Raw genomic sequence first — 287,620 nt, forward strand, 5'->3', positions numbered from 1 at the left:
ACACCTGGCTAATTTTTGTATTTTTAGTAGAGATGGGGTTTCACCACACTGGCCAGGCTGGTCTCGAACTTCTGACCTCAGGTGATCCACCTGCCTCAGCCTCCCAAAGTACTGGGATTACAGGCGTGAGCCACTGAGCCTGGCCTCCTTCCTTTCTTCTACACATTAAATCAGCACCAAATATGCAGCAGCATGGAGGAGCCCCACAGTGACTAAGACCTTACAGGCATCTCTTCTATGGAGATGACCGGACGGTACAGGACACATCAGCAAACCACAAGGTGACCTCACACAGTGGGAGATGCCATAAGGAAAAAACAGAGGCCCCGCCAGAGGGGAAAAGAGGGGGGTCTGCTCTGGAGAGTGCAGTCAGGGAGGGGGCACTAGAGAAGGTGACAGAACACCAGCGGTGCAGCGTCAGTGTTTTAATGATGCAAAGCTTTTGTTTTAGTTTTAGTTTTAAGATAAGGTCTTGTTCTGTCACCTAGGCTGGAGTGCAATGGCATGATCTCGGCTCATGCAGCCTCAACCTGCTGGCCTCAAGCAATCCTCCCACCTCAGCCTCCCAAAGTGCGGGGATTACAGGCATGAGCCACTGCGCTTGGCCACAAAGTTTTATTTAAAAAAAAAAAATCGTAGCTAATGACATAAGAATAACATTTGTTCATTCTGGTGGCAAGTACATGAGCATCTATTACCTTTTGCACTTTTCTGTATTAAAAATGTTTCTGTACTTAAAATGTTTTCTGCATTATATTATCAAATAAAAGCTTCTATTCAACAAGTCACAATTTGTGACACTTGAGCCATAGCTCCTACGAATGACGATTAGCCACCTTGGAGCATTATCACTGGACCCCTGAATTACTCTGGCCCTTGTCTTGTGGCCACCCTTGATTTCCTCTTTTTCTCTTCCTGGTAGACTCTTACTCATCCTTCAAAACCCAGCTCAAAGATTACCTTCCCAGTGAATCCTTCCTTTACCTCCTCTGAGAGAGTCAGTTGTTCCATAACTGTAGTCACTCAGTACGTTGTCTATATATTCCTAATAAATCCTAGCATATTGTATCATTATTTATTTGTGCATATATCTTTTCTTAGTCTGCAGATTCTTCCAGGATATTGTCTGAATCTTGTTGACTCCTTATCTTCAGCTTCTAGCAGAGAGCACACAGTAGCACATTGTAGATCCTCTGTGATGATACTCCACGCTGCCTGTTGGATGTATGAATGAATGTTTAACCTTCAAACAACAAGCTTTCAAAAGTATATTAATAGAATATATTTGTATACAAGGAATATGCTAATTAAAATTAGTTTTATTTATTCATTCACCCAAACTCAGCAAGAACTCCATTTGGCTGCTATTAATGTTTAGTGTGATTTACTGTAAGTACTAGAAATGTAAAAAATGTGTTTCTTTTGAAAGGAAAGCTACAGTTCCTTCTTGTTTTCCTTCATGCCTCCCCCATTTGTCTGAATTAGTAAGGCTTTACTTTTAGTTCAAGTCTTTGCCTCAGACTTGAAAACTACTTGTACGGTAATTTAATTACCTCTGAATCTACTGAAGGCAAATACCAAGCAATCTACGGGGTAAGATTATGGAGTTCCAAGTTATGTATTAAGTCAGCCTCGTGTAATCCTCTAGGCAGTAGATGGTGACCCTCTTACCCCCATTCCGTTGTGTCAGTGCTGGAAGGGAAGCTCAGTTAGAAAATTTGCATCCTTGAGTTAGCCAACAGAAGGGCGGCAGAGTCCTTATATGCAAGCAAATCAAGACAGAGGGCTTTCTGCTCCTTCCAAAGCTCTACGGTTCTTCCTGGAGGGGCATGGATTAATAACCATAAAACCAGAAAGGAGTTGCCACCATCACTGAACAGATTGTGGGGGAAAACGTAGGTCTGGAGCTGGACTGACTTGGTTTCCATCCCAGCTCTGCCTCTTTCAAGGTGGAAATGCTACAGGACCTCCCAGTGCCTCAGTTTCTTAGTTTCTTAATCTGTAAAATGGGATGATAATGGTATCTCCACTTCAGGGGCTGCTGTGAGGATCAGATGAGTGAACATGTGTAAAGTGCCTAGAACAGTGCCTGGATAACATGTGCTCAGGTGCAAAAGAAGCTCCCCAAGAAACTCTCCTGCAGCCCAATTGATTCACAAAGAAAGGACATCTTCATTGCTGCCACTTGTCCCTTGGGTGTTTCCTCACCTTGTCCCATATGCCCAGGGGCTACTGTGACTGAAACAATGAGGAATCATTTTGTAAAGGGCTGCAAAATGGGCAGGTTTTCTTCTAACCCAAAGACTGACAATAATTTTTTGGAAGTGGGGCTTGGGGTTAAAGGAAGATGGTGACCAGGCGCGGTGGCTCATGGCTATAATCCCAGCACTTTGGGAGGCCAAGGTGGGTGGATTACTTGAGTTCAGGAGATCAAGACCAGCCTGGTCAACATGGTAAAACCCCATATCTACTAAAAATATAAAAATTAACTGGATGTGGCGGCACGTGCCTGTAATCCCAGCTACTCAGGAGGCTGAGGCACAAGAATCGTTTGAACCTGGGAGGTGGAGGTTGCAGTGAGCCAAGATCCTGTCACTGCAGTCGAGCCTGGGGCACAGAGCAAGGCTCTGTCTCAAAAAATAAATAAATAAAAGGGAAAATGGTGCCAACTTATTAGAGGGAGAAATGGAATAACTGAAAGTGTGAAATGAAATTCACACCATTGACATTATTCTACCAATGTTTGCATTTTAGGGACTCTTTTTTTTTTTTTTTTGACAGAGTCTCTGTCACCCAGGCTGGAGTGCAATGACACAATCTCGGCTCACTGCAACCTCCGCCTCCCAAGTTCAACCAATTCTCCTGCCTCAGCCTCCCAAGCAGCTGGGATTACAGGCATGCGCCACCACGCCCTGCTAATTTTTGTATTTTTAGTAGAGATGGAGTTTCACCATGTTGGCCAGGCTGCTCTCAAATTCCTAGACTCAGGTGATCCACCCACCTCAGCCTCCCAAAGTGCTGGGATTACAGATGTGAGCCACCTCTCTCGGCTGCATTTTAGGATTCTTAGCCTGTGGGGTCTCAGGGCTTTTCTACTGGTTTACATGCAGTTTATATTAATTGTCTGGCTCTGGGCCATATGTAGCACCATTTACCATATGTAGCACCACACCTAATTTATTAGTTAGAATGCTTTGGGATGCAAGTAACAGAGAGACTATGAAAAGGAAACAGTGATTTAAGCAATAGAAACATGCATCGTCTTCTATAACAAGAAGTAGTTGGTTCCAGGGTTGGTTTCTTGGCTCAGCGGGTCACCAGTGAGCCATAGTCCCACACCTTTTCCATCCTTGTGCTCTGCTGTCCTTGGCATGTTGGCTTTTCCTCTCCAAGTTTCTTTTTTATGATTATACAATGGCTTCTGCAGCTCTTTCCCCTGGTCTGTCTCACTTTCTATCATGGAGTAAAATATTGCCCAAATGCCTTCCCTTTCCACCCCAGCAAACTTCCCCTTAAGTCTTATTGTTTGACTGGGACACATGGAAACCTCTAACTATAAGGGAAGCTGGAGAAACACCTGGCATTGTTAACGTCTACAGTAATTGGCCCAGCCAGCCAGGAAAACTGGAAGACTACAAGGCAATCCATGATGTCTACTGCACTTGCTCAAATGCCTCTTTCATCATTTTCATCTATGTTCTCTTCTCCAAAAGCCTCTTCCAACTCAAATATTAACTAGTAGCTGGTTCTTTTTCTCCTAGAAGAGGGTTTATCCCTTCCTAAGTCAGTTCTTTTTGTGGGGCTGCTGCACATACCTGCCCACATTGTGATCTGCCCAATTCTAGGAAATTCATACGCACTGCCCCATGAATGGTGCCTCCTGGAGTTGTGCAGTGCACAACGTTCTCATCTGACACCCTGCAGACCATTTCTCACTCATCCTATGTTGATCTCTTACCCTACTCTTCACCCATTTACTCTATGTTTCCTAATTCGTTTTCATTCATTCATTCAACGAACATTTATAGATTACCTAGTGAATGCCAGGAGCTGGGATAGGCACTGGTTGGTAGTGGGACAGAGGATGATAAAAACAAGAAAAAGCAAGTCCTCATTCTCCAGGAGCTACCTCCCAGGGATGGAGACCAACATGTGAACAAATCTTTACAGTACTGTGTGATATGTGTTCTAGGAGAGTGTGTCCCACAATCCTGTAGGAGTTCAGAGGAAGCAGTGGCTGAAGTAGAGAAAGGCTCCTAGAGGAGGTGACACTAGAGCTGGGCTTTGAAGGCCGGTGCTGTATTTCAGGCAGAGGGATGAAAGAGAATGCAGCGGTGCAAGGGAGACAGTACCATGTGCCAGGGGGCGGCGAGAGATGTGACCAGGAATATGAGTTAGAGCTGAATTATGAAAACTAAAGGACTTGGGTTTTATCCCATGGAAAATGGAGAGCCATTGGATATTTTAAATAAGAAAATTAACAAGGCAAGGATGGCCACTCTCACCACTTGGCTCAACATAGTACTGCAAGTCCTGGCCAGAGCAGTTAGGCAAGTAAAAGAGACAAAAGGCATAGAAATCAGAAAGGGAGAAGCAAAATTATCTCTGCAGATGACATAATATATACAGAAAAATCCTCCCAAATCTGTTAGAACTAATAAATATAGTAAAGTTGCAAGATACAAAATTAACATACAAAAATCAGTTACCTTTCTTTCTCTTTCTTTCCTTCTTTCTTTCTTTCTTTCTCCTTCCTTCCTTCCTTCCTTCCTTCCTTTCTCTCTCTCTCTCTCTCTCTCTCTCCCCCTCCCTCCCTCCCTCCCTCCCTTCCTTCCTTCCTTCCTTCCTTCCTTCCTTCCTTCCTTCCTTCCTTCCTTCCTTCCTTCTTCTTTTTTTTTGTTTTTTTGACAGGGTCTTGCTCTGTCATCCAGGCTGGAGTGCAGTGGTGCAATCTTGGCTGACAGCAATCTCTGCCTCTCAGGCTCAAGCAATCCTCCTCCTTCAGCCTCCCAATTAGCTGGGACCACAGGTGTATGCCACCACACCTGGCTAATTTTTTGTAGTTTTTGTAGAGACAGGGTTTGGCTATGTTGCTCAAGCTGGTCTCAAACTCTGGGACTCAGGCAATCTGCCTTCCTCAGCCTCTCAAAATGTTGGGATTATAGACCGAAGCCACCACACCTGGCCTAATTAGTTGTCATTCTATATCCTACAACAAGCTATCTGAAAGGGGAATTAAGAAAGAAATCCCATTTACCATAGCTTCAAAAAGAATAAAATACTTAGGAATAAACTTAGCCAAGGAGGTGAAACACCTGTACACTAAAAAGTACAAATCATTGGCCTGATGCAGTGGTTCACACCTGTAATCCCAGCACTTCGGGATTACAGCAGAGGTGGGCAGATCACTTAAAGCCAGGACTTCAAGACCAGCTTGGCCAACATGGTGAAACACCATCTCTACAAAATTAGCCAGGTGTGGTGGTGCAAGCCTGTAATCCCAGCTACTCAGGAGGCTGAGGCAGGAGAATCACTGAGCCAGGGAGGCAGAGGTTGCAGTGAACTGAGATCATGCCACTGCACTCCAGCCTGGGTGAAAGAGAGAGACTCGGTCTCAAAATAAAAGTACAAATCATTGATGAAACAAATTAAGGAAGACAGGAATACATGTAAAGCCATCCTGTGGTCATGGATTGGAAGACTTAATATTGTTAAAATAGCCATATATCCATAGCTATCTACAGACTCGGTGCAATCCCTATCAAAAATCTCAATGGCATTTTTTATAGAAATAGAGGAAACAATCTAAAATTCATATGGAACCACAAAAGACCCCAAATAACTAAAGCAACCTTGAGCAAGAAGAACAAAACTGGAGGCATCACACTTCCTGATTTCAAAATATACTACAAATCTATAGAAATTAAAACAGTATGGTATGGTACTGGCATAAAAACAGACACACAGACCATGGTATAGTATAGAATAGACAGCCCAGAAATAAATGCATGTATATACGGTCAACTCGTCTTTCACAAGGGTCCAAGAATACATGTGGATAAGATAGTCCTTTCAGCAATTGGTGCTGAGAAAACTGTATTTGTATATGGAGAAGAATGAAATTGAATGCTTATCTTACACTATATACAAAAATCAACTTAAAATGGATTAAAGATTTAAATGCAAGATCTGGAACTGCAAATCTTCAAAAGAAAACATAGGAGAAAAAGTTGGCAATGATTTCTTGGATTTGACACCAAAAGCACAGGCAACAAAAGCAAAATTGGATGTGTAGGATCATGTCAAACTAAAAATCCATGCAGCAAAGCAAACCATCAACAGAGTGAAAAGGCAATCTGTAAAGTGGGAGAAACTATTTGCAGACCACATATCCGATAAGGGATTACTATCCAGAATGCCCAAGAAACTCCTACAATTCAACAGCTGAAACAAGAACAAATAACTTGATTGATTGATCAATTGATTGATTTTGAGACAGAGTTTCATTCTTGTCTCGCAGGCTGGAGTGCAATGGCTTACTGCAAACTCTGTCTCCCAGGTTCAAGAAATTTTCCTGCCTCAGCCGTCTGAGTAGGTGGGATTACAGGCATGAGCCACCATGCCTGGCTAATTTTTAGTATTATTATTAGGAACAGGGTTTCACCATGTTGGCCAGGCTGGTCTTGAACTCCTGACTTTAGGTAATCCCCCACCTCAGCCTCCCAAAGTGCTGGAATTACAGGCATGAGCCACCTACCCCAGCCAATAACTTGATTTTAAAATGGGCAAAGGACTTGAATAGACACTTCTCTAAAGAAGATATACAGATAGCCAACAATACTTGAAAAGAGGCTCAACAACACTAATAATCAGGGAAATGCAAATCAGAACCGCAATATCACCTCACACCTGCTAGGAGGGAAGGAATGAGATCAAATTTGGCCATATCCTGGTGATCAGACTTGGTGGCTAATTAGATGTGGAGGGAGAAGGAGGAGTTAAGGACTTGGAGGCTTCCAGTTTGGGGAATGAGGTGGATGGTGGTACTGTTAGTTAAGAGGGAACACAGGCAGAAGAGTGCGTTTATAGAAGAAGATGATAAATCTGGTTTTGAGCACACTGCATTTAATGCAGTTACCTGGTTATGAACACAGCCACATGTAGAAGGGAGACGTAAATAAGACTCTAAAAGATCCATGGTCCAGGGGGTGACATTGCACAATGTAGGGAAATAGACTGAGGGGAAGGCAGGGTCCAACACAATGCAGTTTTGTTTTGTTTTGATGTTGAATAGAGCCGACTTTAAAGCATTTCAGTAAGTTTTGTGGAAGGAGTCATTGGAGAGAATCAGTGATGGGAGAGAGGGAGGGGAGAACTGATAGGACAGAGTCCTGGAGAGGGGCTAGCAGCAGGGCTGGATGGAGCTGATATCCTGGGGCAGGAGGAAGAACAGAAACTTATCAGAGATATGGTAGAGGGCTGCCATCAATCTCTCTATCCCTTAAAAGGCTCAAAATCCCCAGAGATTTTTTTTCAATATGGCAAATTCATATTCCTGAGAGTCCTGAACTATTTATTTATTTATTTATTTATTTATTTATAGAGACGGAATCTCGCTCTGTCCCCCAGGCTGGAGGGCAGTGGCGGGATCTCGGCTCACTGCAAGCTCTACCTTCCGGGTTCATGCCATTCTCATGTCTCAGCCTCCTGAGTAGCTGGGACTACAGCCGCCCACCACCACGCCTGGCTAATTTTTGTATTTTTAGTAGAGAACGGGTTTCACTGTGTTAGCCAGGGTGGTCTCAATCTCCCCATCCACCTGCCTTGGCCTCCCAAAGTGCTGGGATTACAGGCGTAAGCCACCGCGCCCAGCACAATTTCTACTTTTAAAGTTTGACTACCAGCATCCATTTGCTTTTGGAGAGGTGCAGGACCCTAGTCTCTTTTTGGGGAATTACTTTTCTCCCATTGTGCATAGTCCTAGTGAGCTGTCAACCTCTCCGACCTCCTCACCACCCAAGGTGATCATGTGACCCAGGCTAAGCCAGTCAGTATCTTTCCTGTGGCTTTTGGCCTTTAAGCAGAAGGAGGCAGGGTTGGCAGTTGCTTGGAGCTCATTCATTCTAGTGACTGTGTCCCAAAGAAGCCACCACATTCTGTTCTCAGACTCCCAGAGCCACCTTCGTTTCCTCAGTCTTTCCTTCTGTTATTGTTGTTGTTGTTTGTTTTTGAGATGAAGCCTTGCTCTGTCACCCAGGCTGGAGTGCAGGGGCGCACTCTCAGCTCACTGCAACCACCGCTTCCCAGGTTCAAGTGATTATCCTGCCCCAGTCTCCCACGTAGCTGGGATTATAGGTGCGTGCCACCATGCCTGGCTAATTTTATATTTTTAGCAGAATTTCACCATGTTGGCCAGGCTGATCTTGAACTCTTGGCCTCAGGTGCCCACCTCAGCCTCCCAAAGTGCTGGGATTACAGGCTTGAGGCACCACACCCAGATGGTCTTTCCTTTTTTTAATATGAATTACTTTATATCATTTCAATAAGTTCTATTTCTGCTTAAGTTGGTCACAGTGGGGTTCTGGCTGCTTTTGACCAAAGTATACTAATGGCAGCTCTGAAAAACTGCAGAATAATAGCGTGTTTATTGCTGACCAGAATTGTATAGGTATCTTCAGCCCTCCCATTTTACAGAGCAGATTTGGGATCAGCTCTCTATCCCCAGTTTATAAGGAACAAGACAGAAGGCCTGGGAAGAGCTGCTGGAATCCATGGCCAGCATGAGCTTTGGCCACATCCAGCTCTGAGACTTCCTAAACTTTCCACCCTTGCCCTTCTCCTGCCCTTCACCTCCTTTTCCCGCTTTAAATCCCATCCTGAAGGAAAGACTAGGGAGATCTAACTATTCCCTATGGGGTCTATCCAATAACTGGGAAATCTCCCAGCAGTCATTAAGTTCTAAGATCTTTCTCTTACTCAGCCAGAGGAAAAGACTCAAACCATGGTAGATATGCCCTGAGCCCTGGAAACGCCCCACAGGGTGCACCCAGCCAGTGCAAGCCCATCTCTCTTTGTGCATTCCCTTCCAGTTGTGTTCTTGGTGGAAATCCTATTGCTTTAGTTCACTAACACCATGAGAAAGTGTCACTGTGTACCCCCTACTTGGGTGGGGAGCCATAGCAGAAACACTATGAGCATGGGCTTTTATACCAGGCAGAGGCTGATCCTAACTCTATCATCTACCCACTGTCCAATGTGGGCAAGTCACTTGCCCACTTGGCTTGCCAGTTTCCCAGCTGATGAACTGGAGAAAATAATGACCATCAGGGTAGTTGTAAGATTTAAATAAGGCGATGTAGATCAGGTGCTTTCCACAGAACTTAGCACACAACAGTGCTCAATGAATGTCAGCAATTGTTCCATTATTACTGCCTTTTTGTTGCTTGAGACAAACACAGGTGAGAAGACAGCACACTACTCAAGGCGATGTGAGATGTGACAGACACTCAGATGAGACGTGTTGGTGGTGGTGGGAGGAGATTGGAGGTGAGGGATGCTGTGAAAAGGGAGTGGACAGGTGAGATGTCACATTTGACCTGGGCCCTGAAGAATGGATAGAAATTAAGTAAGACAGAAGGGAGGCAGCAGAGCCAGGAACACACCTAGCTGGGACAGCGTGTTTATGGGATGCCATGCAGGCTGGCTGGGCAGCAGGGCAGGTCTCCTGGAGTAAGGAAATGGTGGAAATGGGGAGAGGGAGTCTGGACCTGGGGGCCTTTGATTTGTCGACTTAGGTCTCCTGTTATTCTATGAGTCCCTGTTCAGGCAGCTCCCCCTCCTCTAAGAAGAATACAGCATCCCCCAGGGGATTGTAGGCATGTGCCAAACTGCTGGGCATGGAGAGTTCCCCAGCAAATGTATTCCTGGTCAAAAGGCATTCTGCAGCCACCAGGGGGTGGGTATTTATTTTAGCGCGAGCACCTGCTTTCAGGGAATCCTTTGGGGACATCAATCTGCCCTTCTTGCCTCCTCTTCCCATGCAAGATGTCACCAGCATCAAACTGTGTGACCTCCACCTGATGCACCTGTAGAATGCCCTCTGGAAATGGTGTGTCCCCAGAGCTTTCTCACCCTTGAGTTTAAAGCCAGCGTGCCCACAATGCTGCTTCCTGGTCTCCTGTGTCCCGGCGAGAGATGATTAATGGCCTAGTCGCACCGGTGTGTTGTATTTAGGTCTATCCCCAAGCAGATAGATTTTTCTTTCCAGATAAAGTGGAGGCAGGCCCTTCCTGGACTGCAGGTCCTTGCCCACCCCTCCTGGCTGGCAGTCTGTTAGGGAATTCGGAAAGGTAAATGAATTGATAAGACAGTGTGGGAGGGGGATGACTGCACTTTCAGTGGCCCTTGTAAACAATGTAAAGTCACCTTGATGTGCCGGGACTAATGACGCTGGAGCAAGCCAAATGGAGCCCTGTGGCACTGAGCCAGTGGAGGTGCACGCATCCCCGAGGCCAGAGAGGAGCGGTCAAGGGCCCACCTCCCTCTGCCTGTGTCTTTTCTTTGTGGTGACACACAGCTCTGTCTCGTTCCGGGGACAAGACCTCCTGAACTTTCAGTTGCTTATTCTGTAAAAGGGAATCTTCTGGGTTGAGCTGTGTTTCCCACAATGATGTTGAAGTACTGGCTCCCAGTTCCTATGAAGGTGACCTTCTTTAGAAATAAGGTCTTTGCAGATGATCAAGTTAAGATGAATTCACTAGGGTGGGCCCTCCTCCAATACCTGGTGTCCTTATAAAAAGGGGAAATTTGGACACAGAGGCAGAAACGCACACAGGGCTAACGTACTGTGACGCTGAAGGCAGAGACTGGGGTGATGGTGCATCTACAAGCTAAGGAACCCCAAAGACTGCCAGTCAACCACCAGAAGCTAAGAGCGAGGCCTGGAACAGATTCTCCCTCCGAGCCCTCAGAAGGAACCAATCCTGCTGACACCCTAATCCCAGACTTCCAGCCTCCAGAACTAGGAGCCAATACATTTCTGTTGTTTCAGGACCCCAGTTTTGGCCACTTTATTCTGCAGCCCTTGCAGACTAATACAAGAAGTAATAATTCTTCCTGTGGGGGTGTGCCGAGGATTTGACAAGAAAACCTGGGTGAAACAGCTAGTACATAACAGGTATTCACAAATGGTCATTGACTTCTTAGGCTGGGAGGCTCACCCTCAGACCTAGGGGTTAAGAACTGGGCTGGATGTAGGCCAAGGGCCTGGCAGACCCCGCCAAACAAAAAGTACTGCAAGAAAGGTCAGCCTCCTTGTTTCTACAGAATAGACACATGGGGTTAAGAGTTTAGGGAAGGACCACTTATTGTGTGATGTTGTTTATATGAAATATACAGAATAGGCAAATCCATAGAGGCAGAAAGCAGATATGTGGTTGCTGGAAGCTAGGGTCTCCAAAATGCATATGTTAAAGAGAAATAAATGCCTTTTGTTTAAGCCACCAAGTCTCAGGTCTTTTGCTATGGCAGCCCTAGCCAACTAATGGGGGAATGGAAGGTGCCTGCTTAATGTGTACGGGGATCTCTTTGGGAGTGATGAAATGTTCTGGAACTAAACAGTGGTGATAGTTTGCACAGTGTGCAGCATTGTGAGTGTGCTTAACGTCACTCAACTGCATACTTTAAAATGGTGAATTTGCTTATATGCAGAATCTGAAAAAGCTGACCTCTTAGAAGTAGAGAGTAAAATAGTGGTTACCAGAGGCTGGGGAAGGGAGTGAGAAGGGTGGATGGGGAGAGACTAGTTAGTGCTACAGTGTCTCAGTTAAATAGGAGAAATAAGTTCTGGTGTGCTATTGCACAGAAAGATGGTTAGAGCTAACAATATTGGATGGTATATTTCAAAAGAGCTAGAAGAAAGGATCTTAAATGTTCTCACCACAAAGAAACAATGAATGCTCGAGATGATAGTAATGCTTAATACTCTGATTTGATTATTACACGCTGTATGTATGTACAGTTATTATGTGTCAATTAATTTTTTTTCCAGTGGACTTTAGTATATTTACTATGTTATGCAAGCATTCTGGCTATCTAATTCCCAAACATTTCCAGAACAATTCAAAGCCTTTCTATCAGTACAATAAAAAAATTGATGGTGAATTTTATGCCATATGAATTTACAGTATTAAGAAAAAGACAGCTGGCATGGTGGCATGTGCCTGTAGTCCCAGCTATTTGGGAGGTTGAGGCAGGAAGATCGCTGGAGCCCAGGAACTTGAGACTAGCCTGAGCAACATACTGAAATCCCATCTCTAAAACAAAAAAAAGAAAAAGTATATATTGTACACTAAAAAAAAATTGAAAAGGAGGGATTAGGAGGGAAAACTCAAGAAATTCTAGAAGAGTTGGAATCACCTTTGAAGGAGGAGGCAGAGCTCATAATCTCATGGAATAATTGGGGTTGCTGGGATATTTGGATTTTTTTCAAAAATGTCATGTTCTGGTCAACTTCTGAGTGGTAGCCCCAAGGTGGAACATGTAACTGTTCTGGGACACCAGAATACTCCAGGGGGGCAGAGCATCTCTGGAATAATTGAGGTTGCAGTGATATTTGGATCATTTTTTAAAAAGCCATGTTCTGGCCAACTGCTGCATGGTAGCCTCAAGGTGGAATACTCAGCTGTGCCAGGGCACAGGGAATCTCTGGGGCAAAGGAACGGAGCAGTGCAGGGAGGAGTGAGTGTATTATGAACCTGGCTCTGTGTGATAGGTGCGGAAACCAGGACAGATTTGGAATCCTCCGGGTCTTCCTGTTCTTCTCTATACCTGCTTTTGGGTGTAAAACTCCAAAACACACTAAAACACACTAGTAAAACACATTGAAACTCCAAAAGTCCCCACGCAGTCTTCTCTTCCTGACCTCTGACTTCTGGCCAGGCTCTGCAGCCAGAGCACGTCTTGCCATCAGGTATTTGCCCTGCCAGAGCCACTTGCCAATTTTAGGGAAGAACCAAAGCAAGATCGAGTGATATGGCTCAGGTGGGCAGGGGCCACCTCCAGAATGAGCATGGGGCACACGTGGGGGCTGATATACCTGGAGCATATATAGAGGACACTGGATGGGCCAGGCATTGTTCTAAGCATCCTTTTGTGTTGAGTCATTTTGTCTTCATGACAATCCTAGGAGACAGACACTTAGAATTCCCGCATTGCAGATGAGGAAACCGAAGCACAAAAAAACCAAGGGATTTTTCTAGACTTTCCCAATAATAAGTGGAAGAGGCATGATTCCAACCCAGGGAGTTCCAGTCCAGAGTCTGTACTTAACAGCCCAGTCTGACAGGCTCAGAGGTGTGTGTCAGGATGTGCATCTGCTCCCAGTAGACTAGGGGGCCCGGCCCTTGAAGCTGGAGAGATTTTGTGATGAGAAAGTGAGGCCATGATGAACCTCCTGCAGGCAAAAGCCTGGGATCTCCTAAGATGATGATGACCTGCCCTTCAAGAGAGCCCCTGTGAGCAGAGAGAAATGCCACTGCTTATCAGCTGATCCCAGCAGACCCCTGCTGCCCCCAGGCCAGCTTCAAGGGGGCAGACACCAAGGCTCAGTTCAGTTGGCAGAGTTGAGAATCAGACTGTGAGATGATTCAGAGGTCAACCTAGAGATAAAAAGCCAAAACAAAGGTGCCACAGGGGCTTTCTAAGGAGAGGGGTGGCTGGGTTCAACCCAAACACAGCCCTTCCTACAGACAGCGTGCTGTGCTAGGGGGCTGTGGAAGCCCTAGGAGGGGCTGCAGGATGTCTGCCAGAGATCAGCAAGGGCTTGATGAGAATTGGAGGAGAAAGCAAATCAGGGAGGGAAGTCCTCAGTTTGCATTAGAAGAGAAAGGTTTCTCCCTGGGAAGGAGGCTGGTGGTGAATGTGAGTCTAAGTGGCTATAGCCCCAGTCATCAGAATGGGAGCCTCTCTAGAGCCCTGTCTCTGCAGGATTATCTGCTTTTCCAGCAACTAAACTTGCAGAGAACCCTGTGTGTGGCCAGGCCTGATTAGAGAGGAGTGCTTAGTGGCTGACCACTGGCATCACTGGCCTGGTACTCAGAAGGGCAATGGTTCTCAGATAAAACTGCGAGTGAAAATACAGCAGTTTGACTATATCTGCCTGAAGTCTCACTCCCAGTTCTGGGCCTTCCTAGGGACACTCTTACGCTACAGACATTTCTAGACAGTATCTTACTTAGTCCAAAGGAGTGGCTCAAATGATAGTATCTTAAGAATCACTCATTCATTCAATTAGTCAGTCAATCAATCCGTACTCAGCAGAGTCTTACTATGGATCAGGTATCATGGGGATGTGATGATGAATGAGACAAACACATAATCTTTACCTTCTTGGAGCTCATATTCCAGTGGCAGGCTACTGGGATAAAGATTGGAGGCTCTACACATTAAATAGGTTTTCGACTTCAACAACTTAGATACCACCCCATCCTTGTAGTTTCCGATAACCTGGAGAGTAAAGGATTAGATCTAACATGAAGACGAGGTTCAACTTCATTTCTTTTAAAAATTGGGGATCAGGAAGTTTTAGGGATTATGAAGTACCTGTCCCTTATCCACACCAGCAAGGGGCTCGTCCTGTGACCCTTCTTGAAGGGGAAACTCACCTGAAATTCTGCCTCATTTAGCATGCACAGGAAATCCAGAAAATCAAGACAGATGACCCTGTGTAGTGAAAGCAAGTGGGTCTCCAGCTGGCAGATGGGAAGCCCCCTGGGGTAATGCGTGCTCACCTGGTTAATTGTTGAACAGCCCATACTTGTGCCGTTTCACCAAGATTCTTCCATCTTCCAGAAACAGCCCCTTGGCTCCGCTTTCAGAGCTGGGCTGGCCTATCCCAGAGAGGCTGCCCCAACTTTGTAGAAACTGGGACAGGCAGTGCCTCTTAGAGACCATCCAGTACCCCAAAGAGCGAGGCTTGTTCTCCAAAAAGGAAACCTTTTCAGACGACTTGATGTCCTAAGAAATCTTTCTGGAAAAAGCAGAGACACTCACACCCCCAAGGCCTTTCAACTTCAGGCCGTTCTTCTGTTGGGAACACCATCTCTTGGCCTCTTCAAAGACCTGGCCTCACCAGGCACCTGCACTTTCTCTCTCACCCTCCAGGAGCCTTCTGCATGGCCCCCAGGAAGCCTGCCTGGCCCCTGAGCCGGGAAAACTGAGTTCTCTCCCTACCTCCTAATTTGGCAGGAGGAATGGAAACTTTCGTGGAAAGCACTTGAGCTGACGAATGCTCCCAAGTCAGGACTTTGACTCGGGCCCTGACAGGGCCACGGGCTCAGGATCCAGAGAGGGGGTGGCTCTCCTTCTCCAGGTCAGGACCTCCTGCCCTGGCTCCTCCCCTTGCTTTCTGCCGACCAGACCATCAGTCACCAGCTCTCCTGTGACCCCAAGTGACTGCCACACACCACTAGAGAAGTCATTGTCTTCCACATCCCCCCTTTTCCCTTGCCCTCCCCCAGTTCCTCCTTCCCTTCATGGTATATTTTTCTTCCACACTTTCCTGCATCCACCAGTGGCTGTGGAGTCTGCGTGGGGCTCGGTGGAGTTGAAAGTCTAGAGCCTTTTGCTGTTTTGTTTAAGACCTGGTTATGGTTGTGAGATTTTTTTTTTTTTTTTTTTTTTTTTGTCAGCTGCCTGTTATATCAATCACGGAGTCGGGATCTATTTATAGGTTGGGAGTACTGTGTCCTTAGTCACAAAGAGACACAGACAGGGGACTGTCAGCTGGTACCGGAGGAGCGGAGCAACGAGTTATCAGCAACCAAAAGCACCTGAGGGGGCCGCACATTCCACACCAGCCCCGTCCTCCACGCCAGCCCCAAGCATGTGAGTGAGCCAACTTCTCCCTTTCTCCTCCCCAGACTCTGCGGGTCCTTTTCTGTCCCCTTTCCTTCTCTCTTTCTCTCTCTCTCTCTCTCTCTCTCTCTCTCTCTCTCTCTCTCTCTCAATGGATAAAAATATCTCCCCATGCCTGTTCTTTCATCCTGGTTTTCCGCACTCTAAAGCATCCCTGTGTGGCCGAGAGGAAAACTTTACCTTTCTTAGACTGTCACAGGAAGGTCAGAGGGTCTCCGAATGGCTAGGTGGGACAGTGACACAAACTCATTTGGAAGCAGTGAGTTCCCTTTGATTTTTGTTTGTTTTCACTGAGAAAAAAAAGTAAGTACATCAGAAGGGCAAGGGAAGTTTACATGCGGCTCAGCAGGGTAGAGATGTCGCCCAGCGTGAAAACTTTTATTTGCTGGCAGCTCCGGTGGAGGGCGAGTTGGGGAAGGTTACCCAGGAAGACCCAGTGCCCACAGGACAGGTAATGATGGGGGCTCCTGGAAGATCTGGTTTCAATGTGGGAACTTGCAGGTTCAGGGAGAGCCCCCACAGTCCCAATGACCAGTTTTCCATAGCACCTTAAAGAAAATGACTTTCCCCCTCCCCTCCGCGGAGCAAGTTTGCTTTGAGAAGTCAAGATGAGAGCTGAGGGTTTGTCCTGCCTTCCCGGCTGTCATTGGCTCCCTCATTTGGTATATCTTCTTAATCTTGAAAGGGAACTTTGCTGGGGGCTGGGAGGAAGAGTCCCAGGCCAAAGCCAGGTGTGGAAGGAGGGCTGTTGACTGCTTTGCTCTGCATCCTTCGCGAAGGAAGAAACTTAATATCGCGAGGCTTGTCAAAGCTGTGCTTGTTTCAGACAATTCGAATAGTGTGCAGGCTCTGAGTGCACCTCGGGCAGCTCTAGATGGGGCCTCCCCAGCCATAGTCCGGTGTCCACAGGGTTTACCTGCCACGAGCTTCCCGTGCGACGTTTGGGACTTTAGTTTCTGAATATTGAATAGTATTCACCCGAAACCCTGTACTTGGGAAGATTTGCTTTATAGAATTTACAAAGGAAAAGTAGCCCTACATTTTGGAAAAGCAAAAAAAGTAATGATGCCTAATGTATACTTAAGTACAACTTTTTAAATGTACCTCTTTTTTTTACCATGAGTTTCTATTTATACAACGGATACCATATGCTATATGGCTGAGGACTCTTTGGTTTCTTTGGGAGAACAATATCCTACAAAGAAATAATCTTTCCAACAATTTAAAAGCATTAAACAAAGCAGAGATGCCTGTATTGTTTTTGATTGATCACAAACAAAATAGTTTTACCAGCAAATCTAACTTGATGAAAGTTAAATAAATGTGGATATATACACATATGTTTAGAGAAGCAATTTGATATCATTTTGATTGTAACCTTTCTGAAACCTTAACTTTCCTTTTTCTGGTTCCATGTTTTCAGCTGCATTTTGTTTAGGGTTATTAATATCTTTAATCCATTCATCCATTATTTTGGATGGGAGAGTGGATCAGGAAGCAATGAGAAATTAGAAGGTAAACGTCCCATGTTCAGCCAGTAAGACCGCATTCAGTAGTGGAGAAAGTCAGAACAAGGAGTTTGGTGTACAAGGGGGTAAATGTCACTATTTAAGACCTAGTACAGACGGTGAAGTCTAAGAACTCCAGAGGGTGACAAGCACCAACTAGGTGTTAAAGTGTATTATCCATACAGCATTATTATTCTTCCTGTTACAAGGGCCTCTATTCTGGTAAATATATCCTGCTAAGGTTTTTTCACCATAATGCTGAAGTGGGATTTGGTGGGTTATTGTTAATTAAAGCTCAAGTGAATGAAGTGATTGAGACATTGCATTCAGAAATCAGAGAAGTTCGCTGTTGGCAAAGCCAAACTTCTAGGACTTTCAGATCTCGATGGCTTTTGAGAGAAAGTGTGGCTTTTACAAAAGCCTTTTAGTACAAGAGCAAATTCTCCCTCCCTTCCCCAGCCTGCACGCTGGAGCCTGCCTGGCCCACTGTGCAGGCCCAGTGTGTCAGGATTAAATGCAGTGGGAGAGAGTCCTGCATTCCTGAACAAGTTCTGCGTTCTCAGAGCCTTCGTGGTCAGAGAGAAGAATATTTTGTTGAGACATTTAGCTAAAAACTGCCTCTTCCTTGGCCTACATGTAGATCCTTTCAGGTGAGACAGGGGTTTGCCTGACAGTGTGATAGAGGGCCTGCCTTTCATCCTCAAGTCAGGATGTGATTTGGCCCATTGGGCTTAGTTACAGTGATGCGGTTCAGGGAAACTTCAGTGTATTTGCATGAGACAGCCTCTGATTATTTAGTTTCTGCTTCAATAACGATTAATTTTATGTGGTTTGAGCTCCCATCAAACTCATTTTTTTTCAAACTGATTTCTTAAATGCAATTGGTTACGGAGCTGTCTGTGACTTCATGTCTGCAAAATCTAACCCATTCCATCCTTGTCATTGTTTATTTCTCTGAATGTAAACAAGCAGTTTCCTGTGTGCATGCACCATTGTTTTATGGGTCCCCCCCACCGCCCTTGAACACGTAGGAATCCAGTCCTGACCTCCTCCCAAATTGGGGACAGTGGGGGCAATGAGCAGGTGCTTTGGAATGCAGCAGGCTCAGGTGCAGGAAGAGGGAATCGCAAATACCTGGAAAGTGCTCCCCTGATTCAAACGATTTTACATAGTTGAGGCCTCTCCAAATACCCCATCAATTAAAATGGCAGCTGGCAGGATTTTAAAACCAAAGACCTATCACTTCACTTCTATAGTATATCTGTCCATCTTTTTCTTATCTCTATTTTTACATTTCATTATCCTCCCGCTCTTTCTCTCCCTCCTGCTTTCCCTCCCCCTTTTCGCCTTTCTTGAAAACACATTTCTATCTGGCACAGAAAATAAACTCAGATTGTGGGTAGTTATGTTAATCTAATTCAATCCTCAGCGGGTTAAGAGTGAAATTCTAATAGTGGAGCGGTGGAGGGCTTTTTTGTTAATGGCTTGGGGATTACATTGAGTTAAAGGCTCATTTCCTAATCAAACAGAGAGGGAGAGAGTGACTCCGAATATTTATGAGTCTCCCAGTGAGAGTTTCAACATTCAACTCCAAAAGCAGGGTTTCTGCAGGAGGAAAGAGTTAAAACCCCTCAGGGCTGCTGGGAAAAAAAAAAAAATTAAACCAGTTAAGCCATCAGCATTTTCAGGCTTCTGTACAACTTGTATGCTTGCAAAGTGGAAGGCACTGTGGAGCTGGAGAGAGGGGAATCATTTCACAAAGCGAAAATGGCAACTGTGGTGCAAGCTCTGAAGCTGGAGTCAGCTGATGTGCTCAGAAAAGTGTCCCCTCCAAGCCCCTACAGCTGATGCGCCCGTCCGTTCACTAAGGGCCTGGAGGGGCTATGTGCCTTCAACTCCCCAAATCACTTCTCCTGCTCCAGTTCGGAGGTGAGAACATAGAGACAGGAGTATGGCTCAATTTGCCAGCAGCTAGAGAGTTCCTGTGCCGTCTGGTGGGGCCAGAGAAATGGATTCTCTCCCACTTTGGTCATGCCGCTGGAGGGCTCAGTCTTCCCCTTTAGCCAGTCAATTAGCATCTCCACAGGACCCTTCTCCCACTTTGATCTGTTTTGGTCTGGATGCCTTGGTTCTCCTGCTGGCTTTCTTCACGGAGGACCTCAAAGTCCGCCTGACTTACTGTTCCCAGGTAAAGGCAGGTGAAGAACTCTCTGGTCTCCAGCCAGAGAAGCAACTTGGCCAAGGTCGAGCAATGTCAAGGCCAAGCTGAGGTCAGAAGTCTAAGTCCAGGCAAGCATTCTGGCCTCTCTCTCCCCTCCTTCTCCAAGGAAAGTCAGAGCCATATGGCTGCTGAAACAGGCCCTGGCTTCCCTGGAGAGAGATTTCCTTCTTCAGCTTGGAAAGGGAGGGCAGGAATCCCTGATACAGGGGGATTCTGCATGCTCTGTGAACACACATCCTTTTTTCTGCCACCAACCAAGTGAGCAGTTTCTATTTCTTTCACTTGGGCCTTTTTTCCCTGCTTCATGAGGTCAGCAGAGGCACCAGGATGCCGACTTTCTTTCTGCAGCATCCCTTGGCTTTTTATTTCACCTGTACCTGGGCACTGTTCTTTCTTTAGTGCTTCAAGCTCGGTGCCCTGTGAGTCTTGCATTTCTCCTTTCAAGTCAAGGTGGCATCTATAACACGTCTACATCACCTCTTCTCGGACACCGTCTCCCTTTTCCTGGGGCTTTCAGGGTCCCCGCCTGGTCTCCCTCTGTGACTGCATTCACCCCCTGTGCTGTGATTGTTAGTTTCTGTGTCTCCTTCATTAGGCCGGGAGCTCCACAGAGCAGAGTCTATGCTTCATTTCTCTTTGTTAGCCCGCCTCATCGTTGATAATTCCTGCCCTCTTGCCCTAAGTCCTGCTCTATGGACAGTAGAGAGCTGTAGTTAAGTGTGTGCCTTCCAAGCCAGACAGCCAGAGTTCAAATCCTGGCACTCCCCTTTCTCAGCTGTGAGACTTGAGCTACCAAACCCCTCAGGGTCTCACTTTTCCCATCTGCAAAATGGGGATAACAATAGAACCAACCTCATAGGGTTGTTGGGAAGATGAAATGCACGTGAAGTGCTTAACCCTGGGCCCAACAGGTGTTGACACTTTTATTTTTTCAGCACAGAGCACTCGCTTCTGCGCACGTCATGTCACACTATTAAAGACAGGCTCCCGCGCCTTCCACTAAGGGGATATTTTTCTTGAATGTTGGCCATACAGAGCTCTGTGTCAGCAAGACATGCAGCTTCATCCTCCAATGGGCTATTCCATAAGGAAGCCCTCTAACCTGAGAAGAATCCAGGACCGTAAAGCACTGTTTAAACCACTACGGGAGAGCAGAGGATGTGACCTGGGTTTTGGGCAGCACTCCTCAGTCAGAGGAAGCTGTGACTCTTTTCCCTCTGTAGAAAGAGAATTTTGTCAGATTTCTTGGCCCTGGCTCACATTCCAGTGAGCACTTTTGTTCTTGGGTCCCCGAGTCACTCCTGCACCCCCTCCACCCCACATTCTCAGAGGGCAGTTTAGGCTCTGCCTACAGAGCAGGCCAGACCAGTCCTGGCAGTGAAGCCAACAGGGCTGCTTTTATAGGGCAGCTGGTGACTACTGTGGCCTCCTCCCTCTTGACACAACCACTTGACAGATGAATCCAAACTCCATCACTGGCGTTCCTGCAAGAGGTGTCCCCTCGTGGGATGTCCGCAGTCCTGAGACCCTCAACACTCCTTGTCCCTATGCAGGGACTCACGACGCTGCCAGGCAATGCTCTCTCTTGCTTTGCTTTGCCCACTGTTAAGCTATTGTTTCCTGACTGAAGCAGGGGACTGGAATATGAATCCCAGCGCCACCCAAACTTACAAAATGTCCCATATCCTCACTCTTTCCTCTCTGCTCCCTCTCCTAGCAGTTGGTAGGAGTAGTAGTAGTACAATTAGTAGTAGTCACTATCTCCCTTTTTGCCTCCTTACTATTCACCTTTGAAATTCCCCAGTGCCTAGTGCAGTGCCTGGCACATAGTATGTGTTCAGTAAACACATGCAGAGTGAATTGCAGAAGCTCTTTCCTCGTGGGGCCACTTCTAGTCCCTTCATCACAGGAGGAGTGATTTGATGCTATGAATGTCCACCTGCTTTCACTACTAGGTCAGCTCGTGACCCGTTGATCACGGTCCTTGCCCCTGTCCTTCTCTCCTCTCTGTCCCTCTCTCCTGCTTTCATGTTCCTCTGTCCAGGAAAAAAAAAAAAAAAAAATGGGATGAGTCTTTTATTCATATGTGCACAAATCTTCCCAGGAATTTTATTCTGTTCAGTGAAGAAGCTTTGTCTAAGTCGATGTCAAATTTAATTGCTAAACTGGTGTCTCTCCTGTGAATATTTCCCTCATTTGTCATGCTCTCTCCTCTCCCCTTTCTGAACCATACCTGCTTCCTCTGGCTGTTCAAACTCTGTAGGGCCCCCTGTGCTCCTCCTCTTGCTTTAACCACTCTGGTCCCGGGTGGTACACATGAGAGGAAGACCTTCCTTCTGAAGTTTTCCAAAGTGTCTGCTTCCATTAGCACAGACAAGGCTTTTGAAAGGTGTCAAGTTATGAACATCATTTTAGATACTGGATTCTTCCCAGAACAGTTTTTCTGCCCTCGTTTGGAAGACAGGGGATAAAAACTCAGGCTGCTGAGGGTTAAATGACAGCAATGAAAAGTCTAGGCATCTCTTGGGGACAAGTGGCTGGCTGAGACAATTGATTAACTTGGCTTAGTGATCTTTCTAGCAATATTCGGGAGTGAAATTTTGCTGATTAGGCTGTGTGTGTGTGTGTGTGTGTGTGTGTGTGTGTGGTGTTTTAGGGTTTATGGCAGTAGGGGTAGGATAAGACATGGGAAAGAAATAGATGGTTTGCTCCTAAGTCGGTCTCAGGAAGGAACCTGTCATCACATGTACATCTGGGGTTATATTAAAATTGTGGACTTTGCATGCTCTGGGGGTTAGTGGAAAACTGGTCAGGGTTCCTTGTTCAAAAACAAGTTTCCAAATTCTGCATTTTAAATTTTGACTTTAATTTGTAGAGACCCTAGTTTAGTATCTCTGTGGCCTTAATACTCCTCCTTCCCCAGTCCTCCACCCCAGCAGTCGCCCCTAGGCTTGTACGTGTCTGGAGAGGCCCAACACCTGGGCTACAGGTTTGCTAAAAGTCCTGTAGCAGAGTTGGAAGTGAGAAGCATGGCTGAGGTTTGGGAGGGGAGTTGCCAAATGGGGTGACCTCTGCAAGTTCTTAGTTTCACTGTAGCTTAATTTCTTCACCTGCCAAGTGGGGCTGACACCTCCTCTGAGTGTCTCCCAGCACTGGTGTGAAGCAAAATAAAAATCAGAAGATAAACAGGCCTTTAAAACTGGAAGTGCTTACCAGTTTTAGACTAAATTATTCCCCCTAATGGTGACTTCCATGAAACAGTTTTGGTGAAAAGCAGGCTTCAGCACCAAGCTACTGGGGCCTTATCCACATTGTAATAGCTGTGACCTTGGGCAACTGTCCCAGCCTCTCCACTTCACACTCAGTTTCCTCATCTGTAAAATATGGGTTGTAAGAACACTTCCTTCATCGAGTTGTTGTGAGAATTAAAGGAGGCTTGTGTAAGTCCCTTGAGTAGTACCTGCTGGATAATAAACCCTCAAAGCCACTGCTGTGGGTGAGGAAGATGACATTTTGTCTGTAATCATTATTTTGCAGGGCCTGGTGCCAGAAAGGCCAAGAAAGAGGAAACTTTCAAAGCTCCTACATTTCTCCCAAAGTCCCCTGGACAGCTTGCCAGTATAGCAGAAAGTGCTATATTGAGTCACGGATGGCTGATCATAATTCCCCTAATGTGCACATGTGTGCACAAACATCTACAGGTGGTTTAAAACATGCCCTCATCCTTTACAATTCCCTGCTGAGGGGGGCTCCACTCCCACATCCGATGACCAAGTGAGCATCCTCTCATGGCCCGTCTGGGGTTTTGGGACGACCTGGCCAAGCCTTTTTCCTCTCATGGAAATCTGCTCTCCATAGCCTACACATTCATGGACTGCTGCAGTCCGGATGTGAAGGTGGGATGCCATTTAACATGGCTTGTCTGGGGTGTCCTAAGCATTCAGAACCACTGGAGTGTTGTCTCTGCACAGGGCCAATTCCTCTTCCCTGTGTAGCATGGCTAAAGTGGGGTTGCTTGTTTGCCACGTATTTGATGGTGCACCTTTGGGGAGTACTTTGCAAAGAAAGAAGAATAGGAATAAGCACGGGCAATTTCTCATGCCCCTAAGGGATGCCATTTGTATATTTCAAGGGACTTGGAGAACTAACATCACGTTCTTGGGGAAAATTCCAAATCCAGACTTGTGACTAGCCTGGGTGTTTGTGCACACGTGTGCACATTAGGAATATTGTGGTCAGTCGTCCATGACTCTTCTTTCTCCATCTCGGGCTGAGAGTAATCTTGAAGGAACATGTAATTACTATTTACTGTAGGGCACTCAATTGAGAACACCCTCATGTAATGAGTCTTGAATTAATTCTGCCTTTAGAATCCCATATGCTGTTGCTCCTTTGGAAACCAGTGGGGATCAAGCACCACTTTTAGCCCAGGGGAAAAGACCACAAGATGGATATGAGTCCCTGCAAGTTCAGGCTTTACTCTTGAGTAGTAGAAACATGGTTGTTGGTGGCATCTTTCTTGGGCAGAATCTTCACTCGGATCTCTGCCCTTTATGATGGAAGCTTCGGAACAGAGCCAGTGTTAACCTAATGGATAGTCTTGGTAGACCGGGACAGTCAGCAGCATGGCTAAAGGAAGGGAGTTAAGAAAATTCCTAGAGACAGGATGACACCATTTATATAAGATTTTTAAACATGCAAAATTATGCCGTATATAGCCTAGGGATCAGCCATAAGATATGCATGGCAATGAAACATCAACTTCAGGAGAAGAGGGATACATGCTCATTGGGATATTATCTGTACTCATCTGCCAAGCATGCTTTGGCTTCCTTGGTTTTCCCACTTATTTTTGGGATGATTTGCCTAATCATTTAAGATGGGTAATGAGGCCAGAGGGAGGGCAAGTGGATGCATTGTTATTAAACCTGTGGAATCTATTTGCTAAAATATCAGAAATATTACCTTGAAATATGACACTCTATGAATGCCGTGGGACGCTGTCTCAGAGGCTACCAAACTGCTTACAGAAATAAAACTGATTTTGTAGTAGCATATTGAGCAAGCATTTACATTAGCTTCCATAAGCCACTGCCTGATGGCTTTCTAGGTGTCACTTCGTCTCTCTCTGCCTCTGTTTCTTCTTCTGTAAAAGAAATGGGTGGACTAGATGATCTCCAAGGACTGTTCTGTTCAGTCTTGACCTTCTCCTGTGCCCCCCGCCCCCGCCTCCCTGGCAGTGATCATGTTGTATGACAGCTGTTTGTCTGTCTGTTTCCCCTCCAGAATTAAGGACTCTGTAGGCAGGGCATGGTGGGCCTGTCTCCCAGCACTGTGCCTGGACATGACAGGCACTTGACACGCTTTGGATGTACTAATGAGAGAAATGATACAAAAGTAGATGCCAACCCCCGCAGCCCAGTATCGACTTGGCTGTTTCCAGAAATGCCACAGGCCTGGCTGATTGTGCTTAGCGGCTTTGGTTTCCTCCCTTGAGGCTCTCCCTCATGGGTCAGGGATGGCGGTTGGTGCCTTCGTGGCGTGAACTGAGAATATGTTAGTAATAATATGTAAACTGAGCTGTCCCAAACAAACCCCCTGAAAACACCTTGGAGGAATGACATTGTTTCCTGAATGCCATGCTTACTTCTCTCCATGCCCATTCTACTGCCTGTTTCTGGTTTTTTCCCCTCTCTCTATCATACTCTATTAATTTAAAAATATTACATTTGGAGACTTGCTAAATAAAGAGACCTCAGAGTACAAAATATCCCTTATTCATTTTCTGGGTCCCTATGTGCTTCCTTATAAAGATTTTTTCTTATTTTTTACTAAATGGCCTTGATTTTATCATTAATTGCTGTGCGACAATTCTTTTTACTGTGTCTAACTTATTTCTTAAATATTCTCCCATAAGTCCTTAACTCTATTGGTCTCTGTGCCTCTTTCCATTCCTGTCTTTGCCATTTTGTAAAATTTATGAAGCGATTCCTTTATATATTGAACCCTTGATCTCAGGCCTTCCCTATAGTCTTCCACCCAAATTTCCCAGAAGAATGGTTCTTACAATTGGACTTTCACAGTCCAGGTAATCTTGGGTCTTTGTCATTTCCATACTGAGCCTGGGGACATGCTTTGTTCTCTATCCCCTAAAATCTCCTATTTTCTTTAACCAGCAGTTTTCACATTGGGGTTGAACCATATTATGACTTTAAAGCTTTAAGAATTCTTCAGTATCTTTCTTTTGCTCTATATTGTGAAAGATTCTATGTTTTCACCCATTACCTAGTCATGACATTTCCCTAAGACATTTCTTTATTGTTTCCTTACCTTGTTGTCTAGTGCTTGCCTGGTTTTTGACTTTTTCAAGTGTGCCTCCTCTGTATTACTCTTCTGAGTGTGGGAGAAGGAAAGACGCATTTTTTGAGAGCCTGTTCTGTGCTGGAAACTTTCTGTAGTTTACCTCACTTATCCTTGGAATGACTGCAAGATGGTATTAGGATTCTTCCCATGATACAGAAGAGGAAACTGAGGCTCTGAGGTTAAGGATCTTGCTTAAGGCCACCCAGGTAGCAAATAGTACCATCGAATGTCACCTTCCACAATAGGCAACAGGGCTGAGTGCAAACAGGCAACCACATGAATACCCTTTTGTATCATTTACATGTATATTGAACTCGGTTCAACATTTTCAAAGTTTTCGTCTTTTTATGTCTTTTCTTTAAAAAGGGTTGAGTGTCCCCCTTCACAGACCCATGTGAAAGAGAGGTCCTGATACTCTAGCTTTGATTCCCCAAGTCCCTGCGTCCTTGTAAAGATGACAGCACAGACGCCTCTGCCAGGTCAGCCCTCTGTTAATCAGCCTTCGCTTTCCTTTGGAACTGCTAACAGCCTTGCTTTTCCATAAGTCAGTTTCTAAAAATCTCTGCTGAGGAGCCAGGAACCATGTTGGAAAATGCAGACCTAATCTGCAGGTTTAGACTTTCAAAGTGCCTGTGTGGCTGGGAGCTCTTTCCAAAAGCACATGCTCATTCTCCCCTACCTTAGCATGTCCACACCTTCCCGGCCCCATCTCCTGCCCTACTTCTGGCCTTCTAGCCTCCCTTCCCCATCCCATAGACAATGTTTTCATTCCATTGCGTTTCACATCTTGTGTTTTTCCCACCATACTCTTTCCACAGGTCATCTTTCTTGAGACCTGAAACTGGTAGTCCATCGCCTCTCCCACCACCAATAATATCATCTTAACCCCTTGGGGGACATGAACATGTTCATCCCTCCGTGTAGGCTGTCCCAAGCTTACTCCACTGCCAAGCTTTCTCACTGAGGGAGTGAGGCATGGGCAGTGGGGTCTCCTGCCGATGCTGATGCCACTGCCTTGGGCAGCTGGCCTCCTCGCCCACTCTCCTGTGACCTTTATCTCTGCGCGATCCGCCCACCTTGGCTCTTGGGATGCTAATCACATTGCTCAGGAGAGTTATAACATCTCCCCACCTTGGATGGAGTCCAGCATGTGCTCACTGTTTGGGACAAAGTGTTTATCCTCTCTCTGCCCGTGACCTTCCGTGGACACAGGTTCATCAGGTTCCTGCCTTTCCACTGGCTTCACTTTCTCTCCAGGGGCTCCCACAGCCTGCAATCTCCCTCCTGAATGCAGTGGGTGGGGGTCGTCTGGGGGATGCTAGCAGATGTTTAAAAGTCGCTGATGTGATTTCCAATGTTCAGCACTTCCCCCTTTTCTCTGCACCACAGTGTCACATTGAAAACCTCAGATCACTGAAGTTAGATGATCGAACAGGGAGATTTTTTTTGTCTCTAGAGCATTCGCATTCCTTGGGGACATTTTTTTTTTTTTTTTCCATCTTGTCTGGCATTCTTAGATTCCCCAGTTTTTGGTCTCTCTCTCTCTCTTTCTCTTTTTTTTTTTTTTGTTTGTTTCTTTTGAGAGAGAGTCTCACTCTGTTGCCCAGGCTGGAGTGGAGTGGTATGAACACAGCTCACTGCAGCATTCACCTCCTGGGCTAAGCAGTTCTCCTGCCTTGGCTTCTTGAGTAGTGGGGACTACAGGCATGTACCACTATGCTTGGCTAAGTTTTTGAATTTTTGGAGAGATAGATAGGTTATCACTTTGTTGCCAGGCTTGTCTTGAACTCTTGGGCTCAAGCAATTCTCCCACCTCAGCCTCCCAAAGTGTTCAGATTACAGGCATGAGCCACTGCATCCAATCTGGTCTCTCTTTTCATAAGGAGCCCACTCAAGTTCTCGTGTTGGGGAGTGGGGGTGTGTTGGATGTGACTGTAGTTGCTCCTGATAGAGGCTCCTGGGTTCTCAGCTTTAAGGTGACAGCATATTCGGGTGAATTGCGTGGGATATGTTGACTTCCCAAGTGGTGGCCTTGACCAAGGCTCTGGTTCTCCAGATGGGAGTGACCCAGAGGAGGCCAATGCTGTTCTCTCTGGTTTCTGGGGCCATTGCACGTTCAGGGGCTGGAATTTTCCCCAGAGTGGGTGAGTCTGCCACATAGCTGGTGCTTCTTCATCTGAAGGAGGCATGTAAGTATCTCTGCCAGATGGCGTTTGGCATTCCCTTGTTCTTGGGTTCCATTGTCACCCTGGCTGTTTGGGGAAGATTTCTGAGAGGTAGGGGAGGAGGCTAACTTAGGTCAGAGTCTCCAGGGGCAGAGCCTGAGACGGGCACTCTGGGCAAGAGCTGTGTTGAGGGAGTGCTGTCTGGGGAATCCTGTAAGGGACTGAAGAAGGAAAAATAGGGCGGCAGGAAGCTGAGCAAAGATGTGGACTCAGCTGAGGTCTAGCCTCAGCCTATCCAGGAGCATAAATGAGGCTGCAGAGTTGTCCAACCTTGAGGCACAGAGACTGGTCAGTTCTAACCCCAAGTCAATCAGTCGTTGGCTGAGAGCTGCCCCGGCGGGTAGGGATTAGCCTCCCAGGCCCTTCTGGACCCCATGAGGGCTCATGTGGGTCTTGGGCAATTCGCAGACCCTTTGTTAGCAGCTGTTAGCAGCTGGGGATGGGAGCATCACTGGCCAGAGGGATCTGAGCAGAGCACCAACAGCATCTAGGACAGAAAGACGATGGGAGCTGATGCCCTAGCGTGGTCCTCATCCCCTCCCTCTCTGTGGGGGTCCCTCTAGAATGTGACCGTGAGCTTCCATCTCTTTCCAGGTTGAGCTCAGGGTAGAATCCATCAAAGAGAACCAGGACCCTGGGTGTTGAAGCTTCCAGGCTACAAAAAGAGGGATTCCGAAGACCATCAGTGTCTGGAGCTTGGGTTACATCTCTCTTTCTCTCTGCTAGTTTGGGCTCAGCAAAGGCAGAGGAAGGGGAATCACTCACTGCCACATATGTGCTGTTGGTGGAGGGCTGGAAACAAAGTAAGAAATCGCCTCTTTCTCTTCTAAGGAGGACAGCTTCCCTCCAGGTCCTTTTGATGGAATTAGGAGCTCCCTACAATGGCCTTCCTACAGGGAAGTCTTTTGGCCTTTGATTTCCCTTCAGCAAAAGGCCAGGATAGGGAATGCTGGCATCGCCTGTTACAAAGCGGCACTTTCTTTCTTTTCTTTTCTTTTCTTTTTCTTTTTTTTTTTTTTTTGTTTGAGATGAGTCTTGTTCTGTCACCCAGCCTGGAGTGCAGTGGCTCAATCTCCGCCTCCCAAGTTCCAGGGATTCTCCTGCCTCAGCCTCCCGAGTAGCTGGGATTACAGGCGTGCGCCACCATGCCCAGCTAATTTTTGTATTTTTAGTAGAAACGGGGTTTACCATGTTGGCCAGGCTGGTCTGGAACTCCTGACCTCAGGTGATCTGCCCACCTTGGCCTCCCAAAGTGCTGGGATTACAGGTGTGAGCCACTGCGCCCGGCCCCAAGCAACACTTTTTGTAAATGTCCATGTGCCTGGCTCTGCATGGGAAAAATACAGGAAGATAAATTCTTATTCTTTTGGTGTTTGAAATATCAAATTAGTTAGGGCAGGAGTGGGGAGAGAAAGGGAGGGGTTGTCTGCTAGATTTAATTCATTGTCGTCTGTCTGGCTACCTCAAGGGGAAGGAGACGGGGTGTGTAAGGAAGGCAAGTGCATGGAGAAGGGAAACTTGTATTGCCAAAGGACCACGTTTAGAGTCCTGGGTCAAATTCTTCTCGTATTAATGCATCTGATCTCCACGGCAAGCCTTCGAAGTAGGTGATGTCTCCAGTTTGTAGCTCAGGGAACAGAAGCTCCCAGCTCAGACTACCTGAGGAGGCTGCAGATCTAGGCAATGACAAAGACAAGTTTCAAACTCAAGCCTGGTTGCCTCTTATAGCTCATGTTATCTTGCCGCTAAACCAATAGGGCTTGGATACCTAATTCTGGAAACACTGGGGTGGCTGAAGCGGGAGGTCAGGGCCATGAGGGCGTGGTGGCCCACAGTAACTCTGGACAGCCCAGCTTATCCCAGGCCCCAAGGGCTTGAGTGCCTCCCTGAGTGAACTCCTCTACTGCACTCAGGCTCCTCTTCTCATTACCCACCTGTGCTACATACCCACAGGCTGGAGTCCCCCAGCCCAATGCCACATCACATCTTCTCTATGTTTATTTTGAGAAGCCTCCCTAGTGATATAAAGGCCAAGAGTAAAGCACCCCCATTCCACATGCCTGGCATCCACCCCTGACTGCAATCACATCTGTGCTCAGGGACCCATGCGTTCACTCTGTGCCAGCCTGAGTGCCTGTGCCTGCCCAGTGGTTTCTTGTACACCCACTCAGAATGCCACGCCCAAGTGTGTTTTTAACACCTGCTCTGTGCTAGGCACTGCTGAAACTAAAAAAAAAGAAAAGAAAGAAACAAGATGCAATGATGTCACGGTGCTGAAGTGAAGGAACCTACACGTGGACAGCTAATGGCCCGAGGACAGCATAGGGGATGGTAAAAGTCCAGACTTTGGACTTGGGCAAATCTGGGTTCATATTCTGGCTCTGCTGTTTCTTAGCTCTGGGATCCCTGGTAAGTTAATCCGCCTCTTTGCATTTCAGTTTTCTTGTCTGTGCAAAGGAGATAATAAAATCTAATCTTGTGGGGTTACTCTAAGGTCTAAAGGAGATGAGGCGTGGGGAAGCACCAACTCCTCTTGTAGCTAAAGTTCACGGACAGTGAGTGTTCCTGAGCATTTGTGGACACAAAAGCATTGAGTGAGAGGAGTGTTGCTGGTAACAAGGTCAGTCTAATCTAGAACTTTGCTGACTCAAGAGTTTGGCTGTAGAAGTGTGTAGAGGGTAGGAATGGGGTTTGCTTTGGAAGACGTTGGGGCTGCATGATTTCCCCCTGCTTTTCCAATTTTAGGACCCAATTCCACCTTGGAAGGCCCCTTGACTTTCTTCTCTGGCTGTGCCCTGCACAGAGCGGGGAGAAAAGCACCCTTCTTGCCAGCTGCTTTTTCCAGACTTGACATATTTACGTCCCTGGGCATAGGGAGGGCTCCAGGGTGCACAGGCCACCATCTGCTAGAGCCACCACGCCTGGGCCCAGCACCAGCCCAGTCTTGGGACCCCATGCCCAGTTTTTGGCAGCTTCCTGGGCTGGGAGAACCCAGGTCTGAGCCAGGTGACCTCGCAGCTGTGCCTTCCACCCCTCAGGGGCTTGTGTTTGTGTCTCTTTTGGGGGCCTTCCTGGCTGCTGGGCAAATGGCCCACTGTCCTTCACTACCAGCAGCTCACATTGCCCAGCCTGTGCCAGTGGTTGGCAAGGGGTTCTCAACCAAGAGGCCTGGTGTCCTAGTGTCTCTTGCATGTGCAGCTGCCTGCGTGCCACCCAGGGCCGGGGACCCACGTGGGGGTGGGCTAAGCCACTGGTCTCCACCTCCTGGGACTTGGCCAGCTTCCCCATTTCTCTCTGACAGGTCTGGAAACTCCTTGAAAGGTATCTATGCTCATGTGAGTCCAAGGGGGAAACTGGACAAGTGCCTCAGAAAATAGAGATGCTTGTTAAATTCTACCGAAAGGATATTTGACATTATGGGAGGTGGTAGGTTTTCTAGCCTGACTTCCTGGAAAAGTATTCAGCTTGTGATGATGATGATGATGATGGTGATGGTGATGATCATGATGAGCCAGGCACTGCGCTCTCTCCTGTCATCCCTTCTCAGGCTCAGCAACCCAAGGAAGTGCATACTGTAATCCCCCAGAGGAGAAAGACAGGCCCTGGGGAGTTAAATGACTCTCCTACGGCCTACGACTGTTGAATGGCGGCACTGGAAGTTGAACCAGGTCTTACTCTAATGCCTGTGCTTTTTTCTTGTTTTTTGTTTTTTTGTTTTTTGTTTTTTTTTTTTGAGACAGAGTCTCACTCTGTAGCCCAGGCTGGAGTAGTGCAGTGGCGCGATCTCAGCTCACTGCAACCTCCGTCTCCCAGGTTCAAGCAATTCTTCTGCCTCAGCCTCCTGAGTAGCTGGGATTATAGGCATGCACCACCACACCCGGCTAATTTTTGTAATTTTTTTTTTTTAAGTAGAAACGAGGTTTCACCATGTTGTATAGGCTGGTCTCAAACTCCTGACCCCAGGTGATTCGCCCACCTCGGCCTCCCTAAGTGCTGGGATTACAGGCATGAGCCACCGTGCCTGGCCATGCCTGTGCTTTTGACCTTATACCACACTTCAGCCCCATACAATGCTTTGTGGAACTCTGGGATCATTTATATCTGAGCTACAGAGGAGACCTCAAACAAGTAAGGAGTACTTCTCCATTTTATAGGATGAAAAACTGAGGCTGGTGGTCAGAGCACCCTCGGTCCAGTGCTCACGCCAATATAGGGCCTCTGTGAGGGTCCTAACCTCCTGGGGTGAGCTGCAGAGTTGCTGAGACACTGTGTGCATTTTAGCAAAAGCTCTACCGTGTGTTTTAGAAACTTCAAATGTAGGAAGATACAGGAAAGAGAGGAATTAGCTAGAGTTGGTCTAGGAATGAGATGTACTGGCTGGGAGGCCTCTTAATCTCCCTCAGTCAGGGACCAGGACCATCATCTTCTGGGGGGACTCCTATCGATGCCCCCAATCCAGACACAAGTGCTGCAGGCAGCCTTTAAAAACGTGCATGTGCGCCCGCATATAGGTGCCACCATTCGTTTAAGGCCAGGGCCCTTCTTGCCCCACCACCCCCCACACACCTCCCAGGGCTCACACCCACCTCCACTGCCCTCTTGCCCTTCCACTGCCCTTGAGTTCCATGCACCAGCTATGCGGCAACACCCTGTTTTCCTGAACGAGGGCCAGGCTGGGCTGCATCCCTGCGTCCTGGCTCACACAGACCCTTCATGACTCTGCTAGATTCTCCCCTTCTCAGAGAAGCCTCCTCATGCCTCCTCTTGCAGACATCATCTCCCCTGCTCTTGTCCACACATGCACTCTGTGCCCAGTCTGCAGCAGCCCCTGAGTCCCAGTTATGTGCTGCTGTGTCTGTCTTCCCTCCAGGACTGAGATCTCTTGAGGCAGGAACTATGTTGCAAATATTCAAAAGAATTCCCCAAAAAGCTGTGTGTGTGTGATCCCTGGTGCACAGAGTAGTTGCTCAATACATTTTTGTGGAGTTCAGTTCAAAAGAGAGCAGGGGCTGAATAGTCAGATTGTGAAGGGAGCTGAGTGTCAGCATGGTTATGGGGGTGGGAGGGTAAGGGGAGGGAAGGGGCTTGGCAGCCAGTATTTTATGGTATTTAGGAAAAAGCAATTGGGTACCTGTTTGGCCACCACACCCCACTAACTCCAGTGTCAAATTGGATCACATTCTGGGAAAGGGGTCACTTGAGAACTTGTCTTCCCAGGGCCCAGGAGAGAACAAGGAGAAGTGGGAGGTTCCCAGCCCTAGAATAAATAATCGAGTCAATCTCAGGTTTAACTCCCTTTGACCTTGTGTCCCTGACACTGCTACCAGGAGGTCCCAGGGCCAGCAGGTTCTCTCTGTGTGCCAGTTCCCCATCCCCATCCCTCTGCAGGGAGCTGGGAGGCTCCGTGCATCCCAATGCCGGCTGGCCCAGCTGGAAACAGCTGTGCACAGCACAAACATGCACAGCACAAACATGCACAGCACACGCCAGGCACTGACCTATGCAAACACAAGTAGAATTATAGCCACCCATAAACAAATTAGCATCCTTTAAAAGGTGAAAAGCTCCATAAAATGTCTGGGTTTTGTTTACGGCTCCAAGGTGGGGTGGCAGGGAGCTGGATTAAATCACCGAGGTGCCCATGTTGCGCGGGCTCTCTTTTCTCCTCTCACCTCCCCCCACCACCCTTGTAGGCACACGCAGACCCGGGCGCACACTCACATGCACATGCCGCCCCGCCTGCAATGGCCGCTCAGTCCGTCCTGCCGTTGTTCCTGCCAGCCCGGGTCCCAGCAGGTGTTCCCTAATTAGCAATCTCTTCATTTCCAATCAAAGCACAAAGCGGCCCCAAAAGCCCGTCTTTATGAGGGAGCCGAGCAGCGGCTAGGGATGTGCGGGGGGGATAATTGTCTTCGCCAGTGGCGGCAGTAAGCGGGCTGGCTAATTCATTATTGTAATAACTTTGCTTGTCCTTGGGGAGGTTTGGGTGGGGGAGGGAAGGAGGGGAAGGGGGAAGGGACTGAGTGTGGCTGAGGGTGGGGTGGGTGAGGGTCTGGGGCCAAGGGATGGGAGGCAGAAGAGGGAATGACGGACACACCTGTTCACGGCCCTCCTTGCAGGGAGCCCTCCCTCTCGTTGTGTACCCATTCCCCACAGCAGGCCAGGATGGGCCCTGGTTCTGAGGGAGGCTCTGGGATCTAGGAAGCAGGGTGGCGTTTACCCTCTGGGGCCCAAGGGGCTGGCACCCAAATAATCTCAGGGTCAGTGCTGTGGGGTGGGGTCCTGGGAGCCAGGCTGCTGTCTTCCCAGGACCAAATCCCACGAACTCCTGGCCCTACGTTTTCATCCCACCAGAAAGTGACAGAGGGGGTGACAGAGGGGGTCCAGTTAGAGTGTCCAAGGCGCATCCCTACACTGTTGTTGGCAGAGCCATATAGGTGACAACTCAAAGACCCCCCAACCCAAAGCAGGAACTAACCACGAAGGTGCCTATGAGTACCCCTAAAAAGAGGCCATCATAGCCGCTGGCCCGGGTTGCCCCCACACTCTGTCCTGGTGTGCTTGCCCTGACCATTTCCTGGAGTAAGAGGTGGGGGACTGCTCCCTGGCAGCTGGTGTGCAAGTAGACTAAGAATCGAGGAAGGGAGGATTGCGGTGGCTGGGTCGATAGGGGGCTTCTGGAAGCTTTAGGACTCCAGCTGAGCCCCCATCAGAAACAAAACACAGGTATGGAGGAAGCAAGGGCAGTGTCCCTGGTGGAGGAAACTGTGTGAGCAAAGGCTCAGGGTGAATCCTGAACCTGAGGACAAAGGGAGGCAGGTGTGGGGGATGGAGGCAGGGGTACGCCGAGGAGTCCTGGGAGAATCTGGGAACACAGGGTGGGTGGGGCTGGCCACGGAAGAGCTGAGTGGCAGGCTGGAGACTCGGTCTTCATCTCTTGCACCCACAAATCAATAGCAGTAGCAGCCCCAGCTAGAGAGCCTGTGGATGGCCTTGCCCTGCCCTGGAGAGATGGGGTTAGTTAGGTAAGCCCTCAGTTTCTGGGGACAGCCCGTCCTAGGTCACACTGGAACTTGGAGGAGATGGCCAAGATAGGAACCTACCAGATGGCTAAAGAGGAAGGGATCATCTCCCCATACTCCTCCCTCTCCCCTGAAGCTGCCATCCCAAATCCTGGCCATGTGACACTTGTTATGGACGTTAGAAACGACTTCTGACCAGCCCTGGCGTGACTCCTGACTTTCTCTAAGTTCTGGGCATTTCCCTGGCCTGAGTGCCTGGTGGTGACTGGCCAGTGGTAATGTTGTGGCTCCAGGATCAGAAGACCTAGAATCAAATCCTGGCCCCATCTGTGAATGCACCTTTGTGTCTCAGTTTCCTCATCTATAAAATGGGGACAATAAGAATAGCTGCCTCACATGAACTAACACGGGTGACGTGCACAGCACAGCGCTGACTCATGTAATGAGGGTCCCTAATGTGTTCTCTCCTGCTCTTAAAGATATGAGAAGGAGGAGGTCGGTGTGTGTGGGTGGGGAGGGGCTATCAGAGCTTCACTTCCCTCCTTTACCCATTTTTCCCCCACCTGGGAAGTGGAATGGAGAAGGCTGAATATGGATGCTCTAAGGTTCTCTGGTTGAAGGACAACAGAGAGCTGGGGATATGCAGCTGCCTGTCCTCTTGTCCAGGGGGCTAGCTAATTTGGAGATCTGACATCACCCTGGCAGCAGCAACCAGGAGGCCAAGGCCCAGCCCTGTTCCAGCTCAGCCCCGCCTCTTTCTGCTTGGTTTGGGTCAGGAGGCCTTGTGGCAGCATTCTGGTCCCTTCTCCTGTGCCAGGAGGGCAGCCACATCCCTGGCTTTGCTCACCAGGAGTCCCCCAGCCCCGATCTTGGTCTGGCCCACAGAACTGAGTTTAGAAGTCCAGATGCCCAGCGCCCAGTCACCTCAATGCTCATTTCCTGAGGACTTTGTGGCTTTGGTGTCTAGCTCTCATCCTAGCTTAAGAAAACCTAGGAGCCAGCTTTCTGTCCCCTCCCCAACCCCAATTTACAGATCATTTTACAATGGCCTTTCAACAAATATTTATGAAGCATCTATTATGTGCTTGGTGGGAGAACCTGATGCTACACCTATAAAGCAGAGGATGATTGGAGTAGCCTCTCTCTTGGGATGGAGAAGGCCTCTCTGCAGAGGTGACATTTAAGCCTCCATCCACCCAAGGAACCTGCAGGGAACCAAGTTAGAATCTGCGTGGGCCAGAGCAGTTCTGTCCAGTGGAAATGCAATGCAAGCCACATGTGTAATTTTAAATTTTCTAGTAGCCACACTTCTAAAATGTTTGAGACTGGATCTCAAAAAGGCTGGAGTGCAGTGGCACGATCACAGCTCACTGCAGCCTCTATCTCCTGGGCTCAAAGCATCCTTCTGCCTCTGCCTCCTGAGTAGCTGGGCCTACAGGGTGCACCACTATATATGTGTGTGTGTGTATATATATATATATATATTTTTTTAGTGGAGACAAGGTTTTGCTGTGCTGCCCAGGCTGGTCTGAAACTCCTGAGTTCAAGCAATCCTCCTGTCTTTGCCTCCCAAAGTGTTGGGATTACAGTCATGAGTCATTGCACCAGGCTACATTTTTTTAAGTCAAAAGAAACAGTTGAAATCAGTTTTAATAATATATTTTATTTAACCCAATATATCAAAATATTATCATTTCGACATGTAGGTAATATTAAAAAAAATTATTACGGAGATATTTTACCTTCTTTTTCTTGTGCTAAGTGTTCGAAGTCTGGTATTTATCTTACACTTCCAGTACTTCCCAATTTAGACTGGCTGCATTTCGCCCGCTCAGTGTCACCTGCGGCTCTCGGCTACCATGTTTGACTGGGCAAGTCTAGAGATGAGGAGCACAAACTCTGCAGCCACTTGCTAGCTGTGTGACCTTGGACAAGCTGCTGAACTGCTCTGTGCCTTAGTTTCTCTAGCTGTAAAATGGAGCAGGAATAGAAGGCCCTACCTTGGAGTTGTTAGGAGAACCACAGAAGCCCCTAAACGTATAGGGCTGAAATAGTGCCTGGCAGGTAGAAAGTGCTAGCTAAATGTTAGCTATTAATAAGAATTAGTAAAATAAGAGTAATAAATCTCTGAAGGACAAACAGTCCAGGCAGAAACCAGCAGAATGAAGAGCAGGAAGCCAAAGGGACCTGGGTGGGCGGCGAAGGGGACAGAGGAGGCCAGTGGGGTAGAAGATCATCCTGTCTAGCCTCCAAGGTCTCGGTTTCCTTTTCAGTTCCACGCGCAGAGCTCGAGAACATACTATGGAGAGAGAACTCTAAGGGCCAAGACTTTGACACCTGTTCCCAGGTGAAGGGATGGGGTGCAAGTCCTGGGTAGAGGGCCCGGTGTACCCCTCCGTCTTCCTCATCTTGCTCTGACTCCAAAACTGTTGCATGCCTCGCGCTCACAGCCGCCTGGGAAGCACAGGGCATCAGCTGGAGGGGGAATATTAATGATTCAATTTTCAACTGGGTTCCACTCCAGGGCCTCGCCTGCGACATGCATTTTTAATCATAACAAAACAGAATGACAAAGGGAGTCATTTGCAGCAAGGCAGCCCCTGCTGGCTGGCCCCCCTGAAGGGTCTGAGGTGGGGAGGGGTGGCTGGCCCCGAAGACATTAAAGATGTCTCCCCAACTTCAGAGAGTTTGTAGCTGTGACCCAGCCTCTGGCCCTGCTGTGCTGTACAAGCCATTTTCTTTGGGCCACCTCCTTTCCCAAAGTGGGGCTGCTGGGTTGGGGGAACCGGAAACACTTGGGTGCCATTAGCTAGGGCTGGAAGAAGCTGGGGGCAGCAGAGATTTGACCATCTCCTTAGGGTTTCAGCTGGTCTGTGGCAGGGACAGGGAGCCACGTGGTGATGGGGGCCCTGTGGGTATGGAGGTGACTCTGAGGCCCGAGGTGACTCTTCATTCTCTGAGACTCTGTGAGGCATGGGGGTGTATTCCTGAACCGGCCTTCTGGGCCGGCCTTGCCTTGGTAGTACCTGGTGATTGGCCAGTCCCTCTCTGATGAAGGGCACTGTAGTTCCCTATTGGTTCCCCTTAGTTCGCCCACCAGTGGGTCCTGGCCCATCCTGTTTGGCAACTCACTTTGCACTGAGTCCATTTGGAATGCTCTCCTTCACTGATCTCCTTGAATCTCCATTAGCCAATCTCCCAGGCTCTTTTCTGCCAGCATTACTCATTGTCTGCACCACTGCCTTGGCAATTCTGCTGCCCTCTGACCAACCCTCTGTTCATTCACCCAATCTCTGAGCCAGTATATACTCAGTATATAACAGGCACTGTGCCTGGCTGGCTCAGTCTGGTGGGGAAGGCAAACTGGAAGCCACTGTATGGACAGTGGTGTAGCAGGGTCACAGAAGAAGCTGTAGGGACCAGTACAATTTAAGGTACACATGTTATTTATTTAACCAAGATTTATAAAGGACCTACTATGTGCCAGGCACTGAATGCTGTGGTTCAGTGGTAGACAAGGCAGACATGGTCCCTGCTTTCACAGAGTGTACAGTTAGGTGAAGAGGAAACAAACCAGCAGGCGTTCCATGCTTCTTTTTAGATCCTCCCTTGTGTCTTGTACACAGTGGGTGCTCAATAAATGATTGCTGGTTGGTGGGTTCTAAGTTGGCAAATTCTCCAACTATGCCATTCTCTTCTCCCCACCAAGGCTTTGTGTTTTTGAAGTTGGTTCCTAAGTTGGACTTTTACCTGCTGGGCTGTCCCCTGTCCTGATTCTGCAAGCTCTGGTTTCAGGTGTCATAAGTTAATCACACCAACCAGCATTCACTGAATGCTCATGATGCACCCAGTGCTTAGCACTTTGTGGGTATAGTTAATATCATCTTATGTAATTGTCACAACAACCCCAGAATAGCTTCTACTATTCAACCTGTTTTACCAAAGGGGAATATGAGGCACAGAGATGTGAAGTCGCTTATCCAAGATTGCACAGCAAATAATGGGCAGAGCTGGGATATAAACCCGAGCACTCTGGGCCCAGGGTCTGTGCTGTAAACAGGCCATGCCATCCTGTGGCTTCCTCTTACCAAGTGGAAAGCAGGTCAGAAAGACCCCTTTTCACCCAGTCTGCAGAATCTTGCTGCCTTTTAGTTGATGGAGAGCCATTATTAGGTAGGTCCAGGCTGTCACATCCTCCAGGAATCATGGAATGTCAGTGCTGAGGGTCCTTAGAAGTCCTCTCCTGCACTCCTCTCATGTTTCAGCCAAAGGAACCAAGGCTCAGTGATGGAAAAAGACTGGCCCAAGGGCTCAAGACCAAGTCTTGGCTGAGAGGCCCTGTGTGTCCTCAGCCCCAGGATGACTTCCTGAGCATGGTTTTACATGATTTAATAGAGAGCAGGCAGCAGATGGCTGATCTTGGATGGAGAGGCAGAAAGGCCCATGACCTTGCCTCTGCACCTGCCCCTCTGCAGTCCTTGAAACTAACCAGACCCTGATTCCTGGGCTTTCAGGCCCCCTGGTCTCTGACACCCTCTTCATGGCTGGGACCTCCCGCTCCCTTCCTTCCATTGTCTTTCCTGCTGGGGTGACAGAAACCAGCAGCCTGCACATCTCCCCAGGATCCCCAGGGCAAGAGCAGGAGTGAGAAGAAGCCACTGACAGCTCAACTGCAGGAGCTGCAGTTTCCTGGGGGCATCTGCCTGGGGGGTGCTACCCAGTCTTCACTGACTCACTCACTCACTCATGCATTCCAGCAAATGTGCTAGCGTGTGCTAGGTGTGGGATACAGTAGTGAACAAGACAGACAAAAGTCCCTGTTTCTGTGTATCTTACATTTATGGGGGTGAGGGATGGAGGAGACAGACAAAATAGCCAAGATGGTGAACACATTTAGTGTATCAAACAGGTAAGTGCCATAGAGAACTAGTAAAGGAAGGAAGCGAGGGCGACCCCCACTGCCCTTCCCTATCGCTGCGGGAGGTGAAGGAGAGAGCCCTGCACGATTCCAGAGGAGAGATTCAAGCCAGAGGGTACATGTAGGAAGTGCAAAGGCCCTGAGGTAGGAATGGACCAGGGGTGTTCAAGGCACAGCCAGGCCATTCGCTGGCTTGGTGTGGACTAGGAGAAGCGTAGAAAGAGATGCAGAGAGAGCAAATCTGGGCATGGACACCTTGGGATGCCACTGACTAAAGGTGCCAGTGAGAGACAGAAGTCACTTGCAGTGGCCGAGACTCTGCTGCGGCTGAGGCATCCTGTCCCATGATGTGGGAGGGCAGATCTGGCATCTAACTTGGCAGAGGTAGAGGACTTTCCCCACGGAGCTGGCCTCCCCAGGCTGCCCTGGGTGGCGCAGGATGTGATGTGACAGAGGTGTTAGGTAGGAAGGTAGGAAGCGTTCGTGGTGGTAGGTGCTCCTGTTTGTTCAACTCCTGCCTCCAGATCAAGGGAGTTTCAGAAAAAGACAGGTCCACTCACACCTTGTGACTTCCTCTCACCTTGTATGGTGCTGTAGGTGGAATCCATAGAACCTTCCAGAAAATGAGCAATGGGTCGGTGTGTGTGTGGGCGGGGAGTGGATGGGGAAGGGCGGGTGCTTGACTGTTCACCTGAAGCTTCATCAGCAAGCTTTCACCTTGGAAATAATCTTTCTCTTTGCTCCAGCAAAGGGCTTCTCAAAACTGTGGTTCCCACAGCTGTCCTAGGAAGGAGGCCTTGGTGGATCACCAACTTTTCTAGGAACTCTGAGATCCTGGTCCTTGTTCTGAGGGGGACTGTGCTGAGAGCACACCCTCCATGAACACTGCTTCCTTTGCCCAATCCTACTCCTACTGCCACGGCCTTGGGTAGGAGTCACTGACGCAGTGTAGGGTTTTGTGTGGACACAAGCCCCGGGGCCTTGGCCGTCTTGCCCGATGGGGCCTGCAGCTTCTGCTTTCCATGCGAGCTTACATCGCCTCCTCCTTCCTTCCTGCAGCCGCCTCACTCTGATTTAAGGGCAGGTTTTATTCCCGAGCTGCCTCGGGGCCCCTCTTTCTGATTGCATTAAAGTCTCTGCAATTCTCCCCTCATTAATGATTGGCATATTTTTACCTCTCACTAAAGGAGCTTCAAGGCGACTCCCAGGGGGCCCTACTCTCCGAATGAAACAATTTCATCCTGCTCCAGAAACGCATTAAAAAGGGTTTGTCAGGATCTTATCACCAGTTAGAGAAAGCTAATCAAATTACTTCTATTTATTAGCTGGTACAGCAGTGTGTCATTCCATCAAGCCCTGGCCCTGGCTCCAGCCCAGGTGGGCATGGAGCAAGCACCCAGGCACCCTGACTGCTGGAGGAGAGAGTGCCTGACGGGAGCCCGCTGCCCAGCCTCTCTGCCCCGGCTAGCACCTCTGTGCCAGCCCTGCCAGCCAGGAGAGCCGGGTGAACTACTGGGGCACCAAAACCATGGACATCTGTTATTCATCAAAGATGGTTCCTCACGGCTGCCTGTGTCTTCTTCTTAGCCAGACGGCACATCTCAACTCCAGGCTGCCTGTCCTTGGCAAAGCTGGGTATGAAATTGCAGCATATTTATAGGACACATATTCTCCCCTCCTTTCGAAGAGAGGGGTATAGCTTATTTTGTGTTCCTTTAGGAAATAGGTTTTCTTTTTTTAAAGAATAGAAAATAGCAGGCCAGGTGTGGTGGCTCATGCCTGTAATCCCAGCACTTTGGGAGGCCAAGCTGGGCGGATCACTTGAGGTCAGGAGTTTGAGACGAGCCTGGCCAACATGGTGAAATCCTGTCTCTACTAAAAACACAAAAAATTAGCTGGGTGTGATGGCCTGTAATCCCAGTTACTCAGGAGATGAGGCAGGAGAATTTCCTGAACCGGGGAGGTGGAGGCTGCAGTGAGCCAAGATTGTGCCATTGTACTCTAGCCTGGGCAACAAAGGGAGATTCTGTCCCACTAACCTCCCCAAAAAGAAAAATAGCATGCACCCCAAATGGACCATGGATCATATGTTGTTACCTGTGTCTCAGGTTTTGACAACAAAATGAACATTTGATTCTTTTGTGCTCCATCTTCCAGTTGCCTTATTTTCTCCTCTTTCCCAGTGATGAGTATCATGAATTTACTATGTATCTTTCTAGGACCCTAAATAATGTGTATATCATATCCAAAAATGGCACACCCTAGTGGGTGCAGCTGCTCTGAGCCTCTGCTGTGTGGCATCACGGAAGTCAGCATGGACTCCACGCTTACGGTTCTGTTACCTAACCTCCCCATGCCTCAGTTTCTCCATCTCCACTACCATCACTTACTTTGTAGGATTTGTGGTGAGGATGAGATGAGATAATGAATGCACTTAATGAAGGACTGGGCACATGGTCAGTGCCCATGAACGGTAGCCATCGTCATTACCATTCTCTACCCCTTCCACCTGCACCTCTTCGGGCCCCATGAGCTTCCGGGCTCCATCTCAGATGTGTATATTCGTACCCACCCAGCTTTCAGCTGCTTATGGACGATGTACTGTACAGTGTCCAGACAGGCCCGTGTAGAGCTGTGTGGACATGTGTGTGCTCTGCAAGGAGCCCCAGAATCCCACAATTCACTGGACAGAGAAAGCAGGCTGGGTGAAAGAATTGGCCAGACTCTCGCCTTGGCCCGGCCTCTCATAGCAGACCCAGGCTGGGGTGGAAGAGCAGCCCCCCACACCCACCAGCTGGGGGCAAGGGGCTCTCCCAGCTGCCTGGCTGCCTCTGTGGCCCCAGGAATGGTTCAAAAGGCTATGCCGCATGCCCCGTCACATCGCACAAAAGGACATATTGATTGGTTTGTAGAAGCATTTCCTGGGGTGCTTTATATCTCCCTCCCTTGTCGCCCATAATGAAGGGGCTGAGTGCACAGAGGAGGGAGAGGCCGGGACACATCCATCCGGGTGGGATTTCTTCATCTTATCAATCAGGACTTTAATTAGACACGTCCGAGAGGGCAGTTCCATCTTGGGGCAGGCGGCAATCTTTATCAAGCATGCCACATCTCTAATTACTGTGTACTGACAGATAACAATTGGGGGGCAGGGTAGGGAGCCCAGGAGGCCAGGAAAGGACAGCAGGGCCCAGAGAATGGCCATTCACCCAAGCGGAGTGTCCTTCCGAGACAACCTGGAGGGAATCGCTCTAACTCTATACCCAGAAACTGGGGATATGGCCTCAGATAACACCCCTCTGAGTGATGGCTGGGATGAGGCACAGAGAGTGGCCGGGTCAGGAGATGAACAGATGTGAGCACCCCTGTACCCCCGGCCCATGCTCCTGACACACATTTCTTTCTTTTCTTCACATCTGAGTTTCCTTGTTGCTCAGTGTTTTTAATGGCATTGTTGAAGGAGCCAGGAAGACCTAGGCTTGAATCCTATGGTTTGGTCCCTTGGCTTCATGTCAGCCAGCTTATGTGACCTTAGACAAGTGACTTAACCTCTCTGGGCTCAGTTGACTTCACTGCCACATGGAGATGGTCCTACTTCCTGGTAGGATTGCTGTGGCCGGGAACTGAAATGAGCTGTGTGCAGGAACATGCGTTCTCCCCGTCCCTACCTTTCTTCCTTCCTTGTCCATCAGGCTTTATTGAGGGAGTGAGGAGCAGTTCAGGTCATCAAAGGCTAAATACAAAGTCTGTTCCTTTCCAGAGTGAATTTCCTGCTTAGCTGTGTTGACAAACCATGAGGGAGGACAAATCTGGACTTTGTAGACAAGGCACCATGCAGCAGGTTGGCAAACTCTGTCATGGGTGAGGGCCCTGGCTGGGAGGTGATGCAAGAGGAATACGCTTCTGCAGTGGAGCTGAACTGCAACTCTGCTCTCTCCGTTATGAACTGAGGGAGCTCCATCACGGATCCTCTCTGAGCCTCAGTTTCCTCATGAGCAGAATAGATGAATCATCCCTCCTCCCAGGGTTGGAGAAGGGGCATGTGAAGTACTGAGACCCAGCCCACCCCTGCACCCAAGTAGCTGCCCAGATGGTGGGTCAAGACAGGGTTGCTCCAAGCCCCCTCTATTCTGCGTGTTCCAGCCTCCTGCAAATGGGGTTTTCCTTGCTCCTTCCTCTCTTCAGGGACTGAGTCTCCTACCTCTGGGCTCCCTTCTCCCCTCTCCTGGGTCCTGGTGTCCCTCAGAAGAGAAGCCTGCACAGTCTTTGCTGAGTGCCCACCACGTTATCTAGACAGCTCCCAGCTCTCCCTCAGCTGGTTCTCAGCCTGGGGGCCTTGTGTCCTGCTGTCTTCATCCCCTCTCCAGCCACCACACTGTGACCACTTTCAGAGATACCTCAACATTCACATCTCATTGGTGGAGGCTTCAGCAAACAGTTCCTGTGCTCCACTCCCTGTGGCCTCCTGGAAGCCTGCAGGTTTCACCCAGCTCTCCTGCCCCCGTCAGAGCTCTTGTCTCCAGTCTTTGCAGGCTGACATTTCTCTTGAGACTTGGCCTGAAAGCCTTTAATGCTCCTGGCCTCCAGGGTCTCAGGTTAAGTTCCCCAGGGAAGATGGGCCATGAGGTCCCCAGGGAATAGAGGGAGGAAACAAACTACATGCTGGTTCTTTATGATCATTGAATTGATCACGGCAGTCTTGCTAGTTGGGTAGCTCAATCCCTGCTCAGAGAGGTTAGTAAATTAATAAACCCACCCCCTGTCTCTGGTGTCCAGTTGGTATTGTTTACCTGAAGGAAGTGAGTAAGACTGGGCACTACAGGTATGGGAATATCTGAGGATGTCTCTGGATAAGAATTCCCACATAAAGCTTTGGCAAACTCATACTTGTCCTTCTCTAGGCTGGCAGCATAAAACCTGTTGGAGAATGGTGAGGAGTTGGAGGTGGTACTCTGGCAAGAGTCCGCATGTCCCTGAGATTGCCCAATGAGGCCGTGGCCTGGACTTGGGCTGATGGGGACCCAGGAGGAATTTCAGAATGCTAGGCGGGTTGGGACACGGGAGGGCAGGTGGTGGTGGCGGTGATGTGGGTATACAGAGAAGGATAAGGAAAAGCCTCACCTTAAAGACATCAGAGCGTCTTTGGGGCAATGTGGCTAACACACAGGCCCCATTAGAGAATAACAAAGGACCCTGCTGGGTCGCGTCTGGAGAGTTCCCAGGAAGGAGTCAGCACGATGGGCCTGAGTGGCAAGAGGCCTTCCCAGGGGTGAGCAGCCTTCTCCCTCCAGCTCTCGAAATCAGACACACCTTTCAGAAGAGGTGGCATTCTGGCAAGGGAGAAGGAACAGAATGGGAAAAGTGAGGGACAACAGGGAACTTGGTGAGAGCCCTAAGCAAGCCTGTAGGAAAAGCCCACTGAGCCCCCAGGCCACTCCAAGACCAGGGAAATGCTGCTGATTACAGTAAGGGCATTCTCCCACCTGACACCTGTCATGATGCTGATGCTCCCACTTGCAGGTGCCATGATCATCTCCATTCATCCAGGTGAGGAGCCTGAAGCTCAGACAGGAGAAGAGAGCAGCAGGCGTGGCTGTCTGCTTAAGGTTATAGGCTATGGAGCCAAAGACCTCTGGTTTGAATTTGGTCCACATGAGCTTTGATTTCCCCATCTGTAAAGTGGGAATAGTAAGGTCCATGCCACAGGGTTGTTGGATGTCATGTCAACCACTTAGCGTATCTCCTGGCATGATTCCTAACAGGAACTTGACAAATAATAACTGCATTTTTTGTTTCTTTAGAAAATTCTTGTTGAGCATCTACTCCATGCCAGGCATTGTGATAGGCTCTGGGATCACAGCACTGAACCTGACAGTCACGTTCCTGCTTTCAAGGCCTTTATGTTCCAGTAGAAAGATAGACAGGGATCGAGTAAGCAAAGAATATCATTACAAATTAGACTAAACTGCATTGAAGGAAATGAACAAGGTGATGGAATGGATAGGAGAGATGAAGGGATCCAGAAGATCCCCTAGACAGGGCATTCGGGGAAGGCCTCTCAGAAAGGACTGAGGAGCGAGGAAGATTCAGCCATGCCAAGAGCAGCCCAGGCAGAAGGAACAGTGAATACGAAAGTCTGGTTCTTCAGAATGTTAGAGGAACAGAGATGAGTTGAGCCAAGTGAGAGGGAGGATGGTACAAGATGATGTTGGAGAGACAGATTAAGCAGAGCCTTTTACATCCTGGCAAGGAGTTTGTAGTTTATTCTAGGTATGACAGAAAGTCATGGGATGGTTTTAAGTAGGGGAGTGATGGCATGATGCCATCAGTGATTGAGAACATGGACTCTGAAGTCAGACTGTTTGGATTAGAATCCAACCAGTGTAACCAACTCCCTTAAACTTAGTGTCTTAAAATAACAACAATCCTTGCTTTTGCTAACAAATCTGAAATGTGGGCAGGGCTTGGGGAGAGTGACTTGTCACCACACCTTGCAGTATCACGCTGGGGTGGCTCAGCTGGAGCTGGAGGTGATGCCCACTCATATGTGTAGCAGGTGGTACTGGCTGTTGACTGGGAACTCAGTCGAGGGGACCGTCAGCCAGGGGCCTCAGTTCCTCTCTACATGGGCCCCTCCACGGGGCTGCTTGGGCTTCCTCACAGCATGGTGATTAGGTTCCAAGAGCAAATGTTCCAAGCTGCATGGCTTCTTCTGACCTAGCCTTGGAAATCATGCATCATCATTTCCACTTCATTCTGTTGATTAAGCTAGTCACTAGGGCCAGCCCAAATTCAAGGGGACAGAAATAAAATCATTAATTTGTAGGAGGAGTAGTAAAGAATTTTCAGCCATGAACTACAGAAATTTGGAGAGGTAGGTTAGATCAGAGACAGATCAGGCAAACCTTTAGGTGATGGTAAGACATTTTAATTTAAGTGTAATGTGAAGTCACTGGATGATTTTAGGGAGGGAGTGATGTCAAATGAAGTGGGAGATAGACTGAATTTGAGGATTAGACTGCCAGGGTTTGAATGGTGCCTGCAGCAATAATTATTAGCTTCAGAAACATTTCATTACTTCTCTGGGCTCAGTTTTCTCATCTACAAAATGAGATCAGTAACAGTACTAACCCCAGAGGGTGCTTGTGAAGATGAAATAAATTTAATTCTTGTAAAAGACTTAGAATAATGCCTGGCATGTGTTATGTGCTCAAAATATTCACTATTGTTATTAGCTTTGTGCTTTTATTTATTTATTTATTTTTAAATATTTTTTTCCATAAGTTATTGGGGTACAGGTGGTATTTGGTTATATGAGTAAAATCTTCAGTGGTGATTTGTGAGATCCTAGTGCACCCGTCACCTGAGCAGTATACACTGTACCATATTTGTTGTCTTTTGCCCCTTGGCCCCTCCCTCTCTTCCCCACAAGCCCCCAAAGTCCATTGTATCATTCTTATACCTTTGCATCCTTATAGCTTAGATCCCACATATTGGTGAGAACATATGATGTTTGATTTTCCATTCCTGAGTTACTTCACTTAGAATAATAGCCTCCAGGCTGGGCATGGTGGTTCATGCCTGTAATCCCAGCATTCTGGGAAGCTGAGACGGGTGGATCACTTGAGGTCAGGAGTTCAAGACCAGCATGGCCAACCTGGCAAAATCCATCTCTACTAAAAATGCAAAAAATTAGCCGGACATAGTGGCGGGCACCTGTAGTCCTAGCTACTGGATCACCTCAGGTGATCCACCCGTCTCAGCCTCCCAGAGTGCTGGGATTACAGGCATGAGCCACCATGCCCAGCCTGGAGACTATTATTCTAACTTAAGTAACTCAGCTACTTGGGAGGCTGAGACAGGAGAATGGTGTGAATCCAGGAGGCGGAAGTTGCAGTGAGCCAAGATGGCGCCACTGCACTCCAGCCTGGGCAACAGAGCGAGACTCCATCGCAAAAAAAAGAAAAAAAAAAGAATAATAGTGTCCAATCTCATCCAGGTCATTGCAAATGCTGTTAATTCATTCCTTTTTATGGCTGAGTAGTATTCCATCATATATATACCACAGTTTCTTTATCTACTCATTAATTGATGGGTATTTGGGTTGGTTCCACAATTTTGCTATTGTGCTGCTATAAACATGTGCAAGTATATTTTTCAAATAATGACTTCTAAGACTTGAAACTATAAAAATTCTAGAAGATAACATTGGAAAAACCCTTCTAGACATTGGTTTAGGCAAGGATTTCATGACCAAAGCCCCAAAAGCAAATGCAATAGAAACAAAGATAAATAGCTGGGACCTAACTAAACTAAACAGCTTTTTCACAGCAAAAGGAACAGTCAGCAGAGTAAACAGACAACCCACAGAGTGGGAGAAAATCTTCACAATCTATTCATCTGACAAAAGACTAACATCCAGAATCTACAATGAACTCAAACAAATCAGTAAGAAAAAACCAAACAATCCCATCAAAAAGTGGGTTAAGGACATGAATAGACAATTCTCAAAAGAAGATACACAAATGGCCAAGAAACATGAAAACATGCTCAACATCACTAAAGATAAAGGAAATGCAAATCAAAACCACAATGCGATACCACCTTACTCCTGCAAGAATGGCCATAATCAAAAAATCAAAAAACAGTAGATGCTGGCGTGGATGCTGTGATCAGGGAACACTTTTACACTGCTGGTGGGAATGTAAACTAGTACAGCCGCTATGGAAAACAGTGTGGAGGTTCCTGAAAGAGCTAAAAGTAGAACTACCATTTGATCCAGCAGTCCCACTACTGGGTATCTATCCAGAGGAAAAGTGTTGTCCTTTTAAACACTTGCTCTGGCTGCTCTGTAGAGGAGGAATTGCAAAGTAGTTTGAATAAGATCAGAGAGACCCAATTGATAAAGCCAAGACTTGAATTCAGACCTTCCAGGCACTCTGCTCACATTTGTTTTTCAGGTAGGTACTGTGTGCCAGGCTGTGTGTCTTGCTTTCCCAGGGCTGCTGTCATAAATTACCACACACCAGGTAGCTTCAAACAACAGAAATGGATTCTCTCATAGTTCTGGAGGCCAGAAGTCCAAAAGCAAGGTGCTGGCAGGGCCATTTAAGGAAGGATCTGTCCATGCCTCTCTCCTGGTATCTGGTGGTTGCCGGAAACGCTTGCTGTTTCTTGGCCTGTAGACACATCATTAGGGCCCACTTAAATCTCGCATGACCTCATCTTGATTACATAGGCAAAGATCCTATTTCTAAATAAGCCTGCATTCACAGGGTGGATGTGGATTTTGAGGATATACTATTATTCAACCCAGTATATGGTCAGGGCTAAAAAGATGGAATCCATGCAGATCCTGCCCTTAAGGTGAAGGAAAGCTGCTCCTCCAACTTCTGTAATACTTGATGGGGAACCGCTGTGTGTCCTCAGTGGGAATGTTAACCCCTCTGATCAGCTGAGATGCCTAGAACCCAGCCTTCTCTAAATCCCCAAATGCCAGACCCTGAAATGACTTCCACCCGGGGTGCCCATCCTTGGCTCACCCAGGGCAACACCCTTAGTGTCCTGCGTTTGAAAGCAGGAGGCAGAGAGAGTGGGGGTCTGCAGGTTGCTTTTGTCTGCTGGAGGGACTCCCCTGGGGCTAGGCCTCAAGATGCCATGGGGGCTTGGTGCTGGGGGAACTGACCTGAGCCTGGATTTCTGGCTGGGAGTGCCAGCCTCCATGCCCCTCCTTCCCATCTCCCAGGCAGCCCATCTCTGCCCAGGCACTTCAACTAGGAGCTGCTTCTGGGGGCTGCTCCCCACAGGCCCAGACCTAGGAGCATCTGCCCCAGCTGCTCCAGACAGGCCACCCCCAGCCAAGTGAAGCCAGAGCCCTGCAAGGTCTGAGAGGTGTGCCCAGGATCCACCAGGATTCCGTAATTGGACTGTTGTTCTTTCATTTTGCCACGCCGTAGCGTGCAGATTATAGACACCACATGCTATAGATTTCCTGTCAGAGCTCATGAATCAAGCCCCACTGTCTTATTTACTGTCGGCCAGCGGCTGTGAATAACATCGCCCCCAACACACACACTCACAGGCACGTGCTTGTGCAAACACTGCCCACAGAGCCAGGCTGAGGCTGGGTCCCAGATGCCACTTTGGGGGCTGTAGCCGGAAGTGAGGCTTCTCCGACACCTTTGTCCCCTACCTTGGCCTCTTGGAAACAAGCAGTCTCCTCACCCTGTAGGGAGACTGATGCCTTCAGATGTCATCTTTCCTCATCCAACTTAGGGTTACTCTCTGTGGGCTGAAGGAAGAGTCCAGACCCTAGACTAGGCTGTGAGCTATCAGCCTATGCCTATGCATGTGGGTAGTGGGAAAAGATTACTATTGTGCATGGGCTCTGGAGGCAGAGAGATGTGGTTCAAATCCCAGCCAGGCCTCTTAGTACCTATGCAATCCTGGGCTGGTTACATGTTCCCTGAGTCTTGGTTTCTGCACCAATAAAATGGGGACAGTATTTACTCATGATACACACACACACGGAAAAAGAAAATTAAATGAGAATTAAATGGGTAACACAGAGAGAGAAAATTAAATGAGAATTAAATGGATAACACTGAGCACAGAATGGGGGGCCTGATACTCTAAGCTACTATTATGGACGCTGAAGCCAGTGCCTGCTGCAGTGCACGTGATAGACACTGAAATAGCTCACTTAATCTGCCCTACAACTCTTCCAGGTAGGTATCACTTCATTTTGCATATAAAGAACCCAAAGCTCAGAGGGGTTAAGTAATTTGTCCAAAGTTGTACAGCTAGTAAGTGATGGAGCCTGGACTCCAATCCAGTTCTGTCTGACCCCAAGGTCCGGAGCATCTCTGTTACTTTCACCTTGAGGTCAAGGACTCTGAGCAAACAGTTCAGAAGGAGACTCCTCACCCCACTGAGCCACCAACCAGTCAGATCACCAGTGGGCAGCAGCCACTTCCTTCCTCTCACCCGAGGGCGCAGATTATGTGTGTCTAATTGGCTGTTCTTTCTACATGTGACAAATGGTCAGGAAGTATTTGGATGTATAGGAGGATGCTGGATGGATGGCTGTGCCCCTACAGATGTCATAAGAATGACATCTGAGTATGTTTTAAACTAAATACCTACTACACTTCCCAATGAATTTCTTTTGTTCAGTATCATTCATTAAGTTGGTGCAAAAGTAGTTGTGGGTTTTGCCATTACTGTCAATGGCAAAAACCGCAATAACTTTTGCACCAACCTAATAATTATTAGCCACTTCAAGGTGGCACAAACCTGGTAAAATCATCATGAAAATGCAAATTCCTCCACTTCAATTTAAAGAGAAATGTTAGATGTCCACAAAGGAAACACTGATAACCTTTCCTCCAGGCTCAGCGCCAGCCCCAGCCCCATGGTGGGTGTCTGAGACTTGAGACTGTTAGTTTCCATAGACTTGCAAGAGGCTGTACTTAGAGGACAACAGGAGGTTTTCCAACATGAATATTGTTTCCGTCATACCCACACAGGCGGGTTTCTTACTTTTCTCTCCTCGTGTCTTTAAAATGTAAGTCAGCAAAGAGGACCAGACTTCAATTTTTCTGGACTGTCCTCCTCTTCACCTGTGCAAGACCTCAGAATCATCCTTAGCCAACTGAATTCTTAAAGTCAGTGTGGTTCCTGAGAAAACAGGTCACTCAGTCTCTCCAAGCCTCAATTGCCTAGTCCGTAAAATGGGACTGAGAATACCTGTCTCACAGGGATGCTATAGAGCTTAGAGTCTTCGATTCTTCTCCTCACATCTAGGCTGAGGGATCATATTTTATTTATTTCCTTTGTGTCTTGACAAGTGCATAGACTGTGTTAAATAAATATGGGTGATTGCGGGGTTTTGGGGTGCCACCCGGGTCTCTGGGGACACTGCACATAGTTACTGATATACCCCGTACTGATGCATGTGTTAAGTCCCCTTTTGCGTAGGAAGGTGGATGCATTTTCTTTCTCCCCCCAAGAACAGAAACTTCCGCGGAGTAATAAGGCCTGTAGGGCATATAGCATTTGAATGAGATGCACCTGCCCTGTGGGATGCCACTAACCTCAAGGCCTGCTCGTGAGTCATCTCCAAGCGGGCCCCCCTTCCCACTCCCTCAGAAAAGCTTTCACTAGCTTGTTCTGTGCCCAGAGGAAATGCTTCATCCTCAAATGTAATTGTGTCTGAGGAGGTGTCCTCTGTGACCAGGCGGGTCACAGAGCCAATGAGTGAGTCAGCGCATCCGGGCAGAGTTAATTAAAGCGGTGAGGGCTGGTGGGGCAGCTGGAGTCCGGGGTGGCTGAGCTGCTATGGCGGGAGACAGCTCCCATCAGAAATGGGGCCCAGTGCATGCTAGGGCTCCCTCTGTGGTCTCCTGGGCTCCAGAGGGTGCAAAGTGGGGGTCACGAAAGGAGGCGATAAAGGGAAAAGGCAAGATCTCAGTGGCTCACACCTAACTCCATCTGCATTCTGTACACAATATCCACAAATAATCAAGAGTTTCCTGTGGCATCTGTGTGTCCAGAGGGATGGACTGGTCTGGGAAGGGAGGGGTCATTCTTTTAGATTGTCCTTAACCCAAGAAGGTGTGGCCTCCTGAGAGATGCTCAAGATCTCCAGAGTCTAGAATGGTGCCTGGCACATCCTAGGCACTTAATGGACAGCTCTAGAATGAATGAATGAGATTTGGACTCTCCAGTCGGGGTTTATCTGAACTACCAATAGCCTAGTGGGTGGTAAGCGAAGGATGAGAAAAAGGAAAGCAGAGAGCACCCTTGTCCACTAGAATGTAAATTCCGTAGAGGCAGGTCATTTTGTCTGTTTTTTCCCTGCTGGGTCCCCAGCACCTGGAACAATGTCTGGCTCTGAGTACATGCTCATTAAAGATTTGTTTAGTGATGAATGAACAGAGAAGGGAAAAGGGGAAGGAAAGACTCAGGAAAAGGAAAGAGCCTTTGCAGTTAGGAAAATACTGCTGCGCTACTGGGGAAGTGGGGTCCATGTGCCTGGGGTGGGTCTCATGAAAACCAGGCTTACATTCAGTTAACATCATCAGGCTTACTACTCTCTCTGCCACCTCGCACTCCTTTTCTTGGGTACCTGTTCCTGTGGGAGACAAGTATTCTCTTATTGAGTGATACGGGAGCATTCTTTTCTTCCTCTACTCTCTTGCTGCCACCCACCAACCTGCCCCAACTTCTGAAATTCCCATCTCAGGGGAAGTTTCCATGAAGAGCTCCTCTACACCTACATGGAGCATCTGCCCCGAATCTCTGCTCCTCTCCCTCCCACGTAAGCTGGGCTGGACACTCCAGAAGGAACCTCTACTTCTCCCTAAAGCATGTCCTCCCTCAAGCCAGCCGGGGATGTGGGTAGGGCCAATCACGTGCCCAGCTTCCTTTGATTGTAGAAGACACTGTGCTGGACACAGCTATTCAAAAGAGCCCTCGCCCTCGCGAAGTTTGCTACCTTCCTAGAGAGACGGGACATATGCCTGCGAATGTCTGTACATCCAGAAAAATGTCAATAAGCTAAAGGGGTTTGAGAAACACTTGCATGGCTGCCCAGGAGACTCAAAGTGACTGTTGCCAGGGCCCCAGCCTACCAGGATGGCAGAAGCCACTAGTGTCTGCAACTTCGCAATGAGGGGCTGAGTCACTCCCCAGTTTTCAGATTTGGCACTTTGTATATTTTCAAACCAGAATATCCTAAGCCAAGCAAATCAATATTCTGTCTCCCAGAGCCTGAAGCCCTGCGATGAGCCAGGTACGATGACAGCTGTATCGAAGCACTTTAGGGGGTGATTGTTGAGGGAGAGAGACCGGGTCTGGCACGACTCCCCACAAGGCTGATGGCCTCTGCCTGCTGCCGCCATGGACCACCTGGACACAGCTTGATGGACTAGCAGGACACAGATTCTCCCTCTGTCCTGTCCCTCGGCAGGAATCAACAGGCAGTACATCAGTGACATGAGGCTTTGGCAGCCCTGAGTGAGGCTGGCAGGTGAGGTGCGGGGGCCCTGGGCACACCTGCCTGCTGTCTGCCTTGCCTCTGCCAGCTGAATATACCTTTGTCATCTTGACTGGTAACCATGAGTCTGTTCAGTCAGGTAGAGGACGGTGATGCTGAGACCACAGGTTGGGGGTAGATGTCATTGCGGCCAGTGAGCTTTGCACCTGTGCATGACCTCAGTATTCCCCCAACCCTGGCCACTGTGGGGCTGGAGTGAGAAAGAACCCGGATGAAAGAGCACATCATCCCCATGAATGGAAAAGAATTAAAGTTAATATCATTAGAGTGGTTTCCTAGGGCAGCTATACCAAAGTACCACTCACTGAGTGGCTTAAAAATAAACAAATGTATTGTCTCACTGTTCTGAAGGTCCAAGATCTTAGAAGTCCAAGATCAAGCCATGGGCAGGGCCATGCCCCCTATAAAACCCTGGGGAGGATTCTTCCTACGTCTTCTTCACTTCTGGGGGTTGTTGGCAGTCACTGGTGTTCCTGGCTTGGAGCTGCAGCACTTCAGTCTCCTCCGTTGTAACATGTCTGTGTCATCCCTGTGTCTTCTCCTCTTCTGATAGGGCCACTGGTTGTATTGGGTTAGGGCTTGCCCTGCTCCAGTATGGCCTCATCTTAACTTGACGACATCTGCAATGACCCTATTTCTAAATAAGGTCACATTCTCAAGGTCCTGGGGGTGAGGACTTCAGCATATCTTTTTGAGGGACACAGTTCAACCCACAGCAGCCATCAGTATCCCACCTTCTGGGTGAAGGTCAGGAATATTATCTCATGTATGCACCATATGCAAAACACTTGTCTTCCTTTCTGTTCACAGCATACGACCTCTTCTCACCTCTTCTCATAAACCAACAAGAAACAAGGACTGGGTGAATGCCAGTGGGGGGCTCTCTATAGCTGATGAAGAGTATAAACTTCACTGGGTGCCGTGGTTCATGCCTGTAGTCACCGCTACTTGGGTGGCTGAGGCGGGAGAATCACTGGAGCCCAGGAGTTCAAGGCTGCAGGGAACTATGATGGCAGTACTGCACTCCAGCCTGGGAGACAGAGCGAGACCCCCTCTCTTTAAAAAAAAAAAAAAAAAGCAAACTCCAAGAAAGCAAGTGAACAGGTTTTTAAGTGTCCTGTTCACTGTTGAGTCAGTGCTTGGCACAGAGTAGATTTGTTGAACGAATGGATAAGTGAATACGGTGTTTGGAGCTCCACAGTCTGGAATGAACTGTGTGACTCAGGAAAACCACTTACCCTCCTGACTTTCTTTCCCTGGTGTGTAAAATGAGAATCAGAACAAGTACATGTAATTTACACATCATTGGGAGTATTGCATAAGAACCTACTATGTAAATGCCTTAACTCAGTTCCCGGCATGCAGGCAGTGTTCAGTACATGTTAATTAAATCACAACCTGTTGGCAGCCACTGAGCAGTCTTTGAGGTTTGGGGCAGCTGCAGCAGTGATGCCAGCCTAGCGAGTGGGAACGTAGCTACTCAATTTTTCTGCAGGGAGGGTTGAGCTGCCTTAACCAGGGAGCTGCTAGTGAGAAAGTGATCAAGCCTCAAGTGGACCTGGGAGAATAGATTACTAGAGAGGTATTATTACAGGGCACCAGTTGAGGGCACAGGCCCTGGAGCCAGACCCGGAGCCTTCAAATCCCAGGTTTGGCCCCAGCCAGATGTGGGACCTCTGGTGCAGGCAAGCTCAAGTTTCTCCGTCTATAAAGTGGAGACAATAATAACATCTGGCTTTCTGGTGGTAGTGAGGATTGGATAACAGTGCCTGGCACATGGTGAGTATTGTGTAAGTTTGGTATTACTGGTGTCACTTTTCTATGTCCTCGGCCCCGATTGCTCGGAGCTAGCTGATTGGAAACCCTCGAACTCCGGGCTTTCTGGGAACGCGGGCTCTCGCCCCTCTTTCCCTTCGCCCCCGCGCACACAGGCAAGCAACTGTCGCCCTCCCTAGTGCCCACCGCGCGCCCCTCGCTGAGCGCTCCGCACACTCTGAGATCCAGCGCGCCCTCTGGTGGCACACGGCCCCGAATCGCTGCGCTCCTGAGGGCCGCGCGCAGGATCGCCGGGTAGGCACAGGCACAGGCACAGGCACATCCCGTGGCCCCGGACCATCGCGCTTCCGAGGCACCCTAGACCTTGGCTTTCTCTCTCTCCCTTGCTCCTGTGAGAAAAGCAGCCTCGCTCTGCGGCCTCTCTCACGAGCGTGCCATTGTCCCGGAGAGCCCAGGAGTTGAACCGGACCCTGGACAGAGCTGGGGAGAGGGCAGCACCCCCTTATCTTGGTGAGGTTTCAGGGCTTGCGCTCCTGGTTCTAGCCTCAAAGGAGGGAGTTTAGCTAGGGGACGGCTCTTTTTACAGTCCCCAGCCCCACACTTTTTTTCTCTGATGTGAAGTTGAAACCGATGGGCAGCTGAAAGGCCCTCATGTCTGCAAACGCGCCTGACTTAAGGTTCACCCTGTATGTCTTGGGTTCACCAGCCCCTAACACTCGGGGATTACAGTTCCTGCCTTGCTTGCCTCTGTGTGGCTTTATTTAGGCCTTCCAGCCCCATCACTTCATCATCATCACCTCTAACATTTACGAACCGCTAAGCATGTGCCAGGCACTGTTCTAAACACTTCGTGCATATAACTCATTTCATCTGGACAAGAGAAGAACCTGTAAGTACAGTAGAGCCTATGAGGAAACTGAGGCACAGAGTGATTCGTGACTTGTCCAAGATCACAGATTGTAAGGGCTGGGTGTGGTGGCTCATGCCTGTAATCCCAGCACTTTGGGAGGCCAAGGCAGGAGGACTGCTTGAGCCCAGGGGTTTGAGACCAGCCTGGGCAACATAGTGAGACGCTGTGTCTCACTATGTTAGTTACAAAAAACTAAAAATTGGCCAGATGTGGTGGTGTGTTCCTGTGGTCCAGCTACTCAGGAGGCTGAACCCAGAGGATCACTTGAGCCCAGGAGGTTGAGGCTGCAGTCAGCTATGGTAGAGCCACAGAACTCTAGCCTGGGCAACAGAGTGAGACCCTGTCTCAAAATAAAAATAAATAAAAGGAAAGAAAAGTAAAAGGTCACACATTGCAGGGGTTTGAACCCTAGCAGCCTGGCTCCAAGCCGATGTCAGTCCCGCTGGGTCCTGCTGCCTCCCTGCTGAACTTGATGTGGCTTGTCCTGCTCCCTTGCTTTGCATCCACATATCCTGACCTCTCCATCTGGAATGCCCTTCCTCACCCCTGGGACATCTGCTTGGCCAACTCCTCTGTGAGCTCTTCCTTGGTCCCCAGGGTTCTCTACCCATGCCCCCCACCTCCGCCCGCCGCCACTTCCACCCTCACCTCTCCATGTGCCTGTCATCGGTGTTACTTGTTTGCAAGTAACCACTAGGCTCTGGGGCTGCTGGCAGCAGAGGCTGTTTTCTGTTCGTATTTGCTCTCTCCACCGCCTAGTACGATGCCAGGCACATGGCAAGTGCTCATATGATGAAGCCAGGCTCACACAGCAGCAGCCTATTTCCAGGGACATATCTCACCATTGCACTCCGAAGGGGGAGGACAAGTGCATTAATCCCATTTTACAGATGTAAAGACTGAGGTCCCAGGGGTGAGGGATTCATCCAACATTTTGACCCAAATGGGAGACATTCTTACCACAGTCCCTTGTTCTGTGCTCAGTGTCTTAGGCCAAAGGCTTCTGAGGGACCAGAATAAGGTGAGGGGCTAACCCACAAGAACCCATGGGGTCTCCAGGGTGGAAGAGTATGCCTCGTTTGTATAGGTAGGTGCTGGGCTTTTGTTTGTTTGTTTGTTTTTGAGATGAGTTTTGCTCTTGTTGCCCAGGCTGGAGTGCAATGGTGCAATCTCAGCTCACTGCAACCTCTGCCACCTGGGTTCAAGCGATTCTCCTGCCTCAGCCTCCTGAGTAGCTGGAATTACAGGCATCCACCCCCACGCCCGGCTAATTTTTTGTATTTTTAGTAGAGATGAACTTTCACTATGTTGGCCAGGCTAGTCTGGAACTCCTGACCTCAGGTGATCCACCCACCTCAGCCTCCCAGATTGCTGAGATTACAGGCGTAAGCCACCACGCCCGGCCTGTCCTGGGCTTTATCTGCATGGGCCAAGGAGGAGAGAATTTAAAATCCATGTTTGTTTTATCCTCTAGGGTCTCCCCTGGAAAGATCTCACCCTTTGGGTACACCTTCCTCCTTGGAGGGGTCTTTTCCAGGCAGCCTTCTTTGCAGTCTGAAGCTGGGGCCAGGTGGTCAGAGGCAGTACAGACCCAAGTAGGGCTCGGAGAAGTTAAGGGCAAAGATAGGGACAGCTACCGGGGCTGGGGATGCTGCTCTGTAGGGCAGCTGGGGACCTGAAATACAGAGTTTTTTTTGTGTTAAGGACCCTGGCGAACTTTTACCACGCCCTTCTCCCTTTCACCACTCGTGTTTCCCTCACCCCACTGCCCATCCACGTGGTTCCCAACTTTCAAGACTCAGCCCAAGCCTCACCACTCCCTCTTGGGCTCAAGTCACTTGTTTCCTCTGCCACGTCCCCACAGTACTCCATCCAAGCCATGTCACTGAGCACTCTAGCTTATACCAATGTGGATCATTTGCAAGACTTTACCAGGCCAGTCATTTCTCCTGCTCTAATGGACACCACCTAAAAAGAAAAATCAGGTATTCTGTCCTGTCTGTGTCCCCCTCAGTGGCCAGTACAATGCTGGGCAGTAATAAATGCTCAAGGGTGGGCAAGTTGCCTAACTTCTCTGAGCCTCAGTTTTCTTCTCTGTAAAGTGGGGATAATATATCTATATGTGAGACTGTATACATCAGAGCACCCAGCACAGGGCCCAACGCATAGGAGGGAATTGTTTGATGTTAGTTCCCTGTCTTCCCCATCAACACTTTCCTGCTGCGCCCCCAGCTTCCTGCTCCAATCAGAAAATGATGCATGGTGAATAGTATTCTCTCTCACCCCACCCTGGGCCCAGGTGTCTGGTGTGCAGAGGTTCAGATGACCCTCTTCTGCAGTCTCTTCCCCCAATCTTGAGGGGCTGCAGGGGACTCTCTGAGCTCCAGCCAAGTGGAGGTTGAGTCTTGCTTGTTCTCCCTGCAATGCCCAGAGGGAGCCGTGGGGAGCTTGAGGTAGAAGTTGAAGGAGTGGCTGTCATGGACATGACCTGCTCCACAGCCCTTTCCCACCCTCACCACAAATGGATCGGTGAATGAATGGGTGGAAGAGTCAGAGAAGGGGCTAGGGCTTCTCCCTGGGCATTTTCTGCATTCATGAGTGATGGTGCAGAGGGCACAGGCTGACCCTCCTTACCCTTTCTCTGCCTGGCTGTGTCTAAAGCAGAGCATTGACTCCTACATTGCGGTGCAGGGAAGAGCAGGTTCATGGGATGTGCTTGTCTAATGTTTTCTCCTATGAAGCCATTTAATCTCACAATGACTCTAGGAGGCTGGTACTCTCTCTTTCCCATTTTACACACAAGGAGACTGCGACAGAGACTTGCTCAGATTATGCGACCACCCCAGAGACTCTAGCCCCAAAGCCTGTGCTCTATGTTATACTGACTCTAGGATGACAGAACGAACATTGTCATTGAAACCCACAGCCTGATTTCTTCTAGCCCCAGCCTGCCCTTCTAGCTCATGGCCAGGTGGCCCCACTGACCTCATGTGACCCCACCGACCTCATGTGGCCCCATGTGAGAGCGCTCTTTTTAGACTTCCCTGCTCTGTGCTCACTCCAGACTCATCCTATCCTCTTGGCGCTGCCTGCCTTTCAAGGGGAGGGGGCACGTCCCCTAGGAAATGGAGAACAAGCAGTGCATGAATAAATAATCACTCCTGTCCAGCCCCATCAGCGCATGGTCCTGCAATTGCTCTGGGAGGCTAGTTTCTCCTGTGGGTTTTAACTCACTCTTATTCTCTTGTCCAACTTTATGCTCCCTCACTGCCTGTCCCCCAAGATTTCCATCTCTCCTGAGGAGGGAAAGGGCCTTGTTGGGCCTTTGATGGCCACTAGGAGCTCCTCTGAGGATCCTCAAGGAAGGTTGACTCTCTCCCTGAACCCCCTCTCCTCCACATGCACCCCCGGGGGAAGGTGTGGGCTCTTGCTGGTGCCCCTGCCAAGCTACAGCCCAGCTAATGCAGGATAATCTACTAGTACCCGCCACTCCTACCCAATGGGGGATAATCTACTAGCATCCACCACTCCTGCCCAGTGCTGCCAGAAGTATTTTTCTGGGTTCACAGGGGCATGAGAGAGAAGAATCTATATCCAGAAATTTTAAGATGCGGGGAGGAGCTCAGAAATGCACAGAAGTATTACCCAAGATGGGATTCACATTTTTTACAAACAGTGCAAATAATAAAGAGCCCTAATAAAACGTTCAGAGCCTTTCACTTAGTCGTTTCTCCTCTGACAGCTGATTCTAAGGAAATAATTCCAGAGAAGAAAAAGGATGCATGAGACATGAGGAGGCTCATTGCAGAATAGAAACAGCCTACATATGGGGGAATGATGGCTAATTGACACTTTGATATGATGGTACAATGTGGGGTCATTTACTTTCTTTTATGTATGTATATAAGTGTTTATTTATTTAAAGAGATGGGGGTCTCATCCCCTGCCTAGGCTGGAGAGCAGAAGTGTGATCATAGCTCACTGTAGCCTTGATCTCCTGGACTCAAATGATTCTTCTGCCTCAGTCTTCCAAGTAGCTAGTACTACGGCGTGCACCACCATGCTTGGCTAAATTTTACAAACATTTTTTAGAGCTGGAGATCTTGCTACATTGCCTAGGTTGGTCTCAAATGCCTGGTCTCAGGTGATCCTCTCGCCTTGGCCTCCTGAGTAGCTGGGATTACAGGTATGAGCCACACATTAAACTGGGATCGTTTTAAATAGTGTTTATGAAAACTATGTAACAACATGGAACAGGGACATTATAACAGGATAAAATACAAAACTACGTAAAATATATGTGCAGAAGGGAATGAGCAACACTGAAATAATTTTGGTGTAAGTGAGGTGACTAGGATAGTAACTTTCTTTAAAATAAATTGCTTGTTTGAAATATTCCTGCAATTAAAAAGAATTGCAGACTGGGCACAGTGGTTCATGCCTGTAATCCCAGCACTTTGGGAGGCTGAGGTGGGCAGATCACATGAGGTCAGGAGTTCCAGACTAGCCTGGCCAACATGGCGAAACCCCATCTCTACTAAAAATACAAAAATTAGCTGGGCATGGTGGCGGGCTGAGGCAGGAGAATCGCTTGAACCTGGGAGGTGGAGGTTGCAGTGAGCCAATATTGCGCCACTGCACTCCAGCCTGGGATGCAGAGCAAGACTCTGTCTCAAAAAACAAACAAACAAAAAAAAAAAAAAAAAAGAGAAAGAAAGAAAAAGAAAAAGAAAAAAAGAAAAAGAAAAAATTGCAATGGATGGGGCAGGGGTGGGATTAGAAGGAAGCATGAGCTGGGGTGCTGCAAGGTTTGATTTTCTCATCTGCGTGCTGGGTACATAGATGCGTTCATTTAATGAAAATTCAGTTAACTGTACACTTAGAATATGCGAACACTTCTGTATGTATATTGTACTTCAATGAAAAGTTGACAAATAAAAGCAAAATAAGATTAAAAAAAAAAAAAGTAAGACATGGTGACCACCTTGTGTTCACTAAGACACACTGTGAACTGCAGTCTGCACCATCTATGGCTTTTCCCTTCTAAAAAGGTTTGTTATTAAAAATTAGTAATGACTATTTTTAAAAGCCCTGTTTTCTGAGATTGTTTGAAGCTGAAGACATGGATAGTAAGAAGACAGACTTAAGAGCTTAAAATACGTAGAATTTGCAAAACCTCTAAATTAGTGGCTCCCTTGCTTGAGAATCTTCTGGATGACTTGAGTGCTTGTGAATACACAGATTGCTGGTCGCCACCCAGCAAGTCTGTGGGGGGACCCGAGAATATGCATTTTTAATACGTTCCCAGGTGATACTGGCGCTGCTGGCTTTGTGGAACCCACATTGAGAACCACTGCCCTGAAATAACCCTCTAGGATACCCAGTATGGTGGTAGGGGAAGACCATTGCTGAGAAACATCACTGCATGTTCTTCCTTCTGCAAAACCGAAGCTGGTGTTAAGTTTTGATAATAATAATTCCATCATCCAGAGGATGTCAGTTCCTATGATCATCTGGCACTATGATCTGTGCAGAATGAATTGATTTTAACTGACCCTATTGATGCCTTCCAAAAACTCTAGCTGAAGCTGGTATTGCTGTTGTCAGGTATGAAAGGGACATAGAGGGAAACCCATTCAAGGGTGAGGAAATGCACAAATTAGAACTATTGGCATTATATCTTTAAACACAAGTGAGTGCCTTTTATAAGGGTGAAAAAACAATAAAAACATTTATTGAGCAATTACTCTATGCCAGGCACTATGCTGAGAGCTTTTATCTGCCTTGTCTCATTTCATTCTCAGAAGTACCCTATGAAGTCGGTCCTATCAGTATCCCCATTGCCCAGAGAGTTGAATAGAGTAGCTCCCCGAGAAGCCCACAGCCTATACATGCAGGAGTCAGGGTTGAAGCCCAGGTCCAGAGCCAGTGCTTTTTCCCAGACAAACTCCGATGGGTTCATAGTAACCTCCTCTTGGAACCACCTGAGGAAGTGGCCTGCAGGGAGGAGGTAGAATCCCAGGGCTGTTGGAATGGGCAGGCCAGGGAAAGGCAGGGCTTCTGGGAAGGTTGGTGCAGGAGGCAGGCTTCTGAGAAGGTAGGCATGAAAAGGGAGGAAGAGGAAATCAATTGAAGGAAAACACACAGGAGGCAAGGCGACGTGACTCATATTTGCTGGGACTCTTGGGAGTGAAAGAAAAGCAACTCACACAGCAGAAGCCCCGAAGACTCATGTATCTGTTATGTCTGGGCAGATCCTGTCTTCAGGTATGGCTGGATCCAGGACCATCAGGACTCCACTTCTCCTTATTTTCTGACTTCTCTAAAGGGGCATAATAGAAAAAAGAAAATAAATAAGGCTAAAGTCAGGTTGCCAGGGTCTAGTTTTCAATTGCCCAAGTGCTCTGATGCCTCTCAATGCAATCATCCCTGTGCCAGGGACTTCTCTTCCTCCCTCTCGGAGTGAGCATGGCAGGTGGAGAGTGCCCTGCTGGCTGCCTGTGTCCCTAGTGCACTGTCACATTGCTCTGCTCTGAGTCCAGCCTGGTGTATGGAGGCTGCCAATCCCATCCTGTGCAGGCACGTCCTGGTACAGCACCTTTCTAGGGTTCCTAGTGGCACCACTGGATTTCCTCCCTCTCCATGAACTCCAAGATACTTGGGTCTCCTGGAGCAGACCAGAGATCTGGTTAGTTGTAGACAGGTGAACTGGAAGGAGAGGGAGACAGAGAGAGAGAGAGAGAGAGAGAGACAGAGAGAGAGCGCATATGAAGAGGCCAACTTTGCTGTAGCAGGCTAGAAGCCGTGATATCAAGTGGGCAAGAGAGAGCACTGGGCAAGTATGCAAACCTTCAACACCTAGTGGCCCTACCGCCAGTAGAACATGACCCTGAGAATACCCTGGACACTGGCCAATCAGACTCCTCCTTCCTTTCCCCTGAGCAGAGATGGCAATGTAGGAGAGAGGCTCCTTCTCTCTTTAAGCATGTGTTGTTATATTTGCTGGGACAGATATAACCCCAAGTCCATTGCCTTGCAGACTGCTTTATCACAGGGCTCCCTCCATTAGCTAGCATTGAATGTAACAAGACTTAACAGATGATAGAAAAAGAGGCCTGTTGCTCTGCCCTACTGCTCCAAGTCTGCACACACCTGTCTACCTTTCTGGGTTGTTCCATCCTTAGCTTCAATGACATAGATTGACCTTATTCATTTCCCCCCTCACCAGATAGAGAGGAGGGATTATTCTGCCCCTGACTGTGAGTTAACAAGATCCACGAGACAATATTCAGGCAGGGCTTTGAAATGGCAAGACATATGATCCACATGCACCTTACACATGGCTTCCACCCTGGTTGGAGGTACTACTTCTACCTGGTGCCTCCTGCAGGTGTTGGGCCGGGAGCTTTCTCACGTTACTGGTGGTAGAATCATGAAAGAATACATTTGAGAAGCTGCCCCTGTGTTCCTTATATTGAGACCATTCTACGTTGGAGATGATCGCAGCACATCCAGGTGACTTGGCTGCCCAGTGGCCTGGCAGGTGGGGTCTATGACTCACATGCTTATCCACCTGGATTGTTGATGCCATTCAAGGTGGCTGCCTTGAGATGCCCCTTGTGATGGGAGGCTGGGGCATGAGGGAGACCCCAAGGTAGTCAACTCCCCTTCTGCCACAGCAGTGAGGTGAAGTGAGCTCAGTTGTGAGAGATTAAATAGCCACTGTCTCTCAATTACCTCCAATGTTTCCTTTGGAGCAGAAAAAGCTAGTGTTTGGATTATTACATATTGATGACTCTTCCTCCAAGATTAAGAAATTGAAGTAGTATACATACTTCCGAGAGTTATCTGGGAAACACCTGGTGTTACTGAAAAATATGTAGGAGAAGGGAAGATTTCCAAGGTTGAAGTAAGTCTCAGAGGCTGGAGGAATGGCTGTTCTTTTTACACTTGTTGAAGGACTCAAGTAACAGTGGGGTGTTCTTTTGGACTGTGAAACTCCATGTCTGCATCACAGTGAAGACTCAAAACCAACCCACAGGCATCCCTCATGGATGGTCCTATGTGGCCTTAGCCCTGACGTTGTCGGGGACTCTATGGCTTGCCACGATGGACCAGGCATTGGGTTGTGTGGTTGGGGAACTCCAGGGAAGGTGGGCAGAGCGTGACTGGGCTCTCAGGTGCTGTGCTGCAGTCACATCTGGGAAGATACGTTTGGTCCTCCAGGCTCTGGAGATGAGATGGGCCAGAGAGGGCAGCTTGGGAATAGGAGCCGTATGAACTGTCGCAGTTACAAGGTCAGTCACAGGTTAATGCCTCAGTTGTGTTCTGCCCCGAGGGGCTGAGCCTTACCAAATCTGAACACAGTGTGGGTGCTGGACGTGTTACAGGGAAGAAGATGACTGTGAGTGACAGGCTCCCCTTCTCCAGAGTTAAGGTCAGAACTTCCACTTGGGAAAGTGTGGGTGTAACCAGTGTCTATTGAATGTCTGCTATGTGCTAGGCACTGTGTAAAGTGCTTTCTTTACACACACTACCCTACAGCAAGCCATTTTAGAGACTGTGGAAACATGGACAGCGAGGTCACAAATTGTCCCAGGGTCATATTGCTAATGAAGGGCATAGCAAGGATTCGAGCTTGGGTCTGCCATACTCCAAAGCCAGAGATCTTCTTTACCAACATCAACATCCCTAGCAACATCCCTAGCAACCGGCTTCATACCTGATTTGAAATCCACCAGTGTATCATGATGCTGTTTGAGTTCTACCAAGCCACCCTATTCATGAGGACGAGTTTGGTCCTGGCTTGCAAAGTTGCTGCAAGACCCACCAGCCTCATCCTGGTAGCAAAGGACACTGAACAGGAAGCAAGAGTGTTTGGGCAGTTGCTAACTTTTAACTATGGCCTCCTTTGACACAGCACTGGAGCCTCTAAAGGGGATGTTATTCTAGGCATGGGTCTAATTGGTGGTCATGACACTTCTTTATTTATATGATTCCTTTAGAGAACAACTGATTTTAGAGATACTGTTTTGATTTCCAACACATGCTCCAGGGAGACCTGGGGTGCCATAAAGATGTTTCCTGGGCTTCCTGGGGGTGGGGGTGAAGGACTGAGTGAGAATGGGGTGATCCCTTCTTCCTGCTTGCCTACCCTAGAGCAGCTAGGCTTTTTGCTGCTTCCTATAGCAGGTTTCCATGTGCAGTTTCAACTGAAGAATGACTACTCGGGGCTCTTTTTTTAACGCTTGAAAGTCATTGCTTTAAGATGATGCTTTTGAGACCCGTTAGGCAAAAACATTTCTGTTTGTAGGTGAGTCACTCTCCCACAGCAGCCAAGTGGCTGGTCATTTGCGGAGTTGTTGAGGAACTAAGTCTGCATAAAGACCCATCCTGTACCCTATCCTTTGATGGTGGGAGCAAGAAGTGCATCTCCTTGGTTGAATGGCTGGGTTGAGAATCCAAGGAATGAGAGGAAATGTGCATTGGTTGATGTTGGAAGAAACAGGAAATAAAACCACCTATTTGGTCTCATTATGGCCTTTCAAACTGGAAGGGGAAGGAATATGGTGTAACAAGCCCTCTTTATTTTGCTAAGGAATTTATTTTACCTCCAAAGGGGACCTCCTAATTTCTTGGGTGTGTTTGCAGAAATCCTTCAAGTGCACCTAGCCAGCTTCAGAACTGCTGCCCATTTGGACTTGCTCCAACCAAGCAAATTGGCCCTCATGGGGAAATTTTTCTTGGCAGCGGACGATCTTCCTTTTCGTCACCTCCTCGTTCTTCTTCCGGCTGCCCTTCATCTTCTCCAAGTCATAGAAAGTTAAAATGGACCCTTTGGCATCATTCCATAAAATCAATTGGTTTCTGCCCCAATGTTATATTCCTTTTCTCATTTTCTCCATTCAGCACTGAGAGCACACCTCATTTCAATTGGAAAGAACTTTTCTATTAGGAATAGACACGTCTTGCTAAATACATGGACAGTGGGGAGAGGGCTGGCCCACACTGGCCTCCCAAAAGGCATTGTTCCTAAAGTCCTCTTATCCATCAGTTGGTTGGACCTATGCATGTATTTCTCCAGTTATCTACTGTGCTTAGGTTTCCAGGCCTGCTCACAAACGCCCTTTCCTTAGTGACAGCATGCTGCACTGGGATGGACTCTGTTGAAGTGACGTAGTAGAACGGACAGAGAGTACAGGTTTGGGACGAGCTAGACTTGGGTTCTAATCCCAGACCGTTTTCTGGCCTTGAGCATCTTACCTCCAGAGCTTCAGTTTTCTCCTCAGTAAACAAAAGGAGAGTGATGATGCCCAGCTCAGATGAGAGGTGGGCTTGACTTCCCTGCAATGAAACCAAGTGGCAGAACACAGCCAGGTGCCCAGCACAGAGTAGGTGTGCAGCAACTGCCAGCTTCCTCTCTGATTTCTGCTGCCCCTGGTCATTGAGTCTGAGGTTGATGCTCTAGTTGGCTTACTCCACAGGTACAGTGAAGACGGGGCCAAAAGTGAAAATGCTATCGTTTTTACAGTGATTGTCCAAAAGAGAGGAACCAACCACATGATTGAATAAGAAATACAGTTTCTGTCTTTATTGCTGGTATTTGATAAAAGGCAGAATGATTCGATTAGAGAAAGGTAGAGTAGACAGGCAAATGATGAGGATGCTGAGGGGTTTCTGGACCCTTTCAGGGGTTTGGTGATGGTTATTACTGATCTGTTTGGGGATGTATTCTCTTAAAAATGTCCTAAGGGGCTGGGTGCAGTGGCTCACACCTGCAATCCCAGCACTTTGGGAGGCCGAGACGGGTGGATCACCTGAAATCAGGAGTTCAAGACCAGCCTGGCCAACACTGTGAAACTCCATCTCTACTAAAAAAAAAAATGCAAAAATTAGCGAGGTGTGGTGGTGTATGCCTGTAATCCTAGCTACTTGGGAGGCTGAGGTGGGAAAATTGCTTGACCCTGGGAGGCAGAGCTTGCAGTGAGGTGAGATTACACCACTGCACTCCAACCTGGGCAACAGAGCAAGATCCTGCCTCAAAAAAAAAAAAAGGCCCTAAGGACATGTGGACAGTTGCCTTTTTCTGTTTCTCAGAATCACCAACCCAACTAGGGTGCAGGAAGAGACAAAGAATAACTGGGGAAAAGGAGAGTAGCAGGGCGTGGCTGGGAGGGACCTCAAGCATGTGACATCAAGATTCGATCATTTTGAGCAACTGCCCTTCTCTACACAACAAAATTATTCTTGGTAACAATCATGTAGTAATAATAGTCATTAACTTTCCTGATCTGTCCATTAATTTAAAAACAAACCATAAGCTGTTCAAAATGAAGAATACATTTCTATTTTAAAGGTATTATTTAAGTTCATTGAAATTTGTCATGTAGGAACTAATATCTGATCCTACCAAGAATTACGTCTCATAGTTCAGGCTGTGTTCGCTGTGTTCCATTATTCTCAATTTTAAATGCAAACAAAAATTCCAAGTGGTCACGGAATAACCAGAGTGAAGTAACTTGAGTTCTTCATTTTTAGAATCACTGTGCTAAGGCTGGCATGATGGCTGACGCCTGTCATCCCAGCACTGTGGGAGGCCTAGGTGGGTGGATTACTTGAGTCCAGGAGTTCAAGGCCAGCCTTGGCAACAAAGCGAGACCCCTGTCTCTACAAAAAATAAAAATATTAATTGGATGTGGTGGCGCATACCTGTGGTCCCAGCTACATGGGAGGCTGAGGTGAAGATCGCTTGAGCCCAGGAGGTTGAGGCTCCAGTGAGATGTGTTACACCACTGCACAACAGTCTGGGTGACAGAGCAAGACCCTGTCTCCAAAACAAACAAATAAACAACCAAAGAAGCCCCCAAAATGAATCACTGTTTATTCTGAATCTATTGTTTGGACACAGGGGTATGTAGTACTTCAGGGGCTGAGACACAAAGTGTGCCTAAGTGAGCTTGAACCATTCTGAACCATTAGGAATTTGCTCTGGAAACATTTGTGTAGTGTGTGTGTGTCTGACTTTATAACTTCCAGGTGGAATGCCATTTCTATTAAATAATAGGTAACAAAAACTTGCTAATTTGAAGCTTACATATATTATTAAAAGTCAACAGCAACTGCAAAAATTGTTCAGAACTTAGACCAACGAAAGGTTTTCTTGGGGAGGAGTGTTTTATCGTTGACATCGTTTTGACTAGCTGGAGCAAGATGATAATTAAAAACATTCTGACTTTTAGTTTAAGTATTGCTTTTCCATTCTGGACAGAAAATGCCTCTCTTATTGCTTGCTGACATGGCGGTCTCCTTCCACCACCCTGCACACGGTACACCTCAAGGAGTAGCAGACTATTGGTTGCCAATTCAAGAGCCATTCCTGCTTCCGCTTACAACAGAAGTGGATTTGCTTGTTATTAAATACCAGTGTTCTCAGGAAAGGCAACCCTCTCCCCTACCTTCAGGGAGTGATCCTATGTTAAACCAGTCATGGCGGGCCATTTCTCCTTTGATACAGTGACTGGTTTGGGGTGAACACGTGACTGGATTCTGGCCAACAGAAAGTGAAGATAAGTTGCTGGGGTGGGGAAGAGAAGCTCCTGTTTTCCTTCAGATTAAATTCAAATCAAAACACAGAAATAAACAAAAAACAAACTAGAGAAATAAGGAGTGACATTCCCCTCAACACGAACACACAAATACATTCACCTCTTTCCTGGATTTGGATACAGCTGGGTGAGGAAGTAGGATGCTCAGGCCCACAAAAACTCCTTCAACAATGGGAGAATAAGTTGAAGGTGAAAACCAATATGTTAAGGACGCAGAAGAAAAAAATGAAATTACCTGCCTCTGGAAAATTTGCTGTGTGATATAATAGACTCTTACCCTTTAAGCTACTGTCACTTGACTCTCCCGTTGCTTGAAGACAAAAGCAACTTAGAGCTATTGTTGGATGTGTGTGCACGTGGAGGAGAGATGGTCGCCCAAGGAAGTAGCAGACTCCATGTGGGGAAAACCAGGGCAAAGAAAGAGTACAATATGTACTTGGCCTCCCACATGTGGTGGGAGGAGAGCAAGCCAGTGGAGAAGGGATACTGGGCCAGATGGTTCTACTGCTTGGCTTTAGTTGACACCATTGACCTGAACATCCTGGCAGCTGAACCAGAACTAGAGTGTTGAAGTAGGCGGGTGGGCGGATGGTGCAGGGCGGGGCCTGTGTAGGCCTCTGCAAAACAGTGAGTCTGAAACTGGGTGCTGACTACCGATGGTCATCCATCAATCACTGTACTCACTGCACGCCCCCTCCCTAACCAAGGAGGCGGGTAGTAAATAATACAATAATTAAATGGAAAGAAAGTCAGTGGCCCTAAGCGATTTGCTGACTGGCTGTTTGACTTAGCCCTTGTTGTCTAGAAAACAGAGCCCTGGGGCAAGAATTAAGTTACTGGTACTTCATTTGGGAGATGCAAGCCCAGGGAATGGAGGTGGTGGCAAAAGGGAAGTGAGGCGAGGAGAGATGCCAGGCAGTGAGACGTGATGATGTGTGCTGTGCTGGCCACCACTGTATTCAGCCTCAGAGACTTAGCAGGTTGCATGCCTTTTCTGGAAGGCTTATTAAGAAAAAAAAAAAAAATGGCTGGGCACAGTAGAGGCTCATGCCTGTAATCCCAGTACTTTGGGGAGGCCAAGGTGGTAGGATCACTTGAGCACAGGAGTTCAAGACTACCCTGGGCAACATAATGAGACCCCGTCTCCACAAAAAATTTTAAAAAATTAGCTGGGTGTGGTGGCACACACCTGTAGTCCCAGCTCTCCAGGAGGCTGAGGCAGAAGGATCCCTTGAGCCTGGGAAGTCAAGGCTGCAGTGAGCCGTGATCATGCTACTGCACTCCAGCCTGGGCGACAGGGGGCGATCCTGTCTTGGAAAAAAAAAAAAATTCACCCCACGAAGCAGTGCACAGAGAGGGAGAAAGAGGGAGAAATTTGGGGAGCTGCCCTCCTGAACTTCTGGGTGCCATCATGTGGCTTCTCAGCAAGCCAGATCTTAGGCACTGGGAGTGGAGGTGAGATTTCACCCTGAGAGGGAAGCTGATTAAGAGAGACAAAAAAAAAAGGCAGTCCAGGGAAACCGAGCCAACAGCTTGTGTGTGGTACAGGGTCGACACCTAAATATTTGCTCTTCCATGGGCAGGGACAACCCATCCCTCCTTGTCCCACGTTTCTCCCCCTCCTTGTGGTGCTCAGACACCCTGCAGAAGGCCTTTGACCCCCTCCACCTTTCTTAAGTCCTTTCCACATCACCCTTCCAGTTTGCTTTTTTTTTTTTTTTTTTGAGACAGAGTCTCGCTCTGTCACCCAGGCCTGAGTACAGTGGTGCGATCTCGGCTCACAGAAGCCCCCGCCTCCTGGGTTCAAGCAATTCTCCTGCCTCAGCCTCCTGAGTAGCTGGGACTACAGGTGCGTGCCACCATGCCTGTCTAATTTTTGTTTTTTTTTTTTTGTATTTTTAGTACAGACAGGGTTTCACCATGTTAACCAGGATGGTCTCAATCTCCTGACCTTGTGATCTGCCTGCCTCAGCCTCCCAAAGTGCTGGGATTACAGGCATGAGCCACCAAGCCCGGCCCCAGTATGCTTTCAAAGCAAGTGCCTCAGAGCTGAGTGTAAAAGTCCCTCTGTGTCTTCAGGAAGGGAGAGTAAAGAGGAATTATTGCTGCTCCCTGCTCTGCTGGGCTTGGTAGAATTACCCCAAAGCAGTGTTTATCATGCCATGAAGCTGGATGCCCGTGTTTAATGTGCTATCTGTTCTGACCCCAGGTGTCTCTCTGCATCACTGCTCTCTAACCAGCGATCCTACAGTCTGTGGCTCAGTTGAGGGTCATTGCTGACAAGTGTATTACTGGTGTTTATCCATATTAAATCTTGTAGCAGTGACTGCCTTTTACCCATTTTTCTAAACTCTCTGATTCCTCTGTAGTTTCCCTTCCTGCTTAGTCTTGTCCTTCTTGGAAAGGCAAACCCTCCTAAGTCAAGAATTCTGTTGAAGCTTGGTATTCCCAATTGTTTATGAAGAATAAAGATGTTACGGATGGCCGTGCTATGAAGCTCGAGCCTTCATGAAGAATTGTACTGTCCCATTCATAATTACATCATTCGGAGAGGCAGGGAGTTCACCAATGGGACTGCTTTCATTACAGTATACGTCTGTGAAGGTAATGGTCAGCCAGCACTGTTCTCATGTAAAAACACAGTTAAAAGCTGTCATCTTGGCTGTACATGGTGGCTCACGCTTGTAATCCCAGCACTCTGGGAGGCTGAGGTGGGCAGATCACCTGAGGTCAGGAGTTTGAGACCAGCCTGGCCAACATGGTGAAGTCCTGTCTCTACCTAAAATACAAAAACTAGCTGGGCACAGTGGTGCATGCCTGTAATCCCAGCTACTTGGGAGGCTGAGGCAGGAGAATCGCTTGAACCAGGGAGTTAGAGGTTGCAGTGAGCCGAGATGGTGCCACTGTACTCCGGCCTGGCAACATCTCAAAAAAAAAAAAAGGCTGTCATCTTAACCATGTTTTATATAGGTCTACACTTTAGAAAACACTGATCTTTGATTTTTCTTTACTTTGAGTTTGTTTGTTTGTTTGTTTGAGACAAGATCTAGCTTTGTTGCCCAGGCTGGAGGGCAGTGGCATGATCTTGGCTCACTGCAACCTTTGCCTCCCAGGCTCAAGCAATTCTCCTGCCTCAGCCTCCCTAGTAGCTGGGACTACAGGCGCCTACCACGGCGTGTGGCCAGTTTTTGTATTTTCTGTAAAGATGGGATCTTGCCATGTTGCCCAGGCTGGTCTCAAACTCCTGAGCTCAGGTGATCCACCTGTTTCGGCCTCCCAAAATACTGGGATTACAGGCAGGAGCCACCACGCCCGGCCTTGACGTTTGATTTTTCCTAAAACCTGGAAGCATTTGCTGGTTTTTTTTTTTTCTCTCCACAAAACATTTTACTAGAGCAAAAATAAAATGCATTTTTTTCCAAAAAATAATTGGGTACAATGAAGTTCTACCTTAATTGAGCCATTAGGAAATAAAAACACCTTTGAATGTCCCCAGTGCTTAATTTTCTGTCATTCATACTAGGGAGACAGGCTCTGTCAACATGTTTCTTTGTTTGTACTTAACAACAATACAAGTGTGTGTGCTGCTTTAGAATTAATTTTCCAAAAGTTTCCCATATTTTATGGTTTCTCTAAAATAGTTTTCTTTTAGAATAGACAAGCAAATGGAGGCATAATGTGTGAGTCTGCAAAGAAATTATTTATTCTTTCTGTGGCCGTTGCTGACCATGGGATTTCTGCAGTTAAAACTATCATCAGCCAAAGAGAACTTTTTCTTCTACCAGTGATGAGAGCCTAGAAACAAATTGCTTACATTACTGTTTGTAATCAACTATGTATTCTCAAATTATGCTCAAATTGTTGCCAAAACGGCGTGGTGGGTCACACCTGTAATCCCAGCACTTTGGGAGGCTGAGAAGGATGGATTACCTGAGGTCAGGAGTTCGAGACCAGCCTGGGCAACATGGCAAAACCCCATCCCTGCTAAGAAAAAACACAACAGTTAGCCAGGTACAGTGGTGGGCGCCTATAATCCCAGATACTTAGGTGGCTGAGGCAGGAGAATTACTTGAACTCGGAGGTTGCAGTGAACTGAGATCGCGCCACTGTACTCCAGTCTGGGCGACAAGAGTGAAACTCTGTCTCAAAAAAAAAAAAAAAAAAAAATTGTTGCCAAAGTCACAAGAAACTAGATGATAATGTAATATGTGATGTGAACAAAAATAAGGTCAAGTTTCTTTGTCGTAAGACAAAACCCCACAATCCACTGTAATGGAAAATATTTAATGAGACAGATCATTCATTCAGTCAATAGCTAGTCGTTCAATGCCTCTTTGCTACCAGGTACTATCGAGGTATGGTATTCTTTCTCTCCCTCTGGTCTCCCTTCTCCTCCTCCTTCATTTTCTCTTTGTGCTTCTCCTACTCGTCTTTTTCTCCCTTAGAAATCTGGCAGGGGATAAAGCTATTACAGTCATAATGTGCTCCTATTCTCCTGGTAGTTGGGAGGAAAAGAAGATTTTTGTTTCTATGGAGAGACAAATCTCACTTTCCTCATCCTCCAACCTGCCTGCTCATTGCAGCTGCCATCTTGCATAGGGCATATGGGAAGAAGGAATCTATGGTAAAGAGAGAACTTTAATATATTAGTCAGCTGTGTTGGTGAGAATGGATCTTGAGGCTCAGAAAAAAGAAAAAATAATGGAGCTTTGAAATATCTGGAAGTTATTCCAAGACCCCTGGTAGGGATTTCAGATAACGAAATGGATGACGCTGGTGGTGGGAGGGCACCCAAGCGTTTATCCGCTTAAGATGCCCCCTTCATATTTTATCCTTGGTGTCATGGCAGCAGTGCTAATAGGACATGAGCCTTCTTGCCCCAATAATGGCCCATTACGGCTTCAGGAAAAGCCATCATGTTTCCGCAGCATTTATCTGTCAGCAGGAGACTATTATGAGAGCACAAACTCACATTGTATTAGCGTTATCAGTTAATTATGATCCTTGGGACCAGTGCCAGCCAATGGGCTAGCAGTCTGCTGACCATCACTCAGGGATATAACTCCACACCCCCAAATTCAAGCATGTGAGAAGACAACAGGTCCGCAGAGACATTTGGTCAGGGACATTTCCCCTGGCCGGGAGCCCACGGGCATTGTCCTCAGAGATGCGCAGGTTAGGCTCGCCGTCTAGGCCAGGCCCACCTTAGTCATTGTGGACTGGCAATGGAAGCTCTTCCTGGACACACCTGCCCCAGCCCTCACCCTGGGGTGGAACAGAAATGAGCTTGGCTTGCAACTCAGACCATTCCACGGAGGCATCCTCCCCTTCCTGGGCTGGTGGTAAGAAGTGGCTACACACTGTGGGTGTTTCTGAAGGCATCATTCCCACCTGGAAACTTGATTTCAGGAAAACGGGGATGGGTGAGGGATGGGGATGGCATAAACATGCAGTTAGCATTCCCACACTCACTGGATTTAGAGAGCATGTGGCAAATTATCCAAAAATGCCTGTTGGGTCTTGTCTTTTAGTGAGGAAGCCGTCAAGCCCTCTGCTCTCCTGGGGACCAAGCTGGCTCCACCAGATTCTGCTAAGTTGCCTGGCTTGAAAGGTGGAAGAAGTATCCTCATGTTGTTGGTCTTAGGGGAGCATAGGGCAGGGAGGGGATTTGAGGACCTGAGAGACACTGCTTGCTGCTGCCTCATTTGTGCAAAAATGGCTGGTGTCCAGGGAGACTGCCTCTAGAGAGGGAAGACACTACAAAGACTGGGTTCTGTTAAGAATGGAGATTTTCTCCCGACCTCTGGCAAGAGTTGCTATGCTGGGTTAGCCTGCATGTATCATGATGAGACTGCTAGACTGCTCTAGTCACCCCCTGAGATCTAGTCCCTAGAGTAGGATGGCATACCCTGAGGACTTAGGCATGCTGGGGTGGGAAAGGGTTGGTGGTCAGTGGAGACCTGTGTTTGTCTAGATCTCTGACATACTCAGTGCTTTTTGTACCCAGGGAAATAGAGGCATGGGGGACAGAGTGGGCTAGGCTGTATGTGAATATTTTTCCTAATTATCTGCCACCTGGAGCATTGCTCACTGTAGGACAGCAGCCTATGACATCGGCATCCACCAACCAGTGCTTCCTTTTTACCTCCCAGGAAACCACTGGGAGGAGGGTGAGGACACAGAAGCCTGGGTTCCCTCTGTCCACCAGGCGAAGAGTGTGTGGAGTGTGTTGTATTGGACAGTTCTCATTTGTCTTCATATTTCTTAGGAAAGAGCTCAAACTCAGGGAAGGAGGGAGTAGGAAAAGCAGAGTGGCAGGGCATGGTGGCTCATGTCTATAATTCCAGCACTTTGGGAGGCTGATGCAGGCAGATCACAAGAGGCCAGGAGTTCTAGACCAGCCTGGGCAACATGGTGAAACTCTGTCTCTACTAAAAAATGCAAAAACTAGCCAGGTGTGCTGGTGGGTGCCTGTAGTCCCACCTGCTGGGGAGGCTGAGGTAAGAAGATGGCTTGAGCCCAGGAAGCAGAGGTTGCAATGTGCTGAGATCACGCCCCTGCACTCTAGCCTGGGCAACAGAGCTGGACCTTGTCTCAAAGAGAAAGAAAGAAAGGAAAGCAAAGGGACTTGTCTTTTAAGATTTAGGAATTGAATAAGTAGAAACTCAGTGACCACAGATGGCATGCTTTGCCAGATATTCTCTGTGTGACCTTGGGCAGGTCACTTAACCACACAGGGAAATTTACAAATTTCCTTTGTCAAATCTGATGATGGTTCTAAATGGTTTTCTGAGTCCCTCCTAGCTGTAAGGTGCTATGAATGTAATGAATATCAATTTAAAGGCATTTGTCACAAAAACAACATGAGCTGCTGTCATCTTACATCCTCCACACTTACTGCATCTAATAGCTTTTGTCCACTTTCCTTTTGGCTGACTTGCCCACCTGGGGGTATAAGTATTGGGGTGGAAGGTAGTGAAGGGATGGCTTAGAGCTCTTGCTGGGCATGGATTACAAACAGCCCCTGCTCTAGGTGAGCAGTAAACTAAATCATGATTGGTTGACTGCATTTTAGGCTTGAAGAAAGCCAAGAACGCTGCCCACCCCACTCCACCCCTGCACAGCCTGTTTTCTGGAGAAGAGATGACTTTGGCAAGGTCACACGGAGGAGTCAGGACCGGATCCCAGAGTTCTTTACTGTCCCACACTGCTGCCTCTCCAGTCAGAGGCATGGAGCCTGACCCCGGCTTTGGGGAGGAATCCATCCTCTGTGAGTGAGCTGAGGGCAAAGCAGGGAAAATGTGGGCCCCATGCACAGTGTGGGACCCAGGCAGGTTTGTCGGGAGAATCACAGGAGGAGCCTGGGCCTGCCGAGTTGGATCATGCCACTGGGGTGTCCCAGCGGCTGAACCTCATCTCTCCTCTTGCAGAGTCAGGAAGGAAATGAGAAAGAGCTTGCCCCAGGGCTCTGTGAGAGAAGGCTCAGGCAGAGGAAGGCTGAGAAGGCCTAGGTCTCCAGGAGCTCACTTCCGCCTGGAGGACAATCAGCTAGTGCCCAGAAATGAGGCCCGGATCACCTTCATGCCTGGACCTTAGAGGCAGAGATATTGTATGCAAGCATTAGCCTAGTGTTTTAACCAATGCAGACCCCAATTTCTCCTCATGTGCTCCCAGCGGCTTTGAATCCATTGCTTTGGGCTGTGACGTGGTCTTTCTTTTCAGGCTGTGGAGAGGACTTTATTTTTACCAAGTGTGTTTTGTTTCCAGTTAAAAACGGTGCACCCACACAGAGTAAGGAGCCAAGGGGCCCCCAAACCCATCAGTGCCTCACCTTCTTCCTGGGCAGTGGCCTGTCACTCAGCAGGCTGTGGCACCCCACTCCAAACTCCTACAGGTTAGCCATTCATTCAGCAAAATCTTCGTCAAGCAACTGTGATGTACCAGGCACCTTTAGATGCTGGGGATTCTCTGGTGAACAAAAAGAGACATGGTCCCTACTCCCATGGAGCTTACAGTCTAGTGAGGGAAGGGTGGAGGAGGGAAGGGCCACTCATGCCAGTACACAGACAATTGTAAACTGTGATGAACTACCCAAAGCAAAGCGAACCACAGAAGGTTCTAGCACGATATGGAAGGTGGGGCCTTCTTGGTGGCAGGTGTAAAGACTGGGGCCCAGAGGGAGGGCAGCAGGGACCGTGGAGAGGAACACAGGGACCTGTAGGAACCTGTCATAGGATGCCTTCCTTGGAGGTCAAGGACTGGGGCCTGTTTCCTAACTGCAGCAACAGGACATTGGATGTGCATTTTACAAAGCGCTCCCTGGTTGCTGTGTGCCTGGAGAATGGATTTCAGCGGGGCAGAAAGGTTGCAGAGAAACCAGCCACTGAGGACTTGGTGAGAGATGATGGTCAGGTAGAAGCCAGGCTCAAGGGAAGCATCTCTGCACCCCTCTTTCTGTCTCTGATGAAGTACCTATGTGATTTTTAAAAATCGGAGGCTGCTGAGGGGCTACTGACAAAGCAGACATCTTCATCTGTCTCTCTGTGAGACGCCTTCCTGAGCCTTGTGCCCAGAGAATCCCACTCGTCCCTCCACTTCAGCACTTATGAAAAATCTCAGCTCTGTTTCCCAACCTGCACAAGCACATTTATCCAAGTCAAAAATCATCTGCGATCCTTCTGCCCACTCTCCCAGCCCCGGCCCAGGCGGCTGGCCCCTCCTGGGGTTTCTCACAACCCTCCCTGCTTTTATTCCTGAAGTGCTTGAACATTGCCTGCAGTTACACTCCATTTAGACATTATTTTGATGATAAAATTATGTCTCCCCCCTACTGTTCATTGTCTTCTGCAGAATATAGGAGAATAAGGTGATAGTCTCTCCTAAGGGCTTTTCCCCCCTTTTAAATAATTCTATACCTGCTCCTCTCCCCACACTCATTTGAATCATCAAATTGATTATTATCCCTGTGGCTGGTGCATCTCAAAAGATGAAAAACCCCAGAAGCAGGGCTGGGGCATAACTTACAGCTCATTTTGGTACAGTGGCATCCCATAATATTCAGGTTCACTGAGGGAGCAGCTGACGGGGATGCAGGTGCATTTGTAGCTGGGGATTCAGGTGTGTATTTCAAAGTGTGTACTTGTGCCTTGGAGTGGATGTGGCGGGTAAGTTGATCATTTTCACCACGATTGTATCTTCCTAAGCAGACAGGAATTTATTTGCTCATGTCTGTGTCCTGGGTACATTTCAGAGAGCTGCCAATGACTACAGCGTCACTTCATACATCGAGAGAACGTTTTATAGATGCGCACCCTGCATCTAGCCGTATGAGAGTGGTGCAGAACTGACTGGCCCAGGTGATAAGAACTGGGAAGGGAATCTGTTTCTCTCCTGCCTTCTTGCTGTGCCTCACCTGCTGGCCTGACCCTTTGCACTTTTGCACACACAGCGCAGGGTTTGAGGCTGCCTCTTCTCTTTGGTGCGTGGGTGGAGAAATGTGACTCATTTTTAATTTGGAAAACAAATCCATTCCAGAAAGGCTGAGAGGTGAGTTTGCTAAGACCTGCCAGTTAAAAGATGGGATGGGGTGGCTGGGGGGTATGTAAGCAGCAAATCTCCCCCCACCCTGAGACCCACCTGGCAGTTGGACATTCCCCCCCCCCGCCCCGCCCCTCGCCTTGAACTGCGAGAAGGCAGACCTTGGGGCTCTAACACCCACTACTCCTACTGCTCAGGAGGTGGGGACCTTGCGCGCTGAGCGTCTTATTCCATTGAAGTCTCTCTGGCTCACCCCCCTCCCCCCACCCCAGCTTGATTCTGTCACTTTAAGTCCAGCCCCTGAGAGATAGCCAATAGGAGCCAAATCATACATCAGTCTCCCAGCCTTAAAGCTACAGTAGGGTTAGTGGGCTCCAAGTCTCTGGTGCCCCAGCCTCCTCCACGGCTTCTCATCCCCTCTGCCCGCTCGCTCCGGAGCGTGCGGATGAGTGGGAGCGCCCGGCTCTGCGCGCACGGGTCTCTGCCTCCCTCTCCCCGGCCGGGGCCGCGTCCTCCCACTCTGCGTTCTCGCGCTCACTGTGCCCTGCCCGGGCTCGCACCTTGCCCGTGCCCTTCACTCGCTCTTCCGCGTGATTTCCCCGCCGCCTTTCTCTACCAACTGGGAATGCTAAAACGGGACTGATGGACGTGTCCGAACTCTGCATCCCGGACCCCCTCGGCTACCACAACCAGTAGGTGCCCTGCTTCTCGGTCTGTCTGTCCTTCTGCCCGTCCGGCAGTCTCTGTCCTGGGGATGGCCGTTCCTTTTCTGCACATTCTTGTGTAAAAGTGGAAGGGACTTCGGGGGGGCACTTGGGGGACGAAGGAGGGGAAAAGCCGCACACTTCTGGGTTTCTTTCTAGGGCATAAACCCGCCTCTAACTTTTTCCCGCACCCCCTTTTACAAATCCACTTTCGGGCAAGAGTGGCGCTTTCTCATGCACTTTCTCCTTTTCTCTCTCCTCTCTGATCTTGCTCCGGGGTGAGAAAATATTTGAGTTTTTGTGGAATGGAGCAAGAAGGGAAGAAGAAGCCCAGAACAGGTGCAGGGATGTGGTTGCAAGGATGTCCTGTCCCGTCGGGGGAAGCCTTCCCGCGGGTGCTTTGTTTTATTATTTCCATCCTGGAGACCAAAAATGATCCCGGCAAGAGAGAGAAAATCGAACATGCCGCGGCGGTTTGGAAACTGCAGGCGGCCAGTGCCGCTCTCGCCTTGCGGTCCCGGTGGGGCGCCCGGAGGGTGCGCACGTGGCGCGGCGGATCCAGGGCGCCAGGGGGATGCGGACCCAGCGCTGCGTAGTAGGCAAAGTTCGCTCGCGGCTTTGGGGGAGGCTGCGCCCAGCGGAACAGACGGGCACGATTTCCCTGCTCCGAGGCGGCTTTGCGCTCGCGGTGCCAGAGCTTGGGGTTATCCGAACCGCGTAGGCGCGGACGGCTGCCGGGGCTGCGAGAAGCGACTCTCAGGAACCGCCGGTCCGCAACCCCGGGGCAGCGCGCCAAGAGCGCAGAGTAGGAAAGTGAATTGATCGCCCAAGCAGCGGGTGGTCAACCCGCGTGTCCTGTCCGGGCTCTCGGGGGTCCCACTCTGTCCACCTACGGTTTCCCTCCCGGCCCCGTCCACCGTCGCCGCCGCCTCACCTGCTCGGGTACCTGCCCCGGTCTCCTCTTGGGCACTGCGCACCCCACGGCGCCCCCCGCGGGTGTCCCGGAGGCAGGGTGTGTGCATGTGGAAAGTGGTCCCTCGGAAGGCTTAATAATAATAATAATAATTAATAAAACTCTAGGTTCTCACGGACAGCTTTTCTGCTTAACTTTGTGCTTGTCTTCCTCTTTTTTTCTGAGGCAAACTAAACTCTCTAAGTCAGCGTTTCTCCAGTTCCACCGTGCTTTCACGTGTGTACCACTCGCTCTCCCCTTCCCCCAAAGAACCACGACTACATCTCTAAAATATATACTCTGGATAATGTGGGGTCCCAGGAAGTACCTAACCCCTCTCCTGGCTGCACGGACCACCTCCACCACGGTGCACCCCGCTTGAGAGAGAGGGCAGCTGTCCACAGCAGGGCTTGTGTTGTTGACCAGACTGTTCCTTCTTCTAATTTGGGGATTTTTCCCACTCCACCCTCGGGCAGAGGGCCCTTTACATGCCCCCAGAATGTCCGCAGAAGGCGCTGGTCTGGGAGAGGAATCCTTAATAATAATGGATTCCGATTTCCATCAGCTTGAAAAGTGGCTTTCACTCCTTTTAAAGGTTAGATTCCAGCTGGGGTGGGGATGGGGTGGGAGAACCTGAGGTTAGTGAGGTTGTGGACAGTTTTGGTGCTTGTGGAGTATTTCCTTACATAAAATGATCAAGTATGACAAATATTGGATATTTAAATTATTGAGGCTCCCTCTCTCCAGAGGTGACTTCTTTAGTTGAGCACAAAATACTTATGTGTTTGTCCCTGGCTCAAGTCATAGTCAATAAATATGAAAATTCGTATGAAGGAAGTCCATTCTTTGATTGTGCTTACCAGGAAAGCAAGGAGTGAGATGGAGGCTTTAACAGCTGGGTAATTCATCGAGTTGACGGCAGCCCTGACTGGAGTTTGCGGAGAAATATGGGCAAAAAGGCAATGTAAGGGAAGCAGCAGAAGGAAGTGAGGAAGCCGAGGTCCTGGGGGTCTGGGAAAGGTTTGAGATGGAAATCATTTATAAACTAAGCTTGACAGGGGTTTAGATCCCCAACCCTTCCTGGTTTCTTCGCAAAGAATTAGCTTCTCACTCCATGGGGCGCAGGAAAAGCCAAAAATACACCTGCCGTCTCCACCCAGGAACTGAGCACCCCTGTGAGATGTCATTTCTCAAAGCCCAGGACCCACTGGGCGGCAGCCCAGGCATTGGTGAGCTGGCCTCATACATATATGTGCCGCCTGGGGAGGGTCCGCATGTGCTATGGTGCAGAGGGGCATCATTTCAAGGACGAGCTTGTGGAGGTCTGGGGCTGGTGTCTGGGGGGACATCTTTCTGACCTCTACCCCACAGCTTTGTGACATAGCTTTAGAGCCATAGGTAGCAAAGTAACAGAGCGGGGGACTGGATTCTTTGGTTTGGTAGAAGGATAGTAGGACAAAGCCATTCATCACAGTGCCGGCGTTTCTAAGGGAACATACAGTGAGTGGGTTCGGGTACGCTCTGCTCACAGTTTTGACCCCTGTGGATTGGTTGACATTCCCGGACTTGAGAAAACCCAAGGGCATAGGGACTAGAGTTGAGGGAGGAGGAACTCTGGTCCTCCCTTTGCTTCTAACACACAGAGAGCATTTGTTAATGCTGTAGTGTCATTCTCACTTTCCCAGGTGAGAAATGAACACACACACACACAGAAACATACATACCTTCCTACCTTGCTCTCCTTCATTTTCATTTTCCTGTAGCTAATCCTGTAGGTGACTCCATTACCCTTTCTAATCAATATTTTATGTACATATATGATCACCCAGAGTGGGAGGCAGCGTGCTCGCCTGTGTGTGCCTGTGTACAAATGGGTCCATGACTGGACCAACTGGAGACCCACCGCACACAGCCCAGAGAGCCAGGGGGCTGTCTTCCCCACCATTCGATGACCACTTCGCTGTTGTTAAAGAAACAAAGAACAAATTGTCCTGAAGGTAAAATATGTGAGTTCACACGTAGGAAAAATGCCACATGGTAATTCAGAGTCAGTGACCCGGAGAAAAACAAAGGGGGAAATTAATTTTTAATGGTACATTTAAAAATAAATCAGAGTGAGGACATTAGTCTCAGTTTTCTAAGGGAGGGGCTCTAGGAAATAAACCTTTATGTGCCTGTCACCCTTCTGGAAGTGTGCGCTGCCGTGGAAGAGGATGGGTGATAGGAGGTGGGAGGTGTTCAGGCCTGAAGGCAATAAACTGGGAGGAGACATTAGGTCAATGTTGGAGGGCCCCGGTCCCGGGTAAGGCTCTTTCCAGCTCAGTGAGATCCTGACATCACTGGAAATTTCCTCTTGGAGTTTGTTACTTCCCCCAACCCTTTTCATTTTAGAAACAATCCTTTATTTTGCTGATAACGAGGATATATGAAAAAGATCTGTTTCTTAAAACAAACAAAACAAAACAAAAAACACAAAGAAATAACCTGGCCACCAAACAGGAACCTTTTTATTCTATTGATTTGGAGTAATCAATAAATATTCCATTTAGTCTGGGAGAGGAGGGGCAGAGGGGACTTTCGGGGAAAGCACTTCGAAGGAGGTGGCGGTGACAGAGATTTCATGTCACATTCTGCTTTCTCAGACCACCCCCGGCCCTAGCTCGGGGGCCCTTATAACTTTGTCCTGCATGCGCTCCATTAACATTCCTGATAATTGGACATTTTGCCAAGTGGTTTTTCAAGATAATCTAAACTCATTGAGAAAGTTTATACCCTTCCTCGGCCCTCTGCTGAATGCCTTTTTTCTTTTGAGCAAAGATCTGCCTACCTCTGATGGGCCAGAGGAAGGATGCGTGTGACAGAGAGACATTGAGGGAGTGTGTGCATTGGGGGTGGGTGGTGGAGTTGACCGTGAATGAGTAGGATTCAAAAGGAGACAGAATTCGAAGACGGTAGACAAGCAAGAAACAGGATGCTTTTGGCCTGGCTCTGCAGCGCCCTTCTCTAGAACTTGTCTTCCCAGGTCCTTTAAGTGACTTCTTCAAAATGATTAAAATTCTTTCTGGTTCCAAATTTAAGGGAAGAGATGGCAGATATTTAGACCAGAATGTCCTCCTTCAAAGTAAAGCCCACACCACACCTTGATTGCCTCCATTCTGGTGTCCCCCAACACCTACAGGCCATGGTCAGGTCTCTGTCCATTTCTCTCTTAAGTGACACCCTCGAAATGCTCTTCCTGCTGAGCAGGAGCTCTGCCCAGAATTAGCGAGGACGCTGCACAGCTCCCCTGGGAGCTTCTGTCATAGAGTCTGGTGGCTCTTGACTGAATGTTACTGGGGTGGGGAGCCCCAGCTTGACTCGAATGCTCAACTTCTGGGGTCCTCCAGTGACACTACAGCCCCTAGAGGTGCTGCCAGTGCAGCGTCTAAGGAAGGACCCCAGGAAGCCAGGAGGGTACAAGCTGAGAATGGGCTGTAACTAGCCAAATCTGGTCCGGAATCTTCCTGAACATCCTGCCTGTTTGCCCTTGAAGCCTTTCGTTGATTTCTAGAGATAAATCAAAGACCTTTTTAGCATGTATGCACTGGTGACCCCTGATTGGGCTCTGTCTCTGGTGAGTTTGCCCTTCCTCAGCCCCAGCAGCCTTAGACCTCTGGGGACAGTCACAGACATGGTCTTCCCTCGGAGGAGGGGCCCATAGGCTTTGGGTGGCCCTGGTGTCCCGTGGCATGGGTGGGGTGGGATTATATCCTGATAGCCCCGTCGGCTGGTGTGGCTTCGTCCCTGTGCGGGGAGGTTGTGGTGTTTATAATTGCAAATGTAATTAGCAGACCAGCTCTGGGGGACTGGGAGGCTCAACTTCTCTGCACATCACGGTGACCCCTGTAATGGCTGGCCCGGCAGATTAACCCTCACCGGGCCAGCCTGCTTCCTGCCACTGGTGAGGCTGCTGACCTTCTCTGATAATGGCAGGGCTGTCCTGGGACCACACAACTTCCTCGGAGGGGTTGTCAGGGCAATGACTGGGAGAGGTCCGTAGTTGGTCCGTAGTGTTTTTTCTTCCCTAGGGCACTGGGCTGGTGACCCTCGCCTCTTGAGACACCGTCACCCTGGGCAGCAGGCTGTGCTGGGCCATTTCTTCCCTCGCGTTCCTGGCCACATGGGAAGGATGTGATGGAAGGACTTCGAGTGCATGCTGGTCATTTCTGTGGCTCTAAAGGGACTCATTGTGACTTCCATCTGGTGCTTCTGGGCTCAGCGGGCAGTAGCTTGTACTCACCCACCTCATCAGCTTCTTCTCAGAGCCAGCTTTGGGGAGGTGACTGTTCACTGGCTCCTGGACTCTGAGCAGGTGTTCCACAGAGCTGAACTGCTTCGGTGGTCCCACTCAGAGTCGTGAGGGAAGCTGGTCGTAGGAGAGCACAGGCTCAATTTGTTTCTAGGAACAGAGACCTCCCCAGTTAACCATCTAACAAAAAGACATCAAAATACCAGACAAGTGGGGAACATGGAGCTGCATGGTCTTTTCCCTCCTTCCTATGAGTGTGCTTGTATTTGCCTCTCTAGGGTGCCCTTCTGTACTGATCAGGATTAAAATCATCAAGGGTCCTAACAGGACCTTTCTTTATAAGTCATTGCTTAACAGAGTGTCAAGTCCTTCTGTGCTGCCAATAAAGCCCCTGTTGTAGAGGATGTTTCTGAACCTCGAAACATCAAAAGCCGTATCCACCCCTAAGAGACTTTCCACCATGGGAAACCTGTGTGTGCACATGTGTGAGTGTGTTCCGGTGGGTAGTCCCCTTTTAGATGGGGTGATAGTGGACAGGGGGCTCTGCTATTTAAACATGTTCCTGCTGCCTGCTATACCTCTTGCCTGGGCTGAGGTCTGGCTGTGACCACATTCCAGCAGGGGCTGCCGTGCCTTGGGATTGGTTCATCCATCGTGCAAAGGGGACTACAGGGGCACCTGCTAGGTGGCTGTCCCTCTGGTTTGCCCAGAGGATTTCAGTCTTAAGAGCCTCTCTGCAATTTTCTGGCCTGGGTAGGGCTGGGGCAGACCCCAGAGAGGGAGAGAAGGGAGTCCTGCCCTTCTCCAGGATAGCAGATGGCCACACTCAAAGGAGCATTTGGGCCATTCTGTTCCAGGTTCCCGACTTCCCCTTCTCTCCAGCCATTGACAGGCTGTAGCTTAAAGAGTCAACTGTTTTCTTAAATCAAGGAAAATCATACTGGTTAATCAGCCCATGGGACGTTTACTATGGAGTCGGACTAGGTGGAAATAAATTATTGGCTAAATGTTTTAAATTCAGAATTGTCTGAGTTTGAGTTAAAATTGTATAAATCTAAAACAAAAGTTTTCCTGGGACTTAGAGATAGAATTTTTTCGTCTTCATTTTGCTGTGCTTTTAAACCTATACACATTTTGGTCTAAAAGTTTCTTTTTTTAAAAAAATGTCTTTCTTTTGTTCCTTAGGACTTTAAAATATTCTGTTCAATATTGTCATTCAGAGTCCCCAGGACTAAACCTTTTCAGGGAATGGTTTTCTGGAAAATGTTATTTTATTTCTCAAAGTCATTTCATTCAGAGGTCAAAAGGCAGTTAAACAAACTCCAACAAGCCTTTGTTTTTATCTTCTGATTTCAAATGTGATCAATTTTTATTGAAAATCATATCAGAGACCTCTCCTACCAATTATAGTGGCAGCCAGCCTCATGCCTGACCATCGGTGTTTACTAACTTCCTGCATTTAAATTGTCCGAATGTGAAGTGTCCAACTGAATTCAATCTTTTCTATCAAGGAAACGATGAGTTTAAAAACCCCAAATACCGAATGTGGCTTTAATTTGGCTCTTTTATTTTTAATGGCTTGAATTGACTTGAGTTCATAAATTAGTGTTTTTTTTTGTTTTATTCTTTTTGTTTATTCATTTTGAAATTTTTATTGTATTTATGTTTTTGGCATTTTCGTCTGGCTTATGCTTTAAAAATGACGCCTGATAAAGGGTTTTTGAGCATCACTGGCCTTTTCATGTGTTCTTGGTTTCTGAAGGGCGAAGAACAAGGAAATACAGGTGTAAGGAAATGCTATAGGAGAGGATGGAAGGGGTGAAGAAGGGTGATATTTTAGATGAGATTTCTCTCTTGTTTTACAATTTAGCATTTTCCTTTGTCTTCATGTTTTCCCTCTATTTTTATTCCAACTTGCTGTAGTTTGCTCTTGTCCTTTTATCCCTCCTCGACTGTTTTGGAGGAAGGAGTATAGGTGTGTGGTCTGCCTGAGTGTGAGTGTGTGTGTGGGTGGGGGGCTGGCTGAGCTGTTCAGAGGTGCGGAGCATGATTAGTTGGGTAAAGTCCCAAAGCAGAATGCCGATAATTGGCCCCTCTGTTCTGATTCTGCCATCAATACTTTATCCATGGTCACTGGCTGGCTCACGTTTTGGTGGAAAAAACAAGAAGGGTATAGACCTGCTGTTTAAAAGCAAATTTCAGGTGGTCTGTTTGTTACCTGAGGAGCGTGGTGATAAGGGCTGCAGGTATGGGTGAGGATATGAAGAAGCACTAAATTTTATTCAAAATCAATTTTTAAATCCCTCTCCTCATGTCACCGCCTACGCTTGGAACCCGAGTTTGGGATCTTGGTGATGCACAGTAAATGAGCTGTTGTATGCTTTTGTTTTTGTCTTCCTAATCAATCAGCAAAAAACATTTCCTTTTGATGGTGAAACAGGAGTTCAGCATGCAGAGTGCAGTATTTATCCTCTTCCTTTTAGCTTCACTCTTTGTCATTTGTCTCTTGGGTGTGTTGACATTGTCTACCTAAGCAGTCAAGCTAACAAGCTTTGGCAGAAAGAACGCTGCTTTTACAGAAATAGTAGCAATTTTAATGTGATGGTTATAATAATTATGATTACAGTAATCACAGCTTGTACCTTTTTCTCCCCAAAAATCGCAAAGCAATTCTCATAACCATTTTTCTCATAGTAGCTGGATGAGGGTGGCCGTTTCTTGCTCCCAAACATAAATATCTTCGTGCAAACATAAGCATGCAAAGGCTGCAGGTTTGCATGTCTGAATTCACCCATGAGCAAAAACTCTCTGGTCTCTGAATATGAACAGGCCAGTAGAGGAGAATACGGTGTTAACCCCCGGCCCCCCTGAGAAATGCTGGGTACTTTGCCTTTGAACGAAGACGGGAGAAATGTTTCTTGTTAGTGATTCTGTGCCAAGTTTGACCCCACTACCGCCAGCTTCTGTGCCCCGTGCCATGCTCTGCCTCCCAGTTTCCCCTTGCTTCTTGGTTCCCCTGGCTGCGTTCTCATGAGAGGTTTGCAGACCAAAGGCACAGAGCGGACAAGGGGGGTTATGACTTGGCGCATATGAGTATCTGGGAGAAGAACTGTGTGAAGAGAGAGGCAAAGTCACCTCTCCACCCTTGATCGCCTTCTTGGCCATTTGGCTTCTATGAGGCCGTTGTCCCTGCTCCTGAGTACCTCAACCTGCACTCTGGAGGTGATTAGAGGGAGGTCGTCAGGGAACTGACCTCTCTGAATTTCCGTGACCCTTCTTGTGATGCTTCGTGGCGACTCCCAGACCTGAAGCCTGCTCACCTACAGACCATGCTTATCTGTGCATTACTTTCGAATCTGACAATGCTTTTATTTCCTCTCTCATTTCCTTTTTTGTATATGTATCGTGGAATGAGGAAGCAGCTCTGCTTCACCTAATATTCCAGGGTCCCCTAGCTGTCTGTATTTTTTTTCCACCTTAGTGTTCTTACTCATGTTCTTACTCAATTCTTTTCCTCAGGAAAAAAAACCAACCAAACCCCAAAGCTTTGGATTATTAATTGATTATTAACTGATTTAACAAACAAAACATTCCACCCCCAAGGAATGCAAGCAAGACTCTGGCTGTGCTGCTCAGGTGGAGATCTGCTTTCCCCCTCAATGGGTGAGAAATTTTATAGCTTCAATTCCCTTGTTGGACCCTGAGTAAAAAATTAATTCATGAATAATAAAAACCAATCAGTCTTGTTGAGTTTAAGAAGGATTAGGAGAAAGGGTGTTTTTTTCTTACAGAGAACATTTGGAATCTGTGTGTCACTGTCACCGAGAGTTTGGGGGTGGCTTGAGGGGTGCCTTTATACACGGCAAATGAGCTATTGATTATCCCGAGTATAACGCATCTTCCTCAGTTGTAAGGCCAACTTACTGCTGACTGTTACGGGGTTCCCACCCACTGCTCTCCCACCATCCCGTACTCCAAGCCAGTGATAATTCACTGTAATTAAGACAGTTTCCTGTGTAAGTGGCATATAACCAAATAGCAACCAACCTGGCTTTGCATTATGAATAAGGCCATTTGTTGATGGGATGGAGTCCTTCTTGGTTTCCCTCCCCTTTCTTTCTCAGGAAGCAATTGGCCAGAAATTTACATGCTTTTCCCAGAACTACAGAAATTAGATGTGTAGATTCTCTTTTCAGTTTCCACTAATAGTATCTACTTCCCAGGGTTGTTTTGAAGATTTAGTCAGAGGACAAGCACCAGGCACATAGTACGTATGCATGAAATGTCCAGTGTTACTAATTTTTTGGTGTTATCTTTGGGACATTACTTTTCATTCATTTGACATAATCTCACAATTATAGTCTTCCCTAGCAGTGAGACTGGGTGCTTGAACTGACTACTTTGTTTAATGTGATCAATATGACTTGCGTGTCAACATATAACACAAGGGGATTAAAGAAGGAATTACAATTTGAGGTGGAGAGGATGAATAGGAAATTTTCCTCTGAATGAATCCCTGTATTTTCAGTAGGGCTGTCCATTAAAATACAGGATACCTAGTTAAATATGAATTTCAGATAAACGCTGGTATCTTTTTTCGTGTAAGTAAATCCCATGCAATACTTTTTAAATCTGGCAATGCTACCTACCCATAACTGTTCTTCTTAAATTAGTCTGATAAGAAACACATTGCCCTTATTTTTTTTTCTGCTTTTGACCAAGCCCCAAAGATTGATTCTATGTTCAGTTTTTAATTTTTTTTATTTTTATTTTATTTATTTATTTATTTATTTATTTATTTATTTTTGAGACAGAGTCTCACTCTGTCACCCAGGCTGGAGTGCAGTGACATGATCTCGGCTCACTGCAACCTCTGCCTCCCGGGTTCAAGCGATTCTTCTGCCTCAGCCTCCTGAGTAGCTGGGACTACAGGTGTGCACCACCACACCTGGCTAATTTTTTTGTATTTTTAGTACAGACGGGACTTCACCATGTTGGCCAGGCTGGTCTCAAACTCCTGACTTCAGGTGATCTGCCTGTCTCTGCCTCCAAATGACCATCTTTAACATGTTACCAATATGAACGTGTTAGGCTGGCCGTGCCCTTAGATAAGGCAGTGGGTAAGTTCCGTCATCCAGATATATTGATAGAGTTACAATGAAGTAAATAAATCTGCTGAATGAGGTCTCCTAACAGCACCCAGGGCTATTGAATTTTGCCTTAGGGAGGAACAGGGTAAGTCAAGTCTTTTTGGGAACCTGTCTGTGCCTGATGTTTGCCTGACAAACTGGTTGGGGTGCTGGACTACCAGAACCCGAGACCCCAGAAACTGGAAGTTACCCTTACCTCACCTTGGAGGCCAAAGCAGCAGCTCTCTCTACCTCCCCACACAAGGACCGGAGGCTGACCCTTGGGAGGGTCTCCCAGGAGGCTGAGGGGAAGCAGCCCAAGTCAGTGTTAGGTGGTGGAGCAGGGAGGATTAGGACTCCAAACCTGAAGCAGAGCTAGTTGCGAGCATGGATGAACCGGGGCTCGCCAACAGGGTACCAGCGGACCCCAGCTTCCCCTCATTCAATTCTCGGAACAGCACAGTCGCACAGTCCTGGTAAACATCACCATTGTTTTAAGCCTGGTGCCCTCACGGCCCAAGGTACGGGGAATGGAAGAGCTCTAGAGCCCCCTACAGGCACTGACTGGCACTGCACCCCATGGGTGACAGTTCTGTAACAGAGCCCTCCCTTGGTGGGAAGTTGCAGGGAGAATCCCAGGGGGTGAGCCTTCAGAAGCGCAGGAGTGAGCTCAGGACCCTGGCTTTAGAAAGCAGCTGTGGTTCTCATCTTTCCGAGCCCTGCTCCATGCAATTTAGCACTGCAGCTGCCTTGTAGTGTGGTATTCCTCCCAAGCCCCAGCATGCACACATGCACACCTACGCACAACACACTCGCTGCCTCCGTGGCTTGCCTGACCTCCAGATGGACTGGAAAGTGCTCAGATCTCATTCGCTCTGAATAATGCCCTCCAGCTGCTGGATATGCAGAAGCCGTGCAGCCAGCGTGATTTTCAGAGCCGGATACTGGTGTTCAGATGCTCTTCTCCAAGCCACCTAATTCTCTGCGGGATCATTTTAGGATTTGATGTAAGAAAAGTGCCTGAGGGTGGATAGGAGAGCTAAATACAAAGTGTAAGGCCAGAGATGGGTGATTGTAATAGTAATAGTTGTAGTAATTGACATTTATTGAGTATTTACTGTGTATCAGGCTTTGCCTTAGAATATTTCGTGTATGAAATCATCACTTCCTCATAACAATCCTAGGAAGTAGGTATTATTACCATCCCCCATTTCACAGGTAAAGAAACTGAGGTGCAGAGACATTAAGTCATTTGCCCAAGGTCACACAACTGACAAAGCTGGGATTTGCACAGAGGCAGTCTGGCTGTGTGCCTGCACTCCTCACCCCCATATTATGTGTCACTCATTGCATCTAGAATTTCAGCTTCCTAATTCCTGCCTTCAGAATGCCCCATCTAACACTGTGTGGATCTAACACTTGGGCAAAGTTTGAGGTGGGGGTGGAGGGGGAAAAGACCAAGACCCATGTCTTGGTTCTAAAAAAAACAAGGTGGAAGAATCGCTGCACAGAGTCGGACCTCTCATCCCCCAGCTCAGCTTCCATCCTTGTCCTAGGCACAGGAGAAAGCTGTAGAAAGGAACTTTTGGTCTTACTGACATCATCCTCCAAGGGCCCATGCCCAGCCTCTGGAGGCCACCCAGTGATCTGATCCCGTCCACGCCTCTCCTGGAGTCTATCATAAACATATTTTGAAGCCGACTTCCCTCTTCTCAGCTTGCATTTTCTCCTGTTCCATGCCTTCCCACCATTCTCTTATTGCCCATTCTCCAACGGCTCCCAAGTCTGAGTCTCAGTGCCCTACCTTGGTGCCTGTCTTGGATTCCTGCAGGCACCACACAGCAGCACGTGCAAAATCCCGCAGGCACCACACAGCAGCACGTGCACAGCATCACACTCCAAACCTGCTTCTCCTCATGTCTCTTGAGGCAGGGACCCCCACAAGCCAAGATATGGAGCATATCTTCAGTTCTTCCCTCCCGCTCTTCATTGTTGAGTCCCCTCCTACATCTGGAAAACTTTTACCTATGTATACACCTCAGATCTGGCCCTTCTTATATTGCTTCCCCCTACTCTGGTCTGCTTAGCAAACTTCTATTTATCCTTTAAAACCCTGCTTAGGTAGCTCCCTCTGTGTGAAGCCATCCCTGACTTCTCCCTGGGGGAATTAGTCTCTCTCCTTGCAGCTGTTCTCTGTGTCATGCCCCTGACTGGGTTACAATCTGTTGGATTTGAATATTTGCTTATTTTTTCTCCTAGATCATGAGGTCCTAGAGTCCAGGCTTATCTCTATGTCCCTGGTGACACAGAGTAGGTGTTTAATAAATGTTGGTCGAGCTAACCTGAGGGGATTGGAAGCAGTTAAAGGGGAGCCCTTGGGGGAAAAGAGAGAGAATAAAGGGCCTAGGAAGAGGTAACCAGGAGAGCACTGGTTCTGCCACATCTTTTGCCTTGGTTGAGCCATGGAGGCAGCTCTGGCTAGGGAAGCATTATATCCTTCTGGGATATAAAACCAGCTCAGAAGAGCTCATTGTTAAATGTTCAGCAGTTTTGTGGGCTGATGGTCAAACACAATCGTTATTAAAAATTAAATGGTATAAACTTATAGTTAAATGCATTGTATTAAAAACAAAGGTAATAGATACCACTCCTCAATTCCTCATATCTTAGTACATTTCACTTTACGTTCTTGCAGTCAATTTACACCTAATGTATAGTGAAAAAACCATGTGATGCTGAGCTGCTGCCGGTCTCATCCCAAGCCTGCATTCTCTGATGACACACTGGTAGTTTGCAAACGGCCTTGATGGGAGTATTTACACCACAGAAATTGGCAAATGCTACAGATCTGCCTTCCCCCAGCTAGTTGTTAAACATTTATTACCACACCACTGCATTGGCTCTGTCACATCCCAGCTCTGTGACCCCAGATAAATGACTCAATCTCTCTGTGTCTCAGATTCTTCTTCTGTTGTGATCTTCCACGTTGGATTGCTGTAAATATTAAAAGTTGATAAACATGGCTGGGTGTGGTGGCTCACACCTATAATTTCAGCACTTTGGGAGGCAGAGATGGATGGATCATCTGAGGTCAGGAGTTTGAGACCAGCCTGGCCAACATGGTGAAACCCCATCTCTACTAAAAATACAAAAATTAGCCAGATGTGGTGGTGGGTGCCTGTAATCCCACCTTCTTGGGAGGCTGAGGCAGAAGGATTACTTGAACCCAGGAGGTAGAGATTGCAGTGAGTCAAGATTGCACCGCTGCACTCCCGCCTGGGCAATAGAGTGAGGCTCAGTCTCACACACACACAAAAAAATTGATAAACATAAGCTACTTATAGCAGAAATTGGTACACAGTAGGTGCTCAATAAATATTAGCTCTTTTTAGTATTTCTTCTCATTGCTCCAGTCATGCCCCTATCCAAATTCTATGGAAACAGATGATGTGCCAGGTAGGGGAATGGAAGTTTTATCTCTAGAGCGTAAGGTTCATGTCTTTTCCTTACAGGACCCCTGTGTGTGGGATTTAAGTTGAGGAGCTAAGTGCAGGAAGTGAAAACCATGAATTTTCCAAGGGGAAAGACCCCGATGGAGAGATATGCTTAAGCCTCCAGGCGTGAGAGGATTGTGCCCCAGGCCCTGTGAGCAAATGAGGCCACAGAGGCACAACATGGTTGAACAGGTGAGGCAGGCACAGGTGAGGTCAGGAGAGGAATGGAGCAGATACCGAGAACAGCCAAGCTGCAGCATGAAGGGAGCCTCTGTGTGTGGCTGCAGCGGGGTCCCAGGACCCTGCGAGGAGGCAGCTGCCCTCTCTGGAAATGCTGGGCTGTGTGGTCATGCCCATGAAGGCAAGGGCTCCTCTGGCTTTGCGAGTGGGGAAAATATTCCTGGCCAATCCCGAGTTGGAGCACACACTTGAGGTTACATTGGCCGCATTGTGGTTTCTTGGGATGCTACAGCAAAGTGGGAAGGTGAGAAGATTTGGTCTGCAGCCTCCAGGACAGCAGAGGCCAGGAAAGAGCCAGACGGGGTTTGGGCTTTTCTAGACTCCTCCATGGAAGGTTCCCTGGGTCCCAGCCAACACAGGCCCCTGGAGTGAGGATTTGCACTTAATCTCTCTGTTACCTGGAAATTGCTTCAGGTTCAGACCTTTGCCATCAGAAGGGGCAGCTCAGTGACTCAGATACACACAGTTCCCAGCCCAGCCCTTTTTCCAATGGTAAGTGCATTACAAGCCCACAGACCCCTGGCAATACATACATCTGCATGCTGTACGGGCCAGAAGCTGCAGCTCATTGCTGGGGTCTCCTGTTCTTTGAATCCCTGGTCTGTAGACAAATGCCCTTTGGAGTGGCCTTCCCAAGGAGAAAGCAGCCTTGAGAGTTGAAGCCCTTTTTCCCACCTCACTATGGGAGTCTTTCACTTTACCCTGAGCTCCTCAAGGGCCCATTTGGTTCTGATTCGTCTGCAGCACAGGGTCAGTCATGGAGGAGACTTCAGTAAACACGAGGTAGAAGTTTAGATACATTTTGAGAAAATCTGTGCTTTGGGGAGAACCACTGGTGGGTTACCTGTTCAGTTGTATAGGTTGTTCACTGTCCAAGAGTGCCTGGTTGAGGAGGTGGGTGGGCTCTGAACCTGGTTATTCTAATTCACAACAAGGCACACATGGCTGAGGGATGGGGGTGAGTATCCAAGGGGTTGAGGGCCTAGAGGGGGCTGAGGAACCACCTCGCCAGGCTCCAACTCATTAATTGGGAGCAACTTCCTACCTAACCTGTGTCTGGACTCTCTGAAGAACTCTGTTTCTTTCTGCCGGCACTATCCCTGCAGCCTTCCTGTAGAGCCTGATAGCTCTTCGAAGGCTTTCTGTTCTGAGTAACTGCAGTACTTAGCGGGTCCCTGTGGCTCTCAGCAGGCCCCAGGGCAGGGAGGGGCCTCCGGGCCCTGCTCTGGCTGCTGATATTTTGGGATGTCCACAGAAGCAGAGACGCTGGGGCACTGTGTTCCTGAGTCAGAGTGCAGAGTGGTGTGTGGGGGAGTGAGCCAGCGGCCCTGGCAGGCAGGGGCATATCCGAGAAACAGCGCCACAGGGTCCCTGGGCTCTAGGAGCCTCTGTGAGTAGATTTTGGGGAGTGCTAGAATTTATCAACATAGAGGGGAAGGAAGCTGCTGTTTTAGCATTTGATGTCTTTGATCTTTACAGTAATACCTAAGTAGGGAGTCCTGTTCCCCCTTTACAGAGGTCTAGAGGAGTTGAGTGACTGCCCAAGGTGATGCAGTGGATCCACTTCAAGAGCCAGGATGCACATTCAAGTCTGTCTGCCTGAAATAGCTCAGAATTCCAGGGGCCCAGAAAACCCACTGTTTCTATCACAGATCTCTGTCTTTCCAGGCCAACCTCCTGATGTTTCTCCCAACACATTAATGTGGTCTCAGGTTGAACTGTTCAGTTGACCCTGGGCTCAGGAAAGGGGAGTGCAGGCCCTGAGACAGGCATGTGGCTCGGGGGCTGCCACCAGGGCCTCAGTGGAGGCTGTGGAGAGGGTCAGGACACCTGGAAGAGCCCCAGTACGGCTGTGGAGAGGGTCAGGACACCTGGAAGAGCCAGTGTTGGGATCTGTTCATGCCGTGCCGAGAGAAGTGCTTCCATTTGCCAAGAAAGAATGAGGAAGAGGGAAGGGCGGGCCCACCTCCTTGCTGCTCCCTGGGTCAGTAGCCCTTCACGGCCACTGGCCTTCACAGAGAAGAGCCACTTGGGGGTGGTCCGTATGTGTGAGCTGGAACCCAGGGCCTGTGGCCAGCCCTGGGAAGGCCTCTTGTGGGCATGTGGGGTGGGGAGGCACCGGAGGCCAGTTTCCTGTGCAAAGCCTTTGGGGCATAGCAAAGAGGGAGGCCTGCTTTGGTCTGTAAGGTGCTGTAGCCAGGATCTAACACACGTGGGCTTGGGTTTGTGGGTTTATCTCCCTTGTGTATTCTTTGACCACGCAGCTCCATGCCTGGCCAGCAGAGTGCTCGCAGGAGACCCTGTAGGCTTGACATGAGGCCACAGTCAGAAACCTGATGGGCCCTCCCCTAGAGACCTATTGCCTGGGGAAGTGCCCCCACCGAAGCTCCAGTAGACGCCCCTACGTGCAGTCTTGGCCACCACCTTGCTCACAACACTCCTCTCCATGCCCTGCAGCCTCCTAAGTCTTTCCTCTGTGCCAGCTACTTTTGCATGGCAACGATAGTAATAAAAATAGTCACATATGGTCAGGCAATGGATCTCTTTTTTTGGTCTATAAGTATATTTTATGTTAAAAATTTTACATTTTATGACATCAAGACTTTGCATGAAATACATTTACTGCAAAGAAAAAGCATTACCTGGGATCAGAGCAGTCACGGAACATAGAGGCCCCTGGCAGCCAGGAGAGAGGTCCCCTGGTCTGTGCCCAGGTGAAGAGTGTGGCCAGGTGCCGGCAACTGCAAGCGTTTCCAAGCAGTTGCCCATGTCCAGCAGATGCCTGCAAGACTTGAATCAGAGGCATTTTTATGAGAGCAAGAGGACCTGGGATCCCCAGGATGGCTGAGGCAAGGGACTCCACGGCTGCAGTCTTCTCAGTAAGAACACGTTGGATTCTTTTTTTTTTTTTTTTTTTTTTTTTTTGAGACAGAGTCTCATTCTGTCACCCAGGCTGGAGTGCAGTGGCACGATCTCAGCTCACTGCAAACTCTGCCTCCCAGGTTCAAGCGATTCTGCCGCCTCAGCCTCCCAAGTAGGTGGGATTACAGGCATGTACCAATACGCCTGGCTAATTTTTGTTGTTGTTGTTGTTGTTGTTGTTGTTTTATTTTTTATTCTTAGTAGAGTTTCACCATACTGCCCAGGCTGGTCTGACCTCAGGTAATATGCCCTCCTCAGCCTCCCGAAGTGCTGGTGTTACAGGCATGAGCCGCTGTGCCCAGCCTAGAACACTTTGGATTCTAGTTTTAGTACTTCCAGTTCCTGGTCACGTGGATGAGATCAGAGATTGTGCCTGTAACAGGTAGACTTGGCCACTCCAGGCAAAACTAGCTTCTCTTTGATGCTAGGCTCTTTTCTTTTTCCCCATCCTTCTTTCTAGCCCTGTATCCCTGCCTCTGTCATCCTAGGCCAGTTTCCCTGTATTTTTCTCTTTGCTGATGCTCAAGACGATAGTAATATTTGCTAACATCTTCTGACTGCCCACTATGAGCCAGGCGCTGTGCAAAGTGCATCTTGTGGCTACTCATATGTTTTGCCTCCTTCTCTCTTTCTGGGCCTTTTGTACTGAAGGGTATCCCTGGTATCCCTTGAGCACCTCATGTGGCTAGTACTCTCCTCCCCAAAGAGGACACAGCCTGTGGGGACTGGGAGGGAGGCTCCTTGGCTTCAGCGCCCTCATTTTACAGATGAAAAACCTGAGAGCTTGAGCTGATGAGGGGCTTGGGTGCAGTTCTGCAGCTTAGGTGCAGAAGGAAACCCAGGGCTTGGCCTCTTTACCTTTACCCAGAGCTGTCTTGCATCTTGTGGATGCAAATCATTTGCTGTCAGCTGCATTAAGGGCCTCTTTGACCTTCGGGCTCTGAGTACCTAAATGGTGAGCCTCCGGCCAGGCAGTACAGATCACTGATGTGACTGTGACTGTGCCAGTGTCACTGCATACCCACCTCAGGCCGGGCAGGGCGAGGAAACTGCAAGAGCCACGCAGAGCCAGAGGAGGGCTGGACAGACTGACACAAACCATTCCCATGTGAGAAAATTAAAAGATAAAAAGAATTTTGATAGAGGGAAACTGGTAGGAGGGAAGATGAGCTGGCCGTCTGGGCGAGGTGGCCTCCTTCACAGGTTTTGCTGCCGTCATCTCCCGATGTGGGCCCGTGGGTCCCTCACTTCTCTCCCTGGGCCATCCCTTTAGGCTGTTCTCTGCCCTCGGTGACCTCAGTAGGAGCTCTCCATTTCGGACAGTCAGCCCCTTGCCCCGTGGGAGGAGGAGATGGAGAGGTAAGAGCTACATGAGAATTAAGCCGTGTGCACTGTCTGGCTCACGCTGGCCTTCCGGGGGCCTCATTCCACAGTCGGTACAGAAATAGGAATGTATTGCCCTGCTGCCAGGCAGCATCCCAGCTACTCCAGCCTGTGTCCTAGGTCAGTGCCTAACTGGCCATCCCGGCTCCGAGGTCACTTGAAGGTCTGGCAATATTACCATGGATCTGAACACCGCTGGCTCCCCAGGGACTGCAGCAGGGTGTGTGGAGGAAGGAGTCCCTCCTGACTCACGGCCCACACTAGAGGAACACGAAGGAATAGACAGCCCCTGTGTGGTGCGGCAGAGCAAGCAGGACCTTTGATGTCAGACAGGTGTGAATTCAGCTGACAACTCTCCCTTGCTGTGTACCCTGGGGCAAGTCACCTAACCTCCCTGCGCAGGCTGGCCTCATCTGAAAAGCAGGAATAAGAATCCTTCTCTTACAGGGTTGCAGAAGGATTTAATAAAATAATGCTTGCAAAATGCTTTTATGCAGGGTACTGTCAGCCTCACAAAGCCAGAGATACCCCACGCATTCTCTGTAAACATGGCTATGGTCATTCAAAAGAAAATTATAAATTCATTTTAAAGTATTGCTAAATTAGGAGTTATGTTATATTTTTCCACCTAATGAAGACTGAAAGTCCAAGATTATGATACTTGGTACTTGGGGTGGGGGGCGTGATCGAGAAATGCTTTGGCATTAAAAAGAGGCCTTCAACCGGGCATAGTGGCTGGCACATGTAATCTCAGCACTTTGGGAGGCTGAGGCAAGTGGACCACGAGGTCAAGAGTTCGAGACCATCCTGGCCAACATGGTGAAACTCCATCTCTATTAAAAATACAAAAATTAGCTGGGCGTGGTGGTGCGTGCCTGTAGTCCCAGCTCCACAGGAGGCTGAGGCAGGAGAATCCCTTGAACCTGGGAGGCGGAGGTTGCAGTGAGCCAAGATCACACCACAGCGTTCCAGCCTGGTGACAGAGCGAGACTCCGTATCAAAAAAAAAGCCTTCATAGGTTCATGTGGACTGAGATGAAAATACAGGCAACATAGAGTTGAGTAAAAATAAAAAACAAGTAGCTGGACAGTAGATAGAGTAAAATCACATGCATGGCTTTTTAAGCTCCAAATGCTGGGTATATGATTTTGAAACTTGTGGAAAGAGATATTAAAGAAAACCTGTCCTTTGAATCAGCTGTAGGGAATGGGCTTAAGAATCCTGGTATTGGGAGAGATTTTTGCTTTTAACTTTGATTCTTTTGATTGTACGTACGTATTCTATAATGAAAACAATTTTAATGTGTAAGTTAAGGGAACCAAGTGTGAGCAAACAAGCCAGCAACTAATAAACCTTCCTAAGAAAAACATTGAAATACAAGGGGTCCTTAAGAAAACTTGGAAGTCGGCTCTCTGCACAGACAGCCCTCTAGAAGCTGGGTTCTGTCCCTGCTCCAGCTGCCTGCCCACCAACTGCCCTGGCCCCCTGTGGTGCACGTCCTACCAAGCCTGTGCCTCTGCCTGCAGCAGGACAAACCCAGACAGAGGCTTAGCCCGGAGGCTCAACTCCCGGAGCCAGCGCTGGCGGCAGATGCAGCAGCCGGGCTCGGCCTGCATTGGCAAGGGTTGGCCTCACCACCGGATTCTCTCTCCACTTCACGCCTCATGGAGCCAGGCCGAGGGAGTCGCTGGAGGATCGTGACTGCCCGAGTGGGTGGCTGCTCGCTCACCTGCCCAGGAAGCCATTAATCTTGTGTCTCTGCGGTCTCTCCTCCCACGCCAGCCGCCCGGGCACGGACTGACTCGGGAAAGGACATGAAAGGGTTCCTGGGCTTCACTCCATGGTGGACCATGACCCTGGAAAATACCATCTGGCTTTTCTGTGTGTCTTCTGACACCAATTCCCCAGGTTGGGACACTTCAAAGAGAGTGTATCTGGTGATATTTCTAATTGTTATTCCTTTGGCTGGGCCTTTGGATTCAGGTCACAGATAGGGCTCATACCTCCAGAGGCTGCCTGTGGGGCCTGAGCACCCCATCTTACAGATGCCTCAGGAGGGGGCTTGTAGAGGTGACCCAGGACCCCCTAGCAGCCAAGACTCCAGTCAACGGCACCCAGCAGGCCAGTCCCCCAGGGCCAGTCTGGGCAGCAGAACCTACCGGCATGACCAGCTCTGACTTTCTTTCTCTGCCCTCTGATGCTGCCCATGCAAAGCAGCCAAAGTGCCAGGTACCCCATCCAGGGTGTCAGTAATGTGTGGAGTTTGACCTTACCCTGGGAATCTCAGCTTCAGTCACAGATTCATATTTTCTTTACGAAGGCTGGGCTTGCTGGCTTTAAAGTAATTCCAAAATAAATTTATTGGACAAAATTTGGACAAAAATTGGGAAAAAATAATTTGGGGCAGGCCAGGCATGGAGGCTCATGCTTCTCATCCCAGCACTTTGGGAGGCCAAGGCTGGAGGATTGCTTGAGACCAGGAGTTCGAGACCAGCCTGGGCAATGTAGTGAGACCTTGTCTCTATTTTTCAAAAATAATAAAACATTTAAAAGAATAATAGTTTGGGGCAAAAAGGGGGACTTCTGATTAACTGGAGGTTTGGTACTCAGAAATGCACTACCTCCTGAGCAGAAAGTTGCCTGTGGCAGGAGGTATGTGCATGCAAAGCTGACCTGTTTGGAAGGTTATAGAAGATACAACAGCAGCCAGGGGCTTGCAGTCTCTGTTGCACGCTTTCCCCTTTTGAATAAACCCTTTTGTTTCATATCAATGGGGAACAGAGAATGAGCACATGCAGGGCCTCGCTGGATATCCTCTCACTTTTTTATGTCTAGCCTTTCAAACATGGGGCAGTGCCTCCTACACCAGCTTGTGCTTTGTTGGAAAATTCGTTCAATAGCCCTGCTAACTGGCACGCATCGAACTATTTCCTATATGCTAGGCACAGTGTGTCGTGTGTTACCCAGTTAGTACTTTTGAATCTCACAACTGTCTTGCAAAGTAGGCACGTGCGTTTTCCTCGTATTCCAGGTGACAAAATGGGAGCTCAGAAAGGTTGAGGAGCACCCCCAGAGTCACAGATCTAACACAAGGCAAAGCTGCCATTTAAACCTAGACCCACCTCCAGAGTCCACTGTGCTGGACACACCTGTGGAAGACAAATAGTTCCCCCATATTTCAATCTCTCACTCTGTTGGAAACTGAGTCCACTTTTTGTTATTGCTTCCCCCATCAGAGTTCAAAGGCAGCCTGGAAATGAGGTGGTCTCTGCTTTGCTGCTTACCACATTGTCACCTTTCACTTGTATTTCCCTAGAGTAGGGAGACAGTGCCCTTTCTTGGCAGGGTGCGGAGGGTGGGAGGAGGGTAAGGCTGTGGGGGAAGGGGTCAGAGGAGAGGACTGCCTCTCTAGGCAGTCAAGGGAGCATACACATGGGGTAAGAGGCTGACTGGCATTGGGCATTGCATTCAGGATCAACCATTCCAGGTCCCAGATACACATGCTGATTGACTACTTGTGACAACCCTCTGAGGTAGAAGCTCTTCTGCTCCTCCTTTTACAGGTGTTGAAACTGAGGCTGTGTGCCTTGCCCAGGTTGCTGAGCTAGTACATGGTGGAGTCTGACTCCAGCCTAGGTCTGCCTGCCTCCTAAGTTCCAACTCACCACCACCATCCTGCATTTGATTCGGTTCAGTCTCTGTCTGTTGAGGGGACTGTAGGAGGTGACAGAAAGGATGCAGTTGCATAGGTGGTTTAGGGATTTTTTTTTAATCCTCATTTTCCTGATGGAGACCCTGAGACCCAAGTGTCTTGCTGGACTCAGTAAGTTGGGGACTGAAGCTACCACCTGTCCCCTGGCTGCAGCCTGCCTCTTTTGCAGATGGGTCCAAACAGCAGATCTGGATGGTCTGGGAGGGAAGGTCCCTATGGTTGTGTGAAGGGGAGACTGGGATGGCTTGCTAGTGAGCTGTGTGTTTTAACCAGTGCATACGTATCTCTATTTAAAGAAGTCCTATGCTTTTGACAATCCATCAGGAAGCTCCCTGTGACAGAGTCCAAAGGTTTCTTGGTATTGCTCTGTGATCTTTAGACAAGCCCCTTAGCCTCTGAGCCTCTGTGTTCTCATCTGCCTAATGAGGGTAAGAGAACCCCAACTCCCTGGGTCAATGCTAGGCTAGGTGAAATCAAGCAGCCAACACAGGTTGGATGTGCACCCCAGGAGGCTTCCTAGCAATGTCCCTGCTGCTCATTCCTCCTCATTATGCCCTCAGAACCCACGTCATCCCCTTTGAATACGCTCGCTGATGGCAAGTCTTCTTCCATTGGGGGTGGATTTAATGTTTAACGCAGCCGAGGTCATTTGGAGACAAGACTAGGGAATTAGCTGGGTGACAGAGCTGAGCAAAGCGATTTTTGATTACAAAGAAAGTGAGGATGTGACTCTATTTCTCAGATAATCTGGCCTGAAAGGCAGCTCCCAGAGGAGCTCCAAAAATGCTTTGACCAAAGCCAGCATACTGGGAACTGGGAAGAGATGCCCAAGGTGACCATGAGGAAGGGGACAGTGCTCACCGGGGTGTATAAATATCGGTTGGTCACAAATGGTCTCCTGACTTCGCAGTCACACCCTGCTGCTCCTGACCAGCTGCTGCCGTTTGGAGGAGCAAACTCGGTGGGAGGTCACATAGGTGTCCAGCGGAACTGGGGTAATTGTGGCCGTCTCAGGTCAGGCTCAGTCCCTGATCCATGCAGAATAAATAATGGCCCAGCAAGATGCCTATACCTTTCTCATCTTACCAGCCAAACCTGTAAATTACCCAACAGAACACGCTGCTTTGGCTGGGAGGGCCGAATGAGCCAGCGCTTTCAAGAGTCTAGCTGGGGGCAGAAGGGAAGAAAGACATGCACCCGCCTCCTGCTCCTGGGACCTCATCTGCTCTTGAGAATTAGCCTGGCAGTGGGAGCCCTTCAGCTGGGTACTTCTTGTACTGCTGTCCCTTGACATTTTCCTTCTGGGAAAACTTCTAGAGAAGCCATTCTGGGTAAGGTAGTGATTTAGAAGTTTTGAATAAGAAAATAGCTAGCTGAGAACATAATTCGGGGAGAAAGAGCACAGGGCAGAGAACTCTGAATAGTGGCAGATGGACTTCAATTTGAAGACTGTTGCGGATTTGAGCAAAATGAGGGAAATAACAATAGTCGGGAGCCTTCCAAAAGGAACCGCTTCCATTGAAATCTGTTCCTGATTCTCAGGTTAGGGTCTTCCTCATTAGGGATGTGAAAATGGTTTTTCTTTTATAATGTGATCATTGTCCTAGGTTGCCTTTTCCCATGATTTATGTTCTCACTTGACATATAGAGTCAACCTTGTATTGGTCCCAGTTTGGGTGGGTAGTGAACAGGAGTGGGAATTATCTCGTGTGGTTGGAAGATGGGAACCACTGGCCTAGAACCCAGAAACTGGAAACTAGGTGTCCTCAAGCTGGGCCTTAAGTCTCTGTAGGGAACCTGGGGACAGAAAGTGAAGACACGGGAACAACGGTTTCTATCCGCCATCCTCCAACAGGCAGGCTTCTATGGGTGGGGCTCCATTCAGTCCAGGAATTCTCCTCTTTCCCGTGGTGCTCTGCTCTTCTGCACTGTGCAGAGGGCAGCTGGTTCTAAGATCCAGAGATACAAGATTTCTTCCCTGGTTTGAGCAGCACTGAGAGCACAGTCGTCTCGCTCTCCCTGATTGTGCTCTGAGCTCTGGCCTCTTGCAGGGAGTTGCCAGACACATGTGTGAGAAGAAGGGCTCCTTTTACCGTTTTGCCCTGGGTGTGATCACAGCTCAGGCCCAGGCCACTACTGAGCCCTACACTGTCCAATCTTCACATGGGAGGGTTGAGAGGAGAAAAGGCATTAAACATCCTGTGTCATAGGAAAAGGGAAAAAAAGAGGAAGCCTCAAAACAGACTGGGAGTTGTCATTCATGAAAGAGTGAGCCTTCCAAATCCCCATTGCTGGCTGGTCTTTATAGCCTGGAAGACTTCAGATTAAAGAGACCGTGATGAATGGGGACTGTGGGGATACATTACTTCAGGGAGCACCCCAGTGTCAGCCAGCTGGTGGTGGCCCCAATTTCTGGGCAGTGGGTGGGGCATGGAGGCCTCCAGCCTTCTTAGATTCTGACCTTCAGCTACAGCATTCCTTGAGCATTCGTGGAACTTGAGTACTGCAAGATGCTCTCAGGGGAAACAGCTTCCTGGGGAGTTCGCCAAAGAAACAGAACCAATACGATATGTAGTCATGTGCCACATAATGACATTTTGGTTAATGATGGGCTGCATGTATGATGGGGTCTCATAAGACTATAACATTGCATTTTTTACTGTACCTTTTCTTTGTGTAGATAATACACATACCATTGTATTACAATTACCTACAGTATTTAGTACAGTAACGTGCTGTACAGCTTTGCAACCTAGGAGCAATAGGCTTTACCATACAGCCTAGGGGTGTAGTAGGCTATGCCATCTAGGCTTGTGTAAGTACACTCTATGATGTTCACACAATGATGAAATATCCTAACAATGCATTTCATTATTAAGCAATGGATGACTGTGTGTGTGTCTACCCTTTATTTATGTATATAAAGAGATTTATTATAAGGAATTAGCTGACATGATTATGGAAGCTGACAAGTCCCAAAATCTGCAGGGTAAGTCAGCAAGCTGGAGATCCAGGAGAGCTGACAGTGTAATTCTAGTCCAAAAGCAGGCAGGCTTGAGACCCAGGAAGAGCCAATATTTCAGTTGGAGTCCAAAGGCAGGAGAAGGCTGATGTCCCAGTTTGAAGGCTACTGGGCAGGAAGGATTTTCTTTCTCTTGGGAGAGGGTTAGCCTTTTGGTTTTATTCAGGCCTTTAGCTGATTGGATGATTGCATAGGGCAACCTGCTTTACTTAATTTGCTGATTTCAATGCTAATCTCATCCAAAAACACCCTCTGGAAATACCTAGAATAATGTTTGGCCAAATATCTGGAGACTCCATGGCCTAGCCAAGTTGACACTCAGAATTAACCATCATAGCAGTCACATGAGTTTGGGAGACTCTTGTATACCATGGCCCTGTCTTTGGCCTTCCAGGGCATTTTAGTGTATTAAATGTTCTGAGAATGCAGTCAAGAAACCTATTTGACTTGTTCACCCAAGTATTTTCCTTATTTATTTGGCCATGGTCCTTTGTGGGGCTGGGGAGGAGAGAATTAGGGAAGGGCTATGATACCTGTTGAATCCCATGACTCTGGGGACTATCCATTGGGAAACACTGCTCTGGAGATGTAACATTAGTAAGACACTACTGTGCCAGCTGCAAGAAGGCGGCCTGTCCATGACTGGGGCTGTGGTGCATTTTGAGGCTTCCAGGCACTGTCATGGTCAAGCTGCATTCCAAAGTAAAAGGACTCAAGAGAGAACTTTCTGGGAATTCTTTCTTTCTTTTCTTTTCTTTTTTTGAAATGGGGGTCTTGCTATATTGCCCAGGCTGGCCTCGAACTCCTGGCCTCAAGCTACCCTTCTGCTTCAGCCTCCTAAGTAGCTGGGACTACAGGCATGATATTCCATTCAGCTCTGGGAATTCTTCTTTTTCTGTTTTATTTTTTCCTGAGACAGGGTCTTGCTCTGTCACCTAGGCTGGAAGGCTAGAGTCCAGTGATGTGACCACATGCTTACACCACACGCCTGGCTAATTTTTGTGTTTTTTGTAGAGACAGGGTCTCCCCATGTTGTCCAGGCAGCTCTCAAACTCCTGGGCTCAAGCAATCTTTTTGCCTTGGCCTCCCAAAGTGCTGGAATTACAGGTGTGAGCCACCATACCCAGCCAGAATTCGTAATTCAACTGTACTTAGAGGGTGTTTACTCAGTACTGGCTGAGTGCTAAGTGCTCTGGGTGCATGATCTCATCTAATCTTTTCAACCATTTTTTGCATTAGGAACTAGTGTCTCATTTTACAGATAAAGAAATATGCACAGAGTTATGTGACTTTCTCGCAAGTGGGAAATCAGGCTTTGGACCTAGTTCTGTCTGACTCTAGAACAATGCACTTAACCGCTCTACCAGCCTGATTCCTACTGTGTGGCTGGGAAACGTTCAGGAGCAAACAAAACAGAGGCATTACCAGGCATGTGGTTTGAAATCGAACAGTTTATCTGAAAGCCCTTAACTGACAGGATGCCTTTTGATGACAAAAAGGAAAATGAAGAGATGAGGGAATGGGAGGAAGTGTAATACTATTAGGGAACATAGACTTTGTATGATGGTAAGACGTGGTCATGTCGTAGAGGGAAAGGCAGAGCATAGCTCAAGGTGTTCTGAGCCATCATCTCCCTTGCTGGTGACAGACAGACCCTGCTCAGTTCCACATTTCCTTGCTGTAGGAAGCCCCGGTGCCCTAGAGGTGGTCCCTGAGAATGCCAGAGAAGTAGAGGTGGTGACAGGTGGTAAGACCCTGCTGATTGGGAGCAGGACCATCTTTTTTTTTTTTAGACAGAGTTTTGATCTTGTCGCCCATGCTGGAGTGCAATGGCACTATTTCGGCTCACTGCAACCTCCGCCTCCCGGGTTCAAGTCATTCTGCTGCCTCAGCCTCCTCAGTAGCTGGGATTACAGACACCAGCCACCACGCCCAGCTAATTTTTGTAGTTTTAGTAGAGATGGGGTTTCACCACATTGGCCAAGCTGGTCCCGAACTCCTGATCTCAGGTGATCCACCCACCTTGGCCTCCCAAAGTGCTGGGATTACAGGTGTGAGCCACTGAGCCCGGCTGGGAGCAGGACCTTCTTGTGCTCCAATCATTGGTGTGACTTGGACAAGTCTGTGCGCTCTCAAATAGCTGGCGTGCTTTCTGTCTACCTGCTGCACGAACAAGGTTGCTGTATCCTATTTTGCATGAGGGTGTTTCAGAAAGGAAGAGTCTCGTGTGTGTGTGTGTGTGTGTGTGTGTGTGTGTGTGTGTGTGTGTATGCGCATGTGTCTTTAGCAACCAGTACTCATCAGGGACCTGGCCACAGAGGTGCCCATGAACAGTGTGTCTGCATATGTGTGTGTGTAGATACATACCACACGTAAATGTATTCCTGTATCACAAAATACTTTTAAATTATTTATATTATATAATATAATATAATGAATTATCTGTCTTCCCACCAGAATAAAAGTTTCCTGAGGTCAGGGACTTCCTTTTCCCTGCCAAAACGGTGTCCAGAACTTTGAGGTATCTAATAAATATTGTGAGTGAATGAATGACCAGACCATGGGCTGTGATCTCTTAGTTAATATCCTAGAATTTACACCTTCCGCAGAGCCCCTCGAGAAATGGCCGTCAGTGTTGCAACGGCCTTCACCTCTTCCTCCACCTTCTTCTCTTCCTTTATTGTTTCTGCCTCCTTTTCTCCCTCCCCTTCCCAGTGCTTAGAATCGTCTCTGGCAACAATTCCAGCCCAGCTTTTTGAAAATACACTTAATGATAGTTTTGACTTTTTTCCTAAAAGCAACAAAATCATTTGGAAGCAAGGATATTAGCTGTTTTTTTGGCCACTGAGGTCCCTAACTCAGAGATGATAAATAGGGCACGGTAATCAGATGAGTGTTTTGTTGTGGGCAGTAAACTATCTCTAATGGTCATTCCTCTTATAGAGGAGAGCTCAGTATGAAGGGACAGGGACAGAGGGACCCAGGAAACCCCTCAGAAGGGGACAGACCCAGCTGGATGTTGACACTCTGTTTGCATTGTTTTCTAAAGCAATTTCCTGAGTTTTTGCCCTTTTGTGTGTATTCACATAGACATGAACTTTAAGCCTGAGACCTCAGAAGCTCTTTGGCAGTGAGAAGGATGGGCTCGCAGATTTTGTTTCTGGGTTTGTTTGTTTGTTTGTTTGTTTTTGAGATAGAGCCTCTCTCTGTCACTGAGGCTGGAGTGCAGTGGCGTGATCATAGCTCACTGCAGCCTTGAAACTCCTCAGCTGAGGCAATCATCCCACCTCAGCCTCCCAGGTAGCTGGGGCTATAGGCATGCACCACTGCACCACTACACCCGGCGATTTTTTTTTTTTTTTTTTTTTTTTTTTTTTTGTAGAGACAGGTTCTTGCTGTTGTGGCCAGGCTGGTCTCCAACTCCTGCCCTCTAGTGATCCTCCTGCTTCAACCTCCCAAACTGCTGGGGTTACAGGTGTGAGCCACTGCGCCCAGCTGGTTCCCAGAACTGAAGAAGGCCGGGAACCTAGAGGGTGGATGAACTGATAATGGGAGTGTTTCCTTGTAAGTTACCTTGGGAAGTAGTGTGGGAGGTTTGTCTTGGGCGTTTAAGTCCATGAGCATGATCAGAAGAGGGAGAATGCTTCCAGGGGACTTTTTGGTGAACCCAGGGTGAGGCATTAGGAAAATAGACAAAGGAAAAGACAAAGGGAAAATGGACAAAGTTCGGGATTTGCATGTGGCCTGTGTAGCCAAGTTACCCTTAGGATTTAGTCCTTCTCCCTGCCGAGCCTCCCTGAGTTCACGCCACTGCACTCCAGCCTGGCAACAGAGTGAGACTCTGTCAAAAAAAAAAAAAAAAAAAAAAAAGATGTGGTGGCATGCATCTGTAATCTTATCTACTAAGGAGGCTGAGGAAAGAGTCACTTGAGCCAAGGAGTTTGAGACCCAGGAGTTTCAGGTTACAGTGAGCTATGATTGTGCCACTTCACTCCAGCCTGGGTGACAGAGTGAGACCCTGTCTCAAAGAAAGGGAAAGAAAATCTAACCTACAAATTATTTTCCAACATAATGAAATGCTTACGAATATACCATTAATGAAGCAAGTTGACATTAGGTTGTGCTTTGTGGACATTTAATTACACATTTAAACATTTTGATCTTGCATTTTTCCTTTTCATATTTGGGGATTAAAAATGTATTTGCATATTTCAAGCATGTTGAAGGTCTTTGGAAAAATTCAAAGGCCAGAGGCTCTGTGCCTACAGGGCTGAGTGGACAAACCGCCCCTGCTCCGGCCCTGAGAAATTACAGAGTAAGGAAGGGGCAGGGGAGGACGCTGGAGAAAAATGAAGCATTGACTGGAGATGTCTCCGAGGGTCTCTTGAGGGTGGTAGGTGGGGTTGGGGCTGGCAGTTAGGGCTTGGTTCTCAATGGTTTTCTGATATTTAGTTCATTTAATCCCCATTGCCTGGGGATCTCTTCCCCTAACTCTCCAGACACCCATTAGCTCCCTTCCTCTCTCCATTAAAGATTCTAATCAAATGTCACATTGGTTAAAACAGTGTCCCGGCTGGGCGCGGTGGCTCACACCTGTAATCCCAGCACTTTGGGAGACTGAGGCAGGTGGATCACAAGATCAGGAGTTAGAGACCAGCCTGGCCAACACAGTGAAACCCCGTCTCTACTAAAAATACAAAAAACTAGCCAGGCATGATGGCAGGTGCCTGTAATCCCAGCTACTTGGGAGGCTGAAGAAGGAGAATCACTTGAACCCAGAGGCAGAGGTTGCAGTGAGCCAAGATCAAGCCATTGCACTCCAGCCTGAGCAACAAGAGCAAGACTTCGTCTCAAAAAAAAAAAAAAAAAAAAAAAAACTAAACAAAAAAAAACAGTGCCCCATCTTTGTCTAATACAACATGTAGTGCCAAGAAGTCATTAATGCCATGTAGACAAATAAACAGACTAAATGGGCAGGGAGAGTACTCTGTTATTGATTAGTTTGTTTACTTGTGCGTGCTCTGTCTTGATCCGCTTCCTGAGGGCAAGGAATGTGTTTTGTTCCCCAGTGTCTAGCACCTAAAGGCTCCACAATAAATGTGTGGTTGTTGGCACAGCAAATGAATGAATGAATCTTGGCCCTCCCTGCCTCCAGTGGCTGTCGGGAGAATCAGGTGAGAGAAGATGCACTCTTCAAAGGATAAGCCGATGTGCCATTGGCCCCAGGAATCACAGCACATTTTCTCTTTCTAGCAGTCCTAAAAATGCAAGCGGAAGCTCATCCTCAGAGATTCTGAGTCAGTTGGTTGGGGGCGGAGACCAGGGATCTGAATTTAACAAACTCTGGGTGATACTGATGCTGCTGGTCATCAGCCTGTGCTGGGAGGAGCCTTTGCTGACAACTAGTTGTCACTTTTTAGTCATTTTTGCTGAGCAGGACACAAAGGTACAGCCACAATGCAATGTGACCCTGGAGTCCGTGGTTCCAGAGTCGGGGGTTGCCCCTCTCTGTGTCTGAGGGCCGAAGAGCCTGCATCGAGCAGAGCCGCCAGGCTAAATCCTCTGACCTTGACTCTGGTTTAGGAACCAGAGTCTGGTATCTAAGTATGATCTTACTCTAGCTTTCCCATTTGGAAATGGGCCAGAGGTGATCCAGTGATCTGGGAGCTGCAGGTCACACAGGCTGCTCAGAGAATAAGTTGGGTCCAGTTGAGCCAGCAGGGCCGCATGGCCGATTCACACTCAGTCCAAAACCCTGGTGGCTGAGCCCTGATGCAGACCATGCTGTCTTGTAGGAGTGGTCTGGGTGCTTCTAGGGGAGCAGAAAGACTACATTACTGCCTGGTGACCTTGGAAAGGGGCACAGAGGTACTGGCACTGGGAGGCTGAGCAGCCGAAGCCAGTGAGACCCACTTGGAGGAGGGCAATTAGCTTGCTTGCTTCCTGAAAGCTGGACAGAGCCTCTCAGCCTAATATGCTTATGCCAGGCAGCCCGTGAATTCTTACAGCCAAACCAGCTGGTGGGTGACTGTTGACACAGGATTGCAGGGTCCCAGCAGCCCAGCCCTTGCACAGACAACAGCAGCACACAGACCTCAGCTCACATATGCACTGGCCAGTCTTCGAGGACACAGTGTCCGGCTGCAGTTATTTCTATCTGCAGTACGGTCTCGGGCCCCTGAGTCAACAGGCGGGTTTGAGAGGACTTCAGGTCTTGGCCCCAAAACAGTGCACACAACCAGGTTCACGGTCACCTCAGGCTATCTGGCCCCACTCATTGATTCATGCTTATGTTCATTCTACAGAAATTATTCAGCACCTTCTACGAAGACACAAAGAAGGAAAAGAGTTCCCATCTGTCCTTAAAGAAGTTAACTGTTAAATGATGCCCCAGGCCGGGCTCAGTGGCTCACACCTGTAATCCCAACATCTTGGAAGGCCGAGGCAAAAGGGTCACTTGAGCCCAGGAGTTCAAGACCAGCCTAAGCAACATGGCAAGACCCTGTCTCTGCAAAAAAGTGTTAAAAATTAGCCAGGTGCAGGTGCATGGGGGTGCATGCCTCTGGTCCCAGCTCCTCCGGAGGCTAAGGTGGTGGGGTGATTGCTTGAGCCTGGGAGGTCAAGGCTGCAGTGAACCAAGATCGCACCACTGCACTCCAGCCTGGGTGACAAAGTGAGACCCTGTCTCAAAAAACAAACAAACAAACAAACAAACAAACAAAAACATGGCAGCCCCAAATGCACAGAGCTGGCATGCAGCAGGCACTCGGTAAATCTTGGTTGAACGAGCAAGGTGCTGGAAGAGCTAGGAGGGGAGAGTGAGAAACTGGCTGGGGAAAGCTCCTGCACGAAGGGAAAGGAAAAGGCATTCTACGTGAAAGGTGTGAATGTTATAAAATATGTGAGGCGTAACGTGGCAGTGTAGAGAAGTAAGAGCTCACTTCCATTGAGCGCTTCATTTCAACCAGGCATTGTTCTGAATGTATTACAGATATCACCTCTTTAACCTTTGAGATAGGGCCTATTGTTGTCACCCCCATTTTACAGTTGCACAGCCTGAGGCCCAAAGAGTCTGAGCTGAAGGCCATGCAGGTAGTGAGTGGCAGAGTCAGGTGTTAATCCACTCACCAATGGGCACTTAACCCAACCTGAGCCTCCACTTCGCCATCTGTAAAATGGGAACACCTGGGCTTCCCCTGAAAGTTACTTGGAGAGATTAAGAAAGCTGTGCATGAGTGCACATGGAATGTCTGCGAGGGGTTACAAGATTCACAGAAAACTTGGTAACAATGGTTACCTTTGGGGAGGCTGCCTAGAGGACCTAGGATGAGAGAAAGTATATACCAGTTACTGGATCTCATTTTGGGCCTCTTGCGGGTGAGAGTTAAAATAACAAGCAACCTAAATGGGAAGGAGCTGGAGGGTGGGTTAAGCTTGAAAGGAGAAAGAGCAGTCGAGGCTGGAGAAAGGATCTTATTTGACTGTAGTGAACACTCTGCCTGCACCCCCAAATCACACTATTTGAGGAGAAGGATGCCGTGGCGACCGGCTTCCTCCTTAATATAGTGTGTACATTTTATCTCTGCAGACTTCTTGCAGGCTTGGTTTAAAGATCTCAGCTCAATACCATTAGTGTGTATCTGCAGAGGGCCCTTTGTAAAATTGATTAGAAAGTAGGCTTTTGCATGTGGGGTGGGGGCGGGGATGGGACCTAATCGGATTTGAGCATGAGATGGTATCTAATTCCCTGCATCTAGCAACTGGCTTGGGGACCTCCCTGGGAGCCAGGGCCCCCCTAATTTGGTTTGCGAATACATTAGCCAAACAAGCTGAGGGGGCTCCTTTGGGGAGAAGGTTTTTGGGGGATGGGGATGGGAGATGGTGGGAAGACTGAGGAAATGAAGAAGGGAAGGGTTTTCTGTGCAGGTCCTGGAGTATAAACTGTACATGCGATTGCCAAGGGTGTGGATGTCTCATGGTTTTACGCCATCTGGGAGAATGAAGCAAACTTTTAAGAGGACCAGGGTGGGCCTGGTGGCTCAGTCCTGTAATGCCAGCACTTTGAGAGGCTGAGGTGGGTGGATCACCTGAGGTCAGCAGTTTGAGACCACCCTGGCCAATGTGGTGAAACTCCATCTCTATTAAAAATACAAAAATTAGCCGGGCATGGTGGCCCATGCCTGTAATCCCAGCTACTCGGGAGGCTGAGGCAGGAGAATCACTTGAACCAAAGGGTGGAGGTTGCAGTGGGCCGAGTTCATGCCACTGCACTCCAGCCTGGGCGACAGAGCAAGACAGGTCTCAAAAAAAAAAAAAAAAAAAAAAAAAGACTTGGTGTATTGCTTACCATTTATTGAGCTGTTATATGTACATTTTGTTTCATTTTTTCAGTCTTTTAAAAAAAGTAATACATTCACACGTGTAACAAAAAAAGTCAAACACTATGAGAGTGCAGGCAGTGACTGGTGGGGTATTTTTCCTCCTCTAATCCTTAGTCCCCTAGATAGAATCCCTAAAAGTAGCCACAGTTACCAAGTTTTCTGTGAACCTTACAATATTTTCAAAAATTGCCCATGTGCACTCATACACAGCTTTCTTAATCTCTCCAAGAAACCTGCAGAGGAAACCTGGTGTTCCCATTTTACTGATAGAGAATGGAGGCACAGGTTGGTGAAGTGCCCACTGGTGAGTGGCAGGGCCAGGATCCAAATTGTGAATGAGCTGGCGGTCCGGCTTTATATCCTGGGGTCTTTCTGTGAAATCATATGCTCTCCTATATGCCTTTCCCAGAAAGAGAGGGGGCTGTTCAGAGCTAAACACAGCAAATATTTGAGTTTCCACTTCTCCAACTCCTTCCTTCCTTCCTTCATTCCTTCCTTCCTTCCTTCCTTCCTTTCCTTTCCTTTTTTTTGAGAAGGAGTCTCGCTCTATCACCCAGGCTGGAGGGCAGTGGCACAATCTTGGCTCACTGCAACCTCCCCCTCCTGGGTTCAAGTGATTCTTGTGCCTCAGCCTCCTGAGTAGCTGGGATTACAGACACATGCCACCAAGCCCGGCTAATTTTTGTATTTTTAGTAGAGACGGGGTTTTGCCATGTTGACCAGGCTGGTCTCAAACTCCTGATCTCAAGTGATCTGCCTGCCTTGGCCTCCCAAAGTGCTGGGATTATAGGCGTGAGCCACGGCGCCCGGCCCACTCTTTTTTCCTTGGGTCCATCCATATGCTATCGTTTTGTCCACTTATACCCAAGCATCCTAAAAACAGGATGCAAGGCCGGGCGTGGTAGCTCACGCCTGTAATCCCAGCACTTTGGGAGGCCGAGGTGGGCAGATCACCTGAGGTCAGGAGTTCAAGACCAGCCTGACCAACGTAGTGAAACCCTGTCTCTACTAAAAATACAAAAATTAGCTGGGTGTGGTGGCAGGCACCTGTAACCCCAGCTACTCGGGAGGCTGAGGCAGGAGAACCACTTGAACCTGGAAGGCGGAGGATGCAGTAAGCTGAGATTGCACCACTGAACTCCAACCTGGACAACAAAGCAAGACTCCATCTCCAAAACAAAACAAAACGAAAAACCAGGAGGCAAACTTGCAAGGGCATCTTTACTAGGGTCTCCTTCAGCTCAGTACCCCTTTATGAGAGTGAGGGGTGGAGAGTGTTGAGTGAATCCTTGCCTGCTTTATCTGGATCTTGAGTTCTGCCCACTTCCTACTAGGCACTGTGTGTGTTACAGAGCGGAGGATGCTGGTGGCAGCACGTGCTACAAATTGTGTGGCATTATAACCTAGAGTCAGCACCCAGTTTCCTAACAGATAATCACAGTATCAACTCCGGAGGGTTCTTTGGAGGGTGGAATGATACCATGGCATGGTACCTGGTACATGGTAATCTCTCAGTAAACATTAGCGATTATGAGTGTCACTAGCTAGAGAAGCTTCCATACCTTGCTCATCTGCTCTGTGCAACTTGCCTCAACGATAAGAATAGTATTGTTCTGTTATCATCACACTATTATTTAATATTTAATATTTTTAAACATAATCTACGTAATAAGCTAGTATCATTTTAAATACAGTTAGCATAGTGTCAGGTGTACAAGAGATGCTCCATAAATACGATTTCCCATTTTATTCCTGTCTCTTTACCAGTTTTAAATCAAGATCTTGATTCTTCTTTATCTTTGTTGTGAATCTAATTTCTGTAAAGTGAGCCAGTTTGGATTCCCACTCACATTTATTGAGAACCTGCTATTTACTTGGTATTCTGCTACGTGCTGTCACAAAGAAGAACAGACCTCGGACTCTGCCCTCAGGGGACGAACAATCAAATCGGGAAGACTGACTGAGAACAGAGGCATCAGTTGCAGCCCAAGCTGTTCGCAGGGTTTGGGGCATGCTCCTGGGGTACAGGAGTAGATGGAGTGGCTTCCTGTTCTTCAGTACCTCAGTTTCCCCTTCTGAGGAGTGGAAGTAGTTCCCTCTCTTGTTTCTTGGTATTTGGAAGATATGGAACAATCTGGCTGATGTGGTTTCAGTCTTGTGGGGACCAGTGGGCTGAGCACCTTTCTTTACCCCCTCCCTCTCCCTCACCGCCTAGTACCCTATTCTCCCTCCCACCCAACCCTGGCTGGAAGCTGCGAGGTCTTGGCTCCTCCACCAGGCTGTTGACCTGGGAGCCTCCATCCTCCTCCTTGCAAGCCACCCCTTTTCACCAGATCTTTATGCCAACCCCATCCCCCCCGACAAAGGTTTTGTAGGGACCAGAATACCTCAGCTTTGGATGCTGTACTATAAAATCCAGAATTATATAACTGCTGGATTATGGAGTGATTATTAGCTTTGCTGAAAGATTTTCCGTTTACATAAGGATTAGCTGCAGGGTTCCTTTAAATAGCTAGCTTTGCTAATGCATTTGTATTGCAAAGAAAGGTGGGTGGGGGAAATAAGGACAGGACTATGAAGCAGAAGGCCCGAGTTGCAGTGGCTCAGGCCTGTAATCCAAATGACTCAGGAGGCCAGGGCAGGAGGATCGTTTGAGCCCAGGAGTTCAACACCAGTATGGGCAACACAGGGAGACCCTATCTCTACAAAAAATTAAATTACATTACATTAACTAGGCATGGTGGCTTGTGCCTTTAGAAAAATAAAAAAAGAAGGCTCGAGTTCTAAGCCAGCTGAATGACTGGTCATTTTACCTTTTGGAGCCTTGGGTTTCCTTGATGTGGAAAGTGAATGGTGACCACCCCACCCAGACCCAGCATCGCAGGGGAGGACTGTGCAGGCAGTTTGCAAAGAGCTGGGTGCGGGCGGTCAGGTGAGGCAAAGCTGCACCACAGTGCTATCGGTGTGATGAGCCTGCCCCTCAAAGGGTGATGTTGAAACCCCTGGTGTTGAATCTCCTAGCTGGCCCCTGCCCACCTGTCCATCCTGGTCTCCTGACAGACCTACCTTCCTCCTGCGCCCCTGCCCTGGCCACACACCTGTGTCCCAGACTCCCCACGCCAACTCCAGTTCCTTGGTTGTATGCTGCTGTTCTCTCTCTCTGTGATTTGCATACACTGGTTCCAGTGCCCAGAATGCCATTTCCCACCCTCTCCCCTTCTTGGCCTGGCGGACACCTACTTGTCCTTCAAGACATAGCCTAGACTCCTCCTCCAGGAAGCCTTCCCTGACTCCCTTCCCCTAAGAAGGGTTAGACACTCCTTCTCGGCACTCGCAGGGTCCCATGAATATGTGTGTGTGACCCTATCGTGTTGCTTTGGGGTCCTTCCTTGTCCAGTGACTTTATGGTCATTGATCACTTATTTGTATCTCCACGAGCTACTGAGCTGAGGGGCAGGATCCCTGTTGTGTTTGACTCAGTAGATGTGTAGTAAATGAAATAAGTAAGTGAATAGTAACAATTTTTCATGTGCAGCCGTGTTCCATCCCCAGACACATGCAGCAGAGGCGGCGCCTGCACCGTCCCCGCCCCTGCACCGTCCCCCGGCCCTGCACCGTCCCCCGCCCCTGCACCGTCCCCCCGGCCCTGCACCGTCCCCGCCCCTGCACCATCCCTGCCCCTGCACTGTCCCCCGCCCCTGCATACTGCATGCCCTGAAGCACAAAAACCCACAGGGGTTCAAACAAATCCTGGCTCCACCCCAGCTGTGACCTTAACCAAATTATTTTGCTCCCAAGTTTTTTATATCTATAAATCAAGATCATAATAGTTCTGACCCTTAGGGTTGCTGTGAACAGGAGGTGAGTTAATCTGTGGTCTGCACTTAGAGCGGTGCCTGGGTGCAGTACCTTCTGCGTCTGGTGACGGTTTTCATGGTTTTCATTTCGGAAGGCCGAGTTCTGCCCCTGCGGTTCCTCCCCAGCTCAGTCCCCTGCTCGTTGCTGAGCTTGCAGTCTCTTCCTCTTTACTTTCTTCGCTTGCTCCAGTGACCTGTCTCAGATTCCCACTCCCCCAACCAGTCAGCACAGAAATAATCCAATTTTACTTGATTATTAGTCATTACTTTCTGCTGCTGTTTTTGTTTGTTCCTTAAAAAAAAAAAATTCTAGATTTAATTGAGTTGATTGATTAGCACAATCGCTGATTGGAAGGAGATACTCTGTAACCCTCTCCTCCTCAGGCGCCTTTTCCCAGAGAGGCACCAGGTGGACTGCCCATGGCCTGGAGGTGCAGTGGCCTGTGGTGGCTCTGGGGGCTGGGAGCCTGGCCCTCCCAGGCCTAGTGACCTGAGGCAAGTCCCTGGCCCTCTCAGGGCCTCATCTGTAAAAAGGTTGTTGAAGTAAATGAGCCTCTGAATCCCCCCACCTTTAAATTCTATGAAAACTCTACCTCTGAGTGCCCCAGCCTTGGTTTGTGAGTTGCCCATCCATTCAGTATCAGAGCTACCTCTGGGCCAGCACTTATCAGGGTGCTATGGGGACCCAGATGTGAGCAAGTCAAGAGCCCTGCCTTCTAGGAGCTAGTGGCGTGGAGTTGGGGACTGGCAAGATGCTAACTCTGGCATCTATAACTTAGTGTGTTCCAAGCTCAGTGGAGTTTCAGAGGGGAGTGCCTAACTCAGAACAGTTGTAGAGCGGTGACATTTGGATTCAGTCTAAAATAAAATACCTTGTACAAACTTTAGGGGTGTGAAGAGTGAACTCTGTAGAAGCCACCTCTCTATGCTGAGTACAGTGGTAAGCACTTAAATTGTTTTAAAACTTTTCATATTAAATAGAGATAGGATGGCCAGGCACGGTGGCTCATTCCTCTAATCCTATCACTTTGGGAGACCGAGACGGGCAGATCACGAGGTTAGGAGTTTGAGACCAGCCTGGCCAACATGGTAAAACCCCGTCTCTACTAAAAATACAAACATTAGCTGGGTGTGGTGGTTTGCACCTGTAATCCCAGCTACTCAGGAGGCTAAGACAGAAGAATCGCTTCAACCCGGAAGGCGGAAGTTTCAGTGAGCTGAGATAGTGCTATTGCACTCTAGACTGGGCAAAAGAGTGAGACTCTGTCTCAAAAATAAATAAAAAATTAGTAAATAAATAGAGATAGGGGTCTCACTGTGTTGCCCAGGCTGGTCTCAAACTTTTGGACTCAAATGATGCTCCCGTTTTGGCCTCCCAAAGTGCCGGGATTACAGGCATGAGCCACAGCACCTGACAAGCACTTTCTTTTCATTGTCTTTCGAATCCTCACAGCAACCCTCTAAGTAAAGGGATATGACATCACTTTTGTAGACAAAACATCCAAAGCTCAGAGAGGCTAAGTGGCTTGCCTACAGTCACACAGCAAGCAAGGGAGAAGTAGACTTTGAACAATGTCAAAACTTATCCTCTTTATAGTTTCGTACCATATTACAGTATTAAATAATTTGAGGAAGGTAAAATAATCAGCTAATTTCCCAAATGTCACTTCTATTTCCATTTTGGAACATGATCTTCCATATATACCCTTTTTACATTACATAATTAGAGCAATGTACCATTCCTCCCCCCCCAACTTTTTTTTTTTTTGAGGGTCTTTGCTCTGTCACACATGCTGGAGTGCAGTGGTGTGATCACAGCTCACTACAACCTCCTGGCTCCTGGGATCAAGGGATCCTCCTGCCTCAGCCCTTGGAGTAGCTGGGCTATAGGCGCCCACCACCACACCCAGCTAATTTTGCATTTTTGTAGAGATGGGTTTTCGCCATGTTGGCCAGGTCAGTCTCAAACTCCAGTTCAGACCGCCTTTGCCTCCCAAAGTGCTGGGATTACAGGCATGAACCACTGCACCCAGCCTCTATTTTTTTTTTACTTATAGCATTCTTTCCCCCCATCTCTGTTTTTTGGGGGTTTTTTTTCTCTTTTTTTGAGATGGAGTTTCACTCTTGTCGCCCAGAATGGAGTGCAGTGGTGTGATTGTGGCTCACTGCAGCCTCCACCTCCTGGGTTCAAGCAATTCTCCTGCCCCAGCCTCCTGAGTAGCTAGGATTACAGGTGCCCACAACCATGCCCGGCTAATTTTGTATTTTTAGTAGAGACTGGGTTTCACCATGTTGGCCAGTCTGGTCTCAAACTCCTGACTTCAGATGATCCACCCACTTCAGCCTCCCAAAGTGCTGGGATTTCAGGTGTGAGCCACCTTTCCCGGCCCATCTCTGGGTTTTGTTCATTGACTCATATATTTACCGAGCACCTACGATGTGTCTTGGTTCTGAGATAAAACAATTAGTCCAAGACCCTGCCTTCAGGGACCTTACCTTAGGTGGACAGATGACAAACAGAGAAGCAATAAAACAGATAATAGGATGTCAGATATTAAGCATGGCTGTGAAGAAAGTAGACCAGGATAAGATGTAGAGTATACGAAATTAGCCGGGCATGGTGGCGGGCACCTGTAATCCCAGCTACTCAGGAGGCTGAGGCAGGAGAATAGCTTGAACCCAGGAGGCGGAGGTTACAGTGAACCAAGATCACGCCACAACAATCCAAGCTGGCCAACAGAGTGAGACTCCATCTCAAAAAAAAAAAAAGAAGAAGAAGAAAAAAAAAAAAAAGATGTAGAGTACCTGATGGGGGTCAGGGTGTCTTCCCTGAAAACGTGACATCTCAGCAGAGACCTGACAAATGATGGGGTGAGCTATGTGGCTATCTGGGTACTCCAGGTAGGGGGAGCAGTCAGTGCAAAGGCCCTGGGATGGTGATGCCCTTGGCACACTTGGGGAATAGTAGGAGACCAGCATGGGTGGAATGTGGGAAGGTGGGATGTGAAGTTGGAAAGGTGGCTGGGGTCAGGTCACAGGCTTTGCAGGCCGTGGAAGAGACTGGCTTTTGTTCCTAGTGTGTTTCTCTGGTGTCTTCTAGTTCCCATTATTCTACAATTCAACCCAGTGGATGTGGTGTTATTCATCAACATCGACGTTGTTTCCTGCAGCGTCTGTGTGTGTCTGTGTGCGCGCATATGTGTGTGTGTGTGTGTGTGCAGCAAACACACATTTCAAGCATATTTCAAGCATGTGACTTTTGACTATGTTGGGATAATTCTGTAGCAGCGAGATAAGTGTTTGGAAGTGTTTGCTCATCTTTTTGGCTCTTGACAGGTAAAACTATAGTGTGACTTCTAGTGACAAGAGCTGAAGGCATGGCAGGTGGTGGATCTGTGGTGCAAAGGTGCAGAGGCAGAAAGAACAAGCCTTCCCAGAGGCCCGAGGCATCACACAGGTAGTCCCTGGCCATGAGAGAGGAGCCACTGGAGAAGCAGGTGCCTCGTGAGAACAGGTGGGCGGTGGGCCAAGTGAGTGCCTCCCCTCTCCTCCAAGAGGCAGAGCCAGATGGGGCTTTTACACATTTTTCTACGTTTTTTTTTTTTTTTTTTTTTTTGAGATGGAGTCTGGCTCTGTCACCCAGGCTGGAGTGCAGAGGCATGATCTCGGCTCATTGCAACCTCCGCCTCCCAAGTTCAAGTGATTCTCCTGCCTCAGCCTCCCGAGTAGCTGGGATTACAGACGCCCACCACCACGCCTGGCTAATTTTGTATTTTTAGTAAAGATGGGGTTTCACCATGTTGGTCAGGCTGGTCTTGAACCAGCGACCTCAGGTGATCCACCTGCCTCAGCCTCCCAAAATGCTGAGATTACAGGCGTGAGCCACTGTGCCTGTCCTTTTGCCGCTTTTAAAGAAACTTTTTACTGTAGTCCCAGCTACTTGGGAGGCTGAGGCAGAATGGTGTGAACCCAGGAGGCGGAGCTTGCAGTGAGCCGAGATTGCACCACTGCACTCCAGCCTGGGCGACAAAGTGAAACTCCGTCTCAAAAGCAAAATAAACAAACAAACAAACAAACAAACAAACAAACTTTTTAATGAAATCATTCTTTAGCTTTACAGAAAAATTGCCAAGATAGTGCAGAGGGCTCCTATATGTCCCTTGTCTGGTTTTCCCTTTTGTTAGCTTCATATATTACCACCATAGAACTGTCGCAACTAAGAAACCAACCTTGGTACATTACTATGAAGTAACTTCCATACTTTATTCAGATTTCATTTGTTTTTCCACTAATATCCTTTTTCTCTTCCAGGATCCCATGCAGAATCCCATACTGCATTTAATTGTCATGTCTGTGTAGTCTCCCCTCATCTGTGATAGTTTCTCAGACTTTCCATGATTTTCATAAACCTTCACGGTTTTTGTTTGGTTGGTTGTTTGTTTTGAGACGGAGTGTTGCTCTGTCGCCCAGGCTGGAGTGCAGTGGAGGGATCTCAGCTCACTGCAACCTCCCGCTTCCCGGATTCAAGCGATTATCGTGCCTCAGCCTCCCTAGTAGCTGGGATTACAGGTGCCTGCCACCACACCCAGCTACTTTTTTATTTTTTAGTAGAGACAGGGTTTCACCATGTTGGCCAGGCTGGTCTCAAACTCCTGGCCTCAAGTGATCTGCCTGCCTCGGCCTCCAAACTGCTGGGATTACAGGCGTGAGCCACTGTGCCCAGCCTAACCTTGAGAGTTTTTAGAAGTGCTGGCCAGGTATTTCGCTTTTCCATTTTTCAACTATCTATTTTTATTTGGAATCGTGATGCTGAGAGTCTGTAAAAAAAAAAAAAATTTTTTTTTTTTTTTTTGAGACGAGGTTTCGCTCTGTCACCTGCCTGGAGTGCAATGGAGCGATCGTGGCTCACTACAACCTTCGTCTTTCAGGCTCAAATGATTCTCCTGTGTCAGCCTCCTGAGTACCTGGGACTACGGGCATGTGCCACTGCGCCTAGCTAATTTTTACATTTTTAGTAGAGATGGGGTTTCACCATGTTGGCCAGGCTGATCTCGAACTCCTGACCTCAGGTGATCTTCCTGCCTCGGTCTCCCAAACTGCTGGGATTACAAGAGTGAGCCACCGCACCCGGCTGAGTCTGCAAAATGTTGAGGTCGAGCTTAGAACTCAGGAATCAAGGGTGGGGGACACGGTGCTGGGTTCAGTCCTGGCTTTGCTCCCTACCCACTAAGTGACATTGAACAAGGAAATCTTCCATGCTTCATTCTTATCCTGGGGGTGAGAATATTCACCCCCGAGCCTGATGAGGGTTAACTGGGGTGAGACATGGAAGTGCTCATGAACTTCGGGTTTCTTTTCGGTTTCATTGCTGGTTGAGCCCCTGGTGAGACTGATTACCCTGAAGACATTCACTTCCTCTTGCAGGAGCTGGGGCTGTGAAATGCCAGAGTGAGGATGGCAGGGAGGTTGTGACAACTTTGCAGGAAGCACTTTGCAAAGCCTTTGAAGATCGTATTCTATATTGATCCTCACAATAACTCCATGAGTTATGGTAGTAAAATGGGTTACTGGAGGCTCACAGAAGGTCAAGAACCTGCTGAAGGGCATGGAGGAAGGAAGGACAAAGTCAAGACTTGCACGTGGGCCGAGAGTCCCTGTGCTCTTTCCAGTGTAGGCTGGCCTGAGTTGCCTACAGAGGGGTAGAGGGGGCAGGCAGCTCTGGGTTGGATGTGGGCAGGAAAGCCCAGAGCCCTGGATCCTGGGAAGGAGAGGGTCTATCTCATGGGGCAGGAGGACTGGGGTTTGGCTAGGGATCTGACTCATGGGGCAAGAGGCTAGAGAGTTATGGATTCTCAGTCTTTACACACCATATTGGTCTCAGGCCGTTGTATTACAGCGAGTGTTTAATTTTGTCATGTAGTTTTTTTTCTCTAGGTAATCTCATTTTTAACCCTTGAGTTACCTATGAAACCAGCATGAGCAAATGAGCAAAAGGTTCATGACTAGCAGGCAGCTTCCCAGGTAAATCTCAGGACCAGTGGTCCAGCTTCCTGCCAGAGAGCCAACTGTCTTACCTCCTGTTTCATGCATCTTCAGGCCCCTCTGGCAGATGGTGAGGGCTCTCTGTTTTCCAGAAAGGGACATAGAATGACTGAAGCCAGACAGGGCAAGTGGCTCTCTCTAGGACACACAGCCTCACAGCAGACACCACATCAGTTAGTCACTGGGCTCTTTCTACCAAACATAGTAAGAACTCAGAAGGCACTTGTGCTATTTATTATATTTTAAAACTTGAAATGTAAACTACAAAGTTGCAGTTCCGACATGAATGAGAGAGTTGGGAGGCCACAGTTCTAAGTGCATGAGCTAATAGGTCTTCTCCTAGAGGGTGTGAGAGTGTGTGTGTGTGTGTGTGTGTGTGTGTGTGTGTATGAGAGAGAGAGAGACAGACACACACACACACATACACAGAGAGAGAGAGAGAGAAAGAGAAGGCAGCACATTTAGGTCAGTGCACTGTGAGTACAAAAGACAAAGCAATTTTGGCACTTGAGCCAAATGGCCAAAAATTACCTTCAATTCGACCAAAGCCCACAGAGGTTGGAGGGATGGACTGTCCTTTTCAAAAAGGGGTCCCCTGAAACCGGTGGCCACCATGCCCTTTATATTGGGGGTTCCCATTTCATCCACGTCGAAGTTTCCAAATTCAGAGCCTGCAGACCACCCACACACACCCCACCGGTGCACATGGATGACATGGCCCTGCTGATTCCTCTGGCTCTAAATGATATTTCTTCTGCCTGTCCCGTGCAGTGAGGTGTGCCCAGGTATTCAGACCCCTGCAGTGTCTCACTGAGCACCCAAAGCACTCACCCGTCACCCTCTGGTTCCTTGGGGCCCGATGCTGGCCTTGGAACACTGGTCCCAGTACTCAAGCAGTCCAGGAAAGAGTCTGCTTGGCCGGCCAGCTGTCAGCAGCCTTGCCCCTCTTCCCAGCCTGGATCCAGCCAGAGGAGCACAGAGCCCACCTCTCTTCTGCCCACCTTTAAAGGCTAGGCCGGCCAGGATAGGGAAGAAGGAGGCCTGTCTGGAGTCACCTCTCCAGAGATGGGTAACCCCAGAGTGGTTAAAATCCCATACATTGGCATCAGGATGGCTAAGAGGGCACATCTTTGCCTTTCCACATGCCATGGAAGGTGTGGGGCCCACCTGACAATGTCTAGTGCCTCGATTGATTTTCCCATGTATAAATCAGGATGAAAATTCCAGAGTTACTTTGAGGAGTAAATAAGCTTATGTGTGTAAATCTCTTTGCACATAGCAACTGCTTAAAAAGAAAGGAAATGTAGTATTATTATTCGGTTATATAATATAGCAGCATTCGTGTCTCTCTTTTTCTTCCAAAGAGCTCACACATCTGTTTACTCCATGTGTCCTTACAATAAGCCAGTGGAGTAGGAGAGTTTTTCTTGGATCCAGTTTACTGATGCAGCAGCTAAGATGCAGTGAAGTGTAATGACATGCCCAAGGCCACTCCACAAAGCAGCAGGGGCACTGAGGTCCCTGGAGGGCACAGGCTAGGTTAGGTGTGTCCCAGTCTGGCTCACCTGCAGCCTTCCTGCCTGCCACAGCTGCCCCTCCAGTCCCCCTGTCACTCTCCTCCCTCCCCTCCCTGAGAGCTGCTGTCTTCCCCAAGGACCCCTCACTTCCCAGGGAGGGAGGGTGTGGTTGGGCACTGGTAGGGGGTGGCTCTACCTCTCCAGCCAGTGGCAGGGCTCTGCCATTGCCAACAGCATCTCGCAGGATGAAGGTTGCATCAGTGAGCAGTAATTGAAATGCAAAATAACATTTTGATCGAGCCAGCAGGCTGTTTATTTATCAGATCAATAGTCAAAATGCCCTGTCTGGAGAAGCTAGTGTGATAAGTGACAGTCTTGCCAAGGGCAGTCCTGGTGGCTACAGTCCCCTCCCGCAAATGCCTGGATTAGAAGGCCAAGGAGCCTGGGAGTGACCCCTACCTCTGCTTCTCCTTTCCAGAGTGTGGGAACACACAGCCCTTGCCACATTTCTTCTTTTTTTTTTTTTTTTTGAGATGGAGTCTCGCTCTGTTGCCAGGCTGGAGTGCAGTGGCGCAATGTCGGGTCACTGCAACCTCCGCCTCCCAGGTTCAAGCAATTATCCTGCCTCAGCCTCCCGTGTAGCTGGGACTACAGGTGCCTGCCACCACACCCAGCTAATTTTTTTTTTTTTGCATTTTAGTAGAGACAGGGTTCCACCATGTTGGTCACAATGGTCTCAATCTCCTGACCTCATGATCTGCCTGCCTCGGCCTCCCAAAGTGCTGGAATTACAGGCATGAGCCACAGCGCCTGGCTGATATTTCCCTCTTATACTCAGTTTACAGAGGAGATGACTGAGAACCATGTGGGCAGGCACCACCCTTGCTGTGGCTGCCAGGACGTGTACCCAAGAGAGCTGAGATAATAGCACATATTTTCGAGCACTTACAATGTACAGGAGCCGTCAATGCTTCACATCATTGGGTCATTTACTCCTCAGAATAATTCTATGAGGTAGATATGTCTATCTTACCCATTTTGCAGATGAGGAAACCAAGTCCTAGAGAGGTCAGGCAATGGTTGCACAGCGAGTCAGTGACAGGCCAGGATTCTGACCCAGGTGAGCTGGGCCCAGAGCCTTCATGTCCAGGCCCTGTCAGTTCCCTCTCTCAAGGGCAGGGGGCGGTGAAACATTTTTCTTTACACAGTGGGATTCTGGCTCTGAAGTCAAGCAACCCCTTTCCAGCCCCGCTTCCCACAGTTTCTTTACACATTACACTGATTTTGTGTTAACATTTAGTTTTTAGCATTTTGAAGGCAGATGTCTCAATGACTGGCTCTCAGACTCTAGCCTCTCTACGTTGCCGGCCAACACATTAAGTGGCTTGGGGTACGTACAAAAAAGCAACCAAAACCAGAAAGTAAGAAAAATGCACACATCTTTCATAAACTTGTTTTGTTTTGTTTTGAGACAGAGTCTCTCTCTTTCACCCAGGCTGGAGTGCAGTGGCACAATCTCGGCTCACTGCATCCTCCGCCTCCCACGCTCAAGTGATTCTCATGCATCAGCCTCCTGAGTAGCTGGGATTACAGGTGGACGCCACCACACCTGGCTAGTTTTTGTATTTTTAGTAGAGACGAGGTTTCACCATGTTGGCCAGGCTGGTCTCGAACTCTTGACCTCAAGTGATCTGCTCACCTTGGCTTCCCAAATTGTTGAGATTACAGACATGAGCCACCGCATCATCCTTTCATAAACTCTTTAAACCAGGATGGTCAGAATTCGATCAAAACTGATGGCAAGGTGGATCCTTTAGGAACCTTCGTGGGCTTCACTGGACCCCAGGGGCTCTGTGGGTTCTGCTCCTGGGGCGCTGGCGGACTCCCTTTCTCAGACCTTGATCCTGTCGTGTGTCTCAGGCCTGTGACTGTCACATCCTGAGGGAGTGCAGGCCTCTGGAAACGGTAATGGTTGTTTGACTGGGGTCCTTAGATCCCACCTAACCCTCCTTACTTATTCAACAAATATTTATTCTGCACCTTCTATGTGTCTACTACTATTCTAGACACTGGAGTAGGGCAGGAAAGAAAACAGACAGCCTCTGCCATCATACATGGGGAGCAAAGACCCTGAGCAGGGAAAGTGATTGGTGTAGTCAAGAACCAGTCAGGAGGCCAGTATGGCTGGGATGGAGTGACCTCAGGGGAGAGCGGGCAGGAGATAGCATGACAGACGTTGGGGGGCAGACCCAGAGGCCTTCTGAGCTGTGGAAAGGACTCCTGCTTCACTAGAGCGCCTGGTGTCTTGAGCAGAGGAGTGTTGTGACTTACTCCCCTTCGTGATGTAACTCACAACAGCACTTTCTGGCTGTGTGGTCCCTGCCAAGATATTTAACCCCTCTGGGCCTCAGTTTGCACATCTGCAAAATGGGGGAAATGATAGTACCTCAACTAGTTGTTGCAAGAAATCAGTGATTTAATAACTGAGCATAGAGAGCAAGCCCTCCATATGTGAGCACTCTTGTCATTACAGAGATCAGAACAGGGATCTCAGTTGGCTGCAGTGGCCAGTCCCTATCTGTCCACCTGAGTTAAGATACCTCTTTGCCATCTGCCCAGGCTGCCCATTTGCACAAAGACTGAAAAATTGAGTCAGGAGGAAGAATGGCTACTGGGAGCCCTAAGCTTCCTATGTGGGGTCTGCTTGTGGGGCACTGGCTGACCCCCTTTCTCAGACCCTGATCCTGTCCTGGTATACACACGGCCATGTAGAAAGGGCCATGGCCATGACCAGGGAGTGGATAGAAGTTTTGTCCCCTTCGTTGTATGGGTCTGCACACTGTCCTTTGGGAATGCACAGGGGGCAGCAGTGCGGCCCAGTCACAACACACACAAAAGAGACTCAGATGTGTGATCAGAGTGGAGGTCAGCAACATGAGCCAAGCACCGATTGCATCCTGGGTTGTATAAGCAGAAGTATAGCGTCCAGGATGAGGGAGGTGTCGGTAATGTTCTGCCCTGTGCTGTGCACAATTCACTTGGAGAACTGTGCTCAGTTCTAATGCTCTTTTTGTTTGTTTGTTTGTTTGTTTGAGACGGAGTGTCACTCTGTTGCCCAGACTGGAATGCAGTGGTGCAATCTCGGCTCACTGCAACCTCCACCTCCCAGGTTCAAGTGATTCTCCTGCCTCTGCCTCTGAAGCAGCTGGGATTTCAGGCGTGTACCACCACGCCCGGCTAGTTTTTATATTTTTAGTAGAGATGGGGTTTCACCATGTTGGTGGTGCTGGTCTCGAACTCCTGACCTCAAGTGATCTTCCCGCCTCAGCCTCCCTGAGGCTCACACCTGTAAATCCCATTACAGGTATGAGCCACTGCGCCTGGCCTGCTGCTGTTCTTTAAGAAGAGAAGACAGAGCAGGCGGGTTCTTCTTGGAAGTGCAGGGGATGTTGACCCCGGTGAGGAGAGGGGAGGATCCGCAGGGAGCAGGAGCTGCCTTCCGCAGTCTGGAGGGCTGTCTCATGGAAGGGCTTAGACTTGTTCTGTAGGTCCTGAGGGGTGGGGTTGTATAAACTGCAACTGGAAACTCAGAGGGAAGAAATACTTTTACTTTTCACAAAAAAAAAACCCTTTTATTTTTATTTTTATTATTTTTTTAGCATTCTGAGCAAGATGTAAATATTTGCCTCCTGAACTAGTGATCTCTATCACTAGGGTCTTTACAAGGCAGGTGGTCACATGTCTGGGATTCAGGGACAGGGACTCAAACATTGGATGAGGGTGGGCTGAATGCCCTTCTGTCCTGGCCTGCCTGAGTGCCCCTGGCTGTGTGGGGGTTCTGCCTGCCCCTCCCTCCTCCCCGCCTTCCTCCCTCTCCTCCTCCCTTCCAGCAACGGATTTCCCTGCTGTCCCTCCAACATAGAGCTTTCCCTGTGTGGACCCTCCCTCTCTCCTTCAGGCCCCCGCTTAAATGTCACTGCCTCAGAGAAGCCCTCTCTGGCAGCTCTCTCTGGATACTCCCCCGACCCACTATGCTGTGTCCTCCCTGCTGGTTTTTTGTTTGTTTGTTTTTTGAGACAGAGTCTCACTCTGTCGGCCGGGCTGGAGTACAGTGGTGTGATCTCTGCAACCTCTGCCTCAGCTCACTGCAACCTCCACCACCTGGGTTCGAGTGATTCTCCTGCCTCAGCCTCCCAAGTAGCTGGGATTACACGTGCCCACCACCACGCCCAGCTAATTTTGGGAGCCTCAGCCTCCCAAAGGGCTGGGATTACACGTGTGAGCCACCACAGCCAGCCCTCCCTGCTGTTTCTCATAGCACTCAGCACTAACTGCATTGATACCATTTGGCTGTTTACTTATCACGTTAGGGGGGATGACACTTGGCATTATTTCACATAAGCCGAGTGTTTCAGTTGCTTAACACGGCAGAAGTTGGTCTTGCCCACAGGTGAGGGTGTTTGGCAGGTGACCTTTCACAAGGTGTTCAGGGACCCGGGCTCCTGCTAATTTGTGGCTCTGCTCTCCCCCAGGGTCTTGGAACCCCCTGGCCTGAAGATGGGGGAAGAGAGAGGAATTGGAGAGAGGAGGGGAGGGAGTGGAGTGGGGGAGGAGGGCAAGAGTCTATGGGAGATTTTTATGGGCCCGATAAGGGAGTGGCTTATATCACTTTGCCCACATCCCATTGGCCAAGACCCAGTCACATGGCCATAGCCAATGGCCAGGGTGACACTAGAAATGTAGTCCTCCTGGTGTCTAGCAAGAAAATGAATTAACTTTTGTTGAACTCATGGCAGTCTCAGCTACACTGTTTATCATATGTCATTGAATTTATGACATCGTCTATTGCAAGGGACACCATGATTTCTGGAACCACTAATTCAATTAAACTAAGACATGCCATAGATTTCCGGTGAATTCTGATTGCCAAGATGGTAAAAAGTGAAAAAATGGTACAGCTCTGAGTCAATGAACTATGGTATTGTCTCTCCTTGAGGGCAGGGACCCAATCACCTTGCTCACCTGTATCCCCAGGGCTGCAAAAGTGTCAAGCATGCAGTAGATATTCAAAGAACAATAGTTGAGGCCAGGCATGCTGGCTCACACCTGTAATCCCAGCAATTTGGGAGGCTGAGGTGGGAGGATTTCCTAAGCCCAGGAGTTCAAGACCAGTCTGGGCAACATGGGGAGACTCTGTCTCTACAAAAAAAAAAAAAAAATTTTAAGACAATAGTAGTTGAATGAGTGAATGAATGAAAGAGACAATGTGTGAGCTATTGTTTTGGTTAAATGCGAGAAGCCCCCTCGAGTGGACTATAGCATCAGGGAATCAGGCCATGCTCGTTCACCTGAGCAGAGATGCTGCAGGGGCATAGGAGCAATTGCCAACAGCAACTGGGGCTCCCAGGACTCTCTGCCTCAATCGTTGCTTCTCTCTGCTGCCAGCTTCGATATTCTTCTCTCTCACTGCACATGGGAGGGAAGGATGACCTTGCTCAGCTCTTGAGCTGTCCATCTTACTGCCTCTGTCCCTGGAGAGGCAGCCCTGACACCAAAAATCTAGTGGCAGAGACTCACTGGCCCAGCTTGGATCAGGAGCCCACCCTGGGTCAATAAGCTGAGCCAGGAAGGTAGATATAGGATGTCTCTAAGAATATGGCAATTCCTGCAGGAGCTGTGTGTGTGTGTGTGTGTGTGTGTGTGTGTGTGTGTGTGTACATGCGTGTGCACAGACAGAAAGACAGGCAATGTATGTTGGGGTCAGATGCAGTTCTCAGGAGAGAGGCTAGTGCTGGCCAGTCAGTTCTAGCAGTGCCTGAATGTGGGCCCCTTTGCCTAAAATGGGACTGTGTCAGTGGAAGTAACAGGCATGCAAATTCATAATGAAATGGGTGGGTGGGAAGACGCATGGATGGATGAACGATAGAAGGCGAGAGGGAGTAAGACGGTCTTACTTGATTTAGGATTGAACATTTTAAAGAATCTAAATGGAAGCTGTCTCCTCATTACCAAACAGGGATGCTAGAAACAACTCTTAATATTTATTAAGTACTTCCTGTATGCCAGGCATTGTTCTAAGCTCTTTTCTGCATTAACTCACTAATTCTCAAGACCACCCGGTGAGATGAATATTATAAATCACATCCCTATTTTACAGATGAGAAAACTGAGGCATCTAGAGGTTAAATAACCCCATTCATAAGGGGCAGAGCTAGGATTCAAACCCAAGCAGTCCAGCTCTAACCACAAAGCTCTCTGGCCCAGCGCCATGGCTATTGTGAGGACTAAAGCCATCTGGAGGCTACTGAGTGTGTTCAATGACAGTAGGTGGGACATAGATATGTTTTGTTTTTGTTTTTGTTTTTTTTAGACAGAATTTTGCTCTTGTTGCCCGGGCTGGAGTGCAATGGCGCAATCTTGGCTCACCACAACCTCGGCCTCCCAGGTTCAAGTGATTCCCCTGCCTCAGTCTCTCGAGTAGCCGGGATTACAAGCATGCGCCACCACGCCTGTACTTTTGTGTTTTTCGTAGAGACGGGGTTTTTCCATGTTGGTCAGGCTGGTCTCAAACTCCTGACCTCAGATGATCTGCCCACCTTGGCCTCCCAAAGCGATGGGATTACAGGCGTGAGCACCACGCCTGGCCATTAGGTAGGATATTTATGCCATGTCACTGTTTTGATATAGAGTGAAAATAAAAACAGATTTGAGAAAAGTTAAGCTAAATTCACAGATGTCAGAGCTCCAATAGCTACAGAAAAGAAGGAGACTAGAGGTGTATTTGGGGGCATATTCTGAATTTTTGATGTTGTCCTTCCCTCAAACACACCCCTTTGTGGTGGTCAGAGCCCAGAGCTGGCCAAGGCTAGGTGGACTAAAGTGAGAGCTACCAGGTACCACTGGGCCCTGCATAAGGACACTTGACTGAGAGGACCCAAGTGAGGGCTGAAGTTTCAAAAAGCCAGCAGCGGCCACTCTCCGTGAGCCTGAGCTCACATGTGCCGGGCTTAGCCAGTGAACTGGGACCTCCCAGCTGTCCCAGGGCAGCCACTCTGCCTCCAGTTGTCTCTTTCTGCCTTGGTAGAGCCTCTCTCTTCTCATTGTGATGCCTGCAGCCTGGAAAATCATGGATAAAAAGCCCTGATTGAAAGGCACTAATTACCCATCATTATTTTCCATGCCGTAATTTGTGCGGAATGAGATTTCAATCAGTTGTCGGGGATCAGCCTGGTTTTGACTAATCTTTCTAACGACAAGATGCTTAATTACAGATTTTTTGCCTGGGCTCCAGAGCGTGCAGAGGGAGGCAAGCTCTCGCTGAAGCCACCACCATGCTCCTGGGTCATTCTGCAGCTCTGGGTCCCACAGGGCCCCCAAGGGGAAAAAGAGAAAGCAAGCATTAGGAAAACATTCCCGAGGAGGCCAAATACAATGGAACCGTCACAAAGAAGGGGCCGTGTTAGCAACATGGACATAGAGGGTATCAGAGGGCTACTTTCTAAGTTAGCTCATCCTCCAGGACAGGTCACCACTCGCTGTGTCTCTAATGCCCCATCAACCCCAGCCTCCCCCGCAGCAGCCTGGCATTCTAGTTAATAAGTTTGAGCATGTCATTGGTTTCTTAGGACTGTTCTATTATCTGAAAGTCACCAGGGTAGTCAGAAAAATCTCTGAGAACTTAGGATTCAGTGACTCCAGCTGTGCTGAAGTGTGTGGCCAGAAAAATGTTACCTATTGTTGAAAGTTGAAAGATACACATACCCAAGATTCAATCACACAGGAGCAATTAAAATATCACCATCTATTAATAAAATAGGCAGTTCAATCTGGGCGTGGTGGCTCATGCCTGTAATCCCAGCACTTTGGGAGGCTGAGACGGATGGATCACCGGAGGCCAGGAGCTCCAGACCAGCCTGACCAACAGGGAGAAACCCCGTCGCTACTTAAAATACAAAATTATCCAGGTGTGGTGGCACATGCCTGTAATCCCAGCTACTCAGGAGGCTGAGACAGGAGAATCGCTTGAACCCGGGAGGCAGAGGTTGTGGTGAGTCGAGATCACACGCAAAACTCTGTCTCAAAAAAATAATAATAATAAAAATAAAAATAAAGTAAAACAAAATAGGCAGTTCAGACTACTCAGAGGGAAGGTCAGTTTGATGAAAAATCCGAGTTTAAGTTATGTGTGTGTGTGTGTGTGTGTGTGTAATTAATGGATCTCAGTGCACAGAACTGGATTCATCATTATCGTTGGTTAGTAACACTTAGCCATTGGCCTACTTGCCCCTTCCTTCCTTCCTTCCTTCCTTCCTTCCTTCCTTCCTTCCTTCCTTCCTTCCTTCCTTCCTTCCTTCCTTCCTTCCCTACCCTCCCTCCCATGTAATAAGTGCCCATGAATCCATGTTCTACAGGAAAACTGGAACCTTGACAGTAATTTGCATCTAGCCACACGGTCCTCCCCATCCTACCCTCCTGTTAGGGGCATTCTGCATTCTTTAATACTATTTTAAAGGAAATTTAGTTATATTAGTTCCAGGTGCCTGAGGGGCTGATTGGTGACACAAAGCCTTGCTGGAGGGTCTGAGGATCTGCTTTAATGGATAGCTCTTGACGGCTCCTGGTTAGCAAATTAATTATTGAAATGTACATAAGAATCTCTCAAGTGTTCAGAAACCATTTTTCTTCTATGGAGTGGATTCCCATGTCAGGCTTGTTTATCTTCGTAATTTGCCCAGCCAGCCCCTTTCCCTCCTGGTCTGTGGCAAGTTCCTTGCAGAATCATCCTCAATTCTAGGTCTGAGGAGCTTGGATGAGGGAAGGGGTTTGCTGGGCTTAACCACAGGCCTGCCCACCGGACTTTCTGAGAAGAATCACGGCCTCAGGCAACATCCACCGAGTGCTTGCTCCGCAACTGCGCTGTTCCAAGCATTTCGCCTTCATTGCTTCTTGCTCAACTCTATGAAGGACAGGCTGTGATTGAGCCCATTTTACAGATGAGGACCCTGAGGTCCAGAGAGGATGACCTGGTTACTCAAAGTCAACAGCAATCGGGGATAGAACTGACACATCTGCTACCAGCATTCAGGCTTGTAGCCATTAAGTGGCCCAGCTGCTTGTTCCAGCTCTTAAATGCATGGCCCCAGGAGGGAAGAGGCTCTGGGGGCCGTCCTTCAGCCTGACCCAGATTCTTGGTGTGGTTGGTAGACTCTACCCCACAGAGGAAAGCAAGTTAAGTGCTTATCAGGCCAGTCCATTCCTCTGTCTGCTGCCCTCTGACCAGCAGCAGGCCACCTAGTGTGGGATAGATCCTTGAGATTCCAGTTTAAAAAATCATGAGAGGCCGGGCATGATGGCTCATGCGTGTAATCCCAGCACTTTGGGAGGCCGAGGTGGGTGGATCACCTGAGGTCAGGAGTTCAAGACCAGCCTGGCCAACATAGTGAAACCCGTCTTTACTAAAAATACAAAAATTAGCCAGGCGTGGGAGCACACACCTGTAGTTCCAGCTACTCAGGAGGCTGAGGCAGGAGAATCACTTAAAGCTGAGAGGTGGAGGTTGCAGTGAGCTGAGATCGAGCTACTGCATTTCAGCCTAGATGACAGAGCAAGACTCCATCTCAAACAAAACAAAACAAAACACTGATGATGATCTCTTGTTGATACCCTGAAATCTGTCTTCCTCTAGATGTCAAGGGAAAATAGTTCTGCAATTTGAGTTTCATTCAGAACTTTTGAGATTCCCCTGATCTCTGCATTAGGAAAATCTTCAACCTGCTTTGTGGTCCCACAAAGCAATGTCCAGCCGAGGCAGGAAGGGCCCCCCAGCAAGCCCAGCGTCCCCAGGGATCAAGCTGTGCAGGGAACAGGGTCCCACGCTGGCTACTGAGAAGGCCCAGGGCAGAGCTGGGTTGGGGCACGAGGGAGGCCGCGTTTAATCAGATGGGGGTGAAATTGAGGCCAGGACAGTGCTTGCTAAGCTCCAGTTAGGAGATGAATCAAAGGGAAAATGATGCCCCAAGGGGCTTCGACCACGGACTACTGCCCTTTCAAAGGCTGCTTAGATGGGCGTCTCTTCCCTCCCCACCATGAGTCAATAGTCATCGATCCAGTGGGGAGCTGGGTCCCAGCCAGCCACAGATGATGGACTTGACACTCCCTGCTCCTCCCCAGAACACAAGGGTCAGCTGCCTCCTGCCTCGTCCTGCAGCTACTCCTCCTGGACACCGGCTCGGCCACCACCCCACGACCACCTCTAAAATCTGAAGTGTCAGTCTCAGGCCTAGACGCTGTCTCCCAACCTTCCAGCTTTCTTGCTACTTCCTCCTGCTGGACCTCAGCCTCAGCCTCCTGGAGACCACCATCACCGCCTCTCCATTTTCTCCCAATCCCGCCCTTTCTGACATCCCTCCCTTGTCCACCCTCTTCCCTCATACTTCTAAGTCAGTGGTTCTCAGCAGTTTTGCTCCCAGGGAGACATTTGGCAATGTCTGTAGGTTTTGGCTCACATATTTGGGGGCAGGGTGCTATGGGCATTGAGTGGGTAGAGGGCGGGGGTGCTCCTGAGCATCCAGCAGTGCCAGGTCAGCCCCACAACTTGGAATCACTCAGCCCCAGATGTCAGTAGTGCCGAGGATGGAAACCCAGGTCTCAGCTGCTGGAGATGGGGCCCCCTTGCATCATCGCACCTGCATCGAGTTAAGGGGCCTGGAGGACCTTTGTGTCCCAGATTTCTGCTCCCTCCTTGTCCCACAGTTACTATTGCAAACTTTCCTCCTTCTCCTAGTCCTCCTGCCCTCCGGTCCTCGCCTTCACTCCCTGTCCCTCCTACTTCACAGAGTCACTAGAGGCTGAGTGGAGGTGGTATGGGTGGGCTTGGGGGGTAAAGAGGGCCTCACTCAGTGCCCCCTTCTGCCACCTACAAAATTCCCATCTGTACAGCCAATGTTCCCTCTCACTGTTACTGAATAAACTATTTCTCTTTTTTTTTTTTTTTTTTTTTGAGACCAGGTCTCACCCTGTCACCCAAGCTGGAGTGCAGTGGTACAATCACTGCACTCAATCAATCACTGCAACCTCCGCCTCCCAGGTTCAAGTGATTCTCCTGCCTCAGCCTCCTGAGTAGTGGGATTACAGGTGCACACCACCACACCCAGTTAATTTGTATTTTAGCAGAGACGGGGTTTCACCATGTTGGCCAGGCTGGTCTCAAACTCCTGACCTCAAGTGATCTGCCTGCCTTAGCCTCCCAAAGTACTGGGATTACAGGTGTGAACCACCACACCTGGCCTGCATAAGCTATTTCTCTAACTGCACTCCAAATTCCTTGAAAACTTTTTTTTTAATTTATTTTTTGGAAATGGAGTCTTACTCTGTCTCCCAGGCTGGAGTGCAGTGGTGCGATCTCAGCTCACTGCAACCTCTGACTCCTAAGTTCAAGCAATTCTCCCACCTCAGCCTCTTGGTAGCTAGGACTACAGGTGTGTGCCACCATACCCAGCTAATTTTTGTATTTGTAGTAGAGATGGGGTTTTGCCATGTTAGCCAGGCTGTCTTTAAACCCTGGCCTTAAGTGATCTGCCCACCTTGGCCTCCCAAAGTGCTGGAATTACAGGCATGAGCCACCACACCCAGCCAGATTCCTTGCAAACTGTTACAAGATCCTCTCACGATGGCATCCCTTCTTCCAGTGGTACCCCACCCTTAAGAATCGCACCCTGAAAAATCAACACCCTTAAGAATCACAGCTGCACCACCAAAACCAAACCAAACCTCCCTGCAGATTTCTTGGGCGCCGCCTGCAGAGATGCTTCTTCAAAACATGACGTCAGTGGGATCAGGTCTAGGAAGCCACCTGTTCACCAAGCCCCTCAGCTGCCTCTGGTGAAGATTGAAGTACAGTTTGAGAAAAGCTGACATGGATTTTGTGTCTTCAGCCATTAAATGTTGATTTTGCTCTTTACCACTAATATTTAATATAGGGTAGCCATGTGATTCGTGATCTACTTCAGGGACAGAAGGGGGGACGGTGATGGTAATGACACTGGGCCAGCAGTAGGAGCAAGATTGCTCAGGGCCAACTGGGAGGTATGGATACCTGATTTTTAAATACCTTGAATTCCTTACATTCTCAACACACCTCCTTCTCATCAAAGAAGCTGACAGTTAATACCGACAATAATAACAAAACATTCCTTCTCCACGCCACAGGCCCTAAGTCCAGGAGGGCATGCTTTGTTGACAAGGTAGCTGGTGCTGCCTGAAGGTATTCATGAAGGCACCCCTGCTCCGCCCAGTCCTCTACCCTTCATGGCCAATTTTCCTGAAAGAATTGTCTGCATTCACTACTTCCAGCCATTGCAATGCGGCTTCTGTCCCCAACATGCGGTAACCCTGCTCTGGTGAATGTCCTCAGCCACTTCCTGACTGCTAAGTGCGGGGATACTTGCCGCTTCTCACTTCACCTGACCTTATAGGATGGAATCTGTTGCCCATGGCCCTTCTAGATGGCTCTGCTCATCCCGTTTCCATGATATGCTCTGTTTTTCCCTTTTCCCACACCTCTGGTTACATCTTCTCTGTCTTCTTGGACTTCTTTGCCTCTGTCCTGCCTTTACATTTTTTATTTTTATTTTTTTGAGACGGAGTCTCTCTCTGTCACCCAGGCTGGAGTGCAGTGGCACAGTCTTGGCTCATTGCAGCCTCTGCTTCCTGTGTTCAAGGAATTTGCCCACCTCAGCCTCCCCAGTGGCTGGGATTACAGGCATGTGCCACCATGCCTGGCGTGAGCCACTGCACCCGGCCTGCCTTTAAATTTTTCATTTGAATGAATGAACACATGAGGTCCTGGGGGCTAAGGACAGATGGAGGGAGTGGGCAGGTCTCCCAGAGGGTCTGGCCTCTCCAGCAACTTTCTTTCCCCTTTCTGGTACATCAGGAACCAGGTAGCCCAGAGAGCATTGTGCCTCTCTCCCTTTCTGCTTCCAGAGAGTTCTCTATTCTGACACTTTATAGGTTAAGAAATAACAGTGAGGCTGGGGGTGGTGGCCCATCCTGTAATCCCAGCACTTTGGGAGGTAAAGGCAGGAGATCACTTGAGGTCAGGAATTCAAAACCAGTCTGGCTAGCATGGCAAACCCCTGTCTCTACTAAAAAAACAGAATACAAAAACTAGCCAGGCGTGGAGGCACGCGCCTGTAATCCCAGCCTCTCGGGAGGCTGAGGCAAGAAAATTGCTTCAACCCAGGAGGCAGAGGTTGCAGTGAGCCGAGATCGCACCCCTGCACTCCAGCCTGGGCGACAGAGCCAGACTCCGTCTCAAAGAAAATAAAAGAAAGAAAAAAACAAAAAGAAAGAGCAGTGACAGGATTCTAGGGTTTGGAACTCTGGATGGCAATTAGACATTGTCTGCATTTTGGGGGGTTGGAAAGCTGAGGTCCTTGCCTGGAGCGGCTCTTGCCCAGGCCTGGTAGCAGAGAGGCAGTGTCGTGAAGCAAGGAACACGGACCTGCAATCAGGTTCGGAGCGCAGCTTCTCCCGGGACTCGAGTGAATGGGACAGGCTCTGAGCTCCAGCCTTTTCCTTCTCCCAGGACTCAAGCGAATGGGACAGGCTCCAAGCGCCAGCCTTTTCCTTCTGTAAGGTGGGGAGAGGAGGGCAGAGCGGACAGGCTGTAAGGATTAAATAAGATGGCACGGAAGAAGGTGTCTCGCGTGCAGCTGGGGCATGATGGGCAGCCGCCAGCACCGCCCAGCCTCTGAGGGGGCAGCCGGGCGGCCCCTGAGAGTGAGGAAAACAGGCAGAAGAAAGAGCCTGGAAGAATTTCAACCCAGAAAAGAAGCTGTGGCCTTCTAGGGATCTTCATATAGTCTGAAAATATGAAGAATGAGCAAATGAATGAAGCAAGACCAGAGGCACCACAGCAGTGCCCCCATCAGCAGGGCACCCGCATGGCCCTTTCTGGCGCTCTGTGCACTTATGTTGGTTTAGTGTCTGTTGTTCCTATGGAAATATGAGCGCCTTGAGATCGTGAGCTGTTCCTGTCTTGTTCCCATTATCTGGCTAGCACTTGGCACATAGTAGGTGCCCAAAATACACATTGACAGTTCCTGGAAAAGGCGTGCTGAGGAGGCCAAAATAATAGTTACAGAAATGAGGCAGGGCGCGGTGGCTCACGCCTGTAATCCCAGCACTTTGGGAGGCTGAGGGGGGTGGATCACTTGAGATCAAGAGTTCGAGACCAGCCTGGCCAACATTGTGAAATTCCGTCTCTACTAAAAATACAAAAATTAGCTGGTTGTGGTGGCGGGCGCCTGTAATCCCAGCTTCTCAGGAGGCTGAGGCAGGAGAATCGCTTGAACCCAGGAAGGCTGCAGTGAGCCAAGAACGCACCATTGCACTCCAGGCTGGGTGACACAGTGAGACTCCATATCAAAAAAAAAAAAAAAAAAAAGTCATGGAAATGAGAAAGCTGGAGGACTGAAATTACTAGACCACCCCGCCCTCGAGTTGGGATTCAGGCTCTAAATTAATAGTGGGTTTCCCGCACCAACCCTGAAAGAGTTAATAGCGGGCTTTCTGCACCAACCCTGATAGAGGCCAGCATCTGCTTTACTTCTCTCTCAGCCCGGGGGTTCTCCATCGAGGGCCTGGAGGTGGGGCCCCGACACTGCAGGATGCTTTGCACCCTTCTGAATCAAGGAGGAGAGCAGAAGAGGAAACCAAGCCTTGGGGAGCAAACCGCTGCCTGCTCTGGTGTCCTTCAGGGTTGTCCAGCCATGAGACGGTGCGGGGAGGCAGCTGGGAAAACTGTGGGCTTCCCTCTCCTGGGAGGGGCTGGGAGCTTTCCATTTACTTTCCTTGGGGCAAATGCCTCTTATCCATCAAGGCACAGATCTGAAGCAGGGGACATAGAGCACTGGCTCACTACATCACCACTGCTGTAATCACTGTTTATGTCGAGTGTATCTCCGGAGATCTCTGGAGCCCTCTGCAGCCTGGGGAAGGTTTGGGCTGAAGGTCCCTGGGGTCTGGGAGCTGTCTTGCTCAGCAGGGTTTTTCACAGTGCCCTAGGGTCTTCCTGTGAAAAGCAAAACCTAAAGCGGCCATCAGGAGAGCAGGAGGGGACTAAAAGTTAGGGCGTGGTCAGTTCTATTGTGCCTGCCTCCCGGAAGGGTGCCCGAGGAGCAAGGTGCACCCCTGCCTGCCCATCAGATGCCCAGGCAAATGATGGCCTTGCCAGGCTGATGGTCTTTCCTGGGGACTCCACTGGTGGTTGGGAAGAAGTTGTATGGCAGTGCCCAGGGAGATGATCACAGAGATATAGAAGGGCCTGGAGGAGATTATCAGCCAGGGGACTGGGGCTCATAGGAGGGTGTCTCCGAGGACTCAGGGACATTCCGTGGGGAACAGAGGAGACCCAGGAGTCTCTGTCTTCACACACTGCATTTTGGGAGTTCTGAAATTCTGGAGAGTAGGAGCCTCAAGTTATCTTTTATCTTTGTGTCTATAGCTCCCAGCTTCTGGTCTGTGGGAAAGTGAGTTCCTTGACTTCGGCCATAGTCAAGGGCAGCCCCTCAGGAGGGGTTAATTAATTAATTAATTAACTTTTGAGACAGAGTCTTGCTCTGTTGCCCAGACTGGAGTGCAGTGGCCCGATCTCGGCTTATTGCAACCTCCACCTCTTGGGTTCAAGTGATTCTCGTGCTTCAGCCTCCCGAGTAGCTGAAACTACAGGCTGGTGCCACCATGCCCGGATAATTTTTTTTTTTTTTTGAGGTGGAGTCTCGCTCTGTTGCCCAGGCTGGAGTGCAGTGATGCGATTTTGGCTCACTGCAAGCTCCACCTCCTGGGTTCACGCTATTCTCCTGCCTCAACCTCCCAAGTAGTTGGGACTACAGCTAACTTTTTGTATTTTTAGTAGAGACCCAGTTTCACCGTGTTAGCCAGGATGGTCTCGATTTCCTGACCTTGTGATCCGCCCGCCTCGGCCTCCCAAAGTGCTGGGATTATAGGCGTGAGCCACTGTGCCCAGCCCATGCACAGATAATTTTTGTATTTTTTGTAGAGGTGGGGTTTCACCATGTTGGCCAGGCTGGTCTCGAACTCCTGACCTCAAGTGATCCACCCACCTCGGCCTCCCAAAGTGCTGGGATGACAGGCATGAGCCACCACGCCCAGCCAGGAGGAGTTAATTTGTATTAATCATTAGTGAGACCAGGGACAGTGGAGGCCTCTCCCCATCATAAGGTTGCACAGACACATTTTGTGGCATTGCTGTTCGGCCATGGGTTGCAAGATGCGAGTGGGCTCTGTGGGTGTGATAAGAGGGAGAGATCCTCCCTGGCACCCATAAGTTGTCTTTCCATTGGCAGGCTGTCCTATGACCTCCCTATCCTTTGCTCCTCTCCAAGATCTTTCCCTCTTTCCTTTCACCTGCTCCAGGCATAAGCAGGAGCCTCCTCTCTACCTCCACAGAGGAGGCTCAGGGAGTGAGGCAGCCTGTCGAGGACAGGGACAGATCAACACCACCCAGGCCGCCCTCACACTCAATCCTGGCTAGAATGTGACCCACAGCTGGGTGTCCCTGAACACATACCTTAATCCCTCAGGTGTGAGCTCAGCTGCCTTTCTTGTCCATGTTGGGAGAGGGACAGGTCCTCTCCCTTCATCCTGGGAGCTGGTATGTGGGAGGGGCACACGCTTGCCCACCTTCTCCTCCACCAGCGTGGCTGGGGCAGAAGGGCTTGGTTTACAGGAAACATTCTGTTATCCCACACAGTGATCTTGCCACACTGGTAATTCACCTGGACTCTGTGGGTGGGCGGGGAGGCTTCCTGGGTAGAAATAGTTGGCGGATGCTCAGAGTTGGGGTTAGAATGCTCCCTCAAGCTTTCCACTGGAGATGTGTCTCTTGGGGGACAGGCAGGCTGGGAAGAAGCTGGTCTGCTCGGGGTCTAAGAAGGGAAATGAAATAGGGGGTTTTGGAAGCCACCTTCCAGACTTGACTTCTTATACCAAGCCTGGACCAGCTGTAAAACCCAGAGGGCAGCCAATCTGGCTGGTACCTTTGCCACAAGATTCCTTCTTGAATTGGCCAAGTGACCTGTTGCCTCTGGTTCTGATCTTAGTGAAGATAGGGGTCCCAGGGAAGCTCCAAGCCACTGTACTTAGAGTCTCTGGGCCAAAGCTGGACTGCCAGGACTGTTAAATTGCAGCCATTGGCCGGGTGCGGTGGCTCATACCTGTAATCCCAGCACTTTGGGAGGCCAAGGTGGGTGGATCACCTGAAGTCAGGAGTTCGAGACCAGCCTGGTCAACATGGTGAAACTCTGTCTCTACTAAAAATACAAAAATTAGCTGAGCATGATGGTGGGTGCCTGTAATCCAGCTACTTGGGAGGCTGAGGCGGGACAATCGCTTGAACCTGGGAGGTGGAGCTTGCAGTGAGCTGAGATTGGCCCATTGCACTTCAGCCTGGGCAACAGAGAGAGACTCCATCTCAAATAAATAACATTGTAATCATTGTGTATTATTGCTGTGCAGGAAGGTTGGCCAAACATTTTGGGTGAATAGTTTCCATCTTGTGTCACCCTCAAACCAGAACTTTGCAAAGAACTAGGGTGCCTAATCTGAAGGTTTTTTTTTTTTTTTTTTTTTTTTTTTTGGAGATAGGGTCTTACTCTACCACCCCCATGCTGGAATGTAGGGGTGCAATCAGAGCTCACTGCAGCCTCAAACTCCTGGGCAATCCTCCCTCCTCAGCTCCTGAGTAGCTGGGACTACAGGCATACATCATCATGCCAGGATAATTTTTTTTTTTTTTTTTAACAGATGGGGTCTCCCTATGTTGCCCAGGCTGGTTTCAAACTCCTGGCTTCAAGCGATGATCCTCCCCCCTCAGCCTCCCAAAGTGCTGGGATTTACAGGTGTGAGCCACCACACCTGGTTCACTGAAGTTTATTGATCAAAATAAAGTTTCTTTGAGGCCTCAGAAGGTTCTGGAGGTAATGACCGAAACTTGCTGCCGGCTGTGCCGAGTGGAGACCAGTTGACCTTCTCCACCATTGTTTTATCTCACCAAAGCCTTAGCATAGAGCCCTTCCCAACCACCCTACCTGCGGGGTGGGACCCGCCCGCCACACCCGCAGCATCTTGCTGGGGCTGACTTCCCGATTTGTGTCCACAGGCTGCTGAATAGGATGTCCTCAGATGACAGGCACCTGGGCTCCAGCTGCGGCTCCTTCATCAAGACTGAGCCGTCCAGCCCGTCCTCGGGCATCGATGCCCTCAGCCACCACAGCCCCAGTGGCTCGTCCGACGCCAGCGGTGGCTTTGGCCTGGCCCTGGGCACCCACGCCAACGGTCTGGACTCGCCACCCATGTTTGCAGGCGCCGGGCTGGGAGGCACCCCATGCCGCAAGAGCTACGAGGACTGTGCCAGCGGCATCATGGAAGACTCGGCCATCAAGTGCGAGTACATGCTCAACGCCATCCCCAAGCGCCTGTGCCTCGTGTGCGGGGACATTGCCTCTGGCTACCACTACGGCGTCGCCTCCTGTGAGGCTTGCAAAGCCTTCTTCAAGAGGACCATCCAAGGTGCGTGGTGGGCCTCGCGGAGCCTGGGTGCGGGGTGGGGGGTGGCAGCCCTGCCTGCGGGTCCAGCAGAAGCCCTAGGAATTCCCAGAAACTGCCAGTTCTGGGCGCTGTTGGAGCAGTACTTCTGTGGGGCGCCTTTTCCCTTGCTCAGGGCTTCTCGTTCTGGGACTGGACAGCTGCAAGACTGTTGTTGAGATGACATGCGTTCCCCACCCCCTTAGTTCCCCCATGCAGAGCCCCAGAAAACCAAAAGAAAATCCACAGGAATGCCAAACCCTGGGTGCTTCTCACTGGTGTGGGGTACACTGTCAAATGTGTGTCCCTCAAAAAGTGTATTTTGTGCCGGGGAAAAACACAACATAATTTGCCCTGCAATTCCAGACTTGTGGGACATATGAAGAGTCCCTCACCTTGTTTTTGTCTTTCTTACTTATACAAGTAAAACGCCAGACGTGACTCATGCCTGTAATCCCAGCACTCTGGGAGGCCAAGGCCAGAGGATAGCTCAAGGCCAGGAGTTGAGACCAGCCTGGGCAAGACAGTAAGACCCCAACACTAAATTTTTTTTTTTTTTAATTAATGCATGGTGGCACACACCTCTAGTCCTCGCTACTTGGGGGGTTGAGGAGGGAGGATCATTTGAACCCAAGAGTCTGAGGCTGCAGTGACCTGTGATGGCACCACTGCCCTCCAGCCTGGAAGACAGAGCAAGACCCTGTCTCAGAAACAAACAAAAAAACAAATAATATGTGAGTATTTTCTCATTGTAGAAGACTCAGGCCTGTTGGAATCAGGACAGTAACTCATTGTGTCTGGATCCCAGTTTGACCTATCTTTTAAGATCTTCTTTTCTTTTCTTTTTCTCTTCTCTCCTCCCTCTTCTCTTCTCTTCTCTTCTCTTTTGATGAGAGTCTTGGGCCAGGCACACTGGCTCACGTCTGTAATCCCAGCACTTTGGGAGACCAAGGTGGGCCTTGAGGTCAGGAGTTCAAGACCAGCTTGGCCAACATGGTGAAACTCTGTCTCTACTAAAGATACAAAAAAAAAAAAAAAAAATCATCTGGGTGTGGTGGCAAGTGCCTGTAATCTCAGCTACCAGGAAAGCTGAGACAGGAGAATCACTTGAACCCAGGAGGCAGAGGTTGCAGTGAGCCAAGATTGGGCCACTGCACTCCGGCCTGGGCAACAGAGTGAGACTCCATCTCAAAAAGAGAGATGAGGGTCTTGCTATATTGCCCAGGCTGGAGTGCAGTGGCTATTCACAGGCACGCTTATTGCACACTGCAGCATTGAAGTCCTGGGCTCAAGCCATCCTACCACCTCAACTTCTCAAGTAGCTAGAACTACAGTGGCTGCCACCACACCCATAAGCTTTTTTTCAATACATTTACATATCAGCTGAGTCACATTCCAATGGCCATGGGGGTGGCAGCCTCTTTCTGTGGGTACTAGAGTGAATCAGTCTAACAAAGGAGTGTAAGAACCCTGGTGGGTTGCTCTGTAAAGTCACCACGAAGTGAATTGGGGGGAATGGTGGGCCTGCCCCAACAAGGCTGTTATCAAATTCATGGCAGAGAGAGACTGCTGGGACAACTGGTGCACACCACCACACCCAGTTCATTTTATTTTTAGTAGAGATGGTGTCTCACCATGTTGCCAAGGCTGGTCTCAAACACCTGGACTCAAGTGATCCACTTGGGCCCACTTTGGCCTCCAAAAGTTCTGGGATTACAGGCCTGAGCCACCATGCCTTGCTGATAGCTGTGATTCTTAATTGCATCAGGCCCTGGATACAGCGCTTTCATTCAGTTTAGTCAAGTATCTGCTGAGCACCTGCTAAGCACCAGGCCAGGCTGTAGGTGCTGGTGATAGGATACACAAAATCCCTACTCATGCAGGTCATTGCGATGAGCTGGTGCCATCCAACTGGCACAGAAACTGCAGACCAAACTGGAGAACACCCAGGAACCACCCATCCTGCCCCTGCATCAGATCTCTTTTCAGGGCCCTGCCTGGCTCTCCCCAGAATGTACCCACCCCATTCATTTCTCTTTTAGAAGAGGCAGGCTGAGCTTCCCCGGGATGATTCTGTTTATTCAACAAATATATATGTGTTTAAGTTTCTTCAGATGGCAATCTATTTATGAAACCAATTGAGGACATTAGGATTGGATATGTTTCCAGTTCCACATATGAGTTGAGATGGTGTGGTGCATTGGCTAACCACCAGAGCTTCTGGTCAGAGAGTTCCATCTTCCCCTTACAGCTGCACCTTGGGCATGCTGCTTGTTTCTCTCTGTGCTTCAGTTACTTCATCTAAAAAGTGAGATATCAGCTGGGCGTGGTGGCTCACACCTGTAATCCCAGCATTTTGGGAAGCTGAGGAGGGTGGATCACTTGAGGCCAGGAATTCCAGACCAGCCTGGCCAACGTGGTGAAATCCTGTCTCTACTGAAAATGCAAGAATTAGCCAGGCATGGTGGCAGGTGCCTGTAATCCCAGCTGCTTGAGAGGCTGAGGCAGGAGAATCGCTTAAACCCAGGAGGCAGAGGGTGCAGTGAACCGAGATGGTGCCACTGCACTCCAGCCTGGGCAACAGAGCAAGATTCCGTCTCAAAAATAAATAAATAAAAATTTTAAAAATAAAAATAAAAAGTGAGATATTGTTCATACCTCATAGAGCTATTAAAAAGCTTATGTGAGTTAATATATATAAAGCACTTAGAATATTGCCTAGCACCTAGTAAGTGCCAAACAAATGTTTGTAATTATTATTTTCACTTTAACAATATAACTTAAGACATATTATGAAAACAACACATTTATCTTATAGAATAGGCTTTTGTAATCTACATATATTTAAATAAAACAATAATTGTTTTGCTCTAACAGGACTCAGATTATTTTAGCTATTTTAGTTATATATTTCTTTTTAATTTTTTTTTTTTTTTTTTTTTTTTTTGAGATGGAGTCTCACTCTGTCACCCAGGCTGGAGTGCAGTGGCGTGATCTCGGCTCAGTGCAACCTCTGCCTGCTGGGTTCAAGCGATTCTCCTGCCTCAGCCTCCCAAGTAGCTGGGATTGCAGGTGCCAGCCACAACACCCAGCTAATTTTTTGTGTTTTTAGTAGAGATGTGGTTTCACCATGTTGGCTAGGCTGGTCTCAAACTCCTGACCTCAAGTGATCCACCCGCCTCAGCCTCCCAAAGTGCTGGGATTACAGGCGTGAGCCACCACGCCTGATCATAAATTGATTTATTTCTTAAATGAGCCGTTTTAAAAAAATAAACATGATAAAAATTCTAGCAATGCAGGCCGGGCGTGGTGGCTCAAGCCTGTAATCCCAGCACTTTGGGAGGCTGAGACGGGCGGATCACGAGGTCAGGAGATCGAGACCATCCTGGCTAACACGGTGAAACCCCGTCTCTACTAAAAAATACAGAAAACTAGCCGGGCGAGGTGGCGGGCGCCTGTAGTCCCAGCTACTCGGGAGGCTGAGGCAGGAGAATGGCGTGAACCCGGGAGGCGGAGCTTGCAGTGAGCTGAGATCCGGCCACTGCAGTCCAGCCTGGGCGGCAGAGCGAGACTCCGTCTAAAAAAAAAAAAAAAAAAAAAAAATTCTAGCAATGCAGAAGAGTAGAGCAAGTCTTCCTGAAACCCCAGACCTCAGTTTTCTTAACTATCCCAGAAGGACCCCTTTACCATCTTTGTCAAGCAAATATTTATTGAGCATCATCTGTATCAGGCACTGTGCTGGCCTCCAGGATATAAAAATGAATGCACCCTGATCTCTGCCCGCCTTATACACCCTGAGTCTGAGTCTGGGGGAAGGCCCTGGGATCTCCGTATTTGAAAAACACTGCATGATGAACCTGCCTCTTGCCTCAGCCAAGAATGAGAATCTCCAGTCTGATGGTTTTTATATAAATCATTAGATATTTGAGGAACATAAAATGTTTAAGTCAGTTGAAGTTACCAAGATAACATTTTTCTTTCTAAATTGGAAGGTGGTCTTGGAGAGGTTGCCATTATTTTAGACTCTTTGAGGTCAGTTTTTGAAGAATTGCTTGTTAGAAGGCAGTCACATTTTCTTCTCATCATGTTGTTCTTAGATGGGCTGGAGAGTTTTGAATCACATTTTTTGAAAGCAGAGGCGAATGTGTGTAAACTCAGAAATCCTATTGCATGCTTGCCCAGGTGTCTGCGAATGTTCTCAGCAAGTCAGGAGTCCAAATGAAAGATTTGTAAATAGTCTTAATTACTTGCTACCGTGAATAAGATAATGATCTCTTCGTAGAAGTCAAAAGACAAACAGCAGCATTTGTGCAGTTGGAAATGAACTGCTGCAGCCTCTTCTCTTTCCACAAGGAGAGTTTCAAGTTTGTAACCAGAAAGAGGTTTATATTCAGGACAGGGAAAAGTAAACTCAAGGCTGACAGATTGCTCTGGTTATTTTATTAACTCTTTGGTTTTGTTCTAACGAAGATTTAGGTTTTGTTCTTGTTTTTTTTGAGACAGTCTCGCTCTGTTGCCCAGGCTGAAGTGCAGTGATCTCGGCTCACTGCAACTTCCACTTCCCAGCTCAACCTCCCAAGAAGCTCCCAATTACAAGCATGCACCACCACGCCCAACTAATTTTGTATTTTTAGTAGAGACAGGATTTCATCATGTTGGCCAGGCTGGTCTTGAACTCCTGACCTCAAGTGATCCTCCCGCCTCGGCCTCCTAAAGTGCTGGGATTATAGGCATGAGCCACCATGCCCACTCAGATTTTGTTGTTTCTAAATGTAGCAACTGTAGAAAATCTGGAAAAATGGGAAAAGTACAGAGAGGAGAAAAATGACCTAGAATTGGACAACCACAGAGACAAACTCAGAACTCAGTGAGCATTCTTTGAGTCCCTCTCTGAGTAAGGTGCAGAGGCAGAACAGGAGAGAAAGGGACGTGGTTCTGTCCCTAAGAAGCTGGAATCTGTTGTGTTTTTTGTTTTGTTTTGTTTTGTTTTCGTAGAGATGAGACCTTGCTCTGTTGCCCAGGCTGGTCTCAAACTCCTGGCTGCAAGCAATTCTCCTGCCCCAGCCTTAGAGTGCTTAGGATTAGAGGGAGGAGCTGCTGCGTCTGGCCCAAGTAGCTGGAATCTACTGCTTAGTGCCCATGAGTCTACAGGTGTAGCACTGTTCTCCAAACCAGGACAGTCTCCTAAGCACCTAATATTCAGGCCATTTTTTTTTTTTAAGTCCTATTATGTGGACAGAGGGCTTAAGTCATGGAATGATCCATTCACGAGTGCCTGTAAATTCTTGGAAAGCTCTGAAAATTGGGCCAGATGTGGTGGCTCCTGCCTGTAATGGCAGCACTTTGGGAGCTGAGGCAGGAGGATCCCTTGAAGCCAGGAGTTCCAGCCCAGCCCAGCCTGTGTAACAAAGCGAGACCCCATCTCTACAATAAATTTTTTAAAACTTAGCTGGGTATGGTGGCTCGTGCCTGTAATCCCAGCTTCTTGGGAGGCTGAAGTGGGAGGATTGCTTGAGCCCAGGAGTTTGGAGGCTGCAGTGAGCTATGATCCTGCTACTACACTCCAGCTTGGGCAACAGAGCTGGAGTTTCTTTAAAAACAAAAACAAACAAACAAACAAACAAAAAAACCAACAAAAAAAAAGCGGCCCGGCACTGTGGCTCACACCTGTAATCCCAGCACTTTGGGAGGCCAAGGCAGGTGGATTACCTAAGGTCAGGCGTTCAGGACCAGCGTGGCCAATATGATGAAACCCTGTCTCTAGCTGGGCATGGTGGTGCATGCCTGTATTCCCAGCTACTCGAGAGGCTGAGACAGAATTGCTTGAACCAGGGAGGTGGAGGTTGCAGTGAGATCTTGCCATTGCACTCCAGCCTGGGCAACAAGAGCGAAACTCTGTCTCAAAAAAGAAAAAGAAAAAGAAAGAAAGAAAGAAAAGCTCTGCAAATCATGTTAGTCATGTTACCTCACGCTTTACCTCTTGTTTAGATCACTTCCTTCTGCTCAATCCAATGGTTGTACTAATATGGGGGGATATTTTGCAAAAACAAGGATGTCATGATAGATTCAGGGAAAAAGACTAAGACAGAGTCATTCCTTCTCCACCAATCTTTTTTTTTTTTTCTTTTTGGACAGTCTTACTTTGTTGCCCAGGCTGGAGTTCAGTGGAGTAATCCTGGCTCACTGCAACCTCCGCCTCCCAGGCTCAAGCAATTCTCCTGCCACAGCCTCCCAAGGTAGCTGGGATTACAGGCATGTACCACCACACCTGGCTAATTTTTGTATTTTCAGTAGAGACGGGGTTTCGCCATGTTGGCCAGGCTGGTCTCCAACTCTTGATCTCAAGTGATCCACCCACCTCAGCCTCCCAAAGTGTTGGGATTACATGCATGGGCCACTGCGCCCAGCCCACCCATCTTTATTGAGCCCTTACCATGTTCTTGGCTGGTAGTACAATGGTGGTGGGAGGGAAGAGGGGGAAGATGGGCAAACTACAGCCTGCAAGCTGGCCACCCTTGGTTGTATAAATCAAGTTTTGTTGGAACACAGCCACACCTATTTGTTTGCATATTGTCTGTGGCTGCTTGAGCATTACAACAGCAGAGCTGAATAGTTGCAATAGAGATGGCCTGATCCACAAAACCTGAAACACTCCTCTGCACTGCATTGAACTAGGCAGATTCAGTCCCCTGGCTCTCAGAGACCTATAATCAACTCCCAGTAGTGCATGTTAGTGTTTATTCCAGCCCTGCCCAGTTCTATGCTATGAAAGGGAGGGTTTTTTTTTTTTTTTTTTTTTTTTTTTGGTCACTGGGGGCTATGATGACACTCACTGAGTATGACGACACTCACTGAGAATAAATGAGCTCATAGACAGATGAAGGCACCTTCCTGAAGGAACAGAATGGCTCCAAGTCAGATGAGATAGAACTCAACCTGATTGCATTTACTAGCATATCTAAAGAAAAAAAAAGTGCCAATTAACAAGGATTGGCCAGCCCTGGAGGCATAGAAAAAAACAGACATACTTAGGCAAAGCCACCACTCCTAGGAAAGGGGAGTCTTAGCCTAGGGACAGCCTGATGTGATTAAACATTCCGTTTATCTGATTAATATCTTTCTGGTTAGGATCTAGTTCCCCTGCAGGTCTTCTGCAAGGAGTGAATTTGCAGGTCAGGCAGACAGATCAATTTCTCCTTGTATCTGTGCTCTCTTTGGACCGCATCCCTGAGTTTATACATCAGGTTCCTGAATTTAGGCGATAGGAGTGCCTCTGAGAGACGGAGCCACTTTCTGTGGCTGGCAAAGTCAGCTGCTTCTGGGACTTAGGGCTAAGTGACACTGACTCCACCGTAATGAAAACCTTTGTAATAACCTTGACCCTGTCACCCGGTGTCTGTCTCAGCAATGACTCTGCCTCCTGTTTTATTGAGAAACTAGAACTCCCTCAGCTTCCTGCTGCCAAACCAAGGCACTCTCTTCCCTGTCCGCAGCTGCTTCCGTTCACTGATTCCGCAGCTATTTCTTGCAACTCACTCACTGCTGGAACAGATGTCTCCTACCCCAGGCTCAGCTCTTCTAGGGCTTTGAATCCTACCTCCTTCCCTCCTCCTGAGACCCTCTCGCCTATTACCTCTCTCGTTTGTCTTCCCCTGCTCATTTTCTAAAGTCTTCCTTCCTTCCTTCCATCAGCATTCAACTATCTCTAGTATCTCCAATCTTGTAATATATATATTAACTCTACCTTCAACTCTGATTCTTCCTCTCTTCCTCCTCTCAGTTCTTGACCCAGCTTCTGTGCCCAGCATCTTCCTTCTCATATCCATGGCTTCTGTTGTCTCTGAAATCAGGAGGAATGCTAATTCCATAGGTCTTGCTGTCATCCTCTTCCCCAAGCTCCATTTCTTTCACACCTAATGAACATTTCCACTTGGATGTCCCAGAAGCACCCCAGTTGCACGAAGTCTTAAACAGAAGCGGTTTTCCTTCCATCACCATTTCTCCTTGTGTTCCCAATACAGTGCCTGCATCAGCCCTCCGTGTTCAAGTCAGACACCTGAGTCTTACCTTTAACTCTGCTTCCTGTCCCAGCGCCCACCAACCCCCACCCCAAACTAACATCCCAGTGGCCAAGTCCTGTTCATTCTCCCTCCTTCAGATCACTTGACCCAGCAGCTTGTCTTCTTTCTCCTGCTTCAGCGCAGGCCACTACTGACTCCCACCGCTTCCTACCTGTTCTCCCTGCTACCAGGCTCGGCCTTTCCCAGCCTGGACACACATATGACCATGTCTCCCTTCTTTCTTGTGGGGAGAATCGAAGCTCCAGAACATGGCTGAGGACGCCCTCTGGGATTGCCTCACGTCTCATGACACTCTCTTTTGCACGCTGTGGTCACCCTGATTGCTCTGTTTTCTAGTTCTCAGATTTTATTCCATGCTTTCAATTTCTAGACTTTGTATACACTCTTCTCTCTGTTGCACCTACTCCCAACCTCTACTCCCAGCTTGTGTCCCTTAGGTCTCCAGTTAGTGGGCATTTCCTCCAGGAAGCCTTCTCTGATTCTCTCCTCACATTCCTCCTGGATGCCCTGAAAAGGTTTGCCTATCACACCACCCTTATCCCACTGTATGGTTATTGCCTTTTTTTGTCTGATACCCCAAGAAGATTGTAAGCCCCTAAGGCACAGGGTTACATTTACTTACTTTTTTTTTTTTTTCTTTTTTTAAGACCGAGTATCCCTCTTGTTGCCCAGGCTGGAGTGCAATGACGCAATCTCAGCTCACTGCAACCTCCGCCTCCCAGGTCCAAGTGATTCTCCTGCCTCAACCTTCCAAGTAGCTGGGATTACAGGTGCACGCCACCACACCTGGCTAATTTTGTGTGTGTGTGTTTTTAAGTAGAGACGAGGTTTTACCATGTTGGCCAGGCTGGTCTCAAGTGATCTGCCAGCCTCCAAAAGTGCTGGGATTACAGATGTGAGCCACTGTGCCCAGCCCACATTTACTTTGATTTTCACTTAACCCCATGTCTTCTCACAGTACCTGGCATGTAGGAGGTTCTCAGTGTGTCTAAATACAATGCAATCCCCAAACAAAGTGATCTCCCATTTCCCAGGGAGGACAAACTGAAGAAGTTGGGCCAGTTTGCATGTATGCAAACTTTAAGGGATCTAGGTAAAATAGTCAAATGTCTGCTTATAACAATATATTACTTAGTTACGCTTGTATATTTTAAATTACCTTATGGAAAACAACATATTATTTTTGAAAAGTTGTTTTTCTACACATATTTTGTGAAGGAAGGCTTATCAAATGAATCTTTGATACAAATGTCTTTGTTTTCCTTCTCTAGAGTTTTTTGAGTCATTTAACACGGTGTTTCAGTGTGCTGCCTTCATTTCCATCAGTTAATTGAAATTTTATGAGAATGTATGTGCTGCTATCCCTAAAATTTTTTTATTTTAAGCCATAAGTATACGTCCTACACCATTAGGGGAGTTCTTTCTTTATTTGTGTTGACTTATGATCAGGATATCCACAATGTATCAGGTACATACTGCTTTTGATACCCAACACTTGTAAGATTATTTTCCTGGGAATAACTAAATTTGTGTTAAATTTCTTTACTCCCAGGCCAGGCACGGTGGCTTATGCCTGTAATCCCAGCACTTTGGGAGGCTGAGGCAGGTGGATCACTTGAGGCCAGGAGTTGGAGACCAGCTGGCCAACACGGTGAAACCCCATCTCTACTAAAAATACAGAACTTAGCTTGGTATGGTGGCACATGCCTGTAATCCCAGCTACCTGGGAGGCTGAGGCACAAGAATTGTTTGAACCCGGGAGGCAGAAGTTGCAGTGAGCCAAGATCACACACTGCACTCCAGCCTGGGTGACAGAGGAAGACTCCGTCTCAAAAAAAAAAAAAAGAAAAAGAAAAAAAAGTGTATTTTTATTTACTCCCTTTGTTAGTGATTCACTCAGGCAAGTAGCATTGATTGAGGTCTTCTTAGGGCCATGTGTCTTCCCAAATTGTAGATTGTTGTTCAGTACAAAGTGATTGACTTAATAGCACCTCTGATGTGAGACCTTGTAAAGACTCAAATCATAAGCAATTTTCTTTTTTTCTTTTTTTTTATTCTTGGCACAGGGTCTTGCTCTGTTGCCCAGGCTCAGTGCAGAGACATGATCATGGCTTACTGTAGCCTCAAACTCCTGGGCTCCTGCCTCAGCCTTCTCAGGAGCTGGGATTACAGGCATGCAGCACCATGCCCGGCTAATTTATTTAAAAAAAAAAAAAAAAAACTGTAGAGATGGAGTCTCTCTACGTTGCCTACACTGGTCTCGAACTCCTGGGCTCAAGCAGTCCTATGGCCCCCACCCTAGTGGGCTTGCATTGTAGGGGGGAAAGTTGACAATAAATACGAATAAATAATGAATCATGGTGACAGACTGAGACAGGTGTTATGAAGGAGAAAAAACAATGATGAGACCAGGGAGTGATTGAGAAAGGGGGTCTCATTTTGAAAGAGGATTAGGGAAGGCTGTGCTAATAAGGCAACTTTTAAAGTAAGCCGAAGCTCATCAAGGAATCCTGGGACCAGCGTTCCAGGCAGAGGAAAAAGCCAGTGTGTTTCAGGACAGCAGGACCAACATGACTAGTGTCAGTGAGCAAAGACGAAGTGGAAGGGGCTGGAGAGGATGCACAAAGTCCAGGGGCCATGGTGAGTGGTGCACTTGGGTTTTTTCCTCGTAGAGTAGCAGCCATTGACTAACATACAATACATGGCCATGAGGGGCTGTGCGGTTAGGTAAAGCCAGTCTGCACTTCTTGAGTTCCCAGGGTAGATGGCCAACTTTGCACAGGCCACTGGGAGTCCTTTGAGCAACTCCTGGGTCTCTAACTTAAAACAAAAAGGAACAAGTAAGAAAGAGGCCTGGCACAGTGCTTCCTCCATTCACCTGGGGCCCAGATGCAGGCTTGGAAGAAAACTCCCCTAGGAGAGAGGAAGGGGGGTGATTGATGGGTTATTCCACCTTGGGTCGCCTCCAGGTCTTTTGTCCCGGAGAATGCAGCTGGCGGATCCAGATCCCGGATCTCGGGAGACACAAGATAGGGGTGTAGAGACAAGGGCAGGAGTCGGCAGGAGTCGGGAGCTAGGTGCTGGTCCCAGCCCAGTCACTAGCCAACTGGCTGACATTGGGCAAGCAAGGACTGAGTTCCTCTGGCCTCAGTTTCCTCATCTATACAACAAGAGCCCATTAAACCCACAAAATGTTAGCTGTCTGCAGGGCACTGGCAAATGACAGAACAAATCACAATTCCTCTTTCTGGAGACACAGCCAGGGTGCAAGTCAGAATGTGGTCAGCCTGTGACTTAGGTGACACATAGAGTTCAGAGAAGGTTCATACCTTCTGGAGGGCAGGGAGGGCTTCCTGGAAGAAGGGACACTTTCTCAAGAGTGGAAGGTAAACATGCTTGGCAGCAAGAGAGGAGGGGGCTCAGTGGTGGATGATGGGCTGGAAAAACAGCATGGGACTGGACTGCACCGGGCTTCACAGGTCGTGGTAAGGAACACTAAGTAAGGAGTCATATTTAAGATTTGAGGGCTATTTAACCAGGCTTAGAATCTCAGCTTCACAATTTCTTAGTTGTATCACCTTGGGCAAGTGACTTAGCTTTTCTGAGTCTTAATGTCCGTATCAGTAAAATGTGGCTAATAAATAGTTCCTGCCCCTACAGTGTTGTTGCAAAAATGAAATGAGACATGCATGTGAGGGTGTAACTGAGTGCCTGGCACATGAAATAAATAGTATTTGTTTTGTTAGTTATGCTTGGCAATGGGAATTCATTGAAGGCTTCTGAGCAGGGAATTAATCAGATCTCCTTTCAGCAAGATAATTCAGACAACAATAGGAATGATGATGTGGAAGCAGTAGATGCTAGGGGCTGGGAGCCCAGTGAGGAAACAATTTTATTTTATTTATTTATTTTTGAGACAGAGTCTTGCTATGTTGCCCAGGCTGGAGTGCAGTGGTGCAATCTCGGTTCACTGCAACCTCTGCCTCCTGGGTTCAGGCGATTCTCCTGCCTTAGCCTCCCCAGCAGCTGGGATTACAGGTGTGTACCACCACTCCCAGCTAATATTTGTGGGTTTTTTTTTTTTTTTTTTTTGTATTTTTAGTAGAGACAGGGTTTCACTGTGTTGGCCAGGCTGGTCTTGAACTCCTGACCTCATGACCCTCCCACCTTTGCCTCTCAAAGTGCTGGGATTACAGTTGTGAGCCACTGTGCCCAGTAGGAAGCAATTTTTTTTTTTTTTTTGAGATGGAGTCTCACTCTGTCACCCAGGCTGGAGTGCAATGTCATGGTCTTGGGTCACCGCAACCTCCACCTCCCAGATTCAAGCGATTCTCCTGCCTCAGCCTCCCGAGAAGCTGGGACTACAGGTGCATGCCACCATACCTGGCTAATTTTTGTATTTTAAGTAGGAAGGGGGTTTCACTCTGTTGGCCAGGCTGGTCTTAAACTCCTGACCTCATGATCCGCCTGCCTTGGCCTCCCAAAGTGCTGGGATTACAAGTGTGAGCCACCGCATCAGCCACAGGAAGCAATTTTAACAATGCAGTTAGGGCCGTCCAAACCAAGATCGGGGCAAAAGGCCTAGAAGGAGAAGTCAGGCTTGAGGTACTTTCCAAAGTGGATTCAGGCCGGGCACGGTGGCTCACGCCTGTAATCCCAGCACTTTGGGAGGCTGAGGCGGCAGATCACTTGAGGTCAGGAGTTTGAGACCAGTCTGACCAACATGGTGAAACCCCACGTATACTAAAAATACAAAAATTAGTCAGGTTTGGTGGCGCACACCTATAATCACAGCTACTTGGGAGGCTGAGGCTGGAGAATCGCTGGAACCTGGGAGGCAGAGGTTGTAGTGAGCTGAGATCAGGCCATTGCACTCCAGCCTGGGCAACAGAGTGAGACCCTGTCTCCAAAAAAAAAAAAAGTGGGTTCAGTATTAAAAGGATAGTGACTGGATTGTGGACGCTGAGGGAAGGAGGACTCTTAGATTTCTAATTTAGGCTACTAGGGAGATGGCAAGGCCATTGGGAGGAAACATACATACCCAGAAGGAACAATTTCATTAGCTGGGGGAGTCAGGGTGGGAAGGAGCATGAGATAATGGGTAAAGTTTTGGACATACTGAGTTTGATAAGTTCACGGAGACCCTGGAGAGTTTAGAATTACAGCCCAGAAGCAAAATCTTGAGTGGGGTTTTAGGTCTAAGGAGATCCTCTAGGCTGTGGTTCTCAAAGTGTGGCCCTCAGGCCAGCAGCAAAGGCTACACCTGGGAGCTTCTTAGAAATGCAAATTTTGGGCCCCACCCCAGACGTACTGAATCTAAGACTGGGGGGCAAGGCCCAGCAATCTGATTTAACCAGCCCTTCAGGTGAGCTTCATGCAAGCTCAAATTTGAGAACTGCTGTTCTAGTGAAAGCTCTTTAGAAGGAGAAGGGTTGAGGGACCCTGCTGAACAGAAAGAGCATAGGAGGGGCCCTGAAAGGAGACTGAGGAGTGCCATATTTCATCAGTTCTAAGACACACATTTTCTCCAAGTTACATCTCTGAATTGGGCTGCCTGTCACAGTTACCACTGACCAGGTGACAGCCGTTCCCTGGTTGTCGCTGCTCTCAAATGCACCTCAAAAGTTGCAGAGTAGGGGCCAGTGACCTGAAACAACAGTGAACATTTTCTTAACAAAGCCCTTGATAGTAGAGAGGATGAGTCTGTGAAAAAAACCTGAAAACAGTGACTGATCAAAAATGAATCAAGAGAGTTAGACTCTAACTGAGATGTTTTAACAATATTTTAACCAATCTCTTTTTCTTGTGTTTTCTCTTATGTATGTGTAAGAAGGCTATGGGATCAAATAAAATCTGGAAAAAAGCTCTTTTTTTTTTTTTTTTGAGACTGGGTCTCGCTCTGTCGCCCAGGCCGAAGTGCAGTGGCACAATCTTGGCTTGCTGCCGCCTCAGCCTCCCTGGGCTCAAGCGATCCTCCCACCTCAGCCTCCAAAGTAGCTGGTACCACAGGGGCACGCCACCAGGTTTGGCTAATTTTTTGTATTTTTGGTAGAGATGGGATTTCATCGTGTTGTCCAGGCTGGTCTTGAACACCTGGGCTCAAGTGATCTGCCGGCCGTGGCCTCCCAAAGTGCTGGGATTACAGGCATGAGCCTAATTGGTGGATTCTTTTTTCTTTCTTGACTGATGCATCTTACCATTGAAAGCATCTTAGTTCATTACAAACCAGGCGACTAAAAAAACAAAAGAAAGCAAGCACCCCAGAGCTGATGAAATCCATATAGAAGTGGTCAGAGATGTTGCAAGAGTCCCTGCAGAGAGAAGGGAGATGAAATCTAACCAAATAGTCTGTTTTAAGAGGGTGGCAATGGGTGTCTTCTGCTTCAGGAAGGACCAGGAGGAGAAAGACCAAGAGGAGACAATTGCATTTGGTAGCTGAAAGGTCACTGTTGTGGAATTCTAGGATTCTCTGGGTGGGGGCTCTTGCTTTTGATTCATTTGCATTCATTATCTATTCAACAGATATTAATCAGGTACCAGGATTGAGATACTGTACTTGAGATACAGAAATGAAAAACATAATAATCTCCATTCCCAAAAAGTACGCAGTTCAGAAGGGAGGCCCACAGGTACAAATGTGATTAGGAAACACTAAGGTAGCTGCTTTCAGTGTGGGCATGGGGTGGTGGGGAGAAACATGTGAGCCTGTCTGGGGCACAAGGGAAGAAAGTGTCACCAAGGAGGCCATGTGAGAGCTGTGGCTCCAACGAGGAGCTGGCCAGGTGGACCACATGAGGAGTTTCAGGTAGAGGGAGGCATGGGAGGGCTGGGGGCTCCATGAGATCCATGAACTATTATACTTACTGATAGTTCAGGTCTGCTGGAGCCTACGAACTGGAGGCCTCAGTGAGAAGGGATTAGGATGGACAAGTTGGAAATGGTCAGATCATAAAGGGCCCGGTAGGCTTTGCCCTGGAGTTTAGATTTTGTTCCCTGCTCTGGGGGACAACAGTTGGAGAATTTCTTAAATTTATACTTTAAATTTATTTCTAATTCTTTTCAAAATAAGGTATGCAAATAGTTTAAAGAGTATAAAAGAAACATAACTTTTAGGCCGGGCACAGTGGCTCACACCTGTAATCCCAGCAATTTGGGAGGCTGAGGCAGGCGGATCACCAGGAGTTTGAGACCAGCCTGGCCAACATGGTAAAACCTCGTTGCTTCTAAAAATACAAAAATTAGCCGGGTGTGGTGGCGGGTGCATGTGATCCCAGCTACTTGGGAGGCTGAGGCAGGAGAATTGCTTGAACCTGGGAGGCAGAGGCTGCGGTGAGCCAAGACTGTGCCACTGCACTCCAGCCTGGGCGACAGAAAGAGACTCTGTCTCAAAAAAAAAAAAAAACCAACAAAAAACATACATATATGTTTATATAAATATATATTTTTATATATATACGTTGTATAATGAAAGATCGCAGTCACTGGCACTACCCATTCTCCTCCCACTCCAATCCAGAGTTAACCATTTAAAAAAATCTCTTCTTCTATCATTTAGTAATATTGTGATTTTATAGCTATATTTGCTGACAGCAATTTTTACCTTCTTTCTTGACTTTCTGTTATGGAAGACGAGTTAGCTCCAGTTACACAACCCATCCCAACACACACACACACACACACACACAAAATCCCACTGTCCTAATATGGTTATATTCACAAAAAAATCTATTTTGCCTATTGCCATTTCCTTCTTGACATGTCCTTGACTTTTCTCGTGGGTTGTATTCCCTGTTTTCTGGATCCTACCTCTTCCTTTTTTTTTTGGTTCACTCCTTCTCTGGGGAAAGCATGTAGTTCATGGGCGCCCTCAAAAGGTACAGGAGAGGTAAAATTGGCAATACCTTGTATATGTGGAACCTTCACATCCTCCAACCTTCACATTAGATTCATGTCTTGGTTTGGTACAGAATTCTAGTTGAAAATAATTGTCCTTGGACAGGCGCAGTGGCTCACGCCTGTAATCCCAGCACTTTGGGAGGCTGAGGTGGGCGGATCACCTGAAGTCAGGAGTTCGAGACCAGCCTGACCAACCTGGAGAAACCTTGTCTCTACAAAATTAGCTGGACTTGGTGGTGCACGCCTGTAGTCCCAGCTACTCAGGAGGCTGAGGCAGGATAATCGCTTGAATCTGGGAGGCCAAGGTTGCAGTGAGCTGAGATCACACCACTGCACTCCAGCCTGGGTAACAAGAGTGAAACTCGATCTCACAAAAAAAAAAAAAAAAGAAAGAAAGAAAGAAAGAAAAGAAGGAAAAGAAAATAATTATCCCTCAGAATTTGGACACCATTGCAGCTTTGTCTTCTAGCTCCTGATGCCGCTGTATATTGAGTCTTCAATGCCTGACACTTTCTGAGGTTTTGCAGTGTGGCTAGCTTATTTCTTATCTGGATCCCTTGCTTTAGCTACCTAGGTTTCTACTTTCCTCATTCTCTGAGACAGTTCCCACTCCTGTCCTGCCAGTTAGTGGACTTTTGGGATGATGTGTAGGCAGGTGTGCTCTATGTACTACGATGAGCCAGAGAACCGGTAAACTTGCCTGGGAAAGTTATTAACCGACCTCCAGGAGGCAGTGTGGAGGATAGATTGGAAAGGGAAATGGAGACAGGCTAGTGCATGACAGTAGTCAGAAGGGGTGATGAGTGTGAAACTAGGACTGTTGCAGAAGGGAGGGAGGGAGGAGGTATCAGGAAGTAAGATGAAAAGAATCTTAGGGGTAGATATGGAAAAATCCAGGAGGCCCCTTCATTTCTGACCGGTTGCAGGTGGCTAGTCATCCCATTGATGAGACAAGGGATACAGTAAGAGGAACAGGTTGGATGAGGATGGGTTCAGTTTGAGAAAGAGGAGGGCCCAGGGGACATCCAGGTAGACACATGAGCAGGCGGGTGGCTCTAAGGGCATGGGCACGGGCTGCAGATCATTGCCAATTAAGTGATAGTGGAAGCCAGTGGCATGAATGAGATCATCCAGCTCATGGTGAGGGGAGCATCGGGAGGGCAGAGGACCCTGGGCAACACAGAGATGAAAGGGATGGTCCCTGTCTCCAGGGGTGAGTAAATAAGGGAGTGGAACTGAGTGACCATCACCCCAGCCCTTTCACACCAGATGCATAGAGTGGTACCACTTGAGCTCTGTCATTAGCCAGCAGCCTCTGAGGCCACAGGTCCCTGAGAGCTATTTGTCTGAGCTTAGCAACCCCCTCCCTGAGTCCATGGCAGGGCTTCCCTCCTCCCTGCAGCTGTTCGTGAGCAGCTGAGGGGGATGCCCCTGGGATTTCCTTCTCCCAGGGAAACACAGGATCAAAGAGAGCTGATGGCGGTGGTTACCCCTCCGCCTTAAGGTCACAGAGAAGTCTAGGTCAGGTTCTACCAGTACCTGCCTCCCTCCCACAGGCACCGGCAGCATCCACTCTGAGGTCTAGGGATGGGAGGCAGACCTTAATGTTCTCAAATATCAGAGTTGGTGGCTAGCCTCGGATCCGACACCTAGAAAAGGCTTACCCTGGAATCCTTTGGTTGTGTCTATGCTGTAAGACAATCTTGTCCAACCTGTGGCCCAGGATGGCTTTGAATGCGGCCCAACACAAATTCATAAACTTTCTTGTAACAGGATGAGTGTTTTTGTTTTGTTTTGTTTAGCTCATCAGTTATCATTATTATATTTTATGCATGGCCCTAGGCAATTCTTCTTCAATGCAGCCCAGGGAAGCCAAAAGATTGGACACTCCTGCTGTTTAAGATCTGCCTGAATATAAAAATAAGCAGAGCAGCCATGGTGGCCTGCTTGCCAGTGCCTGCACTTCACTAAGACCTTCATATGCTTTCTGCCACTGAATCCGGGGAACGTTTATTTTTTATGTGTTTATTTTTGAGATGGAATCTCACTCTGTCGCCCAGGCTGGAGTGCAATGGCATGATCTCTGCAACCTCTGCCCCCTGGGTTTAAGCGATTCTCCTGCCTCAGTCTCCCAAGAAGCTGGGATTACAGATGCCCACCACCACGCCTGGCTAATTTTTTGTATTTTTGGTAGAGATGGGGTTTCACCATGTTGGCCAGGCTGATCTCAAACTCCTGACCTCAAGTGATCTTCCTGCCTTGGTTCCCCAAAGTGATGGGATTACAAGCATGAGCCGCTGTGCCTGGCCTGAATCTGGGGAACTTTTTAGGTAAGAACTTTATGAGTTGGGAACTGTACCCATTTTACAGATGAGGAAACTGAGGCTCCGAGAAGTTAGGTGATGTGCCCAAAGTGGAGTCTGCACCTGTCTATACTGAATACACTCCCAGGTTAGAACCTGGAATTTTTGCTAACCATTGGCTGTGTCCCTGTCCTGAGAGAACTCATCCCCAAAACTTCCACACCTCAGTTGCATGTGTGTGTGCCGCCAATGTCCTGTCCCTGTTCCTGCACGCTCCTAGGCCCTCCTCAAGAGACCACAGGAATTCTGATGGATTAATCTCATCACTTTATCGAGGAGGCACTTAAAAAAATTACAAAGCAAGGCCGCCAGCCTGGCTTTGCTGGCAGCCAGCCGCTGGGGCCATAAAACAAATTGAAAGGAACCAAAATAAATACATAATTTATTTATTTTTACACACACTGACACACACACACACACACACACACACACACACACACACATGCATGCAGGCCGGCCCCCAAAGGGTGAAGAGCCTGGCTGGGGACTTGCTGTTAGCACTTGGTCCTCTTGTCCTGGGAGAGCACCAGTACCAGCTCCACACACACACTTCCTGACCCCCCTGCTCTGAGCAGCAGCCTGTGGCCTATCCTTCCTCAAAAGGGGACAGATTGGCTGAGCAGCTGAGAGCAAAGCATGGGAAAAGTGAAGAACATGCAAAGGGTGTAGGGGTCCCAGGCAGCTGGAGCTGTGAAGCCCATGGCAGGCCCTGTGAGCTCTTTGCACAGTGGCTCAGAGCAGGCTGGACCTGACAGGCTGGGTCCTAGTCCTTGCTGTCCCATACCCTGGATTCTGTTCACCTTCTCTTCTTTTTTTGTTTTGTTTTTTGTTTTTTGTTTTTTTGAGAGTCTCGCTCTGTCGCTGGAGTGCAGTGGCACAATCTTGACTCACTGCAATCTCGGGTTCCTGGGTTCAAGAAATCCTTCTTCGTCAGCCTCCCAAGTAGCTAGGACTACAGGTGTGCACCACCACACCTGGCTAAGTTTTGCATTTTTAGTAGAGACGGGGTTTTACCAGGTTGGCCAGGCTGGTCTCGAACTCCTGACCTCAGATGATCTGACTGCCTGGGCCTCCCAAAGTGCGGGAATTACAGGTGTGAGCCACCGCGCCTGGCCCCTCTACTCACCTTCTTATCTGTAAGATAGAGAAAAATCTATTTACCTCCAGGGTTGCTGGGAACATGAAAGCCTCAGGATCTGTAAAGCAGAGCTGTGGCTACTCCCTAACAAGCACTGGCCAGTGTGAGCTCCCCATGTGTGTGCATTGAGTGGCTTGGTGTCCCAGGCAGTGAGACGAGAGAGGAGCTGGAGTACGTGGAGGAGGGAGAGAGATACAACACAGGGGACATTAATGGGTTATCAGCACGGAGAAGGAGCGCCTCCCCATGTGGGATGTGGAGGAACAGAGGGTGGAGGGAGCATAGAGAGTCTGTTCTAAGCTGCAAAGCAAAGGCCTGGCAGCCTAGGAGACCATGGAGTTCCAGGAAGTGATAGTTATGCAGAGCGAGTGGAGGAAATCAGCATGTTGAGGCTGCAGAGAGAGGGTGGACCTGGGTGGGGACGGGCCAAACCTTCCAGTGCCTTCTAAGCCAAGATAAAGGCTTGGCTGAATGAGCTTTTATATGTGTTTCCCTCCTTTCTGTTTGTCTTTCGAATTTTACCGGGCTTATATGAATATTGAAATTATTCCCCAAGAAGCCACCCAAGCCAGAACGCTCTAAGAAATAGGGCTAGATAAAAGCGAAGAGGAGTACAGAGAATCTTCATCCCTTCCCCTTCCCATCACCTCCCATCCTCCAGCACAGAGCATGACCTCCAGCTCCCTCCCTGCAAGAAATGGGATGGGGAAAAAGGTGATGCCTGCTGGACTTGAGAGAGGGAGAGAGATGGAGAGAGGGACAGAGAGGGAGAGAGAGAGGGAGAGAAGGACAGAGAGGGAGAGAGAGAGGGGGAGAGGGGGAGACAGGGAGAGAGAGGGAGATGGAGAGAGGGAGAGGGAGAGAGGGGGAGAGAGGGGGAGATGGGGAGACAGGGAGAGAGAGGCAGACGGAGAGAGGGAGAGAGAGGGAGAGAGAGGGAGAGAGAGGGAGAGAGAGGGAGAGAGAGGGAGAGAGAGGGAGAGAGGGACGGAGGATCACTAGCCTTCACCTGTAGATCTCCGAGGTGCTCCAGAAATAGTTTTCCTCACCAGTAAGAAAGGATGAGAATACTCACTGAGCCAAGGTGAGTACTCAATACAGTTAGGCACATTGAGTAATTTTGCTACCTCAAAGCACTTTTTAATGGTAGAACATGGTTCATGCTTGTTCCCAGAAAATCCAATAGAAAAGGTTTCCATCCATATCCCATGTGGGGAGGTAGTGACACAGGGAAGCCCAAGGCCACCCTTCTCCCCTGCTGCCCACCAGGCAACCTCAGCTGCTGCGTCAGCACCAGGCGCCTGTCCTTAGGGGGCAGCACTTCCAATTTCCCCATCCTCCTTGTGAGATGCAGGGTGGGACAGGAGCTCTGTGTGGCCTTGGGTAACCCGCTTCAGCTCCCAGAGCCTCAGTTTCTTGGTCTGAAATCGGACACTGATGTACCTTCAGAGGCTGTTGTGAGGACTGAGGGAGCTGGTGCAGATTGTGCACACAGTAGGTGCACAGTAAATCTTAGCTGCTATTCCTCTGAAGTGGGTAGGGTTTAGTGTGGAGGATTCAGATAGGCAAGCCTCCAGCTCCTCCCTGCTCCCTCAGGAAGTGGATGTCTGGGTGGGGCTGGAACGACAGATGTGTTCTAGTTGAGAGATTCTGTTCTGAAAAACCCTGGCTCAGGCTGACCTCAGTGACTTTGGGACTTTGGCAGCCAAAGAGACACCATAACAAAACAGCACTGTGATGTGCTGTTTTTCATTTGTACCTTCCAGTTGCATTTTTTTTTTTTTTTTTTTTTTTTTTGAGACAGAGTTTTGCTCTTGTCACCCAGGCTGGAGTTCAATGGCATGATCTTGGCTCACTGCAACCTCCACCTCCTGGGTTCAAGTGATTCTCCTGCCTCAGCCTCCCGAGTAGCTGGGATTACAGGTGCCCACCCCTACGCCCAGCTACTTGTTTTTTTGTATTTTTAGTAGAGACGGGGTTTCACCATGTTGGCCAAGCTGGTCTCGAACTCCGGGCCTCAGGTGCTCCACCTACCTCAGCCTCCCAAAGTGCTGGATTACAGGCACGAGCCACTGCGCCTGGCCACTCCAGTTGCATTTCGTTATGCCCCCGCCCCCCGCTCTCCCCCCATTGCCTTTCCTTCCATTACCAGGCACATTGTAGGTGCTCAATGCATATTCGTTAATAAGAGCCAGCAGGTCAGCGTGCCCAGGGCAGATGCCTGTATTAGAAAGGCAGCCGCAGCCTCTCCTGACTGGACTGTCAGCCCTCCCAGGAAGAGCACTGGAAGGTCAGTTCAACCTAAAGAAGACCTCTGTGTTCACATGGCATAGAAACACTTGGAAAACTCACCTGTAACATGGGAATAGTGTTAGTACTTACTTTCTCTTTCATGGAATAGCTCTTGGGAAGGACTCCGTAGATCCTTCATTTGCTGCATTCTACCTGCCCGTCTCTATATGGTGGGGGCTGTGCTCAGTGCTGCTGGACACTGGGGAGCAGCCCAAGGTCTTGGCTTCATGGGGCCTACAGCTTAAAGGAGCACGGGTTGGGTTTATGGCAGCCATTCTTTGTTTTGTTTTGTTTTGTTTGAGACAGAGTCTTGGTCTGTCGCCCAGGTTGGAGTGCAGTGGCGTGATCTCAGCTCACCGCAACCTCCGCCACCCGGGTTCAAGCAATTCTCTTGTCTCAGCCTCCCGAGTAGCTGTGATTATAGGCACACACCACCACACCTGGCTAATTTTTTTGTATTTTTAGTAGAGACAGCATTTCACCATATTGGTCAGGCTGGTCTCAAACTCTCACCTCAGGTGATCCACCCACCTTAGCTTCCCAAAGTGCTGGGATTATAGGCATAAGCCACTGCGCCCAGCCTGGTAGCTGTTCTTATAACCCATGAAAGGAGTGGCCTGAAAAATTTATCACAGATTCCCTCTGCTAAACGAACTGTGCTTATAAAATGACCCCCTCGAATTGAACAGTGTTTAAAGCAGTTGTCCGTATGCGGTCTTGTTTAATCCTTCATTTAGTAGATTATCTCACTGTTTTGAAGATGAGGAAATTTCAACTTGGTGAGAGGAAGCATATCCTCAAGGTCAGCAAAGCCAGGTGGCCTGGGCCCCTCCAGTGGGATGCAAAACCCAGGCCTTGATCCTGGTGGACACAGAGTTTCCAAGAGGCTCTTCCCGCACATCAGGGTCCCAGGCTGGAGGCTGGAGGAGCTGGTGGTGGTGGTCTGCGCTGATGTTCTGGTCAGCACAGGGGATGTTCTCCTCCTGGAGTAAAAGGCTGGCTCAGTGAGTTTCGATGTCCCCGCCCACAGGTGGCTTCAACACTGTGGGTGGCCATCCTCTGGAGAGTTTCCCCAAGTGGCTGCCTGGTCCACCCAGACCTGCGACCTGGAGTCTCCATATGGAAGAGAGTTTGAAACGTTCTGACAAGCACCTCAGAGCACCTGCTTTGAGAACGCTGCCCTGTGGGAGCCTCGGGGTGGGGGGAGTGGCAGCTCTGGCGAATTAAAATCCCCGTCCATCCATCCCTGCGCTGGCAGGTGGGGGCCCTGGGCGGCCAGCACCTGGCAACCCTCTCTGTGTCTGATTGCAGGGAACATCGAGTACAGCTGCCCGGCCACCAATGAGTGCGAGATCACCAAACGGAGGCGCAAGTCCTGCCAGGCCTGCCGCTTCATGAAATGCCTCAAAGTGGGGATGCTGAAGGAAGGTAAGAGGCCCCACTGAGTTGGGGTTTGCCGTGAGGCTCTGCTTCCTGGGGAGTTTTCATTCCCTGTGAGACACCCACAAGCCACGGATCTGTGTCCCAGGGTGAGACCCAGTCTGGGCGCCCATCTCCTCCCACACCCTGCCAGCCTGCCACGGCGCCTGCGTGGCTGTCCTCCTTTAAGGAGGTGGGAATTGGAATTTCTCCATTAAGGATCTTTCAGAACCCCTGACCCCAGTTGGGCCCCAGACAGCTAGCTGGCCTGGCACTCTGGGAAGGCCTTCCTTTAGGGGCAAACCCCACCTCCACCCTAGGAGGGGTAGGCTTAAGAGGCTGTTATATCCCCCAGCACCCTCGAGGGCTCGGGGGTGGAAAGGACAGACACATTAAGGCCAGGAATGATAAATAATGTTCCCTTCAGCTGTGAAGAATGGCATTTGTTTTCTGGTGGGTGGACAGGACATGGCTCTTGCCTTGGAAATGCTGGTCGCTTCCTTGTTCCCTCTCTTCCCATGCTCTCCCTTCCCTCTCCTTTCACTCCCTGTGTCCTCTGTCTCTAGAGCTGTGCTGTCTAATATGGCAACCACAAACTACACGTGGCTTCCGAGCGCTGGTCCAAACAGGTGTGCTCAGTGTACAACACATACCCGCTGTAGAGGACTTAATAGGACCATAAAAAGCAGTGTAAAGTCTGGTGGTGATAATTTTAAAAACGTGATTGCATGCAGAAAGGCTAATCTTCTGCACATGTTAAATAAAACATTGTGAAATTAGCATCATATGCTTCTTTTTATCTATTCTTTAATGTGGCTACTAGAAAATTTGAAATGACACGTAGCTCTCATTGGGACAACTGCTCCAGATCTCCTCTTCCTCGCTTTCTCTATTGATTTGCTCCTTTTTTTTATATTAAAATATTATCAGTAGAGGCAAAGTCTTGTCATGTTGCTCAGGTTGGTCTCCAACTCCCGGGCTCAGGCAGTCCTCCCACCTCAGCCTCCTAAAGTGCTGGGATTACAGGCATGAACCACTGTGCCCGGACGATGTTTTTAGTTTGAGGAACCTCGTTCAGTACCATTTTGGGGATGGGTCGTGAGTGTATGTGGTTTCCCTGCTTCTCCAGCTTCCAAGGGGAGCCAGTGACAACTCTTAGAGATCAACTTTTAAGCTCTGGGCCTGGAATCCTTCTAGAAGAGGGAGGAAACAGGAAAAGAGGTGTGTGGGGGTGATCAGAAGGGGCTACAGAGAGAACCAAAGGACAGGTCTGGAATGCAGACCCTGGAGGGGGAAGGCTGGGAGTGGGCATCTGGAAGCCCAGCCCAGCCTTGGGAGCCCCAGGGCACTCCTCCTATCCCCTCTCCCAGGGCCCTCTGAAGATGAGGGCCCAGACCTAAGATGCTTTGTCAGAACAACTTGGACCGTCATGTGCTATAGAAATTGGACCTTCCACTTCCGTTTACCATTTCCAGGTCCCCCACTTCACCTCAGCTCAGCCCAGCACCTATATCCATAAAACAGAAGCTCTTGAAGCAGACCCTCGGCGGCCTTTGTGTCGACATGGCACACTGGCTTTTAAAATGCTCCTCATTCAGGGCTTCATTTAACCCCTTTGTGATGGAGCGCACCACTCAGCTCTTAGACAGGCCAGCTGCTTCGTTAGGGGCTCAACCGAAAAAACAGTCTCCTTTCCAGATTAAAAATGGGCCACATCCTGTGGAAAGCCTGTCTGTTAGTTCATTTTTGACTCTATATAATTTTGGTCTTGCTCCTGGATAGGATGATCCAAACTGGTGGCTGAACTGGGTCCCCTGACTCCTATGCCAGGCTCTTTCTGCTCCTTCAGAGCTTCCTGGTGTTCACAGATGGGAAAATTGAGGCACAAAGGCCAGAGAAGCATGCCTGAGTGCTGGTCTCTCGACTTTCCTCTCTGTGTGGTGCTGGGAATCTGAGGGTTTCTAAGCTTTGGAGACTCATTTATTCCTCTTAAGCCCTAGAGACGGAGCTGCTTGACCTGTTGTTCTCACATCCAGAGACGAAGCTGGATGTGAGAACAGCAGGTCAAGCAGAGGGCCAGGGGCCACTTGGTTGCAGCGTGCAGCCTCCCTTCCTACTTGACAGCATCCCAGGTACTTAGAGCAGCCAGAAGCCTCATTGTTTTCAATATAGCCCTGAATTTTACAGGTGACAAAATGGAGCCCTGCAGGAGCTGGGGTGAGATGACTCCCACTCTCAGCCACACATTCATTTGAGGGGAGCTGGGCCCAGAGGCTGGAACTTTCCTTGCCCTGTTCAGTGTCTGCTCCCCATGGCACAGGGCAGGGATGGGGTAGGGCCAGAGGGGACCCCCACTCAATTCCTGGACCATCTCGTAACACGGAACAGAGTCTCTTTGGGGGCTATGCAGGGCTGGGAAGAGAGAAGGGCACTTTCTAGTGGCTTCCCAGGAAGCAGGAGATGGTGAGGGGTGCACTGATGGCAGGAAGGGAGATGGTGAGGCCCACAATTGCCCGGTGGCCACTCAGACATCCAGACTGGCACTCGTCAGAGAAACGAGGTGGACACTGTGTGTCCCAGGATGATGGTATTGGGGGTGCTGGGAGGACAGAGGCATGAGACCCCTGCTGCCTCAAGTGGGCAGGACGTGCAGGGGACGCCTCAGTGTTGACACCCCTGCCCCGCTGCAAATATAGCCCTTTGGTTGATGTCCTTTACCCAGGGTGGCGGCTGGGGCCTCCCAGGCAGACATGCTGAGCCCGAAAAGGCCCTTTAAAGAGCTCTGCCTAAAGAAGGAAGGGACAGCCACTGGAACGCTCCCTCCCCCACTCCCTACCAGTGCTGGCAGGTCCAGATCCAAGAGCGGGGAGATGACACAAAGCAGAGAGCCGCATTTAGTTTCTGTCCCCTGCAGGGCCTTGGAGAGATCCTGGGATCTGAAGCTCCGTGGGGACCGACCCCCTTAGGAGGAGCATGCCTCCTTCAACAGCCTGGGCCCCTGCCAGGTGGGGCTCTTGGCAGCTGCCTGGCTTGGCTTTTGTTTGGGGGTCCCTCCTGGCTCTGCAGGCAAGGCCCAGGCCCCCCGAGACCAGCATGGGCTCATTGCCCACCTCAGACTCTGACGGGACTCTGAAAGGCGGACTTCACCTTCCCCAGGGCTGCTCCTCCGCGTTAGGGTCCCACAGTGGGCCTCTGTTGCTGGGGGGGTTGGGGGGGTTGGGGGGCCAGGGGCTTGGGGAGGGCTGCAGAGGGAGAGATGTGGGTGCCTCCGCCCTCTCTGCTCCCCTCACCTACACGTCTGAACACCATCCTCCCCCGCATCCAGCCACACTCTCCTTGTGTTTTACGATTTTTCCTTTCTTAGGTAAAATAATCAGAGATCGTTTCCCAATTTGGGGGCCCAGCAACAGCCACAGAAGAGATCAGACTTGGGCTTTCTCTGGCTCTCCCTCTCTCTTAAGACTGTGCTCAGCTCAGGGATCTAAGCTTTTCAGATTCCTCACATGGTTCGGACAGATCCTATGGCCACCTCCCTGTGACTTTCTCCCTGGAACATCCAGAGCAGACCGTAGAAAGCAGGAGATGTCCAAAGGCCTATCTTGCTTTAAGCAAATCTAGTACATAAAAATCTGTATTTTCAGAGAAAAAGTAATTTTTCTCTTTTAAAAATTGAATACAAAATCTGGGTTAGGAGTTGGTGGCTTGTGTTCTGCCTCTGGTTATTAGGTATTTCTGCCCATGTAATTTTTTTTTTTTCTTTTGAGACGGAGTCTTGCTCTGTCGCCAGGCTGGAGTGCAGTGGCGCCATCTAGGCTCACCACACCCTCCACCTCCTGGGTTCAAGCAATTCTCCTGCCCCAGTCTCCTGAGTAGCTGAGACTACAAGTGCGCACTGCCATGCCCAGCTAATTTTTGTATTTTTAGTAGAGATGGGATTTCACCATGTTGGCCAGGATGGTCTCAGTCTCTGGACCTCATGATCTGCCCACCTCAGCCTCCCAAAGTGCTGGGATTACAAGCATGAGCCACCACCCCTGGCTGCCATTTAATATTATTACTCACACCCACATGCTTCCATTTCTTCACTGTAAAACAGGGATCTTTATACCTGCTCTCCGGCACTGGTCAAAGTGGGGACCTGGGACAGATGGGACAGCTCCTCTTGGCAGAATCCACTGTGGGATTGCTTTGCAATGTCAGCTCCCATGATGTGTTAAAATACTCCAGTGTTTGATTCAGGCTGGGCGCGGTGGCTCACAGCACTTGGGGAGGCCAAGGTGGGCAGATGACCTGAGGTCAGGGGTTCAAGAGCAGCCTGGCCAACATGGTAAAACTCCCTCTCTACTAAAAATACAAAAATTAGCTGGGCGTGGTGGCACACGCATGTAATCCCAGCTACTCTGGAAACTGAGGCAGGAGCATTGCTTGAACCGAGGAGGCAGAGGCTGCAGTGAGCTGAGACTGCATCACTACACTCCAGACTGGGTGACAGTGCAAGACTCTGTCTCAGAAAAAAAAAAAAAAAAAAAAAAAAAAAAAAATTCTAGTGTTTGATTCAAAGACACTGTCATTTACAGTCAGCTTTTCATCAGTCTGCCTCTTGTGTCGGGGGAGGCAGACTGGTGTCTGGCCGCCCTGATTTGCTTCCTGGATTTGTTGGTGGGAATCTTAAAAGGTGGCCTTGTCTTGGGCTGGTCCCCACTGTGGGTTCTAGAATCAGGATGGGCAGCTCCCCCGGTAGTCAGCCTTTGCAGCCTGGCTAGGATGTGGACTGACTCAGCCCCTAAATCCGGAAAAGCCCTGGAAAACCACTAACTGCATTTCCTAGGGGGCTCCCCAAGTCCTCAGTGCAGCTGTGGGACTTCAGTGATTCTCTCTAGACAGCCCGTCCCTGCCAACTTCACCTCCTCCTCACCTCACGTCCCTCATGTGACCAGCCTCCCAAGCCCGCTCCACTTCTCCCCCACTCAGCCCCTGACTGCCTTTCCCCAAGTGTTTTCTAAAAGATATTTGATTTCAGTGAAAGCTGGGCCGACATCCATGCAATATGCTCTCACTCGCTTTGTGCTTGTTGGGAAGGTGGAGGGCTCCTCCGGGGATTCTGGGTAATTGCGTTAGTGGCCAGCTCATGTCAGGAAATTAAAAGGAGGCCCTGATCAGGTTCCCACTGCATGGGATTTAATGGCCTTGTATTTATAGAGTATTCTGCCTCTAGCCCATGCCAGAAATATCACTTTTTTTCTGGCCCTGTGAATGAAGAAAGAACATGAGAGATGACTTGCCTTTAAACATTCTTTTTCTTTTCCAAAATATATTAGTGTTTTGAAACAAAGCAACTCTTTAGCACTTTAGAGAATGGTATTGAGCTACAGCCTGAGAATGTCGATGTGTGTTTGCATCCCTTTCGAGCCACTTTACATTCTACACACACTGCCACCCCCAACCACACACACACAAACACACACACACATACACATACACACACACACACACACAGGTACCTGACAGCTCACAGGATCTTCCCAGGCACCCTGAAATCTTCGGCCCACTCAGCCACAATGACCTCTGGTTGGAGACGTGTTGATTGAATGAAGACTCAGGAGATGATCTTGTCTGTGCTAAATTATTGTTACTGTTCACTGCAGGCTTTTGGATAACGGGTTCGGTGGTCACGTAGGCCTGGTTAAACCTTCTCTTCACCACTTATCGGCTCTTTGGGCCGGTTACTCAAACCCCTGTAAGCCTCCCTTTCCTCCTCCATAAAATGGGAATACTAATAGTGCCTATCTTCATCTTGCTCCCAATCTTCAGGGAAAGCCCCTAGAGTTATACCGTGAAGTCTGATTGTTATTAGAGATTGATATTCTTCATGTTACAAAATGGATTTTCTTCTGTGATCCAGAGGCAATTTTGAATCTCCTGTAACCTCACTCCCTACTCTGACTGGTAATCTTGCTTCACATGTTCGGGAAAAGATAGAAAGTCACATGTGAAATTTCTTACCCTCCTACCATTGAATCCACAAACTTACCAGTTTGTGCACCTGTTTTCTGTATTCCTTTTGGTAGAATAGAAGTATTTCCAATCCTGACAAAAGGTGGTCCCGCTCCTGCCCTCCTGTGCTCTGAATCACTCTCTTCTTTACCAAGGACTTCATTCCTTTTTTTTTTTTTTTTGAGATGGAGTCTCACACTGTTGCCCAGGCTGGAGTGCAGTGGTGCAATCTTGGCTCACTACAACCTCTGCCTCCTGGGTTCAAGCGATTCTCCTGCCACAACCTCCCGAGTAGCTGAGATTACAGGCATGCACCACCACACCCAGCTAAGTTTTTGTATTTTTAGTAGAGACGGGGTTTCAGCATGTTGGTCAGGCTGTTCGCGAACTCCTGACCTCAAATGATCTGCCTGCCTCAGCCTTCCCAAGTGCTGGGATTACAGGAGTGAGCTACCATGCCCAGCCTTTTACCAAGGACTTCATTCCTACAGTATCTTCTCTGCTTCCAGGACCATCGAATTCTCCCTCACTACTGGATCATTTTAATTAGCAAACAAGCATACTTCTGTTCTCCTATTATGAAGACAAAATTAAATGTATTTTTTAACTTTTAAAAAATATTTAAAAATTTTTTTCACATTAAAAAAAAGAGACAGGGTCTTGCCCAGGTTGTTCTCAAACTCCTGGGCTCAAGCAATCCACCCACCTCAGCCTCTCAAAATGCTGGGATTACAGGTGTGAGTCACCATGCCCAGCCAAAAACGAAATTAAATTTAAAAAATCCACAACTGTGTTTTATCCCTTCATCTCAATCCAGTTATTGCTACCTGATCCCACTCTCTCAGCAAAGCCTCCAAAAGGAATTGACAGCACTTGCTATATTCATTTTCTTATCCCATTCACTCCTTTCTTTAAAAAAAAAAAAAAAAAAAAAGTTAGCATTGAATAGATCCAGAAATACACTTATAGTATATTACATTAATTAGTGTAAGGTAGGCTTTTTTTTTTTTTTTTTTTTTTTGAGACAAAGTCTTGCTCTATCAACCAGGCTGGAGTGCAATGGCATGATCTCAGCTCCCTGTAACCTCCGCCTCCCGGGTTCAAGTGATTCTCCTGCCTCAGCCTCCTGAGCAGCTGGGACTACAGGCATGTGCCACCACACCTGGTTAATTTTTTTGTATGGGATTTCACCATGTTGGCCTGGCTAGTCTAGAACTCCTGACCTCAGGTGATCCACCCGCCTCGGCCTCCCAAAGTGTTACAGGCTCACACCTGTAATCCCACTCCAGGCCAGGCTAGGCTTCTAAAAGAAAGAGACTCCCTTTCCCCCTCCACAAAAAAAACCAAACTCCAAAACCACCCAGAAGGCTAAGCAGGATAGCAGTTTCATTCCTGCTCATTTCTCACATAACAGGCCGTAGGTCACAGGCAATCCAGGACGAGCTGGCAGCTCTGCCAAGCTTAGCATGTGGCTCGCCCTTGCGGACCCCAGTTCTTCCCCATCTCACAGACATCTAGAAGGAGGAAAAGCCCATGTGAAGGGCAGGACCACAAGTAGCACACATCTGTTCTTCTCACTCACAGCCCGTTGCTGGAACTGAGTCACAGGGCCACGCTTCTCTGCCACGGAGTCTTGGAATTGTAGCCATTATCTGGGACGTCATGTACACAGCTAAAACGTTGTTGGTATGGAAAAAGAGAATGATGAGAATGACGTATTTTCAAGGACAAGTATTGTTTTTTGGGGGGGGATTTTGTTGTTGTTTTTGTTAAAGAGACAAGGTCTTGCTCTGTGGCCCAGGCTGGAGTACAGTGATGTGATCATAGCTCGCTGTAACCTCTAACTCTTGGGCTCAAGAGATCCTCCCACCTCAGCCTCCCAAGTAGCTGGTCTGCAGGCATGTGCCACCATGTGGGGCTAATTTTTAAATTTTTTTTTTTGTAGAGACAAGATCTTGCTATATTGCTCAGGCTGGTCTCGAACCCCTGGCATCAAGCAACCCTCCTGCTTCAGCCTCCCAAAGTCTTCCCTAGATATTTTAGACCTCCATGTCTAACTGCCCTATTGGCATTTCCACTTGGGTCCCTTGTGAGACATCACAGATTAAACATGTCTAGAGATTAACTCTAGGTTTGAACTATTCCTCCTACTATCCCTTCCAGTCTTTCCCATCTCAGGAATCGTGATGCTAGTCACCTATTGCTCAAGAGAAACCTGGAGGTCATCCTTGACTCCTCCCAGATCAATGTCCAAAATGTATTTCAGATTCTCCTACTTTTCTTCATCTCCATGGTCATGACCCTGGTCCAACGAAGTATTGTTTTTTTCCTGGACCATTGCAACAGTTTCCTAACTGGACTTCTGATTCCACTCTTGGTCCTGTTTAATCCCCCTAGCAGTGATCTTGTTAAAGCACTGGTAAGATTCTGTCCTTTTGCTTTACATCACTCAGTGGCTCTCCATTGCACTCAAAATACAATCCAAACACTTTGCTTTGGTCTTCAAGACCTTGCATGGTCTATCTACTCCCTGCCTCTTCAGTATCATCTCATACCATGCCTTTCCTTTCTGCTCACTCCTACCCACTCTGCTCCAGCCTCCCTGGCTGTTTTTGACCCTCAAGCATGACAAACGGTTTCCCATCTTAGGACTTTCAGGGCCTTCCCTCTGCCTGGAATGTTCTCCCCAAGGCTGGCTCCTTCTTATCCTTCCGACCTCAAGTTAAATGTTATCTTCTCAGAAAGGCCTCCCTGTCCACTCTATTACATGCTATCATATCCCCTTGTATGCTTCTTCATTGAACTTCTTTCAGTCTGACATTATCATATTTATTTATTTGTTTATTTGCATACTTGTTTGCGCTGGCTACCTCTAACACAATTGTTCTTAATTCAGGCTCCAGGATGGCAATTTGCCTTTAGTTGGACTCAGCTGGAGTGCATGATTTAAAGGCTTCTTAGGCAGTGTCTGGGATTAACAGGCAAGAGTGCCATGATTGATTAGCAATGTCTGCCACAGACTAAGCAATGGAAGGCAGGTGATAAGTCTTTGCCATGCCTGATCTGGTCAACTGAGTTTCAGCGATTTGACCAAGGCCACACAGCTCGTAAATGACAGAGCTGGGTGGAATCTAGTCTCCTTGGCTATGTGGAATTCCTTCTAAGAAGCCTATTCCAACCTCACCGTTGATGCCTTGGCCAGTATGGAAGCCTGCAGCCCTTTCTTAAAGGGGAAAAAAGAAGAAGGGAAAGGAAAGGGAAGCTGGGCTGAAATAACTTCTCTGTGTCAGGTGTACGGTTTTGGAGACTTGTTGGCAGTTGGGAATGCAGGGCGTAACACAGTTTTGTCAAAATGTCCTTGGGAATGTGGTGGCATGATAAGAAGTGTCTGGAGGAGCCCAGCATAATAGCAGACACTCCTTTAATAGGCAGAATTCTGGGAGCTCATCACTCACTACCACTTACCCACCACAGTGCCCAGAGTCCACAGAGTAGCTGGCAAAGGCCCCGGAATATTAGGTGTCTTCTGTGTCTGTTTAGCTACAAGGCTCTCTCTCTCAGCTTTTAGGAAGTCAGGTGTGAGGCGCTCTGCCTTTATGGTGTGTCATCGGGGTAAGAGGCAGCCCAAAAGAGCCATAGTGTCTGAGGCAGCAAGGCAAGCTTGCCTGTCACCCAGAAACCCGCACAGAGCAGGTGGCTGAAGGAAGCCCAGTGTATACAGCGGTTGTGGCTGAGAGTTCAGGGCATCGCACTGGGCTGGAGTGCCCGTCAGCATGCCCACACAACTTCCAGAGCCTCAGGGGCTCATGACATCCACATCACCTTCTGGGTGGTTTTCTCCTCCTCCTGGGGGTGGGTCAGCTATAGTTTGGTAGAACCTACAGGCAGGGAGTTCACCCCAAGTTTCCTGGGAAGAATACCGGTCACATAAAAGTATTGAATAAAATAGGTTTAGCACAGTGCTCCCCAGACCGGGCACATAATTAGAATTAGTAGAGGAGCTTTGGAAAAACACTCATTCCTCAACGTCTCCCTAGACCTACCGACTCAGAGCCTCTAAATGGATAAGTCCTCAAAGTCTGTGCTGTTCGAAGGCTTCCCAAGGCATTCTGAAATTATATGGGACTGGTGTCACAAGTTTAGGGCAAAGAAGATAGGACTTGGAGATCTGAAAATCAAGGTTCAAAGCTTCCCTGTGACGTTTCTTGGCTGTGTGATCCTGAGTGAGTCGCCTGACCTTTCTGAGCCTCAGATCTTACATGGGACTAATCATAATTGTGTATATTCTTCCTCCTCAACATTGTTAGGCAGCTCAAATGAGATACGGGTATGAAATAGATTTGTAAACCGTGAAGCTGCTTATTTCGTTCATAAACCAGGGATGTTGAATTTGGCGATGGTGATGGGGGAAAGTTCTGGATAAGGGGAAGAGAAGGGTGTTGGTCATGAAAACCTTGCAATGCCAGTGGGGATCTTGACCTCAGCCCTGGACAGTAGCTCATGGGAGGACACTGGCTCAGAGGCGTTTCCCCCGCCTGCCCTGTCTGAACCTTTCCTGTTGGAAGAGAAATATGATGGGGAAGCTCCTGGGACAGGCTTAGGGCCAGGTGCAGGGCCACGCTTTGCAGAGCTTTAGCCTGCTATTTTTAGTGCCTGGGTATAAAAGAAAGAAGCTTAAAGTGGCTCCACTGTGGCTGACCCTGCACACTCGGCTATTTTTACTTCTGAAAGACTGGGATCTTGTCCAGCTTAGGGAGGGAAGATGAGAAGAAAGGAGGGAGATGGAGGGAAGAAGGAATTATTTTACTTCCATTAAGAAAAATGTCAGAAGCCTGATCTTATCAAGCCAGCTGGTGGATATCCTATCCCAGATGTGTAAGCTGCCCGCTGTGGACGCTGTGATGTGCCTGCAGTGGATAGGAGGGGCCAGCAGGTGGGGAGCCCTGCTCCCCTCTTCTCAAGGAGTTTCTGTCCCAGAGTGACCCCGAAGCTTCTTTGTTATATTTTTGTGCCCTGAGCTGGGAAGTGGGCTTGACCACCACAAGCACGAGGGGCACCAGCCTGGTAATGAGGCCGGTGGAGGTGGGAGCAGTTATGACTGCAGCCAAGGGCGGGACCTCTGTTCTCAAGGTGGACAAAGGCGGCCATCAGACCCGCTGGCATATTCCAGAGAGTCCCAGTGTTTGGGCTGTGTGCCCTAGGTACAATATTTAACCTCTCTGAACTTTAATTTCTTCATTTAATACATCTGACTCACGGTAGTTACAGCTGTGGGGATGTTTCTCTCTTCCATGAGGAAGTTCAAGCCAGACTCCATGACCTTCAACAGGCAGATGAAAGGCAAGAAGTTACTACTGAGTGCCTACTGTGTACCAAGCACTCTGTCACATGTTTCAACATTTTACGTTGTTTAATTCCACTAACCTGAGAAAGGATAGATATTTTTTAAAATTTTAACAGCTTTATTGAAATATAGTTCACCCATTTAAAGTATACAGTTTGATAGCATTTTGTAGTCCTATATTTGTAAATTGTGGCAAAATATATATCACGTACAACTTGGCATTTTAGAAATTAAGTGTACAATTCAGTGACATCAAACACATTCACAATAGTATGCAATCACTGACCAGTTACTGTGGCTTATGCCTGTAATCCCAGTACTTCGGGAGGCTGAGGAGGGCGGATTGCTTGAGCTCAGGAGTTTGAGACTAGCCTGGCCAACATGGTGAAACCCTATATCTACAAAATATACAAAAATTAGTCAGGTGTGGTGGCATGTACCTGTAATCCCAGCTACTCAGGAGGCTGAGGCAGGAGGATCACTTGAGTCCAGGATTGTGCCACTGCACTCCAGCCTGGGTGACAAACTGCAACCCTGTCTCAAACAAAACAAAACAAAACAAACTATTATGTAATCACCATCAGACCAGGAGTTCAAGTCCAGCCTGGGCAACATAGTGAGATCCCCCATCTACCAAAAAAGAAAAAAAAAAGGAGGGGGCCAGGCACAGTGTTTCATACCTGTAATCCCAGCACTTTGGGAGGCTGAGGCAGAAGGATCGCTTGAGGTCAGGAGTTTGAGACCAGCCTGGGCAACATAGTGAGACCCCCATCTCTACAAAAAAAAATTTTTTTTAATTATCTGGGTGTAGTGGCGTGTGCCTATGGTCCTAACTATGTGGGAGCTGAGGTGGGAAGATCTCTTGAGGCTGGGAGGTCAAGGCTGCTGTGAGCCAACCTGGCCTATAGAGTGAGACCCTGTCTCTTAAAAAAAATGGGGTGCGGTGGTGTGCACTTGCAGTCCCAGCTACTGGGGAGGCTGAGGCAGGAGGATCACTTGAGCCTAGTAGTTTGAGGTTGCAGTGAGCTGTGATGGACTCACTGCACTGCAGCCTGGGCAACGGAGCAAGACCTTGTCTCAAAAAAAAAGAAAGATTAAGTGGAATCACATAATATCTGTCCTTTGGTGTCTGCTTTATTTTCCTTAGCATAGTGTTTTTAAAGTGCATTCATGCTATAGCATATATCAGAACTTTATTCCTTTCTGTGGCTAAGTAACATTTCACGTATATACCACCTTTGCTTCTCCACTCATCTATCCAGACACTTGGATTGTTTCCACCTTTTGGCTATTGTGAATTATGCTGCAGTGAACATTGTCCTACAGGTGTCTGTTCAAATTCCTTCTTTTTATTTTTTGAAAATTTGCTTCTTTTCCCCACACTACACAGATATATGTTCAGATTCCTCTTTTCAGTTTTTTGGGGGTATATACCTAAGAGTGGGATTGCTGGATCGTATGGTAATTCTGTTTAGCTTTTTGAGGAACCATCAAACTATGTTCCACATGGTTACACCATTTGACTTTTCCAGCAGTATCGTTTTTTAAGTTTTTAATTAAACTTCTTATTTTGAGATAATTGCAGCTTCACAAGAAGTTGTAAGAAATAATAAAGATGCCATGCATCACTTACCAGTTTCCCCTAATGGTAACATCTTTAAAAACTACAGTACAATATCACAACCAGGATATTGATACAGTCAATTGACATTGATATGGCCAAGATGCAGAAAATCTTTAAGGGTGAAGTGGGTTTTTTTTATTATTAATTTTTTTTTTTTAGATGGAGTCTCACTCTGTTGCCCAGGCTGGAGTGCAATAGCGTGATCTCAACTCAAGATCGCCATCTGCACAGGGTCATGTATTCCAGGGATTATCAATTTTTTTCTATTCATGGAGCACTCAGAAATATTAAGATTCTGACCTGTACACATTAAGGGATTAAACGGTGTTAACGGTGGTTAAAACAGAGGATCTGTATTTATTACAGTATTTGGAAATATGTGACACTTTACATTTGAGCATTACTAATGCTTTTCTGCATTCAGAAAAGTATCCATAAGATGATAAAATCTAATAATCCTAGACAGTAATTGTAAGTTAATTAGTATTTTAATGTGTTTCCTGAGTCTACTTTTAGATATTTTATTAATATAAGGACACAAACAATAAGGCAACTCTCATTTCAAGTTCAAGTCTTGTTGTTTTTTCCAGTTAGTGTTTGTAAGGCTTAAGCATCCTAATTTTAAAAGTAATTGCCCATTGTATCAGTCAGTGAAAATTGCTTTCTGTCGCAAGTTATAGAGAACCTGATAGCAGCGTAAGCATGGATAAATGAAGTTGGTTTTTCCACCTTACAAGAAGCCTGGAGATGGGCAGCTGCTGTATTGCACAGATCTCTCAGCCATGGCGGCAGGGGCTCCAGCTCTTTCTTTCTTCTCCGGTGTTCTTTGGTGTCCTCAGACAGCCATGTCATGACTGCAAGATGGTTGCCACAGCTGTAGGCTTCACCTTCCAGGTTGGGGCAAGAGAAAGGCAAAAAGAGCTGCACTGAACATGTCTGTCCCTTTTCTCAGAAAAGCAAAACCATTCCAGAAGTCCCACCATGGACTTACCCTGACGTCCCATTGGCATGGTGGCACACACCTATGGTCCCAGCTACTCGGGAGGCTGAGGCATGAGAATCGCTTGAACCTGGGAGGCAGAGGTTGCAGTGAGCCGAGATCGCACCACTGCAGTCCAGCCGGGGCCACACAGTGAGAGTCTGTCTCAAAAACAGTAAAAAAAGAAGGCCACTTCACTTAGGTGGGGGTCCATCTTCCCCAACCCCAGGCAAGGGGTGCAGAGGTTGCAGTAAGCCGAGATCGCACTGCTGCATTCCAGCCTGGGCCACTTTTTTTTTTTTTTTTAACAGCATAACCTGATAATTGATACACATATTGATTGGAGCCATTGACCACTATGCTGTAAAGATCTGGAGGAGAAAATTTAGAGGAGAACTTACATTTGCTGTACCCTGGGAGGTCATACCATGGAATGGCAAAGACCTTGGGTCTTTTATTGGGCAGATTACTGAATCTCTCTGAGCCTCAGTTTTTCTTGTTTGGAAAATGAGGATAATAGCACCTGCTTTATATTTTTGTGCATTCAGTAGGGTAATACATACAGAGAGTCCTTTACAAATTATGCTGTTATCATTATCATTATTAATGTGATTTAGCAAAAACTTGGGTGCAATGCTGGGGAACAGTAATAATAAGGATGATGATGATAATAATAATACTTTCATTTTCTAAGCACGTGCTGTGTCTTGGGTACCTTGACAGACATTGGGGCAGGACTGTGAGCCGCCCCTGGCCTTAACGGGCACCTAGTCAGTAGGGGAAGCCCAGTGTGCTCTGGGAGCCCATGAAGAAACCCGGCATGGGGATGAGGAGGAAAGAGGTACATCCACCCCTGTATTCAATATCAAGTCTTTCCTGAACATCCATGAAAGGTCAGGCCCTATATCAGGACGCAGAACACCCCAGATGGAGCCATCAGCAGAGGTGGCGACTGCCCATCTCCTTGCCTTGCTGAAGGACGGACACCTCTTTTTATTTTGTGTTGAGCACGTCTCACTGTGATTGACAGCTGCTTGCCAGGAAGCAGGGTGGATGGGAAGCGAGAGTTCATTCCAGTGGCATCTAGGAGAGAAGGTCAGTAAAGTGGGGTTGGGGCTTGTCCTGGACTCAAGGAGAGTATATGTTTAAGATCCTGGCATACAGTAGGTGCTCAGTAAGTGGGGGCCCTTACTGTCTCTTATGGATGAGGTGAACCGTTTTCACTCTTGGTCCCGTCACCATTCCAAGGGGAAGCAGAGCTTGGTGGAGGGTTTGGTTTGGCCTGGGTATAGTGAACAGAGGAGGCTTCTATGTAGACACATCACAGGATAGAGTCAGAAAGCTTTTCTAGACAGGGAACTTTTCCCAAAAAACTTTCATTTTTTTTATTTTTATTTTTTTTTTTTTGAGACGGAGTCTCGCTCTGTCGCCCAGGGTGGAGTGCAGTGGCGCGATCTCGGCTCACTGCAAGCTCCGCCTCCCGGTTCACGCCATTCTCCTGCCTCAGCCTCCCGAGTAGCTGGGACTACAGGCGCCCACAACCGCGCCCGGCTAATTTTTTTTGTATTTTTAGTAGAGACGGGGTTTCACCATGGTCTCGATCTCCTGACCTTGTGATCCGCCCGCCTCGGCCTCCCAAAGTGCTGGGATTACAGGCGTGAGCCACCGCGCCCGGCCTCCCAAAAAACTTTCACAGGAAAAATCATCCTTCCTGTGTTTGTGTCTGCTCCTTCTGCCCTCCCTGAAGGGGCTTGGAGGGGTGAGGGGACAAATGTGAGCCAAAGTGCTGGCAGCATATAGGTTCAGTCTGGAGCTGGATGGCATCTAGCTGTCCCTTTAGGGTCCAAGGTACGGGTACGAGTTGATAGTACAGCTGTATTTGCTAGGATGCCTTAGTGCAGCGCTCCTCAAACTCTGTTGTCCATGCAAATCACCTTGTCTGATTCCTCTGTGGCCAGGCCTGAGATTTCGAGGCTTCCACCAAGTCTCAAATGATGGCGATGATGCTGGCCTGCAGACCACACTTGAGGAGGAAGACAGCGGAGACTGCTCCTGCCCACACCTACTCAGCACTCTCTATTTGTGTGTGTGTGCGTATGTGTGCATGTATACATGCGTGCGTGTGTGTGAGTGTGTGTGTGCTGATCTGACGCCTGGGCTTTGGCCACCAGAGTCTGCTCAGCCTGGACCTGGGAGGCAGGCAAGAAGTGCCAAAGCAGCCTGCAGCTGGGAGCCTCAGTTGCCCACAGCAGTACTGTCCTCAGGAACACATTTGTTACTGGCTTTCTCCCCTCCTTGGAAACTGTCCGCATGCACAGCCTTGTCGCAGATTCTGCTCCTGGAGAAGTCAACAACAGATGTTGTCAGTTACAAAACCTGACCTTCTAGGCAGAAGGGGAGTTTATTGGAAGCCTATCAGGAGGCTCAAAGAGTACGTTGAGAAACCAGACAAGAACCACGAGAATCCCTGGAAAGCCCAAGAGCAGGACAGCCGGTAGCCAGGACACACTGGCCAGGGGCTGCCTACACTCCGCTGTGGAGGCGCTGCTGGTCTGATCAGTCCTCACCTTCACTCTGCCCTTGTGCCTCCATTTGATGGTGCACTTGACTGAGCCTGTGTCATGGGTTCATGCCTTGACCTCCAGAGGGCAGAGAGAAGAACGTGTACTACTCAGATATCCATTGAGGGGTGAGGTGCACGCTTCCAACAATTCCCCTATTCCCAAGAGGGTGATTACCTTTTTAAAATTTTTTTTAAATTTTTCCTTTGAGATGGAGTCTCACTCTGTCACTCAGGCTGGAATGCAGTGGTGCGATCTTGGCTCACTGCAACCTCCACCTCCCGAGTTCTAGTGATTCTTGTGCCTCAGCCACCCGAGTAGCTGGAATTACAGGCATGTGCCACCACACCTGGCTAATTTTTGTATTTTTAGTAGAGATGGGGTTTCGCCATGGTGGCCAGGCTGATCTCAAACTCCTGACCTCAAGGCATCCATCCACCATGGCCTCCCAAAGTGCTGGGATTACAGGCGTGAGCCCCAGCTCCTGACCAGGGGAATTTCCTTTAAACAGGAAGCCCGGGTGGGCTGCTGAATAGACTCCCCCTCTCCCCGACTAAAAAACGTTCACTGCAACCATGTAGTACCAGGTACAAATGCACCAGGTTGTGGGGTTGAAAAAGACATTGCTGACAAAAATGTGGAGTTATAGGCTCACTCAGTGACCTCACAGCATTCTTGCCCTCCAGCGGGGGATGTGACCTGGAGTCCTGAACTGAAAACACCTGGGGCAGCAGAGGGGTGGGGGGTAGTGTCCTCAGCACCCCGAAAGCCCTTTAGGGCAATGTGCACTTAAAGGAATTTTCTCCACTCATTCAGTAAACAAAGTAATTTTGCTTTCAGTTGCTCTAGGAAACTTCCTCCTTCCCAGGGACTTAAATTTAGTAGCTGTACATCCTAATAAAGAAACAGCCAGAAAATAGCCCCAGGCATGAATGGGCTCTAAATCATCATTCCACTAAGTAACCATTGTTCAGGCTTCCCCTTGCCTCTCCTGGAGAAAGGCCTGAATCGGGGGACTGGCAGCCAACCCTCTGGGGCTGAAGGACGGACAAGGCTGGGACAGGGATGAAGATTCTGTTTATTCTGCTCCCGATCTAGGAAGCACCAGAGTTTATTAGAAAAGGGAAAGACAGGGCCCTGAAGGTCAACTGTGAGGGGCTCTGTGAGGGTGATACTCACCGCCTTTGGGGAAAAGAACAGAAGTTGAACCTGGCCTGTCACAGCAGAGGCTGAGGTGGCAACCAGCTTGCTTCTCTGAGGACTCTGGTCTCCGTGTCTGATTTCTTGTGTGTTTCAGTCAAGGCCCATTTCATGGTCAGGAAAAGGGAGCTGTTCTGTGAGCTCGAGGCAGGGACTCCAAGAAGGCACATTGTCTGAGGCTGGCCTGGAAGAGCCACAGCAAGAAAGCAGAAGTGGCTTCCAGGTTCCACAGGGCCCCAGCACCATGCTTGGGGCACCTGCTCTCTGGTGCTTTTGTGCGGTTCATACTTTGTAACCAATTTGTTGGGATTCATCCTTGCAGGCCAGGCCACATCAGTGGGTAGACAGTCTGAGCTGTGTGCCCACCTGAGGCCCTGTGCCTTTGATCTGCTGGTAGGGGCTTGAAATGGTACCAATGTGTCTGTCCAGGCAGCAGGAGCTGTGGGTGAGGCAGACTTCTGGAAGGCAAGTTGGATACAGTGACAATGACAGTTCTCTCCAGGGTAAACTCTCACTCCTGGAAGTGGGTGTCAACGTGGAGTAGCCACGGCTGCTTTTGAACCTACTTTCAAGATATTTCCAGGCACGGATTTTCCAGTCCAGAGGTGGCCAGTCCAACTGTTGCATTCCCAGCCCCTGGGGACTTGTGTAAAGACAGACTCTAGAGCATTATGCTAGAACCTCAGAGAGTGGGATCTAGAAATTGACTTTGGTAATGAGTGCCTCCTCAGATGCTTCTTATGTGGAAAATGTGAAAACCCCTGAAGTGCCTGTGAATGACTGGGATTCCTTTCTTTTGTTGGCAAGTTAACTTAACCCTCCCTGGATTCAAAGCAGATCTAACATAATGTGACTTTTTCCGCCAGCACTTGGTAGAGTGTCTTTGTTGAGATAAGGAGAACCAAGGGCTGAGGGTTGCTTGAGATGGATTTCAGAAGGATGCTGAATCCAGAGAGACAGGACCAGGCCTGGGGCAACTGGGATGCGCCATTACTGTTAGACAATTATTTTAGGATTGTCCAGCCACCTGACCTGAGGCTGGCCATGGGGCAGCTGTCAGAGGTCATCTGAGCATGGCCCTGAAGGACCCAGCCAGTGCTGAAATTCCAAAGTCAGTGCTTCTACCCTGGTGATGTTGAACAACTCCTGAGATCTTTTCCCTTTGCTCCCCAATAGGTGTGCGCCTTGATCGAGTGCGTGGAGGCCGCCAGAAATACAAGCGACGGCTGGACTCAGAGAGCAGCCCGTACCTGAGCTTACAAATTTCTCCACCTGCTAAAAAGCCATGTGAGTGTCAGTCCCTGTCCTTTTTGCCAGATCATCTCTGTACCTGGAACATCAGGCATCCCTTAGGGAAACGTCATCTTCCCACCACTGGGTCATGAGACAATATGGATCTTGGGGGGGTGACATCAGTGCCTGGCACATTTAGAATGTGACTCCAATTGAAGCATGGTCCTGACAAGCCACAGGCCCCAATGTCCAGAACATGCTCCCCTTGCCACCCACCCAAGGTTGCTCTGCAGGTTCCTCCTGGAGAATTCATCAGGCAACTTCCCTTGGAGGGATATTTCTCAATATCCCAGATCACTGCTATCATCAACTTCATGGAGCCAGAACAGGAGGGGAGATTACAGCCACTTTGACCTTCCTGGGGCTCTTAGGAACCCGACTTTGCTTCCTGACCCATCTGAGCCTCCACCCCGGCCCCTTTCCTCTTTTCCCAGCGTTTACCTTTCCTTCTTTGGTTGTTGCAGTGACCAAGATTGTCTCATACCTACTGGTGGCCGAGCCAGACAAGCTCTACGCCATGCCTCCCCCCGGTATGCCTGAGGGGGACATCAAGGCCCTGACCACTCTCTGTGACCTGGCAGACCGAGAGCTTGTGGTCATCATTGGCTGGGCCAAGCACATCCCAGGTGAGCATGTGGGACCAGGGGAGAGTGTGGCCAGGGACACTCAGCCAGCATCCCCGCAGCCTACCCAATGGCTATGCTTCTGATGCCCAGATCCTGGACCCCAGAAGGCCTGTGAAATCCTGGCAGGCCTGTTTCTCTGAGCTCCTCTTCTCTCCTTGTAGCATTGAAGAGGAACAGATAGTTAGAAGGCCCAGTGAGGCTTATACACTGCTGCAGACTCTTCAGAATTAGTTATCATTCAAGGTGGGGCCATGTTTGAATCTACAATTAGTGTAATATTCGAAGAAAAAGTTCCTTGAGCCCTTAAAGGGCAAAGAGTAGGGTTTTCCTGTAGACCTTATTGGAACAATGCCGGAAAACAACAGAAGAAAGACTGACTCTCTCTTCCTATTGGAGGCAGCAGAATGGAGCAGTGAAGAGCATGGGCTTGGGAATCAGATTGGGATTCCAATTCTGGGTCCGCAGCTTACTAGCTGAGTAACCCTAGAGGCCACCTGACCTCTCTGTCAAATGGGAATACAAGAGTCCCCCACTTTGTGAGCTTTGATGTGAGCATGAAATGAGATCCTGTGTTTCGTGGAGCGTTCGGCACAGTGTCTGGCATGTGCTGGCATCGGTTGCATGCCCACTATTGCCATTCGTCTGTTCTCTAAGGGAGGCCTGTCTCTGGGTTGGCTTCTGAGATTTTAAGGGCCTTTCTGGTGCGGAAAGTGTGTGTTACATGTTTCAGGCTGTGTGGACTTCTCTTCGCTGGGTGTGGACCCAAACCCTGCTTTCAGCCTCTCTAGGTCTGGGCAGATGGCAGGAGCTTTTTTATTTTTGTAGACACCAACACCCATGTATTCTACATTACATACATATTGGGGGCCTTTCTCTGTGCAGTTTATTCCTCAACTCCTTTAAGACTCTAAAATGTTGACTCAGAGTGTGGTAGAAACTCCTTTTATCTTTCTGGTGATGCCTCACCGTGAACATGGGACAAGTCAGCTTCCTGTCTGTAGATCTGTGTTTCATTTGTTGTGGCTCTGAAAGGTGAATACAGCATGCAGATGATACAGCAAAGGTGTCCTAGACTTTGGATACCAAGGCCCACAGTTGTTTTTTTGTTTGTTTTTTGAGAGAGTCTTGCCCTGTTGCCCAGGCTGGAGTGCAATGGCGTGATCTTGGCTCACTGCAACCTTCGCCTCCCAGGTTCAAGTGATTCTCGGTTCTCAGCCTCCCGAGTAGCTGGCATTACAGGCGCCCGCCACCACGCCCAGCTAATTTTTTTGTATTTTTAGTAGAGACAGGGTTTTGCCATGTTGGCCAAGCTGGTCTCAAACTCCTGACCTCAAGTGATCTGCCCACCTCGGCCTCCCAAAGTGCTGGGATTATAGGCGTGAGCCACCATGCCTGGCCCAAGGCCCACAGTTGATTGAGGGAATAAAAAAAGTCCTTCCGTGTGAGACCTTGCATGCCCAAGTTAAAGGACAGGGACGCACAAAGATATCAGATGGCCCAGAGACTCTGCTGGCAGGGACTGCCCGGTGGCCCCTGGGCATTCTGACCAGGGATCTGGGCTGGTACGCCCTTACTAAGGAGCTCAACCTCTCGGGGATTATATACTCAGTAGTTTTTGAATCTGCCCAGTGCTGGTTCAGCACAGATGTGGGGTCAGGCCACTGCTTAAGACACTTCAGCCTGGATTGCTCCACTAACCCAGGGCCAAATTGGGTACAGGTACCCCTGTCCCCACCCCCACACTCCTGTTCTAGGTTGAACAGATCCTGCATCCTAGCAATGGCTCAAGAGTGGCGCCTGGCGGTCCCCTGGGTCAATGCTTTGTTCTTCCACAACCCTACCCCTGCAACACCATGGAGGAAGTAGATAGGACAAGGAGACCATGTCTCCCCTGCACTCATTTTTCCCTGTGCCTTTCCACCTCCAGCTCTATCTCCCATCTGTGCCCAACCAAGATAGCAGGGCTAGAGCAGAGTGGGTGCTAAAGCCATAGACTTTTGAATCAGGCAGCCTGGGCTTTCATCTCAGCTCTGTCCTTACTGGCCTTGTGCAACATACTGAATTTTTCAGAGCTTCAGTGTCCTTGTCTGTAAAGTGGGAATCACAATAGAGCCCCTCACGGGATTGCCGTGAGGATGTAGCGCACTTAGTGTGTACGAATGGCAGAGACGCTTACCAGGGCTGTTGTAGTTGCTAATAGTAATAAAAGCCTCCTTTCATGGCTTCATTTATCCTTGTCCAAAGCTGAATTCTTTTTGGTAAAAAAAATAAAATGAAATAAAAACAGGGGCTCAGTTGTCCATCTTAAATGCTAATTTGCCTATTTTGCATAAATCTGCATGCTGAATTCTTTGCCTCCTGACCTTCCAGTGTTTAAGGTAAAATTAATTAGTGAAGTCTCCTGCCACTGCATGAAAACCTCATACTGGCCGGGCACAGTGGCTCATGCCTGCAATCCCAGCACTTTGGGAGGCCAAGGCAGACAGATCACAAGGTCAGGAGATCGAGACCATCCTGACTAACACGGTGAAACCCCGTCTCTACTAAAAATAGAACAACTAGCCAGGCATGGTGGTGGGCGCCTGTAGTCCCAGCTACTCAGGAGGCTGAGGCAGGAGAATGGCATGAACCCAGGAGGTGGAGCTTGCAGTGAGACGAGATCGCACCCCTGTATTCCAGCCTCGGAGACAGAGCGAGACTCTGTCTCAAAAAAAAAAAAAAAAAAAAAAAGAAAGAAATAAAGAAAGAAAAGAAAACCTCCTACTAAAGGCAATGACACAATCAAGTTCCCGATTTTTTTTTTTTTTTTTTTTTTTTGAGATGGAGTCTCTGCTCTCTTGCCCAGACTGGAGTGCAGTGGTACATTCTCAGCTCACTGCAATCTCCACCTCCTAGGTTCAAGCGATTCTCTTGCCTCAGCCTCCCGAGTAGCTGGGACTACAGGCACGTGCCACCACACCTGGCTAATTTTTTTTTTTCTATTTTTAGTAGTGATGGGGTTTCACCATGTTGGCCAGGCTGGTCTCAAACTCCTGACCTCAAGGGATCCACTTGCCTCAGCCTCCCAAAGTGCTGGGATTATAGGCGTGAGCCACCGTACCTGGCCAGGTGCCTGATATTTTTAAACTAATCAACTTTATCCCATCTCAGATTAGATGGAAAATGCATCTGACAGTCTCCCTAGCCCTGAGAGAGAGAGAGAGAGAGAGAGAGAGAGAGAGAGAGAAATAGCTGGTTGAGTAGGGAGGATACAAGCTGGAGCCCATCTTTGGGCCTGTGTTGGCTTCTGTCCATTCTGGTGCCTGCACAGACAGAAAGAGGGGGACTGGCCACTCCAGGCTGCTCAGGAGTAAAGCTCTGAAGAATTTAGGCCACTGTCCTTAAACACAAGGTACCACATCTCATGCTTCAGTGTCTTCTAGCCTGGCACACAGAGGGCATTGCACACTTAGCTTTGCATGCACATATTGAGAAGTCACTATACATGAGGTCCCCTGATAGGAATTGTGGCTGAGACAAGGAATTAATTTTGCCCCAAGGATCCCATTTGGAACAAGGCTGACTTCCAGGGGGAACTTGGTTCACTCAGAATCTCAGCCATTGTTCAAGTCAGTCTGACATTATCCTACCCCAAATGCAGGTTTTTTACCTTGAGTTGAATGTTCCAAGTATTGGGTTCTCCATAGGGCAAGCCCAAGTCTTTAGAGTGTCCACCTCTTATTCCATGAGATCAAGAGCTAGCAGCCTTTAATAGGCAGTGGGGAATCACTTGATGAATTGCAGCCTCCTTCAAATGACCCAAGCCTGCCATCCTGCCTCCCTGGGCAGCCTCATGCCTGTGCCGGCCAGGAGAGCCTGCCCAGGGAGTCTCCACCACCCTGCCCTGCCCAGGTTCCCATGTGCAGGGCATCCCCAGAGGCCTCCTCACAAAAGTCCCTCAGCTGCGCTGCTCCCAGGTAGCCCCCGTCTGGCTCAATGAAATATGAGCTGCCGAGTGACAGCAGCTGTGTCTGAAGTGGCCCCAGATCCTATAATTACATCTCCCTTTATTACCTCTGCTAATGGCCCTCCAGGTCGACAGAAACGATCATAAATTAACAGATTATGAACTCCACTTGCCACAAATTATGTGCTTTTTTTTTTTTCCTTCTTCAATTCTAGGAGCTTTTGATGCCAAATCACAGATGGGGGGATGGGGAGCTTGGGGAGAGCCTGAATGTTATTAGATGAGTTGGTGCAGATAAAACAATTTTCCTGGGGCAGCGGAGCTCCAAGTGGGAGCCCAGGGAGCCAGGAGCTCTGGGCAGGCCCGAGAGCCTCAAGGGGGCAGTGCCGCCTGCAGTGAGCCTGGCACAGGGACACCCCTGCACTCCCAGGGGCACAGGCCACCCCCAGACCATCCTGGTAGCCTCTTCGGGGGCCTCTTGGTCCCAGAGTTACTAATAACTTGAGCATGAGACCCAGCCCAGCTGAGGGAGGCAGGGGTGGAAGGCGCTTTACTGAAGGGCAGGGAGGAGTGCCTGGGCTCCCTCTGGATTTTAAATAAAAGAATTTGTGGTTCTAGTAAAGACGTCAGATGGGACAGATGGGTCAAAATTAAGAGTTCCAAATTCCCCATCCTACGCTTCCTTCCGGGAATTTCCTGGGCAGATACAACCACTGTGTGGGGTGTGTGTGTGGGTGGGGCGTGTGTATGTCCCTCAGTCCATGGGCTTATACCCTAACACTACTTTACACCTGCTTTTTCCATTTAATTATACAAAATAATAGCACTTACCTGTGCTAAGCAAGGTTCTAAGTATTCCACGTGTCAGCTCATTTAATCTGAACAACCCCATGAGGTGAGTGCTGTTATTATTCCCATTTTACAGAAGAGGAAACTGAGGCACTGAGCGGCAGCGTAAGCAGCAGTTAGGAATCTGATCTCTGTGCTCATACGATGACACCCTTTTTGCCCCCTTGGGTATCGTTTCACGTCCACACAGAGTTCTACCTTATTTGGCACATTCGTTTAATTAAAAATTACATTTATATAATAATCACATGTATTACATTAGTTACCTTCTTTTTTTTCTATTTTGAATAATTTCAAGCAGTGATCTAATACCCTTTTACATTTATCTTTATGTCTTTATTCATATTTTTCTTTCTAGGAGAAATTTCTTTTTTTTTTTTTCTTTTTGAGCCAGGATCTCGCTTTGTCATCCAGGCTGGAATGCAGTGGCGTGATCTTGGCTTACTGGAGTTTTGACCACGTGGGTTCAAGCGATCCTCCCGCCGTAGCCTCCCGAGTAGCTGAGATCACAGGCATGCACCACTGTGTCCGGCTAATTTTTAAATTATTTGTAGAGATGGGGTTTCGCCGTGTTGCCCAGGCCGGCCTTACACTCCTGGGCTCACGTGATCCTCCCACCTTGGCCCCCAAAGTTTGGGATTACAGGCGTGAGCCACTGTGCCTGGCCACTAGGAGAAATTTCTAGTGGTAGAATTGCTAGGTTGAAGGGAGCATGCCTTTTATTTTATTTTTAATTTAATTATATTTATGACTTACTTTTATTTTTAAGCATCTTAATCACTGACAGGGTTCAGAAGCCAAATGTAGACACAAATGTATATAACAGAAGTCTCACCTCTCCCTGTCCCCTCCCCTCCAACCTCCTGGAAGTCACCATTTTTTCTTTCTCAATTTTCCTTCTGGTGTTTCTTTTTGCAAATATTAGAAAATATTTGAACTATTTCAGATGTTAAAAGATATCAAATATCTCCCCCTCCCTTCCTTGCACAAAATGAAGAAGGCTGTATTACCATTCAGCGCTTTGGAGTATACATTTAGATTATCAAAGCTATTTTCAGGGCTTTTTGAAAATGTTCAGGGAGGAAGAGCGCAATCAGGGACTGAGTCCAGAACTCAAAGCAGCCTAGCAGAGGTTTGGGAACAGGCCTCCCGGGTACATCCTCCCATGGCAGCACAGAACCTTCCAAGTCCGGACTCCCTCCCACCACTGAAGGGCAGAGCCTGACTCCTACAAGACAGGCAAAGGCAGCTAGCCCTGAATCTGGGTCCAAAGATCTTAGAGTGTCTAACCAAGTACCGTGGGCACATTTTCTTGTCTCCTGGGAGTCGAAGCCCATGGCATTTGTCCATCCTCTCTCTCCTTTTAGCTGCAAAGGTTTGTCAGGCAGCTTCTTTGCTGTGCTTAGCCGTGGGGGTAGGGGAAGGAAGAGCTCAGTGTCTGTGCATCCTGGGAACTCAGAGCTGGGATGGGCCAACCAGGGGCACCTGGGCATGTGCCTCATCAAAGGTGCCCTCACCACCCCACTGGAGAGCTCAGCCCTCAAGGCTCCCCTTCCACAAAGCCTTCCCTAGACTCTTGTTTGGACCACCTTCCCCAGTTACACGCTCTCAGAGCCCTGCATTTGCTGTAGCTCTTCTCATATTCTAACTTTGTGCTGATTTGTACCCCTTGGTGTGTGTCTTCCCCTTCACTGTAAGCCCTTGAAGGCAGGGAGCAGTTCTGGACTGAGCACACCATTCTGTCCCCGGTGCCTAGCACAGGCCTGGCACTTAGTAGGTGCTCAGTAAGTTTTTGCTGAATGTCTCAAAGGGCAGGAAAGCATTCTAGTAACATCCTAATGATTGTACCTGCATGATTCACTGCACAGGGGACTTTTCCCCTGCGTTTCCAGAAGCCTAGTCCTTACCTCATCTTCTCTCTCTGCCACCTTCCAATTCAGCTGTCTGCTAATTTTGCTCCTGCCCTCCTCTATCTCCCCTCCAGTCTGTCTGCTTTTAGACCCCCTCCCCAGAGCTGTCCAACACTCCCCCCACACACTCTCCCGTGCTGGCTGATTGGTATCTGTTAATTAATGTTGCCCAAGGCCTCTCTCCTACTCAGAGACCTGATAAGGGAAATTGGATGTCCATTTCTATCTATCTTTTATTACCTCCCAGCTCCCCCGGCCACCACAGGCAGCCACACCCCCTCTCCCATGCAGGGAATCTGGACAACCCCACAAACACACACACACACACACACACACACACACACACACACCCTGACCCTCTGTCACAGCCTCTCCCCTGAGAAGGTGCATCAATCAAAGCTCGCCTGTGTCGGTCGGTGTAATCACTCCTGCTCTTTGGTTGATCACCCACGGATTCTGTTAGCCGGTGGTGATCTGAGCCGTCAGTCTTGGGCACCGTGATAATTCACTTGGAGAATGCTCACAGAGTAAGGGTGGCCTGCCAAGTTGGGGGCCTTCAGCTCCAGGAGTGCCCCCTAAGGTTCAACTGCCATGCCTTGTGTGGAAGCCAGGGAAGAAGTGGCATTTGAAGACAGAGGACAGCAGATGGATGGAGTAGACCACACAAGCCAAAGAGCTGGGTGATCCAGAAGCTCAGGACCACCCAGACCTCCAGACAAGTCCAGAGAGGAGAAGTGAGTGATGCCAATGCTGTGCCAACAACTACAATAATATTAATAGTAACAACAGCCACAGCCATTCCAGCACCCTGGCGTGTTGAGTGCTGATGGCGCCGGGAGAGGTGCCCAGCACTTTACATGCATCTCCTCTCTTCACCCCCACAGCACCCCACATCAGAAAGTGGCTTCCAGCCAGGGATGGGGTCTAAGTCAGCAAATGAAGTAGAAAGTCCTTCCTAGGCAAAACTAACCCTGAAAAAAATCCCTTCATGTCCGTTACCCATAGTGCATGGTGCAACAATTCTTTGAATAAATCCAGCATGTCCATGTTAGAACCAATCACTGAGTTTCTGTTTGGATCTCCAGTGAAGTTACTGCCTTGTGTTTGGTGGTTAAGATGTTTGAAAATCAGCTGACTTATTTATTTACTTACTCTGTCTTACTCTCCTATAAATCAAGATGTTAATTGACTTTGCCTAATTTAAGTGCGTGTATAATGCAATTCCAGTATATTATCATTGTTTTGCAGATGAGGACTCTCATCTCATCATTAGTAATAATAGCTCGGTAAATACTTAGTTTGTTCTGGAATCATCGTCTCAATTAGACCTCACAGCAACTCTCTGAAGTAGACCCTACTAAAAAACCATTTCCTAAATGAGGAAAGTAAGGTTTGGAGAAGTTGCATGGTTTTCACAAGGTCAGCCTACAGCTAGTAAATGGGAGTCAGCGTTCAACCCAGGCAATACCCAGAGCTCACTGGACAAGACAGTGTCGCAATTCTGGAGCCTTCTCCGTGCCCAGCTTCATTTTCACTGTGGAATCAGCCTCCTCAGTAGCAGGGAGCGGGGAACTCCCATGATTCCAAGCTCCCAGAACAGGACTGCTGGGTCATCGTGAAGCAGAGAATGATGGCCCAGGAAGGGGTGCTCTGACTCTGGGAGGACAGGCTGTCCTGTGAGAAAGTGCCCCTGACCCCGGGGACTCTTGATCTCTTAGCAGCCCCAGGCTGTGGTCGCTGGGGCCTTCCCCTGTGGCTTTGAACAGCTGTGTCCTCATTCTTGGTAAGGCCTGTGGGTTTCTGCACAGCTGAGGCTGCATCAAGGATCAGGTGTCATTTTCAAACACGAAAGCCTCGTCTGGTTTGAGCAGAGAGTGGGCCCTGGAAACTCCCCAGAGTGGCCGAGAGCTCGTAATGCTGCTCTCGTATGTACTCAGTCACTCCTCTAACTACAAATGCATTGAATGAATCAAAAAGCCTCTACAGACATTTGGAAAATACCATAGAACTAACAATAATAATGATAGCAACAACTGTCAACATTGACTGAGTTCTTATTTCAGTCTTTTCCGTGAATTCCAAGTCTGACACATTCCCCAAGGGGAGGACAGTGAGTCTTACACCACACAAGGAAGGCCGGGGGACAGGAACCAAGGGTGCCAGAGACACAGCCACACCCTACAACCTCTTCCCCCTAGCGAGCCCCAGGGAGGCTCCTGGTCTGCCCTTCTGACCTGCCACTGCCCTCTGTGTCCCCTCTTCCCGCAGGCTTCTCCAACCTCTCCCTGGGGGACCAGATGAGCCTGCTGCAAAGTGCCTGGATGGAGATCCTCATCCTGGGCATCGTGTACCGCTCGCTGCCCTATGACGACAAGCTGGTGTATGCTGAGGACTACATCATGGATGAGGAGCACTCCCGCCTCGCGGGGCTGCTGGAGCTCTACCGGGCCATCCTGCAGCTGGTGCGCAGGTACAAGAAGCTCAAGGTGGAAAAGGAGGAGTTTGTGACGCTCAAGGCCCTGGCCCTCGCCAACTCCGGTAAGGGCGGCAGCGGGGCCTGGAGGGGGAGATTATGGGGGTCTGCATAGGCCTAGTGAGCCCATCTCTGGGGCCTGTGGGCAGGACTGGCTGCCTTGGATAGAGATGAAAAGAAAACACTGAAATTTTTATCACCGAAGATTGTCCGAGAGGTGGCTTGCAGATAAAAAGTTGGTGATGAAGGCTGGCACTGGCTGAGCATTTCCTAAGCCTCAGACATCCAGACTGGCACACTGGCTAAGGACATGGGTTCTGAGGCCACATTGCTAAGGAGCAAATCCCATGTCTACCATTTGGGCAGGTTGCTTCACTCTGTGCCTCAGTTTCTTCATCAGTAAAAGGAAGGCAGCAAACAGTCCCTACTCTACAAGGCTATTGACAGGATTTCTTTATACATAATTATATTGCTTGCAACATGCTTGGCACATAAAAAGCACTCAATTATTTATTTGTTTATTATAGACAAGGTCTTGTTCTGTTGCCCAGGTAGGAGTGCTGTGGCTTGATCCTAGTTCACTGCAGTCTCAAACTTTTGGCTCAAGTCATCCTCCCACCTCAGCCTCCTGAGTAGCTGGGACTACAGGCATGTGCCATTACTCCAGCTAATTCTTATTTCTATTTTTTATTGAGATGGGGGTCTCACTATGTTGCCCAGGCTGGTCCCAAACTCCTGGACTCAAGCAATCCTCTCACCTCAGCCTCCCAAAGTGTTGGCACTACAGGTATGAGCCACCACGCTCAGTGTCAACTTATTAAATTAGCTAGGAGTTTATTGAATTCTTACAAACAATCTGAGAGTAAAATTCTTATTGTTGCAACCCCATTTTACAGATGTGGAAACCGAGACCTGGAAAAGTAAAGAAAATCACCCAGGGTCACACAGTTAAAAAGTGTCAGAGTTAAGAGTCAAACCAAGATCCTCTGATTCCAAAATCAACCTGAACCTATACCCCATTCCTTGAATCTTTCAGTCAAATTGCTTGAACACAGGAGGATAAAACCTTCCCAACTGAGTGGTTTAAGCTGGAGTTACAGAGGAGGACTCACTCCATTTCATTAGCATCCACCAGCTTCTGGCTAGATTATCTGAGGAGAAAGGCAGGCACTGGGGAATGCCAGTGAATGAACTTGAATGGAACCATTATCTGCACTGAGAGAGCTTCCACACTATTCAGGGAATGGTGCTGGGTGCCAGGGGCTGCAGGAGAAGGATAAATACAGGGTACCCTCCCTAAAGAGAGCACATGTCAGGAATCACACACATGATTCTGCTGCAGAGCAGTGTGTGGCTGAGTTAACCGTCCAGGTCTGGGTCAGATAGACCCAAATTCAAATTCTGTCTCTGACACTTCCTAGCAGTATTACCTTGGGCAACTCAGTGTTCTTGTGTGTTCAGTGGGGATATTCTGAGCACCTCTTCCAAGTGCTTCTTTTTTTTTTTTTTTTTTTTTTTTTTTTTTTTTTTTTTTGAGACAGAGTCTCGCTCTGTCACCCAGGCTGGAGTGCAACGATACAATCTCGGCTCACTGCAACCTCTGCCTCCCGGGTTCAAGCGATTCTTGTGCCTCAGCCTTCTGAGTAGCTGGAACTACATGCAGGCACCACCACATCCAGCTAATTTTTGTATTTTTAGTAGAGACAGGGTTTCACTATATTGCCCAGGTGGTCTCAAACTCCTGGCCTCAAACGATCCACCCGCCTTGGCAGATGTGAGCCACCACGCCCATCCCCAAGTGCTTTTGTGAGTATTAAAGATCGACTGACAATAAAGCACTCAGCCCGGTGCCTGGCCTAGAGGAAATGTTCAATAAATATTAAATATTATCATTATTATTAATGACAGAGGACCCAAAGTGTTATTAGCATATGGAAGAGGGAGAACTGGCTCCCAGATGTAGACAGTACACACAGGGTAACCAACTGGTTTGCTCAATACTGTCCTGCTTTAACTGAAAGTCCCATATCCCAGGAAACTTGTCAGTCCCTGGCAAAATGGGACAGTTGGTTGCCCTAGCACATGGCTTCGTGGCGCATGCAGGGGGTGCTGTTGATGACCCACTTGGATCCCTTTTACTGGGTTAGTGCATCCATCCCCCAGCTGCTAACAGCTCATAGGTACCCCTTTGCAGGGCCTGCCCTCCTCTGCCTTGCCCAGAGGGTTATGTGGCCCTTTCCTTGGCACCACCAGGCAGTGGTGGACCCACATGGGGACAAAAGTCCAGATCAGAGCCCTGCATGGGCTCAGGCTAAGCCAAGGTCCCATCTTTGCCTTGCTTTCTCCTTCTCTGTGCTTCCTGCCTCTCCACTTCCTTTCTCCTGAACACATGCCCTCCAAAATGTCTCTATCTAAACCCCTGCCTCAGGCTCTGCTCCCAGGGAACCTGATCTAATACAGAAAAGGATGTCACTTTTTTAGTTCAAATCTTTTATTAATAATAAATGAGTGCAAAATAATAATAAAAATTTTACATACGCCCACAGAGAATATTTACACATTGAATTCCAAAATTGTAGTGCATTCTTTGTTAGAGAATCCTAATGCTGTTTTCTTAAAGTATAGTTTTAGATTTACAGAATAACTTTTTTTTTTTTTTTTTTAAGACAATCTTGCTCTTGTTGCCCAGGTTGGAGTGCAGTGGTGCAATCTCCGCCCACTGCAACCTCTGCCTCCTGGGTTCAAGCGATTCTCCTGCCTCAGCCTCCTGAGTAGCTGGGATTACAGGAACCTGCCACCACGCCTGGCTAATTTTTGTAATTTTAGGAGAGACACAGTTTCATCATGTTGGCCAGATTTATCTCAAACTCCTAACCTTAGGTGATCCACCTGCCTTGGCCTCCCAAAGTGCTGGGACTACAGACGTAAGCCACCACACCCGGCCAATTTGCAGAATAATTGAGCAGATAGTACATAAAGTTCCAGACACCCACTCCATCCAAGTCCTCCTTCCCCAGTAGTTTCCTCAATTATTAATATCTTGCATTAATGCAGTAATGTGTTACAAATAGTGACCCAATATTGACATATTATTAAGTAAAGCCCAAATTTCCATCAGGGTTCACTCTTTGTGTTGTATTGTTCTTTTTTTTTTTCTTTAAGATGGAGTTTCGCTTTTGTTGCCCTGGCCGGAGTGCAATGGTGTGTTCTCGGCTCACCGCAACCTCTGTCTCCTGAGTTCAAACCATTCTCCTGCCTCAGCCTCCCGAGTAGCACGTGCCACCATGCATGGCTAATTTTTATATTTTTAGTAGAGACGGGGTTTCTCCATGTTGGTCAGGCTGGTCTCAAACTCCCGACCTCAGGTGATCCATCTGCCTCAGCCTCCCAAAGTGCTGGGATTACAGGCATGAGTCACTGCACCCAGCCGACTGTGTTGTAGTGTTCTATAGGTTTTGACAAATGCATAATAACATGTTTCTACAATAACGTATCATACAGAATAGCATCACGGTCCTGTGCTTCACCTACACAGAGGGGAGCATTTGAACCAGGCATTGCTGAGGGTTTGGGGGTTCCAACGGGTGGAGGAGGAGCAAAAGCAGTTAAAGCAGAGGAAGCAAGGTGCATGAAGCCAGGTATAGGAAGGCTGGCCAGGCTTTAGAGCTCAAGTCCTCTATTCTGGGCTCTCCTTACTTACACCAGACACAGAGCTCAATCTTGGCTGTGTTGGGAGAGGCAAATAAAGAGGTGGTGTCTCCTCCACTCTTACTTGGTCCTCAGTACTGGACCACACCACACCAGCTTTCAGCTGCTCTTCTGTTGATCTCACATGGACCTGCACACATACACATATGCACATGTATACATACAAACACATGCACATGCCTAGACACCCACACGTACACACACGTGAACACATGTGCATGCACGTACCCACATATGCACCCACATACATGTGTATACACACATACACACACACCCCCACCTGAGGACCTGTGGTGGTTTGTCGATATGAGTCCATCAGGAGCTTCTGTTGGCATCAGACTTTGCCTGAGTGTACTTTGTCATATGGTATGAGGTTTCAGGTCTCCGGACTTCTTGCCCCAGTGACACGTAGAGAGCCATCCTGCAGCTGGTGCACAGGATGAGAAGCTGGAGGTGGAGGAGGAGTCTGTGATGTTCAGGGCCTTGGCTGACCCCCAAGAGTTGACAGACATTGCTTATTCCAGAGAGCCGCAGGCCTTGATGACGGGAATGCTTCCTTCCCAGCACGGAGGGATTTAGCATAAGGCCCTGTGGCTACCAAGCAGATACTCAGAAAGCAGGCTGGCTAGTGTTGTTTTTTTTTTTAAGTAATGGTTTTCCCGCCTAGGCGACAGAGTGAGACCCTTTCTCAGAAACAAATAAATAAATAAAATAAAGTAATGATTTAAAGGAGTGCTTGCCAAAGTACCTGTGATGAAGGACCCATTCTTAGGTGTTTCAAAATGTTCAATCCATTATGGATAGATCATTTTGTAAAGTACAACAGAAATAAATTATTAGAAAAATGAAATTAAAAACCAGATGTATAAAACATGAGTCAAATTTTTACATTTTTACATATAACAGACATAAATATAAATCATCCTTCCAAAGTGCTGTAAAGTTTCTAAATGCTTACTCTCAGTTTCTTATCACAGACCAGTAACATCCAGAGGGCAGGCAGGAGCCAGTCTGTGTACCACACTTTGAGCAGGCTGGGTTTAAAGCGTGTACTTCAGAGTCAGTGAGACCTGGGTTCAAGTGCTGCCTCTGCCACCTGCTGGCTGAGTGTCTGGCAACCTGACCTTTGAAAGCCTCAGTTTCCTCATCTGTGAAATGGGGAGAACAGCAGCTCATTGTGAAGAACGTGCAGTGACGCACATAAGGCCGTGGGCACCGTGCTTGGCACAGATCCCTCCTAGCTCACTGTGTTTCTGTTGGGCTCTGCGGGGCATAGTGAGTGGCCTGGGGAAGAGGAGCCAGTTGGAGGTAGCCCCTGCTTCCAAGGGAGATAAGACATCAACTCGGATGTGGCAGAAAGAGCCAGTGATTCCTGGCATAAGAGAGGATCATGAAAAGGGCTCAAGGAGGAAAGAGTAAATTGTTTTCAGCTGGGGAGGCAGATGCTGAGTGAGGTCTTAAAGCAAGAGATGATTCGGTAGGATGGGAAGAGGGAGGGTAAACTTCTGTAGTGGGGCCATTGGCTCCAGGCGGGAAATGGGGAAAGAACAGGCCAGTTTGGGGGAGAGACTAGAAAAGCAGGCTGGGCTCAGACCAGAAGCTCAAGGGCTGTGAAGGGATTGGATTGTGATGGGGTCAGTACAGGGAGACAGGAAGCGTTGTACCAAAGTGACCCTCCCCAGCCTTGATGGAGAAAGATCACCCAGGCACAATAGAGAAAATGTGTTGGCTGGAGAAGGGATGGGTCCAGGAGACAATTGAGGTGTCCTAGCAGCAGCCGCCAGGGCCACCATGGGTGCCACTGCTGAGGCTGAGTGCACGGGATGATTCAGGTGTGGGTCCAGTAGCTCAGGGGGCTGACGCTGGGCAGAAGTGCCCAAGCACATCAGAGGCAGACTGTGACCCCACACCACGGCCCCCTTGGAGCCTGCTGGCTGCCGTTTACCCCACATCCCAGCCATCCCCAAAGCTCCCTGACAGCAGGAAAAATTCATAGCCATTGATTTTGTAATTAACAGTTTATCAATGCCATCAATACAGACCTGCTGATGGATTGCAAAGAAATTAATCTTGCAATGTTATTTTATTTCATTTTTGGTCGAAGGCAGCTGCCAATTTTGGCCTCCTTGGGGAGAGTGGGGGGAGGATGGAGAGGGCGGGGAGAGGGAGCTGGCAAGAGACAGGAGCCCAGATGGCAGGGCCCAGCCATGTTAGGTACCCACTCTGTAAGTGGCCGAGAGTGTAGGAATGGGGCCTTGCTTCGTCTCCCACCTGATGACGAAGGAGTGCTTACTGCCTTGGTAGCAGGGAGCAGAAAAATGTGGAGGAGGCTTGGATGTGGAGCCAGTGAAGACCCAGCCCTGCAAGGACACTCACCCCAGCCTGAGTCCCCACAGGAATAACACTACCTGACACTGATTAGGTGCTAACCAAGCTCTGGGTAATGTGCTGCTTCAGTCACCCTCACCGCAACCCTGAGTCCTCACTCCCGTGTTTTTCAGCCGGCTCAGACCCAGCTGTCACGTGGCCATCAGCAGGTGCCTCCCTGCTATGCTGGGATATAGGTAAATTTTGTTTGAACCCCTAGGTCATGGCCTAAGTTCAAAACCTTTCCCAAGATTTTAGAGAACTCCCAACAGCTCCCTCCATCACCGTGCCCCATGCTGCCACCACGGGGCACCCTGACACGGAGCTCAGCCCCTATATCTGTGCCTGTATTCTGTGTCCTATAGACAGAATTTTGTCAGGTTAGCGATTGCACTGAAGACTTGGGGAGCTGGTGCCTGGCAGCGGCAGCTGCAGTGGTTGTCATAGTGTTAGCCGTGATGGGGCTAGGGGCGGTGGTAAGGGTGATACTGCTACCAGGGCACTGACTTGTGACAAGTTCTGTTATAAACCCTTGACCTGTTTAACTCCTTTAAGCCCTTGAGGTAGGCATGGCTATTATCCCATTTTACAAGTGAGGAAAATGAGGCACAGAGAGGTTAATAACTTGCCTAAAGTCACACAGCCTGCAAGTAAGGTACACAGGATTTCAACAGTCTGGCTCCAGTGTCTCTGCTGCCACCCCCTGGTGACCTCTTGAGAAATGTCCTCTGTAGATGCCAGTCTCTCCCTGGGTTTGAGCCCCAGCTCTGTCATTAGCTTCTGTGACCTCCGACTGGCAGTTAACCTCTCTGAGCCTCAGATTGGCTCTCTGTGAAGTGAGGGTTCTGAAGATACCCCTGCCTGCCTCCATGCTGCCACCTGGACCCCGAGATGACACCCATGCCAGGCAGCACTCCCCGGCCAAGCCTGCTAATGCTCGTCCTTGTGCCTGCAGATTCCATGTACATCGAGGATCTGGAGGCCGTCCAGAAGCTGCAGGACCTGCTGCACGAGGCACTGCAGGACTACGAGCTGAGCCAGCGCCACGAGGAGCCCCGGAGGACGGGCAAGCTGCTGCTGACACTGCCCCTGCTGCGGCAGACGGCCGCCAAGGCCGTGCAGCACTTCTATAGCGTCAAACTGCAGGGCAAAGTGCCCATGCACAAACTCTTCCTGGAGATGCTGGAGGCCAAGGTCTGATGGCCCTGCACACGGACCAATACCCACCTACAGACGGACAAATGGACAGACCGAGGTGGAGACCTCCACAGCCACCAGCCTCCACCTTCAACCCCTGTATCATGGCTCTGAGCTGTCCCAGAGGCAGGGGTTTCTCACCTCCTGGCTGTGTGCAGATTCTCGGGTGCAGTGGGGCGGGGGACGGGGATTGGGGGGCAGGGGTGCGGGGCTCATCTGTAACTGGCTTTTTCTTTGGTATGTCTTTCCTTCTCCATGGGCGGTGCGGAGGCCTGGGCCAGGGCTGACTCCCTTCGGGAGTGGAGACCACTGGAGCAAGTGCCCCCTCCCCTCCACCGAGCCACCAAGAGGCAGCGTGTGCATTTCCGAACTCCCTTGCCTCCTCCTCGCTCCGCGGCCTGGGTGGGCAGTGCTCAGGCTGGGTACCACCCGGATGTTTTCCTTCTGCAGAGGGCAGGTGTGCAAGGGACAGCAGCATCTTTCTTCCAGAGGCCCTGCCTGCTCTGAGATTCTCTGGGGCCCCTCAAGAGGCCCCATACCTTCCACAGTTCCCACTCAGCTTTCAGCCAGGGCGGACCCACAGGAGAGCAGCAGCTACAGCTCACGTGCTTCCTGGGCACCCCACCCCTCGGGGCCTAGCCCCCTGCCTGTCACCCACCGTGCCAGTGTCCACCTGTCCTCTTCCTCTTCTTCTCCTCCCCTGGGAGTCCCATGCTAATTCCTGACCCTACCTCAGAGCTCACTCACCCAGTGGGTTCAGCCAGCCACGGTGACTCCAGGGCCTGTAGACAGGAACGTGCTGGCACAGAGAAAAGCGGGGACCATATCATCCTCCCCAGAACCCTCTCCTGCTTCCTGCCTTCCCCCTCTCCCTGAAGGGCAGGTCCAGGCCAGGTGAGCCTGTGAGAAGCTCAGGAGCCTGGCTCCATCTGAGAGCACTCCCGGGGGGGGGAGGATCAGGGCAGGATGGGCAGAGGCCCAGACCCATCTTTACCAAGCACAGAAAGGCCCAGCAGCTGAGTAAGTAGGCAGGGGAGCCCTAAAGAGAGGAAGCTCAGCGGGGTAGCCTGCCTCATCCTTCCTGGCTTCCCTTCCCTGCACTCAGCATCATACCGCAGGGCTGGTGTGCCAGTGCCACAGGAGGGGTGCCCTCACACCACCCTTGCACCACCAGAGGTTTGGTGTAGCTCCCCTGGGCACTGTGAGCACGCCAGCTCTCTGGCAGGACGCCTGCAGTCCCCCTGGCTGTGCCGGGTGACCAACCATCCTGGGATGTTTCTTTGTCCCAGGAAACTCCTGCACTCCAGGCACATTGGGACAGTGGGTCACCGTATTTCTGTGGACGGCCATGAAAGTTTTCACTCATTCAAGGGGCAGCCCTGAACACCCATTTGTGCTCACATGTTGGCTAAGGGCAGCTTAGAGGATCTCCCAAGGATGAAAGAGTATCAAGCCATGATGGAAAATGCCCCTTCCGGATCAGCTGCCTTCACAAGCAGGAATCAGAGCAACCCCCCGGGGATCCCCAGTCAATGCCCTTCTAGTCCACCCCCCTCACCGAGAGAGGCAGGCAGATCTCACCTGGCACTAGGACACCAGGAGGCCAGGTGCCTTTCTGCAGCTTTTCCACAGAAGCCCTGGTCCTGCCTCCCTGGTTCTACCCCAGGAACCTCCCAGCCTGGGCTTCCGGGCTCGGACGTGCTGAGGTCATCCCAGACAGGAGGAATGGCTGAAATCCACAAACCGCAGAGCAGCTCTCTGATGGTGTCCCACACAGAAAATGTTAAGGATTCCAAGAGTCCTCCCAGACCAGTGGTGTGTCCCCCACAGCTCTGCTTGCCTTTGGGGAATCAGGTCTGAGTCACTTGATGAGTAGGTACTGGAGCCATTACCCAGGATGCTGCATGCCTGGCCCTCCATGCAGCCCATCTTCCCTCATTTGGGTGGAGGCACACATTTGGGGCAAAGGCCCCTTCCCAGCATCAAGGAACACCAGCTACAAACCAAGTCTAGCACAGTGTTTAGAGGCTCTGCCCCGAGGTTCTGCTCCGGGGAAACCTTCACAGTAGAGACCTTGGGGTGTGCACTTTGGGGGTCCCTCAGTCTCTTACTGTGCTGTGTCCTTGCAGCGGGGCCAAGGTGGCACCCTGTTCTGTCACTTCCTGCTCAAGCTGGAGGACCCAGGCGGCAGGGCATCATGCCCAGCTGGCATCTGCTGTCCGTCTTTTCTAGGGAAAGCATTTCTGGCTCACCATGTAACATCTGGCTTGGAGCGTGTTGGTGTTCTGCACACTGCCTCACTGGACCTAGTGTTGCTGCGAGCGGCCTCACTTCAGAGCCCCTTTAGCAGAGTGGGGCGGAAGTCCTGTTGGTTGGTGTCCATGAGGTGGAAGCTGCTTTTATACGTAAACCTCAGATCACAACAGGAAACGTGTCAGTAACAACGGAACTCCATCCAATGGGAAAGTTCCTGGCACTGAAAGGGTCCATTGGACACTCAGAAAAGAAGTTTAGGGGCCAACTTCTTACCTGGAAGCCTGGCCAGATGAGAACCCTCTCCGGGGGACAGGACTGACGTAGTGGAAGGTGGTGAAGTGAGGAGAGTTTAGGGGACCCTTCCTCCAATGGAACAGATCTCAAGTTTACCCCAAACCTGCCATTTCTGGAAAATCTGTAAAGAGGAAACAGCCCGTCTCAGTTGTACTCTCATGATACAGGTAATTTGAAATGAACCAAGAAATAAAACATAAAAATCCAACCATGGAGAAGGTGGTATGGCTGGGTTTTGTTTGGTCCCCTTGTCCTCATACATTCTAAAGTTTCCAGACTGGCTTTGTCACTTTGTGAACTCATCATGTGTGAAACCCAATCTTTGCATATAGGGAGCTTCCTCGGGCCACACTTTAAGAACCAAGTAAGAGACTCTCAAGACTCCAGCAGAGTCGGGAGGCCATGGCAGAGCCTTAGAGGAGCTGGAACCTGCACCCACCTGTGTCGGGGGCCCCCTTTCCCCATAGACTCCGCCCTCCCTCTGTGCAGATGGAAGTGGCAGGGGAGGGTGACCAGCTTGTGACAAGAAGACCGAAGGGTCCAGAGTCCATGCTCATGGAACAGCACCAAAGAAAAGCACTATGTGGAAAGATTGTTTTATTTTCTAATAATGATAATATGACTGGAATGGCTTCTTAAGATGTATATATTTTTTAAAATGGCAGTTCCCCATTGCAGCATCACCTACTTGTACGTCTTTCGGCCTCTGTATATGTTCTCCCAGAGATCCCCATGTAAATCAAATGCCCTAGGATTCTTCCATCCTGGTCCCATGTATCTGGAATCTAATAAATAAGGAAAGGAACTATTGAGTTTCTTCACACATTGTCTTTCTGGGCTGACTGTCCCCTGGACAGCATTGCCTTCGGGTCTCAGGCCGAGGCTAGGAGAGGCCGTTGGAAGAGGCAACCCAGCCGCAGTGTTCCCTGGGGAGTCCCATGGTGTCATTTTAAAAGCATGTTCATCAGCAAAGCTCAGGAATGCAACTGGAGAAGTATGCTGCAGGTCTGAGAAGTTCCCTGTTGCTTTTATGCTTTTAATATCAATGGCAAGGCAATCATTAATGCCAGAGAAACGAGATATCAGATATATGTAAATGAAAACCAATTCATTGCCTTAGGATTTGGAATTGCAACTGTGACACACACAACACTGATAGCACAGCCCACGTGTTATTCCAGGACACACACAGGACCAGTGAGAAGCAGAGGGGAGGGCCTGAAAGAGATCAAAGAAGACATTTCAAGATGCCTTTTGTTGCAAGTAAAAGACACTCTAGCTTATACCAGCTTACTGGATTTATATGTGAGTGCAAAGGTGGGGTAGGCATCAGGCAGGGTTTGATCCAGAGGTTCACAAAGTAAATAGAGTTATGGTTCAACTTTTCTGATTCCCCCTGTTCTTCTGTGTGTTTGTTTCATCCTTATGCTGGCCTCTTTCCTGGTAGCAAGAAGGCTGCCAGTTTTTTGTTTCACACCCTGGGGGAGAGAGAAAATCTCTTTCTGCAAAAATGGAAAATGTCTGAACTCCTTTCTGAACTCCACTGGGTTTTGTGTCTATCCCTAAATGAATCCCCATGACCAGCTTGGGGTAGAATTAGTTCCACTCAGTGGCCTAGCTGCCATACTGTGGGAAAGGGGTGGGTTGGAAGTCTAGAAGTCTAGAAGACAGCCAACCATAATGCCCACAGAACCCACATACGTGGACAGCTCAGGGGCTGGTCAACTTTCAGTGAGAGGTTTGTGAGTCTCCTGAAGCTCTTGAAAGATACGAACCACATGGTTATCTTTGCATTCAACACCTTCATGCATGATATGCATTATGTACTTGTGGGAATGAAAGTACTCAATTTATAGATTCTTTTTGGGTAATTCACCTTAAAAGAATGCACACATGGCTGGTATTTATGCTGCTTTCTTAAGAAAAAAGTAATTAGGAAAAAAAAATTCAACCATAATATCATGTAATGCAGTCAAAATGAAAATCTTGATTTGATTATCTGTATACTAGGATATTCTGTGCTACTTTTTCCATTTATACATGTAATTGTGATCAGACCAACTAATAGCTCATATTTTCAAAGACTTAACCCTCATCCATATCTCCATCTCCATTCATTCTCTAGTCTCTCTTTGTTGTTGTTGTTGTTGTTGTTGTTTTGTTAGCAAAAAAGTGAAGCTTCAAAGAAAGGGGAAAAACTCAACTAATAGTCATTCATTCATTCTTTTATTCATTCAACAAATATTTACTGAGGATCTACCCTGTGCCAGACACTATTCTGGGCACGGAGACTATCTCCATAAAGAGAACAAACAAGGCTGAGCACGGTGGCTCACATCTGTAATCCCAGCACTTTAGGAGGCCTAGGCGGGTGGATCATGAGATCAAGAGTTTAAGACCAATTCTGGCCAATATGGTGAAAACCCATCTCTACTAAAAATACAAAAAAATTAGCTGGGCATGGTGGCATGCACCTGTAGTCGCAGCCACTCGGGAGGCTGAGGCAGGAGAATGGCATGAACCTGGGAGGCGGAGATTGCAGTGAGCCGAGATCGAACCACTGCACTCCAGCCTGGGTGATAGAGCGAGGCTCTGCCTCAAAAAAAAAAAAAAAAAAAGAGAGAAACAAGAACAAACTAAATCCATCTTCATTTTTCATGGAGCAGACAGTCTATTGGGAGGAAGAGAGAGAAAATAAGCACAGCAAATAACCAAATTATATAGTTTGTTAGAATGTATATAGTGTAAGTGAGTTGGGGGGAAGCAAGGTATGGGTGAGCAGAAAAGGGGTGGACGCTACAATTTTTTTTTTTTTAAGACAGAGTCTGGCTCTGTCTCCCAGGCTGGAGTGCAGTGGTGCAATCTCGGCTCACTGCAAGCTCCGCCTCCCAGGTTCACGCCATTTTCCTGCCTCAGCCTCCTGAGTAGCTGGGACTACAGGTGCCCGCCACCACGTCCAGCTAATTTTTTGTAGGTTTAGTAGAGACGGGGTTTCACCACGTTAGCCAGGATAGTCTCGATCTCCTGACCTCGTGATCCGCCCTCCTCAGCCTCCCAAAGCGCTGGGATTATAGGCATGAGCCACTGCGCCCGGCCTACAGTTTTTCAAGGAGTGATCAGAGCAGTCTCAATGAGGATGTTACACTCAACAACAAAAGTTAAAGAAAGTGAGGATTATGTGGGTGTATGGAGGGAGAGGTCTTCATGCAGAGAGAGCAGCCAGGGCAAAGGCCCTGGGGTAAGACTATGCTTGGCGTATTCAGTAAGCATCAAGGAAAGGAGTGTGGGTGAAATGGAATGGGTGAGGCCCTGGGAAACGAGGGACACAAGGTGATAGTAAGTGTGGCTCTCATGCTGAGAGATTACATGAGGAACCAGTGGAAGCATTTGAATACAGGGGTGACGCAATCACACATTTTAATAGGACCACTTTCAGTTGTTTTGTGGTTTGCTGGGCTGTTGTTTCTTTGAAAGTGTCTGACTGGACATTGAACATGGTGTTGGGGTTTTATCTAGGTCATGTATTTAAATAGGGGTCTTCAGAATGGGGCCAGGGTGGAAGTACATGGGATAGGTGTGTCATTCTCAAGTCTTCCTGGGCCACCAGAGGCACCTGGCTGGCCCTACCTTTGTGCCCACCCCTATCTTAGTTTTGCCCCAAACTTGTCATGGGGGCTCTGGTTGTCCCTCTCCTCTTTCAGTTGCTGTGTTAATAACACGCTCCAAAACGACAGGGTAGAAGCAGGAAGACCAGCTAGAAGACCGCTGGTGAGGTGACTGTGGCTTGGAGCAGGGACGTTTCAGAGCAGGTGTTAAGAAGCGCTGGGGGCTGGCCAAAGTGGCTCATGCCTGTAATCCTAGTACTTTGGAATGTCAAGGTAAGTGGGCCACTTTGAGCTCAGGAGCTGGAGACCTGGGCAACCTGGTCAAACCCTGTCTCTACAAAAAGTGCAAAAATGAGCTGGCGTGGTGGCTCGCACCTGTGGTCCCAGCGACTCAGAGGCTGAAGCTGAAGGATAACTTGAGCTGGGAAGCGGAGGTCGCAGTGAGCCGAGATCGCATCACTGCACTCCAGCCCGGGTGACATGGCAAGACTCTGTCTCAAAAAATAAATAAATAAAAAGAAGTGCTGGGGTTCTAGATCTATTTTGAAGCCGCCAGATTTGTTGATAAGTTGAATGTGGAATGTGAAAGAAAGAAAGGAGACGTAGGTAATTCCAAAGATTTCGGCCCCAGAAACTGGAAGGAGTAAGGTTGTTATCCACTGAGATGGGAAAGACTGAGGGAGGGCAAGCTTGGGAACTGGGTGAGAGAATCAATCGTGTTAAGGGTGAGATGCTATCACAGGTCCAGGGGAGACGTATTGCCAAGAAGGCCTTAGACCGTAGGGCAGGTTAAACAGGAAACAGGAAATGTGCTTCCCCCAGTAACAGATGTAGCACTGGTGGTCTTTCCCGGCTAAGAATTCCTTCTCACACCCAGCCAACCCCTCCACTGTTCTCTACCTGTCCTCATAGGCAAGAAAGTAAATTAAACCGGTGAACATAGGTTTGTGGAGTAGAAGGAGCTTAGCGATCACCTTTTATGTCATTATTTGTCAGCTGAGCGAAATAACCCAAAAGTGAGCTTCTGGGGAAAAGACCCTCGCTAGAAGAATCAGAACTTAACCTCATCCTTGATGTTTCAAAAACAGTGTGGTGTGCTGGGAAGCTCGCTGTACTGGCAAGTACACAACTGCTTGACTAGATTTAGACCAGGAGTTCACAAATGGGGGCAATTTCCCCCCCAGGGGACACTTGGCAATGTCTGGAGACATCTTTTGTTGTCACACTGAGTGTAGCTACAGGGGTGGAGGCCAGGGATGCTGCCAGATATCCTACAGGGCATGGGATAATCCTCCACTGAAAGAATTATCTCACCCCAGATGTCAGTGGTGCTGAAGTTGAGAAACCCTGTTTGGATGTACTCTGGGCATTATTAAGGAAGAACTGGAAGCCATTCTTCTAGAAGGGCCCCTGTGTTCCACCCAGAGTTCCAGGAAACACAGTGTGGGGGCGTCAACTCCTGTTACCAAGATCTTCCCCCCAGTGCCATCTGCACCCCACCTGGTCTCACTCTACCCTGACACTTCTATCAGGGGCAAACATCCCATGCTCTCATGAGCAGTTTCTGTTCAGACTCAGCCTTCAGGTCCAACCAAGTTCTTCCCCCCAATGCCATCTGCACCCCACCTGGCCTCACTCTACCCTGACACTTCTATCAGAGGCAAACATCCTACGCTCTGCATGAGCAGTTTCTGTTCAGACTCAGCCTTCAGATCCAAGGAGAGACCGCTCTGGTCCTGCAGTCTGCCCCGGCCCGGTTCTTTTCTATGTCAACTTTTGGTTTTGTGAAGCCAGGCAGCACCTGTGGCTTCAGGTCTCAAAGAAGTGGAGACCCTTCTTGGCAGACCTAAGAGACCCCCGTTGAAGTGTGCTAAGAACAAAGGTGACTCTACATCCTCATCTTCCTCACCCCAAGTGGCCCCAGTCCCTGGCTGCCTATCCCTACAGTTGTGGTCTACCTCTGGGTTTTCTCTCATTATATCCTCCCCTTGCATGGATGGGCAGGGGCTCCTGGGGTTGGCCATTCGAAGTCCAGCATCTGATGGTCAGAAGTGAAGCCTTCTCTGCAGAATGGTGGGGGAGGAGAGCTACGAGACTTTTGAGACCTTTCCTCCTACTTACTTTTTCAAGGCAATTGATCTCACTTCTATAGACATCTCTCCCTTATCAGCCCAAATGTCCCACCCACCTATGCAAAGATCCCATTGTCAGCTGTCACAAACCAGGACCAAGTCACAAGGCACCAGGGCTTTCACTTGGGTACTGAAGAGTCTCTTCCACTTCCCTTGTGGAGGAGAAGGACAGGCAGAGCTTTCCATCCCCTTCTCCCACAGGCACACAAGACAAGCTTGGAGCAAGACTAATACAGGGGTGGGCAAAAAGGAGGGGGCCAACCAGGTGCCTGGGCTGCCCCAACAACCCACCTGTCATGTGGTCTATACTTCCACCCCACTCCCCCCTTTTTTTTTTTTTTTTTTTTTTTTTTGAGACAGAGTCTTTCTTTGTTGTCCAGGCTGGAGTGCAGTGGCACGATCTTGGCTCCCTGCAACCCCCGCTTCCTAGGTTCAAGCAATTCTCCTGCCTCAGCCTCGCAAGTAGCTGGGATTACAGGTACCCACCACCAAGTCCAGTTAATTTTTATATTTTTAGTAGAGATGGGGTTTCACCATGTTGGCCAGGCTGGTCTCAAACTCCTGACCTCAAGCAGTCCACCCGCCTCAGCCTCCCAAAGTGTTGGGATTACAGGTGTGAGTCCAGCTATCAACCCCATTCTTCAGATTACGACACGGATGCACTGCCCACTGCACCAAGAGGGCAACCTATCAACCTCATTCTTAAGATCCCTATTTAATACATGTCCCAGGTAAAACTCCGATGCCATGTTTAATGCCAAGACAGTCACTTGCAAGGAAACAACAACCCAGCAAACCCCAAAACAACTGAAAGTGCCACAAGTCTTCACTCCCCTTCTTCTCATCCCTCCCTCACTGACCCATCCCTGATCCAGATCTGCGTAACACCTTAAACATTTTCCCATTTTCCTGCGCAGGTTAAAGGGCTAGAGGCTGATCCAGTGAGAAAATCTCTTCTTCAGCAGAGGACATGGGGCAGGGGTGGCAAAGGAAGACTGGAAACCTCACCACCTATGTCTTTTATCTTGCCTCAGTTGCAAATTCACTTCACACTCCAAGAATAGAAACTGTGAACCTGAGAGAGCTGTCCTTTGCCTGCCCCGAGGCTTTGCTGTGTGCGTTGTCCTTCTACAGAACCAGGACATGCCCCTCCGGGACCCACCTCCAGGCCCAAAGGCTGTAGCAGTTGTTTTAAGTCTTGTTTCAGCAAGCAACCAGCAAGGCTGGGCCTTTCCAAGCTAAGGCGTGCCCTCTCCCCTCCAATGCGCCTAAATTTTCCCAGTTAATTCTACCAGAGCAGTCTCTCCTTGGACCTGAAGGCTGAGTCTGAACAGAAACTGCCCATGCAGAACATGGGATGTTTGCCCCTGCTAGAGGTGTCAGGGTAGAGTGAGACCAGATGGGGTGCAGATGGCATCGGGGGGGAAGGGCTTGGTAACAGGAATTGACGCCCCCACACTGTGTTTCCTGGAACTCTGGGTGGAACACAGGGGCCCTTCTAGAACAATGGCTTCCAGTTCTTCCTGACATTTGACTCATTATCTATTTCTCATTCATTCATCATCTGGCACAGGGCTGGATTTGCGGGGCATGGTGGGAGCTCAGAGTTTATCTGGGAAAGTAAACATTGAACTAGTGGTTTACAAGTGTATTTTATTACGGGAGACTTTCAGCAATATAAGAGAGACTTTAACGGAGGCAGGCACCAAGCTGGCCACTAAAGGTAGGGATGGTGAAGAACAGTTATCCAAGGACATCAGCCCTGGGGCAGCAGGTTGAGGCCAAGTCCTGAAGGAGTGGAGTTAAACAGGTGAGGGAGGAAATAGTGTTTCGGGAAGAAAGAAGAGAAACGCTGTTCAGGGAAGAGAGAGAGAGAGAGAGAAGCTGCTCTGTTCCATGCCTGCCCAATAAACTGGAAGAAGACCACCTGATTGGTTGAGTGGGGCCAGAGATGAGGAAGAAAAGAGAAGGTTGGAAACTGCCAGGGCCAGATTGTTGAGGACACTGCTCAACATGGCAAGAGCAACAGGAAATCCTGCAGAGTTTCAAGCAGGGCAGTGACAGGGTCAGATCTGTCTCTCCTACCCGGAGACAGTGGGTCAAGCATTTTGTTGTCCATGGACTGGCTATGGGATGAAGCATGGGCTTCAGATTCAGACAGGCTGAGGCCCAGAAGTCTGCTCTGCCACTCACTGGCTGCACGGCCATGGGCCAGACACCTCCGCTCTCAATCTATGCAATGCAGCTGATCACACCACGTGAGGATGCTAATGGGCAGCATTAGTGGATGCTTCCATATCCCAGATACTTCACACATATTAGGCCCTTCATTCCTCACAATGAGTGTCCGATGTAAATGCCACTGCCTTCATTCTATGGGAGACTAAAGCTCAGAAAGGTTATTCTACTTGTTTGAGGTTACAGAGGTCAGATTTGAATCCAGGTCTGTATGAGTTCAATTAATGTCTCTTCTCCTAACCACCATGTCATATTTTAGACTATGAAGTTGTTGTCTAAAAGACTGGGTGCATAGTAAGCACTCAACAAGCGTTTGCTCCCCCCAACCCTCCTTCTACTGTGAGACACCCATGGCCTCACAGGAGCCTCCCCCAGCTACAGATGTCTGCCCCTCAGCCCTGCCAGGCACAGCTTGTCCCCAACCTGGGTCAGCTTACTAACATCTCCATCAGGGCAGGAAGGGAAAGAGCAGACACAAGCGTGCATTTGGAGACTCCTGTGCCGAGCAGCTCCTGTGCTCTGTGACAGTGGGGCCACCAGAGGAGGCACTGCTGTGCCAGTTTGCTTTACCCAAAGACACACCCTGCAGAAGTAACTGAGCTGAGATGATGCTGCTGGCCTTCAGACTACATTACAGGGGACAAAAATCCTCCTACCTTATTCCTTTTTGCGTGACTTTGGAGAAAAAAAAATCCAGCCAAACCTTATGAGCTTATATTATGCTGACATTTTTATCATCATCCTAGAGGTCCCTGGGGTGAAGGCTCAGGTTTACTAAGAAGAAAAAGTCTTTTTTTTTTTTTTTTTTTTTTGAGACGGAGTCTCGCTCTGTCGCCCAGGCTGGAGTGCAGTGGCCGGATCTCAGCTCACTGCAAGCTCCGCCTCCCGGGTTCACGCCATTCTCCTGCCTCAGCCTCCCGAGTAGCTGGGACTACAGGCGCCCGCCACCGCGCCCGGCTAGTTTTTTGTATTTTTTAGTAGAGACGGGGTTTCACCGTTTTAGCCAGGATGGTCTCGATCTCCTGACCTCATGATCCGCCCGTCTCGGCCTCCCAAAGTGCTGGAATTACAGGCTTGAGCCACCACGCCCGGCCAAGAAGAAAAAGTCTTAACTGTATGGTATGAGAAGTCAGACCTTAGGCAGAAGGAATCCCATATTCCCGGACAGAACACAGAAGGATCTTAGGAGGCAACACCTGGCTTGCACCGTGGGACATGGAGATGTTTGCAGGGCCTGGATGTTTGGAGCAGATGTTCTGTGTCCCATAAACCATGCAGTATAGGGGACTTGTCCTGGCTGAGATTGCTCTCCTATCCTAGTCACAGGCGTCCTGCAGGACGGGGAATGGGAAGGAGATACCAGTGTCAGGTACAGAGGAAAGCCTGGGTGGTCCTTGCCTGGTCTTGGCCGGGGACCTGTGTCTTTCTTTATTCTATGTCCCAGGCTACCCTCTGCTTCACATTGAGGTCACTAGGTGGGGGGAAGCAGGGACAGAAGGCCAACAGAGGGGAGGGCCCCAGGGCAGATGTGGAAACTGCTGGCCAAAAGGAGAGATAATTTGACTCAGAGGAACCTTTCCTGGAAGGAGACAAAGCTCCCCCAGCTTCCTCTGGAAATTGCTTTGTTTAAAATGCAAAGTGCGGATGTGTTTAGACGACATCTCAGCATCCATCACCCTATGCAAATGCTGACCCTGGGGGAGAGGAGCCCCTGTAAGTCACTCCAATCCCCTAATCGAGTGTGTGTGGGTGATGACAGGCCAAGGGAGTGGCCTAGGGCCAGGCGACAGCTCACCACCCAAGAGAGGCTTGATAAGGACTGAAATGGGAGGGAGTCCAGCCCTGGGGGGCAGGTCCACACCTGCATCATCCCCAGGCTAGCTGCTCTTGGATGCAGGATGCCAGCTGCTGCTGTAGGTGACTAAGGACAGAGCTCTAAACAAGTTGCTGCTGGACCTAGCTGCCTCAGTTGCAGATTCACTTCACACTCACACAGACAGTGAATTAACAGCCCTTCCCCTGAGCAGGAGGATGCCCCTTACCTGAACACTCTGAAACTGGGAAAAGGGTGAAATTGATTACCTGATTGGGAGTGGGGCTCTTCAACCCAAGCTGCCATTTGAGATCTCAGCCCATCCCCATGAGACAGCCTTCCACCTGTGTCCCAGACTCGGCTTGGACACCTTCGGTGACAAAAACCCATTGTCCTGGGAGGATGTCCAGATAAAATACAAGATGCCCAGTTAAATTTGAATTTCAGATAAACAATTAATAATGTTTTAGTATAAATATGTCCCAAATATTGTATGGGATGATTTATTGTTTATCTGAAATTCAAATTTAACTGGCTGCCCTGTTTTTTTGTTTTGTTTTGTTTTTTGCTAAATCTGGCCAACTATATACCCTGATCAATCCATTCCCACTTTTTTGTATATGTTTAATCATCAAATAATGGATTGGGTCCACTTCTCTGCCTTTCATATCTTCCCATCTTCTCTATCCTCCATCCTGGTCCTGCTTTCTGGGCCATATGAGGCAAGCTGTACCCTTCTTCTACCCACAACCCTTTGAGAATGGAAACAGACTCTCAGGTACTCACAGGTTCCCTGATTCTGAGCTCTCAAACTGTCCTCTGGTTGCTTCCTGTGTATCAACTTTAGGTTGGATTCAGGAGCCTGAGACGGAACTGAATAACTTGGCAAGTCAGGTAGTAATCTCTTCCAGAGGCTATGTCTTTGGTGGCGCAGGGGGCTTAGGGTGCACCAGTACAATAAAACATGCTTACAACCACCCCACCCACACTCACCCACCCCCGCCAAACACTTGGCAGACTTGACTGGAAAATGCCATGAAGGACTAGAAGCTGATCCTATAAGTAAAATTTCCTCTTTAGCAGAGAATGTGGGTTGGAGGGCGTAGAAGAAGATTGAAAACCTTACCACCTATATCTTTTATTTTGCTTCAGTTGCAAATTCACTTCACACTCAAAGAACAGAAATCACCCGGACTTCAAGAGAGTTGTCATTCTACAGAACCAGGATATGCCAGAAAGGGCCACGAATGATACAAAACATCAATGCAGAGGAATTAATTAGGCAGAACAGTGCGTTTTGCACATGAGTACCATTCACAATTAGGTCTTCTGCCAACCCAGAGTACAGGTGAGTGCGGTCCTAATTTTCAGGTAGCCAGCAGATCTTTCTCCTAAGCTCTGTACAGCCATCTCCACAGAAGTAGCTGTGGGGACCTCTTCAATGTGCTAAGCATCGATATGGAGCTGCTGCCTTCAAAGGTACAGCTGCAGGTAAGGGTACAACTCTGAAGACCATATTAAGCCACCAGTCGCAACTTACATGGAAACTGCTACCTCTCCCCAGTAATGAATTAATAACCCAACCAATAGGAAGAAGATAATTTTCAAGCAATTCTCAGTTGCAGAAACAAATTTTAGGGGCTCCATTCATTTACAATATGGATAACTTCATGCATCAAAATATGTAAGGAGCCAAATGCCAGTGGGGTAAGGAAGGGTTTTCTCATCAGCATTCTCTTGTGTTTCAGGTATAGGTCTTACCTTTTCAGGGATAGTGGCCACATAGTTCGCCATGTTCCCAGCAGTTATTCCAGAACACGGTAGGTTCCCAATTTCCTGAGGACATACAAAGATGAGACTTTGTTTACCAGTTTCCTTTATTTTGATCCGTAATCCCATCTTTCCAAGTTTTATACTTTTGGTATGTTTTTTGATCATGGTTATGGTGATTTCTCTCAACACAATGTCTACTTCTCCTTGAAGGTCAAGGAGGGAAATAGACAGAGCCCAGAGGTGACCAGTCATGGTTCCTCAAGACCTGCAAAGAAGAGTACAGGCTACCAGGTAAGTCCCAAGTGTCCTCTGGAGGGGTCCATGCTGCTGACCCACCTCAGCCCTTCTTCTGCTCCCCCAGCCCTCACTGGCCCACTCGAGTTTATTGCATCAGCCCCCACACCCTCAGTGCCACCTAAGACCTTACCACCAAGACAACAACTCTGGAATCTTCCATAGGCAATAAATACATGCTGATCAAATGAATAGATCAGTAAACCTCTTGTCTCTTTCCATTTCTTGGCCATACGAGCAGCAGAAGAACCTGCTTTTATTCCTACAGTTCTCAGTCTGCCAGGGGGTCAGTTTGGGCCCTCCAGTAGGCAGATGCTGAGACGGAGTTAGGAAGACATTTATTGGGGGAGGGTGTAGTGTGTTGAATAATCTCCCCCAAAATTCACAACCATCCAGAATTTCTAATTATTTGGAAATAGAGTCTTTGCAGGTATAATTGATTAAAGATCTCCAGATGAAATCATCCTAGATTTAAATCATCCACATGGAGCTGCCTTCAAAGGCACAGCTGCAGGCGCGAGTACATTTCTAAATCCCAAGATAGTGTCCTTGTAAGAAGAGAAGACACAGAGAGACACACAGAGAAGGGGATGTGAAGATGGAGGCAGAGACTGGAGTGATACAGCTCCCAGCCAAGGATCACTAGCCATTTCGAGAAGCTAGGCAAGAATCATGGAATCAATTCTGCTTCTGAACCTCCAGAAGGAAACAACCTTGTCAACATTTTGATTTTGAACTTCTGGCCTCCTGAACTGTGAGAGAATAGGTTTCTATTCTATGGTTCAAAACCACTCAGGGTGTGGTAATTTGTTACAAAGCCCTGGGAAGGGAACACAGGAAGTAACACCTACAAAAGCAGATTGGACAGGGAGAGTGTCAGGCTATGGCCCAGTCTCTCCCAGATCAATTCTTCTACTTCCCCTTTATCATTCACAGGTTAACCCTTTACCCCCGACTCCCAACTCCTATAAAATTCTTGCTCTCCCAACTCCATCTCAGCCTATGACTGCCATGAAACCTCTATTGACACAGTCTTGGCTGCCTCAGTAGGGCGCTCTGGGCAAACACTGTCCATCGGGGCAGCCCTCCCTCCGTCTTGACCCTGCCTCACCCATCCCAGCCTGGGCTTTGCTCCATCGTGACTTCCTCTCTCTTGTACCTCCAGCCTTGCCATTCCACTGGCTCCTCCCCTCTCACCACCAAACCAACTCAAATACAGTAGCTCCTCTTCCAGCTGTGACGTCTTCTCTTTCTGTTGTTAGCCATGTGTTTTTCCCAAGATATTTGTTGTTTCTGTTGTCTTTTCCCCACTCACTCCTCATCCAGGCCTCTGTCTTCCTCCATCCTCCATCCAGCTGCCCTGCTCTTTCAAAGGTCCTCCACACTCCCTTCCCCAGCCTTTCTGATGTGTGGTTCTCTCTGGGCATGACTGTGTTTTGTGTTTTATACCCTCTGCCTAGGACGCTACAGTTGTTTCTTTGCTGGAAGATAGGTTCCTTGAAGGGAAGAACTTGTCTTATTGATGTTTTTTGTTTGTTTTGTTTTGTTTTACCACCCAAAGCCTCAAGCACAGTACTTTGCCCAGATGAACTGCTCAGCAAATGTTTAAGAGTTGAGTTCAACAGGGATATCCCTTGGGCTTCTAGGAACCAATAGGTGAGAGTTTCCTCTGGGGTACATACAAGAGGGCTCCTCTCAGTGGCAGGGGGATCAGGCAAATAGGGAGGTTGGATTGAATGTGGGGGCTGGGAGAGAGTGAGAAGGAAGAGGGAACAGGCGGAGGGTGCCAGCTCTTACAAGAGGAAGATAAATGATAACAGCACTGGGAACAAAACCAAACATCCTTCATGTTGTCAGAGCAATGAAGCCAGCACATTGCAAGTCATGGGCCCCAGACAGTGCCTTGCTTTTGGAAAAGGCTCGGGTTCTTAGTCCCCTTCTGCTCTCAGTGAACAGCACAATTCATCTTCCTTGGGGTGTCTCCTGAAACTGTGAGTAGATGGTACCCTGGGGTTGGCTAGAGGGAGGGGAGTCAACTTGAGCCAGCTGTCCTTCTCAACTTCCCCTCTCTGCGTCAACAGTGGTCTTATGTGACTCCCTGGGTCCCTTCTGTGTCCCGGGTCAAGCAGACAGGGCTGGCTTCCATGTGCGTTTAGTGGGTTTTGTCCCATCCTCTTTCATAGAGCACTAAAATATTAATGATGCTCTAAGAGGAAGCAAACTGAAACACACCAGCAGGGGGTGCTGAGAAGATCCAAGAGACTTAGCTGTTGCATAATTTCTTGCTTTGAATGCAGATAGAGCATGAAGAAGAAGCCCTGCTCTGAGAGTCAGGGAACCTGCCTGAATTTGGAGCTCTGCTTTGCCACTGAAGAGCTAAGGAGCCAAGTCAGTCACTTAACCTCTCTGGGTCCTAATCCCTAACTTAATGGGTTGACCAAATGGACTTCAAGTTACCTTCTAATTTTTTCACTGTTATTTCTTTTTTTTTTCGGGGGGGGGGAGTGAGTCTCACTCTGTCATCTCACTGCAACCTCCACCTTCCAGGTTCAAGCGATCTTCCTGCCTCAGCCTCCTGAATAGCTGAGCTTACAGGCACGAGCCACCAGGCCCGGCTAATTTTTGTATTTTTAGTAGGTACGGGGTTTCACCATGTTGGCCAGGCAGGTCTCGAATCCATGACCTCAAGTGATCCGCCTGCCTCGGCCTCCCAAAGTGCTGGGATTACAGGCCTGAGCCACACTGTTCGGCCCACTCTTACTCTTTATGCAACTCAGTAGAGGACATCTGTGGTTTTCCTGAGGGCAGCATCCCTTTCCCTCCTTATGAGGAGGGAAGTCCTCACACTCACTTCTCTCTTCCCTTTCCACTGGGTGGCAAAGAGGCTGCCAATCATGCTGCTCCCCACCCACATGGGTGGGGCTAGGATGCAAACTCTGCCAATCAGACTCAGGGACAGGGTCACATGTTGGCAACCCCTTAAAGGACCTGCTGTGGTTCTGGCTACCTAGCTTCCCAGGTTCCTGCATTTCCTAAGGTCAGATTGTTCATCTCTCTAATAAAATCCCCTTTCCTCCAGCATTAATGTCTGGTGATTGTCATCAATGACCTTGATAGCTTTCTGTTAGCATCGTGAATCCAGAAAGTGTCTCTAGACAAAGCGAGAGGCTTGTCAGCCGAACTACCACCCAGCTGGGAGGCTTTCAGTAGAAAAACAGGGACCCGTATTGTGGAGCCTCACTGCCTGTTTTCTGTGAGAAAAAGGCACGTGTCCAGAGAGTGGGGATCCCTTGGAGAATTCTGAGAGAACCCTGAGGTCCTCTGAGAACATGCCATGCACGTCAGCGATTCCTAGCATTTCACACCAAGTGAATTCCTCCGTGCCCACGCCCAGACATGTGAGGCACCTGTAACCTGAATGACGCTCCCCATCCCAGCATGCGGAGCGGGAGGCAGATAAGTCAGCAGTTCACATAACCTCAGTAACTGCCCATGATCCAACACTGTTTGTCCAACAGCATTTAACAAGTCAGTAAGGACATAGCCATTGGGTGCCCTCCATGGGCTTATATAGCAGCCCTTGTCCACAAGGAACCCTTAACAAGTGTGTTATTGAATGTCTGTGCCCTTGGGAAGTTGGAAATAAAAGAATTTGAACAAGACAGGAGGTCAGGGCTTTACCTGGAAAGGATTTGGGTATAAAAATGATGACTGCAGGGGCTGGGCGCGGTGGCTCACGCCTGTAATCCCAGCACTTTGGGAGGCCGAGGCAGGTGGATCATGAGGTCAGGAGACCAACCTGGCCAATATGGTGAAACCCCGTCTCTACTAAAAATACAAAAATTAGCTGGGCGTGGTGGTGCACGCCCGTAGTCTCAGCTACTTGGGAGGCTGAGGCAGGAGAATTGCTTGAACTCAGGAGGCAGAGGTTGCAGTGATCGTGCTACCAAACTCCAGCCTGGGTGACAGAGCGAGACTCTGTCTCAAAAACAACAAAAAAAACCCTAATATATTCAAAATGTATGATATCACAGTTATTTTGCTTAGGAAGAGATTAAAGTAGGCACATAAGGTTAAAAAGTGAGTTTGTTTAAATGAAGATATTACATAAATAACAATACAGGTGGGAGGTGGAATTGGTGAAATTCATGACTATGGAGCTGGAATAAGTAAAGTTGGGTAGCACTTGTGTAAGAGAAGCCTGGAGGTCCACCCCCACCCTCCCCGCAGCCACCCTGTCTTTCTTCAGCATACTTGGGTGAGGAACCTGTCTTGAGACTGTGAGCTCCTCCAGGCAAGGCCTGGGTTTTGTTCATGTTGAATCCTCTGTGTCTAATGCAGAGCCAGCAAATAGGAAGTATTGACAGCTTGAATGATAGCTTTAGGCCCTGCCTTGTTCTAGAAAATAATTAAAGCAGTCAACATGGAGCTGACTTGCACAGAAACAAAGCATGACACAAGTTCAGGCCTGTCTTTCACAACATGCTCATCCTGTCCAACGGATCAATCTGTCTACTTGATAGGTAGCTTAATACCACCCCCGCCGTCTACTGGCATTCCTCCCCATTGCCCTGCCTGGGTCAGACCGCAGATATCTCTCACCTGAATTAGTCTGCCACAGTCTACTAACTGTTCTCCCCATCTCCAGTCTTTTCCCATCCAAGTGATTTTTTTTTTTCATGCAACAGCCAATGGGTGGCTTCCAAAATGTGGCTCAAGCCCCTGATGGCTTCCCACTACAAACACAGTCTTTAGAATGACAGGCAAGGCCTTTTGTGACCTGGCCTCTTCCTACCTCTCCAGCATCCTCTCTTAGTAATTGCATTTCCCATCCTGCATGCCAGCCATGTTTTATTCTTTTCTGAAAGCATCTTGCCTCCATGCCCTTGCACATGTCATTCTCTCTGCTTGGAATGCCCATCCCTTTCTTCTTCTGCCTCACTCCTCCTCAATCCCCAGGATCCATTCAAGCATCACCGCCTCCAAGAAACTGGACCAAACTTCTCAGATGGGATCTCATGTTCCCATGGCACCTGCTTTTTCTTAGTCATGGCACTTACAATGATGGATCCCAATTGTTTGTTTACTCATCTACCTGCTACATGAATCCTTAAGCTCTTTAGGACCAGGGGCTATAGTTTGTTGATCTTTGTTCTCCAGTACCCATCCCGGTGACAAACTAACTATAGGCCCCCAGCAAGTGTTTGACAATTGAGTATCCAATGGCTACAGGCTTGGGAAAGCCCATGACAAATGGGCTTGGGGGTCTCCCATGGAAACTCTTAACCTCATTAATGTTCAAAATACTTCTAATATCTCAACTGCTAGGCATATGGTAGGACTGCATGCCCTGGACACCTTGTGGTTAGGGGGACCATGAGATTATCCTGGTCACTGAGTTATGAGTAGATGTAGCAAGTGTCACTTTGAGGCTGAAGCATTTAATTACCAGAGCTCTCTGTCCCTCTGCTTTCACAATGCGCAAGAATCCAGATGGTGGAAGCTCAGTCAACTGGGGTCTTGGAGTGACAACCACACTTAGTAGAGCCTCCAGCTTGCCAGTGAATAACATTCAGGATAAATGAGAAATAAACCCTGTTATCATAAGCCTCTGATTCTTAACTAGTACAGCCTAGACTGTCTCAACTGACACACCCACCCAGTCCATAGGGTTCCAAGTGCTTAATCTAAATTATATTCTATTTCTCTTCCCTCATTCTGGTTCAGTTTACTGCCCATGCTGACCCCAACCTGACAAGTTCTCCTCCCACCCAGAAGAAATAAGGCAGGGAGGGAGGGAGTGAGGGAGGAAAGAAGGGAGGAAGGGAGGAAGGGTAAATGGGAGGAAGGGAGGGAGGGAGAGTGGGAGAGAGGAAGGGACGGACGAAGGGAGGAATGAAAGAAGGAAGGAAAGAAGGAAGGAAGGAGGGAGGGAGGGAGGAATGAAAGAAGGAAGGAAAGAAGGAAGGAAGGAAGGAGGAAGGGAGGGATTAAGGGAGGAAGGAAGGAAGGAAGGAAAGAAGGAAGGAAGGAAGGAAGGAAGGAAGGAAGGAAGGAGGGAGGGAGGGAGGGAGGGAGGGAGGGAGGGAGACCATCGCACCAGTAACCAGGAACACTGTCCAGTCAGTAGTCACCAGGGAGAGATGTTTTCAAGAACTACGAAGTTCATAGTAAGTTCACCACTATGAGGGCAAACCAGCCCTCCCTCAGACAGCAAAGTGCGGTGGGAGCCGGGGGGAGTGTGGGGGACTAGGTACTTTTTCCTCTCTGTCTTCTGCAGAACCGGTTATTTGGTACTTCTAAAACTTACGAGGCCTTTACCCACTAAATCTGACCCCTCTTACCCCTTGCCCTATTCCTAATTTGTGTGTTCCAAGATACCTTATATAGGTAGGTAGGTATATTTACCCCACGTGAGGAGGGGGTCACACCTCACACAATGCCACACCTGGGCCACCTGCCAGCCTCCCTTCCACAGCAAGGGTCCATCCCACTCACAGTTCACAGAATGTACTCTCTGCTAATCCCCACCCTAACCTTGCCAAGGGGTGTCTGGATGGTTTCCCAGATAACCAATCCCATCAAACACACGCCAGGAGCCACAGGTGGATGCCAGAAGTTGTGGGTGAATGCCAGCCAGCCAAGGGTGCATCTTGTTCCAGTCTCTGAGCCCCGGGGTCCTTGTGTTTCTCTGCCTGGTGGGGGATGCATACCACATAAAACTGTATGTTCCAGGTCTTTTCTCACTCCCATTACTCTTCATTAAGCCTAATTGGAATGCCACTGAATAATCATATTATTCTAATGCTCCATGTAATGATTAAGAACAATGGGGATTTCCATTTCTCTTTTCCTCTTCTTGTATTTTTTCTTTCCTCCCACAGTAAAGGTACGTTTGCTTCTTCAAGGTGTTGTGCTTGACTTTATTCCTTTCCCTGGGGCTGGGAAGACATTGGCTGGGTGATAACCATGACGGCCACACCACTCTGGCTTTTTTGTCACTGGATTCTCTGTGCCACTTCCAGAACATTGCATCAAATGTTGCCAGTGGGGATGGGGAAAGATCAGAGAGGAGGAGAGTAATTTTTATGTGCTGTACACATTGTGATCTCCCGGACATTTGCTCATTTAATCTTAGGAGAAACCCTGCAGGGTAAATGATATTATAACTATCATTCCTATTTTACAGATGAGGAAATTAAGGGTCTATTTCCTTGTTGCATGAGATTTCTAGTTCAAGAGTTTTTTAATTGTAAATTCAATTTCCTCAAAAGTTATAGTGCTATTCATATTATTTTATATTGGGTTAATTGTGATAGCTGGTGTTTTTTGAGGAATGGGTTCATTTCATCATTTCATCTAAGGTGTCAAATTTATGTATGTAGAGTTGTACATAATATTCTCATTCTCTTGAGGTCTGCAGCATCTGTTATGGTATCATACCGTGTTTCACTCCTGATATTGGTAATTTGTTTTTTTTTTTCTGATTATTTTCTCTGTCAGTCTTGGTATAAAAATTTTTTATTGTCAGTTGTTTTCTTTCTTATTTTTGTTTTCTTGTTCCTTCTTTTGAGGCGAAAGAGGCTTTTTTTTTTTTTTTTTTTTTTAAATAGAGACAGGGTCTCATTATGCTGCCCAGGTTGATCTCGAACTCCCGGCCTCAAGGGATCCTCCTGCCTCTACCTCCTAAAGTGCTGGGGGGATTACAGCCATGAGCCACCATGCCCACCCAGTTTCTTGATATTATTCATAATTTTCAAAGAAGCAGCTCCTTTTTTCACTGATTTAATTTTTTTTTCTGTTTTTAATTTCACTGATTTCTGTTCTTATCTGTATTATTTCCTTCTTTCTGCTTGCTTTGGGTTTATTTTTATCTTATTTTTCTAGGATCTTGAGGTGGGAACTTAGATTATTATTGAAAACTTTTCCTCTTTTCTAATCTAAGCATTTAATGTTCTGTTTCCTTCTCAGCATGACTTTAGCTACATGCCACAAAATTCAATATGCTGTAATTTCACTTTCATTCCAATCAACTTTTTGCCTGGAGTCTTTCCTCTTTGATCCATGGATTATTTAGAATTATATTTCTTTGTTACCAAGTAGTTGGAGATTGTCCCATTATCTTTCTATTATTGATTTCTGGTTTGATTACATTTTAGTCAGATAACATACTCTGAAACTCTTTTAAATTTGTTGAGATTTAATTTGTGTCTCAGGATATGATCTATCTTGACATATGTTCATTGGACACTTGAAAATAACATGGCCAGGTGTGGTGGCTCATGTCTGCAATCACAGTACAAGGTGCAAGGATTGCTTGAGTCCAGGAGTTCAAGACCGTATTGGGCAATGTAGTAAGACGCCATCTCTACAAAAACAGTTTTTAAAATTAGCCAGGAGTGGTGATACACACCTGTGGTCCTAGCTGCTCAGGAGGCTGAGGTAGGTGGATCACTTGAGCCCAAGAGTTAGAGGTTACAGCAAGCTATGGTCATGCCACTGCACCCCTAGCCTGGGCTACAGAGTGAGACTCCATCTCTAAAAATATAAAAATAAAAACAATACAAAAAATTTTTAAAAAGAAAATAATATGTATTCTGGTTTGTGAGGTGAAGTGTTCTATGAAGGTTGATAAGAGTCTTGATTTATGGTGGAGTTCTTCCATACCCTTGCTGGTTTTTTGTTTCGTTTTTCAATTGAGAGAGGGACATTGAAGGTTTTAGTTTGTTTGTTTTGTTTATTTTATTGTAGAGATTGGGTCTTGTTATGTTGCCCAGGCTGGTCTCAAACTCCTGGTCTCAAGCAATCTTCCTACCTTGGCCTCCCAAAGTGCTGGGGTTATAAGCATAAGCCACCATGCCCAGCCTGGGTATTAAAGTTTTTAACTATAATTATGAATTTCCCTATTTCTCTTTTCAGTTTTATCAGCTTTTGCTTTACATAGTTTGCAACTCTGTTATTTGATGCATACACTTTTAGAATTTCCATATCTTCTTGGAGGATTGACTCTTTAATCATTATGTAATATAACTCTCTGTCTCTGGTAATTTTCCTTGCTCTGAAATCTACTTTATCTGATATTGATATCGATACACTTCTGCTTTCTTCAGATTAGTATTTGTAAGGCATATCTTTTTCATCCTTTTACTTTCAACCTATTTATATCACTATATTTAAGGTGAGTTTCTTGTAACTAGCATATAGTTGGGTCATGTTTTCTTATCCACTTGTCTAATTTCTGTCTTTTAAGTGGTGCTGTAGGCCACTTACATTTAATGTAATTATTAATATGAGAGGGGTTCAGTTTTTGTTTTCTGTTTGTTCTCTCTGTGCTTTGTTTCTCTGATTTCCCTCTCCTGACTTTGTCTGAGTTACTTGAACACTTTTTAGAATTTTTTTTTTTGAGGTGGAGTTTTGTTCTTGTTGCCCAGGCTGGAGTGCAATGGCACGATCTCAGCTCACTGTGACCTCTACCACCTGGGTTCAAGTGATTCTGCTGCCTCAGCCTCCTGAGTAGCTGGGATTACAGGCGTGCACCACCAAGCCCAGCTAATTTTGTATTTTCAGTAGAGACAGGGTTTCACTATGTTGGTCAGGCTGGTCTCTAAGTCCTGACTTCAGGTGATCCGCCCACCTCAGCCTCCCAGAGTGTGGGGATTATAGGTATGAGCCACCACGCCTAGCTAGAAATTTTTATTTATCTTTTTTTTTAGTGTATTACTTTGTATAGTTTTTTTAGTGGTTGCTGTAGGCATTATATTACATATGCATAACCTATCACAGTCTTCTGCTGTCATGATTTTGTCTGTTCAAATGAAGAATAGAAACCTTACCTCCCTTTATGTTCCTTTACCCTCCCTTTGTTTATTATGTAATAGTCTTCAATATTTCCATTTTATTTCCTTTTTTAATTGTTAGAGACAAGATCTCGCTATGCTGTCCAGGCTGGTCTTGAAGTTCTGGGCTCAAGTGATCTTCCCACCTCAGCCTCCCAAAGTGAGGAGATTACAAGCATGAGCCATTGCACCCAGCAAGCCTTAAATATTTCTCCTGCACACATTTAGACCTCCATTTAGACAGGGTTGTAATTTTTGCTTCAAAATTTAGAAAAATCCAAGAGGAGAAGGAACGTCTATTGTATTTACTCATAATTTTGCTTGCTGTGTTCTTTCTTCCTGATGTTTAAGAGTTCCTGCTTTTATTGTCTTCTTTCTGTTCACAGAATTTCCTTTAGCCATTCTTTTAGGATAGGTCTGATGGCAACAAATTATCTTAGTTTCCCTCCATCTTAGAATGTCTTGATTTCATTTCCCCCCTTCATTCCTGAAGGGGTTTTTGGTTGTTCTTGTTGTTGTGGGGTATCGGATTCTTGACTGATGGTTCTTTTCTCTGAGCACTTTAAAACTGTTGTGCCACTGGTTGCTGATGAGAAATCTGCTGTGGTGCAAATTGTTTTTTCCTATAGATATGGTGTCATTTATCTCTTGTTGTTGTCCAGAATTTTTTATCTAGCTTTAGTTTTCAGAAGTTTGACTGTGTTGTATATTGATATAGATTTCTTTAGGTTCACTCTGTTTAAGGTTTGCTCAACTTTTTGAATTGGCAAGTTTATGACTTTTGCCAAATTTGTGAAATTTCAGCCATGATTTTTTCAAGTACTTTTTCAGTCTTGCTGTCCTTCTTTTCTCCTTCTAGAATTCTCATGATACCAATATTAGCTCTTTTGTTATAGACCCAAGGTCCCTGAGACTCTTTATCTTTCTGAAGTTTTTTTATTCTCTGTTGTTCAAATTGGGTGATGATTGGGTTATTTATATTGCTCTATTTTCAAATTTACTGATTCTTTCCTCTGGCCTCTGTATTCTGCTATTGAGCCCATTCATTGAGGGTTTTGTTGTTGTCGTTATTGTTGTTATTGTATTTTTCAGTTCTAACATTTCACTTTGTTCTTCTTCATATCTTCTATTACTTCACCGATATTTTCTATTTCTTAGCTGTTGCTTCCTGATTTTTTATTTGTTTCAAGTGTGTCTGTTGCTTGTTGAAGCATTTTTATGATGGTTTATTTAAAGTCTTTCAGCTAGTCCTAACATCTGTCATTTTGGTATTGGCAACTAATGATTGTCTTTTTCTATTCAGTTTTAAATCTTCTCGGATCTTGATAAAACTTTTTATTAAAATCTGTATATTGTGGGCATCATATTAGGAGACTTTGGCTCTCATTTAAATCTTTTTTACTTTTTTCTGACACCCCTCTGGCAGGGGAAGAGGGAGTACTCTGTTGTTACTGCCAGGTGAGGGTACAAGACAGTACTCCTCACTACTTCTGAGTGGGGGTGCAAATTCTGGCTCCCACTGGGCCTCCCCGATACCTCTCTGGATAGTATCAGTTATCCCTGGCTGGAAGAGTAGGAGTGCTTCCTTACTACTCCCTATGTGGCCTCCAGTGACACCATAGAGTGAGGGGCCTCATTGCCAACTCATTACCAACTGGTGAGGATGAGAGTCCTGGCACTCTACATGATCTTCTCGGATACCACCCTGGTGGTGGGGTTAGGATGCCTCCTTATAACCCAGCAAAGATGGAAGTCTAGGCTCTCCACTTGCCCTTTGATGGTGGTGGTGGGGATATAAACTCAGATTTTTTTTCATGTGGTATTTGGCTGGAGTAGAGCAGTTACAATCTAAAAGTTTTCTGTCTTGCTAGGTTCACCCTTTCCCAATCCTTTGGCTAGACACAGCAGGCTTTTGTTTGGGGTTTATAAAATTTTCACTCAATAATATTTCTAGGTTGCTGCCTTCTCAAGCTTCAAGTTTAGGGTATACGAGGCAAAATGAGAACCCAGAAAACTCAGCACCATGTTGTTCCTTGGGACCTGACATCCCTAGCCCATCTGCCTTCTTCTTTCTACCTCTTCTTATGATTGTTTTCCAGACCTTCTAGTTATACTTACTGGCAGTAATGAAAAAAGTATGTCTATTCCATCCTCCCAGAAGCAGAATTCCTACTGCATGACTTTTATAATTAGAAAAAAAGTGTGAGTGTACATGGGTGTGTGTGTGTGTGTGTGTGTGTGTGTGTGTACTTTTAGGAGCATTAACATACAGGAACATAAAGGCTCACTGCCAGCCTTTTGGTTAGGTGCCAGGCACTGTCCTGGCACTGCAGAGACAGGACAAAATAAGGCACATCTCAGGGTTCAAGGAGCTCAGCATGGAGAGATGAAGCAAGCACATAGGTAAATAAGTGTAATACCTTTACACTTGCCATGATGGAAATAGGCCCAGGAGAAAAGGCCTGGTCAAGTCTCTTTGGGACCTGGCTTCATGGAGGAGGAGATGCTTGAGCTGAGCCCACTGTAGCTTCTGATGCATCCTCAGAAAAGAACTTTTCTTTGCCTGTAAAGATAGGGACATCAGGGCAGTGGGAATGGGGAACAGATCTTAAACTTGAATGTATACATGTACACATGAATCACCTGGATATTTTGTTAAAATGCAGATTCTGATTCAGTAGGTCTGATGCTATCTCCATGTAACCACACTCTGAGTAGCAAAAGTAGGGTATGGATTTTGGAGTCAGTGTGCAAATCGACTAACTGGGTAAGTCACTAAACCACCAGCAGTTTCTGCTTTTAAAAAATGAAGATAATGATAGTCCCTGCCCCATAGGGTTGCAGTGAGGACTAAAGAGGCAAAGGGTAAATAGTGCCAGGCCCATGATAAGCATGCAGTGAAATATAGGGAATTTATTCCATAGATGCATTTCTCTGCCATTCTCCAGCTGCCCCCTAACCCTGATCACTGGCTGCATGTGGCTGCAGGGACTCTATGGGCCTGGCAATGGCACACACGGGGTTAATTAATGCTCCTGCTTTTGCCCAGAGACAAATGTTTTGTGTTGAGGAGTTGCTGCTGGGAAGGAAAAGGAGGGGGGAAAGAAAGCCCCTTTTTTATTATTCTGAGGTGCATTTTAATTTGCACAAGCAACGTTGTGTCTGTGATGGATGACACAGAGGGAAAAATTACAGCCCAGGAAGCCCAGCAAAGGAAAAAAAAAAAATAAAAGAGATCTAGCAAGGATTAAAAACAGCCCCTTGTGATGCTGCATTCTGATCAGGGGCTGGGAAAGCTGGGGAGGGGTGTCTGAGTAGGACAGGGAGCAGAGGACTGGCCTGGAGAGACAGAGCAGCAGCAGGAGTAGTTGACTGATGGGAGACCAGCCTGGACCACACGGATCCTGGGGCCCAGGGATGTTTTCTCTATGAAACCTGGCAAGGCTGAGCCTGGGCACCTGAGAAGGAAGCTGCCAGGCAGAGCCAGGCCTTGGCAAATTGTAATGTATAGGAACTTCGCTTTTCTTGCCTCTGGCTTCTTTCGCCACTTGGTTCTCCTCTCCATGGCATCACCACCATCTCTGGATCATCTGACTGCAAACTTTTGAGGGAACCTCTTTGATCTCTTCTCCCATTAACAAAACTCAGGAACCTGGGGCTCTTTCTTTACTGAGGACATTGAACATCACAGCAACCCACCCAAGGGCAGAATCAGAGCAGCCAGGAGTGAGAGATCTAACTTAGGCAGCTGATTGATTTCCTGACAGCTCATGAGCAGCCACTGAAGGCTGGCCACCAGCCTGGGCAACATAGCGAGACCTTGTCTCTACAAAAAAAAAAATTAACTGGGCCTGGTAGTGCATGCCTGTAATCCCGCTACTCAGGAGGCTGAGGTGGGAAGATGGCTTGAGTCCCGGAGATCAAGGCTGCAGTGAGCTGTGATTGTGCCACTGCACTCCAGCTCCAGCCTGGGTGACAGTGAGACCCTGTCTCAAAAAACAAAAACACCACACACACACACACACACACACACACACACACACCCCTCTGTGAGACATTGTTCTGCCTTCCTAGTGCCTGGGTTGTCATCATTACTATTTAGTGCTCTTTTGGGTCTTTTCTGTGCTTCCCGGAAGCCCTGTGTTCTCCTCCCATTTACCCTTACCACTTGCCCTTATCAATTCTGACAGCAGCCCAGGTGTGGGGCCTCGACTTGGGGGAAGGTTTAGGACCTGGGGAAAGTATTAAAGGAATGAGTTGGGCCAGGTGCAGTGGCTCACGCCTGTAATCCCAACACTTTGGAAGGCCGGGGCGGGGGGGGGGGTGGATCACTTGAGGCCAGGAGTTCGAGACCAACCTGGCCAACACGGTGAAACCTCATCTCTACTAAAAATACAAAAATTAGCCAGGCATGGTGGCGCACACCTATAGTCCCAGCTACTTGGGAGGCTGAGGCAGGAGAATCACTTGAACCCAGGAAGCGGAGATTGCAGTGAGCCTAGATTGTACCACTGCACTCCAGCCTGGGTGACAGAGAGAGACTCTGTCTGAAAACAAACAAACAAACAAAAAACTGAAAGCAAAAATAAAGGAATGAGTTGGAGGGATTAAGTTCTACAAGCCAGGACTTACTTTCCTTCCAGTGCCTTTGATGACACTGAGACAGCAACAGGGAATCTCTTTGGAGTTAGATAAGGCAGGTTAGCCTTGCTCTGTCGTGCAGCCTCTTTGACCCTCTGTTTTCTCTTCTCTGAAGTGGGAATAATACTTGTTCTTCCTGCCTCACAGATTATTACAAGGCCCAGGTGAGATCGGTAATCATTATCATTAGCAGCAGACCTTCACTTGACATCTAATTGGTCTTAGGGGATGACTCCCTGTGCGGTATCAGTGCTAGACGGGGCTCCTGTTCCCAAGAATCTCTCCCCAGTGAACAATTCTTGTGGGGCCTGAAATTCTACTATTAGTGATGTACTTGTTGGGATCTATCATCATCCTTCATTAGTATTAATCCTTTGGGATGGTGATATCTTCAGTCTTATCAAGTTATTCCTTAAATAAATGGCTCCTAATATTTCTGAAATCAGACCAGACCTTGTTGGAAAACTGTTGCAATTTATGGCTGTTCGGTCCAGAAACATGAACCAATTGGGGAATGAGGTTCAGAGCTCAGCTTCCCCATCCTGCATGCTGTCAGGAGCGTGGCTTAAGTGGATGTCTGCTCTTTGTGCCTGCCTTATGGTCCTGTCCCATGCTTTTGACAACAGCCTCCCATTTTCCCTTGGGGACCACCGTGGCCTGCCCATTTTCCTCCAGCACTTGGTTTCCACACACACTGATGACCTCTTACTGCAAGGTCCTGCCTGAAGGCTCTCTCCGGCCAGGGAAGCATACTCAGCCCACAGGCGTGGGGCAGGTGAGAAGCGGGGAGAGCCAATGCCTGTGGGAGGAGCTTTCAACCAAAGGGAAATTGGACTGTTGGTGCATGAATGCTCCAGGGCTGCTTCTTCAAAGTCCTGGGGCCTCGGTGGAGTTGAGTGGCAGTTGCCCAAATTATCATGAATTCACTCTGTTGTTCCCCTCCCTTCCCCATCTCACTTCCTCACTTCTACTGATGCTTTCTGGCATCATCTCCCAAGGAAACTGCTTGCCCTTAAGCCCTGTCTCAGTGTCTGTCTTTGTGTAGTACCCAAAATATACCACTTTTTCACCAGGCCCTTTGGTGGGGCTGATCCTACCCCCAGTCCTGAGATGGACACTGTCCCAACCTGTGCCAATGAGGGTGATCACTGGGACTTTTGCTGAAACCACTGGGAAAGTGGCACAGTCTTTTTCACTGGGATCACTGGCTGCAAAATCCATGAAGGCCTAGAGTTACCAGGGTCAGCCTTGCCACCAAGCAGGGAAAGACCAAAGCCAGGAAGGGCTGAGAGAGTGTGGGAGGAATGGATTTCCGACATCAGAATCTTAGCTCAGTCTGAAGCCATACCTGCCCAGGACCTCTCAGTGACAGGAGCCACTAAAGCCCCTTTTTGCTCACAGTCATGCCTCTCACTGGAACCATATATTCCCATTTCCATGAAATAATTTTTTTTTTAACAGAGTCTTGCTCTGTCACCCAGGCTGGAGGGCAGTGGCATGATCATAGCTCACTGCAGCCTTGATCTCCTGGGTTCGAGCAATCCTCCTGCCTCAGCCTCCTGAGTAACGGGGACTATGGGCACGTGCCACCATGCCTGGCTTTTTTTTTTTTTTTTAATTTTTAGTAAAAACAGGGTTTGTTGTTGTTATTTTTTGTTTGTTTGTTTTTGTTTGTTTTTATTTTTGTTTTGAGAAGGAGTCTTGCTCTGTCGCCCAGGCTGTAATGCAGTGGTGCAATCTCGGCTCACTGCAACCTCCGCCTCCCAAGTTCAAGCAATTCTTCTGCCTCAGCAGCCGCTCAAGTAGCTGGGATTACAGGCATGTGCCACCACGCCCAGCTAATTTTTGTATTTTTAGTAGAGATGGGGTTTCGCCATGTTGGCCAGGCTGGTCTCAGACTCCTGACCTCAGGTGATCCATCTGCCTTGGTCTCCCAAAGTGCTGGGATTACAGGTGTGAGCCACTGCACCCAGCTGAAACAGGGTCTTGTTATGTTGCCCAGGCTGGTCTTGAACTCTTGAGCTTGAGTGATCCTCCTGCCTCTGCCTTCCAAAGTACTGGGATTACAGAGGTGAGCCACCATGCCCAGCTGGAATAATGTTCTTTGAAGGATGACCAGGGAGTTTTTGTGCCTCCTCCCTGGGGTTAGAGCTCCTAAGGAGGTTTAGTATAATAGAGCCACAACCAGATCACCAGTCCCCTTGACGGAGGCGCACATGCTTCCTCATCATCTCTGAGCTGTTCACCTCCTATCAGGACAGAGGAGGGTGACCAGCCTGGACTGTGATCCCGTGGGTCTGGGCCTGCTCCACACTGAACCCATCTCCTCGCCAGTGGATCACCGGCCTAGTGAACACTAGATCTGCCCTAAATCACTAGAGTTTAGGGCAGCTCTCCTCCTCTGCAGGCCAGGGCGTGCAGTGGGAAACCTACCAAGGCAAAGTAGAGGTGCTCCAGCTGAGCCCTGGGCCTTGGGGTTCGGTGCTCACCTATGTTGTGCCTATGTTGGTTCACTGCGCCTTAGCCCTAATCTCTCCTTTCTATGAGGATATGAAGGTAAAGCAGTCAGCCCAGTCCTTGGAACATAATGAGGCTTTAATCAGTGGTACCTATTGCTATATTCCTATGCTCACCACCACCCGTATCATTCTTTTCACTGCCCCTCTTTGGGGTCAGGTCCTCGTCATACTTGCTTTTGTTTTTGTTTTGTTGTTGTTGTTGTTGTTGTTTTAGCAGAGTCTCCCTCTATTGCCCAGGCTGGAGAGCAATGGCACAATCTCAGCTGATTGCAACCTCCACCTCCCAGGTTTAAGCGATTCTCCTGCCTCAGACTCCAGAGTAGCTGGGATTACAGACACATGCTACCACACCCAACTAATTTTTGTATTTTTAGTAGAGATGGGGTTTCACCATGTTGGCCAGGCTGGTCTTGAACTCCTGACCTCAAGTGATCCACCCGCCTCGGCCTCCCAGAGTGCTGGGATTACAGGCTTGAGCCACCACACACACCGCCCTTGTTTGGATTTTGACAAAAGCTTTCTAAATTTCTCTTCTCCTGTCTTTCCTCCTCTTCACATCCAGATTCTGTCCTGGGGCGCTTTGGCCCCTCCTTTGCCGGCAAGGCTCTTCCTTTCTGACACTTGTTTCTGCAGGGGCGGCCACCGCCTTTCCCTGAACATCCTGTCCCCTTCCTGCTCCTACAGTTCTGCCCACCTGGAATATCTCGCATATCTTCCTGTCAAATTCTGCCAGTCTCCAGATAGCTCCAATGATCTTCCCCTCACATTAGTTATGTAGACTGGAGTCACAACCCCCAAATGGCAGTGGCTTAAACAGGAAGGTTCATTTCTCCCTTACAGTACCCGTGCATCATGTATGGTGGCACAGGTCGGGTGGGTCTCTGCTCCAGCTCATCCTCACGGGAGACACAGGAGGATAGGAGGCTCCCTATCTAGGGGGTAGCCAGTGAGCACTGCCTATTCCACCGGAGAAAGGAGTGGAAGCCACGTATTCTGGTCTGAACCCCTTATCCATGACTGGTCCAGGGACAAGGCTGGGCCCATGTTAGCCACAGAGCTGTGAGAGTGGTTTGCTTGGGGCTTATGGAAAAGTGACTTCTTCACTCTTCTTTTTTTTTTTTTTTTTTTTTTTTTTGAGATGGAGTTTCCCTCTTGTTGCTTAGGCTGGAGTGCAATGGCATGATCTCAGCTCACTGCAACCTCCACCTCCCAGGTTCAAGCAATTCTCCTGTCTCAGCCTCCCGAGTAGCTGGGGTTACAGGCATGTGCCACCATGCCTGGCTAATTTTGTATTTTTAGTAGAGACGGGGTTTCTCCATGTTGGTCAGCCTGGTCTCGAACTCCTGACCTCAGGTGATCTGCCTACCTCGGCCTCCCAAAGTGTTGGGATTACAGGTGTGAGTCACCACGCCCGGCCTGACTTCTTCACTCTTAACCGGAGAGCCACACGAAGTCAGCCTGCTCACCCACAGGAAGCACACTAGCAGGCATGTATTTGTTTCCTGAGACTTCTGTAACAAATTGCCACACACTGGGTGGCTTAAAATAACAGAAATGTATTCTCTTACAGTCCTGGAGACCAGAAGTCCAAAATCAAAGTCCTGGTAGGGCTGTGCCCCCTCTGAAGGCTCAAGGGGCAACTCCTTCCTTACCTTCCACCTTCTGCTGGCTCCAGGCAATCCCCAGTTGTGGAGGCCACCATTCAACTCACTACAAGGTGGCAATCTTGAAGAAAGCCAACCTTGGGATGGTACTAACATGACGGAGAGGACAGGGTCAAAAAAATGGCAAAGAGATTAAGCCAGGGCCTTGATCATTCTGTGCCTGAAGCTAAGCCCACCTGTCTAATTCCTACATGTGAGATAAGTTGTTCAAGGCAGGTTTTCTGTTACTTACACCTGCTTCCAGCTTTGGCCACCTGTGTATCTCCCATCTCTTCAGTATTTTTCTGTACACTAACCCGGATTTCGCTTTCTTGTCCAGTAGACTGGTTCTTCAGGTCATAGGCATCTGCCATACAACACACACTAATTTCTGGCAATAATTCTGTCCTTTTCTATATCTCTTGGGTTTCCCACCCTCTCCTCCTTGTGTCACCCTGGCTAAATTACACATGCAGATTTCATTGACCAGCCATGAACCTCACCTTCATGGAGACCAACGATGTGATCGCGTTTCTGCTTCTGCTGCTATCACCTCACCCAGCAGCGGGCCCGGGCCTGCCCCCTTGCCCCTCTGGTCTGCGTCTCCCATTCATCACACCTGTGTTTATAGCCTTTCAGCCAAGCCCCATCCCTGAGACGGTCCCTGTCTGTGCCAATTTAAATTAATTTTGCCAGTCAGATTTCATGAGACACTGAATCAAAGGCTTTTCTAAAATCAAAAAGCACTAAATCTTCAGTGGACCCTCTTCCCACTAATATTACAAATTAGTTAGAATAAAAAAGCATTATGGTTTCCCGGCATGACTTCTGCGTAAACCTGCCAGTTCCGTTTATGGCTCAGGTCTCTGTTGCCCTCCAGCTGCTTACTGGATTTTCTACTCATAAAATTTATCGTAAATTTTTAATCATAAAATTTGTTCTATGGCTTGCCTACAAACGGAACTTATGGCTTCCCTGGAGGGAAATTGCTGGAATCAGTTTTCTTCTTGTTTTTTGAGTCCCACGTTTTTTCCTCTCTAGCCGTCTCCCGGTTCACCATCACTTTTTAAAAGTAGGTGTCAAGAGTTTCTTAAGTTCATTAGCTAATTCTGCCAAGACCTTTTGGTTTGCATGCCATAGGGCCCCTTGATTTATGTATCTCTCTAGCATTTAATTTTTCTAAGTGACCCTTTACCTGTTTTTTATTATGACTTACTAATTGCACCCATTTCCTAACTTTATTTTTCTTATTAAAGACAGGTTTTAATAGGTAGTTCATTTCTCAGTCACTTAAAGACCCTGATTAATTTTACTAGCCTCCTAGTCACTCAGGAATAGATCACCTTTCTTGCTAATATTTCTTTGTCCCTGACCTGACAGGTCTGGATTTTGTACTTGAGGGGCAGGCTGATGCATGGCTAAATACATGGGCTCCAGTTCAAATCCTGCCTTCACCACCTTTTTTTTTTTTTTTTTTTTTTTTTAACCCGAGACGGAGTCTTGCTTTGTTGCCCAGGCTGGAGTGCAGTAGTGTGATCTTGGCTCACTGTAACCTCCGCCTCCCAGGTTCAAGTGATTCTCTTGCCTCAGCCTCCAGAGTAGCTGGGATTACAGGCATGCACCACCATGCCTGGCTAATTTTTGTATTTTTAGTAGAGACAGGGTTTCACCATGTTGGCCAGGCTGGTCTCGAACTCCTGACCTCGTGATCTGCCCACCTTGGCCTCCCAAAGTGCTGGGATTACAGGCATGAGCCACCATGCTCAGCAACCTTCACCACTTCTTAGATGTATGATGTTACTTAAACTGCCTGTGCCTTAGTTTCCTCATCTATAGGAGGATAATAGAACTCCCTTTAAAACTTCATGGCAGTGAGATACGGCATATAGACTAGGTTCTGGCACACAGGAAGTGCTTAGTAAATGTTAACTATGCTTATTTTGGGGAGAAGCTCTTTTCTATGTAAATGTTCTCGTGCAATTCATTAATTTACGAGCAACTTGTATGTTTATAGCGTTAGTCCAGTTTGAAGAGGGGATGATTACAGAGCTGAATAGTATTACCTGGTCTCTGCCCACATGGAGCTCTCATCCTGGTGAGAGACAGCCAAGTAAACAACTGCCTATAATTCCAAGCAGAATGAAAGAAATGCTAGAACAGGGCCGGGCGCGGTGGCTCAAGCCTGTAATCCCAGCATTTTGGGAGGCCGAGACGGGCGGATCACGAGGTCAGGAGATGGAGACCATCCTGGCTAACACGGTGAAACCCCGACTCTACTAAAAAATACAAAAAAAAAAAACTAGCCGGGCGAGGTGGCGGGCGCCTGTAGTCCCAGCTGAGGCAGGAGAATGGCGTAAACCCGGGAGGCGGAGCTTGCAGTGAGCCGAGATCCGGCTACTGCACTCCAGCCTGGGCGATAGAGCGAGACTCCGTCTCAAAAAAAAAAAAAAAGAAAGAAAAAGAAAGAAAGAACTGCTAGAACAGATAAAAAGCAAAGCTCAGGGAGACTCAGCAGGAAGAGTTTCATTCGCCGGAGACACTGGAGAAAGTATCATCAAAAAAAAAAGGGGCTGAATTTTAAAGGACAAATGGGGTTTGGGTTGCGGAAAAACAGGAAGAATGAGCATTGCAAGGTGAGGGACTGAGGTGAGCAACAAGGCTTGGAGGTGTGAGCATGTGTTGGGTATTCGGGAGTTCTCCAGCCTGGTGTGGCTGGAGAATAGTGTCTTGGGGAAATGAGTCGGGGGAGTCAGGGAAAGGGCTGAAAAATGCACTTTGGGTCAGATTGTCACGGGCCCTACAGTAGTTGTTTGAGCCCTATGCTGCAGGCAGAGTGTTTCTCAAAGTGTGGTCCCTGCACCAGCTGCACCAGCATCCCCTGGGAGCTTGTTAGAGTATGAATGCGAATTCCTAGGTCCTGCTCCAGTCCTACTGAATCAAAAGCTCCGAAGGTGGGTCCTAGTCCCTGTGTACAGGGCCCCCAAGCCCTGCCTGTGATTCCCATTTACACCCAAGTTTAAGGACACTGCTGTTGCTAGCGGTGGGCTATGAGACTGACCATTAACGCAAACTTTGAAGAATGTGTGATCCCCTGTGTTTATTAGGTATGACATTTGGCTGCATTTAACAGAAATCCAAATGCAGTCACTGAACCAATTATAGACTTAGTTTCCTTTTGTACCAAAAGTCCTGAAGACAGTCGTCCAGGGCTGGTGCAACAACTCGAGGAAGTCATCGAAACCTGGGCTCTGTCTAACTCTCTCAGCAGGCGACCTTCATTCTCATGTCTATACGATGGCTGCTGCACCTCCAGGGTTTGCTACCATGCTACAGGCAGAAAGAATGAGGAAACAGCGAAGAGAGAATGGCTCATGCTAGCGGACTCTGTCCCCATTTATACTTACTGGAAACCCTCCTGGATAGAAGTAGTCTCCCTGGGCAGGCACGGTGCTCATTCCTGTAATCCCAGCACTTTGGGAGGCCAAGGCAGGAGGATCACTTGAGGTCAGGAGTCCAAGACCTGCCTGGCCAACATGGTGAAACCCCATCTCTACTAAAAATACAAAAATTAGCTGGGGATGGTGGTGCGTGCCTGTAGTCCCAGCTACTCAAAAGACTAAAGCACAAGAATCGCTTTAACCAGGGAGACAGAGATTGCAGTGAGCTGAGATTATACCACAGCACTCTAGCCTGGGTGACAGAGTGATACTCTGTCTTAAAAAAAAAAAAAACAAAAAACAAAAAACAAAAACAAGAATCTCCCTGGAAGTCCCATCCTGTAGCTTATTTCTCCTTACTTAAAACTAGCTCACAGCCGGGCGCATGTAATCCCAGCGCTTTGGGAGGCTGAGGTGGGTAGATTGCCTGATGTCAGGAGTTCAAGACCAGCCTGGCCAACATGGTGAAACCCTGTCCCTACTGAAAATACAAAAAATTAGCCAGGCTTGGTAGCACATGCCTGTAATCCCAGCTACTCAGGAGGCTAAGGCAGGAGAATCGCTTGAACCCAGGAGGCAGAGGTTGTAGTGAGCCGAGATCTCGCCATTACACTCCAACTTGGGCAACAAGAGCAAAACTCACAAACTAGTTCACATGGTCACTCTAGGTACAGAGAGGTATGAAGGTTTTTTTAACAGGATAAATTGGAGTCCTAAATAAAATCAGGGTTCTGTTAGCTGGGAAGAAATGGAGAATAGACGCCAGGTAAACAAAAATCGCTGTCTGCCAAACCCCATTCCAAGGGTGCTGCAGGAAGGTGCCTCTGGTGGACGTGAACACTGATTGCAGGAGGTTTGTAGAGTGGTTAAAAATTAAGCTCCAAAGCCAGACAGCCTGAATTTGAATCTGCTGCAACCAGCTATGAAATCGTGAGCAAATTATTTACTCTCCCTGGGTCTCAGTTCCCTCATCTGTAAAATGCAAATGCCTCATAAGGATTTTGTAAGTATTAAACTAGTAGATACATATAAAGCTCACGAGTCAGGTGTGTGAGCACTCAGTAAATATATAGCAGTGAGGTGATACTATGGAAGGCTGTTGAACAAATCATTCAAGAAATGATGAGAGCCAGCCGGGCTCATACCTGTAATCTCAGCACTTTGGGAGGCCGAGGTGGGTGGATCAATTGAGGTTAGGAGTTCAAGACCAGCCTGGCCAACAAGGTGAAACCCAGTCTCTACTAGAAATAGAAAATTTAGCTGGGCATGGTGGCATGCACCTGTAATCCCAGCTGCTCAGAAAGCCGAAGCAGGAGAATCGCTTGAACCCGGGAGGTAGAGGTTGCAATGAGCCAAGATTATGCCATTGCACTCCAGCCTGGGTGACAGAGAGAGAGTCCATCTCAAAAATGAACGAAGGAAGGAAGGAAGGAAGGAAGGAAGGAAGGAAGGAAGGAAGGAAGGAAGGAAGGAAGGAAGGAAGGAAGGAAGGAAGGAAGGAAAGAGAAAAGTAATGAGAGCCTGAACTTGCACATCAGGAATGGGACAGGGAACTGGCAGGACCCCTGGGGTTTTCCTGCTCGTTCTGGTTTGGTTTGCCATCTCTGGGGAAGAATAATTCTCCCTAAAGTCACCAGACACCTGGCACCTGGCACTTCCTTCCTTTTCCAGCCACTATTTACACCTGGCAGTTTCAGAATAATTTTCACCAACTCCAGTAAATTGTAATGACTCACTTGGCAATTGGTCTCCACATACTATGATCCAGTTAGGTAAGGGTTTGGGGGAATCACCAAGGACCTAGCTCAATATGGAGGAGTCATGAAAACTTCCTGGTGGAGGTGATGTTTGAGGAGAATCTTAAAAATGGGCAGGAATGGGTTGAAAGAAGGGAAAAGGAGCAATAGATAGTGGGGAAGGCATGTCATGCGAGTAAGGCATCCTGAACAAAGCCATAGAGATGTGAAAGAGCACGGGACAGGCTAAGAACCCCAAGACACTGAGGGCTGGGCTATGATTTCTGAGGCTGATGCTGGAACATGGGCTGGAGGGGTGGGCCTTGTGAGCCATGGAACAGAGCTGGAGTCACATAGCCACTGGGCATTTGGATCAGCCAGGCTATAGCAACCTGGAAGGAGGGCTTTGAGTGGAGCTGGGGCCTTGGTCAGGGAGCTAGGGCACCAGGAAAGGTCAGGTTGGCGGCAAGACTGTCTGCTGTACAGTGGCTGAGCTCCGACCATCTGAGCTCCTGACATAGGTACTGCCCAACACACAGCAGAGCGGCCCCACCCATGATGGGGACAGCCAGAGACACTGCTGGGTGTGGAGTGCTTTCAGCATGGGAGGCTGAATGCTCTCATGAAAGCATCAGTTGTGTTTAAAGAAGAGGGAAAGGTTTGACCCTCAACTTTATACCAGTTTGGAGACTAAGCTTTGGGCTCCCAGGGAAGGAGACAAAGGACAGGGGAGAGAGGGGACAAGGCAGGCCTAAGGTAAGCCTCGTCACCCCGAAACTAATCTAACAAGCATGGTGGGCAAACAGAACTAAGAATACAGAATTGCACTCCAGTTCTGCGAATGCTCAGGAGGCCATGAGTTCTTAGCTTGGCTCCCAACTCCACTGGAGTAGGGTCTTGCCTTGCCTTCATTGTTAGACTGGAGCTAGACTGGAGTTTGGTTGAGAGCCCTAGTTTGGCAGTTAAGGGGTCTCATTCCTGGCCACTGTGTCTTCCTGGTGCTGACTACCCTCTTCCTGCATCCTCAGGATGTGGACAGACCAGCCCCTCTCCCACTGGGACATTTATCCTCAGCAGGGATATCCCAATGGTCCCTCTGCTAGATCTTCCTCTTCCTCCCAGGCTGCACGTTTTCTTTTTTTTAATTTATTTTTATTTTTCTGCCTTTCTGAGACAGGGTTTCGCTCTGTTGCCCAGGCTGGAGTGCAGTGGCACAATCTCATTGCAACCTCCACCTCCCAGGGTCAAATGATCCTCCCACCTCAGGCTCCTGAATTGCTGGGATTACAGGTGTATGCCACTATACTCAGCTAATTTTGTGTTTTGGGTAGAGAAAGAATTTTGCCCTGTTGGCCAGGCTGGTCTCGAATGCCTGGGCTCTAGTGATCCTCCCACCTTGGCCTCCCAAAGTGCTGGGATTACAGGCATGAGCCACCACTCCCAGCTGCACATTTTCTTGCACTGCTTGTTTCTTGGTTTTGTCCCAGTCCCTGACCACACAAGTGAGGGTGTCTAGTTTCTACGGGATCCCTTCTCATCTGAACTCTTTTGCTATCACAGAACAGGAGCAAGGCTGCCTTCCCCACATCCTTTTTGCGAATAACCTTGTTCCTACTGGTGCACATTAGCCCTCCAGTTGAACAGTTTTACCCATTTCCCTGACCTTGTAAGTCAGAGCGAAGCCCCCCACATTCGTGATTCCCTTTGGCCAGTTTTCATTTTAACAAACATGTGTTCTGTCTGACAAGTCACTGCCAAGTGTCAGTCACTGTTCTTGGTGCTTTACCAACAGCAGTGGAAGAAGATGTTTAATCTCACTATTTTATAGGTGAGACACCGAGGTTGGGAGAAGTCACACAGCTACACAGTGGTAGATGCAGGGTTTGAACTAGGCTTAAAAGTCTTTCCAGGCCAGGCGCAGTGGCTCACGCCTGTAATCCCAGCACTTTGGGGAGGTCAAGGCAGGTGGATCACCAAGTCAGGAGTTCAAGACCAGCCTGGCCAACATGGTGAAACCCCCATCTCTACTAAAAATACAAAAATTAGCTGGGCGTGGTGGCGGGCACCTGTAATCCCAGCTACACAGGAGGCTGAGGCAGGAGAATTGCTTGAAACCGGAAGGCGGAGGTTGCAGTGAGCCGAGATCGTGCCATTGCACTCTAGCCTGGGTGAAAGAGAGAAACTCCATCTCAAAAAAAAATAAAAAAGTCTTTCCAATTCCATGTTTCTTCCTTGGTTGCACAGTACTTCCCAATGACCAGTGCCTTAATTCTAAGCCTTCAAAGTGATAATTTCAGGGGCAAAGTGACAACTTTGAACTCTTGAGCCCATGAGAGCCCATTCTGGGGCACCTATCAATCAGGAGCACTGAGCTTGGGTAAGGTCTAGAGTTCTCTGAGCTTCTAAACCAGAGCTTCTCAACCTTGGCTGCAGTCTAGAATCATCCAAGGAATTTAAAAAGACATCACAATGCCTGAGTCATATCCCAAACCCATTAAAGTAGATTCTTCCAGCCTGGGCAACATAGGGAGACCACATCTCTACAGATAATTTTTTTTTTTAATTAGCCAGAAGTGATGGCACATGCCTGTGGTTCCAGCTATTTAGGAGGCTAAGGAGGGAGGATCTACAGAAAGGGAGCCTGGGAGGTCGAGGCTACAATGAGGCGTGATCCTACCACTGCACTCCAGCCGGGGCGACAGAGGGAGACCCTGTCTAAATAATAATAACAATAATAATGTCGATTTTGGGGGTAAGACCTGCGCATTTGTAGTTCTTAAAGCTTCCCAGGTGATGCCAATGTGCAGCCTCAGTTGAAAACTACTAACTTAAACCAACGGTAATCCAGCTTTGGCATGTGTCAGAGTCACGTGGAGGGCTGGTTAAACCTGAAATTGCTGGCCTACTCCAGTTTCTAATTCAGTAGGTCTGGGATAGTTTTACCCACTTCTACAGGGTCAGAGGATTGCATATCTAATGAGGTACCAGGTGCTGCTGCCGCTGTGGGACCACACTTTGAGAACCTCTGCTCCCGACAGTTTCACCCAGGTCTCACTCAATCTGGGTGCTCGTGGTACCCAGATATGAAGTCTCTTTCTACTCCATATCCCCTCCCTTCTATAGAGATTCTGTAGAGACAGGAAGCAAGGACTTTAATAAAATAGGAGACACTAGGAAACTTGGCCCCAGATAACAGGGTTGATTATGAAATGAAACGGCAGGGGGCAACACAGTTAATTAACTGGAATGTCTGCGTCACTTATTTAATATATCCTGTCAGTAGTAAGAGGTGATTTTCATCCTGTGACCGGCGGCATTGGTCTTGTAAATGGAGCAGCCAAGGGATACTGGCCACTTTGGAAAAGTCTGCTTTCAATCAGACCGGGCATTTAATGACTGGGATTGTGGCCAAGTTGCTTGCATCTCAGTTTCCCACTCTGAAAAAAATGAAGGTTAGAATAAGGCTTGCTTTGTGGTATACTTGAGAGCGTTACATTAGCATTTGAAAGTGCCTACGCAATAAACGGCAGCTATTCTCGTTACTATGTTATTCTCCTTGGCACTGCTGCTGTCGGTGCCCCTTATGTAAAGATTCTCAGCACCAAAGTGTGCTTTCAGTTTAGTGCTAGGGAGATCGTCTCTCATCCGACAGGTCACAGGCGGGGATGTTTTTTATTGGTTGACGGCGGCTGCTGTATTTACCAGGGAAGCTCGGGGGCTAAATCCTGTGAAGTTTTGACAATCACCTTCAGCTTAAGCTTTCCGGCATAATTCCCGTTCCCCTTGATCATGCAGCAGAGGCTCCTTTCTTTACTTACTCCATCTCATTCGTGCCACCAGCTAATCTTGTCTCCCACTGGCTTCTATGATTCCAAAAAGGAATCTGATTCTTTGCTGTGCCTGACTGGATACCTACTCAGTCATGTTTGAAGGATGGATGTAGACATCTAAGTGAATAAGTGATCTAAAGTATTTTTTTTGTCAATGAGTGATTTAAAAATAATAAATTCTCAAATATATAGGAAACATATGAAGGCTGTGGGTTCCACTGACCTCATTCATGAAGTGAAATCAGTGCTAACACTTGGTGAAGAAAAAGAACCTCCCTTCCCTTCCCTTCCCTTCCTGTCCCTCCCCTCCCCTCCCCTCCACTCCTCTCCCGTCCCCTCCTCTCTCCTCCCCTCCCCTTCCCTTCCCTTCCTGTCCCTCCCCTCCCTTCCCCTCCACTCCTCTCCTGTCCCCTCCTCTCTCCTCCTCTCCCCTTCCCTTCCCTTCCCGTCCTGTCCCTCCCCTCCCTTCCCCTCCACTCCTCTCCTGTCCCCTCCTCTCTCCTCCCCTCCCCTTCCTTCCCCTTCCCTTCTCTTCCCTTTCCTTCTCTTTGTTTCCATTCCCTTTCTTTCCATTCCCTTTTCCTTCCCTCCCATCCCCTCCACTTCCCTCCTCTCCCCTCCCACCCCCTTTCCTTCCCTTTCCTTCCCTCTCCTCCCCTTTGCCTTCCCTTCCTTCCCCTCCCCTTCCCTTTTCCCTTCCTTTCCTTTCCTTCCCTTTCCCCTTCCTCTTCCCTTCACTTCCTTTTCCCCTTCCTTTCCTTCTTTCCTTTATTTCCTTTCTTTCCCCTTTCCTTCCCCTTCCTTTCTTTTTTCCTTTCCTTTCTTTATTTTTTCCTTTCCTCTTCTTTCCTATCCTCTATAAGCCTGGATGTCCTCAGATATAAACTGAAATTGATGCTGCTTCCATTGCAGATGCTTGTGAGACTGCCAGATGTGGCATGTGTGTGCCCCACAGGGCGCAGTGCCATTCCTTTTGGATGTTCAGTTGATTCTTGGTTCTTTCTCTTGCCTTCACCCTGCCCTATGAGGATTTAGATCCAACAACACTATGGCTTCTGCAGACCCAGGACTGAGAGGATCAAGACACCCTATCCATGACATTTAAGGAGGTCCTCAGTCTCAGGATTGTGCAAGTACATGGCCAGCCTCTGAGAGTAAGTGCCTCCTTAAGTTTTGCACCCTAAATATTTTGCTTGCAGTGCCCTAGTTCCCACCCTGGGCTTCTGGGTGACTTTTTATATATCTATACCCCCCACACTATTTAAATGGTGTCTCAGTCTGTTTGTGCTGCCATAACAAAGTACCCAACACTGGGTAATTTATAAAGAACAGAAATTTATTTCTCACAGTTCTGGAGAATGGGAAGTCCAAGATCATGGCGCCAGCAGGTAGTCTGGTGAGAGTCTGTTCTCTGCTTCTAAGACGGTGCCTTGAATGCCGCATCCTCCAGAGGGGAGGAACACTGTCCTCACACAGTGAAAGATGGAAGGGCAAGAAGAGGCTAACTCCCTCTGTCAAGCCCTTTTATAAGGTCACCCAATCTCATCCGTGAGGGCAGAGCCTTCATGACTCAATCACTTCCCAAAGGCCACACTTTCCAATACAGTTGCACTGGGGATCAAGTTTCAACATGAATTTTGGAGAAGGCAAAAACGCTCAAACCATAGCAAATGGCAATCATTAAATTGGCTTAGAATCCACTTTGGGGTTCTCAAACCTGCAGGAATCTAGTTTTCAAATCCAATCAAAACAAGGGACTGGGCTGGGCATGATGGCTCATACTTATAATCCCAGTACTTTGGGAGGCCGAGATGGGTGGATCACCTGAAGTCAGGAGTTCAAGACCAGCTTGGACAACATGGTGCAACCCCATCTCTACTAAAAATACAAAAAAATTAGCCCGGTGTGGTGGCGCACACCTGTAGTCCCAGCTACTCGGGAGGCTAAGGCATGAGAATTGCTTGAACCCAGGAGGCAAAGGCTGCAGTGAACTGAGATCGTGCCACTGCATTCCAGCCTGGGCAACAGAGCAAGACTCTGTCTAAAACAAACGAACAAACAAAAAAAAAATGGGCTGTGCCGATGCAAGGCTAGTATGCAAATACCCATGGGTGCGGCTGGATCTCTGTCGCACAGATGCTGAAGGAAACAAGCCACAGCTCTGCCTCCCATCTCAAAAGAACTGGGCACCTGTCGAAATCCATCCCCTACTTAGCTTGTCAAGTTTTGACCTTCTCTGACCTCCATGAGGTAGGAAGAACAGTTAAGGTTCTCCCAGTTTAAGAGATTACAAAATGGAAAAATAAGTGATTTTCCTAAGGTCACAAAGTAAATTAGGTTTGAAGCCCAGGCTAGACCAGTACTTCTCAAAGCATAGTCAGAGACACCTTGGGGGCATGTGTCCAACTCCAGGTTTCCGGGCTTGGGCCATATCCTAGAACTCCCAAATCGGAGTTTCTGAAGGTAGGGTTGGAATTGGCATCTTACCAGGCTCACGGGGCTTCCAGGGTAGAGTGAAGTCTGCAGAAGCCTGAGCTGCTGACACTTTCTGAATCTTGGTTCCATGTTCCCATCCTGCCATGTCTCTGAGTGTGCAGGAGGGAGTGATGCTTTAGCTAAAGCATGATACACGTGTGATAGAAGATCTCAAGACAATTTCAGTTGGTATAAAGTTCAGTTCACTGGTATCATAACTCAGAATTTATTTCCATAGGTTTGGGGGAAAATGTAACTATCCATTTAAACACATGAGTTCATGAATTTTGGCACAGAACAAGTTAAGTTTTTGAGAGCTGAACCAATTTGCATAGGACAAAGTTAAGTCTTTGAGAGCTGAACCAATTTAAAGTTGGTTTTAAGAAAATATGATACCAAAATGTGGCAACAATTGTGTAAGGGATACAATAATGACTAAAGTTTGAGTGATTCTATGCCGGCAGCAGAAGCTGGGCTGGAAGACAGGGACTCTTCTAAAGGAGTTTTTAGAGCCCTGCAGAGACTGTGTCTACTTGTGTCCTTCAAACATGGTCAGCAGCCAATACTTATCATGATAAGTGTTTATTATGACCAGTGTTGTCATGCCAGGAGCCAGGGGGAGTGGAAATCTTTCTCCTGGGGAGAATGGGATGCCCTTTTCAACAGCTTAGGAGAACCCCAGACTCAAACTGTGTCCAAGCCTACAGACCAAGAAGCAGGCTGGGCACAAATGTCTCTCAGGGCCAAGTTTGAGAGGGGAGAGCTGTACACCCTTCTCACATCTTTCCCACGTGCTCCAGGTGCCACCACTGCCCCAGGCGGTTCCTCACTCCTCTTCCCAAAGCACCACTGCGAATGGCCAGGTTGGCCAGGGGCTGAAGCAAAGCGGGGAGGGGCAGGGTGCAAAGGAGAGATGACAAAGACAGAGAATGGAAGGCTGGGGGAGGGGAGATACTGAAGGAGAAAGAAGAAAGTAAAGTGGGGGAAAAAAAGCATTTGTAAAATTAAAAGGCAAGGCCCCATCAGATGGGGTTGGGCAAGGAATGCATGTTACAGGCAGGAGTAATTGGTAATCGGAGCTGATGTGAAGAAGGGATGATTTATGGGAGCATGCAGACAAGGGTGGAATAATTTTTGGAGCAGAACGGGGAACTTACTGAACGCCTGAAACTCAGCTACTTATCCACTCGTTCTTGTGATGAATTAGCTCTTGTTTAAAGTAACCGCGGCTCCATTTTTCATTCTGATTACTACACTTGATATCTTTCTCTCCCTCTGTTTCCCTCTGACCACTGCCCCCTTACCAGGTTCTGGGTGCAGAGCACTGGGTTTGTAGAAATTCGTCACCCCTCCTCCTTACTTCTCCCTCTCTCCTACCCCGCCCCACCCCCGTAGCAACATTAACTCTAAATAGCCAAGTCTAAAACCCAGCCACTTGAAATATTGCACAGATTAGGAATGTGCAGAATTATTGAAGACTTTAGATGCAACGCTGGCCTGCTTATGCATCCCAAATGATTACAATTCCTCTGCTGATCTGATGTGGGAAGTCTCTTTCCAGGGCTGTCTACCACTGTGAAGTAGAGAACACACACCCCTTCCTAGCTGGGTGCAGCATTCCTTCCAAAGGTGGAAAGAACTTTGAGGATGCTGGCGAGCCCCGATGGGAGGGAAATTCAAGGTAAACAGTGTTCTTTATATACCATGTGGTGCTCCTTACCAACATTTTTAAAATATTAGTTTTAAATTTATAATATAAATGGCCGGGCATGATGGCTCACACCTGTAATCCTAGTACTTTGAAAGGCCAAGGCAGGAAGATCGCATGAAGCCAGGAGTTCAAGACCAGCCTGGGCAACATAGAGAAACCCCATATGTAGAGACCCCATCTCTACAAAAAATAAAAATAAATAAATACATTTATAATGTGCAGAAAGGGAGCAATACTAAGCATAGGTATAGGCATACAAATATTACATCCTTTTATTATTTTTATCTTTTATTATGTATTTTTGTTATTTTATTATTTGTATTTTTGTTATTGTTATTTTGTTATTATGTATTTCATTAAAAATACAACCTCATACATTCCAGCTCCCACTCGGGTCTCGACACAAATTTCCGTTAAGAAAAAGGCTGATGAAAAAGTGATTAAAACAGGCCAGGCACGGTGGCTTATGCCTGTAACTTTGGAAGGCCGAGGCAAGTGGGTCACCTGAGGTCAGGGGTTCAAGACCAGCCTGGTCAACATGACGAAATCCTGTCTCTACCAAAAATTAGGCAGGCGTGGTGGCACATGCCGGTAATCCCAGCTACTCGGAGGCTGAGACATGAAAATCACTTGAACCCGGGAGGCGAAGCTTGCAGTGAGCCGAGATTATGCCACTGCATTCCAGCCTGGGAGACAGAGCGAGACTTCGTCTCAAAAAAACAAAAAAAAAGTGATTAAAAGAATTTAAATATTCACAGCAGTTACTTGTGACTATCACAAAGGAAAAATATTTATTAAATGCTTGGAAAAAACTTCTAAGATACTCTTGACCTCTGTTTTCTTCCCCAGCCATCAACTGTGAACCAAGAAACCGCCCCAGGCTGGGCTGCTGGCTCTCGGTCAGGTTGCTGCAGACACCTGGGCAGGTTGTGCAAGGCAGTGGTCCCAGGTCCTCATGTCTTGTTAGTGCACCCATCCCTCCAGCTTGGCTGCCTCTATTTTCTTCTGCTGTCGGTAATAAGGACACTCATGTTCTCAGCTGTGGGCCTTACCATGCCCCCTCCATTTCTGTTTGTTTGCTGCTGGCACCTGCCTGGGTCTCTTGCATCCCTTATGTGGCTCTGTCTCAGAGCCTGGGGTCTTTCCTGCCTCAGCAGATGCCTGGTTCTTCCAGCTTCTTTTCAAAGTTTTCTAAACACCGAGGACCCCTAGTTGCTGTCTTCATTGCTTTCCTGGATCCTGACCCACGGTGACCCTCAGGAACCTGCATGTGCCCCACCTCCAGCTGCTCTGTTGGCTCCTGACCCCGCTCCTATCTTTTTTTTTTTTTTTTTTGAGACGGAGTCTCACGCTGTTGCCCAGGCTGGAGTGCAGTGGCACGATCTCGGCTCACTGCAAGCTCCGCCTCCCGGGTTCCCGCCATTCTCCTGCCTCAGCCTCCTGAGTGGCTGGGACTACAGGCGCCCGCCACCGCGCCCGGCTAATTTTTTTTTTTTTGTATTTTTAGTAGAGACGGGGTTTCACTGTGGTCTCGATCTCCTGACCTTGTGATCCACCCGCCTCGGCCTCCCAAAGTGCTGGGATTACAGGCTTGAGCCACCGCGCCCGGCCCCCGCTCCTATCTTTAAAAGCAGCCCCGCTGAGCTCCCTGGGGCTCAAGCCTATGCCTATGTGTTTGGCATGGTTTGGCATCCAGATCCCGGCTCTCCCGGCCCTGGGTTCGCTTTCTCTCTGACTTTATGATCTCCCTCAGTCTTGGAGGGACAGGAGAGAGGGAAGGAGAGTTGTGTTTCTGGTTCACAGAGAAAAGCTTTAGATTTGGAATTAGGACACTTAGAACCCAGTTGCAGCTTTGCCACCGACTCTAGGTGACAAGTTTTCCTCTTTGGACTTCAGTTTCCTCCCACAGAAAATGAAGAGATGGAGTGGCTGGTCACTAAGATCCTTTCCGGTGGCCAGGTGTGGTGGCTCATGCCTGTAGTCCCAGCACTTTGGGAGGCGGAGGCAGGCGGATCACTTGAGGTTAGGAGCTCAAGGTCAGCCTGGCCAACATGGTGAAACCTCGTCTCTACTAAAACCTTAAAAATTAGCCGGGTGTGGTGGCAGGAGCCTGTAATCCCAGCTACTCGGGAGGCTGAGGCACGAGAATTTCTTGAACCCGGGAGGCGGAGGTTGCAGTGAGCAAAGATGGCACCACTACAGTCCAGTCTGGGCAACAGAGCGAGACTCCGTCTCAAAAACAACAACAACAGGCCAGGCGTGGTTGCTCGCCCCTGTAATCCTAGCACTTTGGGAGGCCGAGGTGGGTGGATTGCCTGAGTTCAGGAATTCAAGACCAGCCTGGGCAACATGGTGAAACCCCATCTCTACTAAAATACAAAAAATTAGCCAGGCATGGCAGCATGCGCCTGTAGCCCCAGCTACTGGGGAGGCTGAGACAGAAGAATCTCTTGAACCAGAGGGGCAGAGGTTGCAGTGAGCCGAGATCACACCATTGCACTGCAGCCTGGGCGACATCTCAAAAACAGCAACAACAACAACAAATATCCTTTCCAGTGAATGGTTAAGAGCATTTGGTGTAGTTAGACCCAGGGTCAAATCCCATCTGTACCCTCACTGCGGATCTCTCTGAGCCTCTGTAACACCAACTTCCTGGGTTTTTATGAGGATGAAATGCAAGACTGAATACAAACTGCTTATTACCATACCCAGCACATGGCGAACACTCAGTAAGTGTTAGCTGCTATCATCGTCATCATCGTTGTCATCATTATTGTGTACCTCTCTGTCATTGAGCTAATCCTAGAAGGTCTTTCCAGGTTGGCCTTTCATTTTGTTTTATATATTAAACTTTTTTTTAAAATGTATGTACGTATGTATGTATGTATTGAGATGGAGTCTCGCTCTGTTGCCCAGGCTGGGATGCAATGGTGCGATCTCAGCTCGCTGCAACTTCTGCCTCCCGGGTATATACTGAACTTTTTAAAGTAGGGTCTCAGTCTTTATTCTGCCTTATCGCACTTGCTGAATAAGACCCGCTCTCAGCAGTGGCCAGCGATGGCTGGAGAAGGGAACAGCCCACACAGAGTCTGGGAATTACGGTTTTAGACTCATGCTTCTTTTAACAAGAAAACACTCCATCAAGAAGGAGCTGAGTCAGCCCGACAGCTGAATCCACAACATAACCAGTCAGGGGCTGGCACTCTCAGAGATGCCCAAGTCCATCCATCATCAGGGTCCAGACATCCTTGCTGGGCATTGGGAAGCAGGGTTGGGTGCAGGGTGGGGCAGGGCTGGTCCTGGTTGGCAGAGATGCAGTCGGGAGACTAGAAAGACAGCAGCCAAGGCTGAAACCAGCACCGAGAGGCAGTAGGCCCCATCCAAGTTCCCGAGGGCCCCTAGAGGGGTGCAGACTAGAGACATGGCCAGCCAGATTTATGTAGCATGACTGCATGACACCTGAGCCCAACCCTTCCCAAGCTTCCTCCACCACCCGCCTGCCCTCCACTCTGGGTCACCTCCCAGACAGAGTAGGAAGCCTGGTCCAGGGTTGGGGTATGCCCTGGGGATGACCTTCCCCCCCACCTCCTGCTGGTTGGCAGGTTCTGCAGATGTCTGGTCATTAAGCAAAAATGCCAGAAAAGAGAAGAGTCGCTCTGGCTCTGCCAGCAACAATGGGGGACTTCATTGCCTAGCTTACATCCAGTGACAATGGATACTTCTTTCCTTTTTGCTGGGCTGTCTCTTTACCTGGCTGGGGCTTGGAGATGAACAGTTCCCCCAAGCTAAGCCAGCAGCCTTTCTTTCCTAGAAAGCAGGCCCTAATCAGACCTCCAGCCTCTGTGAGGATCAGCAAACGTACACCTGTCCACTTGGGGCTCAACGCTGCCTAATTCCAGCATCCAGCCATTCATTCCAAAAATATTAGTTGGCGCCCACTATGTGCCAAGTACTCCATGGGAGTTGGAGATGACTCAGATCCAGGGCTGGACCTATCACAAGTTAACCTACCCCCGAGGACAAAAATCATGCAGAGCATTTGACTCTCTTTTGGGGACAGGAGGCCCATTCCACTAGACTGTGCCCAGGTGGGAAGCAGGAACCAGATCTGTTACGCTCATTATTCTCTACTCAGCCCTTAGCACCATGCCTAGAAGACAGAAGATAGTCTGCAGTATTTCTGGAAGCAATACTTCTTCCAAAAGGGATTGTGGATGGATGACCCCTGAGTAGTCCACGCCAAGCAGCCAATCCTGACAGTGGCTACTACTCCATGGCATTCCATCCGTGCACACATGTGTCAATCCACTGTCTCCCACTCCACCCAGGAGGCTCCATAGGGATGCCCAGCCAATCCTGAAGAAACACTTTATAACAGCGACCCCTAGAGGCTGTCATTATCATCACACCCCATCACAGGAGAGGAAATGGAAGACGGTTTCAGGGACTAGCTAATGAGCACACCCGGGTTCCAAAGGCTGCCTCTTTCCCTTACACCGCCAGTACACAGGACACTGTCACAGAGTTTGGGGTGATGGTGTGCAGGCTGGAGAAGGAAAAGGAAGGGCGGGAGGAGCAGACATTACCAGTGTTGGGCTCTGCAGCAGGAGGCCGTGTTTCTAGCGCAGACTAAGGATCCAGATGCACCTTTGCTGGGTGTGTTGCTGGGAGGGGATGCGTGGTAAAGCCCTCCAAGCCCCCTAACCCCTACCCTTTTACGGAACAAATATTCAGCAGTTCTTTTTTACCAACTCGAATGACATTTTTTATAAATACTTTTTTTTTTTTTTAGGAGATGGAGTCTCACTATGTTGCCCAAACTGGTCTCAAACTCCTGGGTTCAAGCGACCCTCTTACCTCAGCCTCATGAGTACCTGGGATTACAGAATTACAGGCACACACCACGGTGGGGGTGGGGGGGGCTGACTTTCAGCAATTCTGATTGGCTGGACTCACGGTTACCAGGTAGGACCAGGCCCAGGCCTGGAACCAAGGTTTCTGCACAACAGGCCTGGAAGGGATCTGACTGTTCAATAACCGAACTTCCCTCTTCCCCAGGTGCCCGCCCCTTTTACGGTGATCTGCATATCTTTAGCTAATAATTAACTTGTCACAAACCCCATCAATACCCCATCAAGAGAGTGATAGAGGGAGAGGGAGGGAATAGGGGAAAGGGTCCCAGCCCAGCCCAGCACCCCAGCCGGCCACAGCCCCACACTCATCTGGCCCATAATAAATACGATGAAAGGCACTCCTGATAAATGCCCGTGTCAGGGAGAGATTTTACCTTCACTCAGAAACAATGTAATATCTCGGCTATTACCCAAAATAATTTATCAATGTGTAATAGCTTTGTGCAGGCCTCAGATAGGAGGGGAGCTGCGCTATCAGAGATGGATGTAGCCTACCTTCGGCTTTTAATTTTTAATGTTCGCAGCCAGCTTTGCATTAAAGGCCAGGTGTCATATAAAGACTTAATGTAAGAGGGGAGTTCATGAATTCTAATCAAGGGAGGAGCGCTCCCTGGCTGGCTGCTGTCACCTCCCGGCTGCTCTTATTGATCTTTTGTTTTCTCCCCTCCTGGTTCTTCTTGCTCTTCCTTCTCCTTTCTACCTCCTCCACCTCACCCCTCCCCTCCCTGCCCAGCCCTTCCTGCCCCATCCCACCCTGGGTTTTCCTCTTCCCAAGATGCATTTCTTTTTTCCCACTGTAAGAAGGAGGGTCTCTGGCTGGGCCAGGGCAGCGAATGCAAAGATTCCAGAACAGCTGGACAAGACACCCAATTTCAAGATGGCAAGACTTTTTTTCTTCATTCATTGATTCCATTTTTATTTATTCATTCATTCTTTTTTCATTCATTCATCCAGAAAAGATTTTTGAATATTCATGAGGAGCCCAACACTGTGCTAGACAACGGAAGAGGCAGGCAAGATGGTTTCTGCCTCTAGAGGAGTTTCTAATCTTGCTGAGAAAATACTCATTCAGGCCAGGCGCGGTGGCTCACGCCTGTAATCCCAGCACTTTGGGAGGTCGAGGCAGATGGATCACCTGAGGTCAGGAGTTTGAGACCATCCTGGTCAACATGGTGAAACCCCGTCTCTACTAAAAATACAAACATTAGCCGGGCATTGTGGCACATGCCTATAGTGCCAGCTGCTTGGGAGGCTTCGGCAGGAGAGTCGCTTGAACCCAGGAGGTAGAGGTTGTAGTAAGCTGAGATCATGCTACTGCACTCCAGCTGGGGTGACAAAGTGAGACTCTGTCTCAAAAACAAAAACAAAAAAACTCTTCCTGCAAGCACACACATGTAAATATGACTGGAGACAGTTGCATGAGATTTAAAAGAAACCCTCAAATGTCATATTCTGAGTGAGGCTTTCCCTAATTTGTATAGCTAAGTATATATATATATATATATATATGCATACACACACACACACGCCCCTAGCTAGCATCCCCTGTCCTACCTGGGCTTTCTTTGCCTCCAGTGTCCTTACTACCTTCTACTACACTGTAGAAACTGCCTGTACTAAAAGACAAACAGGCACATTACAATTTTAAAGAGTTTATTGGAGCAAACAGTGATTCATAAGTCGGGCTGTGTTAGACCCCAAGTGGTTCAGGCCTCCACTGAGGGCGTGCAAGGTGAAAACTTTTTTTTTTTTGAGATGAAGTCTCATTCTCTCACCCAGGCTGGAGTGCAGTGACACGATCTCGGCTCACTGCAACCTCCGCCTCCTGGGTTCAAGCAATTCTCCTGCCTCAGCCTCCTGAGTAGCTGGGATTACAGGCGCCTGCCACCATGCCCAGCTAATTTTTGTATTTTTAGTAGAGATGGGGTTTCACCATGTTGGTCAGGTTGCTCTCGAACTCCTGACCTCGTAATCCGCCTGCTTCGGCCTCCCAAAGTGCTGGGATTACAGGAGTGAGCCATCGCGCCCGGCCAGGTGAAAACTTTTATAAGGTATTTGCAGAAGCAAAACAGAAAAGATTTGATTAACTAAAGTGGAAAATCTCAGAGATTAGTTGGTTTCGGATTGGTAAAGTCTCCAGTTAGAGGTTTGTTGGCAGTTTCTGATTGGTTAAGCTTAAGCTGTGTTTTCTTTTTATTAATGTTTAAATTTTTTTTTTTTAATTTTTTGTAGAGACTGGGTCTCACTCTGTTGTCCAGCATGGACCTGAGCTGGCCTCACAGATCCTCCTGCCTCAGCCTCCCAAAGTGCTGGGATTATTGGCATGAGCCACTATACCTAGTCTATTCACTTGTGTTTTCTTGGGCTATGGCCCTTTACTCTGAGTTGGGTTTCAGTTGCTTACTTAGGAACCCAAGGCACTTTGGAGCTGTCTCAGCCTAATGGCCTCCCAATTAATTCTTTTTTTTTTTTTTTTTTTCCTGAGACGGAGTCTTGCTCTGTCACCCAGGTGGGAGTGCAGTGGCATGATCTCAGTTCACTGCAACCTCCGTCTCCTGGGTTCAAGCAATTCTCCTGCCTAAGCCTCCCAAGTAGCTGGGATTACAGGTGCCCACCACCACACGTGGCTAATTTTTGTATTTTTAGTAGAGACGGGATTTTACCATGTTGGCTAGGCTGGTCTCGAACTCCTGACCTGAGGTGATCCACCCACCTCAACCTCCCAAAGTGCTGTGATTACAGGCATGAGTTACCACACCTGTCCCAATTAATTCTTTTATATCTATTTATTTTGTTTATGGTCTGACTCCTCCTACACAAATATAAGTTCCTGAGGGCAGGGATTTGGATCTCTTTTGTTCACTGATATGGTCCTTGTGCATAGAACAGTGCTCTATGTAGTAGCTACTCAATAAGTTATCTATTGACTGAATTAAGCAACAAAAAGGTGGTGCTCAGAGGACAAGAGCAATGGTATTGCCGAGCATGGGATAGGAAATGAACCATTGTGCCTTCCAGCAGCTGGCTACTGTAGCTCCTCTGCCCATTGTCTGTTCCCTGCCCTAGGGAGCCCCACCCCTATTTCAGATGCTACTGTAAGTCCCTGTGTAAACACACTCTCCTTCTAGCCCCAGTCCAGCCCACCCCATTCCTGCCTCTCTTTGGTAGACTCCTGGTGGCTTCCTCTTCCTGCCCCCCTGCCAGCCTGACTCAGATCAGAGGCAGGAGTGGGGAGGGAGGAGGACAGGGGATGTATGTCCACCTGGCTGTGAGCTCACCAGGGTGGGGCTGGGCCTTATGCCTCCTCGGATCCCAGAGCACAGGTCCTGGCATGCAGTAGGTGCTCAGTTCTGGGTAGGCCAGTTTTTCTGTGAGTGCTGCATTCCTGCAAACCACTTCTAACTTCAAACTCACAGAATTCAAGACAAACTTTCCCGGAGGAATAGATATAAAGTAAGATCTGCCTCCTTTCAAAAATTTTGCACAAGTGAGACTTCATACCATTTGCATTGCCCAGTTTCAGATTAGTTTGAAAATGCCGACTGTGTGAGAGGGGCCAAGTTCTCTCCCCTGCTTTTGTGGCCCTGCGCCCTCTTTCCACTGTTTCTGCCCTCAAGAATACAGGATTCCTCTCCAAAGCTCCCTTTTGTTCCTTTAAGACCCACGGCAAAGGTCAGCCTCCTCCTTGAAGCCCTCAGAAACAGGGGGCCCCTCCCTCCTCTGTGCTCTCAAAAAATGTTGTTCCTGCCTTTGTCACAGGCAGTTGAATTGTAAACGAGCTGCTAATGGGTCCATGTCTCCATTAGATCTTGAGTCCTTGACAGCAGACACTATGTCTAAGTCATCTCTTTAATCCTATCACCTTATATATAAATGAAGGAATGAATGAGTGAATGGGGTGCCCAGGTAACTCCCACAGATCTCCTCCAAAGCTGGTGTAATCTTCTAAGCTGGATTCATCAGAATCACCTTTGGTGCTTAAAACAAACCAACAAACCAAAATAAAACAATGCAGATTCTTTTACGTCACTCCAAACCTTGCTTACAAATATCCCCGCCCACAAAAGATTTTGACTATCAGGCAAGTGGGAACTATATAGCTCTAACCAGGGTCTGCCTTAGATTCACCTGGGGAACTTGGTAAAGGCACAGAATCCTGGGATACCATCCTGAATTTTTATTTTTATTTTTTCATTTTGTATATTTATTTATTTATTTGAGACAGTCTTGCTCTGTTGCCCAGGCTGGAGTGTGGTGGCTTGATCTTGGTTCACCGCAACCTCTACCTCCCAGGTTTAAGCGATTCTCATGCCTCAGTGTCTGCCCGGTAGCTGGAATCACAGGCGCGCCACCACCCTTCACTGATTTTTGTATTTTTAATAGAGACAGGTTGCCCAGGCTGGTCTCGAACTCCCAAGTTCAGGCAATCCACCCTCCTGGGCCTCCGAAAGTGCTAGGATTTCAGGCAGCCTCCCAAAGGACTAGGATTATAGGCATGAGCCACCATGACCGGCCTCCATCCTGAATTTTTAGAGCCAGACGCTCCAGGGAGAGTGTTTGTTTAACAAAGGCCGAGGTGACTGCAGGAGTCAGGGCGATTTGGGAAATGGCCCAGGCCCATACACCTCAAGAGCTCCCAATCCTTGGTGAGGACACATCCTCCATCTCCTTTCAGACAATGAGTACTTCCAGAAGTCCCCAGTAATTTCCAGAGCAGGAAGGAACTTTAGTGATGATTCTATTGCAGTTTGTCAACCTCAGTACTGTTGCCATTCTGGTTCAGATAATTATTTGTTCTGGGACGTCCTGTGTATGGTAGGATGTTTAGCAGCATCCCTGGCCTCCATCCACTGCATGCCAGTAGTAACACCTGCCCCACCATCCTCCAGTGTGACAACCCAAAATGTCTCCAGTCAAGTGTCCTGGGGGAATATATATCGCCCCTCACTAAGAAATATTTTGGTCCTGCCTGGGATTCAGGAAGGCTGAATTCTTTGCCCAAGGGAAGTAACAGTAAGATTTCAGGAAACAGTAAAAACTGAAGATGAAGATGATGTGCAAAGATGTTCATCACAATCTTGTTTATAACAACCAAACTAGAAGCAGCCAAAGTGACTAAAAATAAAAGAAAGATGTGTTAGCGTTTATGGCACCTTGTGAAATGGGATTTAGGCAGCCATGAAAATAGCAATATCAAAGATTAACTAATGACACTGAAAAATCAAAAAAGGTTATATGAAAAAAACAGCTTACATGGTGGAATGAAGAGCGTGGTCCCAACATTATTTAAATGTGAAAGCAAAAGAACATAACTTTTTGCTATTTTCACAATGGACACTTAATTTTTTTTTCCTGATAAAACTTATTGTGCTAAAAAAACTAAAACAATACAGAGAAAATGAAATTCTTCCTCCACGTTCTACTTCCTAATCACAAGGCCAGAGGAAAATGTTGGGACTCCCCAGGCAGAGTAAGAATTAACAGGTTACACTGGTATTCTTCAAGCACACATTCAGTATTTCTTTACTGGGAGTAGGGAGAAACTGAAACTTACTGAACAAAACCAAAAACATTATATCCTCTGCTTCAAAATAAGCAATTTATAACCAAGCACTGAAGACTTTTTTGTTTTCAATTACAAAATATTTGAAATATATGGAAGTTTATAGAAAACAATATAAACAAATTCCTATGTAACTATGTTAACTTACTGTAGGTGTTTAGTTTTTAGAAATGTTACATGCCTGTAATTCCAGCACTTTGGGAGGCTGAGACAGGAGGATTGCTTGAGCCCAGAAGTTTGAGACCAGCCTGGGCAACATGGTGAAACCCGGTCTCTACAAAATTTAAAAATTAGCTGGGCATGATGCCACATGCCTGTAGTCCCAGGTACTCACAGGCTGAGCTGGGAGGATGGCTAAATTCAACTGGAGTGAGCCATGATGGCACCACTGCACTCCAGCCTGGGCAACAGAGCTAGACCCTGTCTCAAAAAAAAATGAAAAGAAATGTTGTAACTCTACTTATATAGTCTAAGCCATATTCTCTTACATTTTTCTTGCCTACTTGCCCTGAAAGAAATCACTGCCAGGCACGGTGGTTCACACCTATAATCCCAGCAATTTGGGAGGCCGAGGTGGGCAGATCACTCGAGGTCAGGAGTTCGTGACCAGCCTGGCCGACATTGTGAAACCCGTGTCCACTAAAAATACAAAAATTAGCCAGATGTGGTGGTGGGTGCCTGTAATCTCAGCTACTCGGGAGACTGAGGCAGGAGAACCGCTTGAACCCCGGAGGTGGAGGTTGCAGTGAGCTGAGATGGCGCCACTGCACTCCAGCCTGCATGACAGAGTGAGACTCCGTCTCAATAAATAAATAAATAAATAAATAAATAAACCACTATCTCGAAGGTGTTATCAATCATTTCCAGGCATGTTTTAATACATTTATTATATGTGCATATATCCATAGATAATTTTAGTCATGCAATTAAATAACATTTATTAATTAATATTAATATAAATAGCATCAAATTATACAGTCTCTTGCCATTTACTTCTTAAATCTTGTGATTTTTAAAAATTTGTTTATGTTTATGCATATAGATTTAATTTATTTATTTCAGTTGTGAATTATGACATTATATGACTAAATTACAGCTTATTGATCCTTTTTCCTGCTGCAGGACAGTTCTACTCTATCTCATTTTTCCACTATTTCAAACAATGCCCTGGTGAGTTTCCTGCAGATCTCTCTATGAATTTGTGGGAGACTTTGATTTCTATGGCAACACTCCTCAAACCTTTTGATGTCAGGATTCCTTTACATTCTTTTTTTTTTTTTTTTTGAGACTGAGTTTCACTCTTGTTGCCCAGGCTGGAATGCAATCTCAGCTAACTGCAGCCTCCGCCTCCTGGGTTCAAGCTATTCTCCTGCCTCAGCCTCTGGAGTAGCTGAGATTACAAGTGCCCTCCACCACATCTGGTTAATGTTTTGTATTTTTAGTAGAGATGGGGTTTCGCCATGTTGCCCAGATTGGTCTTGAACTCCTGATTTCAGGTGATCTGCCTGCCTTGGGCTCCCAAAGTGCTGGGATTATAGGTGTGAGCCACCATGCCCGGCCTCCCCTTACATTCTTAACAATTATTGAAGGCCACAAAGAACTTTCGTTGAAGGGAGTTATATCTATTAACAAATACCATAGTTAACGGTTTAGAAATTACAACTGAGAATTTTTAAAATATTTATTTGAAAGAATAACACATCTATTTCATGTCAATATAAATAACATATTGTTATGAAAAGTAACTTCTTTAAAATAAAAAATTGAGTAAGATAAGTGGTAGCGGTGTTGTTCTTCATTTTCACAAAGCTCTCTGTTCACTGTGCTATGTTGTTTTGGTTGAAGTCTATGAAGAAAATTTGGCCTCACAAAGCTACGTAGCTGGAAAGGGGAGAAACAACTTAAGAGTCTTTTCAGATCATTGTGGATATTCTTTGCTAATACTCACTTGACAAGTGGTAGTTTCTTAAAGATTGGTTGCAGTGTAACATGTGAAACCGTATTACATTAACCAAATACATATTACATGTGCTCTATTACATTAAAAGGCATTGATCTATCTTGTACTTTGAAAGGATCTTTTACTTGTGATTTTTGTAACATCATCCTACATTGATCATTTGGAAAATAATAGTTCACCCAGTCCTGCAAATCTGTCAGATGCTGGCACACTTTATTACACAATATCACAAAAAATGCATTCACTAACATCACCTTTTTAAAAAAAATAATTTTTTTTAAGACAGGGTTTCACTCTGTCACCCAGACTGGAGTTCAGTGGCAGGATCTCAGCTCACTGCAACCTCCACCTCCTGGCTCAAGCGATTCTCCTGCCTCAGCTTCCAAAGTAGCTGGGACCACAGGTGTGCACCACCACACCCAGTTAATTTTTTGTATTTTTAGTAGAGAGGGGTTTCACCATTTTGCCCAGGCTGGTGTTGAACTCCTGAGCTCAAGTGATCCATCTGCCTTGGCCTCCCAAACTGCTGGGATTTCAGCATGAGCCACCATGCCGGCCTTACCTGATAGCACCTTTGATTTTGTCAGGATCCTTTAGCTATTGAGAAGCTGTCAAGCTCACAGGACAGCAGGTCCAAGTTTCCCACAATTTGAAAGCTCAAATTTTGTCATTGAATTGACAAGCTCTCTTCCTTTTTCAGAAAATATCTCCCAAATACCCCAATTTGAATAACCATGGTATGTCCGTTGTTCTTTCAAGAAAAAATAACCTTCTATGAAAAAAGTGGCTAATTAATCTTTCTTTTTTTTTTTTTTTTGAAACAGAGTCTCATTCTGTCACCAGGCTGGAGTGCAGTGGCATGATCTTGGCTCACTGCAACCTCCATCTCCCAGGTTCAAGCAATTTCTCCTGCCTCAGTCTCCTGAGTAGCTAGGGCTACAGGTGAGCGCCACCATGCCCAGCTAATTTTTGTATTTCTAGTAGAGACCAGGTTTCACCATGTTGGCCAGACTGGTCTCGAACTTTTGACCTCGTGATCCACCTGCTTCGGCCTCCCAAATTGCTGGGATTGTTACAGGTATGAGCCAGCGCGCTGGGCTATTTCATCTTTCAACACACACAGTCCCCTGTGTGCTTTCCTCTTGAGCATTCAGCAGAAGGGGTTTTCGTGCAGTTCCCATTTCATCATGCAGAACATTCAAAATAGGTACCCAGGGTCGAGATTTTTACATTTAAAAAATTCTACTACTCCACCAAGAATATCCTTCAGTAAAACTGTTTTTGTCTTTGTTGTTTGTTTACTGAAAAGGGCATGACAGTGACACTTGGTGCAGGTTAAGGCCACTGCCTTGTTTCATGCTAAGGTACTATCACTTGAACATCATCAGTGCAAATGTTGTCACAGCAGAAAAGACAAATAACATCTTAGTGTTTGTTTATTTATTTATTTATTTATTTATTTATTTATATGGAGAGAGACAGGGGTCTCGCGATGTTGGCTAGGCTGGTCTCGAACTCCTGACCTCAAGCAATCTTCTTCCTGCCATAGCTTCCCAAAGTGCTGGGATTACAGGTGTGAGCCAGCACGCTTGGTTTCCTGGTTTTGTTCTGAAAATAGTTTTGACCTTGGAGGTCTCCTTGGAAGCATCTCAGAAATCCTCCTGGCGTTGGGGGCCACTTGTTCAGAATTGCTGTTCTAGGTTAGCTAAAGAGAAGCTAAATTACTGGGTGGTGGGGTGGACGCATTTTACCTTTACTAGTACCTCTCAAATTGCTCTCCAAAGTGGTTTTATCAACTTCCCTCCCACCAGCAATGTGTAAGCGTTCTCAAGTCTCCATATCCTGGTCATCACTGGGTGTTGTCCAACTTATATTTTGTCAACCTAGTGGGTATGAAATGGTGTCTTATTGCTGTATTCATTACAGTAGAGCATGTCAAGCACACTGGGAGCAGTCTTTGCAATCAGTTCTTTAACCACTCATAGTTGGATGGTGCTTATGGCACTCACTAATAATTGAGGTGGTTCCCAAGAATATAGACATAAAATATAAAATCTCTTTCAACATAGGTTTAAAAGTCGGGTGTCTTTTTTCCCCTAGCTTTCATGTTGGCAAAACATTTCCCACTTCAATTTTCTTCTGCAATTTTCCAAATGAGAGAGCTTCTGGAAAATGCTATTCTAGGGTGTTTAATAATTTATTCCCTATAAACATTGCTAGCCCATATGTGATTTGGTTTCAAAATTGCAGTTGATTACACAGCAGATTAGAGCCTGCTGTTTTTAGGAGTGGTGATGCTGCCTATAGTAGCATGTGTATGTTGTTGAAACCCTCAACACAGATTTGTAGATGCTGCTAAAACTGACTGTGCAGGAATCTCGGTGAGAAATGGTATCTCAGTCCCTAACATGCTAACTTTTCAGGAGACTTTCTGGAATGTGTGTGTGTGTGTGCGCGCGTGTGTGTGTGCGTGTGATTTTTGCTTTACCTGTTGACTCTATAAACTCACCCTCATGTGAGGAGCAAGGCTATTCTAAATAGCATGTGGAGCCGGAATTAGCAGGCACCGGGTTTCTCATTTCTCATTTATTTCAGTAATGTTTAGCTCCCCTTATAAATCTGCGTTCTCAGCATCTGTTCATCTAAACCAGAAATTGGCAAACTTTTACCGTATAACTCCAGATAGTAAATATTTCAGGTTTTGTGGGCCACATGGTCTCTGTTACAACTACTCACCTCTGCTTTTGCAGGGTGAAAGCAACCAGCCATAATAGGTAAACCAAAGGTGTGGTTGTATTTCAAGAAAGTTTGATTTGCAAAAACAAGAGAGGGGTAGGCTGGGCATGGTAGCTCACGCCTATAATCCCAGCACTTTGGAAGGCGGAGGTAGGAGGATAGCTTGAGACCAGGAGTTCAAGACTACCCTGGTCAACATAGAAGGACCCCATGTCTACCAAAAAAAAAAAAAAAAAAAAAAAAAGGCCAGGTGTAGCAGTGCATGCTTGTAGTCCCAGCTACTCAGGAGGCTGAGGCTGGAGGACTGCTTGAGCATACGAGTTGGAGGTTGCAGCAAGACGCTGACCCCTGATCTGGACTGCTTCTTTATCTGGCTCTCTGGTGAAAGCCTTGGCTAAGCCTGCAGTGTCCATTCTTCCAGTAGTATGGTCTGTAGTTTTTACTTTCTATAACTGTGGCTCACGCCTGAATCCCAGCACTTTGGGAGGCCAAAGCAGGCAGATCACCTGAGGTCAGGAGTTCAAGACCAGCCTGGCCAACATGGCGAAACCCTGTCTCTACCCAAAATACAAAAGCTAGCCTGGCGTGGTGACCCATACCTGCAATCCCAACTACTCGGGAGGCTGAGGCAGGAGAATCGCTTGAACCTGGGAGAAGGAGGCTGCTGTGAGCTGAGATCATGCCACTGCCTTCCAGCCTGCTGGGTGACAGAGCAAGACTCTGTCTCAAAAAAAATTTTTTTTAAATATATATACATATATACACATATATATATAAAACTGTGCATGTGCCTATGTATTGTTGAATCTTTAATGAAAAAGAAGTAAATACAAGAAGTTGAACATGAAGATGATGCAGATAACAAGATTATTATTACTGTAAATTATAAAACTATTTAGGCCCTGAGAGAACTTGAAATGCACGCCAACTAGGTCACATGATGAGGAGGATAGACAAGGCAGCTGTCCTTTTTGGGGCCCTCCACTGCTCCCCAGAAAATGAAAATCAAATAAGTTCCAGGAGAAAAAGCTGATTCCAGGTCTGGGAAAAGGAAAGTCAAAGAGGAAGCCAAAACCGCTGGTTGTGCCAGACAGGAAGTTGTGCTCAAAGCATGAGGGGACACAGGGATCCACTAGGGGTTCCTTTGGCCAAATCTGGGGAATCTGAGCATCAAAATGAGTAATAATAGTAATGAATTCTAACTCACTGAGTCTAAATAATAATCCCCAAATCCATACCGATGTAAACAAATAAGTAAATAAGTAGACAGGGGAACAGGGATAGTTCTTCCTTACAGTTGAATGCCAAGTAGTACAGATAGATGGAATGATGGAGTTCGAAAATCATCAATGGATGCTAAAACTGCTGGGTTAAAGTTTGATGAGGAACAGGCTATTTCAGTTTTAGAATACCTTAACACAAATTATGTATTCATCACAGAGGGAAGCACAGTAACTTTACAATGCAGAAATCTGGCAGATATTACTTTCACCAAATGATTAAGGTTAATATCACCAATATTGGGTCAAACTGGCGTCATGTGCCTCCTAACATGAGGTACTGAGAAGAACAGTGCCAAATGCACAAACTGAACTTCATCATGGAAAAACATCAGACAAGCCCAAATTGAGGGATGTTCTACAAAATAACTGGTCTGCTCTCTTAAACAATAATGTGAAGGTCAAGAAATGCAAGGGAAAGCTGGAGAGCTGTCCCAGATCAAAGAAGATGAAAAGAAGCATGACAGCTGAATGCCCCAGGTTATCCTGGATTGGACCCTGGACTGAAGAGGAAAACTAGCTATAAAGGACACTTGCTTGAGGGACCACTGATGAAATTTGAATATAGACTGCAGATTAAATATGTGTTTGTTTTTGTTTTTATTTTGAGACAGAGTCTTGCTCTGTCACCCAAGCTGGAGTGCAATGGCATGATCTTGGCTCAATGCAACTTCCACCTCCTGGGTTCAAGCAATTCACTCGCCTCAGGTTCCCAAGTAGCTGGGCTTACCGGCGACCACCACCGTGCCTGGCTAAGTTTTGTATTTTTAGTAGAGACGGGGTTTCACCATGTTGTCCAGGCTGGTCTCAAACTCCTGACCTCAAGTGATCCACCTATCTTGGCCTCCCAAAGTGCTGATTATAGGCAGGAGCCACAGCATCCAGCCAATAGTTAATGTTAAATGTTCTGATTTTGATAACTATACTAAGGTTATATAAGAGAATGTCCTTGTCTTGGAAAAACAGTGAAGTATTTGGGGTTAAAAGAAAATTGGTTCTGGTAACATGAAGAAACACCTTATAAGCCAAAGTTGGGCTTCCCCGTATGTACGAATTCTAACACAAAGTTATCTGGGAAGGTGGGGCATCTTCTGGCTAATAGCCTGCCCTGAATCAGTAGGCCCACAGATTTTCTCATCTATTTCTTTTCTTCCCCTGGCCCCTGATACCTCTGCTATGTCTATTTTTTTCATTTCAATATATTGTATAATCAGAAAAAAATGTTACTTTTTTGGCTGGGCACGGTAACTCACACCTGTAACCCCAGCACTTTGGGAGGCTGCAGATCACTTGAGGACAGGAGTGAGACCAGCCTGGACAACATGGCAAAATCCCGCCTCTATTGAAAACACAAAAATTAGCTGAGCATGATGGCACACACCTGTAATCCCAGCTACTGGGGTGAGGCACTAGCATTGCTTGAATCCGGAGGCGGAGGAGGTTTCAGTGAGAACGTGCCACGGCACTCCAGCCTTGGCGATAGAGCGAGATTCTGTCTCCTTCTGTCGCCAAGGCTGAAGTGCAAAGGCATGATCTTGGCTCACTGCAACTTCCACCTCCCGGGTTCAAGCGATTCTCCTGCCTCAGCCTCCCACCACCACGCCCAGCTAATTTTTGTATTTTTAGTAGAGATGGGGTTTCACTATGTTGGCCAGGATGGACTCGATCTCTTGACCTCGTGATCCGCCCGCCTCGGCCTCCCAAAGTGCCGGGATTACAGGTGTGAGCCACTGTGCCCGGCCACAAAAAAACAAAAAACAAAACAAAACAAAACAAAACAAAAAAACTGTTGTTTTTTTTAAAGTTTAGAAGTGCATTTCAGGTGGAATGAACAAAATTATAAAGGTGGGATATGCGAGTAGTGGTTTGGGGGTTGAAAATATATCCAAGTTGTTAAGTTGTTGCAAATGAGTAGTGGAAAAATAAGACTGAAAAGGTAGTTATGTTCAGATTACCAAGGACACTAAATATCACGGTAAAGTGTGTTAATTTTGCTCATGGGGCAAAGTGCAACCGTTCATTGAGAGCTGTTGAGTAAGAAAGCGGCATAGAGCTGAACACAAGGAGGAGGATGCCGGTTGTACGTTTAGGTTGCAAAAGCAAGAGCAACACCTGGAATTGGAGGGATTTTTGCAAAAGTAGGGAAGGAGGCTGTCATGGTTAATAATAGAGTCTCAACTCGATTGGATTGAAGGATGCTAAGTATTGTTCCTGGGTGTGTCTGTGAGGGTGTTGCCAAAGGAGATTAACATTTGAGGCAGTGGACTGGGAGAGGCCGACCCACCCTCAGTCTGGGTGGGCACCATCTAATCAGCTGCCAGTGTGGCTAGAATAAAGCAGCAGAAGAAGTTGGAAAGAGCAGACCTGTTACTGGAGGAGAGCGTCCAGTTTCTTGGCTTCTTGAACAAAGAATCAGACAAAACACACAAACAAAGCAAGGAAAGAATGAAGCAACAAAAGCAGAGATTTATTGAAAATGAAAGTACACTCCACAGGGTGGGAGTGGGCCGAGCAGCGGCTCCAGAGACCTGACACAGAATCTTCTGGGGTCCAAACACCCCCTAGAGGTTTCCTATTGGCCACTTGGTGTACACCCCATGCAAATGAAGTAGTGACCTGTAATCAGTCTGATTGGTTGCAGAAAGTGAAAGCTTCTCTTCCTTTTGTTACTTAGGTTTGGAAAGTTGGGTTTTTCCCTTAGATTTAGTTCTGGGAAGTCAGCGTGAATCAGTCGTAGGTTCCCTGCCTCCGGACCCTATTCTCCTGTCTCAGACCCGCTGAGTCTTCCAGCCCTCATCTTTCTGCAGTGTTACATGTGTCCTGACCTCGAACATCAGACTCCAAGTTCTTCTGCTTTTGGACTCTTGGACTTACAGCAGTGATTTTTCAAGGACTCTCGGGCCTTCGGCCACAGACTGAAGGCTGCACTGTTGGCTTCCCTACTTTTGAGGTTTTGGGACTTGGACTGGCTTCCTTGCTCCTCAGCTTGCCTATTGTGGGACTTCACCTTGTGATCGTGTGAGTCAATACTCCTAATAAACTCCCCTTCATATATACATCTATCCTATTAGTTCTGTCCCTCTAGAGAACCCTGACCAATACAGGGGCAATGAGTGTCCCATTCACCGTTCAAGACACATTTTTGCATAGCTGGAATTGGGGAAATAGAGATGGATACAGGAAGATTCCTCTGCCTCGAGGAACTCTGCGGCTATGGGAGCAAGTGGACTTGTCAAAAGGAGGCAGTAGAAAGGGATGGAAACAAACAAAGAAGGAACTTGGGGAAGTGCCTGCTCTGGGGCGCAGGAGCAGAAAGAGGAGCGAGTGAAGGGCAAGTGATCAGGAAAGAAGGAGAGCCAGGAGGGCGCAGTGCCATGGAGGCCCCAGGAGAGACGTATCACCAAGGAGGAGCCAGGCATGGCCGAGAGGTGCAAAGGCTGCTGACAAACTACATGCAGCCCTTGGATGTGGCTATTGGGTCCTAGCTAATGTCTTAGAATTTGACTGAGTAGAGCAGGAGAGGGGAAGGCAGACAGGAAGGAGGAAATGGAGGTACCAGGTAAATGCTGCCCTTTGGAGAAGCTAGATGGTATTGCAAAGGAGGAAGGTGAGAAAGCAAAACCTGAAGAAAATGGGATCGAGGGATGCTTTCATTCTCTTTTGGTGCCACAGCAGATCCCCTCCTTGCTCCTCTGAGTTTGCCTGAGGACAGACACACCTTCACCCAGGGCAGCAAAGCAGAGCTGCCCATGCTGCCTGTACCTACACAGCTGTCATCTGCCCATGGGCATGAGAGTGGGGTCCATGTGGCCAGTGTCTCCTCATATTTTATTACTCACATGCAACACTTAATTACCAACCTTCTGGATTCTGGACAAAGAGGTGATGCTTCTGTTGCCTAGAGAAGAAAACAATGGTGTCATCTCCACTGAAAGCAGAAGAACAGGGGAAAACTCCTAGCAGGCAGTGGCAAGAAAAAATTCAGTCTTCTCCCCTCCCACCCAGGACTCTATTGGTCAAGCATAAGTCTTTTGATTAGTATGGAATTCTGTGTTCCTTTAAAATTTTCACGCTGTAATGGTAATAGCAATGATGACAATGATAGCTAAACATTTACTGGGCTATGTGCCTGGATGGTATTTTTTTTTCTTTTTTTGAGATGGAGTCTCACCCTGTTGCCCAGGCTGGAGTGCAGTGGTGCAGTCTTGGGCCACTGCAACCTCTGCCTCCCGGGCTCAAGTGATTCTCCCGCCTTAGCCTCCCAAGTAGCTGGGACTACAGGCACCCACCACACCCAGTTAATTTTTGAATTTTTGGTAGAGACGGGGTTTCAACATGTTGGCCAGGCTGGTTTCAAACTCTGGCCTCAAGTAATCCACCCTACTTGACCTCCCAAAGTGCTGGGATTACAGGCATGAGCCACCGTGCCCAGCTGCCTGGATGGTATTATTGCAAGGAAGGAAACAAACAAAGGTAGGACTTTGGGAAGTACTTGCATTTGGCAGAAGGAGCAGAAAGAGGAGCCAGTTAGTTTGTAGAGCTCCAAGCAAGATAGGGGATGATATCTCCATCTCTTCTCTCTCTCTCTCTAGATAGATAGGTAGTTAGACAGATAGAGAATAGGTGGGCAGATAGCTAGATATGATAAATAGATAGATTGAAGAGCTTGGGGTATGTGACTGTGGGGTTGGCAGGGCAAATTCGAATCCACAGAGCAGGCATCAGGAAGGGTGGGCTGGAACTCTCAGGCGTGAGCTGACGCTGCTGTCCACAGGCACAAATCTCTTCTTTAGGGAAGCTTTGGCTCTGCTTTTAAGACCTTTCAACTGATTGAATCAGGCGCACCCAGATTTTCAATAATTATCTTCCCTAAAGTCAATGGATTGTGGGCTTTAATCATGTTTACAAAATACCTTCATTGTAAAGCTAAGCGTGTGCACATGTGCACACAAATGCTCAGGTGCACACACACACACTCAAGCTGATTTGCCCAAGTTTGTTTGCGTAGAGACAACTGGGGCCACCACATTTTCAGTTAGTGTTTGACTGAATAACTGGGGACTGAAGCCTAGCCACGCTGACACACCAACTTCAGAACAGACAAATCCATAGAGTCAGAAAGTAGATGAGTGGTTGTGTCAGAGGGGCTGGGGGAGGAGGAGGAATGGGGAATGATCACTCAAAGGATACAGTGTGTTTTTGAGGGGTGAGAGAAAAGTTTTGAAACTAGAGAGAGGTGGTGGTTGCCCACATTGTGAACGCATCAAATGTCACTGAATCGTACACAGAATGGTTAGTTGTATGTTACGTGACTTGCAGTTCAATTCAAAATAAAGAAAGAATCCTAACAAATACATGGAGAAATGGTTGACTTCTGTCTTTCCCTGGTGCCCTAGGGCTCCTCCTAGCTGACCCCTGAAGACTCCATTCTTGAAGAGATCTGGCCCCACTCCAGACAAAATGAACCAATCAAAGGTTCTGTTTGAAGACAGAGAGAGAGAGAGAGATTGAGAGAGAGAGAACGAGGCCTCACCACCCTTCCAAGCTCCTGGCACCCTGGGCCTTTGGCCTGGCCAAGTGCCAGCCAGAGCCCTCCAGCTGGAGTGGTTGATGGCTGCATGGATCTGAGCTCATCTAAGTTTCCTGATATTCCTCTCATCCCCTTCCTAGGTCAGGAACTCAGAGGAGAGGCCTCCCAGGTACCTGCTGGTGCCAAATGGTCCAAGCCCCTCTAATCAGGGTCTCTGGCTGTCGAGTCCCTGTGGCTAACGCAGTGACTTTAACTGCCGTGTACTACAAATTAATTCATTCCGTTAGGCCTTGCTGTTCGGTAACTGGCTGTCACAGAGACAGCCCCAGGAGCTAATTGAGAGTTGCGATCCGTGGCCGTATTTCCATTAGCGGCATAATGACAGGCAGCCACTGTGCACACACAAATACACACTGAAGCACAAAACACGGGTACACATATACACACCAGACACTAAGTGCAAGATATGAGCACACAAATGCTTAGGGACACACATACACATACACACACACACACACACACACACACACACACATACTCAAGGGGATTTGCCCAAAGTTTATTAGCACAGAGACAACTTGGGGATTGTGTACCCGGGCTACCACATTTTCAGATCCCCTGGATGAGGATGAAGCCCCTGTGAACACAGACACTGGGAGTGACCCACTGGCCACTGCCAAGAACACAGAGCCCTGCCCCCACATGCTGAGGCACCTGGGTCCATAGGTGCTCCTGTGGGCCGTGGGACCTGGGTGTCCTCACTTGGCTTCCTTTGACCAAGGGGAGAGATGAGCTGATGACCACGGCAGAGACTCTGTGTGGACGTGTGCACGCCAGTTGGTGTGAATAAATGGTCAACGGTTATCATTTCAACTAAAGTTCACTAACCTCCCGCTCTGTGCCAGGGAGTGGAGATGAATAATTATACAAGAAGTCCTTATTGGCTGGGCACGGTGGCTCATGCCTGTAAGCCCAGCACTTTTGGAGGCCAAGGTGGGAGGATCACTTGAGCCCAGGAGTTCAAGACCAGCCTGCGCAACATAGGGAGACCCTGTCTCTACAAAAAATACTCCAATTAGCCAGGCGTGGTGGTCGCACCTGTAGTCCTAGCTGCTTGGGAGGCTGAAGCAGGAGGATCCCTTGAGTCCAGGAGTTCAAGGCTACAGTGAGCTGTGAGGGCAACACTACACTCCAGCCTGGTCAACAAAGCAAGATCCTATCTCCAAAAATAAATAAATGAATTAAAAAAATATTTAAAAAGAAATCCTCATTTGGCTAAGAACCAGGCACCTTTCTCCCCACTCAGTGATTGTCTTAAGCTGGGTTCCCCAGAAGCAGAGCCTGAGTGAGGATGTGAATGAGGTGGTTTCTGGGACAGGAAGCTCCTGGAGGGACATGGGACAGTGAGACAGGGAAGGGAAGGAAGGCAGCGCAGGGAATGTCAGGGAGCAATTCACCCTGTGGGCAACTGGGGCGCAGTCATGCTGAGACCCTGAGAGAGTGTGGAGAACAAGTTCCAGCATTGTCCTACTCCTGCCTGAGGACAGAGGAGCTGAGGCATTATCTTAAGTTCCCGTTGGACATTAGTTGAGGGTTGCTCCCAGGGCCCTGAGCTCCCTGGCACTTCTAGCCTAACCATCGTGCAGACCAAGCCTGCTTCCCAGCCAGCAGCCCTCCGTCAGAGTCAGGGCTTCTTCAGTAAGTACCTAAAGAGTGAATGCAGGGAAGGTGAGTGCAGGGGAGCTGAGTGCTGGGGAGGTGCGTGGAGGTGGTAAGTACAGGGAGCAGTATGTTCAGAGGAAGTGTGTATGGGGAGGCACTCACAGAGGGCGTGCAGTGCAGGGGGAGTGAGTGTAGAGATGCGGGCCACACCCAAAGCATCTTCCTCAGCGGTGTACAAGACAGATGCAGTTTCGGCCGGACGCGGTGGCTCACAGCTGTAATCCCAGCACTTCGAGAGGCCGAGGTGACCTGAGGTCAGGAGTTCGAGACCAGCCTGACCAACATGGAGAAACCCCGTCTCTACTAAATGTACAAAATTAGCCAAGCGTGGTGGCACATGCCTGTAATCCCAGCTACTGGGGAGGCTGAGGCAGGAGAATCACTTGAACCTGAGAGGAGGAGGTTGTGGTGAACCATGATCACCCCATTGCACTCTAGCCTGAGCAACAAGAGCAAAACTCCATCTCAAAAAACAAACAAACAAACAAACAAAAAACAATGACAGATGCAGCTTCTTTCCTTGAAAATCCTATTGGATGTGTACAAGACAAACTCCTGCCCTCAGGGAGCTGACGTTCAAGAGGCAGGATAGCAGATGGCTCAGGGCCAGGCTCTGGCATCCATTGAGCAGGGCTAGGGATAGCTCAGCTTGGAGTCCTCCTCCTGCTGTGCTCATGGAAAGTGCTGCTTTTAGGCTGCCTCCAGGGCCCTCTATTTCTCATCCCATATAGTCTCCTTCAGCCTCTCCTGCCTCCACCACCTCAGCCACCGCTCACAGGCAAGTGACTCCCAACTTAGATAACTGTCACCTGGCCTCTCCTCAAGCCCCAGGGCTGGATGTCCAGTTGCTGACCTGCATTCCCATGTGGACGCTGTGAAGGGACATGACACTAACCATGGTCAAAACCAAACTCACTATCTGCCCTCCTCCCCATGAACAAACCTGGTCATGGTCACCCTTATTATTTTTTTATTCTTCATTTTTTCTTTTTAGCTACCCTTATCCCAGCACCAAAAACAAACCTGGTCATTCTTAGTGTTCCTCAGCTCAGAACATGACAGACACTCCATTTCTCAAACTAGAAGCCTAGGATTCTGGGATTCAGTCTGGACACCTCCTTTCCACATCACTGACGACCAATTAATACCAAATTCTGTTAGTGCCAATGGTTCTATCTCCACTGCCACCATACTAATCTAAGTTACTCCTCAGGCACACACACACGATGGACACTCAAAAAATATCTGCTGGATAAAGGCATGATCAGATGGACTAGCACTTCTATGAAGGCTCTTGAAACTGCTTCCTCCAGCAGGGTGTTGCACTGACACTAGGGGGCATGCCATCTACTTCATAATTGTTTCAAAGATTGATGAAAAGAAACATACTTCAAGTAGATAAACTATAAAACCCAGACAGTGAGTCTGAGTGAACTGCAATTAATGCCCTTTCTTTGCTTTTGATAGAAAATGTGACTCAAATCAGCTCAAGCAAAGTAAGGGAGAGGTGGATTTAATGGTTCAGATAGCTAAAAAGACCAGTGGTAAAGCTTCAGGTACAGCTTGATCTAGGTGCTATTGATACCATCAGGACCCCATTTCACTCTATTTAACTCTTGATTCCACTTTTTTCTACATTAGTTCCATTCTCAGAGAAGTTCTGACCTCACATGGGCAAAATGGTTGCCAGAGATCCAGTCCATAGCCTTGCAGGTTCAAGACCAGTGGGGAAAAAAAAAAAGAATTTGCTCTCCCTTGGACTTGTGCCCACCCTTAACCAATCTTTGGGACCAGGGAGATGGAATGTGCTGATTGACAAGGTCCTGAAGTCTTGGATAGGGCCCTACCTAGCCTGAGAGTGAGGGAAGTGGGGTCCTCAAGAGGGAGTCTGAGTGTGATTTACTCAAAGAAGGGGAGATGGAAGCCAAAGGCAGAGGCCACAGACAATAACTTTTCTCAATTAAGACTTATCTGAAACAGGAGGACGTTTTGCCCAGGGCTGGCAGGACCATTGGATGGAAGGTCATGAAGGTCAGTTACTACGAGCCACTAACCGTGAGCAGCAGCCAGCTGAACAGAGCTCTGGGTCTGCCCTGCTTATTCCAGCCCACACTGCACAGGTATGGTACAGGTCATGGATAGGAAGGGAGAGCTTTGGGTCCTTCTGCTTTCCCCAGGATTCTGGTTATGGATCACGGTGCCTCTCACTTCATGTCCTGAGCTGAATAGTGTCTTCCAAAAATGCATGTCCACTTGGAATCTCAGAATGTGACCTTATTTGGAAATGAGGTATTTCCAGGTGTAATTAGTTAAGATGAGGTCATATTAGACTAGATCCAATATGATTAGTGTCATTTAAGAGGTGGAAAGAGGCCAGTCAGAGTGGTTCATGCTTGCAATCCCAGAGCTTTGGGAAAGCCAGGCAGGAGGATAGCTGGAGGCCAGGAGCTGGAGACTAGCTTGGATAACATAGGAAGACCTTGTCTCTAAAAAAACTTTAAAAATTAGCTGGGCATGGTGGTGTGCACCTGTAGTCCTAGCTACTTAGGAGGTGGAGGTGGGAGGATCACTAAAACCCAGGAATTTGAAGCTGCAGTGAACTCCAGCCTGGGTGAGAGTAAGACCCTGTCTCTTTTTTTTTTTTTGAGATGGAATTTCATGCTTGTTGCTCAGGCTGGAGTGCAATGGCGTGATCTCGACTCACTGCATCCTCTGCCTCCCTGGTTCAAGCGATTCTCCTGCCTCAGCCTCCTGAGTAGCTCGGATTACAGTCATGCACCACCATATCCAGCTTATTTTGTATTTTCAGTACAGACAGGGTTTCTCCATGTTGGTCAGGCTGGTCTTGAACTCCTGGCCTCAGGTGATCCACTCACCTTGGCCTCCCAAGTGCTGGGATTACAGGTGTGAGCCACCGCGCCCACTCAGACCCTGTCTCTTAAAAAAAAAAGTAAAATAAAAATAAGTTTGAAAAAAAGCAGAAGAAAGGACAGAGACACTGACTTGCAGGGAAGAATGCCACATGACCAGAGATGCGAGAGTGGGGCCCAAAGAGGAAAGGGCGCCTGGGGCCACCCAAAGAGGAGAGGCCACTTGCTTAGTGGTGATGCTGGGACCAGAACCTGAGTGTCTGGTCTCTTCCAGCCCTGCCCGCGGAAGCTGGACCTGTAAGGAGTCAAGGCAGGCACCGGCTTGCAGAATATGAAGTGGGGTCCAGCTATTCCAAAGCGTTTTCCTTATCTATTTGCTAAGTATTCCTCCTGTTGTTTAACACTGAGCTCAGACTGTCTTTATAGGGTTCTGGTTAAAATGGACACAGCAGTATGCTCAAACGTAACTTCTTTTCAGCACTTGGCAATATAATGACAAAAATAATTCATTGCAAGAATTATATCTGCCAGGCACGGTGGCTCTCGCCTGTAATCCCAGTACTTTGGAGGTTGAAGTAGGATGATCGCTTGAGCTCAGGAGTTTGAAACCAGCCTGGGAAACACAGCAAAACCCTGTCTCTACCCCCAAAAATACAAATATTGGCTAGGTGTGGTGGTCCACACCTGTAATCCCAGCTACTCTGGAGGCTGAGGTAAGTGGATCGCTTGAGCCTGGGAGTCGGAGGTTGCAGTGAGCTGAGATCGCGCCACTGCACTCCATCCTGGGCAACAAAGGGAGACTCTGTCTCAAATAAATAAATGAATTAAATAAACGTAAAAATCAAAAAGTTATATCTTAAATATTTAGGCTTACAGAATGCTTTCCCGTAGGTCTCAACTAGGGGCAATCTTGTTCCCTAGGGGACATTTGGCAATGCGTGGAAGCATTTTTGGTTGTCACAAGGAGGGATTGCTACCGGTGCCTAGTGGGTAGAAGCCAGAGATGCTGCTAAACATGCTACGAAGTGCAGGACAAGACCCATAATAATTATCTAGCTTCAACTGTCAATAATGCCACGGTTGAGAAATACGGTCATAGATCATGCCATTTAATCCTCCCAACAGCCTTCAAAGGCAGAATTTTTCAACTCATGTGCCAGGGGTACACGTGGGTTACACACAATGGCTCCTCCTCTCCACCCTGGAGGCCGCCAGATAGGGCCTGGAGAGCCCAGGGCTCAGTTGCCTCTGGTTGCTTGCAGTCTCCTCCTGGGCTCTTGCAAAAATGGCCAGAGCTGAGCATAAAAGTACCTGGCAAACATTCTTTTGAAGTCTCCAAACCAGGCAATATTATGCCTATTACAAAGGTAAGTACATTAAGACTCAGGAAGCTTGTCAGTTTCAGAGTCACACAATTCCATCTGGGTTCCCAAACTAGGAAACATTAAAGCAGATTTTTTAATGTTCACTGTGTAAATAATTGATGGCTATTTCTGTTTTATGAATGAAGAAACTATCAGAGAGATGAATTTTCCTGGGTTACTCCGTAAGTAGAAGAACTGGGTTCAAACTCAGACTTGTCCTATTCCAAATCTGTGCTTCTTTTCCATCACATAAAACGCCCCTTCCACAAGTCTCTTCTCCACGTGGGTGGCGGGTCTTATTCCTCTGGCACAACCCTGGTTCACAGCAGGCACGCAATAAATGCTTATACACTGAACAGAGCCGGCGCTCCTTCCTTCCTTGGCTTAGGTAAATTCCTGATTGAATTGACATTTGATAGAACCCTGCCTCCATCAAGCCTTGCCCTTCCTCTCCTACCAGGCCCCACTCACATCCCACCTCTTTCAGGAGAGCTCCTTGAGTGGACTCAAGTTACTTATTTCCTTGAGCACTTAAGCAAGTCAGGGTAGCAGGTAAGATGGAAGAAGCAAGAGGTCACATGCCAGGAGACCTCTTTGGACCTGTTTCTTTTTCTATAATGTTAAAAAAGTTGAAAAGATTTCAGATGGCCCCCAATTTATGATGGCTCGACTTACAGTGGTGCCAGAGTGATATGCATTCAGTAGAAACTGTACTGCAGCAGTACCCATACAACCATTCTGTTTTTCACTTTCAATATTCAATAAATTACATGAAATATTCAACACTATTATAAAATGGGATTTGTGCTTGATTATCTTGCCCAACACATTCGTAGGCTAATATAAATGTTCTGAGCACGTTTAAGGCAGGCTAGGCTAGGCTATGATGTTTGGTAAGTTAGGTGTATTAAATGCATTTTCAACTTACAATATTTTCAATTTCTTTTTCTTTTCTTTTCTTTCTTTTTTTTTTTTTTTTTTTTTTTGAGATGGAGTCTCACTCTGTTGCCCAGGCTGCAGTGTGGTGTAGCCATCTCTACTCACTGCAACCTCTGCCTCCCAGCCTCAAGCAATTCTCCTGCCTCAGCCTCCGGAGTAGCTGGGATTACATGTGTGTGCCACCACACCCGGCTAATTTTCGTATTTTTAGTAGAGACAGGGTTTCACCATTTTGACCAGGTTGGTCTCAAACTCCTGACCTTGTGATCCCCTAGCCTCGGACTCCCAAAGTGCTGGGATTACAGGCATGAGCCACCGCGCCTGGTCAATATTTTCAATTTCTGATGCTGCGTCATAAGTTGAAGAACATATGTATTTGTTAGATCCTTTCTGTGATAGGCTGAATGATGCCCCCCTAAAAATGTTCATGTCTTTATCCCCAGAAGCTGTAAATATCTCACTCTACATTGCAGAGGGGATTTCAGAGATGTGATTAAATCAAGGGTCTTTAGATGGAGAAATTATCCTGGATTATCTGAGTGGATTCAGCGTGATCACAAGAGGGAGGCAGGAGGGTCAGAGTTGGAGAAGAAGATAGAATAACAGAAGCAGCAGAAGTTGAAGCGAGGAAGGGACCATGGAACCATGACTGCAGGCAGCCACTAGAAGCTGGAAAAGGCAAGACAGTGGGCTCTCCCTTAGAGCCTTCGGAAGGAATGCTGCCCTGCCAACCCCTTGTAGACTTCTTAAGCCACTACATTCTTGGTAATTTGTTAGAGCAGTAATAGGATGTGCCTTCCAGTTCCCAAATCACTGGATTCTACACAGCTCTTAACTTTTAAACCAAACAGACCTAGGTTCAAATCCCAGCTTTGCCACCTATCATCTGTGTGGTCTTTGAATCACTCAACCTCTTTTGGTCTTAGTTTCTTCATGTCTGTATGGTGATAATGATATCTACCTAGGGATCCACAATTCTGGCAATATTACAGACTTGATGACCTAAAATTCATCTTGTTACAAAATACCCAGAAATGTTTAATGTAAGCTGGCAGTCTTCCAAATGTATAAACTGACAGGCGCAATGGCTCATGCCTGTAATTCCAACACTTTGGAAGGCCTAGGTGGGAGGAGTGCTTGAGGCCAGGAGTTCAAGAGTAGCCTGGGCAACATGACAGGATTCTATATCTACAAAAAATAAAAATAAAAAAATTAGCCGGGTGTGGTGGCTTACACCTATAGTCCCAGACACTCAGATGGCTGAGACAGGAGGATCACTTGAGCCCAGGAGTTCAAGGCTACAGGGAGCTACAGTCATTCCACTGCATTCCAGCTTGGGTGACAGAGTGAGACCCTATCTCAACAACAAAAAAATATGTATAAACAAATTTCCAAGAAAGTGAGAGAAACCCATAGGAGCTAAAAATAAAAAAGGAAAACCAGAAACAGTACCACAAAGCACAAGAGCTGTCCCTGTATTCCCAATCCTACCCCAGCCCCTGCCTAAGGACCCTGGCCCCAGGTGAGGGGAGGGCAATTGGAACTGAGACCCCATAAATCCATAACCCACAAAAGGCTACAACCTTAACAAAACTGGGAAAATAGGGAAAATATCCTCTGGCTGGCACAGTTTGATGGCATGGAAACTTGCTGAGGTCCCTTTCTTTTCCATAATGTTGAGGAAGCTTGTTTATCTAGATCAGAGGTTCTCAACCAGGGGCAATTTTGCCCTGCAGGGACATTTGGCAATGTCCCTTAGGGGGCATAGAGACACTTGATTGTCACAACTTGGGGGAAGGGTACTGCTGGCATCTAGTAGGTAGAGGCCAAGAATGCTGCTAAACATCCTGCCATGTAGGGGGCAGCTCCTCACAACAAAGAGCTACCCAGCCCAGGATGTCCACAATGTCATGAAATGCTATTGAGAAATCCTGATCCATACCTGGGCTCTGTGCAGGAAAATGTCTTTGGGAATTCATAACCATGATCCCTGTCTCCCTCCCATAGGTTTGGAATTCAAATTTATTCTACTTCCATGGTTTTGGAGCTCTAATCCAATCAACTAACAACGACAACAGCAAAAGGAAGTCGGGCCAGTTATACCTAAGGGCAAATACAATACTCCCTCTAGAGGAACACATTTTCTATCCAATTGATGTAGGATTTCCACATGCAAAGCCTTACCAAAGATGAACTCACAACCTAAAATTACAAAACCCACAAGGAAATAATTCACCATGAGTGAAAGCTGACAGATATAAGAGGCAGTAAGATCAGATCCACAAGAAATTCAGATTTAAAAAGGCTACGGGTACAACTGTGAATAAACTAAAACTCACTAAATTGTTTTAATAATTTAAATAAACTAAAATTTAAATAAACTAAAACTCACTAAAAGAATGAATTTTAGGCATAGGAATTATATCTCAATAAAGCATTTATTAAATAAAAAGGCCATAGGATGAAGACCACAGTATACAAATGTTTAAAGTTATTAAAGTCAATTATCTTTTTTTCTTAAGATGGAGTCTCGCTCTGTCCTCTGTTGCTCGTGCTGGAGTTCAGCAACGCGATCTCGGCTCACTGCAATCTCTACCTCCTAGGTTCAAGCGATTCTCCTGCCTCAGCCTCCTGAGTAGCTTAGATTACAGGCATGCACCACCGCGCCCAGCTAATTTTTGTATTTTTAGTAGAGACAGGGTCTTGCTATGTTGGCCAGGATGGTCTTGATCTCCTGACCTTGGAATCCCCCAGCCTCAGCCTCCCAAAGTGCTGGGATTACAGGCGTGAGCCACCACACCCAGCTTAAAGCCATGTTATCTTCTTGTGAGCTTATTCAAGAATTAGAGAAAACTTATAACTGACATAAAATAAGCACTCAATAAGTAGTATTTATTATTATCCCAGTGATTATTAATTTATCCTCATTTCCACTTTTCCTAAGCCTCCTATCATCTATCAAAATGTACCTGTGGGCCAGGTGCAGTGGCTCACGCCTGTAATCCCAGCATTTTGGGAGGCCAAGGTAGGTGAATCACTTGAGGTCAGGAGTTCAAGATCAGCCTGACCACAATGGCGAAACCCCCTCTCCACTAAAAATAAAAAAAAAAAATTAGCTGGGTGTGGTGGTAGGCGCCCATAATCCCCGCTACTAGGGCAGCTGAGACACGAGAATTGCATGAACCCAGGAGGTGGAGGTTGCAATGAGTCGAGATCACACCACTGCACTCCACCCTAGGCAACAGAGCAGACTCAGTCTCCAAAAAACAAACAAACAAACAAACAAGCAAAAATGTACTTGTGCTGTGTCCCATTCTGTTAGAACCTTAATGTCATATTCCCTCAATTCTAAGAGGCCATAAATTGTAACACATACCATCAATCTAATGAAAGTTTTAAAAAAATAAATGGGCTGGGCGCGGTGGCTCATGCCTGTAATCCCAGCACTTTGGGAGGCCAAGGCCAGCAGATCACCTGTGGTCAGGAGTTCAAGACCTGTCTGGCCAACATGGTGAAACCCCATCTCTATTAAAAATACAAAAATTAGCCAGGCATGGTGGCGGGCGTCTATAATCCCAGCTCCTTAGGAGGCTGAGGCAGGAGAATTGCTTGAACCTGGGAGGCGGAGGTTGCAGTGAGCCGAGTTTGCACCATCACACTCCAGCCTGGCGACAGAGCAAGACTTCGTCTCCAAAAAACAAACAAAAAAATTAATGCAATTTATCAAATATGTTTACTGCATTGTAAGTTGCACTCTGAATTTGCAAATATTAAAATAAGAAAAATACACTTAAATTTATAGTTCATGATAAAATAATTGTGGTAATGTAATAATGAAGGCTACTAAGTAGCTGACTGAATGCTTTATGACTCAATCAAGTTTGTCCAACCTGTGGCCTGCGGGCCGCATGTGACCCAGCATGGCTTTGAATGCAGCCCAACACAAATTTAAACTTTCTTAAACCATTATGAGATTTTTTGTGTGTGTGATTTTTTCTTTTTCTTTTTTTTTTTTTTTTTTTTTAGTTCAGCTATCCTTAGTGTTAGTGTATTTTATATGTGGCCCAAGACAATTCTTTTTCCAGTGTGGCCTAGGAAGGCCGAAAGATTGGACCCCCCTGCTCTAATTCCTGGATCATGCAAGTTTGGAGCCTCTGTCCAGGCTGGCAGATAGAGACTGCAATGTTACAGGCTAGAGAATGAGATTAGCATCACAGCCAAGACTGTTTGTCCCCAAGGCAGTGGGGCTCCACAAATCTGGAGTGGGAAGGAAAGAACAACGTACAGGCTCAACGTGGGGGAACTGTTCTCTTAGCATGTAAGCTTGTAAGCATTATCTGGCCCAGTGGTTGTATTTTTTTTTTTTTTTTTGAGAGAGATGACATTCTTGCTCTGTCACCCAAGCTGGAATGCAATGGCACAATCATGGTTCGCTGCAGCCTTGACCTCCCAGACTCAGGCAATTCTCCCACCTCAGTAAGTAGCTATAGGAGTGTGCCACCACACCTGGCTAATTTTATTTTTGTAGAAATGGGGTCTCACTATGTTACCCAGGCTGGTCACAAATTCCTGGCCTCAAGTGATTCTCCCACCTCAGCTTCCCAAAGTGCTGGGATTACAGACGTGAGCCACCGTTCCCAGTCTACATCTTACTAAGGACCAAATATTACTCAGTGTTTGGTATCATCAGCCTACGTGGGGCTTCTTCTCCTTCCTGGGCCTCAATTTCCCTAGCTAGACAATGGAAGTTAAAATAAAACGTAAGTCTGTTTTTCTATGGGACACAGAAGTAAGGGCTTATTTGGCTGAATGTTTGGGAGAATGAAGTTTTCTTTCTTCTTCACCCCCTTGGTCCCTGCCCATGAGTGTGAAGCAGACTCATTAATAACGAGTCCCAAGCGAGGCCTCCCCCTGTGTGGGGCATAGCCAAGATCCTCATTATGCCAACTACCAGGAGTAGGAGTCAAACACTTCTGCCCACTGCATCCTGGGCTGCAGAGTTTCAAAGCCTGAGTCCAGTGAGAAAGAGCACACTCACAGGCAACAGGTTCTGTGAAGTGGATTTATTGCTTACAGGTAGAAAGCAGGGGACAGAAGCAGCCTAGCATCCATTGTGAGCCAGTTTCCCAAGGCTCAAGAGAGCTGGCTGGGGTGGATGGAGTTTTGTTTTTTTTTTGTTTTTTTTTTTTCCCCATTTGGAGACCGGCTCTCGTTTTGTTGCCCAGGCTGGAGTGCAGTGGCACTATCATAGCTCACTGTAGCCTTGAACTCCTGGGCTCAGGCAATCCTCCCACCTCAGCCTCCCCATCCCCATCTCTTCCAGTAGTTGTGACTGCAGGCATGCATCACTACACAAGGCTTGCAGGAGATGGAGTCTTTACTTCCTGGGTTATACACCTTGGGGTCATGTGACCCACTGGACTAAAGCATTGAGAATATCCTGCTTCCACAGGAGAGAGAGGTTCGAAGCCTGTGGGGGACAGTCCCTCTCTGTCTCAGGATGCTGCATTCCCAACACATTGTAGTTATTCTTTTTTTTTTTTTTTTTTTTTTTGAGACAGAGTCTCACTCTGTCGCCCAGGCCGGAGTGCAGTGGCATGATTTTGGCTCACTGCAACCTCTGCCTCCTGGGTTCAAGCAGTTCTCCTGCCTCAGCCTCCTGAGTAGCTGGGATTACAGGAACTCACCACTAGGTCCAGCCAATTTTTTGCATTTTTAGTAGAGATGGGGTTTCACCACATTGACCAGGTTGGTCTCAAACTCCCGACCTCATGATTCACCTGCCTCGGCCTCCCAAAGCGCTGGGATTACAGGTGTGAGCACAGGTGTGAGCCACTGTGTCCCGGCCATAGCTATTCTTGAGAACTACAAGCAAGAAAGTGTGGGGGATGGGAGGTGAACTGGGTCAGTCCAAGGCCACCTGGAGAATGGTCCTGCAATGAGAAGAAATCAAAGTCTTCAAGAGAGAACATAGTAGCTAAGGACACAGCCCCATCTGAAGAATTCAGAGATCTGCTATCAGCCAGGACCATAGACCCAGACCTACAGGGAGGGCAGAGGGAGAAAAAGGAAAGGGGAAGGGGGACAAAAGGAGAAGGATTTGCAGGGGCCCACTCATGGCTGATTCAGTCTACACTGTAAAACCATCTAACAGTGGTATTTTAGCAACAGGATTTAATGATGTGTGGCGTAAAGCATGATCTCAGAGGTAAGTAAAATTCAACTTCCTTCACCCATGAAGCAGGAAAGTTTGGGCCGTCAGGACAAGGGGTCTTATATACGTGCCAGTGTTTCTCAAACTTCAGCATCACATGAATCACCTGGGAATCTGATTCAGCAGATCCAGGGTGGTCCCTGAGATCCTTCAAGGGATGTCAGTGCTGCTGGTCTAGGGACCACACTTGAGTAGCAATGGCATAGGAGGTCCGGACTCATATTTATTTATTCAACAAATCAATCAGCCATTCAGCAAATATTTATTGAGCACTTACTATGTACTAGACAATGCTCTGGGTGCTAGAGATACTGAATAGAAAAAGCAAGCAGAGCATAAACCGTGTATGCCAAATGAATGAATATGAGATGGCATTAATTCTTTAGTGGAGAATGCTTGTCGTTTAGTATGACATAGCAATGAAAATGCAACAAAACACAATTTCTCCTGTGGCAATTTGTCTTGCAAACCCAAACCCCGGTATCTGTTCAGTGAAGAAGAGAGCAGAAAGGAGAAGGAGAGAGGGCTTCCTGGGCAGTTCATCAGCTGTGTGACCTTGGACATGTTCCTTAACCTCTCTGGCCTTCAGGTTCTTCATCTATTAAAAGAGGGGGCTATTCCAACTGTAAGTTATCATCCTGAGGATTACATTAGGAAATGTTCAAAACCACCCAGTCCAAATGCCTGGCACATAGTAGGCATTTGATATATGGCAGCTGCCATCATTTTATTACTACTTAGCAAAAAGTGAAAGTACAGCGGCTTAGGCCTGTGTCTCCTCGCGCTCACCCCAGCCTGGAGTTCTCCATTCCCCCATCTCCCCATCCCCCTCGCCTCACGGAGCCACAAGGCTACCCTGATGAGCTGTGCAGCTTACTGTGAAATGCGCTGCATTTTCTCCCCAGCTGCCTCCTGATTGCAGTATTTACTTTTAATCTCCTGTGCCTCAATGCCCGATAAAAACTTTGTCACATTAGATGGTGACAGATGGGGGAGAGAAGGGGGGCAGCCCTGCGAGGGAGCGTCCGGACCGCTCAACAATCCTTCACCACGCCAATTACGTCCTTCAGTGCTCCCCGGCGTGGGCACCCATGTCAGCGCAGAGGGAAATGGAAAAGCATAAATAAAGACAAAACCAGACTCAGCGAGGCTTTAATCTGCAGAATAACATTTCTCATTTGTGTGAAATATCACTGGATTCTCTCCCTATGCTCCAGGGGCACACATGAGCGCACACACGCATGCCCGGGAGGGAGACTGGGGTTCCCGGCCCCTGCGGGGAAAGTTAACTGTGTGCAGCTTACCTCGGAGCTGGGCTAACCCATCCCTTATCCCTAACTGGGCTGTCAGGGACCGTTTCTCCTTCGTGTTTGCAAGGTATTAAAGGGGAAGCAGGAGAAGGGAACTGACAAAAGGAGGAATGCAAATGGTTAAGAAATTATCAGGTGCGCGCAAGGTAGAGGGGAGGTGGGATGCTCAGAAATTGGTTCTGTTTTCTCAATATTAGAATAATGATTTCATAATCATGTGTGATCGGTGCTTAACACTTCAAATCTTTTTCTTTCACAGGGTTTACCTTCCTGATCCTCAACAACTCTACCCTCACATGTGTGCAGGGATTTTCCGTGTTCAAAACATGGCTTACTGCTCTCTCTTTATGCAGGTGGAGTATGTTAGTTTCCTAGGGCTGTCATTACGAAATGTCACAAACTGGGTGACTTACAACAACAGAAATCTATTCTCTCATAGTCTGGAGGCCAAAAGTCTGAATGAAGGTGATGGCAGGGCCGTATACCCTCTGGAAACTCCAGTGCAGGGTCCTCTCTTGCCTCTTCCAGCTTCTGGCAGCCCCAGGGAGATCTGGGTTTGTGGCAGCCTAACTCCAATTTCTGCTTCTCTCTTTGCATCTGTACCCAAATTTTCTTCTTCTAAGGACAAGGGTCAGATTGGCTTTAGGGCCCACCCTAATGAGCCCCCCCACCTTTTTTTTTTTGAGATGGAGTCTCGCTCTGTCACCCAGGCTGAAGTGCAGTGGCTCATGGCTCACTGCAACCTCCGCCTCCCGAGTTCAAGTGATTCTCCTGCCTCAGCCTCCCGAGTAGCTGGGAGTACAGGCACCCAACTAATTTTTGTATTTTTAGTAGAGACAGGATTTTGCAATGTTGGCCAGGCTGGTCTCAAACTCCTGACTTTGAGTGATCTACCTGCTTAGGCCTCCCAAAGTGCTAGGATTACAGGTGTGAGCCACCACCCCCAGCCCTAATGACCTCATCTTAACTTGATTACATCTGAAAGTCCCTAATTTTCAAATCAGTTCTCATTCACAGGGGCCAGGAATTGAGACTTAAAACATATCTTTTTAGGGTATGCAATTCAACCCATAACATAGAGGCGCAGTGATTTAAAGTGATTTGAAAAAAGACAAGCTTGTGTTTCAGCCCTAGCCCTAGGGACAGCTGCTTCATCTTCCGGAGTCGAGGGGGAGAGTCCTCTAGACCACACTCAATGCCCCCTGACACTGTGGAGGTGGAGCTGCAGTTGGGAGGCTTTGCAGAGGAGCTCGTATGCATGCGCAGGAGCCCACGCCAGCCTGCCCATCTCTGCACGCATCTGTGTGATATCAGAGAGAAGAGGAGAGGAGAGGAGCTTGAGAAAAGGAGTTCACAAAGTCCAACGGCAGAGGCTTGTAACCTAAGAGACCCAGTGATGGGAGCAGCAGAGGCAGGAGCTGAGAGCTCTTCTAGAAGAGTTGTGAGTCCTCTGAATGGGAAATGACCCACCCTACTTGCTCCGGGTAAATTGTAGTAGCCGTGGCTGACACTTGACGTGGAATTGGATAATGGAGAGCCAGAAGAGAAAATCAAACACAAATAAAATTCTAGCTATTCCTGGCTACAGACATCACCAAAACCCTAGCAGAATGGAATTGGCAGTTAGCCCCTGACCCTCCTGGGTTCATAGGAGACCGTGCTAGATGGAGACTGGCTCAGGGAAAAGGACAGGGGGCCACTGAGTCTTGGCCACTGAAAGGAGCAGGGAACAGGGAAGCAGAGATAGTGATAGACTGGTGGAGGAAGCCCAAATGAGAAACCAACAAGAAGTGAAATTCTAGCAATGCCTTAGCCCAGGGGAGAAGTGGAGGGGAAGGTCATGGGAAGGTGCAGTGCTAGAATGACCTCCAAACTGCAAAATGAGTCCTTGAGAATGAAATAGCTCTCACAGCTGGAGGATGGGATGCCAAATAGCATTAAGGCTGCCAGATAGCACTGTGACAAGATTAATATATCATGCAATATAAAAAAAAAAAAACCTGAAGTGAAATTCACATATCATAAAACTAACCATTTGAAAGTGTGCAAAACTCAATGGCACTTAGTATATTCACGATGTTGTGCCACCATCATCTCTATCTAGTTACAAGTATTTTTATCACCTTCAAGGGGCACCCTGTGATCATTAAGCATTCACTGTCATTACTCCCTCCCCACCTTCCCCTGGCAACCACTAATCTGCTGTCTCTAGATATTTCATCTAAATGGAATCATGCAACAGGTGACCTTTTGTGTCTGGCTTCTGCCACCCAGCATTTTGAGGTTCATCCACACTGTAGCTTGTATCAGAACTTCATTCCTTTTTATGGCTGCATAATATTCCATTGTGTGGATATACCACATTTTGTTCATCCATTTATCCATGGGAATTTCATGGGCATTTAGGTTGTTTCT

The 287,620-nt window shown here is 48.0% G+C and overlaps 1 protein-coding gene and 1 long non-coding RNA gene across 4 annotated transcripts; one reads left to right on the forward strand and one right to left on the reverse strand.

Annotated features, from left to right (window-relative positions):
- Positions 1 to 600: 600 nt before the first annotated feature.
- Positions 601 to 15,349, reverse strand: LOC114679605 (uncharacterized). The gene is made up of 3 exons (XR_003731649.2): positions 14,790 to 15,349; positions 14,385 to 14,505; positions 601 to 1,215 (listed from the first exon to the last, which is right to left on the reverse strand). It is a non-coding gene; the product is annotated as an uncharacterized LOC114679605 (long non-coding RNA).
- A 306-nt stretch (positions 15,350 to 15,655) lies between these two features.
- ESRRB (estrogen related receptor beta) lies at positions 15,656 to 205,926 on the forward strand. Of its 3 annotated transcripts, none has more exons than XM_015144175.3 (7): positions 15,656 to 15,885; positions 142,887 to 143,296; positions 166,393 to 166,509; positions 185,379 to 185,489; positions 185,960 to 186,121; positions 195,095 to 195,364; positions 202,330 to 205,926. In XM_015144175.3, coding segments are annotated over exons 1-7 (1,317 nt in total). In that variant the 5' UTR covers positions 15,656 to 15,883; the 3' UTR covers positions 202,575 to 205,926. The 3 variants fall into 3 exon arrangements, with proteins under 3 accessions (XP_014999661.1, XP_077797665.1, XP_077797666.1); XM_077941539.1 differs by lacking the exon at positions 15,656 to 15,885 and adding an exon at positions 16,056 to 16,366; XM_077941540.1 differs by lacking the exon at positions 15,656 to 15,885 and adding an exon at positions 79,376 to 79,751.
- The last annotated feature ends 81,694 nt before the right edge of the window (positions 205,927 to 287,620 follow it).

This window comes from Macaca mulatta, chromosome 7 (assembly GCF_049350105.2).
Source record: "Macaca mulatta isolate MMU2019108-1 chromosome 7, T2T-MMU8v2.0, whole genome shotgun sequence".
In the NCBI taxonomy this organism is placed as follows: domain Eukaryota; kingdom Metazoa; phylum Chordata; class Mammalia; order Primates; family Cercopithecidae; genus Macaca; species Macaca mulatta.

Excerpts from the sequence above, each read along its gene's own strand:
- ESRRB (XM_077941539.1), top strand. The coding sequence starts at position 16,251 with ATGCGGCTCAGCAGGGTAGAGATGTCGCCCAGCGTGAAAACTTTTATT. Across the intron at positions 186,122-195,094 it reads CTGGGCCAAGCACATCCCAG|GCTTCTCCAACCTCTCCCTG; the intron begins GTGAGCATGTGG and ends CTCTTCCCGCAG. Across the intron at positions 195,365-202,329 it reads CCTGGCCCTCGCCAACTCCG|ATTCCATGTACATCGAGGAT; the intron begins GTAAGGGCGGCA and ends TTGTGCCTGCAG.